The sequence below is a fragment of the Rana temporaria genome, chromosome 1 (genome assembly GCF_905171775.1).
Source record: "Rana temporaria chromosome 1, aRanTem1.1, whole genome shotgun sequence".
Classification (NCBI taxonomy): Eukaryota; Metazoa; Chordata; class Amphibia; order Anura; family Ranidae; genus Rana; species Rana temporaria.
The window spans coordinates 180229328-180517685 of record NC_053489.1 but is presented as its reverse complement, the minus strand read 5'-3'; the positions used below and the strand labels follow the sequence as shown (position 1 = coordinate 180517685).

Sequence of the window (288358 nt, the reverse complement as noted above, 5' to 3'; positions counted from 1 at the left end):
GGGCATCATGAAGCCAGACTGTATGACTTCCTGGATTTCAGCCTCGCACATGCTCAGTGCTGTACAAGCAGTGTAATGGTTTCAGATCAGTTTTCAATAGCAATGGGAGTGTCAGAGGAAGTTACCGCCCCTTATCTATGCAAACCTCTCCTCCCCCCCTCCTTCCAGGAACCAGTAAATATAATAAATAATTTGTTCCTGTGCAGATATATCTACATAACAAGATGATATATATCTCTTGTTATATATGTGGTGTGTATACATATACCAGACATGTGCACTGTCAATAAATCGATTTTGTTAGTGCGGTGATGTTAGTGCGGTGATGTTAGTGCGGTGATGTTAGTGCAGTGATGTTAGTGCTGCGATGTTAGTGCTGCGATGTTAGTGCAGTGATGTTAGTGCAGTGATGTTATTGCTGTGATGTTAGTGCTGTGATGTTAGTGCTGTGATGTTAGTGCTGTGATGTTAGTGCTGTGATGTTAGTGCTGTGATGTTAGTGCGGTGACATTAGTGCGGTGACGTTAGTGCGGTGACGTTAGTACGGTGATGTTAGTGCGGTGACATTAGAGCGGTGATGTTAGTGCGGTGACATTAGTGCGGTGACGTTAGTGCGGTGGTGATGTTAGTGCGGTGATGTTAGTGCGGTGATGTTAGTGCGGTGATGTTAGTGCGGTGATGTTAGTGCGGTGATGTTAGTGCGGTGATGTTAGTGCGGTGACATTAGTGCGGTGACATTAGTGCGGTGATGTTAGTGCGGTGGTGATGTTAGTGCGGTGATGTTAGTGCGGTGATGTTAGTGCGGTGATGTTAGTGCGGTGATGTTAGTGCGGTGACATTAGTGCGGTGACATTAGTGCGGTGATGTTAGTGCGGTGGTGATGTTAGTGCGGTGATGTTAGTGCGGTGATGTTAGTGCGGTGATGTTAGTGCGGTGATGTTAGTGCGGTGATGTTAGTGCGGTGACAGTGCGGTGATGTTAGTGCAGTGACATTAGTGAAGTGACGTTAGTGCGGTGGTGATGTTAGTGCGGTGATGTTAGTGCGGTGATGTTAGTGCTGCGATGTTAGTGCTGCGATGTTAGTGCTGTGATGTTAGTGCTGCGATGTTAGTGCGGTGATGTTAGTGCGGTGATGTTAGTGCTGTGATGTTAATGCTGTGATGTTAATGCTGTGATGTTAGTGCTGTGACGTTAGTGCGGTGATGTTAGTGCGGTGGTGATGTTAGTGCTGCGATGTTAGTGCGGTGATGTTAGTGCTGCGATGTTAGTGCTGCGATGTTAGTGCGGTGATGTTAGTGCGGTGATGTTAGTGCTGTGATGTTAGTGCGGTGATGTTAGTGTGGTGACATTAGTGCGGTGATGTTAGTGCGGTGATGTTAGTGCTGCGATGTTAGTGCGGTGATGTTAGTGTGGTGATGTTAGTGCAGTTATGTTAGTGCGGTGGTGATGTTAGTGCGGTGGTGTTAGTGCGGTGATGTTAGTGCGGTGATGTTAGTGCGGTGATGTTAGTGCGGTGATGTTAGTGCGGTGATGTTAGTGCGGTGATGTTAGTGTGGTGATGTTAGTGCGGTGACAGTGCGGTGATGTTAGTGCGGTGATGTTAGTGCGGTGACAGTGCGGTGATGTTAGTGCGGTGACAGTGCGGTGATGTTAGTGCGGTGACAGTGCGGTGATGTTAGTGCGGTGACAGTGCGGTGACAGTGCGGTGATGTTAGTGCGGTGACAGTGCGGTGACAGTGCGGTGATGTTAGTGCGGTGACAGTGCGGTGACAGTGCGGTGATGTTAGTGCGGTGACAGTGCGGTGATGTTAGTGCGGTGACAGTGCGGTGACAGTGCGGTGATGTTAGTGCGGTGACAGTGCGGTGATGTTAGTGCGGTGACAGTGCGGTGATGTTAGTGCGGTGACAGTGCGGTGATGTTAGTGCGGTGACAGTGCGGTGATGTTAGTGCGGTGACAGTGCGGTGATGTTAGTGCGGTGACAGTGCGGTGACAGTGCGGTGATGTTAGTGCGGTGACAGTGCGGTGACAGTGCGGTGATGTTAGTGCGGTGATGTTAGTGCGGTGACAGTGCGGTGATGTTAGTGCGGTGACAGTGCGGTGATGTTAGTGCGGTGACAGTGTGGTGATGTTAGTGCGGTGACAGTGCGGTGACAGTGCGGTGATGTTAGTGCGGTGACAGTGCGGTGACAGTGCGGTGATGTTAGTGCGGTGATGTTAGTGCGGTGACAGTGCGGTGACAGTGCGGTGACAGTGCGGTGACAGTGCGGTGATGTTAGTGCGGTGACAGTGCGGTGATGTTAGTGCGGTGACAGTGCGGTGACAGTGCGGTGACAGTGCGGTGATGTTAGTGCGGTGACAGTGCGGTGACAGTGCGGTGACAGTGCGGTGATGTTAGTGCGGTGACAGTGCGGTGACAGTGCGGTGATGTTAGTGCGGTGACAGTGCGGTGACAGTGCGGTGACAGTGCGGTGATGTTAGTGCGGTGACAGTGCGGTGACAGTGCGGTGATGTTAGTGCGGTGACAGTGCGGTGACAGTGCGGTGATGTTAGTGCGGTGACAGTGCGGTGACAGTGCGGTGATGTTAGTGCGGTGATGTTAGTGCGGTGACAGTGCGGTGATGTTAGTGCGGTGACAGTGCGGTGATGTTAGTGCGGTGACAGTGCGGTGATGTTAGTGCGGTGACAGTGCGGTGATGTTAGTGCGGTGACAGTGCGGTGATGTTAGTGCGGTGACAGTGCGGTGATGTTAGTGCGGTGACAGTGCGGTGACAGTGCGGTGATGTTAGTGCGGTGACAGTGCGGTGACAGTGCGGTGACAGTGCGGTGACAGTGCGGTGATGTTAGTGCGGTGATGTTAGTGCGGTGACAGTGCGGTGACAGTGCGGTGACAGTGCGGTGACAGTGCGGTGATGTTAGTGCGGTGACAGTGCGGTGATGTTAGTGCGGTGACAGTGCGGTGACAGTGCGGTGACAGTGCGGTGATGTTAGTGCGGTGACAGTGCGGTGATGTTAGTGCGGTGACAGTGCGGTGACAGTGCGGTGACAGTGCGGTGATGTTAGTGCGGTGACAGTGCGGTGACAGTGCGGTGACAGTGCGGTGACAGTGCGGTGATGTTAGTGCGGTGACAGTGCGGTGATGTTAGTGCGGTGACAGTGCGGTGACAGTGCGGTGACAGTGCGGTGATGTTAGTGCGGTGACAGTGCGGTGACAGTGCGGTGATGTTAGTGCGGTGACAGTGCGGTGACAGTGCGGTGATGTTAGTGCGGTGACAGTGCGGTGATGTTAGTGCGGTGACAGTGCGGTGACAGTGCGGTGATGTTAGTGCGGTGATGTTAGTGCGGTGACAGTGCGGTGACAGTGCGGTGACAGTGCGGTGATGTTAGTGCGGTGACAGTGCGGTGATGTTAGTGCGGTGACAGTGCGGTGACAGTGCGGTGACAGTGCGGTGACAGTGCGGTGATGTTAGTGCGGTGACAGTGCGGTGACAGTGCGGTGATGTTAGTGCGGTGACAGTGCGGTGACAGTGCGGTGATGTTAGTGCGGTGACAGTGCGGTGACAGTGCGGTGATGTTAGTGCGGTGACGGTGCGGTGACAGTGCGGTGACATTATGTGCAGAGTGGGGGGAGGTACAGATGATCAGGCATACAGAGCGGATCTCTGTCTGTGTAGATCTGTATGTGAGTACAGTGATCATAGTACAGCCCCGCCTCCCTGCACTAGAATTGTAACACACAGTGCAGAGCTCTGTTGCAATGTACAGGGAGGCGGGGCTGTACAGGGAGGCGGGGCTGTACTTTGCTCGGTGCTCTCACATACAGATCTATCAGACAGAGACTCGCTCTCTCTGCCTGATGATCTGTATCTCCGTGCACCGGAGACAGATGGCAGATGGGCGGGTGGTGGAGGGAGGAGGACGGGGGCGGCGGTGACGGACGGGTGGAGAAGCTAGGACGGGGGCGGAGCTAGGACGGGGGCGGAGCTAGGACGGGTGGAGGAGCTAGGACGGGGGCGGTGCTAGGACGGGGGCGGTGCTAGGACGGGTGGAGGAGCTAGGACGGGGGAGGAGTTGGAGAGGGAGAAGAGGAAGGACACCACCTCTATGGGCGGCACTGCCCTCCCTCCCTCCCGCCCCCCGAGATGTTCATCCACGGCTGCGATGTTCAGCCCAGCCTCCTGGGATTGAAGAGACACATATCCCAGGAGGCATAGCAGCGCTGGATGCGGCGGGGGGGGCCATTCCGCCGCGGCGGGGGAATAAGAGACTCACAGATAAAAACGTGAGTTTTTAAAAGACAAAAATAAAACATCCCAAATGTATTTAAGGGGGCAGTGTAAAAACGAATGCAAAGAAGTTGTAAAATAGGGTGGAACTCCGCTTTAAGTAACTCTGATCCAATCATTATGTTTAAATCTGGTCTCTGTCTCAGCTTGGCTGTGCTGTGAGCTGGCTATTGTTACTGGGGCGTAGTTCCTACCCCGGGACGATGGGTGGCAGCAGTGAAGTCGAGGGTTGGGTCAGGGGTCAAGTCCTGGGGAAAAAAGTGTGGGAACTCCCACCCAAGATCCACTCCCCCACCAAAAAAATAAAAAAATGATACGCTTTAAGCAAGTTCTTTCTAAATCCTGCGATAACTCGCAGCAGACCTCCACAATGTCTCCTGGGAACAATGACAAAAGCTCCCAGGAGACATTGCGGCATCTAGGAAGTGACGGAATACCTGCATACTACCCAATGAATCCATATACAGGAAGCGGCCAGTAACATAAAGGATTACTAAGGTTCGCGCTGGGCATCGCCGCTTAGTGAAGGATTGGCTTGGGCAGCTCGGCTGCTCTCGGATGCTCTAGTCCTGCAAAGGGAACGGAGTTCCTGCTGTGAAAAAAGTGCAGGAACTCCGTTCCTACGCGTTCCCGCAGGACTTGAGCCCTGGTTTGGGTGCTCTTCCCCAGCAGCCAATCAGGAGGGTTGAGCCTCGCTGTGCATGCTGGGGGAAGGTATTTATGGGGCAGACGCCATTCTTCTGGGTTCTTCTTCGGAGTGCAGTACCCACCTTTAGGGTGACTGCGCATCACGGCGCCCCGGGGTAATGGCCTTCCAGGCCACGGTGAGCGTGCCACGCGGTGTTCCTGGTTCCAGGACCATGTTGGTCTGGAACATTTGAGCCATGACAGGGAGCCCAGTAGTCGACCGGGTTCCCAATCCTGAAGATCCCAAGCAAGGTAGCTGTTCGGTGGGAAGTCCATCTGAGGAGAGCCAATGAGAGGCTGGCAATCCAATAGGGTCTCGACAAACCACCGGGGATCAAGGTAGCCGGACACTGAGAGACTGGTCACCTGTCAGTCGGTACCTGAAAACTATCTGAAGGAGATCCAGACGCAATTCTATCAAGGAGGATCATCTCCGTAGGTACAATCACAGAGAGGGCCTGTGGCAGTGGCTTTTCCCTGAGTCCATTTCAGGAGGGTCTGTGGCAGAGACTTTTTCCTTCAAGTCCGAGCGATACCCTGGCTGCCAGGTCAGTGAGAGTGGGCCTGTCCAGGTACGCTATACCCACTCTGGCTAGAGTGGAGAAGAACACAAAGTATTGTTGGGAGCAGAACTGTTTCCCTATTGTTGCGCCTGAGTCTGCTATTTCTCCTTTTGTTTCACCTCTACTCTTCATCACAAGTTTTAATGTTTTTAATAAATTTGTAATAAAGAGCACAGCAAAAGACACCTGTCATGGACATTCCATTACTGCTATATGCACCATACACCCCTAGGATGGCGGAAGAGCCACGAGGTAACATGCCGCCCAAAACAAACCAGCAGCTCTTTCTGGGGGTAGTGCTACACGTACAATTTAGGATATTTATTGTGCTAGTTATTTTTTCTGTCCCTTTGTTCACATATACTGCATTTTCAAGTTTGCGTTATATACGGTTTGCTATTGTTGGATGGATTTTGTTTCTCTGTTAATAAATCCTACTTTAATCATATTCAGTCTGATTCCAGTTTCCTAAGAACAGATACACTGATTGCCAACCCTGCTCCTGCTGGATGCCTGCATTCGGTATCCCTTACACACTCTCTCCATGCTGCTGAATGTGGGCAAAACATTTTCTCTCTCACCACAGTCCACAATCCAGTCCTGTACACCACTATCCTTGCTGCTTATTTATAAAGTGGTCTTGCTGACTCTTGGACATGCATTGTCCATCACAAGGGCCCCTTTGGTCCGCTTTCCATCTTATACATTCCGCTTTCCCCTTCCCATCTCCCAGCATTCTCTTCTCCTATTACATGCTTCTGTTTATATGTATGGGCACTACAACTCACTTTATACTGTATTTTCTTGGTTGTTGATCAATATTACAAACTGCTGTCCTATTCCATTTAAGCACCCTATCCTATACATTTCCAAACATACTCCCCCCTCCAAGCTCATATTAGAATCTCTAAATACATTTAACCTCTCCCCCCACCATCATCTGTTATAACCTAGCTGTTCCACATTTGACCAAGAGGAGGCCCTGATTTGTTCTCATCCCCCTAGTGTCATCATATTCTCCCATTCCTGTCCATAATAGTTCCCATTTATGCCTATAATTAACACATATGAACTCCCTAACCATCAGCCCCTATCCCTCGTTAACTCCAGTTTCTCATTCCACTATCAACTGCCATCTTCCATCACCACCATCACCCCCATCAGTTCTTGCTTCCTCTTACTAAGGACATTGTATAAGCATAAAACATTACATTGTGAAGCCACTGTTAATAAAAGGCAAAACTACATTCATTCTTATGGAGAGGCTATCTATCTTGCGCCCCAACAATAAATAGTCTGGGCTAGATTCAGAAAGAATTTACGCCGGCGTATCTTCTTTCTGTATTCAGAAAGCAAGATACGACAAAATTAGGCTAAGATCCGACTGGCGTAAGTCTCTTACGCCGTCGTATCTTAGGGTGCATATATAAGCTGGCCGCTAGGTGGCGCTGCCGTCGATTTCAGCGTAGAATATGCAAATGAGCTGGATATGCCGATTCAGAAACGTACGTGCGCCCGGCGGATTTTTTTACGTCGTATGCGTAAGGCTTTTTCCGGCGTAACGTTACTCCTGCTTTATGAGGCATAGCCAATTTTAAGTATGGACGTCGTTCCCGCGTCGAATTTAAAAAATGTTACGTCGTTTGCGTAAGTCGTTCGCGAATAGGGCTTTGCGTAAATTACGTTCACGTCGAAAGCATTGACTATTTGCAACGTGATTAGGAGCATGCGCACTGGGATACGTTCACGGCCGGCGCATGCTGCGTTCGTGAGAAACGTCATTTACGTGGGGTCATGTTTAATTTACATAAAACAAGCCCACCTCTTGACAATTTGAATTCGGCGCGCTTACGCCGGCAGATTTACGCTACGCCGCCGCAACTTACGGAGCAAGTGCTTTGTGAATACTGCACTTGCCCGTCTAAGTTGCGGAGGCGTAGCATAAATAGGATACGCTACGCCCGCACAAACTTGCGTCCCCCTACGTGAATCTAGCCCTCTCTTGGTAGAAAAGAGGCAGGTACGTTTTTGGCAATTAGATGAGCATTGTGAAACTATTGAAAATGACTAGACAAGCTAAACACTGTGCCAAAAATGTGTCAACACCCATAAAAATGTGCATGCAAGTGTGAATGCATTTTCCACTTCAGATAAGAAAGTGAAAACATCTTAACTGTTATTATTATTAATGATTAATAGATAACAGGCTTGTCATATGGTGTACAAAGTCCTGAAAGTGTGATATAAACAAGGGTGAATAATACAGACAGAACATATACTTAACATTTGAATTGATGAGTACATAAAATTGCATAACAAAACATATACTGAAGAAGAAATGCATTTAGGAATTCCATACTAAAACTAGGTGGGGCCTCATTTTGCCCTCACAACAGCCTCAGTTATTTGTGATATGTTTTCCATAAACATTCCATTGACATTTTGGTTTATACTGATTTTATTGCATTATTACGCAATTTCTGAAGATTTGTCAGCTTCACAGTCAAGCTGAAAATCTCCCATGCTACCACATCCCAAAAATATTCTGTTGGATTGAGATCCAGTGGCTGCAGAGGCGTCCCTAGGTGGGGGGCAGACGGGGCCCTGACCCCCCCAACATCGTGCTGTGCCCCACCATGTGCCCCCCCCCCCAATTTTTGTATTTTGCTCCCCGAGAGGGAGAGCGTCTCCAGTCAGCTCTGCGGGGGATTCCTCCCCCTCCCTGTGCTCGCCGACACTGCATAATGCGAGCGCTCACACAACCAGATATTCTAGCCTGGGCCGTGTTTAAGTGTGTGCACTGCAGACTGCAGTACACTGTAATCACTGAACTACATTATCTCCATCCCTTCTGTCCCCCCCGATCTGTCTCCCTCCCCCTCTCCTGTTCTTTCAAAACATTCACAATTTACTTTCACTTTCAGTTAGGCAGATAATATACGGTGCAAATTTCTTTCCTGCATCCACAGATTGCAGGAAAGAAACTTGCATGATTCCCCCATCAACAGACAGTGGTGACAGGGGAATATCCCTCCTGCCCAGCAATTATATTCTCCCGACAAACAGTGATTATCACTAGTGACTATACAGCAACCACTAGTGATAATTATAAGAGAATCTGCTCATTAATGGTTCAAATCTCAGCCAGTTTCTGCTGAACCAGCTGAGATTTAAACTGTCTATGGCTGGTCTTAGCTCTTAGGCAGCCCATACATTGATTAGCACTGTGGAGTGTCGGCTTCCTGGCGGGATTGGGCATGTGGGATTTCAAACACACCCGAGCCCATCTCTATTGGTTGTAGACAGTTGAGCTCCCTGCAGGTTGCTTAGCAGCAGTGGAGCCTTCTCTGACATGCTGATCGGGATGCAATCCAGGTGATGCTCTTAGTCAAATCCTAGTCATAAATATCTGTGATTTTATTGATCAAAGCCCACACTTTACAGGCATAGAGCCCACATGGCTGCTGATCATACGGTTGATTATATTTATGTGGTTGTACTCTTGATGCTAATAAATACTGTGTTTATTAGATCTGACTGGGAGCATTACCTGGATCACATGCCGATCAGCATGTCAACAGAGAAGGTTATACAGCATTACTGCTGCTAGGTGACCAGCTGGGGGATTGGCTCTCTATAACCAATAGTGCCAGCCTTCCCCTGCATGCACCCATAATGTCACCAGCACTAGGTCCTAATAGACTGCCGCCGCTGCCAAGGAGACAGACGCCAGACCAGCTCTGTAAATAGCAGGGACAGGACAGCTGGGGATCCCCACTGTGGCAGAACACCAGGGCCCGGTGGCAAGACAACCTTTGCAACCCTGATAGTTCTCCCACTACTTTGGACCCTTATATTTTCTTGGTGTGCTGGTGACATATATCTCTTGTTTTCTGCCACCCTGGGGGGCCCCAGTATAGTAGGAAGGGAGCTCTCTGCAGAACATGTGAAAGGGCCCATAGTGGGATCGTAGTAAAGGGCCCCAGGATATATATATATATATATATATATATATATATATAATTGCATTTTATAGTTGGCCCCCCTACTTTTGTCCCTGTCCCCCCATGTGCCCCCCCTAAATATGAAAGCTGGAGACGCCACTGAGTGGCTGGCCTATGATCTGTGTTTCTCAGCAAAAATCAAAATTTATTTTGGCCAGGTTACAGTTTTCCATGGTTCCAATGTCCAGAATTAAATAGCTTGTGCCCAATGCAACCTAATGCCGCGTACACATGATCGGGCTTATGCACGACCAAAAGCTCATCGGAATTCTGGCGAATTCCATCGGAGTAAAATAGAACATGTTCTAAATTTAAACTCAGATGGAATTCATCGGAATTTCCGATGGAATTTCTCCGATGGGGCATACACACAATTGCAATTTCCGATGGCAAAAGTCCGTCTGACTTTTTCCATCGAAAATTCCGATCGTGTGTACACGGCATTAGATTTATATTCTTGCCCACAGTAGTGGAACCTAACGTGGTCTTCTGTAGGGCTGCAACTAACGATTATTTTCATAATCGATTAGTTGGCCGATTATTGTTTCGATTAATCGGATAATAGCCTTAAAAAAAAAAAAAAAAATTCTCGAGTCGTCTTCCAGGACGGCACCTTGAGAGTAGACTGGCTTCACCTGACAGGAAACACAATCAAAAAGAGGTTTAAAAACCCCGCCCCTCCCCGTGCACCTCAGTTCATGATTGTGTTTCCCCCAGCGAAACGTTTTTTTGTTTTCTAAAAAGACCTAAGGCCTGGGGCTGGTGGTCCCCCTCCTGGAATACGAGCCATGGGTCCTGGGAGGCCTTGAGCTCAGTGAGGCTATTGCCTGTCCAGAGGGTCTCCCCGTATTGAGGGGGGGGGGGAGCTGAAGGAAAACTTTGTTTGGAAACCCCCCCCTGCTAGGTGTATCTGGGATAGTGGCTACCTCAGAACACCTAGGTGGCTGGAATCCCTCTCTCCCGAGCGTCCTCCTACCTGCTGGGCCGGGTAAAGACGCATCTCCGCGCTGTGGACTCGGCTGCTGTTCTCCCAGGCTCGTTTCTCGGTGGAGCCAGCATTTCGACGCTGCGTCGATGGCGGCGCATGGTGATGACGCACTTCCGGTTCCGGTCTTCACCAAAATGGCGGCCGCCATCGGCGTTAGCTCACACGCACGGAGCGCAGCAGGGGAGAGAGTGGCGCCCGATTCGACGGTGCCATGGAGCGTGAAGACCGCCCGGCACTAACCGCTGCTGCAGAGGAATCCACCAGGGGTGAGTCTACCTCTAAAAAACTTCATTGGGGCACTTGGACTGGGTCCTTATTCCCCACACACCCCCCTTCCCTTCCCCTACTCCTTTTGTATTAAAGCCTTGTCTTTTACTTTCAGGGGAAGAGGTTACTGCCCAGGGGGAGGCTTCTAGTGTTTCTGCTAAACATACATCTAAAGCTAAAAGATGTGGGAATTGTAGCATTAAGCTAGCCACAGACTATTCCAAGCTTTTGTGTGCTAAGTGCATTCAAAAGCTCACAGGGAAGGAAACTTCGCTAATAATGAAAGAATTCCTGACGGTTCAGTCAGAGATGCTTTCCACATTAAAAGAGTTTAAGGAAGTCTTAAAAACCAAAGAACCTGATCCCCTAGCAGCTGGACCCTCCTCACAGGAAAGCTTATCCACCTCGGCTCCAAAATTGTTGAGGGCTAGGGACGTTCTTCTGTCAGACTCTGAGGATTCAGAGGCTTAGGAAGAAGGTCTCATTGATAGCCACACAGATGAGGAGGATGAAGATGCTAGATCAGGCAAATTCATTTTTTCAGCGGATGACATGGGTGGTCTACTGGCGGCTATCTATACCTCTGAGGGGATTCAGCAGCCGGCCGAACTAGTGTCAGCACAGGATAAGATGTACCAGGGTTTGGCTAAACCCCAGCCAAAGGTTATCCCAGTTCACCAATCTCTTCAGGACTTAGTTCTAAGAGAGTGGGCTGAACCTGAAAAGAAGTTACTAAGGTACAAAACCTGGAAAAGGCGCTGTCCCTTTAAGGAGGAACTAGAAAACAAATTTTTCAAAGTCCCTAAACTAGACGCTTCCCTAGCTCAACTGTCTAGACAGTCTGACCTTTCCTTTGAGGATGCTGGGAATTTAAAGGATTCACTAGACAGACGGGCAGAGACCTCCCTTCGCAGGGCCTGGGAGGCTAATGCGGCAGCCCTTGGGCCCGCCCTGGCCTCATCCTGCATTGCCAGGAATACGGATACCTGGCTATCCAGGATGTTGGAACATATCCCGCAGACTTCAAAGTTTAAGGATATCCGAGATTCCCTTAGAGTCATAGGTAGCGCTGTCGCCTATCTAGCAGACGCATCAATTGAGTCCGCTCGAGCCTCTGCTAAAACGGGCGCTCTTATTAACGCCTCAAGAAGGGCACTATGGCTCAAAACATGGGAAGGAGATTTGGCCTCCAAATCCCGTCTCTGTGCCCTGCCCTTTGAGGGATCCTCCTCTTTGGGACAGGTTTAGACCAGGCTCTAACTAGGGCCTCATAAAAGGGTAAACGGTTCCCTCCCAAACCTAAACAAAATAGGAGGAGATTTTTTCGAGGCCCCCAGAATAAAAACCGACCTTCAGACCGAAGAGCGGCCTTTAATAGGAGGTGGATCACAGGAAAGGATAAACCAAAAGGGGAATCCTTTTCCCTGATCCTAAACCCGCTGGGAAAGACTCCAAGTGACTCGAGAGTCGGGGGAAGGCTCTCCCGATTTCTTCCAGCTTGGGAAAGCATAACACGGAGTCCTCATATTTTGCTGATAGTGAAGGAAGGCTACAGATTGGAATTCCGCCATCTTCCCCCACCAATTTTCCTTCTCACTCATTTACCCCAAAATCCCCTCAAAGCGGCAAGCCTTCTAGGGAATGTGTCAGACCTAGCACAACAGGGGGTCATAGTCCCAGTTCCGGTAGACCAACAGGGTCAGGGGGTGTACTCTCACATCTTCGTAGTACCAAAACCCTCGGGAAAATTCCGTCTAATCATCAACTTAAAACCCCTGAATACTTATCTCCTCTACAAGAGGTTCCGCATGGAGAACATTTACAGTCTCAAAAGACTTCTTTTAGAAGGGGTATTTATGATAACCATAGACCTGAAGGACGCCTACCTCCATGTCCCCATTTACCAGGACCATCAAAGATTCCTGAGATTCGCCATTGTTTCCCCTCAGGGGATCCAACACTGGCAATTCACCGCTCTTCCCTTTGGGCTTGCCTCCAGCCCAAGAGTTTTCACGAAGGTGCTAGCAGAGGTGGTCGCCTTTCTACATCTGAAGGGCATCTCCCTTGTTCCCTACCTCGACGATCTGCTGCTGTTCAATCCCAGTCGAGCACTTCTTCTCACGGACCTGACCACCGTCCTGACTACACTGGAATCCTTAGGATGGATTATAAACAGAGAAAAATCTTCTCTCCTCCCAGAACAGAGAAAGATCTATCTGGGATTCTTAATAGATTCCTTAGAGAAAAAGCTTCTCCTACCAGTAGACAAGGTCCAGAGACTCATCTCAGTGGTCAGGTCTGTCAGGGGAACAGCAGATATTTCACTCAGGGAGATCATGAGATTGTTGGGACTTATGACCTCATGCATCCCAGCAGTTCCGTGGGCCCAGCTCCACTACAGGCCACTACAGGCCTTCCTCCTCTCCTCCTGGGACGGGAAGGAAACATCCCTAGACTCCAGGGTCTCCATTCCAGAGTCGGTAAAGAACACTCTAGAGTGGTGGCTCATTCCTCGGAACTTGGGAAGAGGCCTTCAGTGGAACCAGTCAAACCCCCTCAGGATAACCACGGATGCCAGCTCCTGGGGATGGGGAGCCCACATGGCGGCCCTACAGGCCCAGGGTTCCTGGGATCGACACCAAAGGGAGTCGTCTTCCAACTTCCGAGAATTATCAGCGGTCGGAAGAGCCTTGGAAGCGTTCGAGGAGAGAATCCTGAACCAGGAAATACAAATTCTCTCCGACAACGCGACCACGGTGGCGTTTCTGAACCATCAGGGAGGCACCAGGTCCCGTTCGCTCCTAAGGTTGTCCCTAGAAATTCTAGGCTGGGCAGAACAGAGGGTCCGCTCCCTGTCAGCAGTTCACATCAGGGGAGTCCTAAACCTAGAAGCGGACTTTCTAAGCCGCCAACCCATTCTCCAGGGAGAGTGGGAACTAAGTCAGGAGGTCTTCGATTTGGTATGTCATCATTTCGGCATCCCAGAAATAGACCTCTTTGCTCACAGGAGGAACAAGAAGATAGAAAGGTTCTTCTCCCTCTCCCGGGATCAGGGATCGGAGGGTGTGGACGCGTTGGCCCAGGCCTGGACATTTTACCTAGCCTATGCCTTCCCTCCCCTGAATCTGATCCCGAGGGTATTGCAAAAACTGAGTCGTTCACAAGGGAAGCTGATCCTGATCGCTCCCTGGTGGCCCAAAAGATCTTGGTTTCCAATGTTAGAACAGTGGTCAGTACTTCCTCCCCTCCCTCTCCCGGTCCGGGTGGACCTCCTGCGGCAAGGGCCGATCTTTCATCCAGAGCCAGGCTTTTTCAGTCTGACGGCCTGGTACTTGAGAGGTGGAACCTGCAGCGGAAGGGTTGCTCAGAGAAGGTAATAGATACCCTCTTAGTCGTAAGGAAGTTACCAGGAAGATCTATGCCAAGACCTGGGGAGTGTTTTCACGCTGGTGCGTGGCAAGACAAGCTCCACTACCCGAAATATCAGTTATCTTGGAGTTCCTTCAGGAAGGGGTAGATCTAGGTCTAGCTACGAGAACCCTAAGAGTACAGGTTGCCGCCTTGTCCTACTTTTTAGACAAGAGGCTGGCTCTGGATCCTCTTATTAAGAGGTTCCTGACGGCCAGGGATAGGTTGTCTCCTATACAGATATCCAGAGTTCCCCCTTGGGACCTCTCCCTGGTGTTAGACCAGCTATCCAAACCTCCGTTTGAACCGATAGACAGCATTCCGGTTAGGCTGTTAGTATTTAAATTCTCCTTTCTTTTGGCCATCACCACGGCCAAAAGAATAGGAGACATGCAAGCGCTCTCAATCAAAGAGCCTTATTTTCGTTTATTCGAGGACAGGGTAATCCTAAGTCAGGATCCCCTGTACCTACCTAAGGTGGCAACGAAGTTTCATAGGTCACAAGAAATTATACTTCCTTCTTTTTGCGCAAACCCACAGAATGAAAGAGAACGAGCCTTTCATTGTTTGGATGTAAGACGCTGTTTGTTAATTTATTTAGAAAGGGTGAGCGAGTTCAGACGCTCATCACACTTGCTAATCAACTTTTCAGGACAGAAAAAGGGTTGCCAAGCATCTAGAGCCTCCATATCTAGATGGATAAGACAGGCAATTTCAGTAGCATACAGTAAGGCTGGCAAAACAGTACCTAAAGTGAGGGCACATTCCACGAGATCTATAGCAACCTCCTGGGCAGAGAGAGCAGGAGTTTCAGTGGAACAAATCTGTAGATCAGCAACGTGGTCAAGCCAGAACACCTTTCTAAAACACTACCGAGTGGAACTCCTGTCACCCCAAGACTTGACGTTTGGCAGAAGAGTCCTGCAGGCAGTGGTCCCGCCCTAAGGTAGGCCTGAGGGTTACTTGCTTATCTCTCAAGGTGCCGTCCTGGAAGACGACTCGAGAAAATACCAGTTACTCACCGGTAGCTGTTTTTCTATGAGTCTTACAGGACGGCAGGCCTATTTCCCACCCTGATGACTTTGTATGGTTTGTATTTTCATATACTGGTTCCCGTGCTCTTATGGTGGTTACTTTATCACGAACTGAGGTGCACGGGGAGGGGCGGGGTTTTTAAACCTCTTTTTGATTGTGTTTCCTGTCAGGTGAAGCCAGTCTACTCTCAAGGTGCCGTCCTGTAAGACTCATAGAAAAACAGCTACCGGTGAGTAACTGGTATTTTTTACATTTTTTTTTTGGCTCAATTTGTTGTTGGGCAGATTACAAAACACAAATTGCCGCAAAAAAACACATTACATGCTTTTCTGCAGCTTTTCCATTGAAGTATATTGAACCAAAAAAGAAAAAATAGCACCGTTTTGCGTTAAAAAGTCCTTGCCCTTTCCAAATACGCAGCAGCCGAAAAAAAATCATGGATGTGAACGTGTCCCATAGGAAAACATATAAATGAACTGTAGTGCGTTTCTGCAAAAAGCACCAAAAAACAGAGGTGTGAACCCAGGCCTGAGATGTTTAGTAACATAATGGGGTTAAAAAAACAAAAATAAGTACAAAAAAAGCAAATAATGGCTATTATAAGGGGTTATTTTTTTTTACTGTGGGGCAGTGAAAGTAATATTTACAGTAGCGATTTGCTTTTTTGTACTATAAAGGGCTAATTTTTGTTTTTTTAACCCCATTATGTTATTAATCGATTATGAAAATTGTAATCAATTAATTTCATAATCGATTAGTTGTTTCGGCCCTAGTGTTCTGCTGTTGTAGCGCATCCACGTCAAGGTTTGATGTGATGTGCATTCTGTGATGTTTTTCTGCTCACAACAGTTAAAAAGAGTGGTTATTTGAGTTACTCAGCTCAGAAAAGTGTAGACATTTTCCTCTGACCTTTCTTATCAACAAGGTGTGGTGTTTACATCCACAGAGTTGACACTCACTGGATTTTGTTTTGTTTTTCGAATCATACTGTGCCTACAGATTAGGGTTGCACTGATACTAGTATCGGTATTGGTGCCGATACCGAGCATTTGCATGAGTGCTTGTACTCATGCAAATGCTCCGATGCCTAATCTCATTCTTCTCAGCAGGAGGTAGGAGGATTATGGGAGCCAAAGGAGGACCCGGGCAGCTGGAGGAGGACACAGGGGACAGCCAGGGGTGAACGGTGCGGTGATGGGGGCAGTTACAATGACCGATCTTCCTGTATAACTTTCAGTGAAGCAGCCGATAGCCACATCTCCTCCTCTCCCTCCCGTGGCTGTCAGCAGCTTCATTGAAAGCTGAACGCCAGTTGGCATCGCATATTTTTACTGCAACTAAATTGACCATAGCTAGGGCTTGGAAATCCCCGGGCCCTCAGTTTCGAGGCTGTTAAAAACTGCGTGAACGACATCATGATAAATGAGAAGCTGACGGCCGTGTTATCAGATAATCATGATACATTTCTCAGAATCTGGCAGCCTTGGGTGGATCATGACCACTCTTCACGATTTGACCCATTACTTCTTTCCCTTCAGTACGTCTCGTCTCCCCCCACCCCATGGACTCCTTTTCCCTCCCCCCCCCCCTTTTTTTTTTTTTTTAGTTTTTGTTCTCTTTTCTTCTTTTTTCCCTTTTTCCTCCTTTCTATTTCTCATCCTAGTTTCTCTTACTCTTTTCTTCTTTGGCCTATCTTCTCTACCTTTACATTTTTTTTCTCTGCCCCACAGGCTTAGTCCGGTTGGGAATGGAAAATTGCTCTGCTGCTCTCTAGGGAAACATTTTTCTTTATTTTTCTTCAGCTATTGTCAGTTGATATTTAATTTTGTATACATATATATATTTTATTTTTATTTATTTTTTTATTTTATTTTTTTACTGTCTGATGTCTCATGTTTTCACTCATGGTCCTGCGAGATCATTGGCATGCTAATCTAACTTATCAGGATTTTCACTTACCTGTCTTGTAATCTGATGTCAATATCCTGCTGACCTCACCTGACTACCCTTGGATTTCCAAGGTTTTTTTTTTTCTAATTGAGCATTGTAATGGTCGTTCTATTTCTACTAGTTTATTTATTTTATCCTTATATATATTTTGCTTTTTTTTATATATATTTATTTTATTTTTTTTGTTTACACCTATGTTTCCTACTGGGCTATGTCTACAATTGTTTTGTATTACAATGTTGGATGTGACTTTTCAATAAAACCCTTTGTACAAGAAAGCTATACAGGGAGATTGGTGCTTGTACCTGCCCCCATCGTCGCACCATTCACCCCCAGCTGTCCTCCAGTTCCTCATTGGCTCCTGGTCTCCTTCTCAGACTCCCTGGGTCCTCCATGTCCTCCTCCGGTCCCCCACCCCCTGCCCCAGATCTGTCAGGATGGAGACTTGAGGAAGAAGCCAGTAAATATGTAATTTACCTGCTCCTTACTTTTCAGAATGAGCAGAGTCAGTGATCACTGACTGTCCATTCATAACTGAGCAGAGTAAACTGTGTTTACGATGCTTCAGTCTATGAATAGAGAGGAACCTTTGCCTCCTGTTCATTCGTCTTCAATACTGAGGCTGCTGAGAAAGAGACTAAATCCCTGTCCTCAGTCCCTTTCTCTGTCTCAAAGGAGATATGTCAGGGGTCTATTTAGACCCCTGATATCTCACCAAAGCCACCCCCCAACAGGGCTGATAAAATAAATAAAAATTAAATAAATGATTGTAAATAAATACATATTTAATAGTTAAATTGTAAAAATAATAAAACATTGAATAAAAAAACAACACTGACACTGAAAGCATTGTAAAAAAATATATCATTTGTAAAAATTAATAAAAATATATAATTGTAAATAATAAAATTGTAAAAAAAAATCAGTGCCACCTATCAGTGCCCACCAGTGCTGCATATTAGTGCCACTTTTACAGTATCGGTAATTGGTATTGACGAGTACTTGAAAAATAGTATCGGTACTTGTACATGGTCTTCAAAAAGTGGTATCGGCAACCCTACGACAGACTGTTGAGTATAAAAATCCCAAGAGATATTACAGAACTATTCAAACCAGCCCCTCTTGCACCAACAATGTTTCCACATTCACATTTTCCCCATTTTGGTGTTTAATTTGAATATTAACTGAAGCTCCCAACCTGTTTTTGCAGAAAAAAAAAGCAGAATTTAAGGCACTGCGCTACTTCCATATTACTGGCTAATTACTGTGTTTCCCCAAAAATAAGCCCGGGTCTTATATTAATTTTGGCAGCGAAAGACACAGTACCGTATTTTCCGGCGTATAAGACGACTTTCTGGATGCAAAAACATGCATCCAAAGTTGGGGGTCGTCTTATACGCCGGGTACGGTCTCAGTACTCACTTTTTTTTTCCAGCGGTGACAGTCCCCCATGCTGCGAGCGCGAGCGTGAATGATTTTAAAGCCGCGCCTTCTCTTCAGAGTGTTCTGTGATAGGAGGAACAAAAATCTTCCCAGCAGCGCCTCTGTTCTGTGTTCCTCCTATCACAGATGCCTTCTCATGCTCGGACGAGATGAGAAGACGTCTGTGATAGGCGGAAAACAGAACAGAGGCGCTGCTGGGAAGATTTGTGTGCCGCCTATCACAGAACACTCTGAAGTGAAGGCGCGGCTTTGAAATCATTCACGCTCGCGCTCGCAGCATGGGGCACTGTCACCGCTGGAAAAAAAAAAAGTGAGTGTTTGCGGTTATTGCATTGGGGGGCAACAAGTTCAGGCACAGTGGGGGCAAGTGATGGCAATGTGGGGACATGTAATGGCACAGTGGCACAGTCTGGGCATGTAATGCAATGGCACAGTCTGGGCATGTAATGCAATGGCACAGTCTGGGTATGTAATGCAATGGCACAGTCTGGGCATTTAATGCAATGGCACAGTCTGGGCATGTAATGTAATGTAATGTCACAGTCTGGGCATATAATGTAATGGCACAGTCTGGGCATATAATGTAATGGCACAGTCTGGGCATGTAATGTAATGGCACAGTGAGATTTGAAAAAGCCTGTTTCTGTCAGCGGTTCTGGCTCCCCCTCAGCTTCCAGAAAGACTAGTAGGAAGGGGGTAGTCTTATACAGTGAGTATATCCCAAAATCAAAATTTTTCCTGGAAAATTAGGGGGTCGTCTTATAAGCCCAGTCGTCTTATACGCCGGAAAATACGGTAGGTCTTATTTTTGGGGTAGGTCTTATGTCATGTACTGTCTTCTCTCCCCCTCTCCCTCCCTGCCTGTCAGGAATCCCCAGTGGAATCAAGTAAAATTGTAAAATGCTAGAATCCTCGCTATTACAGTATTATATAATGTAAAATGTGTATGTTTATGTAATATAATGCCAAAAAGACTTGCAGCTGTAATTGCAGCGAAAGGTGGTTCTATAAAGTACTGACTCAGGGGGCTGAATATAAATGCACTCCACACTTTTCACATATTTATTTGTAGAAAAATGTTGAAAACCATTTATAATTTTTCTTCCACTTCACAATTATGTGCTACTTTGTGTTGGTCTATCACATAAAGTCACAATAAAATAAATTTACGTTTTTGGTTGTAACATGACAAAATGTGGAAAATTTCAAGGGGTATAAATCCGTTTTTAAGGCACTGCATACTTTACAGGCTCACACATGACTGATTCTTTATGGCGGTTTAACCACTTCAATACAGGGCACTTATACACTTTTCTGCCCAGACCAATTTTAAGCTTTCATCGCTGTCGCACTTTGAATGACAATTGCGCGGTCATGCTACAATGTACTCAAACTAAAATGTTATCATTTTGATCTGATGGGTACCGATGAGGTGGCACCAATGAGGTGGCACTGATTGTCACTGATAGTTGGCACTGATATGGGCACACATAGGTGGCACTGATGGGTACTGAAAGGTGGCACTTATGGGTACTGATAGGTGACACTGATGGGCACGGATAGGTGGCTCGGATGGGTACTGATATGTGGCACGAATAGGCACTGATAGGTGGCACTGATGTACACTGATGGATGGTACTGATGGGCATCACTGATTGGCACCCATTGTGGCTACTGATTGGCATCTATTGTGGGCACTGATTGGCATCCCTGGTGGCCAGGGGTGGAATACCTGGTGGTGACTAGTGGTGGGTATCCCTGGTGGTCCCGGTGGCGTCCCTTGTGGTCCAGTGTGGGCAACCTGGGGGGGGGGCTGCACTGATAATTAATCAGCACAGAACCCCCTTGTCAGAGGCGCAGCCGATCGGCTCTCCTCTACTCGAGTCTGACCGATAAATGGCTTTTCCTGTTTACACTGTGATCAGCTGTGATTGGATACGGCAGATCACATGGTAAAGAGTCTCCGTCAGAGACTCTTTACCTAGATCGGAGTTGTGGTGTGTCAGACTGACACGCCGCATCACTGCTCGCTGCACTGCGCGCCCCCACGGGCACGCGACGGCTTGTTATTCTGATCACGTCATATGACATCTGATCAGGATAACAGAACCACTTTGTCGCCATGATTTTGCTATATGGCGGATGGCAAGTGGTTAATATATGGTCATAAATAATTTCACATTCTATGTAAATGTAGAAAAGTGAGGTGAGTGATTATAAAGGTGGTGACCATTTTAAGCTTCAATTTTCTTCAATTGTCATTTAAAAACAACATTTATTTTAGAAAGTACATTCTTACTTAAAGGTGTTGTAAAGCTTTCTGTTTTTTCACCTAATGCATCCTATGCATTAAGGTGAAAAAACATTTAATGCTTACAGGCCCCCCCAAACCCCTGTTTACTTACCTGAGCCCTCGAAAGTCCCGCTTTGTGAACCCGTTGGCTTCTCGACTCTTCATTGGATTGATTGATAGCAGAGCAGTCATTGGCTTGTGCTGCTGTCAATCAACTCCAATGATGAGAGGGCCAAGGGTAGGGCAGAGTCCTGTAGTTGGCGGCTATGGACGCCAAATACAGGACTCGGGAGCGCGCCTGCAAGGTAACCCCCTTGGAAAATTACTTCCCAGGGGCGTTAGCTGATGCGGGGAGGAGCCGAGACAGCCGCCGAGGGACCCCAGAAGACCAGGATCGGGGCCACTCTGTGCAAAACAAACTGCACAGTGGAGGTAAGTATAGTATGTTTGTTATTTAAAAAATAAATATTTAAACCTTCACAACCCCTTTAAAGTGTTAGTAAACCCAGGACCCTGCATTCACTATATCTCGTCTCCCACAGTACACAGAACATAGAAATGCAATTACTTTAGTAAATACCTTTTCTCAGCAGTGTATAGCAATCTTGGGACTTCTATCAGTTCCTGGTAATGCTTGTAGGAGAAGTTTTCATACTGCATTGAGCTGTCCTATCAGGATCTGGGACCCCTGACCATCTGTCTGAACAGTGCTGATTAGCCCTGTGCTGATCACATGCACTCTCCCAGGAAGAAAAAAAAATCTCTAGCAATACACACCAAACTGAACATGTGCAGCCTGACTCCAAAAACTCTGTACTATGCAGACGTGTTCTGGAGTCAGTGGAAGAAGGGGAGGATGCATACAGGATTAAGCAGCCTTTTTACACAATGCAGAAAATTAACCCTTTAGGTTCCACAGTGAGTATAACAAGCATGTTTTACTGCATATACAGACTGATTTTACTGTTGTGGGGTTAGTAACACTCAATTTAATGAATCCGTATTTGTCTGGGCTTACGCAGCTATGTAGCAAAAATCACCAAATCATGAAGTGTCACATAACTAACATAGTTTTCTTTGTATTATCCACTTGGCTAGAAAAACAATAGACCGACTGTATATATTCAGAAATTCCACATTATTTTTTATTTTTTTATTTTTTTACAATAATCATTTTTACTAGGGTTGTCCCGATACCGATACTAGTATCGGTATCAGGACCGATTCCGAGTATTTGCGGGAGTACTCGTACTCCCGCAAATACCCCCGATACCCAAATAGAATACTTCACCCCCCCCGCCGCCGCCGTCACCATCACGCTGCATTCCCGCCGCCCTTTTGCCCCATCCCCGCTACCGCCGACTGTGTAATACGCGCCGGGAACATTACAGCTTTGAATAGCTGTAATGATTCGCGCCGCGCATAGACACTCCCCCTTGCTCGGGTGAACTGTCCAATCCCGAGCGAGGGGGAGTGTCTATACGCAGCGCGGCGCCAATCATTACAGCTATTCTAAGCTGTAATGTTCCCGGCGCGTATTACACAGTCGGCGGTAGCGGGGATGCAGGTAAGCGGGATATGGGGGGGAGACATGGCTGCATAATGGGGGGAGACATGGCTGCATAATGGGGGGAGACATGGCTGGATAATGGGGGGAGACATGGCTGGATAATGGGGGGAGACATGGCTGGATAATGGGGGGAGACATGGCTGGATAATGGGGGGGAGACATGGCTGGATAATGGGGGGAGACATGGCTGGATAATGGGGGGAGACATGGCTGGATAATGGGGGGGGAGACATGGCTGGATAATGGGGGGGAGACATGGCTGGATAATGGGGGGAGACATGGCTGGATAATGGGGGGAGACATGGCTGGATAATGGGGGGGAGACATGGCTGGATAATGGGGGGGAGACATGGCTGGATAATGGGGGGAGACATGGCTGGATAATGGGGGGGGAGACATGGCTGGATAATGGGGGGAGACATGGCTGGATAATGGGGGGAGACATGGCTGGATAATGGGGGGGGGAGACATGGCTGGATAATGGGGGGGGGAGACATGGCTGGATAATGGGGGGGGGAGACATGGCTGGATAATGGGGGGAGACATGGCTGGATAATGGGGGGGGGACATGGCTGCATCTGTGGGGGGACATGGCTGCATCTGTGGGGGGACATGGCTGCATTTGGGGACACATTTAAAAAAAGTATCGGTATTCGGTATCGGCGAGTACTTGAAAAAAAGTATCGGTACTTGTACTCAGTCCTAAAAAAGTGGTATCGGGACAACCCTAATTTTTACAAAAAGGTAACTTATAGATTCTATCTGATGAGCATCAGTAACAAAACTATACTATTGGATGTACATTGTACAACCAAATAAAGGTTAAAATACACAGTTTTATGAAGGTAAATATACGTTTAAATAACAAGCATAACTTCAATATCAAGCATGTAATATGGCTACTATGCAACACATTGCAGTAGGATATGACTATTAATTAGTAAAACAATATCACATAAAAAAGTATTATGCATAGACATACAGTATATCACTAGCAGTCTTCAAAAGGGTATGCAGAGACCAAGTCTTGTTAATAACAGGTTGTCGGCTGTCAGTAGTTGTGTGCAGGTATGCTGCCTTTTCAGATTGTGTGGCAGCTTGTGTCTTCAGGGCTGGGCGAGGGAGCAGCTACACTTGTCATAAGTCTGAAGTGTCAGAGGTGCTGCAAAATAGAAGAGCTTCATTATTAAAATCAGAAGAACTTCACAGGGGGAAGGCTGCTTAAGACCTGCTCAGCGCCTACAGTAACTAGAGTTTTTTAACCTGCTCAGTACATAGCAGTGACAGTGTTACTTTACCCTAGGTTAACCTCAATGCGTTTTTTAGTTTGTTTTGCAGTTTGCAGAATTGCACTACAGTCCATTTAACATGGTTTCCTATGGTACACGTTCACATCTATGTGTTTTGCGGCCGGTGTGTTTTTGAAAAGAGACGGGGACTTTTTTCCATGTTTTGCGTGTAATAGGAATCACATCAGAAACGCAAGTGCTGTGTTTGTAATGTGATTTATTTTTCTGATTAAAACACTGTATAAAGCTGGTTGCTAAGGAAGAGGACGGGAAGCCAGCTGCCACATCCTTGACAACCCCGCTGACAGCTGAATAAAAAAAGAAACCCTTTGGGTCTAGTATGGATTTGGAGGGGAGGCAATTTTTTTTTTAAAAGGGTTGTGGGGTCCTCCTAATATCTATACCAGGCCCTTATCCAAGCATGCCCCCCTGCAGGTCAGGAAAGGGAGGGGACAAGCGAGCACCCCCCCAAACCATACCAGGCCGCATGCCTTCAACATGGGGGGGGGATGGGAACAAGGGCCTCTACCCGACAACCCTGGCCCCCAGATCCCAGGACCCCCTATGTGAATGGGTATCACGTACATTGTACCCCTAGACTGCATTTATACCAGTAGACTGCATCTAAACTCAAACACCATATGCATAAATGCATGTGTAATATGTGGCTTTGGTGAGTTTTTGCCCTATTTTGCTGTCAGCAGTTCCAGTATTCAGAGGGGCTTTTTCAGAAGCCCCGTGTGCATGAGGCCTATGAAACAATCACTCTGCTGATCTCGATCACCTCATTTGCAGCACATTAATTTTAATACGTTGCAACAGAGACAGCTATCAGCAAGGGAGATTAACAAATAGATGTGTAGTTTAGCCCTTAATTGTGTATATTAAGCCAATATTAGTCTGTAAGCCCCAGCTCACATCGAAGCGAATTTGACAGGTCAAATCGGAGCCTATTACCAGCAATAGGAGCATCCCAATTGGTGCGACGCTGACTTTGCGGCACCGCACCATTTTCCAAAAGTAGTTCCTGCACTACTTTTGGCGACTTCGGGGGCGATTTCAATAGACATCTGTGCATGAACCCACACAGATGTCTTTTAAGTCGCCCCCAAAGTCCAACTGACATGCGGCTTTGAAATCTGAACTCGCACGATTTCAAAGCCGTGTTCGTTGTGAACGAGGGCTAAAGGGTCTATGAAAGTGTAAATGCAGCCAAAAATTATAACTTTACATATACTACATTTTTAGACATCATTTCATTTATATACTGTATTGGGAAATCCTCAGATTACCTTACAAAGCAAACAAAAAGCATGAAACTTTCCTTTCCAAATGGTTTTATTTGGTTCATAAAAGACATTACAGATATCCTCAGTAAACATAATATTTGACAAACAGAAATTAAACTTTCAACAGAAACCATTTGTGTAATATCTGAGTCATGGTACCCATTTCCTATGTCTGTCTCACAGCACTGACCACAGTATCATTAGTTATTGATTGGAAGAGTAAAACTGAAAATGTCCTATCAAATACATACCGTAATTTTCCTTTCCTGATAGACTCCAGGGCAGAATACGTATGGGTTAACCCCGTCTCCACTCCTCCCCTATAGGACCCCACTCAGGGGTCAAGTCCTGGGAAAAGAAGTGTGGGAACTCCCACCCAAGATCCACTCCCCCACCAAAAAAAAATAAAAAATTATACGCTCAAATGCATAATTACTAAACCGCATGTTTAGCAAAGCAAGTTCTTCCTAAATCCCGCGTTAACTCGTGACAGACCTCCGCAATGTCTCCTGGGAACAATGACAAAAGCTCCCAGGAGACATTGCGGCATCGAGGAAGTGACGGAATACCCGCACACTACCCGATGAATCCATATACAGGAAGCAGCCAGTAACATAAAGGATTACTAAGGTTTGCCTGCCCCTGCGGATCTGTCCGCTGGGATTTATCCGCGGATCAGTTCCAGCAGACAAATCCGGTCGTGTGTACGGCCTAGCGGACATTTTTCGGTGGACATTTGTCCAGCCGACCGTTTTCAAGCGGATAAAAATTTCTTAGCATGCTAAGAAATCTATCCGCTGGAAACCTGTCCGTCGGACTTATCCGGTCGTCTGTACAGACTCACCAGATAAGTCCGACCGATCCCCATCCCTCGCATGCGTCGAAGTGATTCGACGCATGCGTGGAAGTATTTACCTTACAGGGTCGCGCACGTCGCCACGTGTCACCGTCGCGGCGATGGCGTGGCCACGTCACCGCGTATGTTTTCCGTGGGGATTTTGATCTGATGGTGTGTACAGCCATCAGATCAAAATCCGGAGCAGAAATGTCCGATGGAAACGGTCCGGCGGACCATTTTCATCGGATATCCGCTCGTGTGTACAGGGCCTGACAGTGACTCGAGCTGGGCATCGCCACTTACTGAAGGATTGGCTCGGACGGCTCGGCTGTTCTCGTCCTGCAAAGGGAACTGAGTTCCTGCTGTGAAAAAAGTGCAGGAACTCCGTTCCCACGTGTTCCCGCAGGACTTGAGCCCTGAACCCACTCCCATAAATAATTTACGGTTATTATAAAGTATTTGATATGAAATATTCTGTTTTCCTGACAGACTCCATGGCAGCATACGTATGGGAACTAACTAGCCAAACACCCAAGGGGTAGTCAATGCTAACCAAAAGGCTTTTGTTTGTACCGTCAACAGACAGAACCTGCAAGCCAAAATAAACAGAGGATAAGGTAGAAAGACTCTACACAATAATGTATTGATTGAGGACCACAAGGCTGGCTTAGAATACTTTGGGAACCACATGCCATGAAGCTGCCCCAGATATAGACACATTCCTGGTTGAGTGAGCAGTCACTACCTCCAAATGAGCCAAGCCCTTGGCTCTGTGAGCCTGTTGGGTGGCCTACACAATCCATGCCCCAATCATCCTAGATGAGGCTTTTTTCTCTGTCCTTTCTGGCAGAAGAATGAACAGTCGTTCTGAAGTCTGAAGGAAGCTGTAGCTTGTAGATCTGTCTTCACAATAGCTGAGGGATTCCTAAAACTGAAGGAAGACCCTGCTAGGAGTCAACTCAGGATTCCCTGTTTACTAGACATATGCCTAGTACACACGACCGGGATTTCCAATGGGAAAATGTCAGTCGGAAATCCCGAGGGGAAAACCGAGAACCTGCTCTCTACTTTTCCCCCGTACAGATGATCAGTTTTCACCTTCGGTAAAACTCAGACGAGAGCTTTTCTTCAGGAATCCCGACCGTGTTTATGCTCCATCTGAGTTTTTCCCCACAGAAAAACTGCCAAAAATGTCCAGTTTCTGCTACACACGGCCAGGTTTTCTCACGGGAAAAAGTCAGTCGGGAATCCCGTCGGGAAAAAAGAGAGCTGGTTCTCTTTTTTTTTTGTCTGGGGGGTTTGGCAGTTTTCCTGTAGGAAAAACTGCGAGGGAGCATACACACGGCCAGGATTTCCGGCCAAAAGCTCTCCTCGCAGTTTTCCCATCAGGAAAACCCAGTCGTGTGTATGGGGAATACGCTTTAACCAACTAAGCTACAGCACGCCCTCTCCCACGTCTAAATGACGCAAGTTAGAACTCTAAAGGTTGGCAGAACAATTTCTTGGCTCCCATGAAAGACTGATGTACCCTTGGGAATTGAGTCAAGCATTGATAACAGCACCACTCGACTGGAAAGAATGTAGGAAAAGTTCTCCATGACCAGTGAATCAATCTCTGCGACTTTCTATGCTGACGTGATAGCCAGGAAAAAGGCAAGCTTGACAGAGAGGCCTTTAACGGAGACAGCTCTAGAACATTCTAGAACACTCTGCTCCAATTCCTGAGAGGTAGTTGAGAGCAAGAGGGAGACTCCATTTGGAAAATCTCTGTTTACTCTGAGGTCTGAGCCTAGCTGCTCCCTTGAAGAATTGTTAGACAGGAAAGGATGCCTAGACCCGAAACCTTGCTGGACATCATGGATGTAGAATTGCACCCAGTGACAGAAGGTCTGGTCTGAGGAGTAGGGGCACTGGGTTCCGGAAGCTGAACTGTGCTAGCAAGGGGAACCATTGCCTAATTGGCCAATAAGGCATCACTTCAACTACCTCCACAACCTCTGTTCGGATTCTTCGTAGAAAACCCAAGGTTGACCAGGACTGGAAGAAATGCACAGGTCCTACTGCATTTCCAATGATCCATCAATGCATCTGCACCTGAAAATGTCCACATGTAGAGACCATTCGTTGTTTGTCCAGTTGAACAGTGCTGCATGACCACACAATTGTCTTTCAAAGAGCGACAGCGCTGAAAGCTGGCCTGGGCAGGAAGAGGGTGAAAGTGCCCAGCAGGCAAGTGGTACAATACCAGGGAACAATACCAGGAGATTTACTAAAGCCGGCCATACATGGATTGAAATTCATCTGGTTTAATTTTGATCCATGCATGCACAGGTTGGTTGTACACAAGTTGATCTATGACTTGTGTACAACCAGCCTGTTGGAAAATGTTCTCTTGATCAGTCCTGCTGATGTTCTATAGAATAGAGCAGATCGTCGGATAATGCCTCCGACAATCTGCGCAATGCGCAGGACCTAACACCACTCCAGCTGATATGTTGATCAGCTAGCGTGACGTCAACACTGCGCATGCAGTGTTTGCACTCCCCCGGCCCACCAGCATAGTGTCCTGATGTCATCAAGAATAGAGCACCAGAGTCCATACTCCTGCACTGAATGAGAGGATACCTAGAAACAGTCGGTGCGAAGTGCGGGCAGCGCCTCCGGTGTCTGCTCCTCCAGCAGTTTCCTCCGCCGTGTGTCTCCTTTCTCTCCAATTGGATCGGCTGACACTTTGGCCAATCGTGAAACAGGTCTCACGACCTGCCTCCTGATTGGTGGGGAGGAACTTTAGTGTGAAAATAGCGTATATTCATTCGCTATCGTTACACAACTGGGTGGGCTCAGAGTGCAGTACTCTGCGTCCCGAGCACACCCTTTTTTGAAGCCTATTCCAGCATCTGGCTCTAATCACATGCTTAAAAAAAAAAAAACACCCAACCCGCATTGGAATCTATAGTCCGGTGGCCGGATATGTAGATCAGGGAGATGTAGACGCATGGATGGAGGGGGCGGCGCCCGTTCGCTCTCAATGGACAGGCCGCCACTGTACTTGCCCCACTCTAATAGATTGTAAGCCCCCATGAGCAGGGCCCTTTTCACTCTTTTGTATTTTATTGTACTGTAACTGTACTGTCTTCCTTTTATATTGTAAAGCGCTGCGTAAACTGTTGGCTCTATATAAATCCTGTATTATAACCACTTGAGAGCCACGCTATAGACAAAAGACGTCCACAACGCTGCTCTCACCTGCCGGGAGGACGTCCCTGGACGTCCTGCTGTTTACATTCCCCCCCGCGCGCCACCGAGGGCACGCAGCTGGGAAAAACTGTGCCCGGCGTGTCGAATGATGCCGATGCGCGTGCCTGGCGCCTGCGATGTCCTCTAGGTGCTCGCGATTGGCAGTGACAGAGCAGGGACGTGGAGCTCTGTGTGTCAACACAGAGCTCCACGTCCTGTCAGAGAGAGGAGACCGATGCTGTGTCCCTTGTACATAGGGACACAGCTCTTTCACCTCCCCCAGTCAGTCCCCTCCCCCTACAGTAAGAATCACTCACAGGGAATACATTTGACCCCTTCCTAGTGTTAACCCCTTCCCTGCCAGTCACATTTATACAGTAATCAGTGCATATTTATAGCACTGTTCGCTGTATAAATGTGAATGGTCCTAAAATAGTGTCAAAAGTGTCCGATATGTCCGCCGCAATATCGCAGGCCTGACAAAAATCATAAATCTATCCCATATTTTGTAGGCGCTATAACTTTTGCACAAACCAATCAATATACGCTTATTGCGATTTTTTTTATTTTATTTTTACCAAAAATATGTAGAAGAATACGTATCGGCCTTACCTGAGGAAAAAATATATATATTTTTTTTTTAAATTGGGATATTATTATAACAAAAAGTAAAAAAATATTGTGTTTATTTCCAAATTTTCTGTCTTTTTTTGTTTATAGCGCAAACAATAGAAACCGCAGAGGTGATCAAATACCACCAAAAGAAAGCTCTATTTGTGGGAAAAAAAATATATATAAATATAATTTGGGTACAGTGTTGCATGACCGCGCAATTGTCATTTAAAATGCGTCAGCGCTGAAAGCTGAAAATTGGTCTGGGCAGGAAGGGGGTTTAAGTGCCCAGTAAGGAAGTGGATAATAATAATAATAACAGTCCACCTCTGGATGGAGGAAGAAGCAGCACAAGGATCAGATCAGTACATGAGCTGACAAGAAGCATGCTGATAGGAGGAGAAAAGCAGAGTGACAGAACGAGGAGCTCACTCTTGTGCTGCTTCTCCACAGGCTGGGGTGGGTCCAGGCAGTGCTGGGACAATAGCATCCAGTGCCCAGGGCAAAGACACCAAATCCCCCCCCCCCCCCACTTCATTATGTATGAGGTTATGAGGAAGAGAGAGAGCACAGCCAGCAGCACAGCCAGCTCTCTCCTTGCAGCTTCCAGTGGGCTGACAGAAGTACTGATACCACTGTAACTACTCCTATCAGCCTTATACAGTAGTAGAAGGAACTTGCAATGCCCCCATCCCTACAATACATGCTGAGCCCATGGCAGCCTATCCTTCTGCCCACCCCTTGTCCTTACCATGACCTGGGCTCAGAAGAAGTGGGTTAAATGATAAGGACATGTGGGGGAATCTCCGGAATGGAGGTGAATATTACATGAAAAGCAGGTTTGGTTATCTTGTATCTGTTTTTTCTTAGGAGTTTTGCTTTTCCACACAAAAGGAGGACTGTCTTGGAATAAATAGACCAAATGGCTGAGCACGTAATTGTGGAGCATTAGCATTGCTAATTATCATTGTTCAGCTAGAAGAATAGTGTGACTAGTCTAGGGAGGAAGTGGGTGAGCGCTCCTTATCACCTGTGTGATTCATGAGGTATTCCACACTCATCCCTCTGCTCTCTGATTGGCTGCTCCAATCTGTGCTATGATCGGGACTCCGTCCGACTTCCACCAAAACTTTCGTGTTTCAAAAGGGGAGGGTGTGGGAGGCGCTCCTCACGTGACCCGCCTCGGCCAATCACAGGCAGCAGCAGCCGGGTTTCGCCTGCAGCTCCCTTGCACTTGTCAGAGCCAGCTAACCGGCGGAGCGTGCGCACTGTCTTGTTCGTTGTCACCCTCTCATGGACTGACTGCAACACCATGACCCAACAACCCAACGGGACTGTCAGCAATGGCACCGGGGAGGCGAGGCAGAGAGGAGACAAGGGCAGGAAAGAGGTGAAGATGGTCATAGTTGGAGATGGAGGCTGCGGGAAGACTTCGCTGCTCATGGTCTATGCCAAGGGCTCCTTCCCTGAGGTGGGTATGAAGGGTTAGGTGGGCACACACACTACACATGGCAGCAGGTCACCCAGTCTGCTCTAATTCTCCCAGCTCCTCATTGTCCCATTATTCTCCCAGCCTGGATATTAGAATATATAATAAGATGAGGTCTGTCTCCTCCACTGGGCACAGAAAAGTCCTCTTCTGGTGAACTGTCTGCAATGCCTCCATCAGCCAATCGCATCCTATTCCTCAGGGGAAGCCTGGATGTGCTTGCTGGAAGGTAGGTCAGTCAGTTTGTATAGCAGGCAGCTGATCCAGTTCCTAAAACTATGACTCAGAAAGGTCTCTGCTTTGTACTGAAAATAGTGCTGATTAATTCTCACTCACAATGTGCTGATGTTCCCCACACCTCTCCCTGTACAGAGACATGGCTTGAGTCACACCACTGGAACACACAGTCAATCTTTAGACCAAGGGGCATTTTTCCTACTGGTATTCTTCCCCACGACCACCAGTGTAAGAAGGACATTCCCCCCGGGCCTCCAATGTAAGGAAGACGTCCGTCCCCCCCGGCCTCCAATGTAAGGAGGACGTCCCCCAGCCTCCAATGTAAGGAGGACGTCCCCCCCCAGCCTCCAATGTAAGGAGGACGTCCCCGTCCCCCCGGTCCTCCTATGTAGAGAGGACATCCCCCGCCCTCCCCAGGCGCCAATGTAAAGAGGACACACCCCCCCCCCTGGGCACCAATGTAAAGAGGACACCCCCCCCCCCCCGGGCACCAATGTAAAGCGGACATTCTCCCCCCCCAGGGTGCCAGCGTAAGGAGGACATTTTTCCCCCCCCCCCCTGGCGTGCCAGAGTAAGGAGGACATTCCCCCCCCCAGGGGCGCCAGGGTAAGGAGGACATACTCTCCCCCTGGGCGCAAATGTAAAGAGGATGTTCCCCCCCCCCCCCCCGGCCTCCAATGTAAGGAGGATGTCCCCCCCCCCCCCGTCCTCCAATGTAAGGAGGATGTCCCCCCCCCCCGTCCTCCAATGTAGAGAGGACATCCCCCGCCCTCCCCAGCAGGCGCCAATGTAAAGAGGAACCCCCCCCCCCTGGGCGCCAATGTAAAGAGGACACCCCCCCCCCCCCGGGCGCCAATGTAAAGCGGACATTCTCCCCCCCCCCCCCCCAGGGTGCCAGCGTAAAGTGGACATTCTCTCCCCCCCTGGGCGCCAATGTAAAGAGGATCTCCCCCCTGGGCGCCAATGTAAGGAGGGCATTCTCCCCCCCCCCCCCCTGCCCGGGCACCAATGCAAGGAGGACATTCTTTCCCCCTGGGTGCCAATGTAAGGAGAATATTCCCCCCCCCCCCCCCTCCCGGGCGCCAACGTGAGGACATTCTTCCCCTCTGGGCACCAATGTAAGAAGGACATCCCCCCCTGCCCGGGCACCAATGTAAGGACATCCCCCCCCCTGCCCGGGCACCAATGCAAGGAGGACATTCTTTCCCCCTGGGTGCCAATGTAAGGAGGACATTCCCCCCCCCCCCCCGGGTGCCAACGTGAGGACATTCTTCCCCCCCTGGGCACCAATGTAAGAAGGAGGACATTCTTTCCCCCTGGGTTCCAGTGTAAAGAGGACATTGTCCATTCTCCCCCCCCCCCCCCCCCGGGGGCCAATGTATGGAGGACATTCTTCCCCTCTGGGCACCAATGTAAGGTGGACATTTCCCCCCCGGTGCCAATGTAAGGAGGACATTCTTCCTCTCTGGGCACCAATGTAATGTGAACATTCTCTCTCCCCCCCCCCCCCCGTGCCAATGTATGGAGGACATTCTTCCCCTCTGGGCACCAATGTAAGGTGGACATTTCCCCCCCCGGTGCCAATGTAAGGAGGACATTCTTCCTCTCTGGGCACCAATGTAATGTGAACATTCTCTCTCCCCCCCCCCGTGCCAATGTATGGAGGACATTCTTTCCCTCTGGGCACCAATGTAAGGCGGACATTCCCCCCCCCCCCCCCCCCCCCGGTGCCGATGTAAGGAGGACATTCTTCCTCTCTGGGCACCAATGTAATGTGAACATTCTCTCTCCCCCCCCCCCGTGCCAATGTAAGGAGGACATTCTTTGCATTGACTGGCAATGTAAGTAGCATTTTTCTCTGGTATGAAAAGGCTGAGAAAGGAGACTTGTGATGATTGTGGTTTGGCTGTGCATGTTGGATCAGTCAGCCTGAGAGTGACTACAGTGATCCCATCCAGACTGACTCTAGTGAGGCGACAGTCATTTCACGTCTGTTAGTATATTTACAGCCAATGCACCCCTCTAAGGGCCATGTTACAGTAGGCGAGTGATGCTGTCACTGGCAGATACTTGGCACTGATAGTCTGTAAGAGTTCACTTCCCTAGTCTCACCCTTGCCGTCTAGACCATGGAGATGTTGGTTTCTTCATAGTGAGGGAGGTTCTGCAGTGTTTTGGGCGAGTCTGAGTGCAAAAGATATTTGGGCATGTGGTTGGTTCTTCTTGGTGATTCCACCACTGGAGATGTTTTTACTTGTGTAATTGCATTGAAATTGGGGTTCAAGCCAGACTCCGCTGCACTAAAAACATTCTGGTTCCTGCTATTATCATTGCTGTGGTTGCCTCTGTTACAACCATCCATTTAATATCCCAGAAATCATTGGATCCAACACCTTGTTGGTTCTCCCAGATCTTCCAGAGCTCTCCAATGCTACAGTGAAATAACCTGACAAGTTTACATTTGGTATAATGCCCACTGCGTCATTTTCCATGGATGTATATATTTACTGCATAAGATTAGGTGTTTTTGTTTTTTGTTTTTCTTTAGAGATAACATTTTTATTTCCCTTCGTAGACTATTGTTTTTCTGGGAAAATAAACCATTGAACTTTATTTACTAAAACTTGAGGGTGCAGAATCTGGGGCAGCTCTGCATAGAAACCAATTGGCTTCCAGATTTTTTTTGTTGCAGCTTAACTGAACAAGCTGAAGTTAGAAGCAAATTGGTTTCTATGCACAGCTGCATCAGATGTTGCACTCTCCAGTTTTAGTAAGCCCCTGTGCACACTAGTGCGATTTGCCATGCAATTTGACGGTTCCAAATCGCATGACAAGTTGTGCCCCATTGTTGGCAAGGGGAACCGTTCAAATTGCTGCAACTCTGACAAAGGTTTACCGTTGGTGGCAGTTCGCATGAACGGAGTGCGGTTTTTAGTGCGGTGCAGGAAATGCTTAGGATTCGCTGCGTTTCCGGCACTAATATATATATATATATATATATATAATTATGAACTGGGGCTAAATACAGCTAAAATTACAATGCCTAAACACAAAAAAATGCAAATAGTATCATTAATAAAATTAAAATCATCACATGCATCTATATTGGTTTAGAAATCTCCTAAATTGAATGAACTTTCTGATAATGAAATTCTTCTAGAGCATGGCCAGTTTACAGATCTAAGAGCTTGCTGGCAGTTATTATACTTGCAGTACAGTAAAATCAAAGTGCTGATGAGGAAACAAGTAGTTACATTTCTCGGTAGAAAGAATGTATTCCCTTATATTGCCCTGTGTTCATCACTTGGAGCCCTTTTACACAGCGTTGGGGATAAATTTCGCTATTTTTAGCGGTGCTTTACCGTCGGATTTGCGGCGCGATTTGGTCTTAACCCACCACTAGCGTCCGGAAAAGGGTTTAAACCGCCGCTATAGCAGCGTTTTGCCGGTGGTACGGCGGCACTGCCCATTGATTTTAATGGGCAGGAGCAGGGAGTTTACCGCTCTTAAAGCGGATGTGCCAGTAAAAAAATATATTAAAAGCCAGCAGCTACAAATACTGCAGCTGCTGACTTTTAATATTAGGACACTTACCTGTCCTGGAGTCCAGCGCCGTCCACAGCAGAGGACGAGCGATCGCTTGTCTCTCTGCTGCTCCCCCCGCCATCCTCAGTGAGGGAACCAGGAAGTGAAGCACTCCGGCTTTACTACCCGGTTCCCTACGGCGCATGCGCGAGTCGCGCTGCGCCCGCCGATTGGCTCACACGCTGTGTGCTGGGAGCCGAGTGTTCCCAGCACACAACGGGGGACAGACGGGAAGTCACGAAAAACCCGTCTTTTGCCCGTGACGTGTGGCCGGAAGTGGGTGCAAATACCTGTCTTTAGACAGGTATCTGCACCCCCCTCCCCCTGAAAGGTGTCAAATGCGACACCGGAGGGGGGGGGCGGGTTCCGATCAGCGTGAGTTCCACTTTAGGGTGGAGCTCCGCTTTAATGATCTCCAAAGAAGCTGCTGGCAGGACTTTTTCTGACGCCCTGTTGGCGCACCGCTCCAGTGTGAAAGCCCTCGGGCTTTCACACTGGAGTGTGAGGAGCAGCTGTTTTAGGGCGCTTTGCAGGCTCTATTTTTAATGCTATAGTGTCTGCAAAACGCCCTCAGTGTGAAAGGGGTCTTGGTGCCAGTTCACACAGGGGCAACCCTACTTACAGCATGACTTTGCAAGGCGATTTGGAGGCGACTTTGAAGAACTTACAACGTGACTTAAAGTTGCTTCCAGGACAGGCGACTTTGGCTGTGGCCAATCACAGAATAATCTGCTCTGTGGGAGGGAGGGGTTTGCCTGGGCAAACAATTTTCCTTTTCCTTTAAATTCGCTTCAATATAGATGGAGTTTCGACTTGGAGGCAACTTCCATTGAAATCCATGGGTACAAGTTGCCTTGAAGTAGTACAGGAATCTTTTCTGAAGCGACTTCAGTAGTGTACATTAGGACGGCTCTCATTCACTTCAATGGAATTTCTTATGTCCAGCGACTTGGGGCAGCTTGAGATCTGGATAAGTCGGATCCCAAGTCGCTGTAGTGTGAACCGGCACTAACGGGTCTGGCTTTAGGTAACTAAATTTAGGTTGCTATCAGTTACTGTACTTCTTCCTTTTTTTATACACATGCTTTCCACTTGTTGCTGTGTCGTATGATCTTCACATAGACAACAGTAACTCCAGAATTTATTGTGATGTGCTAATAAAGGTGTTTTTACTTCATGAGAAAGGACTACACCCTCAGTGACAATATAGAAGTGCAGAGTACTGTATAGCAGCAGATGTTGGCTTAGCTATCTGGCTGTGAGTATTTACCATGTAGATTGAGCAGTTTTGTCCACACTGGGCACGTGCAGGGGTTAATGACCCATAGACTCACAGAAATGTTTGCGCTCGTGCTGTACAAAGAAAGTAGACTGGCCTTTCATGGGTTTGTTCTACATACATTTTTCTCTGCACTACATGAAAAGTGCTTAATCACATTAGAAAAACGTCCTTTCATCGAAGAGGGTTCTGTTCACTACAATTTATTTAACACAAGCCAGACATGTGGCTGATCTGAATCACAAGATGCATGTTGTATGTATGAGAACAGTGTAACCTGCACACTATTGCTTTTCTGCAATTCCAGCATAGCACAGTAAAATCTTCTTAGAACAGAAGGTGTTCACATGTCTCATGTCACATGTCTCATCACATATCCCAAAAATAAGAGGATAATTCCTTGGTTCAGGACAGTGGGCGGAGCCATGGGAAGCATTCCTGTGTCCCCCATCAGCCAGATGCACATCCAGAAGTGCTGGTGTATAGTGCAAATATAGCCTATTATTATAGTAATTTTTCTAAACTGAATACAGATCTTTCTGTATTTTTACCAATAGTGCAGCTCATGGAAATCACAGAGAGGGGGACATCTGGTAATGAATTTCAAAAGAGAAGTAAGGTGTTTTTTTTTTTTTTTCTTCCACCTTTTTGTACTTAGGTGGATGCAGCATGGGACCGATGCTGCATCTGTCCCCTGACTTCTCTTACCATGAAAACCGAGCGATTGAACATTGTCTATGGCTCGTTTCCCACAGATCCCCGCGAGGAGAGCTGCTGCCTGTCAATCAGCAGCTCTCCGCTTGGCTCCTCCATGCTTATTGGAGCACTGAGCTGTGGAAACGGGTGTCGGTCCAGACAGCTGGCCCATCCAGACTTTGTCATGATGACACAGTGCCTGGACTGATTCCAGTGACGTCAGCAGATAGTGGACTTCAGACGGCTCTCTGCTGAAAACGGTTTGCAGGAGTGCCAAACGAATGGCACTCCTGTCACCCAGAGGAGAAGCCCAGCCTGCTCCAATCCCCCTCCCACCAGTTTCAAATCTACTTTATCTTTCTTGTTTCACTTTCTTTCTCTCACTACCTTCACCCTCCATTTATTTATATATATATATATATATATATATATATATATATATATATATATATATATATATATATTCTTTTTCTGGGAACAGTGTTCATGCTGTGGTTACTCCGACTCTATCCAAAACATGTTTGTTATTTTACCTGTCTTCAGTGATATGATGTCTATTATGATCATTCTTTCAACTTAACAATGACTTTGAAAAAGTTGCATCTCTGTACCCTTGTGTGTTTTTAATTATTTCTGTGATTTATGTATACGCAGTGTATTCTGCTTTTAACTTTCAATAACATTTTTATTATGGAAGAAAAAAACTTGGACTCGGTTGTAGTCAGTGCCCTCTTGATAGCATCATGGGCCTCTGGGCAAATAATGCTACGGGGCCCCTACAAGCCTGCCCCAATTTACGCACCTACGCTTATGAATGAAAGTACAATGTCACTTGTCACCCGTCGCCTGCCTCCAGATTCAGCCTGTAACTTGCCACCGCTTCCTTGTTACTCGGGCCATGCTGGCAGTTGGAGTCCCCTGTCACTCCTCGGGCCATGCTGGCAGTTGGAGTCCCCTGTCACTCCTCGGGCCATGCTGGCAGTTGGAGTCCCCTGTCACTCCTCGGGCCATGCTGGCAGTTGGAGTCCCCTGTCACTCCTCGGGCCATGCTGGCAGTTGGAGTCCCCTGTCACTCCTCGGGCCATGCTGGCAGTTGGAGTCCCCTGTCACTCCTCGGGCCATGCTGGCAGTTGGAGTCCCCTGTCACTCCTCGGGCCATGCTGGCAGTTGGAGTCCCCTGTCACTCCTCGGGCCATGCTGGCAGTTGGAGTCCCCTGTCACTCCTCGGGCCATGCTGGCAGTTGGAGTCCCCTGTCACTCCTCGGGCCATGCTGGCAGTTGGAGTCCCCTGTCACTCCTCGGGCCATGCTGGCAGTTGGAGTCCCCTGTCACTCCTCGGGCCATGCTGGCAGTTGGAGTCCCCTGTCACTCCTCGGGCCATGCTGGCAGTTGGAGTCCCCTGTCACTCCTCGGGCCATGCTGGCAGTTGGAGTCCCCTGTCACTCCTCGGGCCATGCTGGCAGTTTTAGCCACTCACCTCTGCAGCTCTTTATCTTTCTCCCAAGTCTTGGTGACGATGGGCTCCCTCGCAGTGCCCGCAACCTGGAGTTCATGGCCTGCAGGGTGATGGTACGGTTCGGCACTGCTGGGGGCCACCACACTACTCTTGGCCCTCCTTGGGGCCACGATACCCACCCCTCAGTCCGCCACGAGTCGGGAGGAGGGGCCAGGTGATGCTCTGTGGTGGCTGGAGACGAGTCAGGAAAAGGGTCCAGGTGCTGCTTTGTGGTGGCCGGAGACGAGTCAGGAGGAGGGGTGGGGTGCCGCACTATGGTGGGTGGAGTCAGGAGGAGGGGCCAGGTGCCGCTCTGTGGTGGCCGGAGGTGAGTCGGGAGGAGGGGCCAGGTGCCGCTCTGTGGTGGCCATAGATGAAGGGGTCGGGTGCCGCTCTCGTGGCCAGAGTCAGGAGGAGGGGCAGGGTGCCGGTCTCTCATGGTCAGGGGGAGGGGCCGGGTGCCACTCTGGTGGCTGGAGATGAATCAGGAGGAGGGGCAGGGTGCCAGTCTCTCGTGGCCTGGAGTCGGGGAGGGGCCGGGTGCCACTCTGTGGTGGGCGGAGTCAAGAGGAGTGGCTGGGTGCCACTCTGGTGGCAGGAGACGAGTCAGGAGGAGGGGCAGGGTGCCAGTCTCTGGTGGCTGGAGTAAGGAGGAGCTGGTGTGGTAGGCGGTGTCAGGGAGGCGCTCTGTTTGTGGGGCGGAGTCAGGAGGCTGAAAGCGAATATCGGCCCGCCCATCCCCCGACACCAGAGACTGAATCTGACAGCTGCACTTATCTGAATGACTCTAAAGGGGGCCCCACGGGCCGTGCCCAGGGGTGCCCACTCAGTAAGATGGCCCTGCAGAGCAGGTGGGGCCCCTGCCCGGTGTGCCCGTGCAAAAAGACGGCCCTGGTTGCAGTGCATTCTCTGAAAGCAGAACTCCGCACAATTTAAAAAATGTTTTCCATGTCCTTGTTTTTGATCTCCTACCTTCACCACGTTTTGGCATCCATGTTCTTCTGAGCTCTGTTGTTTTTCTGTAATAGGATGCTGAATTTGCTGAAAAAACGCTATTGCTTGCTGACATCCTGTTTGGAAGACCGCTGGGTTCTATCCTTCTCAGCTCAGCCAGCGGTCTGACACGCCCTGTTGCTGTCCTCTGAAAGATCAGAGAGGAGGCAGACATGTTGTTGTGGGCGGAAGGATCTCGCAGCCACTGGTCTGTGCCGCCCATGGAGGAGGTGTCGTCCTTCTCTCTCCTCCCTCCTCCTGCTATCTCCGTGTAGAGCGAGGATTATTATTAGAAATCAGTTGTATGACACAGCGGGTGTTTGAAGTGTGACATGTTTGGTATCAATTTACTAGGGGTAACATTTATCATTCACAATATAAAAAAAAAAATCGAACTTTATTTTACCGTTTTAATTCAAAAATGTGTATTTAAAAAAATAAGTTGCGCTTGTAAGACCACTGCACAAATACAGTGTGACATAAAGTATTGCAACGACCACCATATTATTCTCTATGGTATCTGATTTTTTAATATATAATCTTTCATTTGGGTGTTCCAAGTAATTTTTGTAGAGGGGGGAATGATTTTAACTTGTAAACACCAAGTCTGAAAAGTAGGCCTGGTCCTTAAAGCAGCGTTCCAGCCAGAAATGGTACTTCTGCTTTTCGAAACCCATACCCCCCCCTCCCCCACCACTGTCTCCTGGGGAAACTGGTCCCAGGAGAGAGCAGGGACCAGTGAGGGCGTGCCGTGCTACTTGCGCATGCGCAGTAGGGAACCGGGTGGTGAAGCCGAAACGCTTCACTTCCTGATTCCCTCACAGAGGATGGCGGCGGGGGCAGCCCAGAGATGAGCGATTGCTCAGCCTCGGCTGCTGACATCGCAGGCGCAGTGGACAGTTATGTGTCCATTTTTTTTTTAAAAGTCAGCAGCTGCAGTATTTGTAGCTGCTGGCTTTAAAAAAAAAAATAAAACATTTCGGGTAGACCTCCGCTTTAAGTGATTTAATGTCGGACGCGATTTTTGCATTGCAGTCAATGGGATGCATTGCACTTTTTTTTTTTTTAATCTGCAAAACGCCAATAACCTTATTGGCAGCTGATATATTGGTGCATCCCTAATGGAAATTACTCTTTTCATTCCATCATCCAGATACATGTTCACAAATTCCAACATTGTAAATGAAATTCTTCCTATTAAACTGGGGGGGGGGGGGGGGGGGGGAATTTAAGCAGTTATAAGGAAAATAGTGGCACTTAGCTGACCTCTCATTTTTGTTTTTACTTATGTCATGACTTTGTTGTTATGTACTCCTAATGCCTTTTTATAATGCATCATTCTGCAGTTACATTGCTTGTTGGAGCTTTTTCATTTATTTCTTTTTGAGTAGTGCTAATTGTCAGATGAAAAGAACTGTATTATACAGTACAAGCCATCAGGTACACGACGGTATTCAAGAGAACACACAGTGCGCAGCTAGGATTCTCTTCATTCCCAAAGAGCACAGCATAGCCGCACCACATTTACAGAGGAGGCTGAATAGCATTAACAATAAAGTGCTTTATGTTTTAGACAGAAGCGTGAAAGGTGATTGCTTTGCTTTCCATTTACTTCAAGCTGCATGCTTTCATATGTGTGTGTGTATAGAGGGGAGGTCTAACACATGACCCTCTAAAAACAGTAGTTATACTGCTGACAATTGTTGATGTAAAACGTGAATTTGCAGTATTTTTCATTGGTTCATTCCGAACTTCATGTTTTTAACCCCTTCATGATGAAGATAAAACACGTCTTAACACCTGAACACAGTTTTGCAACATGGATGTGTTAAAGCAGTAGTAAAGTGCATCAAATAAAAATCAGGGCTCTGGCAGTTTGTCATAATGTGCTAGTATATGTATATGTGTGTTTTGGGGTTCTAGGTAATTTTCTAGCAAAAAATACTGATTTTAACTTGTAAGCAACAAGTGTCAGAAATAGGCTTGGTCCAGAAGGGGTTAAAGTGTTTTGTTAAAGCGGAGTTCCACCCAGAATTATAAAAAAAAAAAAAAAAAATTATATATATAATTTTTTTAATGTAATTAGTTTAAAACATTAAGTCCACGTCATTAAACAAATCGCCGCTCAATTCCCGTTCTTTTTTTTATTCTTACTTGCTGTTTATTTCTGCTCTGCAGAGCGCTTCCATCTCTACTGTGGGCATGTGAAGCCCACTAGCAGTTTCTTCTGGGATATGGTGATGCTGGAGACCCAGCATGCACTTCCTGATCTCGCACATGCGCCCTATAACACAGGGCATAGCAAAATAAGTTTATCCTGTTGCTATAACAAGCGGCAACGGAGAAAGTGCCCATCCTGTTGCTATTATTATTATTATTATTATTATACAGGATTTATATAGCGCCAACAGTTTGCGCAGCGCTTTACATCAGGAAAGACAGTACAGTCACAATGCAATTCAATACAGGAGGGATCAGAGGGCCCTGCTCGTTAGAGCTTACAATCTAGAATGGGCTATGGCTACTAAGATCGCAATCGGGCCCGGATTTACTCCCTGTGCCGCCCCAAGGCCGGGTCCTTCAATAAAGTTTCCCCCCCCCCCCCATTAGAGCCCTTCTATATCCCAGCAGCTGTGTCTCCTCCACCATTACTGAAGGCTGAGGGGGAACAAATTGGAGGCAACCATTTTCCAGAAGACCACAGACGAGTTATAAACAAGAAGGAAGCCTGCCGAGTGGCTACAATAAAAATTGAGCTGCGGCACCGACCACCCGCCACCCCTTTCCACAACAGGTCACAGATGACAGACAGACCAGGGGCGGGGGTGGGCGGTGCCGCAGCTCAATTTCTATTGTAGCCACTCGGCATGCTCCCTTCTAGTTTATTACTAGTCTGTGGTCTTCTAGAAAATGGCTGCCGGTGGAGACATTATCTCTGCCGGCCGCGGACGTCCAGCGGCGGGCGAGAAATAAAGTACAATACGGCTGCGAAGACCAAGAAAGCGCCGCCTCTTCACCCACTGCCGCCACAAGGCCTGGCCTCGGTGGCCTTGTGGGAAATCCGGCCCAGATTGCAATGATATCCTTCTGCCCTCCCCACTGTTGACCCACATCTACCAGGAGCACAGACGCTGCAGGATATGACAAAAATTTCCCATTGCAACAATGCAGACAGAGTAAGTAAAAATATTGTTTGCCCAAATGTTGTTGTTGTTGTTTGTTCTGAAAGCTGATGATTGATGTAAAGTTTAAATTGTGGGTGAAACTCTGCTTTAAGTCAAATTTATAAAATACTGCCATTCCCTCTGTGAAAGCCTGACATACCACACTGTGTAAGTCATTTCTAAAAATCGACATAGTTTTAAATTCGGTATTTACAAACTTCAGGCCGGTCACGTGACTTGCAGCCCCCCCCCCTGTTCTTATCCCACCATTTTTCTACTTCTACCTGTGTTACTCTGCTCAGTTTATGAATGGACAGGAGCCGCTGTCTTCTGTCTATTCATTTTCATGCTAAGAAAGGGACTGGGAAATCTGTGCCCTCAGCCTCTTTATCTGTCTCAAATGGGAGATATCAGGGGTCTTTTTAGATCCCCTGATATCTCACCAAAGCCCCCCCCCCCCCCCAACAAGGTTGATTTAAAAAAATGCAAACATTACAAACAAACAAAAGTGTAATTTAAAAAATTATAAAATAAACTACTCATACCACACCCCTGCCACCAACACTGTCCACTGCCCTAACCCCCTCTCCCCAAAAAGCATTAAAAAAAAATCAATTGTAAAAATAAAAAATGACACCATTACTGCCACATTCTCCCCACCCCTTCCCCAGAAGCACTGTGCAAAAAAAAATATTTAAAACAAATTATTTAAAGAAAATAATAAACAACAAAATACTAAAAACTACTGACGTACTGCTATACTCGCACTGTCCACTACCCCCACCCCTAATCATTGTGAAAAAAATAAATAAATTGGAAAATAAATAAATAATAATAAAAATAATGAACTACTGACACCGTCCTACTGACACCGTCCACTGCCCTACTGACACCATTCTGCACATACTACTCACTGCTGTACACTCCACACATTATAACCACCTACATACACTCCGCACTCCACTCCTGCACAAATGACCCACCGTCATACACTCCACACTGTACATTCCCTATTTAACATTACTACATTCTGCACTATGTAAGTCATCTCAGACTCTATTAAACCACACCCCATTTAAGCCATGCGCAATATGTAGCAGGTTTAAGCCACACCCACCTCCCTGAAATGAGTTTTTGCATTTTGGGATGTCTGATCATGTGGTATGCCAGGCTCTAATAGACGGGTTGGCACTAACCATTGTAGGTTTTTTATTTTTAATAATCGCGGTGGGGGCAGGGCTGGACTGGGACAGAAATTTGGCCCTGGACTTCATCCAGACTGGCCCACTTTGACAGGTCTCTCCAATGGCGGCCGGACAACTCCCGCACCCCCCCCCCCAAACCACCCAAGCCCCCTCTCCCCCTTCACTAGCTACTAGCCGTTCTACTTTTATTAGAGTAGAACGGCTGGTACTGGTCCTCTTATAGGCAGTACCAGTGGGGAAGCTAGACATTATTTCACCCGGGGCAAAGAATCAGTTCTGTGCCCCCCCCCTTATGGGACAAGATTAGGCAGAAGTGAGAAACTCCCAGGCCATAGCTGTTGAGTCAGCTGTCTGTCCCCTCCCCCATGCTCCTCTGTCGTCCCCTCTGGTCCTCCCCCTGCTTCTCTGTTCCCCCTAGGTTAACGCTGCGGGGAGGGAGAGGAGGTGAGCGCTGTGGGAAGGGAGAGACAGAGGAGCGGAGGGGGGCGGCAGTCCGCTGTCACTAAAGCCGGCCCACTGAGCCATCGGCCCACCGGGAAACTCCCTGTAGTCCCAATGGCCAGTCCATCCCTGGGTGGGGGGCGTTTACAGACACACAGGGAGCTGAAAGGCAAGGAGGAGTTGGGGAGAGAGGTCAGCGGCGTATAATGGAGGGATGCACTCTGACCACGGTGGTCAGGGCTCAGCAGCCCTGATTTTCATGATTAGTACAGAGGGCATACAGAAAGTGACAGGCTCAAGTTGTTGTGTTTTTTTTTTGGCTGCCTGGTCATTGGGCAGCCCAATCCTCTGGGGCTGAAGTGGTTAAAAGAGCCTTGGTAAATCTCATGGCGATATACAGGATCAGGCACCGATATATTTTATGTTTATATTTATTTGGTAATGGAGTGGAAGAAAAAACATCCTTGTGTAGTATTTCTTCCCCCTTTTTTTTCTCTGAAAAAGCTTTATGATACAAGGGCTAATTGGAGATTTCAAATGAGTAAAGTAGCATTTGGACTTTGCTTATAGCAATATGAACATTTTATTCAATAACCATGCTGACTGAAGTCAGCACTGCATTTTGCATGGACACCTGCTCGTGGGGTGGGGGAGTTAACTGGCTGAGATTAGAAGAGATCAAAGGTCAGTGTTCTCAATGATAAGATCCCTATCACAGCTACATGCTGGTTGTAGGTTTGGCTTCAGGGTTTTAGATCTTTCAGCATCAGGTATTCAAGAAAGGAATTTTAAGAATGTAAATATTGGCCGTGTCATTGTAACTCTTTTTTTTTTTGGTTTATAATAATGTGTTTTAAATTGCTGTTAAACTGACAAGTTACAGATTCTCTGTAGATGCTCATGGTTAGGAAATCAGTTTAATAATAGTTACTCCAGCACTGTATACTCATGCAGAACATTTTGTAGCAAAGTTGCTTAGCAGGTTTGGTTAACACATCTGCTTTTATGACCTGAGGGTATAAGGTGCTTGTAGATTTTAGGATATGCCAACTCCTTTATGTTCCCAGATGCACTATATTACCAAAAGTATTGGAAAAATTGCCTTTACATGCACATCAACTTTAATGGCATACCAGTCTTGGTCCGTAGGGTTCAAAATTGAGTTGGCCCACCCTTTTGCAGCTAGGACAGCTTCAGCTCTTCTGAAAAGGTAATGTTTGACCATTCTTCCAGAAGCGCATTTGTGAGGTCAGACACTGATGTTGGACGAGAGAGCCTGGCTCTCAGCTCTAATTCATCCCAAAGGTGTTCTATCGGGTTAAGGTCGGAACTCAGTGCAGGCAAGTCAAGGTTCCTCCAACCCAATCTCGTTCATCCATGTCTTTTATGGACCTTGCTTTGTGCATTGGTCCAAATCATTTGGTGGAGGGAGGATTATGATGTGGGATTGTCTTTCAGGGGTTGGGCTTGTCCCCTTAGTTTCAGTGAAGGTGTCAACATGCCAAGACCTTTTGGACAATTTCATGCTCTCAACTTTGTGGTAACAGTTTGGGGTATGGCACCTTCCTGTTCCAACGTGAGTGCGCACCAGTGCACAAAGCAAGGTCCATAAAGACATGGATGAGCACTACACCCACCCCCCAAATCAAGTCTGGGAGGCCATCAAGGAGAGCCAGACGTTCCCATACCACTATGAGGGAGCCAGCAACGTCTGCGACAACAGGCAAAAGTGGTCTGTCCTCAAGCAGGGTGCATTTGTCTCTGTTTAGTGGTGTGGTCTGTGCTATCCAGCCACAGCATGCAGAGGAGGTGGTGGATTGGCTTACTAAACCATCCTCATTCTCTATGACCCAAGCTGACATTAGTGCGCAGTCCACTGCAACATCAGAGTGGCTTATTCTGCCTCCTTGTCTACAGCTATTCCTGCCATAGACCCATCATGCATGGAGGAGTCGGCTGAATTATTTGAACACAGCGTCAGCCACTTGCTTCTTGAGGATACACAGACATTACTTGATTCTGATGTTGGTTCTGAGGTAGAGGAAGGGAGTAACATGAGCCTACAGAGAGGGTAGCGCACTAATAAACAAAAAATTGGCAGTCATATTCCCCCAGCTACAGCATATTGCCAAGTTTGCTCCGATGATAAGGATGGAGAGAATGATGATGGGGTCACTGATGCAAATTGGGGTTGTGCCTACCCCTTACTTTCCTTCTCTGCTCTATCCCGCACCCAACAAGGCAGGATTTCCTCCAGAGGCAGCCATTATAAAGGAGGATTCTGGCAGTTTTGGAGGCATTGAAGCAGAGGAAGACATATGTGGCAGGAAACCTTGAGTAGTACATGGTTGGGAGGAGGCAGTTCCAGATACTGAAATCCTCAGTGACCCTGAGGACATTGCTTCTCATACCTCCGCTAACTTGTGGTGCATGGGCTTCCTTATTCTTTAAGGCCTGCGAAAGGACCAGAGAATTTGTTGCATCAAGGAGAAGGATCATTATTTGTTGGCAACCACCGTTACAAGGGGAAAGTCTCGGAACTCATCCTGCCCTTGCAGAGGGAGCACAGGATGAAATATCTTGAGGACACCTTAACCACTTAAGACCCGGACCTTTATGCAGGTAAAGGACCTGGCCAGTTTTTGCGATTCGGCACTGCGTCGCTTTAACTGGCAATTGCGCGATGTGGCTCCCAAACAAAATTGGCGTCCTTTTTTTTTTCCCCCACAAATAGAGCTTTCTTTTGGTGGTATTTGATCACCTCTGCGGTTTTAATTTTTTGCGCTATAAACAAAAACAGAGCGACAATTTTTTTAAAAAATTCAATATTTTTAACTTTTTGCTATAATAAATATCCCCCAAAAATATATATAAAGTTTTTTCCTCAGTTTAGGCCGATACGTATTCTACCTATTTTTGGTAAAAAAAATCGCAATAAGCGTTTATCGATTGGTTTGCGCAAAATTTATAGCGTTTACAAAATAGGAGATAGTTTTATTGCATTTTTATTTTATTTTTACTACTAATGGCGGCGATCAGCGTTTTTTTTTTTTTTCGTGACTGCGACATTATGGCGGACACATCAGCCAATTTTGACACAGCAAAAAATGCGTAGCTATACGTCGCTCCGCGAAGCGGCCACTAGGGGCGCGTGTGCACCCCCCGCTTGTCCCTGATCGCGACGTGCGTTCCCGATCATCGCCGGGCACCTGCGATCGCTCGTCAGAGCGAGAACTGGGAGTCCACACCCAGGGAACATACTTAACCCCTTCCCCGCCCCCTAGTGTTAACCCCTTCCCTGCCAGTGGCATTTTTATAGTAATCCAATGCATTTTTATAGCACTGATCGCTCTAAAAATGCCAATGGTCCCAAAAATGTGTCAAAAGTGTCCGCCATAATGTGGCTGTACCGAAAAAAATCGCTGACCGCCGCCATTACTAGTAAAAAAAATATATTAATAAAAATGCCATAAAACTACCCCCTATTTTGTAAACGCTATAACTTTTGCGCAAACCAATCAAATGTTTTTTGCATTATTTTTCGTAAAAAAAAAAAATGTAGAAGAATACGTATCTGCCTAAACCGAGGAGAAAAATATTTTTTTTTATATATTTTTGGGGGATATTTATTATAGTAAAAAGTTAAAAATATTTTTTTTTTCTTCAAAATTGTCGCACTATATTTTTGTTTATAGCGCAAAAACTAAAAACCGAAGAGGTGATCAAATACCACCAAAAGAAAGCTCTATTTGTGGGGAAAAAAGGATGCCAATTTTGTTTGGTAGCCACGTCGCACGATCGCGCAATTGTCAGTTAAAGCGACGCAGTGCCGAATCGCAAAAAGTGCTCTGGTCTTTGACCAGCAATATGGTCCGGGGGTTAAGTGGTTAAGGAGGAATTTATGTAATGTCTTTCCAGACTCTGGTAAGTTACAGGCTCATGGGAAAGCTAGTTTTGAGGACTCTGTTGGTCAAAGGAGGAGTGATGGAAAAGGGGGCAGCCTCAGTGATGCATTTCAAATTTTTTTGTTTTTTAGTCCTCGGCGCCCAGGGCTGTCAGCTTCAAGATCCCATCTGCAGAGTCTGCATCATATGGTGGAAGATTATCTAGGGGTGAAAACAGACGTAGAGGGCTTTCCAGTAGACGATCCACTGGGTTTCTGCATCATAAGAATAGATCACTGGCCAGAACTTGCCCAGTATGCAATGCATCCAACGTGCTTTCCGATCAGGCATTCTGTGCTGTCAGAGGTTTTATGACAGATTAAAAGGACGCGTCTGTCCAGACTCCGTTGACCGGCTGACATTTGTCAGAATGAATCCGTCCTGGATTAGCACAAATATCAAGCACCCGATGCCGATTGTTGCGGATTAAGTGTTATTGGGACCTAGATTTGTGGGTGTTGACTCTATCTTGAAGTCATTTTTTGGTATAGGTTTTATGGACACAATTAACACCTAAGGACCATTTTTCATCAAGAGTACCTCTAGAAGGTTAACGGGGTGAAGGCACCACCAACACCCAGAGACCAATTTATCCACAACTGTTTGACCGAGGCATCAAATTTCTATTTTTTACACCCAATTCTTTCTTTCATCAAGAGTACTTCTAGAAGGTTATGGTGTAAAGGCACCACCACCACCCAAAGCTCAATTTTTCCGCACCTGTTGCTTATATCCAAAGTCTGCGAAGGATACATCAGACTTTATCTAAAAAAAACAAACAAAAAAAAAAGCAATTGTTAATCTTGGCCCGAGTATACTATAATTCGGCTTCTTCTCCACATAAGGCTTTCTCACTGAGGTGCAAAACTTTATTTCCATCCAAAGTCTGCCAAAGAGACACCAGTGTTTATCCCAAAAATCTCTAAGTTGTGGCCTTATCATACAGACTGGCTTCCCAAGCCATTGTTTACTAAATATAGAAAGCTTGCAGGAAAAATCTATTTACATTTATTATTACTACATTTTTTATATGCAAATTGCATAAATACCTGAATCTGCTCATCGTTTGCACAGCAGCATTGAGACTTGGAGGAAGGGGACAGCCAGGGGTCAAGTCCTGGGGAAAAAAGTGTGGGAACTCCCACCCAAGATCCATTTCCCCACAAAAAAAAAAAAAATGATACGCTCATATGCATAATTACTAAATCGCATGTTTTTTTTTTTTTTTATCCACTGTACCCTAGTAATCCTTTATGTTACTAGGGTACATAAAGCAAGTTCTTTCTAAATCCCGCGATAACTCGCGGCAGACCTCCGCAATGTCTCCTGGGAACAATGACAAAAGCTCCCAGGAGACATTGCGGCATCGAGGAAGTGACGGAATACCTGCACACTACCTGATGAATCCATATACAGGGAGCGGCCTGTAACATAAAGGATTACTAAGGTTCACCTGCCCCCTGACAGTGACTCGAGCTGGGCATCGCCGCTTAGTGAAGGATTGGCGCAGCTCGGTTGCTCTAGTCCTGCAAAGGGAACTGAGTTCCCGCTGTGAAAAAAGTGCAGGAACTCCGTTCCCACGCGTTCCCGCAGGACTTGAGCCCTGGGGACAGCATTAGTAGTCATTCAGTCTTTGCTGCATGCAAATGTGCCGTGGAGACATGGCAGTAAGTGGGAGCAGAGTGAACAGAGTTGGTGAGTTATCAGTGTTGCGCTTTTGTTGTCTAGTAAGTAGGCTGTGTGGCAACATGACTATATTCCATAACTCTAAGGCCGTGTACACACGGGCAAACATGTACGATGAAACCGGTCCGCCGGACCGTTTTCACCGTACATGTCTGCCCGGGGATTTCTGTACGATGGCTGTACTAACCATCGTACAGAAATCCGCGCGTAAACAATATGCGGGGATGACGTGGCGACGTGGGCGGGCCTGCCAGTTAAATGCTTCCACGTATGCGTCAGTCATTCGACGCATGCGAGGGATGGCGGGCGCTCGGACATGTACGGTAGGTCTGTACAGACGACCGAACATGTCCGAGCGGGCAGGATTCCAGCGGACTGTTTTTTAAAACAAGTCCAGGAATATTTGTCCGCTGGGAAAAGGCCCGGCAGGCAAATGTTTGCTGGAATTCTGTCCGCTCGGTCCTACACACGACCGAACATACCCCGAGACGAAGTGATCTTGTCACGAAACGCGTCGGGTGGAGTGAGTGACGTGTGGACGCCATCCCTTGCATTACTCCAACGAGTGGCTCTTTGGTTCCTGATACGACCGGCCGGCGTTACAGGCCAATTGCTGTCTTTTTTCAACTGAATTGTGAGTTGTATGTACATAGTTTTACTATTATTTTAATAAATCAATCGGATTTTATGCCATGTGGAGCTCTGTCTTATTTTCTATGTCCATCGTTGAGTACGGATTGGTTCTAGTACAAGTGGAGGACTTACTGCTGCCTTAAATCTTTGGTTGAGAAATATGCTGATAGTGGTCCGGCAGGACCCAGAGTTCTGGTAAGCAGCTGCACGATTGGTGGAGGATTCACGTTTGGTGTTTGATTACTACATTTCTGGAATCTTCACGGGTGTCTTCATTTGCTATATGGACCTACAACTTATCTTCTAAAAATTATTTTGGACTATATGGACTTTATATTAATATATTATTATATGTTTTGTTAATTTCTTTAACAATTATTGTGGCTATGGTTCACAATCATTTATGTTATTGACCACTTGGTTCATATATATTATTGCTAGCAGAGAGGCCATCTGGCCCCCTGATTCCACTGAGTTTGTGTGTTAGACACGGACACAGTGGTTTACACACACACTTGGTTATTAGTTTAATCACTAGTGCACGTTTGGGTTTAGCGCAATTATTCTTTTTTCCGTTATTTCTTTGTTTATACACAATCTAATTGCTGCTTATTAATCCCAATTATTTACCTTAGCGCAGTTGTTCCCAAACCTTTTTTCCACACGACCGAACATGTCTGCTGAAACTGTCCCGCGGACCAGTTTCAGCAGACATGTTTGGTCGTGTGTACAGGGCCTTACAGAAAGTAAGTTGCCCTCCTGGCTGTGCTTCCTGGCAGAGTTGTATGAATTACTAAATTGGCTGAACAGAATTGCAAAACGCATTGGCAGGCAAGACAGTTCGTGTGTGTGTGTGTGTGTCTGGTTTGTAATTATCTGTTTGCCTGGAGTCACTTATCACCACTACACAGTCTGAGTGTCTCAAACACTTCAACTGGTCGCCTTAAAAAGAAAAAAATCAGCCTTTTGCTGAACCTTACTTAGTTGTGTGCTATTGGTACAGTGTGCGCCATGCAATGTCCCACTTTCAGGGTAGGCAAGTACCACCAGACATGCAAGGCATTTATGCTCCTGTTGCACCCTGATAAATCAAGATGCCATCTACAAAAAGTTTGCAAGAATTTATTTAGCAGTTGTCTGGTCTAAATTGATCATTTCAAGCATCACAAAACCAGAAGTACTTCCTGTGATTGTAGGCTGTCCTGCCACAACCACACAGCCCAGAGCTTTGCATGCTTAACCAGCACAGGCGTGTACAGAGATACTGTTCAGAACTTCTGCTTCCCACACTTGTAGCAATATTTGTGAAGCAACTTGAAATGTCATAAAGGAAGTTAAATGCACTCACGTCATTCAGTAATGCTGGCACATCTGTCTTATCTCAAGTACATCTAAGATATCAAGAGTTGGGAAGTATGGAATTATGAACAAGTGGAAGATTCATCTTCTCTATTTGTGGTGGTGACTATTGTCACTATGGGGTTTATTTGCTAAAGCTGGAGAGTGCAAAATCTCGCTTCTGCAGAGAAACCAATCAACTTCTAATCTCAGCTTGTTCAAAAAAAGCTTTGCCAATAAAACCTGGAAGTTGACTGCTTTCTATACAGAACTGAGACTTATTTTGCACTCTCCAGCTTTAGGAAATAAACCCCTAGGAGGTAACATTTTACTATTGTTGCTGGCACAGGGATAGCATGGAAATCCTCCAGTGGAGACTGTTGTTGCCTCCTTTGATAGCTGTCACTTTTTTTCCCTTTGCTTTAGAGAGATTCTGTCTCTTCCCCTTGTGTCTGAGAAAGTAAAGGGGAACTCTCAGAAGTGTGTAACACAGCATGAAAACCCCTACCAGGATACAAACCTTTTAAGCCTACTACACACAGCCCTGAATGTCAGGCGACATTGGCCAGTTCAATAGAAGCTGGCTGACATTCGTCACGTGTGTACTGCTGCCCGGTCTGTCAGAAGCCAACCGTTGATGGGGCATGACAGAAAAAGGTCTACCGATCGGCTGACCAGAGTGTTCTAAGTGTGGGGGGGTGCAGTACACAATATAACAGCAGGGGAGATTGCTGCACTAACTTGTTCAGCCCTGCTAGGTTGAATGGAAAAAACTAGTGTGTACTAGACTTTAAAGTGATACTGAAGTCTTCTCCTTTTATTTTTTTTCAATAACAAACCTGTTTATTACTTTCCTGCTCTGTGAAATGGTTTTGCACAGAGCAACCCAGATCCTTCTCTTCGATGTCCCTCTTCGGTGCTCTAAATCAACTGGGAAAAGTTTGGGACTTTAAATTGGACACATGATGACATACATCTCCATCCTTATTGTGTAAACAAGGGAGAGGTTTTGGGACTTTGATACCTGTAAACATGGCCAACGTTCAGACAATATAAAAGAATATTGTTGTACTAGAGACAAAAAGGCATAACAAAAATGACAAAACCTGCACATATTTTATCACGTTATGAGAAAATGGCAAACATCATGGTACTTGGCAAGGTAAGGGGTGAGAAATGTCCTCCCATAGAAATAAATCACTGGAAAACTGGATGATACAATAAAATCATGAGTAAAACACTATAGAAGAGCATGTAGAGCCATCTGTATGGGCATGCTGCATCTGTTCAACCCCAACACGTTTCCTTGGATAAAGGAAACTCTTTAGGGACGGTGGTCTAGTAGTGTCCCAAAATAATGATGGGGTGGATATTATGGATGGAAGGGACAGAAAAACTATCCCTTAAAAACTCACGTCTACTGTGTATGTGTAGCCAGAGAATGAAGACTATCACTGGTGTCTGCCATGGGAGCTGAGGTAACAAGGCACATGAAGAGGGCAGGCGCACATGAGGATTCCCCAATAAAGTTGTTCAGGTGATGGTTACAAGAAGCTACCACTCCTCCTGTGGTATTAAAGTGGAGTTCCACCCTGAAAAAAAAATTATGTTTACAAAAATCTAAAAATGGGGGAAAAAAAAAAATGTTGTACCGGAAGCGGTGCATTTTGTACACGGTGTGGGAAATGCGCAAAGAATGCGAGTTTCCCGTGCTGCGTTCTGGTGTAAAGTGGCCCTGTGAGACCGAGGACAAAATGTTTTTTTTTTTTTTTTTTTTTATGTCTACGCACACTATGAGAACTTTTGCAACAACGCTAAGAATTCTTTTTTTTTTTTTTTGCCTTTCTACCAAATGAGGAAGAACAGAAGTGATGCAGGTGATCATACAGTTATGTATACATACTCTAAGTTCTATCTTTATCTAGGCAGAAGTAAAGTTAAGTGCCGGTTCACACAGGGGCAACCCGACTTACAACGCAACTATGTAAGGCGATCTGCACACGGCTTGCACAATAACTTCTGTATAGAAGTCAATGCAATTCGCCCTGAAGTCGTACCAAAGTAGTAGTAAGTTGGAGCGACTTGAGTCGCTCCTATTAGAACGGTTCCATAGTACAGAGCGGAACGCGACTTGTCAGGTGGCTAAGGGCTCTTTCACATGGGCCGACTGTATGTCTGCTTTTTCATCCATCCGTGTACGGATGAAAAAGGGACATCCATTGGTCCCTATGAGATTGTGGGTGTCAGCGGATGAACATCTTACCTGGTTCCGCAATCCTCTGATTCTTCAGATGGAGGAAAACCCTATTTTTCCATCCTTCATCGGATCGGGTGAACACGGACAGATGGTCCGTGTTCATCCAATTCCCCCCATAGAGGAAAGCGGAGAAAGGACAGGGCGGTCCCTGCACAGTGTGCGAGGACCGCCCTGTCATCCGCCGGCTCAGCGGAGCGCATTGGCGTCCGCTCCATAGGGCAAGGGGGGGCGTTGCCCCCCCCCCCCCCAGAAATCAGTGCCTTGATTCTCGGGGAGGAAAACAGCGGGCAGGAAGCAAGGCGGCGGCACGACAAATTCAATTAGAGCCGTTCTCTCTCTCTCTCCTAGCTTCAGCTGAGGGGGCGATCGGGGGAGATATACAGTACAGACAGCCCGCGGCTCTCCTCTCCCTGTCACAGCACCGCTGCTTCATTTTCCAGAGAACTCTGCAGCGACGCTGTGACAGGGAGAGGAGAGCTGCGGGCTGTCTGTACTGTATATATCCCCCGATCGCCCCCCTCCCCCTCGTCAGCTGGAGCTAGAAGAGAGCGGCTCTTATTGGATTCGCAGTGCCGCCGTCTTGCCTCCTGCTTTCCTTGCCATGATTGGCCACAGCAGAGGGCCAATCAGAAGACTCTGGGAACTGGGGCCATCATGGGAAATGTAGTCCCTTAAGAGTGGTGGCCCAAGCGTGTCCACAGACACCATGCTAAAGCCCCCAGCATGCAAGCACTCTGCTGGGGGGGGGGGGGGTGTTACAAAAGGAAAAAAGAGAATACTGTGCTCATGCTGGGGGAAGCCAGAGAGAGAGTCACGCTGTGCCCGCACCAACCAGAGAGGGAGTCGCGCTGTGCCCGCACCAACCAGAGAGGGAGTCGCGCTGTGCCCGCACCAACCAGAGAGGGAGTCGCGCTGTGCCCGCACCAACCAGAGAGGGAGTCGCGCTGTGCCCGCACCAACCAGAGAGGGAGTCGCGCTGTGCCCGCACCAACCAGAGAGGGAGCCCTGCTGTAACCGCACCACCAGAGAGGGAGCCCCACTGTACCCGCACCACCAGAGAGGGAGAAAGACCAAGCCACTGCCAGGGTACAGGCATGCTACACTACTGACTAGAGTCACCCCAGGCAACCCAGAGTGAGTGAACCTCCAGTCAGAGGTATCACTATTGCGGTTTCACCAGGTCTGGCCATTATCCCTTACTGTTCCTGGGGACTGAGCCATTGGGAAGTGTCTAACCTGATATCCTCCCATCTATGCTGGGGGCAATTATTGCAGAAAATGACACCAAATGCTGGGAGTTTTGAGTGAGGAAACTGACACTAGTGCTGAGGGTCATTATTATGTACATTGGTACAGTTGCTGAAGTTTTTATTCTTGAAATCTGCACCGGTGTGGGGGGTTATTATTGTTGCTACTGACAACAATGCTGGTGATTTTTATTGCGGAAGCTGACAGCAAAGCTGGAGATTGTTATTGCAGAAACTGGCACTGATCCTGGGGGTTGTCATTTCCTTGGGGGGGTGGACTCCATTTTTTATGATACTGTTATTCAAAGTTCCTAGTTGCTTGATAGTTGCATCAGGTTTCTCAAATCTTTGCATGCCTGTGCTTTTTGTGATAATGACCAAGCCCCTCCCCTTCATGACATTGTCGAAAAGGGACCGAGCATGGATGACTTTAAAATTATGCCCCCCCCCCCTGAAAAAAGTTCAGCGGATGCCCATGGCGGCGTCCCATGTGAAAGAGGCCTAAGTTGTCTGACAAGTCGCCCCTGTGTGAACCTGTACTAACCCTTTGTTTATATTTAGTGTTTGTTTTTTTTTGTTTTTAAGTAAACATGAAGGATCTCCTGACCTGGCCAGTGATTATCATGTCTATGGTTATTTACAGGCTCTGCCAGACATCCACAGCTGACAGATCTCTTCCATAAATGTTCACACTCCAGAAACCTGGGCATGCATGTCCCACTCAGAGAGGGAAAGCAGTTCCAGGCAATCAGATTGTGCATGCAGCCCCTGTTTTGTTTTTCTTAAAGTGGAGGTTCACCCAAAAAATAAATTTTTAACATTACATTCAGCCGAGTTGTCCTAATGACAATCAGCTGTTTTTTTTTTTTCCCGTACATACCGTATTTTCACCACCGCTTCCGGGTATGTCTTCTGCGGGACTGGGCATTCCTATCTGATTGACAGGCTTCCGACCATCGCATACTACGTGTCACGAGTTGCCGAACGTCGGTGCGCAGGCGCCGTATAGAGCCGCACCGACGTTCGGCTTCTTTCGGCAACTCGTGATGCGCTGTATGCGACAGTCAATCAGATAGGAACGCCCAGTCCCGCAGAAGACCTACCCAGAAGCGGCACTGAAATACGGTATGTACGAAAAAAAAAAAAAAACAGCCGATTGTCATTAGGACAACTCGGCTGAATGTAATGTTAAAAATGTATTTTTGGGTGAACCCCCCCCCCCCCCCCTCTAATGTTTTAAAAAAAAATTGTTTCAGTGTAATTTTTTTTTTAAATATGAGGCGGCAATATTTGCTCATATGTACACTTATGTAGCCTCTGCTTTGCAGTTCCACTAAACTGCAGTTCTTAACCACTTGGGATCCGCGCTATGGATGAAAGACGTCCACAGCGCGGCTCCCAAGTGCCGAGTGGACGTCTTTGGACGTCCTGTTTGTTTACATTCCCCGTGCGCACCGCTGAGGGCGCGCAGCGGGGAAACGACGTGCGTTGTCCGCTAGGTACCCTCAATCGGCCGTGACAGCAGGGACGTGGAGCTCTATGTGTAAACACAGAGCTCCACATCCTGTCAGGGAGAAAGGAGACCGATCTGTGTCCCTTGTATTTAGGGACACAGCATCGGTCACCTCCCCCAGTCAGTCCCCTCCCCCCACACAGTTAGAACACACCCAGGATACACATTTAACCCCTTCCTCACCCCCTAGTGTTAACCCCTTCACTGCCACTGTCACATTTATACAGTAATTGGTGCATTTTTATAGCACTGATCGCTGTATAAATGTGAATGGTCCCAAAATTGTGTCAAAAGTGTCCGATACGTCTGCCGCAATATCGCAGGCCTGACAAAAAAATCGCAGATCGCCGCCATTGCTAGTATAAAAAAAAAAATCATAAATCTATCCCCTATTTTGTAGGCGCTATAACTTTTGCGCAAACCAATCAATATACGCTTATTGCGTTTTTTTTTTAACAAAAATATGTAGAAGAATACGTATCGGCCTAAACTGAGGGCATTTTTTTTTTTTTTTAATTGGGATATTATTATAACAAAAAGTAAAAAATATATATTTTTTTTTTTCACAATTTTCTGTCTTTTTTTTGTTTGTTTTATAGCGCAACAAATAAAAATCGCAGAGATGATCAAATACCATCAAAAGAAAGCTCCATTTGTGGGAAAAAATATATAAAAATATAATTTGGGTACAGTGTTGTATGACCGCGCAATTGTCATTCAAAATGCGTTAGCGCTGAAAGCTGAAAATTGGTCTGGGCACGAAGGGGGTTTAAGTGCCCAGTAATGAAGTGGTTAAAGAACAAGCTAAAGGGTCTGCTCACTCCCTTCCTTGGAATCTGTCGGTGATCACTGGCTCTGTTCATTCATAACTGAGCATTTATAATGAATATTTAAAAGTTAAATTGTAAAAAACGAAAAAAATGATATGTGTGAGTAAAACAAAATGACAGTCAACACCTCATCTGTGCCGCATATTTGTGCCACTGTCACATGACATTAAAGTATCGGTGATCGGTATTGGCGAGTACTTGGGGGCGGAAAAAAGTTTCAGTACTTGTACTCGGTCTTAAAGTGGTATCGGTACAACCCTAGTGATATAATTTACAGTGCAAGTTTGGTGTACCATTATTCTGCAAAAAAAAGTCCAGCAAAAACACTTTGACAGAAATATATAAAAGATCATCTATTTTTTTTTTTTTATCCTAAAAATTATCTAGCCAATACAGTTGGAGAGAGCAATGCATTGAACCTAGCAAGGTTAAGTGAACAAAACTTTCTTAGTTGGTTTTTAAGGATTAGGGGTTCTGCAGAAGGGCCAGCATAATTCCTGGCATATTTCCTCCACCTGCACCTGGGCAGCCCAGGTACAACGCAAAGCCTGTGATGGACATGAATGACCCTGATGGACACTGTACTTGTATGATAACATGACTGTATACCGAATACAGCGGTGCACAGCCATATATGTCAGTGACAGGCTGTACACTGCACCTGGAAAAACTCCCAGGAATGAACAGGCTGAGCAGACCCGTGTTCAAAAGCCCTTAAAAAAAATGTTGTGGTTCTACTTCCTTTTTCAGAATGCATGTTTATGAAACCCATGCATCCTCTACATGTGGCTGATATTTCAACTGTGTGTCAGGGGAAAATAAAGAAATTCTGTTCATTTTTGAAAAACATGCGCATTTTTCTGTTTTAGCCCTGCCATATAAGAAAATACCCATTGAATCTAGTAGAAATGCACTCCACTCCTAGTTATCTGTTTGGGCTAATACTGTGCCGTTTCTTGACTGAAATGGCAAACAAAATTGCCCTGCCCAGATCTTTTGTGTTTAAACTACATTATCCTTCCTCTTCACAACATAGGTACACAGTGCTTTGTAATTCTAGATACAAACTGGGAGGGCTGATTGACTCATTGAGATAACACAGGCAGAGTGAACAAGACAAAGGACAGCTCTGAGTTTCTGACAGTATCAATCGGTGGAAAAGGGAATAGCCGCTCCAGTTGGGAACCCAGATGAATATCCTCCATTGCAGACAACTCAGGTGCAGGCAATGCACTTGGCAAAGCAGGAACAAAGATTGTCTCTGGACAGTCGCACTCTGAACAAATTGTAGCCTTTTATTAAAAGGACAGCACTACAAGTCGCAGCAACATAAAATCTGACTGCTGACATGTTTCGCACTGAAACTAGTGCTTATTCATAGCAATAGAAGTCTATGGCTCAGTGCAGGTAACCCGCAGGTGCTCTTCTCTGAACCTGTGGATCAGTTTGAAAGCAGCCCAGTAACCACTGCAGAACAGATATACCCATATATACACTGTGATTTTTAGTAATAAACTTACCTTCAATAACAGTATTCTATTTTATTCCATCCCAGAGCAGGAGGTCGCGGGCCCTATCAGAGGGCTCCGCAGGCCACATGTGGCCCCCCCGGCCACTGGTTGGGCACCACTGATTTAAATCGACTAGATTTTAAAACCAAATTTTTAACCACTTCCATACAGGGCACTTACGCACCTTCCTGCCCAGGCCAATTTTCAGCTTTCAGCACTGTCGCACTTTGAATGGCAATTGCGCGGTCATGCTACACTGTACCCAAACAAAATTGGCGTCCTTTTTCCCCCCACAAATAGAGCTTTCTTTTGGTGGTATTTGATCACCTCTGCAATTTTTTATTTTTGCGCAACAACTAAAAAAAGACTGAAAATTTTGAAAAAAATTACGTTTTTATTTTTTTTCTGTAATTATTTTTTTGTAAATAAGTACGTTTTCTCTTTCAATTACGGGCACTGATATGACGGCACTGATGGACATCGATGAGGTAGTACTGACGGGCACAGATGAGGTGGCACTGATTGGCGGTGCTGGTATGCGGCACTGATGGGCACTCATGGGCGGCACTGATGGGCACTCATGGGCGGCACTGATGGGCACTCATGGGCGGCACTGATGGGCACTCATGGGCGGCACTGATGGGCACTCATGGGCGGTACTGGGCACTCATAGGCAGCACAGATGGGCAATCATGGGCGGCACTGTGGGGCGGCACTGATGGGCACTGTGGGGCGGCACTGATGGGCACTGTGGGGCGGCACTGATGGACACTGTGGGGCGGCACTGATGGACACTGTGGGGCGGCACTGATGGACACTGTGGGGCGGCACTGATGGACACTGTGGGGCGGCACTGATGGACACTGTGGGGCGGCACTGATGGACACTGTGGGGCGGCACTGATGGACACTGTGGGGCGGCACTGATGGACACTGTGGGGCGGCACTGATGGACACTGTGGGGCGGCACTGATGGACACTGTGGGGCGGCACTGATGGACACTGTGGGGCGGCACTGATGGACACTGTGGGGCGGCACTGATGGACACTGTGGGGCGGCACTGATGGACACTGTGGGGCGGCACTGATGGACACTGTGGGGCGGCACTGATGGACACTGTGGGGCGGCACTGATGGACACTGTGGGGCGGCACTGATGGACACTGTGGGGCGGCACTGATGGACACTGTGGGGCGGCACTGATGGACACTGTGGGGCGGCACTGATGGACACTGTGGGGCGGCACTGATGGACACTGTGGGGCGGTACTGATTTACTTATGTTGCCAGTCAGTGCCCATTTGTGGGCACTGATTGGCATCTTTTTTTTTTGGCATCATTTTTTTTTCCAGACTTTTTTTTCCAGACTTTTTTTTTCAGACTTTTTTTTGCCCCCTTTTTATTTTGGTTTGCCCTTCCCTGGAGGTCCAGGGTGGGCTTCCCTGGTGGTCCATGTGGCGATCCGAGGGGGGCTGCGCTCATAAACAATCAGCGCGAACCCCCCCCTGTCAGGAGAGCCGCAGATCGGCTCTACTCGCGTCTGTCAGACGCGAGTGAGGAAGAGCCGTCAACGGCCCTGTTTACATCGTGATCAGCCGTGATTGGACACGGCTGATCACGTGGTAAAGAGTCTCCGTGAGAGACTCTTTACCGAGATCGGTGTTGCGGGGTGTCAGACTGACACCCTGCAACAACGATCGCCGCGATGCGCGCCCCCGTCATATGACGTCCAGTCAGGATTCTACAACCACTTTGCCGACGTCAATCTGTCATTGGCGGGCGGCAAGTGGTTAAAGGGCAACTGTCATCTCTGTCCCGCATCGGCTCCTCCTCTGACCCACTTTTGACTCCCTGACCGTCCCATTCACTTTCATGGGACGGCTGGTGATGCGGCAGTGACGCAACAAGGTGAGGGACGTGGCAGCAGCAGGTGAGTGGATGCCCCTAACGGGCGCTGCCATGATGGATCTGAAATGACAGGTGCTCTTTAAATGTAAGGACTCATTCTTGCTGGTAGTTAGAATCTTTTAATATTTGCAAACAAAATTAAGGTTTCCTATTTAGAATAATAAGCTGTCAGGTTAGTAAAGCGGTGATATCAGAACCGATTCAATCATACAATTTATAGTGTGCATAGATTTTTAAAGCAATGGGATAAAGCTCTATTCATGAACTTTGTTTTATCTCATAGTTACTGTGAAATTGTGTGAATGCATGAATGATTTACCAAAAATGTAAATATTGCAGAATATACAGCCTCATGCTTCATAATAAAGCTCCATTTCATGCTGAATAAACAAAATTATTAATGTATCTTAAATAGAAAACTAGCTTTGCTTTTGGAGTAAAAATCTATCCAGTTTATTAAAATTGATAAAAATCAAAAAACACCAGATTTTTATTTATTTGTATCCACCCTAACCGTGAGGCATTTTATTTTTACTTTTTTTAACAGAAGGAATGTTTATTGAGCGATGTGTTTAATTTTAACATGAGTTGGTTAGAGCAGGGCTCAAAATTTCAAGCACTGAGCTACTAGCCAGCCCTCAAGGGTTACTCGTCGCCAGTGCCCCACTCAATCTCTACCCTGCCCCGCCCCTAGACATGCCCTCATAAATTATCTCATGAAATGACACTTAAATGTTTTATGCAAAAATAAGTTACAAAAATAAATATTAACAACAACTTTATCAGTGCAGCCACACTGTGCCCCCACCATTGCAGCCACACTGTGCCCCCACCATTGCAGCCACACTGTGCCCCCACCATTGCAGCCACACTGTGCCCCACCATTGCAGCCTTGCCTGGGCCGAGGCATGCATGGCTGGAGGAAGAGGAGAGCCGTGGGATAGCACACTGTTACTGGCACTTACATTATGATTGTCTCTGCTCTGCTGGAAAATGAGGTCTTGCGAGCTGGGCTGCCTGCCTGGGAGAGCACCGCCGGCGGGGTTGATCAGGAGCATGGAGGAGGAGGAGGAGGAGAGCCGTGGCATAGCATGTTGTTACCGGCGCTTATATTATGATTGTATCCGCTCTGCTCGACACAGACCCGCCTCCTCCTGACCTGCGCCTGTGATAGAACGCCAGTCCACTGCTGCGATGCGTTCTATCACAGGCGCAGGTCAGTAGGAGGCGAGCAGAGCGGAGACAATCATAATGTAAGCGCCGGTAACAGCATGCTATGCCACGGCTCTCCTCTTCCTCCATGCTCCTGATCAACCCCGCTGGCGGTGCTCTCTCCCCCCTCTCCCAGGCAGACAGCCCAGCTCACAAGACCTCATTTTTCACTCGCAAAATGCGAGTAGGCGAGTGGAAAATTTGAGGGCTGGGTTAGAGTGTAGGAACGACACTAGCCAGAGACTTGGCTACTAAGACTCATATGTTATAAAGGCATCTATTATTCAAGTGGGTATCGAAGTTGGTCCCATGAGGCATTTTAAGACTTTTACAGACACAAACATGACTCACAGAGGCTTAATGGGACTTTTAGTTCTGGAAGGCTGAAGTTTGGCTACCCTTGCTCTAAGGGCTAAGGCCGGCCATGGACTGAGCAAATGTGGTTGCAGGAAAGAAATTCGTTCAATTCCACCATCAACACAGATGGTGTTGACAGGAGCCATTGTGTTCTCCTGCAGGGAGCACATCGTGATTTTTGCTAGCACCTATACCAGCCACTTGCAAAAATCACATGTAAAATGAGGCAGGCTGGTTGTACCCTAGTTGATCAATCAATCAACTTTGGTACCTTCAGCCTGCCCATACAGGCAGTCCCTGGGTTAAAAACAAGATGAGAACAAACCTACAGGTCCCAAGTTGAATTTGTATGTAAGTTGGAATAGATATAATATTTTTTTTTTTTATTTTTTTTTTAAGTGCAACAATTTTATTGTTTATTTATTGCCAAAACAATTTTATTTTAGGGAAGGGTAAGACCCGGTTCACACTGGGGCGACCTGTCAGGCGACTTAGCCGCCTGACAAGTCGCGGTCCACAGTAGTCAATGGAACCATTCTAATAGGAGCGACGCAAGTCGCTCCGACTTAGAAAAAGGTTCCTGTACGACTTTGGGGGCGATTTGGGGCGACCTGAATTGACTTCAATACTGAAGTCATTTTGCAAGTTGCCTCTCAAGACTCCTTGAGATCGCCTTGCCGAGTCGCCCCCAAAGTCGTGTCGCCTGTGTGTGAACCGGCTCTAAATGTCCGGAAAACGTTTCCCCCATGATCACTCTTACAGGAGTGATTTTCCCTTGCCCTGTCAGCTCTGATCTGAGCCACTGCACGACCCATGCAAGGATAGTTCAGCGACTTCCACTGCTACCCCCGTCGGTGATCTCTGTCATTGGCTGAGAGCGCTGACCAGGAGTCGTCGGATGATGGTTTTCGAGGATGCTCATCTGACAGAAGCCGACCTTCATAGGTGTTTTTTTTTTTTTTTTTTTCTTAACCCCTAAAAATACCTCTTATTATTTAGTACTTGTAAATTAACTTCTATTGTTTGCATCCAACCGACTCCTGATCAGCGCTTTCAGCCAATGACCGATATTACTGATGGGGGTAGTGGTGGAAGTTGCTGAACTAACCTTGCATGGTTAGTGCAGTGGCTCCGATCAGAGCTGACAAGTTTTTTTTTTTTTTTTTTTCGTTGTATCCTGCATTATTGGTTCATTTGTAGGGGCGGTTATTCCATGGTTTAGGTGCCCAAGAAAGGTTTTCTATACTGCCTGGAATGTACGAAGTCTAATCAGTAAAACCATGTGCTGTATGCCTGAATTTGTTGCCCCAGTGGTTCAAAGTTGCTGTCAGATCCTCCATATGTTGGCGTTCAGTGATGTTCGTCTTGCCAGAGTTAATGTAGGTGGTGCTTCTTGTTTCCATTGCATAAGGATGCAGGCCCTAGTGGCATTGAGAAAGTGGATTAGTAAAGATTTTTTTTATAATTAAGTGGAGAAGATATGCAGCCGCGTTCTTCCCAAGGTTAATGTAAATTGGCTCGTATGTGATATGCTTGCTTCCAGAAGGCTCCAAACTTTGGACAAGACCAGATAATGTATAAAAGTGTACCCCTCGTGTTTGAATGACAAAAAAAAGTGTACCCCGTGTGTTTTTACCTGAAATGTTTGTATGTTGCAGTACCTTGTTGCATTCGGTAGGATTAAAAAAAGAGTGGAAAGCCCTTGTAATGGCCATAGTAGGGGTGCAGACCTCAAAATCACACCAACAAAGTCCCAGAGAGTTTTGAAAGGCTGAACACGATGAACCTCAGTCCTTCTTTTTTTTTTTTTTCATCTTATTGGCTCTTCAGGGTTTTATGTTTTCAATTCATTTAGATATTTCCTTTTCTGATATGGGAAGGATCAGCCCTCAGACAGTCAGACGTTTTCATAATTGCCCCAAGAGAAAACATGGCCTATGTAGTTGTACTAATCAGGGAGAAATGGAAGTAATGCATATAAGGCTGCATTCACACCTAAGCGACAGCCGCGTACGCGTGTAGCGGCAGATTTGCCGCGATTACAAATGTATCTTTTTTTTTTTTTTTTTTTTTTCTAAAGTATTCCCATTGCTGTCTATGGGAAAACGCGCCTGTCGCGTGAAAAAAAGGGTCCGGGACTTTTTTTCAGGCGACAGGCGTTGCGCGTCTATGAGATGTGAACCATCTCCATAGACGGCAATGGGAATTCTCCCCTCTAGCGACAGAAGCGTCCCGCGTCGGGCGTTTTGTCGCTAAGAGCCCATTCACACCTAGGCGTTTTGTCGCCTGTAGCGCGACGCTCACAAATGCCAGAGGAACCAAAATACATGAAAGTCTATGGGGATGGTTCACATCTGAACGCTGATGCGCCTGACGCCCATCGCCTGTAGCCAAAAAAAGTTCCGGACCCTTTTTTGTCGCGCGTATCGGGCGGTTTGGGCGTATTTGAGCGTTTCCATTTCCCATAGAAAGTAATGGAAACGCTCGATTCAAGCGACTTGCGCGACAACGGGCGTTTGCTACGGGCGTTTCGTCGCTTTAATCAATAGAACTTGTCGCCCATGCAGAAGATTAAAAAAAACTACCAACATAGCAACAAGTGATGAAAAGATGATAGTTTTTCCTATTGGCTAAAATAAAAAAGTCAAAGTACAAAAACGTCGGACAACGCTGTATGCAAACGCGCAAATAAGCATGAATACGCGCGACAAAACGCCGGAAAAAAACGCATAAAAAAACGCTGAACGACCGACGCTCAGGTGTGAATGCAGCCTTAGGTGTGAATGCAGCCTAACTGATGTGAAAAAGGACCAAGTTTATAAACTTAAAAATGTATTGGTATCTGTAAAACCATGTATGTAATTGTATATAAATATTTTGCTTTCTTTCAACAGCAATATGCCCCATCTGTTTTTGAGAAATATACAACCAGCGTCACTATTGGGAACAAAGAGATTTGTCTTCATTTGTATGATACAGCAGGTATGTTCAGTGTAATTATATAATTATATATAAAATGTAAATTTTCATGTCATTCACTCTTGTAATACACCCAGGGATACCAACAACTTTGCAGAAATCACCTGTTATCTCTGCCGTTTCCGCTGTCTGATTTCAGGGCTGTCATAACAGGTCCAGCCCAGCATACGTGTTGCTTTGTTTAAATTTACATTCAGCCTGATTGTGTCTGTACTGAACTAACTGCAGAGAACAAGTGATGCATGTACTCTGCAAACCAGCTTTCTTCAGCAGCCCATAGATTTTCTTTCCTTCACTCGATTCCCCCATCAATACTGACCTTGCTGAAGGGGGGAATACCTCCTGCAGTTTTCCTGTATTCTGCTGGTAGGGATGTGGCTGCAGGGAGCATTCCTGGCCAGCAGAAAACGATTACTGCTGGTGGCTATTGCTGCTGACCGTAATCCAATGTAAAAAGTCCAACAGGCTGGTTGTACCCAAGTCATCCGATAGATCGACTAGCCTACCCATACATGGATTAAATCTTGGCTGGGCCCTGCTGAACTGGCTGAATTTCAATCCATGTATGGCCGGCTTTAGGCCCCATTCAACTGGGCGCTGAGGCCCACACACCATGAATGGGCCATTTGCTTATGCGGCTGGAGCCCCCAGGTGCTGCCATCTAAGTCTGAGGTGGCAGCAACTGCACAGATAGAGCTGCTTATCCTAATTTGACAAGTGTGCAGGTTAGCAACCTGAACACACATTGTCTGTGTTCAGGGGCTCTGAACTGCACCCACATGCCTGTCAATTTAGGATGGGTGGCTGTGTCTTTGCAGCCGCTGCATACCTTTTAGACCTGCAGCACCTGGCAACTGTAGCTGCATACAAAAATGTCCCATTCATGGTGAATGAGGCCTTCAATGAAAATTGCTTTGACCATGAAGGGCAAAGCAATAGTTTTGATTTAATGCCTACCTTCCAGCAGCGCATACTCTCCTTCTATCACTTCCCCCCATCTAGGTTTTCAGCTGTGGAATGCAGTAAGCTCCAAGTTGCTATATTCAGAGCTTACACAGAAATAGTGATGGCACTGGACCAGTCACTAAGCCACAGCATTGTCAGGGTGGGAAAGGAAGTGAGTCGTATGCCACCTTCTGCCCATACCAGAAGACGACCAATAACTAGTCATCAGTATTGTCTGTAGGCTCCTTGCAGCAGATCTTCTTCCAGTACTAAATTACCATTCCTTGGTCTGCACTGTCTCCATGTGGAATGACCACATAGGTAGACGCAGGGCTTTTCTTCCTGATGCAGCATAGTAGCTGCATCACTGAATCTCACTCCAAATCTTAAGACTAGCTATCAGAGCCATATACTGCTATGAGGTTGGTTAGGCAGGAGTGGCTAGGCACCCTCACATACTGGGAAATGCATTGCCATTTTTTCAGTAGAAGTTAAAGAAAAAAGATAGATTATCAGGTTACCGTTTAGGAAGAATTAACATTTCTAAGATAGAAAGTCTTTACTTTTGGGTTCAGGTCCATCTTAAAGGAGTTGTAAATAAAACAATTTTTTTAGCTAACATGTCTGTCTGCAAGGAATAGAGACAGAATAGTTTAATCATTCCTTTTAAAACCGATTAAAAAGTCATTAAATTCATTCATGTAATCTACCTCTTGTTTCTAGTTTCGTTTCTCCTTTTCATTTCCTCTACCTCGGCACTCATTCGTGTGAGTGACGTCACCGTAGTGCATTGAACTACATTTCCCAGTATCCTTTGCGCATGCGCAGTTAAAAAAAACGGGCTAGAGCGCTCTGTAACATTATTTGAATAACCCGCCCACTATACCGCCCAACAATGATTTTTCAAGCTTTTGTAAACCCACCCACACAGCCAGACACAGCGATACACTCCAGAAGCACCAACACGTCCAGGTGGTGTAGAGGGCCCCTCAGTCTCCTCCACCCACCCACCATCAGTGTCCCCCTATGCACTAAGGGGGGGTTTGCACTGGGGGGGTGTTTGCAAAACAACCCCCCCTTAGTGAAAAACACCCCCTCAGTGGAAACAACCCCCTTATTGCAAACCTGGTGCAATCACCCCCCCCCCCCCAGTGCAAACACCCACCTCAGTGCAAAACCCCCCCCCCTTAGTTAAAACCACCCCCCTGTGCAAACCCCCCTTAGTTAAACCCCCCCCCCCAAGTGCAAACCCCCCCCCCTTGCCCTTCCCCGTCAGGAGCCATAAAGCCCATGCACTTGGCTACACATGTCTCTAGAGCAGGAATGAGGACAAGGAAGATATCTGAGATATCTATTGATGTGGCTTTTTTATAGCTGGCTGTCTAGAATCATGAAATAGGGAGAAGGAAAGGGCTTAGCTTTTCCTAAGCGGGGCTGATCTCTTGACATAGTTTGTATATGACTGCTCATGTAACTTCTGGATAAAGACATTGAATGAGAAGGTGTGTGGACCAGATTACTTTGTGTTTTCTCAGTTACAGTGCAGACTGACTGTAAACAATTTGTACACTGGCCTCAGTATGTGTTGCCGGCTCCATAAGCACAGAGCGAGCAAGGCAGTAGTAATGGGTTATACTTGCCATACCCTATATAATATTAAATCTGATATCGAATAGAAGTTCAGCTTTTGAGAAGAAAGGGGTTCTGTCACTGCTTTTGGTTTAACACATTTACTGCCTTCATGGCCAAGTATTGTTCCGCCTAAAGGGAACGTTCTATCATGCAGGGTAACACAGATGCATTTAAATGCCTGAGCCTACAGCTGCTTATACTCCCTTTTTCCCTTTTTCTTTTTTTTTTTTTTTTACTTATTGGTCTTTTCACCTGCCTCTTTAAAGTTGGGTGTATGTCCAGCCAAAACTTTTTTTTTTTTTTTTTTTTTTACGTTTTGGATATAATGAGGAAGGATTAGAACCTATGTTAGGTTTTTACTGCTATCTGGGTGAAATTTGTTTCCAGTTATTCATGCTCCAAATTGACAGCTGTAGGACTGCCAGCATGGGAACACCTGTGTAGGTATACACAGCCTTGCAGCATGGATGCATACGGACTTGGCTGCACGAGGACCTACTGTCACAGGCACAGTGATTTTTACCAAACGGCAAGAGAGGAGCAATCGGTAAAAAGGACACAGATGGCAGTGAAAAGCTGTGTTCTGTCCCCAGCACATTAAGTAGGAGGAAATCTCTGGATAGCAGTAGAAATCCAACTGGCATACTATCCTTTGCAAACCCTAGCCAAAACTTTAAGTAAAGTCCTTTCCTCCTCTTTTGGACAAAAAGACAGGCTGGAATTGGGGGATATCTCTGTATCTATCTATAATTTCTTCACTTTTCTATTATATATATATATATATATATATATATATATATATATATATATTTATAATTTTCTTTGTATGATGTGGTGTTAAAACATTGAATTAAAAGGCTAGCAGTGGGGTACCTATCTCTCTAAGGTGTACATTATAATATTACTGTTCTGTATACAAATTGAGACAAAGCTGGGGTTGGGGAAATGGTGATCTTGAGGCAGGGTCCTGGGTATATATTTTAGTTCCTACAAGCTGAACTAAGAACTTTCAGTAGATGCTAACCAAGGCGTAATGGAAAAGGGAAGCAATGATCTGGCAGTTGTAGAAATAAAAGCTAAACTGCGATTGATGTTCTTCTATATTGCTGTGGCTGTAATTATGTTTTCAGGGTGGCTACAACTATTCAAATAAAGGAAATGTTTGTTAAAGCGGAACTTCAGCTTCCACCCCCTGCCCACAACGTAACCAGTCCCAGAAGGCTGCAGGACCATTCACCAAGCACAATACGGCTCATGCATGTGCAGTGGGCAAGCTGGTTGTGAAGTTGCAAGGGGTCCCATCTGGCTGTCCACAGTTAACATGCCAGCACAGAGAATCCAAAGACCAGTTAAGAACCGGCCTGGGGGAGGACGGCACTGGATCCTTGGACAGGTGACTGTCGATTTACTAAAAGTCTGTAGCTAAAGTGCGTTCAGAAAGTATTCACAGCGCTTCACTTTCTCTTGTCGTCCATGGACGGACACAGCCTCTTCATTCATGACAAAGTGGGTTATGTTCCCTGTTTACAGGAGAGGACTAGGCAGAACATGTTGGATAGAAATACATGTAATTTTAAAAACAGAGCTGAACAGCCCCGCCCAGGGGGCGGTCCTCCAGACATAACCCTCCTCCCAGCAGCATGCAGCCTCAGTTTCGTTCTGCCTAGCAAAAGAGAAGGACGTATGGCTCCCTTTTGGGCCCAGCGCCCGAAGAAAGGATTTGATTTTATTTTCTATTTATTTTTATTTTTCTACAACTGTCGGCTGAGAGACAGGCTGGATATTATAGATCCTTGTAGTCTTCTCAGTTCGGCCAGCGAGCGTGGGCACACCTTTGCAAAGAGGCTGGGTCTGCCACGACATGCCCCATGACTCCTGGGGTGGCCAGTGAGCTTTGCTCCGAGGTCTGCACATGACTGAGCTGTAGTGTTGTCTCACTCACAGTGGACCGGGCTGACGGCTACCTCCATTGCGGTTGTATGCATGTCTGGAATGCACCAGTGAGTCGTCGCAGGACGGGTAAGTACAGTCCCTCCCTCTGAGGTGGGGTGGTATGGCTGGGCATTCCTGGGGTTTGGGTATCCTCCCTTCCCTGCTCCCCTTTTTCCCTCTGCTTGCTGTCGGGATGGGGCGGGGGCACCTGGTGGAGTGTACTGTATTCGGCTGGGCTCTGAGGAAGAGGTCTCTGTCACCTTGAAACGCGTCAGCCAGCAGCAACGCACCTCGCCACCCCCCCTACATTCTGGAGTGTGGTTTGAGGGGTATTTCAATTATCGTTTGACAAGCCTTTTATCATTCTTTGTTTGTGAGTAGTTTTCATTATTTTATTATTCCATTAAAATTTGCCAAACGGTAGTACACGAGGCTGGTGCGCCTTTCTTTCTCCCTTTTTGGAGTGTACTGTGCGCCTGGCCTATGTGTTTTTTTACTGTGGAGTGTCACTTTTTTTCAGGTTTGGGGGCTGAGCAGTCATTCCATGCTTTCACCCGTTTTTAAATGCTGTGTTTTGCCGCGTTCTGGCGGCGCTGGAGCCATTCTTTAGTGGGTTTTCAGTTAGCATTGAAAATCCCATTGGCGGCCATTTTGCTGTAGCCGCACCAGGCTCCACGTGGATGCTCGGCGGCCATCTTGCTTGAGTCTATCGGCCTCTAGTGTTGGTTTTCACGGCGCGCAACGCCGTTCTCCTCACAGCATTCCACTACCTCACGACTTCTCCACACACAGCACACACGCAGTGTGCGGGACACGGGCAGCAGCGCGGAGCAGTTCTTCTCCGGTGGTGAGTCCCCTGTACAACCCCCCCCCCCCCCGGTCAGCGCAGCAGGAGTGGTGGGTGTCTTTTGTGTTCATTCTGAACTGGGCCCTGGGAGTTTTTTTCCTCAGGTTTGGAGTCAGTATCTAGTCCTACTTCCCCCAGCATGGCAGAGGCAGCTGGTACCTCTGCTTCTGCACTCACTATAGACTCCTTGTCGGCGGTCCTGGAGACATTTGTGGCCAGGGTGGAAGCGGCGTGTGGCAGTAAAGGGAGTAAAAAGCGCCCCCTCCCTCCGCTATCCCCAGGGGAATGTTCAGATTCAGACCAGGACCTGGCTGCGCAGGTGCCTGGTTCTGTTGTATCTGAAGACGTGGACCAGGACCTTCCTGAGGAAGACACTGTAACTGGGTCTGGGCATGATAAGGCACTTGTCAGGGAGCTTATCAATGCTGTAAAGGACTCCCTTAAGCTAGATAGTACAGCTGAGGTATCCGCTGAGGGCTCGGTCTCTTTTGGTTCACACAAATCAGACCGCTCTGTTAAGGTTTTTCCTTATGTGCCCTTCTTTGATAAACTCATTGATGCGGAATGGGAAAAGCCGCAGAAGGCTTTTGTAGTCCCTCACCACCTGGCGGTTCGATACCCCTTTGAGGAGAACATCTTAAAGAAGTGGGCTTCTCCTCCGGTGGTTTACCCTTCCGGTCGCCCGGCTAAACAAGGTGACCACTCTCCCTGTAGAGGGAGTTCCTGCTTTTAAGGCTCAGACTGATAGAAGATCCGAAGCACTGACCTGCTCCATGTTTTCCATGCTGGGGTCTGCCTTGCGGCCTATTGTGGCCACTGCCCTGGTGTCTCAGACATTTACTGAGTGGGCAAAGATTTTGCGCCAGGCTGCGGAGGAGCACCAGCTCCCATCCGAGGTAATTAGACTGGCTGACCAACTGGTCCATGGCCTTGTCTATGTTTGTGACGCTTCGCTAGATGCAGCACCCTTGGTATCCAGGGCTTCTGTCTCGGCGGTGGTTTTACGCCGCCTCCTTTGGCTAAAATGCTGGTCTGCGGACCAGGCCTCTAAGAAGGCCCTGGCGGATTTACCCTTCAAAGGTGAGAGGCTTTTTGGGTCTTCTCTGGACAACATTATCAAAGATGTCACAGGAGGGAAAAGCACTTTCCTCCCTCAGTCCTCCAAGGGGAAGGGATCCCGCCGCAAGCCGGGTCCTTCTTTTCCCGCACAGAATCGTTTTTTTCATCAGTCAGGGCCCGCGGGTAAACCCTCCCAGCCCGACAGGGGCTCAGCTGGGGGACAGAAACGTCCCTGGGTGCGTAAGCCAAACACGCCGGCACCCAAGCCCGCAACTGCATGAAGGCCTGCCCCGCCCGACTCATGGGTGGGGGGACGGCTTCGCAGGTTCACAGCTCGGTGGACCTCTCTGCTCTCCGACCGATGGGTCTGCGAGGTGTTTTTTTCGGGGTACAAAATAGTTTCTTTCCTATCCCCCGAACAGATTCTTTCCCTCAAGTCTCCCTCTCCTACCAGCTCGTCGGGCTGCCCTGTTGGGGGCAGTAAGGGACCTGCTAGGTTGCGGAGTAATTTTACCTGTTCCGCAGGACGAGAGGTTTCAGGGTTTTTACTCGAATCTGTTTGTGGTCCCGAAGTCCTGGACCTCAAGGCTTTGAACGTCTTTGTGAAAGTAAGAAAGTTCCGCATGGAATCGATTCGCTCGGTGGTAGCTGCGCTCCACTCGGGGGACTTTCTGGCGTCCTTGGACATCAAGGACGCATACTTGCATGTCCCAATCTGCGCAAGTCACCAAAGGTTTCTGCGTTTTGCGATCGGGGAGGATCACTATCAGTTTGTGGCCCTCCCTTTTGGCCTGGCGTCAGCACCAAGAGTTTTCACCAAGGTGCTCGCGCCGATCCTAGCTTTGCTGAGACAGCGAGGGCTACTTAGACGATCTCCTGAGAGCAGCTTCTGCCTCAGAATTAAGGGAGGACGTGTCTATAACCAGCCAGACCCTCCAAGAGTTCGGGTGGGTCTTGAACATTCAGAAGTCGGTCCTGGTTCCGACTCAGCGCTTGGAATACCTGGGGTTGATTCTGGACTCCTCCAAAAGCGAGGGTTTTTCTACCCCTGGAAAAATTGCAGACGCCAAGTCTGCTGTGAGAGTTTTGACATCCCGCAAGTGGTCGTCTCTTCGGTTTTGTATGCGGGTTCTGGGCCTCATGGTAGCTTCGTTCGCGGCGGTACCGTACGCCCAGTTCCATACCCGAGTACTACAGAGGGAGATCCTGTCCAAGTGGAACAGATCCCCATTGTCTCTGGATCGTCAGATTCGGGTCAGCAATCTGGTCAGGACTTCTCTGAATTGGTGGTTGAGATCCCCGGCTCTTCGAGCAGGGAAGTCTTTTCTCCCCCTCCAGTGGACGGTGGTTACGATGGATGCCAGCCTCTCGGGCTGGGGGGACATCTGGGGGGTCCAGTCGGCCCAGGGTCGTTGGACCCTAGCAGAGTCCTGTCTACCGATCAATGTCTTGGAACTTCGGGCAATCGGGCTATGCCTCTCCTCGTGGTCAAGGAGGTTGCAGGGCCGCCCGATCAGGATTCAGTCGGACAACGCCACGGCGGTGGCTTATATCAACCATCGGGGGGAACCCGAAGCTCGGCTGCAGCGTCCGAGGTCGCTCACATCCTGAGGTGGGCAGAAAGAAGCGTGCCGGCTCTGTCGGCCGTCTACATCCCAGGCGTGGAGAACTGGCAGGCAGACTACCTGAGTCGCCAGATGCTGGACCAGGGAGAATGGTCGTTGCATCAGGAGGTGTTTCAACTCATTTGCAGGAGATGGGGATATCCGGATGTGGATCTCCTGGCCTCTCGTCTCAACCGCAAGGTGTCGAGGTTCGTGGCCAGGTTCAGGGATCCCTGGGCAGACGCGTCAGACGCATTGGTAGCCCCATGGGGTCAGTATCGATTGATCTATGCATTTCTTCCACTGAAGTTGCTGCCTCGACTGCTCCGCAGAGTGGAGGCTGAGGGGATCCCGATGATCCTAATCGCCCCGGTGTCCGTGGTACACCGATCTCGTGCGCCTAGTGGCGGATACACCCTGGCGGCTGCCAGTGCGGGAGGACCTTCTGTCCCAAGGTCCTATACTCCATCCTGCTTTACAGTCGCTGGCTTTAACGGCATGGCTATTGAAAGCCAGGTTCTAAGGGACCGAGGTCTTTCCGACTCGGTCATTCCAACTATGCTGTGGGCTAGGAAGTCTTCCTCTAGGAAGATTTACCATCGCACTTGGAAGGCCTACATCTCTATGTGCGAGGAGATGGGTTGGCGTCCACGGACGTATTTGGTAGCCAGAGTCCTGCTGTTTTTACAGCGTGGCGTGGATCAAAAGCTTGCCTTAAGCACCATTAAGGGTCAGATTTCAGCCTTGGCTGTTTTCTTTCAGCGGCCTTTGGCGGCCCATTCGCTGGTGGGTACTTTTGTGCAGGGGGTTCGTCATATTCTTCCCCCTTTGAGACCACCTCTTCCCCCATGGGATCTGAATCTGGTGCTCTCGGTTTTTCAGAAATCTCCCTTCGAGGACATCAGAGAGATCCCTCTCTTGACGCTTTCTCAGAAGGTGGCCTTCTTGGTGGCTATTACGTCTGTCAGAAGGGTTTCTGAGCTGGCGGCCTTGTCCTGCAAACCACCATACTTGGTTCTCCATAGGGACAAGGCGGTGTTACGTCCGCGACCTTCCTTTCTTCCGAAGGTGATTTCATCTTTTCACCTTAACGAGGGCATTGTACTTCCGTCCTTGTGTCCTAAGCCAGTGCATGCTAGGGAGGTTGCACTTCCTTCCTTGGATGTGGTACGCGCTCTGCGGGTGTACCTGTCAGCTACGGCTCCGTTTCAGAGGTCTGACTCACTTTTTGTGTCGGTATCTGGTCCACAAAGGGGCCTGGCGGTCTCATCTGCCACCATTTCTCGGTGGATTAGACAGATTGTCATACAGGCTTATGCTCTTAGGGGGCGGGCGCCCACGTTTCCGGTCACGGCACATTCCACCAGGGCAATTGGTGCTTCCTGGGCTTTCCGACATCAAGCGTCTGTCTCTCAGGTGTGTAAGGCGGCGACTTGGTCGTCCGTTCACACTTTCTCAATTTTACAAGGTTGATGTGAGTGCATCTTCAGATGCTTCCTTCGGCCGCAAGGTTTTGCAGGCGGCTGTTTAAAGTTGCATCTCCTCCGTTGAGGAGCTCTGCCTGTTTGGGGTGAAGTTGTGTGTGTGTGTGTGTGTGTGTGTGTGTTTTTTTGACTGATACTGTTCCCACCACTCATTTTTTTGACACTGCTTTGGGACGTCCTACTTTGACATGAATGAAGAGGCTGTGTCCGTCCATGGACGACAAGAGAAAATAGGATTTTTTGTACTCACCGTAAAATCCTTTTCTTTGTCGTCCATGGACGGACACAGCACCCACCCCTCCTTTTTGGGTTTGTACTGCTTGTTACGAACTGAGGCTGCATGCTGCTGGGAGGAGGGTTATGTGTTTTTAAAATGACATGTATTTGTATCTAACATGTTCTGCCTAGTCCTCTCCTGTAAACAGGGAACATAACCCACTTTGCCATGAATGAAGAGGCTGTGTCTGTCCATGGACGACAAAGAAAAGGATTTTACGGTGAGTACAAAAAATCCTATTTTTTTCACATTTTGTTACGTTACAGCCTTATACCAAAATGGATTACATTTTTATTATTTTCCTCAAAACTCTACAAACAATACCCCATAATGACAACGTGAAAGCAGTTAGTTTGTTTGAAATCTTTGCAAATGTATTAAAAATAAAAAACAAAAAATATCACATGTTCGTAAGTATTCACAGCCTTTGAGTACTTTGACACTTGGCACCAATTGCAACCTCAAGTCTTTTGGAGATGCTACAAGCTTGGCACACCTATTTATGGGCAGTTTCTCCCATTCTTTGCAGGACCTCTCAAGCTCCATCAGTTTTGATGGGGAGCGTCGGTGCACAGCCGTTTTCAGATCTCTCCAGAAATGTTGAATTGGGTTCAAGTCTGTGCTCTGGCTGGGACACAAGGGCATTCAGAGTTCTCCCGTAGCCACTCCTTTGTAGTAGTTGTCCTGTTGGAAGATGAACTTTCGCCCCAGTCTGAGGTCCAGAGCACTCTGGAGCAGGTTTTCATCAAGAATGTTTCTATACATTGCTGCATTCATCTTTCCCTCAATCCTGACTTGTCTCCCAATTACTGCCATTAAAAAAATCTCCACAGCATGATGCTGCCACCTACGCTGTAGGTTTGGCTATGCCCAGTTGATAAGCGGTGCCTGGTTTCCTCCAGACATGACACTTGCCCTTCAGGCCAAAGAGGTCCATCTTTGTTTTAATTAGACCAGAGAATTCCTTCAGGTGCCTTTTTGGTAAACTCCAGGTGAGCTATCATGTGCCTTTTTACTGAACGACTTCCGTCTGGCCACTCTACTATACAGGCCTGATTGGTGGAGTGCTGCAGAGATGATTGTTCTTCTAGAAGGTTCTCCTCTCTCCACAGAGAAAAGCTGGAGCTCGGTCAGAGTGACCATCGGGTTCTTGGTTACCTCCCTGACTAAGGCCCTTCTCCCAGATCGCTCAATTTGGCTGGACGGTCAGCTCTAGAAGGAGTCCTGGTGGTTCCAAACTTCTTTGATTTACGAATGATGGAGGCCACTGTGTGCTCATTGGGACCTTCAATGCTGCAGATTTTTATCCGTACCTTTCACCAGATCTGTGCCTCGATACAATCCTGTCTCGGAGGTCTACAGACAATTCCTTGGACTTCATGGCTTTGTTCGCTCTAAAATGCACTGTTAGCTGTGGGACTTTTATATAGACCGATGTGTGCCTTTCCAAATCATGTCCAATCAACGAAATTTACCACAGGTGGACTCCAATCAAGTTATAGAAACATCTCAAGGATGATCAGTAGGAACAGGGTGCACCTGAGCTTAGTGTTGAGTGTCCTGGTATACTTACAGTATTTAAAAAAACTACACAAGTACACCCTCACATTTTTTGTAAATATTTTATTATATCTTCATGTGACAACACTAAAGAAATGACACTTTTCTACAATGTAAAGTAGTGAGTGTACAGCTTGTATATCAGTGTAAATTTGCTGTCCCCCTCAAAATAACTCAACACACAGCCATTAATGTCTAAACCGCTGGCAACAAAAGTGAGTACACCCCTAAGTGAAAATGTGTGCCCAATTAGCCTGGTCGACCAAAGAAGTTTAGTGCACGTGCTCAACGTCCTATCCAGAGGTTGTCTTTGGGAAATGGACATATGAGTGCTGCCAGCATTGCTGCAGAGGTTGAAGGGGTGGGGGGTCAGCCTGTCAGTGCTCAGACCATACGCCTCACACTGCATCAAATTAGTCTGCATGGCTGTCGTCCCAGAAGGAAGACTCTTCTAAAGATGATGTACAAGACATTACAAAATGTGGAAAATGTGAAGCGCTGTGAATACTTTACGGACGCACTGTGCAGATCTTGTAGCTGGTGACGTTTTTAATTTTTGAAGTACTGACCCAATAACTGCTTTAACCACTTAAGCCCCAGACCATTATGCAGCTTAAAGACCAGGCCACTTTTTGCGATTCGGCACTGCATCGCTTTAACTGACAATTGCGCGGTCGTGCGACATGTCTCCCAAACAAAATTGGCGTCCTTTTTTTTCACAAATAGAGCTTTCTTTTGGTGGTATTTGATCACCTGTGCGGTTTTTATTTTTTGCGCTATAAACAAAAATAGAGCGACAATGTAGAAAAAAATAATATTTTGTACTTTGTGCTATAATAAATATCCCCAAAAAATATATAAAAATAGTTTTTTCTACAGTTTAGGCCGATACGTATTCTTCTACATATTTTTGGTAAAACAAATCGCAATAGCGTTTGGTTTGCGCAAAATGTATAGCCTACCAAATAGGGGATAGTTTTATTGCATTTTTATTAATATTTTTTTTTTCTAGTAATGGCGGCGATCAGCGTTTTTTGTTGTCATTTTTACAGCGAACAGTGCTATAAAAATGCACTGGTTACTGTAAAAATGACACTGGCAGTGAAGGGGTTAACCAGGAGGGGGCGCTGTAAGGGTTAAGTGTGCCCTAAGGGAGTGATTCTTACTGTGGGGGGGCGTGGCTGGACGTGTGACGTCACCGTTCATCCTTCCCTATGACAGGGAACAGACGATCAGTGACAGGCTCACTAGGAAGCACGGGTAGAGGTTTGTTTACGCTTACCTCTCCCTGTTCTTCCTCTCTGTGACCCGATCGTGGGACACCGGCGGCAATTGGGTCCGCTGTTCCCACGGGAACGGTGACGGAGAAGAGGACCGGGTCGTGAGTGCCCCGCTGGCGACGTGCTCGCGACGCACGGCTTGAATCTTAAAGGGGAGGTACATGTATGCCCTTGTGCCATATTGTCGACGCATATCGTCGTGCGGTGGTCCTCAAGCGGTTAAGCTGCAGTGCTCCTTCATTACCCCCAACAAGTCAGGTTCTCTTGTATGAATTTGAATGTAAGTGGCCAAGTATAAAATGGATTCAAGTGTATCTATAGCCAGAATATTTTCTAGTTTTGGATGGAGCTCTGAGAAGACGTGATTAATGCTAGTGGCTATATTAGCGGCTAATCGCAAGCAAATCTGATATATTCCAGCCACCTTGCTGTCATTTGTCATACAGACCTTTGTTTGAATACTTTGGATTACTAACCCAGCACAAGTATGCAGATAAAGAATTCTTGTATTTTGAGTGTTAAGGCAAGGGAGTCAGCCAAGTGGCATGCATGGAGAGTCTTCAAAAAACAATTCTACTGTAGCACTAGTTTGTGCACTGATAGGGTATTAAGAAGTGATTAAAGCTTGGCATAGTTTTTTAAAACCTAACCCTGCTTTTATCTTCTCCACAACTTTATCCCCGACCTATCTGGTGTGTTCCTTGGCCTTAAAGTGGTTGTAAACCCACTTTTGCAAGTTACACCTACAGGTAAGCCTAGATTAAGGTTACTTGTAGGTGCTAGCAATATCTGCGCGGTTTAGGAGATATTCACTGATCGACAGGACCGATGTATACGGCGCATAACTTGCTTAAAAATTGACTGTTGAGGGTGTCCCAGGAACAGTATGCAGATATTGCCTTGTCCAAAAAATGATGCCGAGGAATGCCCCAGCACACCCTACGGGGAAATTTAGGGCATAAACAAGATGCACATTGTATTTTGGGATATGCTGTGGTCATTCCTCGCCATCTTTACTAACCCTAGATATGACATACTGCAAGCAGCTCTGGGTTCCGGGGCTCCAGGCTTGCTTAGCGTTTCAAGCAAGTTTTACTACCCACAATTCCCTGGTTGTAAAACTATAGGCGTATTGCAGCCTGTCTCTTCTAATGGCAATTTCTATGACCACTTCATGACCTTAAATAATTAACATTTCATTTTTTTTTATTATTAAACACCCCACTTCAAAATGAGAGAATTCGGAAGAATCCATGTACCAAAAGTGGCAGTAGATGTTGGGTTTCTCACATGAAAGTGGCAGCCAACCATGTAGGTAGTTTGAAGTAAATTTTGTATACATAGGTGGGTGAAAAGTTTGAACGTATAGCAGGGTGTGAGGATTTGCGATAGAGGAGAGAATGGATGCTGATCCATGTATACGTTGTTGGAACCAAGAATTGTCTGCACAGAAAATGTTTTTGTTGATTGTTGGCATCAAAGAATGTTGAGTATTTTACAAACATCTGAAATCTATCAAAGCCTGTTCCTGCTTACAGGTTTGTCTGTTCCACATTGTACATATACAGTGCATAGTCCTCACACTGCCAGCTAATGCTTTGAGGTTGGATGAAGACAGACCCATATTGCAGAGCAATGAGTGTTTTGCTGCTGTTACAGGAAATCTATGGTTAGAGTGACAAGTGTTTGCAAATAGCAGTTTGCAGTTCCAACAAAGCTATAAAGAAACACACTTGCATGTTTATAGCATTAGAGTTCTGTGGTATGTTCTAAACACCTAATGTTCTCTGAGAATGTCAGGCGTGTTATTTAATAATGATTAATGCTGTGTGCCACATAATTCACATACTGGGTGGAAATAACTTTCACGATGTTTGGTATTGTTTGGAAATACTTCACCTCTCATTTTTTGAATGATAAGTACTGACTTGCTTTTGGCAATTATGTTATAGATCCGTGCTTTGTGGGTCTCTGGGTATGTTGCTTGTATGACATGTATAAAGCAGAGGACTTTGTATTTTGTAACCATTTATATATTTGCAACTCTATTATATGTGTTCAATGCTAATAACTGTAATATATATACCAGTGTTGGCACTGAATGACTATATATATATATATATATATATATATATATATATATATATATATATATATATATATATATATCACACACACACCTTGTTGATCAGGAACTGACCTTTGTTTTACCCTTTTGCTGCCACTCATCTAAGTTAGTAGCACAGGCTTTTAGGGCCCTTTCACCTTGAATGCGGTTTGCTGCACTCCAACTGCATAGATGGCCCAAAATCAAGGTAATCATATGGGCATAGTAGAGCTGCACAATTCTGGCTAAAATGGGAATCGCTATTTTATTTTTTTGCTTACAATAAAGATCACGATTCTCACGGCATAACATTCTTTTGCATTATACAAAAAAATTGGGCTAATTTTACTGTTTTTTGTTTTTTTAATTCATTTTTCCCCACAAAATTGCACTTGAAAGACTGCTGCACAACACGGCGTAACATTCTCTTTTACATAATACAAAAATTCCTCCCAGTGATATCCACAATGGGGTACTATTCCTCCCACTGACGCCAAGGATGGGGTGCTATTCCTGCCACTGATATCAACAATTGGGCACTATTCCTCCCACAGACACCAAGGATGGGGTGCTATTCCTCCCACTGATATCAACAAAATTGGGCACTATTCCTCCCACAGACACCAAGGATGGGGTGCTATTACTCCCACTGATATCAACAATTGGGCACTATTCCTCCCACAGACACCAAGGATGGGGTGCTATTCCTCCCACTGATATCAACAATTGGGCACTATTCCTCCCACAGACACCAAGGATGGGGTGCTATTCCTCCCACTGATATCAACAATTGGGCACTATTCCTTCCACTAAAACCAATGATGGGGCATTGTTTACGTCCACTGATGCTGGGGGATTTTCTACTCCCACTGGCTACAATCTGGCCCCACTAAAGTCTGAAGGACAGTAAACTAGCCCTTTGTTTAGAAAGTTTGGAGACCCCTGCTCTATGGTCGCTGCTAAATATATATATATATAATGTTTTGGAGGTTATAAGTAATTTTTCTGGAAAAAAAATACTGAATTGAACTTGTAAGCAACATGTCTCAGAAAAAGGTTTAGTCTTGGTGGTTAAACTGACCTAATTTTACAGCCAAAAATTAATTTCTTTGCTCAAAAACGAGGGTATCAAACGCTTTCATCTTGGGCCGCATCATCATTATGATTGCCCTCAAAAGGGCTGGTTGTATCTGTAAGATTAGATCTCCAGCGTATCCCCACCCCTTACATTAGATGTCAAGAGCCACCCCACCATCAGAAATTTAGCCCCCCACTCTCCCTTACATCACAGTGCACCTTTACCTTATGCTGCTGCTGGGAAGAAGCTGGATGCATTGCTTGAAAGCAGAAAGTAAGGGTCTAAACAAGGGCTGGAGCTCTCCTGCAGCTGCAGGAAAGGTGCGAGGGCCACATGAAATGGCCTGGAGGGCCGGATTCGGCCTGCGGGCCTTGTGTTTGACACCTGTGATCTAAAAGGACTAAAAGATACTTTGTTTATAGCCCTCTCCCAGCACTGCCATGTTGATTAACCATTTGCCAGCTTTTTTTTTTCTTTTGACAGCTGAGTGAGCAAAGAACAGCTTGTTACATGAATGAATTGTGGAAATAGTGGATTAAAGCGGAGCTCCGCTGTAAAAAAAAATATTAAAAGCCAGCAGCTACAAATACTGCAGCTGCTGACTTTTAATAAATGGACACTTACCTGTCCTGGAGTCCAGCAACGTCGGCAGCAGAAGACGAGCCAAGCGCCTATTGCGATTTGTTTTACCAAAAATAGGTAGAATAATACGTATCGGCCTAAACTGAGGAAAACCATTTTTTTTTTTTTTTTTTTTTTAATATATTTTTGGGGGATATTTATTATAGCAAAAAGTAAAAAATAATGCTTTTTTTTCAAAATTGTCGCTCCTATTTTTGTTTATAGCGCAAAAAATAAAAACCGCAGAGGTGATCAAATGCACCAAAAGAAAGCTCTATTTGTGGGGAAAAAAAGACGCCAATATTGTTTGGGAGCCACGTCGCACGACCGCGCAATTGTCAGTTAAAGCGACGCAGTGCCGAATCGCAAAAACTGGCCAGGTCTTTTACCTGCCTAAAGGTCCGGGTCTTAAGTGGTTAAGGACCAGCGCACGACTATATACATCCTCTTTTTGAAGATGGATTTCTCGGTAACGGCAGCAGCTGCCGAGATATCCATCTCTTCAGGCCCAGGTCCTGTAATTCCAGTCCTGGATTCGCTGCAAGATCACCGTTATCGGCGGCGGGATCGGGTCCTCTTCCTAGCTGGGTATGGAGACGAGTGAGGGGAAGATGGCCCCCACCCGTCTCCATACCATAGCAGGGCGGAAGTGACGTCTTATGAGGCACAATTTTTTTTTTTTTTATTATTGCATTTTAGTCTAAATATGAGGTCTGAGGTCTTTTTGACCCCAGATCTCATATTTAAGAGGACCTGTCATGCTTTTTTTTCTATTACAAGGGATGTTTACATTCCTTGTAATAGGAATAAAAGTGACCCATTTAATTTTTTTTTTTTTTTTTAAACTGTGTAAAAAATTTAAAGCGCCCTGTCCCACGCAGAAGCGAAAGCATACGTGAGTAGCGCCCACATATGAAAACGGTGTTCACACCACACAAGTGAGGTATCACCGCAATCGTTGGAGTGAGAGCAATAATTCTAGCTCTAGACCTCCTCTGTAACTCAAAAGATGCAACCTATAGAATTTTTTTAAACGTCGCCTATGGAGATTTGTAAGGGTAAAATTTTGACGCCATTTTACGAGCGGGCGCAATTTTGAAGCGTGACATATTGGGTATCAATTTACTCGGCGTAACATTATCTTTCACATTATAAAAAAAGTGTGCTAACTTTACCGTTGTCTTATATTTTTTTCTTGTAAGACCGCTGCGCAAAGAACACAATAGAATGGCAGGGGAGATTGTTGTACTAACATCGCATAGTTAGTACAGCGGTTTTAAACGTGAGCTGTTTTTTTTTCCGTAGTATACTACCAGGCTTTAGAGCATACAGAAGGTGATGGACACTCCCCTCCCCCATAATAGCACTGAGTGCCTCAGAAGCCAATTGCCCAGCACCAGCTCTGTCACATAGGGGGGAGGTAAGTCGCATGCTTTCCACACCTGGATGTACCCTGTATTTTCCCTGCTGGAGGAAAAATGTAGTGTCAAGCTAGGGGAGGGAGGATGAGTACAAGTTGCTGCTGTGATTGTCATTAAAATGAATCGGTTGCTTTCCCCTGCACAGGCAAAGCACCACCGTCTGGGCCCAGGCCAGAAGACGTGACTAGAAAGACGGTTCTCCGCAATTTACTTGACTTTTTCTGATTTCACTGATCTATAAAAACTATGTTCTTTGTAATCTAAAAAGGAATTACTAATGATTTTAAAAAAAATTTAACCTACAAAAAAATGTCTGTTATGTGGCGTATATGATTTGTATGCAATCTTGTACAGCAAACGTATCTGGAACTATTTTATACTGGAGACAAGTTTCTATGTAATTCAAATACCTGCCCTGAATGACAGGGGTACGTCTCTTACAGCTAAATGTACTCCTCTATGGGAGGAGTCATCCTACATATTTACACCCTGACGCCATATGTCATGTGGATTCCTCACCGCCTGCTGGAAAATCTTGTTTTTCCTTCATTAGGCATGACAGACCAAATTGTATTCTGATAGTGTTTGTGTGACTTTGATTATTGAATTAAATATGTACTTTTCTCTAGCAAATCTTGTATATTATCTAACTTTCCTTTTAAAAAAAATAAAAATAAAAATTAACCCAAAACATGAGAAAGGCATTTATTTTTGAAGAAAAAAAATTGACAAGTTGCAAGCAAGATACAGCGGGTAAAATGAGCATTGAACACGTCACAATTTTTCTAGGTAAATATTAGAGCTGCAGGATTCTGTCTAAAATGAGAATTGCAATTTTCTTTTTTTTTTTGCTTGGAATAAAGATCACGATTCTCATGGCGTAACAGCTTTCACATTATACAAAAAAATTTGACTAACTTTACATTTCTTTTTTTTTTTAACTAAAGTTTGATAGACTGCTGCTCAAATACAGTGTGACCTAAAATATTGCAACAACTGACATTTTATTCTCTATAGTCTCTGCTAAAAATAAATATATTATATATAAGTAAGAAGAGAACCAGCAACGAGTACATTCAGAGACCAAAGGCGTGGAGTTTTTTTTGTGGAGGAGGGTGGTGGTCAAAGGCAGCAGAAAGGTCCAGGAGTGGGCATACAGAATAGTGTCCAATTGTCATTCCATTTTATTACACATAACGTCTTAACCTCCTTAGTACCGTACGCCGTCAAATGACGGCGGGCGGTATCCCCTGTTGTTCTGACAGGACGTCACGTTACTGGGAACACTGTGCGCGTGCCCGGCGGCCGCGATGGCCCCCGGGCACCCGCGATTGCCCGGTAACTGAGCGGGGACGTGACACACTGTGTGTAAACACAGAGCTCCACATCCTGTCAGGGAGAGAGGAGACCGATCTGTGTCCCTTGTACATAGGGACACAGATCGGTCACCTCCCCCAGTCACCCCCCTTCCCCCACAGTTAGAACACTGATCAGGCTACACATTTAACCCCTTTCCCGCCCCCTAGTGGTTAACCCCTTCCCTGCCAGTCACATTTATACAGTAATCAATGCATATTTATAGCACTGTTCATTGTATAAATGTGAATGGTCCCAAAAATGTGTCAAAAAATGTTCGATGTGTCCGCTATAATGTCGCAATCCAGAAAAAAAAATCGCAGATCGCCGCCATTCCTAGTACAAAATAAATTAAAAAAAAAATCATAATTATGTCCCCCTATTTTGTAGGCAATATAACAAACCAGTCATTATACGGTTAATGCGATTTTTTTTTTTTTATTATTTTTTTTTTAACAAAAATATGTAGAAGAATACGTATTGGGCTAAACGGAGATACATTTTTTTTTTTTTTTTTTTAATGGGATATTTATTATAGCAAAAAGTAAAAAATATTGTGTTTTTTTTTCAAAATTGTCGCTCTTTTTCAAATATCACCAAAAGAAAGCTTTATTTGTGGGGAAAAAAGGACGTCAATTTTGTTTGGAAGCCACGTCGCATGACCGCGCAATTGTTAGTTAAAGTGACGCAGTGGCGGAAGCTAAAATTTAGTCTGGGCAGGAAGGGGGTGTATGTGCACAGTAGGCAAGTGGTTAAATTCCTTTTAAATAACAAACATGTTATACTTACCTCCACCGTGCAGTTAGTTTTGCACAGAGTGGCCCCAATCAACGTCTTCTGGGGTCCCTCGGCGGCTGTCTCTGGTCCTCCCCGCAAGAACTGACCACAGTCATGCGAGAGGGCTCACATGGTGGTGAGTATTTGCGTTCGCGCTCCCGTGATAGCGTGATAGTCCATAGCCGCTCACTGTATCACTCGGCCCCGCCCCTCGTCGCGCCGCGTCACTGGATGTGATTGGCTGCACTGCTCTCAATCCATCCGCTCTAGCCAATCAGCGGCCAGGCTGAGCGGCGAAGAGGATCTCGGGACCGAGCGCGGGACTCGAGGGGTCAGGTAAGTAAAACGGGAGCTCGAGGGGGGGGGCCGGCAACATCGGATGTTTTTTTACCTTAATGTATAGATTGCATTAAGGTGAAAAAATTCTGAACGTATTTGTTTTGGTTTCTTTGTATGTATGGATTGCATGGGTTTTTACCGACCAAGTGGTGAAAATGTCATGTCAATAGCACCTTTAGAAATATATTTACCTAGAAAAATGGTGACGTGATCAATACTTATATTCCGGATTGACATTGGTAGCAGGATGCAATTTTAAACTTTCTGCCGATTTTAATCGTTTAGAATCAAAATCGTGATCTTTTTTACTTCTTGATCTTCAAAACGGCATGTCATGATTCTTTCTAACAAGTGCAGAGAGTTCACACAGCTGGGAAAATAAATAAATACAGGCAGCCTGCCAATTTTTATGACAACACAGCGAATAAGTAGTAACAAAGTATCTTTTCATTCTTTTATCAAAGGAAAGAACTCCGGCGTGTAAATGAGGCAAGTTTAAAGTGGTTGTATAGTAAAAATGTTGACTTTTACCTACAGGTAAGCCTATAAAAAGGCTTGCCTGTAGGTAAAAAGAATATCTTCTAAACCTGTACAGTTTAGGAGATATTCCCCTTGCCATGCGCCACTGACTTCAGCGACGCATTCGTATCGGGGATTCTCGGCTGAAAGCACGACAGACGCCTGATTTTGCCGGAAAGAAGTCTCCCACGCGCATGTGCGGGAGTGACGACATCGTGGCTCCAGCCACTCACAGCGCTGGAGCCGCGATACCCGGAAGACATGCCGAGGCAAGATGACATCTCCCTCGGCGTGGACCAGGTAAGTTACCGATGCCTCGTTCTAAGGTATTTCATAATGAGCAAGTATGCGGTGCATTTTAGCTCATTATGCCTTTTGCCTTTAAAGGTAGGAAAAAAAAAAAACTGTCAGCGGATATACAAACTGCTTTATCCATTTAAAGACCAAACTTTTTCTGACATTTGTTGCTTATAAGTAAAAATTATTATTTCTGCTACAAATTTTACTTGAAACATCCAAACATGAGATTTTATATATATATTTATTTATATATATATATTTATTTATATATATATATATATATAAAGTTTGCCCAATTATTATTTTTTTGTATAATGTGAAAGATGTTACACTGCGAGAATTGTGATCTTTATTCTAAGCAAAAAAATTGTGATTCTGATTTTAGCCAGAATCCTGCAGCTCTACTCTGTTGTATAACAAAATAACATTTACTTGCTTTCTATACCCTAGCTCAGGGGTCTCCAAACTTTCTAAACAAAGGGCCAGTTTACTGTCCTTCAGACTTTAGGGGGGCCGGACTGTGTGGCCACTGGAAATAGAAAAATGTTCCGGTATCAGCAGGAGTAAACAATGCCCCATTTGTTGGTGTCAGTGAGAGGAGTAATGACCCATCATTGGTGTAGTTGGGAGGAATTGTGCCTCTTTGTTGGTGTCATTGGGAGAAATTGTGCCCCTTTGTTGGTGTCATTGGGAGGAATTGTGCCTCATTGTTGGTGTCATTGGGAGGAATTGTGCCTCATTGTTGGTGTCATTGGGAGGAATTGTGCCCCATTGTTGGTGTCATTGGGAGGAATTGTGCCCCATTGTTGGTGTCATTGGGAAGAATTGTGCCCCATTTTTTATGTCAGAAGATGAATTATTGCCCCAAGGGCCAGATAAAAGCAAGTAAAGGGCCACATCTGGCCCCTGGGCCGCAGTTTGGAGACCCCTGCCCTAGCTGAACCCAACCGCCTGGAAAAGTTTGTACCAGTGCCCACTGTGATGATCGATATCACAGCTAGGGAATGCCTTATTTTATTGTAGTATTTCAGGCTTTTTCCTGGTCTAAATGTTCTTTATTCAATTTCAATGTCAATTTCTTTTATTAAATGTAGTATTTTGTTTATTTTTTTGTTTAGTGTGCCAGCTATTGGTAGCACTTTGACATGTGCCCTTTTTCGTCTTACAGAAAGTGCTATTCATTATCTAAAATTGCTTTAGGTTCTCATTAGATATTGTAAAAAATCATTCTTCGCATACCACCCTGGAATTTCAATAGGTTGTGAGGAAACCTAGATGTAAAAAAAAAACATCTAAAATGAAAAAAAATAATAATAAAAATAATAGTTTCAGATATATATATATATATATATATATATATATATATATATATATATATATATATATATATATATATATATATATATATATATATATATATATATATATATATATAATCTATCCACATGGCTGGCTGACTGCTATTTAGATGAATGTATTTAGGAAGAAGTAGTGCTTAAAATTCCTCTCCATCTGTGAAGCAAGAACATTGAAGGACATCATGAACCACAGTGGTAATTATGTGAGGCCAGTCAGGGTGGGGAGATCTGCAGCCTGCCATTAGCCATAAACTAAGCTGTAGACCTTTGTGGGTGACAGAAGGTTAAACAAAAGCCATCTGGAAACATTTTTGTTTGCATTCTGTAAATTCAAGTACGGGTTAGTGTTCTGTAATGTATGCGACCTACATACATACATATCTAATGCTTAATTAATGCCACCCATTGACTTTCTAAAATAGGTTTGTATGTGATAAATTGCACTTGGTGTTCTGTATAAAGACTTTTCTCACAGCTTTGTTTGCCATTAATAACTTTTTCCTTGATTCTGTCATCTTCATATATCGGCACATTCCAACCTTTTTGTGAATCGGCAACAAGAATAATGCCGCGTACACACGACCGTTTTTCAGGTTCTAAAAAATGTTTTTTTTTTTTTATGTCATTAAAAACGATCGTGTGTGGGCTCCAGAGCATTTTTCACAATCTAAAAAAAATGGCCATTTAAAAATTTCAAACATGCTCTATTTTTTTACGACGTTTTTAACGTTGTCGTTAAGGTTGTAAAAAAATGGTCAGAATCAAGTTATGAGACGGGAGCGCTCGTTCTGGTAAAACTAGCGTTTGTAATGGAGTAAGCACATTCATCACGCTGTAACAGACTGAAAAGCGCGAATCGTCTTTTACTCACAAAATCGGCTATAGCAGCCCCAAGGGTGGCGCCATCTGAATGGAACTTCCCCTTTATCGTGCCTTTGTACGTCTTGTACGTCACCGCGCTTTCTAGAGCATTTTTTTTTCACGACCATGTGTAGGCAAGGAAGGCCGTTTTAATGATTGAGTTGAAAAAAACTTTGTTTTTTCTAGACCCTTAAAAATTACGTTTTTTAGAACCCGAAAAACGGTCGTGTGTACGCGGCATAATCGGACCCGTCCCCCCCAATCTGAGCCACTGTCTGCTGCTTTCGAATACACCTAGGAACTTTGTGCAGGCAGCATCTTCGAGGTGGATTCACATGCATTAAACAGAGACTTGGATTGGGGAATGGATCTTATTGCCCTTCTGAATGAGCCCTTGAGTACAATTTAATTTTCAGAACTGTGTGCACAATCGAATGTTATATTATCTTTATTATTATTATTTGTATTTTTTATTATTATGATTTATGATTATTATTTATTAATTATGTTTATTATTATCTTTCATTTTAGGACAGGAAGATTATGACCGGCTGCGTCCCCTCTCTTATCAAGAGGTTAATTTGGTTTTAATTTGTTATGATGTTACAAACCCTACCAGCTTTGACAATGTTTTAATTAAGGTAAGACTGGTCTAGTAAACCTAAAAGTTTATCTTGCTTCTTGGCACAGTTCAGGGTCTTTGCCTCCTCTTCCTCTCTGCACGTCAGACTAGCAGGGTAAAACTAGTTGGTTATTAGTTGTGGGATAAGCTTCAGTTACCAGGAATGATCCCCTCACCATCTAAGGCAGTGATGGTCATCTTTCTTGCTATGAGGGGCCTGAAGTGCAGCCCTCGAGTGCAGCCCGAGGGGCCTGAAGTGCAGCCCTCGAGTGCAGCCCGAGGGGCCTGAAGTGCAGCCCGAGGGGCCTGAAGTGCAGCCCTCGAGTGCAGCCCGAGGGGCCTGAAGTGCAGCCCGAGGGGCCTGAAGTGCAGCCCTCGAGTGCAGCCCGAGGGGCCTGAAGTGCAGCCCTCGAGTGCAGCCCGAGGGGCCTGAAGTGCAGCCCTCGACAGAGGGCCGCACATAAAATACTCTGAAAATTCAGTGTCAGACAGCAGGCACACAAGGACAGGGCTCGACAAATCCCGGTCGCCATGGCGACTAGAAATAGCGTCCTGGCGACTTGGCTTGGAAGGTGGGCAAAAAGTGTCAAGTCCCCAGCTCGTCCTTGTGTGAGCTGGCGCCATCTGGTGGTGGCCGTTGGTATTACAAGTTAAAGGATCACTAAAGGAATTTTTTTTTTTCTAGCTAAATAGCTTCCTTTACCTTACTGCAGTACTGGTTTCATGTCCTTATTGTTCGTTTTTGCTTTGAAGTGGCTGTAATTCTGCTCTGATCTCCACACTTCCTGGTTGTCTTTTTTCCTTATAACCATCGTACTGGGAGCTTTTCACTGTAGGTCTAAGCTGTCATTACTGTGTGTCTAAAACTTAACAGAACCAATCAGATTCATTTTAAAAACAAAACACTGCCCTGGATGTTTGTTTTTGTTCTGTGTGTCTCTCTAGTTCACAGGAACATGAAAACAGTTTAAAAGTGAAACTAACCTACAGGCACATTATATGATTGATTTTTTATCTATTTGTAATCATTTTTAAAAGGAATCGGTTAAGTTTTATGTCTCTATACCCTGTAAACTGTCATTTCAGCAAAAAAAAAAATTTCCTTTAGTGACCCTTTAAGCATTACAAGTTAAACAGCAATTCTAATGTCTAATGCAATTCTAATGTAATTTTTCACTATTTTCACTGCCATCTTCTTCCCTCTAATTAGAACCCCCAAACATTATATATATTTTTTATCCTAACACCCTAGAGAATAAAATGGCAATCGTTGCAATACTTTCTGTCACGCCGTATTTGCGCAACGGTCTTACAAGCGCACTTTTTTGGGAAAAAATTACACTTTTTTAATTAAAAAATAAGACAACAGTAAAGTTATCCCCATTTTTTTATTTTTTTTAATATTATGAAAGATAATGTTACGCCGAGTAAATTCATACCCAACATGTCACGCTTCAAAATTGCGTCCGCTCGTGGAATGCCGACAAACTTTTACCCTTTAAAATCTTCATAGGCGACGTTTAAAAAAATCTACAGGTTGCATTTTTTGAGTTACAGAGGAGGTCTAGGGCTAGAATTATTGCTCTCGCTCTACCAATCGCGGTGATACCTCACATGTGTAGTTTGAACACCGTTTACATATGCGGGCGTTGCTCACGTATGTGTTCGCTTCTGCGCGCAAGCTCGTCAGGACGGGTGCGTTTTCTGGCTCCTAACTTTTTTAGCCTGCTCCTAGATTCCAAGCAAATTTGTCAAACCCTGCAAAAGGATATAGTCAAAGACTATGGGAATGATACAAGAGATGGTCAGGGATTACGTTTATGCTGCTGGCATTATGGGATTCTGAGGACATGCTTCATGAGAATTTCATTGACTGAAGATTACATGAGACTGCTAGAAATCATTACCACAATAGGGAAACACAGATTAGTGCCTGCAAGGGATCTGACGGCCACACAATCTGCCAAAGGGCCGCAGGTTGGGTACCAGGAATCTAAGGGAATAATAAAGTGTATGAGAGAAAGGGTTGGTTACGCAAATAGAAAAATCTGGGAAAGAGAAAAGGAGTTCAGAAAGGACGTAAAGATCATCATCAGAAATTCAGTGGACCTTTAACAAAAGGAAAGTGTTGCCATTTGCCTGCGTCATTGTCAGTTGCTGGTCAGGCAATGCGAAGATCTGTACATTTATGTATTCTAACACATTTATGATGTTTGGGTTGCATTGCAATATTCATATTCTGTAACCTAGCAAACGTTTTGTGCTGAGGCGTCAAATAGTGTATTGTTCAGTAAATGGCTTTGGGGAGGAGTAGTGTGGCTGTCTATATTCCACTTGATCTAGCGTCTGTTCATTGCAGAATGAATGGAGCACAGGTAACCCTTTTTGTGTGGGATTCCCTGAACCTTGTGCAGAATATGTAGAAGTGGTCTGATTGAACAAGGTATAGGTGTGGTATTTCTCCAGAAGAGCAGACTTAAAGCTAAATTCCAGGGAAGCTGCAAAACATGCATTACAAATATGCAAGCAGACCGGTTTACCTGACAAATGGGTTATAAATTCTGTTCAACCAGTCTTTGCTTTTCACACTTAAGCAAGACATACATTATACAATTTTTCTTTCCTTCAACCCTGGTTCACACTGGGTACGATTTGGAACGATTTGAGATGCGATTTGACATGTCAAATCGCATCTCAAATCGGCGGCAATTGTCGGCGATGGCACTGTCCTAATCAGTGCGACGCCGCATCTGCGATTTCAAAAGTAGTTCCTGTACTACTTTTTGCGATTTCGGGCCGCGATTTACATTAAATTGCGGCCGAAATCGCGGCAAAATCGCAGCCGCGAAATCTCGGTAAAATCGCGCATTTTACCGCGATTTTGAATTCGCAGCAGTGTGAACCTAGGCTCAACCTTTTTGTTGAAGGAAAGAAAATTGCTTGATTCCCCCATTAACACTGACCATTTTATTCAGACAGCTGGAGGTTTCCCAGGCCTCAGAATACAATTATCACTGCAGGCAGCTATAGCCACCGGCAGTGATCACACAAGAAACAAAACGGCTGGTTGTACTGAAGTCGATTGATGAATCAACTTCAGTACAACCAGCTTGCCCTTAGACGGATCGAAATTCATCTGGTTCCTGTTAAACTGGCTGAATTTCGATCCATCTATGGCCGGTCATAATAGCCAGGAAGATGACTATTCTATTTCCTGGTTCAGCTTTACAGCTTCCTGTGTCACCTTAATGCTCATTGGACAAGGGATTTGCAGCATGATGATGCTGATTAATTATCTGGAGGCAGAGGGGAGACGAGGAAAACTAAAAAGCTGGACCAGGGCATAGTAGTGTCACCTGCCTGGCTATGCTGGAAGAACTCCATTGGAAACAGGTAATGTATTTATTTCTACTATATATTTGTTTTCCTGTAGTTCTGCTGTAAAGAGAATATGTTTAGGATAGAATTAGGGGAATGACTGTTTGTAATGTACATTTGAAGGTGTGTTCTCCGGGGCTATTGTCATTCCTTTACTTCTTGATGAATCACTGACATGGAACAAGCTTATCACATCAGGTTTAAGGACAGCTGATATGCACATACTACTTTCAGGTCATTGACGTGCTCACTTAGTGGTGTGGGAGGGATAAGAATGACAACCACCAAGCATTAGCAGGGTTCCTTCCACCATTTCTTTCCAATCTGCTTCATTCTGAATAGAGAATATAGTAAAGATGGTAGTTACCAGCGTCCTATCTATACAGGGTCTTTATGAATGGAGGAGATGGTAAAGATTGTCCTATCTGTAGAGGGTTCTTCTGAATAGGGGAGATATTGGAGATGGTAGTTACCATTGTCCTATCTGTATTGGGTTCTACTGAATAGGGAAGAAGAAGGTAGTTACCATAGTTCTATCTGTACAGGTGCTTCTGAATAGGGGAGATGATGGTGATGGCAGTTACTACTCCTAGCTGTCCAGGGTTCATCTGAATAGGGAAGATTTTAGAGATGGCAGCTCCCATGTTTCTAGCCTGACAGGTTCCTTATGAATAGGGAAGATTGTAGATCGAGCGGTGAGACACAACCTGAGTGTTTACTTATAACATGCTTGGATAATAGAGGATGTGTATGCTATTTTTAGCTACCGTATATTTTAGAGTTTACAAAAATATATTGTGCTATATTCTGTTTATTACAATCGGCAAGCAAGGAATCTTACTATATGAAATCTCCTTGTTAAACTACGGCAGAAACTGATTGCACAGGTTGGACTGTCACCGCTGTACAGACTTCTGTTACAATTATCAATTTTTTTTTTTTTATCTTTTGCATCTAGCAGTCTGGAAAGACTTCTTAGCAGTTATCAGTCTAAATCCGATAATGTCAGGAAGAAAACTGGGTGTGACTGCTGATACAGTTGTCGGGTATGCAATGTACCATATGTCACAATGAAAGTAAAACTTTACCAGGATCTGCCCAGACATACCACAGCACAATGCGTTCATGAAGGTTAATACCTATGGATTGAGGTTGCAACATGAATCCAGCACACCTTTCGGATCCCATTCAGCTGGATACTAATGATTCTTTAATACTATATTCTCCTTTTCCACTTAAAGGAGTTGTAAAGGAAAACATTTTTTTCCCTACAATTAATGTCTGCAAGGTAGACAGACAGAATAGTGTAATGATTCTGTTAAAAAACGAGTAAATACCTATTAAATTCCTTCATCTATCACCTCCGGCGTTCTAGTTTCTGTTCTCTCATTCACTTCCTGGTTTGTGGCGCTCGTTCATGTAAGAACTACATTTCCCAGTATGAATTGCGGCACGCCCAGTAATTCACACCTCCTTGAAGTCTCTAACACGTAGAGAGCGTCCTGCCGCACAGATGTAGTTCCCAGGAGGGGGCGAGCACGTCACTGACCACCGCAGTAAACCCTCCCATCACGGTGGTCAGTAAAATCGGACAAGCAGAAAGTGAACAGAACAGAGAAAAAATAGAGCAACTTCTGAGCAAAAACGAACAATGAGGAAGTGAAAAGAGGAATGTCTGCAGGTAAAGGATGCTTATTATGAAAAAAACAATTTTCCTTTACAATCCCTTTTAATACAGATAACACATCTGGGTTAGAAGCTGTCTATTTCTTCTCCTCTGCCCGTTGCCCACTATTTGTGTCTGCATCCCTCCACAGTGAACCTCCATTTGACGTAACTTATTATTACTTATGATTATTAGGGAACTTTTGGGTCCAGCAAATGTGTCTGTTTTACAGAATGAGAAATTACTAAACTGGTTCCGCTGCTTAGAATTATCTGAGGTGGAGATTTTTGCCCAGTGTGCCATCATTTTCCATTTGTGTGTGAGTCCACGAGAAGCCGGTGCCAGGGCTTACTAAATAATTGCTTTTATATTTGTGCTCTTTTTCAGTGGTATCCTGAAGTGCATCACTTTTGCAGAGGAGTGCCTATAGTGTTGATTGGTTGTAAAACAGATCTGCGTATGGATAAAGAACGACTGCGCAAATTAAAATCCTCTCAGCAAGAACCAATCACATACTACCAGGTAACATGGCATTCCTTATTCTTTGCACATATGCTTGTTCTCCAGTTCTGAACTCCCATCTTGATAATGGAAAAGCTTGTACTGATTGGAGGATACTAAGCTAAATTCTTTTACTTTGCAGTTGGTTGCATAAAGGGGTTAAGCAATGTTTTTAATTGGCCTTTCAAAAAAATCTCCTACCCTTCTTGAGGTGTTCTTCTCTCTTTGTCCTTTTAAAGGGATCCTGTATTAAAGTGATACTAAACCCACAACAGTAAAATCAGTCTGTATACGCAGTAGAACATGCTGCTTATACTCACTGTGGAACCTAAGGGGTTAATCCTCTGCATTGTGTAAAAAGGCTGTTTGATCCTGGCTTCTCTGATCCTCCCCTTCTTCAATTGACTTCTTATAATTTCCTGATAACAGAGTCTATGGAGTCAGGCTGCACATGCTCCGTTTGGTGTGTGTTGCTAGAGAGGTTTATTTTTCTTGGGAGGATGCATGTGATCAGCACAGGGCCAATCGGCACTGTCCAGACAGTAGGTCAGGGATCTTGCAGTCTCATAGCGCAGTCAGAAAACTCCTTCTCCTACAAGCTTTAACCAGTGCTTGGCTGGACACTGATAGAAGTCACAAGACTGCTCTAACTTCTGATGAGAAAAGGTATTTAGCAGTTTATATTTACTAAAATTGAATTCCCATGTGTACTGTGGGAGACCAGATATAGCGAATGCAGGGTCTTGAGTTTAGCAACACTTTGACCACTTAAGCCCCGGACCTTTAGGCAGCTAAATGCCCAGGCCAGGTTTTGCGATTCGGGACTGCGTCGCTTTAACAGACAATTGCGCGGTCGTGCGACGTGGATCCCAAACAAAATTGGCGTCCTTTTTTCCCCACAAATAGAGCTTTCTTTTGGTGGTATTTGATCACCTCTGCGGTTTTTATTTTTTGCGCTATAAACAAAAATAGAGCGACAATTTTGAAAAAAAAACAATATTTTTTACTTTTTGCTATAATAAATATCCCCCAAAAACATATACAGGTCATTCTCAAAAAATTAGCATATTGTGATAAAGTTCATTATTTTCTGTAATGTACTGATAAACATTAGACTTTCATATATTTTAGATTCATTACACACAACTGAAGTAGTTCAAGCCTTGTATTGTTTTAATTAGGGTTGTCCAGATACCGATACCGAGTATTTGCGGGAGTACTTGTACTCGCGCAAATGCTCCCGATGCCTGATAGAATACTTTTTTTGTATTTATCAACATGTTCTATGAAAATTCTTTGAGTTTTTTACTACTGCGTGACAAGCAAATAAAACATTTTTATTCATTTTTACTCATTTTTATTCTTTTATAATGTCTTGAGTTAGAGTTCTTCATAATTCTAAAGAAAATATCCTTAGTCTGTATTGTGGTTTGAAAACTGTCACATGACATTTAAAAAAGTATCGGTATTTGGTATCGGCGAGTACATGAAAAAAAGTATCGGTACTTGTACTCAGTCCTAAAAAAGTGGTATCGGGACAACCCTAGTTTTAATATTGATGATTTTGGCATACAGCTCATGAAAACCCAAAATTCCTATCTCAAAAAATTAGCATATTTCATCCGACCAATAAAAGAAAAATGTTTTTAATAAAAAAAAAAGTCAACCTTCAAATAATTCTGTTCAGTTATGCACTCAATACTTGGTCGGGAATCCTTTTGCAGAAATGACTGCTTCAATGCGGCGTGGCATGGAGGCAATCAGCCTGTGGCACTGCTGAGGTGTTATGGAGGCCCAGGATGCTTCGGTAGCGGCCTTAAGCTCATCTAGAGTGTTGGGTCTTGCGTCTCTCAACTTTCTCTTCCCAATATCCCACAGATTCTCTATGGCGGGGATAAGCAATTAGCGGACCTCCAGCTGTTGCCAAACTACAAGTCCCATCATGCCTCTGCCTCTGGGTGTCATGCTTGATGCTGTCAGAGTCTCGCTATGCCTCATGGGACTTGTAGTTTGGCAACATCTGGAGGTCCGCTAATTGCTTATCCCTGCTCTATGGGGTTCAGGTCAGGAGAGTTGGCAGGCCAATTGAGCACAGTAATACCATGGTCAGTAAACCATTTACCAGTGGTTTTGGCACTGTGAGCAGGTGCCAGGTCGTGCTGAAAAATGAAATCTTGAACCATAAAGCTTTTCAGCAGATGGAAGCATGAAGTGCTCCAAAATCTCCTGATAGCTAGCTGCATTCACCCTGCCCTTGATAAAACACAGTGGACCAACACCAGCAGCTGACATGGCACCCCAGACCATCACTGACTGTGGGAACTTGACACTGGACTTCAGGCATTTTGGCATTTCCCTCTCCCCAGTCTTCCTCCAGACTCTGGCACCTTGATTACCGAATGACATGCAAAATTTGCTTTCATCCGAAAGAAGTACTTTGGACCACTGAGCAACAGTCCAGTATTGCTTCTCTGTAGCCCAGGTCAGGCGCTTCTGCCGCTGTTTCTGGTTCAAAAGTGGCTCGACCTGGGGAATGCGGCACCTGTAGCCCATTTCCTGCACACACCTGTACACGGTGGCTCTGGATGTTTCTACTCCAGACTCAGTCCACTGCTTCCGCAGGTCCCCCAAGGTCTGGAACCGGTCCTTCTCCACAATCTTCCTCAGGGTCCGGTCACCTCTTCTCGTTGTGCGTTTTCTGCCACACTTTTTCCTTCCCACAGACTTCCCACTGAGGTGCCTTGATATAGCACTCTGGGAACAGCCTATTCGTTCAGAAATTTCTTTCTGTGTCTTACCCTCTTGCTTGAGGGTGTCGATGATGGCCTTCTGGACAGCAGTCAGGTCGGCAGTCTTACCCATGATTGCGGTTTGGAGTAATGAACCAGGCTGGGAGTTTTTAAAAGCCTCAGGAATCTTTTGCAGGTGTTTAGAGTTAATTAGTTGATTCAGATGATTAGGTTAAGAGCTTGTTTAGAGAACCTTTTCATGATATGCTAATTTTTTGAGATAGGAATTTTGTGTTTTCATGAGCTGTATGCCAAAATCATCAATATTAAAACAATAAAAGGCTTGAACTACTTCAGTTGTGTGTAATGAATCTAAAATATATGAAAGTCTAATGTTTATCAGTACATTACAGAAAATTTCAACATGGCTCTCACAAGATACCATGAGTATTTGTATTAGGATTATATATATATATATATATATATATATATATGTGTGTGTGTGTGTGTGTGTGTGTGTGTGTGTGTGTGTTTGTGAAATGTTATACTTTTCCTTAACCACTTCCCGACCGCCGCATGTATATGTACGTCCACAGAATGGCACGTACAGGCAGATGAGCGTACAGGTACGTCCCCGCCTTTCGTCGGGGGTCCGATCGGGCCCCCCCCCCCCCGCTACATGCGGCGGTCTGATACCCGCGGGGAGCGATCCGGAACGACGGCGCGGCTATTCGTTTATAGCCGCTCCGTCGTGATCGCTCCCCGGAGCTGAAGAACGGGGAGAGCCGTATGTAAACACGGCTTCCCCGTGCTTCACTGTGGCAGCTGCATCGATCGAGTGATCCCTTATATAGGGAGACACAATCGATGATGTCAGTCCTACAGCCACACCCCCCTACAGTTGTAAACACACACTAGGTGAACACTAACTCCTACAGCGCTACCTGTGGTTAACTCCCAAACTGCAACTGTCATTTTCACAATAAACCATGCAATTTAAATGTACTCGGCAGCCACCGTCTAGTGCTGTTCAGTTTAACCCAGGCTGTGACGGCCGGGAAAAAAGTTAAACAGACAGCGCTGCGGCCGTTTTAATCATAATGTTGGCGGCCTGGGGGGAAAGCTCCACCCTGCCCCAGCCCGCCCCTGGTGTCTACGAACTATGGGATAGATTTATGGCATTTAAAAAAAAAAAAATGTTCAACTAGTAATGGCGGTAATCTGCGATTTACATTTTTTAGCTGTAATGCGACATTGTAGCGGACAGATCGGGCACTTGGCACATTTTTGGGACCACTGACATCTATACAGCGATCCGTGCTATAAAAATTCACTGATTACTGTATAAATGTCACTGGCAGGGAAGGGGTTAACGCTAGAGGGCGATCAAGGGGTTAAATGTGTTCCCTCGTATGTGTTTCAAACTTGGGGGGGGGGGTGGAACTGACTAGAGGAGACATATCGTTGTTCTAGCTATTAGGAACAGATGATCTGTCTCCTCACAGAACAGGGATTTGTGTGTTTACACACACGTCCCTGTTTTGGCTCTCGTGCCCGCCAGTCATCGTGGCCACGCGCATCGGCTCCCCCAATGTGCAGCGGGTGCGCCTGCTATAGGCATTTAATAATACATGAAAATGCACTAAAAAACCCAAAACATGCTTTAGCAGAGTGCAGAGGTTATATTATGGGTCATCATTAAAGAGATCCGGTCACCTGAATTATACTATTACGTTTCCAAAATGGCTATGGTGGCGGCAGCAGAGGGGTTAAAGCAAACCTGTGCATTGACAATACAGGGAAAAGCAACAGATTTTCTCTATGGTCTCTCTCCCTCCTGTATGCAGTACATGTTTACCTCTCCTTTTGTTTTCTTGCTGCTCCATTCAGTTCCTGAGACAAAGAAAATGCCCTGGTACTTTGGGTATGGAGCAGCATGTGACTTATACTTTTTGCCCAGAGCTGTCACATGGGGGTGGGCAGGTGGTCCTCAGCCCCTGTGAAAAGACTCCTAGCTTGCGCAGGATTTCCAATTGTTGCACAAAGGTAAATGTATGCTGCTGGGAAGAGGGGCATTAACGTGTTCCTGTTTTTCCCTACATGTGCAATTTTTCTGCTGCTGAGACTTGTAGTTTCCACTACAGTATGTTGGTCACAGTGGGTCGCTTGTACAGCAAGTCCTCCATTGAGAAAAGCCTTGCACCCTTTTTCAGAGAATAGAAGGCATTCTGTGACGTTTATCGGCACTACCTCCATTCACAGAAGGTCTTACAGTTTGCGAAAATGATCCCCTTTCCCCATAGTTCAGCTTAAATACTTGTCTTTTAAAATTCAAGAGATCAATTCTGAATTCCTGTGAAGTATAAAAATGACAATCAATATGATTATATGTACAAAATGTTTTTTGTATTTTTAGAATCTATACCCGAGTCTGACTTTAATGTCTGCCCCCTGCACAGCAGCACCCATAGGGCAGGAAGTGTCCACTGTCTGCAGAAGCTTTTTTTTTGGGTGGGGGGTTTGCCCTGCACAGTATGAATGCTCTCATAGCTTAACAGAATTCCTTTGGGGGGGGATATAGCAAATAACTGTGCATCTTGCTTTTACTCTCAAGTTGAAATTTAGGGTCTCTGTATGATAATAATTGTAGTAACTGGACTTGGATGCTGACCTTTCCCAGAAAACCAAGACTTCCAGCGATATTTCATGTGTATTATATATTTCATAACATTTGGCCACACATTACATTGCACAGACTCTGCACATTTCCCACTGTATTTTATTTTAGCCAACATGTAGTCCAAGGGTCTACCTAAATAACGCATTCCATTCATATCAGATTGTTTGAACGTACCCCATAGACATTAGTTAGTGGGGACTGTCATAGTTATTCTGGTTGAAAAAAGACACAAGTCCTAGTTTAACCAATAACCTAGTTATTTTAGTATCTGTAGGCAGGGCTGCTGATAAGGCAGTAAAGCTAGTCGTTCTGTACTGTGCCTAGGCCCATCGGTTCGAATGGGGGGGGGGGGCACCTGTGGAGCAGGAGGTCTGGCTGTACTGTCTTATTGCAAACATCGATCCTCTTCTGCCTTTGCAGCGCTGCCAACTGCTTCTCTTCTTTCCCACCTCTGACTGCACTGCAGGGGGATTGGTTCTAGCACATGCATCTGCTGTCTGGTCCCCCCTTTGTGCCCATTTCTCCCCACATCGCTGCCAGCATCCCTTCTCTCCCACCGGCAGCTGCTGCCGGCACAAGGAGATGTTTCAAGATGGAGAGCGAGGAAAGGGATATGCCATTTACTGTTCTTTTCTGAATGAACACAGAGAGCGACCATTACCAATAACTCCTGTGTCCATTCATCGGTAAAGTATAGTAAATTGTGTTTACTATGCTTCATTTGTGAGTGAGCAGGAAGCCTCGAAGCGCTTCCTATGCATTCATCTGTGCAGCTGATGAATTCTGCTACAGCAAAAGGGACTGATAAATCTATGTCCTCAGTCACTTTCGGGCAAAGGAAGTGGGTCCTGTCAGGTAGGCTGTATGGGGCCCCTTGATTGTAACAGAAGCCCTGTCTGTAGGCAGTGCATAACAAGCTTATAGTAAATCCAAGGACAATCATGTATTAAATTGTAGTTCACCATTTCATATGTTTGGTGGCTAAATTTTTTATTTTATTTACAGCCTTTTTCATTTACTTTCATCTGGTGATCCTGCCAGTAACACTTCTTGTCCTAGGATAACATTGCTTACTCGCTGTGCTGTATCAATGGAGAAGCAAATACGTCACCCACCCCTCTCCATCTTCATAATTTAGGGGAGAGCTGTCCTGTAGTCCAAGGAACGGAGCTGCATTGACATTAAGGCCTCGTACACACGGCCGAGGAACTCGACGTGCCAAACACATCGAGTTCCTCGGCCAGTTCAGCCCTGAAGCCGCCGAGGAGCTTGGCGGGCCGAGAGCTCCCATAGAACAACGAGAAAATAGAGAACATGTTCTCTATTTTCTCGACGAGTTCCTCGGCGGCTCCATCGGGCCGAAAGTGTACACACGACAGAGTTTCTCGGAAGAATCCGGCTCTGACCGAGTTTCTTGCCGAATTCTGCCGAGAAACTCTGTCGTGTGTACGAGGCCTCAGTGATGTATTGCCATTTTACTACAGGAAGTTAGGAGATAACTGGATTTCTGGGAGAATCCCAGGCATGGTTTTCAGTATCTGTAACAGAAGTTTAGTGTTGGGGTTTACATGTCTTCCAAACGTCTTGTTGTAGGCATTGTGTGGGTCCTTTTTGGTACTTTGCACTTGCATCTATTTTAATACTTTTAATCCCGACTCTTATAAAGCACTCATAGATTATGGGAGTTGTAAGCAAATAAAAGCATTCTTCTAAACAAAGGGAGATGTTTTATTGTGTGTTTTGCCTTACGGGATTGCTAGATAGATGATTCACTGCCGGGTCTCTTGTAGATGTTTTGAGTGCTTGTCTCACAGGTAACACTTATAGATGGATCCTTCAAGAGAACTTTTAGGCCCCATGCACACGAGACGCTGGTAAAGGCGTGTTCAGAGGCAGTTGGACAGCTTTTTCAACTGCCCCTGAACACATTCAATGTTATCCTATGTGTCCATGCACACAGTCATGTTTTTCAGCATTTTTCGGCAGTTGCGTTTATCCTCATTTTTTCAGAAGCAAAAAAATGGGTTCAGACGCAAAACGCGGTACTGGCGTTTTGCGTCTGAAACGTGGAAACTTTTGTGATTTTGTCTATAGGCGTTTTTAAAGGTGACCTATTATTTTTTTTTATTTATTTTTTTTACATTAGAAATCTCAAAACTGATGGCAAATGATGAAAAAACATAAAAAAAAACATAAAAAAACTAATTGGTTGCATTGCATTGTAGACAACCCACAACTTGTGGCAGGTGATGTGGCAAGTGGACAATTCACAACTTGTGGCAAGTGGACAATCCACAACTTGTGGCAGGTGACGTGGCAAGGTGATGTGACCAGGTGACGTGGCAAGAGGATATTCCACAACTCGTGGACATTCCACAATTTGTGGCCAGGTGACGTGGTCAGGTGACATGGCCAGTGGACATTCCACAACTTGTGGCCAGGTGACGTGGCAAGTGGACAATCCACAACTTGTGGCAGGTGATGTGGCCAGTGGACAATCCACAACTTGTGGCAGGTGACGTGGCAAGTGGACAATCCACAACTTGTTGCAAGTGACGTGGCCAGTGGACAATCCACAACTTGTGGCAGATGGCGTGGCAAGGTGATGCGGACAATTCACAACTTGTGGCAAGTGGACAATTCACAACTTGTGGCAGGTGACGTGGCAAGTGGACAATCCGCAGCTTGTGGCAGGTGATGTGGCAAGTGACACGCTAAATACAAGTACACTGCTGCTCTCTCAGCTGCTACTCACTCTGGTCTCACAAAATGGCTGAAATGGTTAAATAATACTGTTTTTTGAGCTTAGGGAGGGTCTTATGATGTTAACTAAACGCAAACACGGTAAAACGCAGCGAAATTCGCGGCAAAACGGGCGTTTTTAAACGCCGGTTTTAGCCTTTAAAAATGTGTTTAGCAGAGTTTGCACCGGCGTCCCGTGTGCATGGGGCCTTAATTGCAAAGTTGCTTCTACTTATATAATTGTCTTGTAAAAAGTACAGAATATAATTACATGGAAAGGAAGCGGGGGCTGGGAGGCAGGGTGGAGGTTTCCCCCCCAGGCCATTCCAACTTATAAGCAAAACGACCGGCGGGAGTCAGCCAGGGGCATGGTCGCGGAGTCCAGCTGCACACTGTGGCTTCTGAGAATTGTAGTCTACACAAGCACCTTGTGATTGGCCTACCAGGGTCATGTTGTCACGCTGTGGCATTCTGGGACTCGAGTTCACGCGAGCGCCGTGCGATTGGCTCGGCGGAGCTGGCCATATGTGGATGCGGCCAGGCGGGGCTGGCTGGTCTGACTGGGTGATCGTATTATCATCTTAACCACTTGCTGCCGGAGTCACGCTTCTCTTGCTAGTGCGTTGTGGGGTTTCTCTCAGCCCACCCCTCTCTGTTTTGCTTAGCTGTCTCATTGATTCCAGCGACAGTGCAATTTCTTCAGCCAGTTTTTCTTCATATTTTTTTAAAGTTGTTTCCTCTATAGCTGTCAAGGAAACAACGGTGGTTTATTCGTTTTTTGGGGGTTCTGCGCATACAAAACACTTAGCTGAGACATTTTTTAAAATATGTATTTGTTTTGTATCTGTCAGAACACCCCCCCCTCTCTGTCCGCCTGTCTCTGTCAGCCCACCCCCCTCTATCAGGCACAGCAGGGGGCACCGTGCCAGCCACCCACCCAACCACTGACCCACAGCAGGGAGCCAGGCACCAGCCACCTTCAGCAGGGAGCCAGGCACCTGCCACCTTCAGCAGGGAGCCAGGCACCAGCCACCTTCAGCAGGGAGCATTGTGCCAGCCACCCATCCACTGACCCACAGCAGGAAGCCAGGCCAGCCACCCACAATGACCCACAGCAGGAAGCCAGGCCAGCCACCCACAATGACCCACAGCAGGAAGCCAGGCCAGCCACCCACAATGACCCACACCAGGAAACCAGCCAGCCACGGTGACCCACCCACAGCAGGGATTCAGCCAGCCAGTTACAGGAGGCAACCAGCCACGGTGACCATCCACAGGTCCATCGGCCAGCAGGACCCACAGGTCCATCGGCCAGCTCCCAGCAGGACCCATAGCATGTGGGTCCTGCTGGGAGCTGGCCACGGACCTCTGGATCCTGCTGGCCACTGACATGTGGGTCCTGCTGGCCACTAGCCTAGGGTGACCAGATGTCACTGAAAAAATGGGGGGAGACACATATTTTGGGAGATGAAAAGGCTGATTGCCCCAGAATTGCATGAAAGAGAGATTTCCCCATTGGGGCTTTTAGGCAGCAAGAAAATATTTTGGAAATAACGTTGTATAAATTTAATATTTAATGCCGAGGATTTCGGATATCACAGAGGTACAAAGGTACAAAGGGGGTCACAGGATGATAACATTATATAGGTTTAAAAACATATGACATTGCTGGATGCAGTAAGTATGACATGATTACAAAATATATTTTTTTCTTTTGACAGTAGGAGGCTATATGTAATAATATATAGTAGTGAAACCACATGAGCAGTGCTGTAGCACTGACGCGTTTCGACCAGTTGGGTCTCTTCAGGGGGCTGGGATTTCTAAAAAATATATGTAGAGAGAGTATAAAAATTACATAGAATCAAAATTGAATGGGAGGACATAGGTCAACACACATCATAAAGAATTAGCCATAATAATTTCATAATTACCACTGAGGCAAAAAAATGGGCAATGTATAAGGCCATGGGGTGGACCACTGGGGCCCAGGCTGCCCCCACCTCCCAACAACGAGCGGCCTGACCAGAACAGCTTACAGGGAGCCGCATGATGAACGCCCCCCAAGGGCAGCGGAGGAGTAATCCTACAAGAAAAACACCCATAATGAACCGTGGTTGGATTAGATATCCGAAATCCTCGGCATTGAATATTAATTTATACAACAACGTTATTTCCAAAATATTTTCTTGCTGCCTAAAAGCCCCAATGGGGAAATCTCTCTTTCGACCAGATGTCACTGGTTTCCGGGAACAGTCCCCGGACTGAGAACACTGTCCATGGACCAAGTCTGTCCCTGGTTTTGTCCCATGGGTCCGCTGTGCCCATTCGGCTGCCTCGGAGGGGAAGTACCGCCAGATTACACAGAGCGGGGATCTCTTGCTTACCTGGCAGACGCTGTCATACAAAGTCCGGCCTCCTTGACTGGCTCCTATGATAGACCGCACAACGATTACGTCCATCATAGGAGCTGGTCCAGGAGGCGGGACTTCGTATCACATCGGCCACACTGGGTAAGCGGAAGATCTCCGCTCTGTGTAATCCGGCTGCTCTCCTCTCCTCTCTAATCCTCATGCACTGGTGAGGCTGCGCTGATGGGCACTGGTGAGGTTGCATGTATTTGGTGGTTCAATGGGCCACTTGACTGGACTTGCCCCCCAGGTCTTAGGCTGCCAGCCCTCCCCTGAAAAGAAGTATACATTAAAAGAGAAGCAGAAGTGCTAGAAAAGTGTGAGGCAATTTGAAGTCTCGGAAGATAGATGATAGTTGAGTAAGCAATGACATAGCAAATGGTCATAGCATGGCTTTGTTTTGCCTTTGACAGTAACCTACTTAATACTTAATAATCTTAATCGTTTTGGCAAGAGCCTCTAAGAGCTGTTCTTTGGGAACAATTTTTTTTAATTTACAGCCAACAAAAACCCAGAGGCTACAGCAACTTCCTCTCAACTAGAGAACACAGAATCCCCCGCTACAGCAAGGTCAAACACCTATAACTATACACTGCTCAAAACAATTACAGTAATACTTTTTAATCAGAGTATAGCATCAAGTCAGTTAAACTCCTGGGATATCGATCAGGTCAGTTAAGTAGCAGAGGGGATTGTCAATCAGTTTCAGCTGCTTTGGTGTTTGAAATTAACAGGTGCACTAGATGGACAACAATGAGAGGACCTCTAAAACAGGAATGGTTTACAGGTGGAGGCCACTGACATTTTTTTTTTTTCCTACTCCTTTTTTTTTTCTAACTGTTTTTTTTACTAGTTTTGCATTTGACTAGGGTCAGTGTCACTACTGGTAGCTTGAGGCGATACTTGGACCCTATAGAGGTTGCACAGGCACTCCAACATTTCAATATGTGCCATTGACAGGTTTGCTCAGACTTTAGGTCATGACACAGTAGGGGTGCAACGGATCAAAAAACTCACGGATTGGATCGATCCTCGGATCAGGAGTCACGGATCGGATCATTTTCGGATCAGCAACATTGCCCCTACATTAGTAATACTAGCCACTAGCCAGTAGTTTAACATTGCCCCCACATGACATTAGTAATAATAGACAGTAGTATAACATTGCCCCCACATTAGTAATAATAAATTCAAGGTACATCTATAGCCACTCTGTAGTATAACATTGCCCCCACATATTAGTAATAATAGCCAGTAGTTTTTGCATTGCCCAACAATCATGATTCAACTCACTGTACTTGCAGTCTTGCAGATGCATTCAAAATAGATCGCGGCGCGCGCTCTGGTAGGAATAGCAGAGGGGTGATGACGTCGGCGCGCACCGCCGCCGGGTGTACCAAGATGGCCGACCGCTCCGGAGCTAGGCCGAAGCCGCGGTCTTTCCTAAGGCCACGGCGGGGGTGCGCTCTGCGGATCGCAGTCTGTGCCAATCCGAACAGGTCGACCCGTTCGGCTAGCGGATCGGGCACAATCCGTTGCACCCCTATGACACAGGAAAGAAGTTGACCAGCTGAGGGTAGCTGATGCAGTGTGTGTGTGCGCTAATGAGATTAGCTGGTCAACTCCTTCCTGTGTCATGACCTAAAGTCTGCTCAGGAAGTAAGGCAGAAGTAATTGAGCTGTGTGTTTAAACAGCCATAAAGTCAGTGAGGTAAGCGTGTAGTGGAATAAATGGAAAGCTGTTTTATTTTTGCAAAAGAAGTACATTAATGCTATATTGGTATGTAGGTAAGCTGGAACTTATAAAATAAAATAAAGGTGAACTTGACCTTTTACAGTATAGGTAAAGCCTGTTTTGTTCCCATCAGGCAGATTTTCCCTTCACTTCATGTCCCAGAGATGCAGCAGGTAGGAGGATATCTCTCCAAAGCAAGGCGATATCCACGCTCGGATCGCTGTCACCAGAACAGGTTTACTCATTGGAATATTTCCCCTCCTGTTCCTGTGACAACTCAAAAATCTTTTTTTTAACAAAGATGGTGGTTAACAGAAACAATAGTGACGGTAAACATCACCAGCAGGGCCACAGACAGTAATAAAAACATGACAGAGGTTCACATACAATCCAAAACTAAAAGAAAATGTTTTTTAGCTTTACATACACTTTAACCAGTTAAGGACCAGCCACCGCAGTTCTACCACGGCAGGTTGGCTCCCCTGGGTGAATCGCCGTAGCTGGACTTCAGCCGCTTTTAAGAGCTCTAGGGGGCGCACAGCGTGACAACGGAGACAGATTGCGTGCCTGGCGGCTGCAATGGCCGCTGCGTTCCCACAATCGCTCCTGAGAGAGACCGAACGAAGATCTCCGTTCTGTCATGAGAGAGAGGAGACAGACCCGCTGTTCATACTGCTTATGAACAGCAATCAGTCTCCTCCTCCAGGCAGTCCCACCCCCCACAGTTAGCTTCAGGTCTTTTTCACATTTGCATATCTGGAGACAAATCTTTCCCTGCTACTCTGCAGAAGTGCAGCAGCTCTTTCAGTTTGCATGGGGATGGCAAGTGAACTGCTGTTCAAGTACAGAAGGAAACCCTTTATTGAATGGAGATCTAGACTTTGTGCCTTTCCAGGACCTGAACGCTGTTGTTTTTATGCTTTCCTGTGTCATTTTGGTTTTATGCTTCGGGCCATTGCCTTGCTAAAAGACTTCTCTCTAGTCTCCGGTTTCTTGCAAATTGCATCAAGTTTTTAACCAGGTTTTCCTGTTTTTCGATCTTAACAAACCATCTAAGGCTTACTGCAAATAAGCATCTCCACAAAGTAACGCAAATACCACCATGCTTCACATTAGGCTTGGTGTATTTATGATTGTGTATTGTTTTGTAGTCTGGTAAGACCAAAACTGAGCTTTGTGGTCGTCAGACCAAACTCCATGTTTTTTTTCCCAGTTGATTCCTGAGCCCTCCGTATTCAGATCATAGAACATTATTATTTTAGTTGACTATAGAGCCTCCTGTACTCTGACTTCAGCGTCTCCTGTACCTATTTTTTTTTTTTTTTTTCGTTCAGTCAGTGGACAAAAAAAAAAAAAGATAGATAGATATAGATATAGATAGATATAGATAGATATAGATATAGATAGATATAGATAGATATAGATAGATATAGATCGATTTAGATATAGATCGATATAGATATAGATATAGATCGATATAGATATAGATCGATATAGATATAGATCGATATAGATATAGATCGATAGATATAGATAGATATTACAAAGTGATTCCTACATCCACACAAGTGAGGTTGATGGAGGAATTACCCCTGCTGGTCTCCGCTGTCAGAATACGATGATCAGCAGCTGTAGCCAATTGGATAAGCCACCAAGCAAAAGTTTCCAAGCTTGTCCGTTCCACAGAAGTTGATCTAAGTATCAGATGAGGCTTCCACCCATGGATTGGAATCTGGCCTGTCCCCGCAGAGTCACAGCTGTGCCATACTCTCTGTGCTCCAAGGACTATTGAGTGACCTGGAAATTTCTTGTATGTTTCACAAAGCTGCTTGAAGTGTTTATTTCTCTTTTTTGGTGGGCAATGCCACAACACGGATTCACCAGAACCTGGATTTTCCAGATACAGCACGTGTGTATTTATGCTGTACTATAATCACTTGAGCACACACAAGTCGTCTCCATTTAACTAGTTATGTGACTTTGGAAAAGAACTGGCTGCACCACGGATTGATGTTTTTCATATTAAAGTGATATTAATCCCTCCGTGTGTTTTTTTTTTTTTAAGCACTTTCGGGAGGTGATTTGATCACTTAAAGTGGTATTAAACCCAAAAACAAACATTTGTTATATTGCAACTTACCAATTCTCAGGCCCCATACACACCATAGAATCCATCCGCAGATAAATCCCAGCAAATGGGTTTCAGCGGATAGATCCTATGGTGTGTACACGCCAGCCGATCTTTATCCGCGGATAAATCTCCCCTGGGATGGATTCCAGCAGATCGGATATTCGCTGACATGCACAACAAATCCATCTGCTGGAATCCATCCCAACGGATGGATCCGCTGGTCTGTACAGACTCACCGAATCCATCCGTCCGAAGGGATCCCCCGCATGCGTCGTAATGATTTGACGCATGCGTGGAATTCCTTATATGACAGCGTCGCGCACGTCGCCGCGTCATAATCGCGGCGACGGCGCGACACGTCATCGCCAGAGGATTTCGGCGCGGATTTCAATGCGATGGTGTGTACACACCATCGCATGAAAATCCGCCGAAATCCACGAGAGGATTTATCCGCGGAAACGGTCCGCTGGACCGTATTCGCGGATAAATTCTATCGTGTGTATGGGCCCTCAGATGTGGTGGCTGTATCAGTTTTCATTTTTAAGGCTTGCTTGCTTCTATTTTCATCTGGTAGTAAGTCTGTTTTTCAAAAGAACAAGCTCTCCAGCAAAATGCAGAGGTTAGAGATGAGACGCACCATTTTACCACTAGCAGAGATGCTTACAGTGATAATTTTTTTTTTTTTTACTGTAAAACCTTTATCCTAAAAGGAAAAAAAAAAAACAGTTTGCTGTAACTGCGTATAAAGTATTAGCTGGAGTTTTGCTTCAATTTGTTAGTGTATTTAAATCTAATACATCAACCACTCCCCTCCTCCCAGACTGGCAATACTGCTGCCCAAAGACGCCCCTGTGCTCTTTTATCCATAGTGGGTGCACTCTAATACAGAAGGTGTGTTACTGGCCAGATCACCAGGTGAAAACAGAAGGGGAAAAGCCTAAAAGAAAACTATTGCAGACATCACATCTGATTAGGGTTGCAGCAATACCACCTTTTTAAGACCGAGTACAAGTACCGATTACTTTTTTTCCAAGTACTCGCCAATACCCATTACCGATCCTTTTTTTAATGTTGTTTGACAGTGGAACTGATTTGGTGTGGACTGTGTCAGTATTTTTTTTTTTCAATTTATATATTTTTTTTACTACAATGCTTTTATTTGTGAGGGGTGGATGGTGTCAGTGTTTTTTATTTTTTTATTTTATCACTCCTGTTGGGGGGGCTCTTTGGTGAGATATTGGTGGTCTAAACAGACCCCTGAAATCTCCCCTTTGAAACAGGGAAAGGGACGAAGGACAAGCAGTCCATAGTGCCTTTCGCTACAGCCTCAACTGCACTGATTACGATGCTCAGTTATTGACTCTGTTAATTCAGAAAAGGAAGGAGCCGGTAAATTACAATTTACGGCTCCTTCCTCTACTCTCCATTCTAAAGGATCCAGGACAGGGGGGGGGGGGACCAGAGGAGGACCCATGGAGCAAAGAGGGAGGAGGCTACTGCTAAGAGGGAGAAGAAAATGGGGAGCTAGGGAGCAGAGAGGGAGAAGGACCCGGTGAGCCAGAGAGAGGGGCGAAGACCCAGAGGACGACACAGGGACAGTTGGGGGGTTATCGGTGCGGTGGTGGGGAAGTTATCTCCCTGTATAACTTTTAATAAAGAAGCTGACAGCCGCCAGAGGGAGAGGAGGAGAAGCGGCTGTTGGAAAAGCTATACAGGGAGATCATTGCTTTTAACTGCCCCCAGCGCTTCACCAATCTGTGAGGCTGCCCGACCCCCCTGCTTTGCTTGAGGACGCCTGGTTCCATACAATAGGTATCGGATTAGGCATCGGAGCATTTGCACGAGTACCGGTGCATCCCTACATCTAATGATTGATGAGCTGCAATATATTACAGCCCTCCAGCTGTTGTGGAACTAGATTTTCCATGAAGCATTGCAAGGCTGGCAAATACAATTACTCCTAGAGGCATGATGGGACTTGTAGTTCTACAACAGTTGGAGGGCCCCAGTTTGCCTACCCCTGCCCTACACTATATAAATCAATTCAAACACACAGCCCCATAGTATAAAATGGCAAGGTGCTCCCACTGCTTTACACCTTTTCTATGCGGATTCCCTGCATCCAATTTGCATAGCAGGAGAATGTGACTGGTTCTCTATGGAGCCGGTACACATATCTTCGAAGCGGGTCTGGTGCATTTTGCAGGAAAAATGTGTGCCTTTTGTGGTCCAAGTTTGGGCTGAAATCAGACCTGAAACTGTGTACCAGCACCCACCAGAAACCTGCTGTGCAACGGATGTGGCTCATATGTGAACTGAGCCTGAAGAGCTGGAAGTTCAGGAGATATATATAATATATATTTTTTACTTAAAGCAAGAATGCAGGAACAACCGAGGGGTCCACAACATTTGGCCAATACAATGATACAGATATCACATAACAGTGTGATATCAATGTAAGTCTACTGATTTGGGATCATTTCGGTAGGGAACAGTGTTGCTTTTGATCCAATTTATTGTTCAGTCCTCAGTGTATGTCTATAATAACATGTTTCTTCTTTAAAGGGTGAAGCTACTTGCAAAAACATTCAAGCTGAGGAATACCTGGAATGTTCGGCCAAATTTCAGGAGAATGTAGATAATGTGTTCAGAGAAGCTACGCTCATTGCACTAAATGGCATGAAAAAAGAACAGAAGATGAAAAAGAAGAAAAGGAGTTGCCTGCTTGTCTGAGACTAGCACCGTCCTTCTCCCTGCCATCTCCTGACTTCCCCGGGACTGTCATTCTAAACGTACCTGGACTCCTTTTATTGTAAATACATTTTGTTTTAATTATTATACGAGTATTTTATAATACAAGCCCAGTCTGCTGGTGACTCATCTGAAACATTTTAACTTGAGGACTATAAGTAAAGTTTTTCTGAGTCTTCTCAGGCAGTGGTTTCCTATGAAGGGAGGTGGATGTTGTCTCCGCATCTGTTCTTCTTGCATACTGAGTCGTCTAGAAACCACATTGCTACCAAGGCTGAGGATCTCTGGCTGGCTGGAGTTACCCTAATGCCTTTCATGCCCATGACTGCAGAACGGGCAGAGTAAAGTGCTAGCAGCTATGGCATTTTTTTTGTTGTAAATATAAGATAACAAATATACCATACCAGAAATAAAGATCATGCCTGAACCTCACATTATTTTTGGTAGCTATTGATCAATACGAACTGAGTTGGAACACTCAAGACCCTCGGGTTGTCTTGTTATATGTGCACATATTTTTTCTAGAAACAAAATTGGCTTATATTTATATTTGTATTTTTAAACATAACAGGTGAGTATTGGGATCTTTCTTCAGATACTAGAAGGTTTTACAAAACATAACACACTGAAGGGCTGGGTACTTTCACACTGAAGCGCTGGCGGTAAAACGCCAATATTTTTAGCGGCGTTTTACCATTTTGTTTGCCGCGATTTTCACCCGCTAGCGTTGTGGTTTTAACCCCCGCTAGCGGATGAAAAAGGTTAAAACCGCCCACAAAAACGCCTTTTTACAGCGTTTGCGGGAGGGTTGGAGGCGTTACCAAATAGTTTTTAATGGGCAGGGGCGCTATAGGAGCGGTATTTTTACCGCGCCTCAAAGATGCGGCTGGCAGGACTTTTTTTTTTTAGCGGCCCGCCAGTGCAACGCTCCAGTGTGAAAGGCATTCACACTGGATAGAAAGGAGCGACTCTTTCCGAGCGCATTGCAGGCGCTATTTTTAGTGCAATAGCGCCTGCAAAGCGCCTCAGTGTGAAAGCAGCCTAATTGTCAATATTTCGGTGCTGATTAATCCCCAGGGACTTCAAGGTCTCCAGCATCTGTGGTGGCGAGTTCTCTGCTGCCAAGGGGCAGCACTCTAACCTTGACATATTTTTTTGTGTTGAATGGTACATGGAACTGGAGGAGTTGGAACCTCTCATGAGAATATGCAAAACTCCCAGGAGGTGGAACAATGATAAGGAAATCTCACTTAACGGAGCTCACAAGAGATCTAAGAAGCCTAGGGAAAACGGCCCACCCGACACTTATGCTGACCATACATGGATTAGCAGGAACCAGATTAATTTTGATCCATGTATGGCTTTTCCCATTTAAGAGGAGTTGATCTAGTGATCAACTCCTTGCAAACGGGACTGTTAGTATATATTTGCTTGATCAGCGCTTGTAAGTTAATTGGGTGTAGTGTTATCTACTGTATTCTGGCAGCAGAGGAGTTCCACTGCCATAATACAGTAACGCAGCAGCCAGCAGGATTCCCCCATCAACCTAGAATGTGTGGATTGGGTAATCGGTTTGTTTTGGCTTTATAAATGATGTAGTAGTCTTTTATTGGTAAGTGTAGGGGGGAACAGCATAGGCTGGCTTTTAGCATTAAGGCTGGTGCACACTGGCAGGATATCAGCCAGTTCAACAGAAACTGACATTTTGGCCAGTGTGTACAGCAGCCTGTCTGAAAGAGCTGGCCTAACGTCTGGCTTCAGTCTAACTGGCATGCTGGAAAACCAGCATCATATCAGTTCTGACTGTTGTGTTCTAGTGGGGAGGGGGGGGGTACTTCCTCCTGTCAGAACACAATAGCTCAGCTGGAAGATTGGTGAACTAAAATCACACAGTGTGAGTACAGTGATCTACTTGTGAGCGCATCAGTATTTTTTTTTTTTCATCCAGCCTGCTGGGTTGAGCGATTTTAAAAACTGCTTGTGTGTATCAGGCGTAACCGACTTATTCAGCAAAGATTAGTAGCAAGCAGTTTTTAAATCATTGACTTGTTCTAACAAACTGAGGTTGCTGTTTAATTTTATCTTCAGTGCTAATTGTGCATATCTACAACAGCTCACTGTCTTCCTCCCTAGACAAGCTTGCCCCCTTCACCACACACAGAATCAGGCTCTGACCGCTATAACCTTGACAAAGAGATGAAACCAGAAGTCTCTGAAAACGTAGCCGCGCTCTTGAGTGTCTGTGGCATAAGACTTTAACCAATATAAATGTGCCCTCCCAAAATACTATTCCTGCCTCCACACTGCCAAACGGACCTATTTCTCTTCCGTTCATGGACAGACACAGCAGCATTGACCTTGGGGTTATATATCCTTCCTTTCAGGCAGAAAAAAACAGCACTTCAAGTGTTAAAAACACTTCTCCCAGTACAGCACCTCCCAGGGGGCGGGTCCCCCGGGTACATCCCACTCTCTGCATCATGCAGCCCCAGTTTTTTTCTGCCTAGCGTTAGGAGAGGACATGGCTCCTCTGGGCCCATGTGCTCTGGAGGTTTTTAGGCAATTTTTTTTTCGCTTTTATTTCATTTTTTTCCTGCATTTTTGGATCCTGGGATCTACAATCAACTGCCGACTGGGTGACAGGCTGGAGCTTCGATCCATGTAATCCCCCCCATCGAGCGTGTGCCAGCCTTTAGCTACGCAATGGGCTTTCCACGACATGCCCCGTTGCTCCAGGGGTGGCCGGTGAGCTATATGCTACAGGGCACACATATGACCGGTCTCTATGGCTGTGTCACAGTGTGCCGGGCCGACAGCCATGCCGTATCTGCTGCGGACGTTGGGTCTGTCTGGAATTCCTCCAGCCGGTGGTCGCAGGATGGGAAAGTAGTATCCCCTTGCCTTGGCATGGTGGTTCAGGTGGTGCATTCCCGGGGAGGTCGATCGAGGGTCCGCTCTGCTTTCCTCTCTCCCTCTCCCTCTCTCCCTGTTTTCTGGGTGGCGGCTGTGAGGTGGGGGTCCGCCTGGGGGGCTCCGTTAATACCGGGGGGGCTGTGCTGCTGTGGGGTGCCATTTTTTTATGTCCTTTATGGTGCCGTGTGTGCTGGGGGGGGGGGCCTGCAGGGTCTGGTGATTTTACTGTGTTTGCTACTGTATGTTTTAAAACACGTGTATGGCCGCCATTTTGCCGGTGACATGGCTCTATTGAATCGGTGGCCATTTTCTTGTAGCCTGCATGCTGTTTTTCTGCATGTTGGCGGCCATCTTGGAAAAGTTTTTGGCCTCTAGTGACTAGAATAACAGCACCAAAAGCTCTCAGCACACTTCCTGAGGGACGGCACAGCACGGGCAGCGTTCTCAGCAGCACTACAGCCTGGTAGGGTGGTGAGTCCCCTGCTCTCTGTTGTGTCCGGGAGGGTGGCCTGTGGGTCCTGCCTTGCAGTTCTAGGGCGGCATATACGGTGGGTCAGCATGGCGTCCGAACCGGAGGCTTCTACCCCAAGCATGCCAGAGTTAACCCTTAGTGCCCCTGCGTCCTCAGTGGATGCTATGACGGCAGTCCTTGAGGCGTTTGTTGCCAGGATTGAAGCGGCGTGTGGCCAGAAGGGGGGTAAAAAGCGCCCCCTCACTACGCCTTCTTCTGGGGATGTCTCTGACACGGAGTCAGGCCCTGCTACTGCAGCTGGCCCTGGTTCCGTCATGTCAGATGATGCAGGCTTAGCCCACACGGACAGTGAGGATGACTCTGCTTCAGGGTCAGCATATGATAAGGCGTTTGTTGGAGCTCTTATCACTGCGGTGCGGGATACTCAGAAACTTGAGGATTCGGTGGAGGCATCAGACATGGTCCCTTTTGGGTTCTGCAAGCCACCCCGCACCGCGAAAGTGTTTCCTTGTGTTCCATATCTGGACAAACTGTTGTACAAGGAATGGGATCGGCCGCAGAAGGTTTTTGCAGTTCCAAAATACTTTGCGGTCCGTTACCCCTTTGAGGAGGACTTTTTAAAAAAGTGTGTTTCTCCTCCGTCAGTGGACCTTTCTGTGTCCAGACTGAACAAGGCCACCACGTTGCCTGTGGAAGGGGCTCCCGCTTTTAAGGACCCCGCAGATAGGAGAACTGAGGCTGTGGCCTGCTCCATGGTGGTGGGGTCGGCGGTGAGACCGGTTTTGGCCGGGGCTCTGGTGTCGCAGACACTTAACGAACGGGCAAAGTCCTTGCTGCATGAGCTGGAGGCGCAGAATGCTCCTGAGCTCTGTGTGGAACTGGCCGACCAGTTAGTGCAAGGCCTAAAGTTTGTCTGAGTCGGCCCTGGATACACTTCCCTTGCTCTCCAGGGCCTCCGCGGTGGTACTACACCACCTTGTGTGGCTGAAGTGTTGGTCTGCGGACCAGTCTTCTTAAAAGGCCTTGGTGGATTTACCCTTTAAGGGTAAACGGCTTTTTGGGGCGTCCCTCGATGACTTCATAAAAGATGCCACAGGCGGTAAGAGCACGCTGCTCCCGCAATCTGGAAAGGGTAAGGAGCCTCGCCGTAAGCAAGGGCCGTCCTTTACTACCCCCAAGCGTTTTTTTCGCCCGCTAAGTGCGGCAGGAAAACTTTTTAAGGGTGCTAAGGCGCCTGCTGAAAGGCAAAAGCGCACCTGGTACCGCAAGTCCAACAAGCCTGCCTCTGCATGAAGGTGTGCCCCGCCCGCATCTCGGGTGGGGGCGGTTTTGCGAATTCGCGGCTCGCTGGAGGTCTCTTTCCGACCGTTGGGTTTGCGAAGTAGTTTCCTCGGGGTACAAGATATAGTTTCTCTCTTGTCCACCAAACAGATTTTTTCCTTCCAACCTCCAGCTTCCTCCGGATCGCCGGAAGGATCTGTCAGGGGCTGTCCAGGATCTGCTGGTCAGGGGAGTGATTGTACCGGTTCCCTCAACGGAAAGGTTTCAGGGGTTTTACTCCAATCTGTTTGTAGTCCCCAAGAAGGAAGGGGTTCGTCCAATCCTGGACCTCAAGGCCCTCAATTGTTTTGTCAAAGTGCAAAAATCCAGAATGGATTCGATTCGCTCAGTTGTGGCAGCGCTCCATCAGGGGGATTTCCTAGCATCCTTGGATTTCAGTGACGCGTACCTGCATATCCCCATATGCGCAAAACACCAGAGATTTCTGCGTTTTGCGGTCGGAGAGAACCACTTTCAATTTGTGGCCCTCCCGTTCGGCCTGGCCTCGGCACCACGGGTTTTCACCAAGGTGCTCGCTCCGATTCTGGCCCTGCTGAGGCAGCGCGGGATCGCTATCGTAGGATACCTGGACGACCTTCTGAGAGCTTCTTCAAGCTCAGAATTAGAAGAGGATGTGTATCACCTGTCAGACCCTCCGAGACTTTGGTTGGCTATTGAATACCCAGAAGTCAGTACTGGTACCATCTCTGCGGATGGAATACCTGGGGTTAGTCCTGGACTCCTCGGAGGTGAGGGTTTTCCTCCCAGCGGAAAAACTACAGAAATAAGTGTCACTTCGCTTTTGCATGAGAGTGCTGGGTCTTATGGTTACCTCTTTCGAGGCAGTTCCGTATGCCCAGTTTCACACCCGAGTGTTGCATAAAGATTTTGTCACGTTGGGACAAGCTTCCTTCATCTCTGGATTACCATATTCGGGTGAGTCCGACTGGTCAAGTCCTCCCTAGTGTGGTGGCTGACGTCTCCGGTACTTCGGACCGGGAAATCGTTTCTGCCGTGCCATTGGACAATGGTCACGACGGATGCCAGCCTTCCAATCAAGGTACTGGAGCTCCGAGCGATCAAGTTTTCTCCAAGTGGTCTCTGGGTCTGCAGGACCGACCGGTCAGGATTCAGTCCGACAATGCCACGGCCGTGGCGTACATCAATCATCAGGGGGGCACTGGGAGCTCGGCTGCAGCGATGGAAGTCACACACATCCTCCGGTGGGCTGAAAGGTACAGTAGGTGTTTGTGATATTGTGCTTTTAGCACGACAGCGTCGCGCTGATACTCGGCGACAGGGTGCCGAGATCTCCCCGACACCTCGCACTCACTGGAATAGTGACAGCACATCCCAGCAAGCGCGTCATAGAAGCGACGGGAGATCCGACTTGGATTCCCGCCAATTCTACACGTGTGCGGCGTTTGTTATGAATCCTGAGGGGGAAGTCCCCGCCGGATTTTAAATAAAAATCCGGCATGGGTCCCCCCCTCAGGAGCATACCGGGCCCTTAGGTCTGTTATGGGTTGTAAGGAGAGCCCCCCTACGCCGAAAAAAACCGCGTAGGGGGTCCCCCTACAATCCATACCAGACCCGTATCCAAAGCACGCTACCCGGCCAGCCAGGAAGGGAGTGGGGACGAGCGAGCGCCCCCCCCCTCCTGAGCCGTACCAGGCTGCATGCCCTCAACATGGGGGGGGTTGGGTGCTCTGGGGCAGGGGGGCGCACTGCGGCCCCCCCACCTCAGAGCACCCTGTCCCCATGTTGATGAGGACAGGGCCCCTTCCCGACAACCCTGGCCGTTGGTTGTCGGGGTATGCGGGCGGGAGGCTTATCGGAATCTGGGAGCCCCCTTTAATAAGGGGGCCCCCAGATACCGGCCCCCCACCCTAAGTGAATGAGTATGGGGTACATCGTACCCCTACCCATTCACCTGCAAGAAAAGTGGTAAAAACACAAATAAACCACACAGGGTATTAAAATATTTTATTTTTCTGCTCCGGAGGCCTCCCCTGTCTTCTTTATTAGCTCTTTTACCAGGGGAGGCTTCTTCTTTGACGTCTTCGGGTGGGTGGGGGCCGCCGTCTGGTTCTCTTCCACCGCCGGGGGGGGTCGCTTTTAAAAAAGCCCCCACCCCCCGGCGGGTTTCCTCCGGCGTCTTCGGCGGGGCTCTTCTTCTTCCGCTATCCCGACGGGTCTTCTCAACTCTCCGGGGTTCTCCTTCTGTCTTCGCCGCTCTCCGCTCTTGACTCGTCGCACCCCGGTTCTTCGTCTCGCTGTCCGGTGTCTTCTTCCGTGCTGTACGTCTTCTCCTTCCGTGCTGTGATGAGTTCTTCTTCCGTGCTGTGACGTCATGTTCTTCACTTCTCTCCTTCTCCCGATGTTGCCACGCCGGTCCTCCTCGCTGAAATGACGGATGCGCGCCTTGCATCGGACCTATATAGGCCTCACAGTCCCATCATGCTCTGTACCTACCCATGTGATACCTACCCACGTGGTAGGTATCACATGGGTAGGTACAGAGCATGATGGGACTGTGAGGCCTATATAGGTCCGATGCACCCGCGCACCCGTCATTGCAGAGAGGAGCCGGCGACGTGTCAACACCGGGAGAAGGAGAGAAGTGAAGAACATGACGTCACAGCGCGGAAGAAGAACTCATCACAGCACGGAAGGAGAAGACGTAAAGCACGGAAGAAGACACCGGACAGCGAGACGAAGAACCGGGGTGCGACGAGTCAAGAGCGGAGAGCGGCGAAGACAGAAGGAGACCCCCGGAGAGTTGAGAAGACCCGTCGGGATAGCGGAAGAAGAAGAGCCCCGCCGAAGACGCCGGAGGAAACCCGCCGGGGGGTGGGGGCTTTTTTAAAAGCGACCCCCCCCGGCGGTGGAAGAGAACCAGACGGCGGCCCCCACCCACCCGAAGACGTCAAAGAAGAAGCCTCCCCTGGTAAAAGAGCTAATAAAGAAGACAGGGGAGGCCTCCGGAGCAGAAAAATAAAATATTTTAATACACTGTGTGGTTTATTTGTGTTTTTATCACTTTTCTTGCAGGTGAATGGGTAGGGGTACGATGTACCCCATACTCATTCACTTAGGGTGGGGGGCCGGTATCTGGGGGCCCCCTTATTAAAGGGGGCTCCCAGATTCCGATAAGCCTCCCGCCCGCATACCCCGACAACCAACGGCCAGGGTTGTCGGGAAGGGGCCCTGTCCTCATCAACATGGGGACAGGGTGCTCTGAGGTGGGGGGGCCGCAGTGCGCCCCCCTGCCCCAGAGCACCCAACCCCCCCATGTTGAGGGCATGCAGCCTGGTACGGCTCAGGAGAGGGGGGGGGGGCGCTCGCTCGTCCCCACTCCCTTCCTGGCTGGCCGGGTAGCGTGCTTTGGATACGGGTCTGGTATGGATTGTAGGGGGACCCCCTACGCCGTTTTTTTCGGCGTAGGGGGGCTCTCCTTACAACCCATAACAGACCTAAGGGCCCGGTATGCTCCTGAGGGGGGGACCCATGCCGGATTTTTATTTAAAATCCGGCGGGGACTTCCCCCTCAGGATTCATAACAAACGCCGCACACGTGTAGAATTGGCGGGAATCCAAGTCGGATCTCCCGTCGCTTCTATGACGGCTCTGTCTCCATCGCGGCAAGCCAGCTCGGCGCTGGCTCCCGCGATGGGGCTCGTAGGTGCTCAATCTCGCTGAGAAAGAGCGAGATTGACACAAAATCGGGTTCACCTACTGTATGTTCCGGCTCTGTCGGCCGTGTACATTCCGGGGGTGCTGAACTGGCAAGCCGACTACCTAAGTCGCCAAACGCTAGACCAAGGAGAATGGTCGCTATACCCGGAGGTGTTTCAGAGTCTGTGCCAAAAATGGGGCACTCCAGACTTTGACCTTCTGGCGTCCCGTTTAAATCTGAAGGTGTCACGGTTCGTGGCCAGGTCAAGGGATTCGTGGGCAGACGCGTCAGACCCCCTATGGGGTCATTATCGCCTAATCTACGCCTTCACTCCTCTGAAGCTTCTTCCTCGCCTGCTGCGCAGAGTGGAAGCCAAGGGGATACCAACAATTCTGATCGCTCCAGATTGGCTGCGCCGTTCCTGGTACGCGGACCTGGTGCGTCTGGTGGCAGACGTCCTCTGGCATCTACCCCTGAGAGAAGATCTTCTGTCGCAGGGTCCTATCTTTCACCCTGCTTTACAGTTGCTGGCTTTAACGGCGTGGCTGTTGAGAGCCAGGTGCTGAAGGACCAAGGCCTGTCAGGCTCGGTGATCTCTACCATGCTATGAGCACGGAAGTCTACTTCACGAAAAATTTACCATCGTACGTGGAAGGCCCACATCTCTATGTGTGAAGAGATGAAATGGCACCCCCGTGCATACGTGATGTCCCGGATTCTGCTGTTCTTACAGCGTGGAGTGGATCAGGCGCTCGCCTTCAGTACGGTTAAGAGTCCGATTTCGGCTCTAGCTGTCTACTTTCAGCAACCCTTGGCGGCGCACTCCCTGGTGCGTACGTTTGTGCAGGGGGTTCGGCATGTGGCCCCTCCTGTGCGCCCTCCACGGGACTTGAATTTGGTCCTTTCGGTGCTTCAAAAGGCTCCGTTTTGAGGACATTCGGAAAATTCCTTTGTTGACTCTGTCCCAGAAGGTGGTTTTTCTGGTGGCAATTACCTCGCTCAGACGGGTATCTGAACTGGCGGCCTTGTCTTGCAAGGCTCCTTACTTAGTCATCCATAAGGATAAGGTGGTGCTGCGGCCGCAGCCATCATTCCTTCCAAAGGTTGTTTCGGCTTTTCACATTAATGAGGACATTGTTTTACCATCCTTATGTCCTCGGCCGAAAAACCTGAAGGAGGCCACTTTGCATTCCTTGGACGTGGTTCGGGCCCTACGGGTGTACTTGTCTGCTACGGCTCCGTTTCGGAAGTCGGACTCACTGTTCGTGTCGGTGACTCGTCCTAAAAAAGGTCTGGCGGTCTCGTCGGCCACCATTTCTAGGTGGATCAGACAGGTCGTGCTCCAGGCCTATGCCCTAAAGGGGCGGGCGCCTCCCTTTCAGGTGACGGTGCATTTGACCAGGGCGATTGGTGCCTCTTGGGCTTTCAGCCATCAAGCGTCTGGTTTACAGGTGTGTAAGGCAGCGACCTGGTCGTCAATCCACACCTTCTCAAAGTTTTACAAGGTGGATGTGAGTGCATCTTCGGATGCCTCCTTTGGCCGCAAGGTTTTACATGTGGTTGTTTAAGGTTGAAGTTCCTCCGTTGAGGAACTCTGGTTTGTTTGGGGGTGAAGCTTGGTTTGCTGTGTTTTTTTTTCCCACCCCTTGAAATTCTTTTGACTCTGCTTGGGGACGTCCCTAAGGTCAATGCTGCTGTGTCCGTCCATGAACGGAAGAGAAAATAGTATTTTTGTACTCACCGTAAAATCCATTTCTCGGAGTTCATGGACGGACACAGCACCCACCCCTCCTTTTGTTTGTACTGCTTGTTTACGAACTGGGGCTGCATGAATCAGAGAGTGGGAGGTACTCAGGGGATCCGCCCCCTGGGAGATGCTGTACCGAGAGAAAAGTGTTTTTAACACTTGAAGTGCTGTTTTTTTTCTGCCTAGTCTCTCCTGAAAGGAAGGATATATAACCCTAAGATCAATACTGCTGTGTCCGTCCATGAACTCAGAGAAATGGATTTTACGGTGAGTACAAAAATCCTATTTTTTTTATCACACTCATTAACACCACCTCATCCAGGCCCCGTCACCTCTTCACAACCTTTAACACGCTACTCTGTCCTCCACCCTCTAATTCATTGCCCAGGAAATCGCCAATCACTTCAAAAATAGGATTGATACAATTTGTGAGAAGATTGCAAATGCGCAGTCGCCTCCCCCACTCAATACCCCATGTCCACAGATCCAATCATTGCTTCCCTAATTTAACCGTGCTAGTATTAACAAGGTTGCTAAACTTTAATCTAACACCCATCTAACCTCCTGCCCCCTGGATCCTACTCCCTCCAAAATGCTACGCTCACCCTCTGACTCGATTCTATACTCTCTAACTCACATTTTTCATCCTCACCCGTGACATCTTCCCAAACTCTCTAAAACATGCACTAGTCACTCCCATACTTAAAAAGCCCTCCAATCTTTAAAAAAGCCTAATACATTTTTTTGGGGAAAAAAAAAAAAGCCCTCCAATCTTAACAACCTTCTTCCCATCTCCTTACTCACCTTCTTCTCCTCCAAACTTCTTGAAAGACTTATTTACAACCGACTGAGCGACCACCTAACCATGAACAAACTTCTTGATCCCCTTCAGTCCAGATTTCGCCCTCAACACTCCACGGAAACTGCTCTCCTTAAACTCACAAATGACCTATTAATGGCTAAAACCAACAAACACTATTCTGTAGTAATTTTTCTCCTGGACCTCTCTGCTGCATTTGACACAGTGGACCACCCCCCTCCCCCCCCTCCTCCTCCTCAAAAAAAAAAAAAAAAAAAAAACCTCCACTCCTTTGGTCTCGTGACTGTACTCTACGCTAGTTCTCATCCTACCTATTCCACCGCTCCTTCAGTGTCACAACTCTACTTCCTCGTCTCCTCTTCATTTCTCAGTCGGGGTCCCCCAGGGTTCTGTTTTTGGACCTCTCCTTTTCTCAATCTACACCACCTCCCTGGGTCAGTTGATTGCCTTCCATGGCTTTCAATATTCTCTCTACGCTGATGACACCCAAATCTATCTCTCCGCCCCCCTGAGCTCTCTCCATCTGTCTCCTCACGCATCACCAACTCACTAACAGACAAATCAGCCTGGATGTCACATCACTTCCTCAAACTCAACCAAAACTGAGCTTGTGATATTTCCTGTCCCACGTACCACTTCCCCTGATTTCTCTGGTAATATTAACGGCTTAACTATCAACTTGTCCCCCCACTCCAAGGTCCTAGGTGTAATTCCGGCAACTCTGAACTAACCTTTGGGTCCCATATCCAATCGCTAGCCAAAATTTGCCACCTCAACCACTGCAACATCTCCAAGATACGCCCCTTCCTAAGCAATGTCACCATAAAGTTTCTGATCCACTCCCTGGTTATCTCTCGCCTCAACTACTGCAACTTCATCCTCATTGGCTTACTTCTGAATAGGCTATCCCCACTTCAGTTCATTATAAACGCTGCTGCCAGGCTCATCCACCTTACAAACAGCTCAGCGTCAGCTATACCACTCTGCCAATCCCTCCATTGGCTGCCACTCAACCAACAAATTAGATTCAAAATACTAACAATAATTTACAAAGCCATTCACAACCTGGCCCCCAGCTACATAACTAACCTAGTCTCAAAATACCAATCTAATTGTTTTATTCACTCCCAAGACCTTCTGCTCTCTTACTTCCTTGTCACCTCATCAAATGCTCTCTGCAGAGCCTCTCCCATCCGCTGGAATACTCTACCCCAATCTGTCCAACTTTCTCCTACTTTGTCCACTTTCAGATGATCCATCAAAACTCATCTCTTCAGAGAAGCTTATCTGGCCCCCACCTAACAACTGTACATTTCTTTTCTCCATCAGCCTGTATCTCTTGCCTTTCCTCTTTAGAATGTAAGCTCTGAGGAGCAGGGCCCTCTGATTCCTACTGTATTAAAGTGTATTGTATTTGTACTGTCTACCCTCAAGTTGTAAAGCGCTATATAAATCCTGTATAATATCTGGAGCTTTCCTAATTCGATTCACGTATTTGATACCCAACGAGCAATGTTATTGTCCAGGTGTGGCTGGTATACATATGTCTTGTGGCAAACAATGGTGATCCAGCCCAAAAAAATGACTATTCTCCAAAAAACATTTGCCCAGGGGATAGCTTCAGGCACCCAAAGAAGTAATGATTATAACCCAATGATTGACCAAATTAGTCTTATATATTCTGATATTTTTAGGTATTGTTGGTTTCATTACTAAAGGAATGTCTTGCCGTCCATCCTAAAATGTGCACGTCTGGCATAGTTAGTTATTTTTTTTTTAACCTCAGCTCCCACTTAAACAACAAAGTATTTTTCCTGATGAGAATCCGTGCCGTGTGTACAGGGCTTAACACCGGTTCTGTAGCAGATAACAAATTTACCACATTATCCACGATTCATTAGCCACTAAACATGTCTGTGTGCAATCCACTTTAAACAAATCTTTACAGAAATAACTGGACTGCATTGATTACTGTATAAATGTGACTGGCAGGGAAGGGGTTAACACTAGGGGGCGAGGAAGGGGTTAAATGTGTATCCTGGAAGTGATTCTTAGCCCGCATTCACATCTAGGCGTTTTTACGCCTGTAGCGCTACGCCGCTGCCGCCAGAGGGCTGGAAACACATTTCCCTCTATGGAGATGGTTCACATCTCCACGCCAGGCGTCTTTTGGCGTTCGGCTAGGAGATGGGAAGCATCTCCATAGAGGGGGGTCAATCCGGGGCACATCTAGGCGGACAATACCGGCGTTTTGTCGCCGCAAATCGCGGTACAAAACGCCGCTATTTGTACCGCGATTTGCGGCGACAAAACCCGGCGATTTCGTCCGCCTAGATGTGAATGGAGCCTTACTGTGGGAGGGAGGGGACTGACTGGGGGAGGTGACCGATGCTGTGTCCCTATGTACAAGGGGCACAGTACACCTGCCACACATTGCGGATTGTCACTTGCCACGTCACCTGCCACACATTGCGGATTGTCACTTGCCACGTCACCGCCACACATTGCGGATTGTCACTTGCCACAATATCACACATTGCGAATTGTCACTTTGCCACGATGTCACACATTGCGGATTGTCACTTGCCACGACGCCACCTGCCACACATTGCGGATTGTCACTTGCCACGACGCCACCTGCCACACATTGTGGATTGTCACTTGCCACGACGCCACCTGCCACACATTGTGGATTGTCACTTGCCACGACACCAGCTGCCACACATTGCGGATTGTCACTTGCCACCTGCCACACATTGCGGATTGTCACTTGCACAACGCCACCTGCGGATTGTCACTTGCCACCTGCCACACATTGCGGATTGTCACTTGCCACCTGCCACACATTGCTGATTGTCACTTGCCACGTCACCTGCCACACAGTGTGGATTGTCACCTGCCACACATTGCGGATTGTCACTTGCCACGTCGCCTGCCACACATTGTGGATTGTCACTTGCCACGTCGCCTGCCACACATTGTGGATTGTCACTTGCCACGTCACCTGCCACACATTGTGGATTGTCACTTGTCACGTCACCTGCCACACGTTGCAGATTGTCATTTGCCACATGTAGGGCAGTCCTCTCTTTTTCCCTGTGTCCTGTAGCAAGCACTCCCTCAGTTTCTTCCTGGTTCCAGACTCTCTCCCAGCAGAGTGCATGCTGGGGGCTGAAGTCTGCTGGCTGTGCACAACAATGGGGCGGTCAATCTTCTGGGACTGCATGTCCCCTGATGCTCCACTAGACCCTACTCTCTTTTGATTGGCCACAGCGCAGCCAATCGGGAGGGAAACAGATGGGCAAAGCACTTAGCGGCGAATCAGGGGAGAGCCGCTCTCTCTCTCCACTGCTGACAGGAGAAAGGAGGGGGCGAGCGGGGAGATATACTGATGTCCCGCAGCTCGCCTCTCTCCCTTGACACAGATACCGTCTTTATAGTGGGCGCCGCAGACGCTTGACAGATTAATTTATTATGTTGCTGGGGCCTCATACAGGAGCACTGTCTGTCTGATGGCGGCCTGATGGCGGCTGGTGGGCGGCAATTTGCCGCCCCGTGAAAGTGCCACCTGGGACAGAGGGACCATCGGGTCCCTTGGTAGGGCCAGCCCTGATTATATCAGAGCACTACAAACCAAAAGTACTGGAGTGGGAGCTCTTGGTATCATATCATCAACAACTCATTATATAACCACGTTTGGGCTCAACTGACTCCGATAACGTAAAAGGGATAAGGAGAAGAGAGAGTACAAAAAGTTAAAATGTATTAAATCTAAAAGAATTACAATTTTTTTTATTAGATCAACACATAAATGAAATAGCCAATAATAAAAACTGAACCATTCACAATGTGTCAATCATACTGTGATAAAAACTCAATGTCTACCGTTCTTGTCCCTATCCAGTGACAGTATTGTGTGTGTGTGTATGTATATATATATATATATATATATATATATATATATATATATATATAGCAAAGAATGTGAAAGTACAATGACTTCAATCCTGAGCAGCAATAATAACTGGAAACATAGAAATTGATGTGGATAGGATGTGGAGCCAAGTCTTCCTGGAAGGATCAGACATGGATCCTGGGAAAAAGGCACGCTAGCATATTGTGGTAGGTGTTGTTAATTCCTTGATGTATCCAAAAGGGGAATTGCTGAAATATGAAAGGGAAAGGGATGGCACCCTGGGTCAACAGTGGTCTAGAGGAGGTACAGTGGAACCTTGGCTTACGAGCTTAATCCGTTCCAGGAGAATGCTTGTAATCCAAAGCACTCGCATATCAAAGCGAGTTTCCCCATAGAAGTCAATGGAAACTAAAATAATTTGTTCCACATCGACTTCTATGGCCAGAGGTGGGGGGCACCAGAGAGACTCGGAAATACTTGGAGATCGTTCAGCTGCCCTCGGAAACCCTCGGGAATAGTGTATTTCCGAGTGTTTCGAAACGGCTCCGGCGCCCCCGCACCTCTGGCCAAAAGCGGTAGTGCACGCCGCAGAGGCTTGAATACTGCTCATTTTGTGAGACAACACTTGCAAACCGAGTCAGGATTAAACAAAAAAAATATTGCTGAAAAATGGCCAAGAAATCATAAATTCTGCCAGGGTATGTAAAATTTTGAGCACAACTGTACATGCATACACACACGCTAACATACTATGAGCCAGCAAGGCCTGTAAATCTTTGCTAGGACGGTCAGTTTTTCTCATCAAATTTAAGTGATAAAGAAATCTGCCCGCACAGTACAGATTGGGTTGTTCATGGCCAACACAAGTCCCAGCCCTCTCATGAACAGGGAAGCACCACGTAGGATTTTATGGATGCCATTGTAATGAGATACTCAATGTTATTCACTTTACCCGTCAATGGTCATAATGTTATGGCTGATCAGTATATACACACATTATTGTATCTTTGTATGTACTTAAAGTGGAGGTTCACCCGAAAAGTTAATTTTTAACATTAGATTGAGGCTCATTTTGTCAAGGGGAATCGGGTAGTTTTTTTAAAATTGAAGCAGTACTTACTTTTTAACATTAGATTGATGCTCATTTTGTGAAGGGGAATCGGGTATTTTTTTTTAAATCTAAGCAGTACTTACCGTTTTAGAGAGCGATCTTCTCCGCCGCTTCCGGGTATGGACTGCGGGACTGGGCGTTCCTTTTTGATTGACAGGCTTCCGACGGTCGCATACATCGCGTCACGATTTTCCGAAAGTAGCCGAACGTCGGTGCACCGACGTTCAGCTTCTTTCGGCTACTCGTGACGCGATGTATGCGACCGTCGGAAGCCTGTCAATCAAATAGGAACGCCCAGTCCAGAAGACCATACCCGGAAGCGGCGGAGAAGATCGCTCTCTAAAACGGTAAGTACTGCTTCGATTTAAAAAAAAATACCTGATTCCCCTTCACAAAATGAGCATGAATCTAATGTTAAAAAAAAAAATTCGGGTGAACTCCCGCTTTAGGAGTACATGAAATGTCCCCAAATAGGACAATTTTTTTTTTTTAGGTTTATTGTACACAGTCTATATTTTTGGTGAAAGCATTCATTCAAGTGCCAACACACAAGCTGAATCTGCAAGACATCTTAATCAAAGCTCAATGACATGGTGCCTACCTGGCTGTAACCTAGGAGGCTCCAACAAGTGTCATGTGTGAGTGTTTGTATTGGCTAGGTGTGACTCGGTACTCTGACATACTGCAGCCTCTCCTCTCGCTCCACCCTTGATAAACTCTACAGCTGCCTGATCTGTACAAGGTATGAGTGACTTATAAACCTGGGTGACAATTACTTTCTAGAATTCTGGATGCCACAGCTGATAAACTTAATTTTATGAACTGTGACAAATCCTGGTCTTCACACCTTCACTAAATGCCATTTAGAAGTATTTAATTTATTAAACACTATGACACAGAATGAATCATTACACCTGACAAAATATTAACACTGCTTTAAAGGAAATCCATAGAGATAGAAATAGATGACTTCATTCTTTTTAATAGAAGTTGGGAGTCCCAAAGCCGTCATCCTCATCCTGTGGCTTCACAACTTATTAAAGCGGGGTTCCAACCACAATTAGCATTTTTTAAATGTATGTCCTTTCATCCTGTGTTTTTATAATATAAATCCGGTCACTTACTATTTTACAATCCGCCGCCGCTCCGCATAGTTATTCAAAAAAGATAGTTTAGAAAACTATGTCCACACCGTTGTCATTTTGCTTTTGGGCATTGTGAAGCCCACAAGCACTTACTTCCTGGAAGTCTTGGATGGGGAGTTATAATTGGGAAGCGCACTGCATCCTGGGAAATGATGACGCACATTTCCCAGAAGCATTAGCGTGCTGAGGAGCCGAGGGAGATGTCAGAATCCTAGGTGATTCCGAAGGCAGATTTTGTGGGACCGCATAGCAACAGGCATTTCCAGATGAGTAAAACTTTTTTTTTTCTTTATTTTTATTTTTTTAGGTCTAATGAGCACAATAATGAAAAAAAAATGTGGGGATGGAAACTCCACTTTAAGTAGGTGACCCTAAACAACATGCAGCCAGAAAGGTAAAATGTCCTACTCGTCACACATTTGAAGTCTGACCTTTATTCTTTCCATTTGATGGTTTGTTTAGTAAGGTGGGTATGTGACTAAGGATCTTTTTGGTACTATGGGTGGTGTAGGGTTTATTTTTTCTGTCAATTTGCAATATATTTTTATTATAGACCTATTTTTTCTTCTATTGGTGTTGCTCTCCCCGGTTTTCTTTCGGTGGTGTTCTTCACCTTTATGGGTGGCACTTGTTGCCCATCAATGGTGAACAACCATATATAGTGGACTGATGTGCATTAGGTGAGTTTGATACTGTTTTTTTTGACTGCGTCTCTGACCTCGGCCTTAGTATACCGTCTCCCCCCCCCCCCCCCCCCCCCATTGATTGTTCTTTCTTGGATATCCTGCTGTCTGTACACCTCATTCCCCCCCTTTTCCCTACCAGGTCATTCCACTAGGTTTATGTGTATATTTGCTTTAGGTTTCTGTCAGGGATGGACTGGCCATTGGGACTACAGGGAGTTTCCCAGTGGCCGGCTTCAGTGACAGCGGACCGCCGCCCCCCTCCGCTCCTCTGTCTCTCCCTTCCCGCAGCGCTCACCTGGGGGTAACAAAGAAGCAGGGGGAGGACCAGAGGAGCAGGGGGGGCGACAGAGGAGCATGGGGGAGGGGACAGACAGCTGACTCAACAGCTATGGCCTGGGAGTTTCTCACTTCTGCCTAATCTGGTCCCATAAGGGGGGCACCGAACTGATTCTTTGCCCCGGGTGAAAGAATGTCGAGCTTCCCCACTGGTACTGCCTATAAGAGTACCAGCCGTTCTACTCTAATAAAGTAGAATGGCTAGTGAAGGGGGAGAGGGGGCTTGGGTGGCCGGGGGGTGCGGGAGTTGTCCGGCCGCCATGACAGAGACTTGTCAAAGTGGGCTAGTCTAAATGAAGTCCAGGTCCAAATTTTTGTCCCAGTCCAGCCCTGGCTACAGGCATCATTCAGATATCACCGTCTTCTGCCAGCGATTCTGCGCACGATAAGAGCGATCATAGCGGCAGTTCCGCCGCTTGATCGTTCTTATAGGCAGTGGGAAGGGACGTCATCCCCTCCCGCCGCCATCCGGTGCTTCTCCAGGCTCTCCCGTGCCACCGGGGGCCCGGAGAACGAATTGACCGGCGCTGGCTCACGACGATAGAGATTTCCGTCACCAGTCATCTCTATGACCGTCGGAGGCCCCGGACGCGACGTTGCAATCGTGGCTGTCGGCATGAGATCGGTGAATTTTTTTTTCACAATCTCATGCTTTTAAGCCTGGAGGAGAGATGTGGGGGGAGGGGGAGATCTTATTGACTCTGCATCTCTCCATAAAGAGGATCTGTCACACACTATTCCTATTACAAGGGATGTTTACATTCCTTGTAATAGGAATTAAAGTGATCAAAAAAATAAAAATGTAAAAAAAAATAAAAAAGTGTAAAAATAAAAAAATTAAGTAAAATATTTTTTTTTAAACGCCCCTGTCCCCGGTAGCTCGCGTTTAGAAGTGAACACATATGTTAACGCCGTTCAAACCGCACATGTGAGGTATCGCCGCATGCGTTAGAGCAAGAGCAATAATTCTAGCACTAGACCTCCTCTGTACCTTGAAAATAGTAACCTGTAAAAAAAATTAAAGCATCGCCTATGGAGATTTTAAAGTACCAAAGTTTGGCGCCATTCCACGAGTGTGCGCAATTTTAAAGCGTGACATGTTAGGTATCCATTTACTCAGCGTAACATCATTTTTCATACAAAAAAACGTGGCTAACTTTACTGTTTTGTTATTTTTTTTAATTCATGAAATCGTTTTTTTTTTCCCCAAAAAATGAATTTTATAAAATTATTGCGCAAATACAGTGCGAGAAAAAAAAAAAAGTTGCAATGGCCGCCATTTCCCTAGGGTGTCTGCTAAAAAAAATATATAATGTTTGGGGGTTCTGATTAATTTTCTAGCAAAAAAAATTATGATTTTTACATGGAGGGAAGTGCCAGAATAGGCCCAGTGGAGAAGTGGTTAAATAGAGAAAGCACTCATGTTGCCTCATCTGTAATTAATTAGGGAAATACAAAAAAAGGGGACCCAAAGGCTAACCCCCAGGTCGGACTTAGACGGCATAGTAAACAATGGTAATATCCAAAAATAATCTTATTTTTTTTTTTTTATTATATATAAATGAAGAAGAACATGCGAAAATACAGAGACCACATCAGTGTACAGCATCAAAAATAATCTTTAATATAGTATAAACACATACATGGGGGACGACGACAAACAATTACTTAAAAACTATATACAAAAACCAGAGTGGCTTTGGGTAAATGATTCAATTTTCTTGTCTGTCAGACTTTGCAATATTATTTAATGAGGTTTGGCAGCTCCGATGTTAGATGAACTTGGCAGGCGAGATGTTCTTGTCGTGTTTGCCTTCTATTGCCGGAGAGATCTGAGGAGTAAGAAAAGGAAAAATAAATCACAGAGATTAATGCCGACGATAAAGTCAACACCAACTGAAAATCCAAAACTGCACACTGAGCTTCTCACCACATGCATTAGAAGCTCCTTAAGAAGTCAGATAAGCCCTGCCTCATTTCCTGGCTGGAATATGTCCAGCATCATTTAGCCCTGTGTATTTGGGGCCCACCCACCCGGCCCTGTGTACTTTGGGGCCAACCCACCCGGCCCTGTGTACTTGGGGGCCCACCCACCCGAAACCAGGTCTGCCCCCCTTTCTACGGGAGACCTGCCAAAGCAAGGTCTACCCAAGTACTAGGTGGGGTTCCCCCAAAGGGAGACCCCCCTTGGGGGGGGGGGGAGAAGCCAGGCATGTACTGGCCATCGAGAGTTTCCCGGTGGGCCGATGGCTCAGTGGGCCGGCCAGGTGCAGTCCTGGAGCCGCTCCTCATTGACAGTGAGTGATCGTGATTTCAGGAGCAGCTTCCTTCACTTGCTGGAGAGTGAATTATGCCATCTGCTCCCTTCAGCCTGCAGGGGGAGATAGACAGCTGGCAGACTTTCCTTCCTCTCTCCTGTTGTCACTTGTCGCTTATCATATGACTGGAGAGAGGAAGGTGATGGGGACACTCTGATGTAAGGAGGCTGGTGATGGGGACACTCTGATGTAAGGAGGCTGGTGATGGGGACACTCTGATGTGAGGAGGCTGCTAATGGGGACACTCAAAATTTAAGTGGGCCAGTCTGCATGAATTTTTTTTTTTGCATAAACGCTTTGAGTGAACAAGAACGAACAAAGGAGAGATTCCAAGTACATAACAAAGATTACAAATTAGGTACTTATAGTACGTCATCACTCCCATAACAAGCAGAAAAGAATATACTGACAAGACAAAGAAAAGAAAGGAGATCTAGAAATTAGAAAAGATGAAGAGAGAGAGGTAGAGGGAAAAAAAAAATGGGGAATAGGATAGTGGAGGGGGGGATGGGGGAAACACCATCTGGCATTCCCTCCACCACCGTGGAATCAAATCCAGGGACACTACACCCATGGTGTAACAGGTAGACCTCAAAGAGAAATAGAAGCTTCTGTATATTATTTTGTACATCTTGTTTCAGCCATCCTCCTTCAAGCGTGGAATCTGAGAAAAAGCCAATTTTGCGAAAATCTGTGATTTCTAACTATTGGAATGTCGCAATCGGATATTTTTGTACAATATTTTAAAAAGATGGCTTTTTTTTTTTAACTGGGATTAAATAATAAATGTATTAATTTTTAATAAGATTTTGTTTATTCCTATGGTTTCCATCATTGGGCACATCTAAAGTCCCTTTATGAATGGGATATCTATTCCATGTATAGGTGTGATGGCCCACTTTTTCTCCCTTCTTGCATATCCTCCTTGTCATCATCCTTGTCCCGTCCCCCCCCCCATTCCTCTCAAGACGGTATAACAGTGTAAATTTGCTGTCCGCTCAAAATAACTCCCACAGCCACTAATGTCTAAACCGCTGGCAACAATAGTGAGTATACCCCTAAGTGAAAATGTCCAAATTGGGCCCAATTAGCCATTTTCCCTCCCCGATTGTCACGTGACTTGTTAGTGTTACAAGGTCTCAGGTCTAAATGGGGAGCAGGTGTGTTACATTTGGTGTCATCACTCTTTCATACTGGTGGATCTGCCAGAGGGCCCCCGGATTATCCACCCGCTCTATAGGGGTGTCATACAAAGCTAAGTCAGGTAAGCCCCCCGCCGCCAGTCCAGGAGTCCCCCGCCTCCCCTACAGGCAGAGGCGTAGCGTCGGGGGGGGCCTTGCACCAGGCGCAATCCCGCACAGTTTGTGTCACTTATCTCAAGGTCCATTAATTTCCATAACGGTGTCACGCCCGGCCGCCATGTTGCGCCCTGTGATTGGGCAAATGTGGTCATGTGCTCCGGCGGGGCTGGCCAGTCCTTAAACACGGGCAGCGCATGCGCGAAGGCTCACTCGCGCTTCTGTAGGCCGCCGCCATCTCTCCACCCTTCCTCCCTGACCAACCGTATCTGGAAGACAGTGCAGTGCCTTGCTTTCATCTGGGACCGGGAAGTCCCGATTGATGGACAACAAAAAAAAAGAGGTTAGTGAGTCATGAGTGAGCCAGGCTGTGAGGGAGGCAGAGGCTGAGCAGCCGCCGGTCAGCAGCAGTTAGTCAGGGAGAGGAGAGTCAAGCCACCGCCATGCCACGCTATGCGTTAATGCATTGCAACATGCCTGTGGGCGGCGGGCCCCTAGTACAGTACAACAGAGACTGTTACATGCCAAAAGCCCCCTCCAAGCCCCCCCCCCTCAGGAATTGGATTAATGATTTACTGAGCTTTATGATGTATCCCTCAGGGGCCAGGCTTTCAGCATGTAAGGAGTTAAATGGTGATTCCTGATCGGTATTTGACATGTCGAATTCCCTGAGGGATGCATTACATGGCAGGATTAATCATTTAACCCCTTAAATGCCGAAAGCCCTAATGGATACATCATGGAGCTCAGTAAATTATTAATCTGATTCCTGGGGGGGCTTGGAGGGGGCTTTTGGCATGTAACTCTGTCTGTACTTAGGCCCGCAGGCATGTGGCAATGCATTAACATAAGATGTCGGCGGCTGCAGATGGAGTGTACCAGTGGCTCCATTCTTGCATACTGTCACTGTAGTATCCAAGGATGGAGCCGCTGTGTACATTCAATATGCAGCTGTCAGCATCCCAGATGGGCATACCGTATTTATCGGCGTATACTATTTTTCAGGGCAAAATCGTGGGTGCGCGTTATACGCCGATACCCGCGTCGAGTTTGAATACTGCGCCGACATATACCGAGCGCAGTACACTCGGGTATAGTCGGGCAGTCTCGGCTCCTTCCGCGCTCACGTCCTGGACGTCAGCGCGAGAGTTGCCGACAATACACGAGTGTACTGCGCTCTGTATATGTCGGCGCAGTATTCAAACTCGGCGCGGGAAACGAGCGGGGAGGACGCGAGGACGCCGCAGAAGGACCCCGGACCCGACGAAGAGGACACCCGAAGCCGCAGACGGACCCGACGAAGAGGACACCCGAAGCCGCAGAAGGACGCCGGACCCGACGAAGAGGACACCCGAAGCTGCAGACGGACGCCGGACCCGACGAGGCCGCCGCGCAAGACAACAAAAAAAACGTTTTTTCCACAGGATTCGGGGCAACTTTAGGGGTGCGTGGTATACGCGGGAGCGCGCTATACTGCGATAAATACGGTATTTAATGTTAAAGGGCACACTGATGGGCACATTTTATGTTAAAGCGGTGCTCCAGCCGCAATTTTTTTTTAAAGTCAGCAGCTACAAACACTGTAGCTGCTGACTTTTAATAAGGACACTTACCTGTCCTAGGCGCCCACGAAGTCGCCCACCATCCTCACTAAGGGAAACAGGCAGTGAAGCCTTGCGCAAGAGTTTTGCGGCGCTTTGTGAATGGGCCGGCTGCTCTCTTGGATACACACAGTTCCCAGAAGGCAGCATGCTCCATTCACCAGAAGACACCGCGACTAGGACGGAGGAAGAAGACCAGCCGCGGACGATAAAGAGGTAAATTAGGGACTTCCGCATAGCAACCGCTATTTCAGGTAAGTAAGAAAATTACATTTTTTCTACGTTTTTGGCGGGATTTTTAGAATTTCAGGGTGGAACTCCACTTTAAAGGACACGCTGATTGGCATATTTTTATGTGCCCCTCAACATAAAATGTGCCCATCAGCATGCCCCTTATTTTGTTAAGGGGGCACGCTGATAGAGACAACTGATGTAAGGTGGCACTGTGATGAGGCACCTAATGTAAAGCATCACTCTGACGAGCACACCCAATATAAAGGGGCACACTGATAGGAGACGCCAGATGTAAGGGGGATTCTAATGAAGAAACCTGATGTAAAGTAGCACTGTGATGGGGACACCTAATATAAGGGGGTACTGTGGTGCTGATGGAGGGCACAAATTTATTTCCAAGGGGCACCTGATGTAAGGGGGAACACTATTTGGGGACATTTACAGAGTATTAGTAGAGTGTTGTGTGGAGGAAACGGTAAGAAAAGTTCCAGAGAGCGTGACTTGCACCCCAAAAAAAGGAAAGTAGACATTTACAATCTTTCATGTGACACAGACTTGTGATTCGGACCTTTTAGTCACCGGACCTTCTTGAATTTTAATTCGCTACCCCTGTACTGGGGAATCAATGGTGAAGGATTTGGGTGTTCTGGTAGATCATAAGCTTAACAGCATGGAATGCGAAGCTGTGGGCCCCCCTGATGACGTGCTTTGCATGAAACATATGTGGGTGGTTTTTGTGTTGGTCACCACGCACGCCAGCTGATCCCGGCACCCGACTAATCTGATCCACCCCAGGATACCGAGCGGATAGCTTTCACACAGCCGAGCGAGGTTCCCCAGAGAGGATGTTTTTGTCACGCACGCAGTCCCAGTGCCGGGCAGGCACTTACCAAGTAAGAGGCCAATCAGCTGATGTATTTTAAGTGTATTTTAATAAAACAGTATTATACTATGAGATCCCCTTTTGTTTTTCCTGCGGTTTGAACACATCGTTTTGTACCAGTGGACTCCCTGTTGCAGCTTCTGCCATACAGTGTGCAGGCACTCATCCTGCTCAGCGTGCATGACCCACTTTTCTAAGGGGTCCATACGTAAGGGTAAGCGCATAAGGTGAATCTCATTCACTAGGTTAACACATTGTGTGCAATTGGCTCACATGTTGAACCACAGCGCCCTCATCCACATATATAATCAAATCAAAAACACTAAAATTTGCTCAGTTGCAGAATTGTCGCTGTCATTACCTTTATTTTTTATGATGAATTTCCCCACAAATCGCTATCGCTCAATTCTGCAAGTGATTATAATTTATTATCGATGTTTTCTAGCTGCTCTAAAATCACTTTTGACATAAAGGGACACTTTTGGTTGCTATGGACAATCTACAGTTTGCAGGCAGAAAGAACAGTTTTTAATTATACAAAAGTACATGTAGGACACTGGGCAGACCACTAGGGACAAAGGGGGTGTGTATTTTTTACATACAGTACTGTAATCTGTAAGATTACAGTATACTGTATGTAATGTGTTTATTTACTTTTTTGAATTTGGCGCCGTTCTCCGCCCCCGTGCGTCGTAACGTCGCAGGGAACGGAGATCGGCGGCACACAGGCACTGTGTGAATCGAGCGAGGACGCCGCTCGCTCACACAGCGGGGATGCATCGCAGGATCCAGGGACAAGGTAAGTAAGTTGCCAGGAGAAGGTAAGCCGCGCTGCTGCAGGCTCTGCACAGCTTTTTCGGATTGGAGGTAGGTGGGTGTAAACGGACATCTGTCGCTCTATAGGAGGTGAAATGAGGGTCCCATTTGGTCGGGCTGATTGTGTGAAAAGGGCCCAAGACTGCTTTCACACCGATGTTCTGTGGTTTATCCATACCCCGGGTGCAGCGTAGTGCACCTGTGTCTATCCTGCGGGTTAGCTGAACTTTGCCATAGACCCTGCCTGTCTAAAAGCCGTCGCTGTAGAAGAAGCATCAGCTTATGGGGCCCTGCTCCACAGCCGCTTTCTTCCTCTACCTCCAGATTCATTTACAACACTGATGTTGTGGTATGGCGGGTCGGCAACCTGCGACTTGGGCTTGCCAACCCACCTTTCAAGAGCAGGAGGTCGCGGGCCACATGTGGACCCCAGGCCACCGGTTGGCCACCCCTGCTGTTAAAGGAAAGATGCTTATACTTACATATGCTCTAGTCACTCTGGTCCAGTCACATGATCTCTCCAGGGCCCGGCTTCAGTTTAGAGGAAAGATTGCCGACAATTGCTGCAGAGCCTGGGCAATGTCATCCATAGGTTTACTATGGGGCATCCATTGTCTGCTGTCTCTCTCTACCCTGAAACTGGCACATGTTCATGACTGGAGAACCCTCAGAATAGGCAAGTATAAACATCTTTCCTTTTACAGGGTAGATAGAATAGGGTTAGACTTAGTGTGGGAGCAGGTTTGGGCTTAGTTAGGTTTTGCCATTATTTACACTTTAACCAGTTCAGGACCAGCCGTCACAGTTGTACTGTGGCACGTTCGGCTCCCCTGGGCGAATCGCCATCATTGTACATTGGCCACTTTAAAACCAGTTTGATCGCCACAGTCAGAGAAAGTGACTTGCAAATAGATATTGCAAGAGCTAAAAACTGCAGAATGTATGGAGTCTCTTCCTGTAAAAGTAATCACTCTTGTAGACAACGGTGCATTCTTTTTGGCAAATATCTCCTAATTCGTGTAGTTTTAGGAGATATTGCAAACACCTACAGGTAAGCCTTAATCTAGGCTTACCTGTAGGTGAAAGTTGTAATGGAGGGTTTACTTCCATTTTAGAAAAAGATGGCCTTCAATATGATCAACATTATTTCAAAAGTTTATCCTTTCATTTTTTCAAAATATCAAACTACAATGCGATTTCCTGTGAAAGACAATTTTGTTTTATTTTGCATTCTTTCCAGCCATAACCCACACATCAGCAATATGAACATTTCCTTATAAAGTCATTAGAAAAAGTCATTTTTCACATTATTTCATTCATCATCAAGTTTTAATATGTGAAATGACAGAAAATTAAAATGAATGCTGGTCTGACCTCTCTTTCCAAAAACAGTACTTGTAAAACGTATAGGTCATTAACAATTATTCACACTGCATGCACCTAAATCTTTGCATATGAGAATTGGGGCAGGCACTGGATTTGTACTTCAATACTCCGTCAGTAAAACACGGGTGATTTCACAACATTTTAAGACCTTGAAGTGGTAGAAAGCGGAGCAATACACTCTGATACCCCAAGTGGCATGTAAGGTCTTATCACTGCAGGTGAAGCTTGGAGGTTTGGTATTATAAAGTCAGTGGTCTCTCCCGGAGAGAAATAGGGAGCAGCATGTGAGGCCTGTAGGCAGTCTCCAGTAGTGATACAGATACTGGGATACGTGTAGCTTCCCACAATCCCTTTTTTCTGGTAAACATTTTATTTTGGGTAATTTATTAGCTACATAACAGTCAACAAGTCCATGGTCTAGTTATATCATCAAGGTTTCTTTTCTTTATTCTTCTGAAACTTTGCATGGACCACTTTCAGTGTCGTCAAAAAGTTCCCCAGGAACAGGATGAGAAAAGCGAGAGCCAAAACGAAAACCTGTAGAATTCAAAATCAAAAAAGTGTAAATGAATCACGCAGCAGAGACATAGGTGTTAGTTTAGCAGCTTTATATAATGCTTTTCTTTGTAGAGCCGGCTGTGTACAGCTTATCTACAAGGATGAGACAGGTTAAAGCACCCCTAAAAGTTTACTGCCCCACTAAGAATGGACACGTGTAGGTCTTTGCAGTGCTCATTACTGACCAGAGATTGTCTAGATGCTTTTCATTTCAGCAGGGCTGCAGAAAAAGAGGGAACTCCACACTGAAGTCGGTGGAATCTCCGCTAGTTCTAGGATTTAGTTACACAACGTAGCGCTTCGAAAGTCATAGCTTGGAACTTGCATACAAAAGACATATTAATCTCTTGTGGATGAATAGCGCTGTCATTCCTACAACAAAGGTAAAGCATGTTAAAGTGGATCTACATTATATCTGAGCACCACAAACCAAAAGTGCCATTTAATTCATTGTTTTTTCATATTCAAAGCAAACCCCCCCCATCCACCCATGTCTTCATGGTTTATTTTGTTGAGAAAGCACTTAGAAAAACAACCCCCTAGCATTTCTGGTTGTGGCCATCTTGAGTAAGGGCAGATGATTCAAGTACCATTGACTTCCTGGAATCCATCTGCCCTTAGTTCAGGAATACATCTATAAATTATATAAATAAACCCCTATACAGTTGAAACTGCAAAAAAGGGAAGGGGGGGGGGGTTGGAGTGGGAGCTCTCGGTATATCAAAAACTCATGATAAAAACCCTGTTTGGGCTCAACAGACTCCAACAACATAAAAGGCATAAGGAAAAGAGAGAATTAAATACACAGCCCACTGTGCGAGTACAAAAAGTCAGAATGTATTGAATCAAAACACACATAAATGGAATAGCCAATGATAAAAACTGAACCATTCACAATGTGTCAATCATACAATCGTAAATTATTGGTCTCTGGTTTGAGATCTCCCCAGAGTGGCTCAATGATTGAGTTCAGGAGACTGAGATGGCCACTCCAGAACCTTCATTTTATTCTGCTGTGGTCAATGACAGGTCGACTCTGTGCTGTTTGGCGTACTGTAAGCGGAATACTTTGTGGCATTTGTGTAGTAAGGGCTTTCTTCTGGTGACTTGACCATGCAGCACATCTTTCTTCAAGTGCCTCCTTATTGTGCATCTTGAAACAGCCACACCACATGTTTTCAGAGAATCCTGTGTTTCACCTGAAGTTATTTGTGGGTTTTTCTTTGCATCCTGAACAATTTTCACGGCAGTTGTGCCTGAAATTTTAGTTGGTCTACCTGACCGTGGTTTGGTTTCAACAGAATCCCTAATTTTTCACTTTTTGATTAGAATTTGAACACTGCCGATTGACATTCTCAATTCCATGGATATCTTTTTATATCCCTTTCCTGTTTTATACAGTTCAACTACCTTTTCCCGCAGATCCTTTGACAATTATTTTGCTTTCCCCCCCATTAACTCAGAATCCAGAAACGTCAGTGCAGCACTGGATGAAAGATTCAAGAGTCTGTCAGGAGTCCAGAAACTCATTGACCACACACACTAATTACAAGAAAACAGATCACAGGTGAGGATGGTTACCTTTAATAGCCATTCAAACTCCTTTGTGTCAACTTGTGTGCATGTTATCAGGGCAAAATGATGGTTATGATTTGAACAAAAAAAAAAAAAAACAACACAGTTGATTGATAATAAATGGCTTCAGCCAAACACTAACCATGAGTGAAAGAAAAGTGTGTTTTATCATTCATATTCTTTGAAAAATGGCCAAGAAATCAAAAAGTTCTGCCAGGGTATGTAAACTTTTGAGCACAACTGTACATGCATACATATACACACACACACACACACACACACACACACACACACACACACACACAGTCTCTCTCTCTCTAACATACTATGAGCCAGCCAGGCCTGTAAATCTTTGCTAGGGCAGCCAGTTTTGCTCATCAAATTTAAGTGATAAAGAAATCTGCCCGCACAGTACAGATTGGGTTGTTCATGGCTAACACAAGTCCCCAGCCCTCTCATGAACAGGGAAGCACCACGTAGGATTTTTCAGAAAAAAGCATCTAGAAAAGGTAAGCTGCAATTTTGAAATACATTTTTTTTTTATTTATTTTTTTTATTTTTTTAAGTATGCTATGTGAACAGGAACAAGTAACAAATACAAAGTAGGTGTTATCACAATTTGGCTGCAAAAGTGTTAATACTCTTTAAAATATGTTAACAGATTAACAGGTTTGTGTTCTCTATAAAAAATATATGATACTAGATGAAAACATGCTATACGAATATACAAGCCTCGGAAGAAGTCGTAATGATGAAACGCATCAGTACATGGCTATACGTGAACCTGAAGTAGGGTTGCCACCTCATCCCTTTAAGGCTGGGTTCACACTACTACACTACTTTCATCCTACTTTGCTCTGTGTTCAATGTTTCCCTATGAGAGCGTCTTGTAGCGTCCTACACAAGTCGGTCCGACTTTGAAAATGCTCCCTGTACTACTTTGTCTACTACACTGATCCTACTTCAGGCCCATTGAATATCATTGAAGTCGGACCAAAGTAGTATCCTGTTCATGAAAGTAGGATGGATGTAGGACCAATGTAGCAGAGCAAAGTAGGATGAAAGTAGTGTAGTAGTGTGAACCCAGCCTAAAACAGAACACATATGAATTACACAGGTTCTGTGGCTAATTAAGGTGGTAATTAGACTCATTTGGTGCCTTACCTGCATTAAATCAGCCACAGAACCTGTGTAATTCATATGTGTTCTGTTTTAAAGGGATGAGGTAGCAACCCTAACCTGAAGTGAGGTCAGTACGCCGGCGGGAGGCAACGCAGACTGCTGGAATCGCTGCAGGCGGATGTGGCGATATGCTGGGATCGCCAGCCACACTGTCTGAGCGCGATACTGATGATTACATTGGGATTGATGAGCATTTTAAAAGTCTTTCTTTGTGACTGTTTTTAATCGAGACTGTTTAACATAAAGTGTCTGAATGGGATTACACCATGTGGACTATTTTGTTTGAGCTTTAATGGAAAAGTATTTGTCCAACTGGAAGAGAGCATCCAAAATTAAAAGAATTACCTTTAGGCCCCTTTCACACGGGCAGACCGTTCAGGTCCGCCTGTCGGTTTTTTAGGCGGACCTGAGCGGACGCTCCGTGCACCTCTATGGAGCCACAGATGTCAGTGGTGACATGTCCGCTGACACTAGGGTTGCCACCTCATCCCTTTAAAAAGGAACACATCTGAATTACACAGATTCTGAGGCTAATTTAATGCAGATAAGGCACCAAGTGAGTTTAATTACCACCTTAATCAGCCACAGAACCTGTGTAATTCAGATGTGTTCCTTTTTAAAGGGATGAGGTGGCAACCCTAGCTGACACCCGACCCGCCAAAGTGTGACAGATGGAAACCCCATTTTCCATCTGCCTGGCGGATCAGATGAAGGTGGACTCTGCGGTCCGTCTTTATCCGATCCCCCATAGGGGAGAGCGGCGCTCTGACAGGTCGGTCCCTGCACCAAGACCGACCTGTCATCTGCCTGCTCAGCGGGGATGGACGGTGCGATCCCCGCTGAGCAAAGCGGAGCCCGTACACGGACACGTCCGTGTGAAAGAGCCCTTAGCGGAAAAGGCTGTGCAGATCATGCAAGCTATGCCTATCAGTAAAATGAGAGGCAACAATTTTTGGTGAGTGTGGTGTCTTGTGGGGAGCAGGAGCATTAGGAGTGGTGTGCAAAGGACACTTTTCCTTCCACCAATTCACACAAAGGTGGACTTATATCTACTTATTAATTCCCCATTCAGTGGAGCGCTGCCTAAAAAGTGACAGACTATTGCTCTAGATCAGTGGTCTCCAAACTGCGGCCCTTTGTTTGCTTTTATCTGGCCCTTGAGGCAATATTTCATCCACCAATACCATAATTGGCCCCACTGACAACAATGAAGGGACACAAATCCCCCACTGACACCAATGAACAGGCACAATTCCACCCAATGGCACCAACGATGGGGAACAATTTCTCCCATTGACCCTTTCTACTGTCAATGGCCAAAGTCCGGCCCTCCTGAAGTCTGAAGGACAGTAAACCGGCCCTTTGTTTAGTACGTTTGGAGACCCCTGCTCTAGATTATACTTATATTGTACAAGCATTGCTTTTATTTATGACACACTGATCAGCCATAACATTATGACCACCCACCATAACCCATCAAGGCATGAACTCCATCAAAAGGTATGCAGCGGTATCTGGTACTAAGCCATCAGTAGCAGATCCTGTATGTTGCAAAGTGGAACCTCCATAAATCAGACTTTGTTTTTCCAGCACATCCCACAGATACTCAATAGGATTGAAATCTGGAGAATTCGGTGGGGAAGTCAACAACTCAAACTCATTGTTGAATTCATTAGATCAAGCCCCCTTCTTTCACTGCTTTGTGGTCCAGTTGTGATCCATGCCCATTGTAGGTGCTTTTGGCTGTGGACAAGGGTCAGCATGGGCAACCTGACTGGACTGTGGCTACACAACCCAATATGCAACAAACTGCGACGCACCTGTTCCGATACCTTTCTATTGGAATCAACATTAACTTTTTCAGCAATTATAGCTATAGTAGCTCTTCTATTGGATCAGACTACATGAGCAAGCCTTCGTGCCCCATGTGCATTAATGAGCCTTGACCGGACAGAACTCTGTTGCTGGTTTCCCTTCCTTGGACCACTTTTGGTAGGTCCTGACCAATGCAGACCGTGGGACATCCCACAAGAACTGCAGTTTTGGACCTTTCTGACCCAGCTATTACAATTTGGCCATTGTCAGAGTTGTGCAAACCCTTAAACTTGACAATTTTGTCTGCTTTCACACACCAACTTCAGGGACATCATGTTCACTTGCTGCCTAATATATCTCACTCACTTTCAGATGCCATTGTAATGAGACTCAATATTATTCACTTTACCTGTCAATGGTCACAATGTTATGGCGGATCAGTGTATATATCTATTAGGGGTGCGCATCTTCACCGGTCTCACGATTCGATTCGATTACGATTATCTGGTCAACGATTCGATTCGATTCGATTCCGCGATGCATCACGATGCATCAAGATTACCAACGAGCTCTCACTTCCGCTTGGGCCGCCTAGGTGGCCCTTCATCCCCGTAATCTTCTGAGACACATCACAGGTCCCAGAAGATTGTCCAGCTATGCAGGACAGCGCAGTGAGACATGTGCACCTGGCTGTGAAGCTGCAAGCTGTCACAGCCGGATGCCCACAGTAGTATTGCCAGCGCCATGGACAGAATGGAGGGTTCGGGTGGCCACGTCGCTGGATTGTGGGACAGCTGAGTGTCTTTTTATTAAAAGTCAGAAGATACACTGTTTTTTGAAGCTGCTGACTTTTAATAACTTATTTTTTTACTGAACTCTGCTTTTAAATAAAAATAAACTCATTCCCTTAAAGTGGAGTTCCACCCAAAAGTGGAACTTCTGCTTTAAGCACTCCTCGCCCCCTGCCATTTTTAATGGGACTTTTTGTCACAGCTGCCTAGGTGACTCCTCCTGTCGCCCTAGGTGGCTCCTCCTTGCCAGCAATCTTCTGGGACACAGGTCCCAGAAGATTGTCTGGCCAATGGCAGATAACAGTGCGCGCCTGGCCATGAAGCCGTAAGCTATCATGGCCGGGTGCCCACAGTAGATATGGCGGGGTTGAGGAGAGGAGCGGGGAAAGGTATGGGACTCTGTGCGGCCGCATCGCTGGACTGAGGGACAGGTAAGTGTCAGTTTAATTGAAGTCACCAGCTACACTTTTTGTAGCTGGTGACTTTTACTAAACTAAAAAACGGTGGAACTCCGCTATAAGTAGTGCACTAATCCGGTGCACTACAGGGTACAGACATATACACATGTGGTGCTGGGAGGTCAGGAGAGATTATAATCCACAGCAAACAGCCCTGTGAAGTTCCCTGTACTGTGTCTGTGTTGAAATTACCCTGGATTCCCAAGTTCACACATTCCAGCACACTAGGAGTTAACACAATGGAATGTGCAAATTTAGGAGATCAGGGTAATGTCAACACAGAGCACATGTAGGAAAAAGAATACAGCTGTAACTAAGAGTACCCGTTTTGAAATACATGCCGTTCTAAACCATTAAATGTCCACTGCTGCATGTGCTTTTTAAAATATATAAAGCTTCTCATACCTGCATTTCTGTCTGTGTATGCTCTATATTCCGCACGTGACTCTGTCCTGTACAGCCCGCCTCTTGCCTCTCGTTCTCCTCTTTCCCGACATCAGTGGGAGTTCTCAGCCCCGCCCACCGTCTGTACTGTAGCCATCAGATGAGAAGAGAGGCTGGCGGGGCTGACTTCAGGAGACACGTGGGAGGTGAGAGGCGGGCCAGAGCGTGCAGTCACATAAGGGGAATATACAGACAGAAATATAGGAATGAAACACAGTATATTTTAAAAAGCACACGCAGCAGTGTCCCCTGAATGGATTATAGCAGCATGTATTGCAAAACAAGCATTTTAAAACACACGCTCGGAGCGCTCTCCCGGGAGGGGCGGGGCAAGTCGGGATGACGTCACCGACATCGATTATTGGGGTCACATGCATCGATGCAGAATCGGGGGCCCCCGAATCTCGATGCATCGATGCAACGATTATATTCAACACCCCTAATATCTATCATACATACACACATATTATTGTATCTTTATACGTACTTAAAAGTACATGAAATGTCCCCAAATTGCTTTCAATTGGAAGGAGCGGTAAACACAGTGCTCCTTCACCACTCCAAAGATGCTGCTAGCAGGACTTTTGGTGCGGTCCTGCCAGCGCGCTGCTCCAGTGTGAAAGCCCTCGGGCGGTATTTAGGCGCTATTTTTAGCGCTAAAACGCCTGAAAAACTCCTCAGTGTGAAAGGGGCCTTAGGATATTTTTGGTACTCTGGGTGGTGTAGGGTTTATTTTTTCTGTTAATTTGCAATATATTTTTATAGACCTATGTTTTCTTCTGTTGGTGTGCAGTGTTGCTCTCCCTGGTTTTCATTTGGTGGTGTCCTTCACCTTTATGTGTGCCGCCGTATATAGTGGACTTATGTACATTAGGCGAGTTTTCAATACTGTCTTTTGACCGTCTCTGACCTCGGCCTTAGTATACCGTCCCCCCCCCCCCCCCCCCCCCCCAATTGATTGTTCCTCCTTGGATATCCTGCTGTCTGTACACCTCATTCCCCCCTTTTCCCTACCAGGTCATTCCACTAGGTTTATGTGTATATTTGCTTTAGGTTTCTGTATATCATTTTTTTTTTGCATAAACGTTTTGCGTGAACAAGAACGAACAAAGGAGAGATTCCAAGTACATAACAAAGATTACAAATTAGGTACTTATAGTACGTCATCACTCCCATAACAGGAAAGAATATACTGACAACAAGACAAAAAAGAAAGGATATCTAGAAATCAGAAAAGATGAAGGGAGAGAGGTAGAGGAAAAAAATGGGGAATAGGATAGTGGAGAGGGGGGGGGGGGGGGGGGGAGATGGGGAAAAATACCATCTGGCATTCCCTCCACCACCATGGAATCAAATCCAGGGACACTACACCCATGGTGTAACAGGTAGACCTCAAAGAGAAATAGAAGCTTCTGTATATTATTTTGTACATCTTGTTGTTTCAGCCATCCTCCTTCAAGCGTGGATTCTGAGAAAGACAATTTTGCGAAAAGCTGTGATTTCTAACAATTAGAATGTCGCAAACGGATATTTTTGTATAATATTTTTTATTAAAAAAATGGCTCTCTTTTTTTAAATTAAATAATAAACGTTTTAATTTTTAATAAGATATTGTTTATTTCTATGGTTTCCATAATTAGGCGTGCTAAAGTCCCTTTATGAATGGGATATCTATTCCATGTATAGGTGTGATGGCCCACTTTTTCTCCCTTCTTGCATATCCTCCTCATCATCCTTGTCCCGTCCCCCCCCCCATTCCTCTCAAGACGCAGTGCTCAGGTGTGAGCTCTCAACTACCATGCCCAACAAAGTAATGTGGGAGAGTGGAGAAGGTAATTAACCCCACGTAAACTCCAATACTGACCAACACAGAGCTTCAAAAAGAAGTAAGGTTACAACAGTTGAACAGGGTGATGCAAAAGAATGGAGAGAGAAAAGATGAAATCCAGTTATTCCTCTCAGGACGACTGTACTCTTATGCCGCATACACACCATCACTTTATGTGATGAAAAAAAACGACACTTTCTGTGAAGTAAAAAATTACGTTTTTGAAACTTCAATTTTCAAAGACGAAGGTGCCTACACACCATCGTTTTCTCACAATGATCTTGCAAAGTGAGGTTACGTTCCACCACGTTTTACCATTGAAGCTTGCTTCATAAGTAGCTTCTGGGCATGCGTGGATGAAAAAACGTCTTAGAAAACAACGTTTTTTGCTACACACGGTCAATTTCTGTGAAGTAAAAAGTGCACTTTTGAAAAACGACACATAAAATTGAAGCATGCTTCAATTTTTTTTGGTCGTTTTTTACAAGACATAAAACGACGTTTTCCCCCACACACAGTCAATTAAAGTGACGTTTTTGAAAACGTCATTTTTTTTCATCACATAAAGTGATGGTGTGTACGCGGCATTATAGTTGCAGCCATCCTTCCTCAATTTGTGGCAACAGTACTGACCCATCTGGCAGGCTGCTCAAGTTTACTTTCTTCTCTCTTCTACTGGCACAGTCAATAAAAGAGGAGCAGAATACAGGTGAGGTGATACCTCTGCTTCTGAAAACTTGGCTATTGTTATGCCAACAGGCACGGTACAAAGCCTCCCTCACTCCGTGCAAGAGCTGCTGTGCAGGAGATTACTGGTGATCGATATAAAGGGAGAGTCAAAAACTTCCTTCTATGTAAAATTTAATGTAGTGATTTTGTGTGTATATATATATATATATATATATATATATATATATATATATATATATATATATATATATATATATATATATATTAGTTTCTAATAAATATTTTCCTATAGTGTTGCTTTACATTGCAGCAATCGGAAGTAGCTAGACATTGCCTATGCACTGAATGACAGCCTAGAGCAGCCTTTCTCAGTCTTTTCAAATCAGAGGAACCCTTGAAATAACTTTGCAATCTCAGGGAACCCCTTATAATTACTACATCTACAACTCATGATACATCAGTGTGATGGGCAGTGAGAAGAATATTCCTTAAGCTGGCCATACATGGATCGAATGTCAGCCAGTTCAGCAGAGATCAGCTTAGATTTGATCCATGTTTGGGCAGGCTAGTTGCACTGAAGTCAATCGACTTCAGTACAACCAGCCTGTTGGATTTTTGTCATGCGATTACTGCCTGCGGCTTTAACCGCAAACAGTAATCATTGTGTTCTCCTAGCGATGTGGGAGGCATGCCACCATCAACGCAGTCCGTGTAGATGCAAGAAAGAAAATCTAATTATCTATGGCTTGTTTGACTCTTAGTCATTGGGAAGAATATCCCCCTTGCAGATCGCTAAAAGGATCAATATAGAGTCAGTGGGAACTTATCGGAGAGGCAGAAATTTCCCAATGCCCAAGGAACCCCTAGCATCCTCTGGAGGAACCCTGGTGTAGAGATTTAGCCAGTTCCATAAAGGGAACAAAGAATGAAAACAGCCTGTGAAAAATGATTTGTGATCATGCCTTTTCTCACTGGAAATAGAACAAGTGTTTCAATATAAATGTATCAAATAGGCTTCAAATAAACAATGCAGCTCTTTCTGATGCTGTACCTTGTCATTACACATGTGTGGACTTGTCATTGGAAACCTTGTTATGTATTTGTACTAAACATGACACTGACATATAAAAAAAATTATATATATACACATACACACACACACACACACACACACACACACACACACACACACACAGTATCTCACAAGAGTGAGTACACCCCTCACATTTTTGTAAATATTTTATTATATCTTTTCATGTGACAACACTGAAGAAATGACACTTTGCTACAATGTAAAGTAGTGAGTGTACAGCTTGTATAACAGTGTAAATTTGCTGTCCGCTCAAAATAACTCAACACACAGCCACGAATGTCTAAACCGCAGGCAACAAAAGTGAGTATACCCCTAAGTGAAAATGTCCAAATTGGGCCCAATTAGCCATTTTCCCTCCCCGATGTCATGTGACTTGTTAGTGTTACAAGGTCTCAGGTGTGAATGGGGAGCAGGTGTGTTAAATTTCTCTCTCATACTGGTGGATCTGCCAGAGGGCCCTCGGATCGTCCACCCGCTCTCTATAGGGGGAAGATAGGGGTGTCATACAAAGCCAAGTCAGGCAAGCCCCCCGCCGCCAATCCAGGAGTCCCCTGCCCCCCCTACAAGACCACTCACTGCCTCAGCCTCCCTGACTATCTGGCCATGGCCTCTTGCAGTGTCTCCCGCTGAAGGAAACACTAAAACTGAAGGGCTGGCAGGGGAAGCTGGAATTTGAAGGATGGCTGAAGCAGTGTTTCCTGTGGAGGGGAGGAGTCAAGGTCTCTCATGGTGGCTGTCCTTAAAGATGCTGGGAGAAAGAATTGTTCTACATAAAGATGGCCCAGGCTATAAGAAGATTGCCAAGACCCTGAAACTGCTGCAGCACGGTGGCCATGACTATACAGCGGTTTAACAGGACAGGTTCCACTAAGAACAGGCCTCGCTATGGTCGACCAAAAAAGCTAAGTGCACGTGCTCAGCGTCATATTCAGTGTTTTTTGGGGGGAAATAGACGTATAAGTGCTTCCAGCATGGCTGAAGGGGTGGGGGTTCAGCTTGTCAGTGCTCAGACCATACGACCCACGCTGCATCAAATTGGTCTACTGTTGTCCCAGAAGGAAGCCTCTTCTAAATATGATGCACAAGAAAGCCTGCAGTTTGCTGAAGTCAAGGAGACTGCATGAGTGCTGTCACCACTGGGAATGCCAACATGTACTGTGACCTACTGAAGTAAAGCATGATCCCCTCCCTTGGGAGACTGGACTGCAGGGCAGTATTCCAACATGATAACAACCCCAAACACACCTCCAAGATGACCATTGCCTTGCTAAAGAAGCTGAGGGTAAAGGTGTTTGACTGGCCAAGCATGTTTCCAGACCTAAACCCTATTGGGCATCTCTGGGGCATCCTCAACCAGAAGGAGCGCAAGATCTCTAACATCCACCAACTCCGTGATGTCATCATGGAGGAGTGGAAGAAGACTCCAGTGGCAACCTGTGAAGCTCTGGTGATCTCCATGCCCAAGGCAGTGCTGGAAAATAATGGTGGCCACACAAAATATTGACACTTTGGGTCCAATTTGAACATTTTCACTTAGGGGGTGTACTCACTTTTGTGCCAGCGGTTTAGACATTAATGGCTGTGTGAGTTATTTTGAGGGGACAGCAAATTTACACTGTTATACTACAAGCTGTACACTCACTACTTAAAAATTGTAGCAAAGTGTCATTTTTTTCAGCGTTGTCAAAGGAAAAGGTATAATAAAATATTTACAAAAATGTGGGTGTGTACTCCCTTTTGTGAGATACTGATTTTATATATATATATACACATACACACACACACACACACACACACACACACACACACACACACACACACACACACACACACACACACACACACACACACACACACCTCCTTTTAGGAATTTACCAGGTCAGCTGCATTCACCCAACATTGTTCCCAGCTGCATGTTTAGTCCGGGGGAGTATGGCAACCAATTGATCCTAATCTATCCGTCACTATTACCTGAAGGGTAGATCATGTCTCTACCTTGCAGAATCCTGGAACCTGGACAGGAGCAGGGGCAGCATTTACTAGAACTGATCCCCTGTAGCAGCTGAAAGCTAGCTTCTCTGTCCTCCTCTCCCTTCCAGCCAGCATTCAGTTGCTTGAGGAGAAAATTACAGGGAATCAGTTCCAGTAAATGCTGCCCCTCCTGTCCAGGTTCCCTTTCCTTATTCTGCCCAGAACCCTGTGTGCTCCCCCTGGCCCCCACCCCCTCCTCGCAGCACTGCCAGCTTACTCTCCTCTCCCTCCCGCTGGCTGCTGTGGGGGATCGTTCCAGGATGGAGAGTGGGGGGGGGGAAGGGGCCAGTAAATATGTTATTTACTGGCCCCTTCCCTTTCTGAATGAACACAGTGAGCAATTGTTACCGATCACCAATTGTATTCATTCATATCATAGTAAACTATTTACTATGCTTCAGTTTCTGAATGAACAGAAAGACTGTGTAGAGCTCTTCCTGTTAATTCATTCTGTGAAGTTGAGGTTACAGAATAAAAGATAGAGAAAGTGATTGAGGACACAATCCTCAATCTCAAAAGTGAGACCGCAAGGGTTTGTTCAGACTCCTGATATTTCACCAAAGCCTCTCAACAAAAAAATATATAAAATAAAATAAAATAAAAATAATAAACTACTGACACCATCTGCTGCCCTACTGATCAACACCGCCCACTTTTAAAGTAGGCCAAGTTTAGACAGTTTCAGACGGGGACATTTGTTTTGATATATTTTTTCTGTACTGTTTAGTTAGGCCTTGCTAGTTAATTTCTTACAATAAAAAGGAGAACAGAACCCTGGTGATCTTTGATCTATCAAGTTGTTCAGGTAGACCTCTGCCTCTCAAAGGTTGCCTATGCCTGGTTTAGCAATTTCTAGGGTGCCTTATAATCACCATTCACACTTTTGTTTCGGGAAAAACAAGCTTTCTGATTTAATCTGGTTATGCATATTAAAAATTAAATTAAATAAAAAACTGATGAAAACATCAGGGCCGGCCTTTGGGGTGTGCGAGCTGTGCCGCCGCACAGGGCGCCATGGGCATCCAGAGGCGTACCGCCCCCGGGTACCACACACTATGGGGGGGTGTCAGACCAACACCCCCCTCCACGATTGTATTACACCCGCGGTGGCAGCGCCGCAGGTTTAGGCAGCGGCACACTGGCACAGGCAGGGAGAGGCGAGCTAGCTACAGTGGCGAGGGGGTGCAGGTTGACACCGCTGCACCTACCATCCCCTCCTCTTACGGCCACGGGCTGCCTGTCTGTGCGATATGACACAGGCACAGCCGAGTGAAGCCGCCTCCCCCTCCTCTCTGTTTATGTGTAAACAGGGGGAGGGGACCTGCTGTGCATGTGCCGCCGCGCTGATCTGAGGTACTGAAGGGGGGCTGCACTGAACGGGGGGCTACACTGAATGAGGGGGCTGCACTGAACAAGGGGGGCTACACTGAAGGGGGGGCTGCACTGAAGGAGGGGGGCTACACTGAACGGGTGGATACACTGAAGGGGGGTCTGTGTAACATGCAGAGGGTCCAGAGGTGCAGGGTGCTGTGGGTGCTGTGTAATGTAAAGGGGCCCAGAGGTGCAGGGTGCTGTGTAATGTAAAGGGGCCCAGAGGTGCAGGGTGCTGTGTAATGTAAAGGGGCCCAGAGATGCAGGGTGCTGTGTATGTTTAGATGACCAGGGGGCGAGGGGTGAAGATGGGGGGGGGGGGGGGGCGCGCCACAGGATTAGCTCGCACAGGGCGCCTGAACACCTAAGGCCGGCCCTGGAAACCATTATGCCTCAAAGCACATTTAAAATCCATTTAAATAGTTAAAACACGTTTTCAGACACAGAAGTGTGAATAGCGCAGTAAGTGGAATCTAGCTTTGTGTAAAGTCATGAAGATGCATACATTACCTGCCACTCTTTGCAGGCTTCGTGTCTAGACAGCTCAAAAAGTGTGATTGAATTGTACAGCTGCCAAAACTGAGGAAAAAGAGAAGGATGGTTACCAATGACTATACTACAAGCTTTATCTTCATCGAGTCTACTTGCTACAGCCTACACGGTGCAAGGCGACTGCTTTCTGTGACTCAGCACTGTACTCTGCTGTTCAAAAAAAAAAAAGCAGTTTTGTAATGGAAAACCCACATGGACATTGCTAATGACTCCATCATTCAAAAAAACCCTGTGCACTGGATCATTGCACCCGTTAGGAAACTCGCTAACATAAGAAGTCATTAACTACAACTGGGAACAGTATAAATATGAGCAATAATTGTCATGTATAGAAACTAAAACAACAAGTGCAAGTTTTACCTACTAACCTCAATTTATAACCTGCTCTAGAAAAATTACAGCTCATGTAAACACAACCTTTCCTAATTTTTGTACAGGACATCCTCTACCTTAGAACATTCGAATTTAAAAAAACTCTAGTTTGTAAGAGCATAGCTGTGCTTATCAAAAATATAACTTTGCTACTTTGTCTCCATTTCCAAAGCCAACGACTCATTAACACTTACTGCAATTTAGCCGATCTTCACTCAGTTATGGCAATACTAAGGAGTGGACAAATGGCTTTTTTTGTGCAAGAACATTTTAGAGTTCCCCGACATTTGCATGGGCCTATACTACCAGCAAAGGCACAATTTTAGCTTTTATCATAAAGTAATTACCAAAACATATTCAAGCTAGTTATATAGTGGATATGGGCTGAAAGTGCTCACTCTCAGGTTTAATTTGAGGGTATGTACATCCAAATCAGGAAGGGTTTAAGAAGTAAAGCTCTTAAAAAATAGCCATCCCCACTTTTTCAAGGGACCTAGGTAACGGGTCAATTGAATCAAACGTTGTTTGAGTGCCAGGTGTGGGCTATTTCTTCGTTACCGATCACCAATTGTATTCATTCATATCATAGTAAACTATTTACTATGCTTTCTCTGAAAGACATAATACACTAACACAACGTCAGTTCATACCTCAGATACCTAGGTAAATAACACCGGGTGGGAAACCCCGGCTGTCCTGGAAGACTCCTAGAAACAGAGTTACCGGTAAGCCTAACTCCGGTTTTCTCAAGTCGTCTTCCAGGACAGCCTCTGAGATGATAAGCAAGAAACACTTACTTGTTAGGGGGGGGCAACTGCCTGGAGGACCTTGCGTCCAAACGCCTGATCCTTGTCCGATAGCAGGTCTAACCTGTAGTGCCTGGCGAACGTGGAGGAAGAGGACCATGCTGCTGCTTTGCAAATGTCTTCCATTGACGCTCCGGCCCTCTCCGCCCATGATGCCGACACTGCCCGGGTCGAGTGTGCCTTAACCAAAGGAGGTTGTCTGCCCTCTGACTGGTAAGCTTCTGTGATCGCTAACCTGAGCCACCTTGCCTTGGACGATTTAGAAGCCCTGTATCCTTTACGAGCTCCCGCAAAGTTAATGAAAAGGGATTCAGAGTGCCTGAGGTTTTTAGTGGCCTCTAAATAACATAGGAGACATCTTTTGACATCTAATAAACTTATAGATTCCTCCTCACTACCTTCTGAAGTGGAACGAAAAGTGGGTAAAACAATATCCTGTGTCCTATGAAAAGTGGATGACACTTTGGGTAGAAAGGAAGGGTCTGTTTTAAGAATTATCTTATCCTCCAGAACTAACAGAAAAGGCTCCTGAATTGACAGGGCCTGCAGATCACTGACCCTCCTGGCCGAAGTGATCGCAATCAAAAAAATAGTTTTCAAACTTAAATACTTTAGAGAGATATTTTCTAAGGGTTCAAAGGGAACTCTGGTCAGTGCCCTAAGTACTAGGGACAGATCCCAAGAAGGACAAGCTCTTACTTTAACTGGCTTGGACCTTACTAAAGCCTTGAAAAAATTCTTGATGAATTGATTTTTCTGGAGGGGAAACTCCAGAAACACACTTAGGGCCGCTGTCTGTACTTTTAAAGTGCTGGTCGATAGACCTAAATCAACCTAAATCAACCCCTGCTTGCAGGAAGTCCAATACTATCGGAACGGTAGGCTTAGTAATCCCCCGCTCCGCCTGCCAGGAACAAAATTTCTTCCAGACCTTGCCATAAATGGCCCTGGTAACTGGTTTGCGACATTCTAAGAGTGTTTTCACCACTCTATCTGAGAACCCATGAGATATCAACAGCTGTTCCTCAGATACCATGCTGTGAGATTCAATTTCCCTATTTCTGGGTGAAGAACCGGCCCCAGGGAAATTAGGTCTTCTCTTAATGGAAGGGACCAAGGAGGGGCCACAGCTAATCTCCTCAGGTTGGCGAACCATGGTCGATTGGGCCAGAATGGCGTTACTATGATCAAGTCCGTGGATTCTACCAGAAATTTCTGAAGGACTCTGGCTATCAACCTTATCGGTGGAAAGGCGTAAGCTAGTCTGAAGCTCCACGGGTTGGCAAAGGCGTCTATCCCTAAGGCTAGGTCCTGTGGGTGAATGGAAAAGAATCTCCTCACCTTTTTGTTTTTCTGAGATGCGAAAAGGTCCACCTCTGGCTCCCCCCAGTGGGACACTATCTGGTTGAATACCTCCGCATTTAGGGGCCACTCGTCCTGGCTGACTGGCTGACGACTTAGAAAATCCGCCAGCGTATTGTGAGAACCCTTCAGATGAACCGCCGACAGGAAAGACAAGTTTATTTCCGCCCAGTTCATTATCCTGTCTGCGATAGCCTGCAGGGGAGGGCTCCTTGTGCCCCCCTGCTTGTTTAAGTATGCGACGGTAGCCGCGTTGTCCGTCCTGACCTGCAGATGCCTCGCTGATATCAAGGGTTGGAAGGCCTCTATTGCCCTTAGGACTGCGAGAAGTTCTTTCTGGTTTGACGACCGTTGAGCCTCTCTTGGAGACCAGGAGCCTTGAGCCAAGCTGCCTCCTAGGTGGGCTCCCCACCCCAGCGCGCTGGCATCAGTAGTCACTACTATGGCCGTGGGCGGATTCCAAGACAACCCTATGCCCAAATTGTGATGGTTCCGCCACCACCATAAGGTTCTTTTTAGCTTGGTCCGAAGGTGCATTGGGAGGTCTAGACCTTCTCTTCTGCCATCCCACTGTCTTAGCATCGTATTTTGTAACAGGCGTTGGTGATGCCTGGTCCACGGCACTGCCGGAAAGCAGGCCGACATAAGCCCCAAAACCCTCATAACCTCCCTGACTGGGGTGACCTGATTGGTTTGTATCTGAGCCACTGCCAGGCCTACCTTCTGAATCTTCTCTACCGGAAGAAACACTTTATTTTCCACCGAGGAAATCCTGTACCCCAGGTACAGGACTTCCTGGGACGGAACCAGCTGGGACTTGTCCCTGTTGACCAGCCAGCCCAGGGAAAGAAGTAGCCTCTGAGACTCCTCTAGGTCCTTTTCCAACTGGGGACCGGAGTAGGAAACGAAAAGCAGATCGTCCAAGTAAGGTATTACAGTGATCGCCTTGTTTCGTAAGGGTGCTAGGGCCTCGGCTAGTACCTTTGTGAAGATCCTCAGAGAGGAGGCTAGCCCGAAGGGAAGTGCCCTGAATTGGTAATGGACCACTTCCGAGCCTCTCTGCACTGCCAATCTCAAAAATTTTTGATACTCCTGATGTATGGGGATATGGAGATACGCATCCCTGAGGTCTATCGTTGCTAGGAAGCAACCTGGAAACAAGAAATTTGTTACCGAAAATATCGATTCCATACGGAATTTCTTGTACCTCAGAAAGCGGTTCAGGGGACAGAGATTCAGGATCAACCTGAACTTCCCGGAAGGTTTTTTCACTACGAACACGTGTGAGTAATTCCCCTGCCCTTCCTCCTCCCGAGGAACTCTCACCAAGACCTTCTGGTCTAGAAGATCTCCCAACAACAGGCTTAGGGCTTCCGCCTTCTCTCGGTCTTTTGATAACCTGGTCAGCAAAAACATAGGGGGGGGGGGGGGACTGAATCGAATTCCAGCCTGTAAACGTTCCTGATGATATCTAGAACGAACGGACTTGGCGTACACTGAATCCACTGCGGAAGGAACTCCCCCAATCTTCCTCCCACAGGGATTAAGGCGTCACTGGGGTTTTGGGGTGGATTGAGGAGGATTAAATAAGATGCTTCCTCTCCCCCGCCCCTTATTCCCTGTCCAGTGCTTCTTGGGGTGACTGCGCTTCGGCCCTGACCTCTGTTGCCTGAAGCCACGAAAAAACAGTTTGTCGCCTTTTTTCTTTTTCTCAGGAAAGGATTTCTTCTTATCCTGGGTTCTTTCTAGGGCCTCCTGAAGACCAGGCCCAAACAAGTGATCGCCTGAAAAAGGCAGTCCACAAAGCTTTAGTTTAGAACCAGAGTCCCCCGGCCAAGTCTTAAGCCATACTGCCCGCCTAGCGGCGTTGACTAAAGACGCCGATCTGGCTGCCAATCTGAAAGACTCAGCTGAGGCATCTGCTAAAAAACCTACTGCCTTAAACAATAAGGGAAATTATCCTAGCAGTTGTTGCCTAGAGGTACCTGCTGAAATATGCGACTGTAACTGTGTGAGCCAGCATTCAAGATTCCTGGCTACCCAGGTAGCCGCTAGGGCTGGTTTTAGACCGATGGACGAAGAGTCCCAGGCCCTTTTGAGCAGCACATCCCCCCTCTTATCCATGGGATCCTTCAGTGCGCCTAGATCATCAAAGGCCAAATCTGTATTTTTAGATACTTTGGCCAATGGTGCATCCAATTTTGGAATTTTATTCCATGGCTGAGAGACGTCAGATTCAAACGGGAATCTCCTTTTAAGACTTCCCGAAAAGAATGGTCTTCTTTCTGGATGTTCCCATTCCAGCAAAATCAATTCAATGAGAGATTTATGTACCGGGAAAACCCTGGCTTTCTGTGCATTAGACCCTAAATACATCTGGTCATGCTTAGAAAGTATGACTTGCTCCTCACGTATCTCTAACGTGTCGTCGCTTTTAGCAGATCTCCCACGTCCTCTAGTGTCAGTCTATACCTAGAACCCCTAGAGGCATCCCCCCCATCCTCAGACCCTGAAGCAGAATCTGCCTGGGAAGAGGCTGGGCCCGAATAAGACCAACCACTTGATCTCTCTTCTCTCTCTAGTTCCTCTTCCTGTACCGGAACCGACAAGGAAGGGGTGCTGGTTGCCCTAGGCAGAGGGGCTGGCACTTGTACTCTATCCATCATTCCTCTAAATGATGAAAAAGTGGCCGCCAATTCATCCTTAACGGAAGAGAGGATTTTGCGGCACTCTGTTGCTGAATCGTCCTTAACTAGGTCACTGACACATTCTGGGCATACAGGCTTCTTCCAATTAACGCTCATTTTTGCCCCACACACGGCACACTTCTTCCTGGGAGTCTGAACAAGAGGCACTTTAACCTGAAACAACAGACCAGGAAGCCATTAGAACATCCCCTTACCTAACACCTCTGTGCAGGAAGGAATGAATGCGTGCCTAACCCTCCACCATAGGTTCCCCACCTTAGGAGAGTGAAAAGATAGTGCCAGCCTCCCAGTGTAAGTGTAGTCTTCCCTCACCACCTTACCTGGGAGGCACCGGAGCCTGCTGCGCATGGATCTGTAGCCTGGATCGCTTCCTCCATGTTGCTGGGTATACTCACGGCCTGGCCGAGGATCACCCTGCTCCGGGCCTGTCTCTCTCTGCTGTGCCGTTTAAGGAGATCGGAGCGCATCTCCGCGGCGCCCCCCGATGACGTCGTTCCGGCGGAAGTGCTCGTCACTTCCTCTCCTTGGAACGCATACCCCGCCCCCCGGCTTCCGGAAGTCCGGAGTCTTTCGTTCACCGCATGGAGGAACGATACTGGCCGGTCAGCGTCCCCCGCCTCCGCCAGCACGCCGAACCTTTAAGGTAAGGGGTTAGGGTAACATCACCGACGGTCCCACTCTCTACGAGCAAAGGGCCAGCAATAGATCCGGCAACCTTACTCTACCCTAGTAGGTCAGAGGGGTGCCCAGGCTGAGGAGGTCATAGCCAAGTGCTTCTCTCAGGACAGTCCTGAGACCTAAAAGCTCCCATGCTCCCTGCGTGTGTGCTCCTTCCCGTCCGGTAGGAAACACAAATAACTGAAGATGGAGGCCTGGAGGACCGCCTTTTAAGAAGTGGGGGGGGGGGGGTGTTTCCTGTCCTGGAGGGAGGAGCCCAAGGTCTCAGAGGCTGTCCTGGAAGACGACTTGAGAAATGCTTCTTACAAAGCCACTCCTTTGTTGCCCGGGCGGTGTGTTTGGGATCATTGTCATGCTGAAAGACCCAGCCACGTTTCATCTTCAATGCCCTTGCTGATGGGAGGAGGTTTGCACTCAAAATCTCACAATACATGGCCCCATTCATTCTTTCATGTGCACGGATCAGTCGTCCTGTTCCCTTTGCAGAGAAACAGCCCCAAAGCATGATGTTGCCTCCCCCATGCTTCACAGTAGGTATGGTGTTCTTTGGTTGCAACTCGGCATTCTCTCTCCAAACATAACAAGTTGTGTTTCTACCAAACAGGTCTACTTTGGTTTCATCTGACCATATGACATTCTCCCAATCCTCTTCTGGATCATCCAAAAGCTCTCTAGCAAACGTCAGACAGGCCTGGACATGTACTGGCTTAAGCAGGGGGACACATCTGGCACTGCAGGATCTGAGTCCATGGTGGCGTAGTACGTTACTGATGGTAGCCTTTGTTACGTTGGTCCCAGCTCTCCGCAGGTCATTCACTAGGTCCCCCTGTGTGGTTCTGGGATTTTTGCTCACCGTTCTTGTGATCATTTTGACCCCACGGGGTGAGATCTTACGTGGAGCCCCAGATCAAGGGAGATTATCAGTGGTCTTGTATGTCTTCCATTTTCTAATTATTGCCCCCACAGTTGATTTCTTCACACCAAGCTGCTTGCCTATTGCAGATTCAGTCTTCCCAGCCTGGTGCAGGTCTACAATTTTGTTTCTGGTGTCCTTCGACAGCTCTTTGGTCTTCACCATAATGGAGTTTTGAGTGTGACAGTTTGAGGTTGTGGACAGATGTCTTGTATACCGATAACAAGTTCAAACAGGTGCCATTAATACAGGTAATGAGTGGAGGACAGAGGAGCCTCTTGAAGATTCAGGTCTGTGAGAGACCGAAATCTTGCTTGTTTGTAGGTGACCAAATACTTATTTTCCACCATAATTTGCAAATAAATTCTTTCCAAATCAGACAATGTGATTGTCTGGATTTGTTTCCACATATTGGGCCAGATTCACGATGGACTTACAATGGCGTATCTCCACGTACGCCGTCGTAAGTCCGAATCCGAGCCGTTGTATCTATGCACCTGATTCTTACAATCAGTTACGCATAGATTTGGCCAAGATACGAGCGGCGTAACACCGGCCCATTTACGCTACGCCGCCGCAACATACGGAGCAAGTGCTTTGTGAATACTGCACTTGCCCATCCAAGTTGCGGAGGCGTAGCGTAAATAGGATATGCTACGCCCGCAGAAAGTTACGTGCTCGTACGTGAATCTGGCCCTTTGTCTCTTATTGTTAAGGTATACCTATGATGACAATTACAGGCCTCTCTCATCTTTTTTAAGTGGGAGAACTTGCACAATTGGTGGCTGACTAAATACTTTTTTGCCCCACTGCATGTTCAACCCCTTAAAATAAAGCTGAAAGTTTGCACTTCAAATAAATTTGGATTGTTTCGTTTTAATTATATTTTGGTGGCATAGACACAAAAAGTATAAAAATTGTGCCTGTGTCCAAATATATATGGACCCAACTGTATATTTAGTTCTATATAATGCATCTTCTGACAGACAGGAGTGTACACATGGTACAATAATACTTACATGGCCAAAGAACAGAAAGGGGAGAAGAAAGGTTAGTCCTCGCCACATCCACGACTGAAAGCCCTCTAGAAAACGAGAACTACAATCATTTTTTTTTTTAAAAAGAACCCTTGTCCCACACAAAACACAGCTTTGTACTGTATAATATATAGGGATGTCTCTACTTTACTAATACTTACTAGTTATTTACCAATTTCTATTACATGGCAGGTGAAACAAGCTGCGTCTTATACAGTTTTAACCTCTTCCTGTGTAGCGATGTACCGTACTTCACTGGAATTTCAGTGGCTATACCGTTATTGTTTTTTTTTTTAGCGTCTGCTCTACTGGAATAGCAATCAGAGTGGCCAACTAGCTGCTTGATTGCCAATACAAGCAGTTTAAGGTGACGTGTCTTCACCCCCCCCCCCCCCTGCCTACCGCGGCTCTCTGGCTCTCCCATCCCACTGGACTGATGTACTGATCGTTGCATGTGAACAAGAAGTGGACCAGAAGTCATTAAGGAAGAAGTATTACTTTTAATGTATTTCCACCTATCACTTCCCCACGGGACAAAGTGCGGTCTGTACTTGTTTCCCTATCTTTCTATGTGCAATGAAATGCTGGCTATAATGTCGTACAGGGCCACTGTCCACCCAGCAGTGAGCGAGGAGACAAGTTAACAGCCAAATTCTTCTCCAGCAAGCATCAGAAAGAGGAATGCAGAAGGGGAGGCTCAATTCTCTCTGCGTTCCTATCTGTGTTAGCCTTGGGCAAGTGCTGGGAGCCTGAGAAAAGTGTGAATGTCAAAGCTGCCTGTCTCCTTGCCAACTGTGATCGGTCAGCAAGCTGGGGAGGGAAGGGTTATGACTCGGTCCATCATCACAGCTACAAGGCACAACATATATGAAGCCCTTTGCCCCATAGGGATGTAATAGGTGTAAAGAAATTAAAATTTATACTACTTCAAGATACAGCTACACAGAAGCACTACACCTGTAGCTCAACATGCTGAACACATACTAACACTTCCAAAAATGCCTGTCTAAAAGAAGTATGTATTTGCCCATTGGAATCAAACCCTCCCTGTTACTCACCTATACCATATACCTACATGAATCTGCTCATCACAGATAATTCAACCTAAAGCCAAGCATGCTTGGTTCAAAATGTGGCTGGTTCAGCAGAGACCGGTCGCATTTGTGTGGGCAGGCCGATTATACCCAAGTCAATCCATAAATCGCCCTGGGTACATCCAGTTGTCGGATTTTTCTTCATACAGCTATAGCTGCTTTCAATAACCAACTAATGTATTCTACCAGCTGGGAATGCTCTTTGTGCCCCCCCCCCCCCCCGGGTATTTCAATAGTGCAGCAGGAGGCCTTTCCCCATTAACACAGACTGTGTTTATGGTGGAATCAAGCCAATTTATTTCCTTCCACCCATGGTGGAAGAAAAGAATCTCATATCATCTATGGCCTGCTTTAGACACCCATTGTCTAGCTGTTTTCACATATGCAGGCTTTGATAGGGTACAAATTAGGCTCATCTTTATGCCATGTATAAGTGTGTGTTCCTGCAACAAATGTCTAAAGAACGCAATTTTCCTAATAAGCCTTCCAATCAGAAATATACCTCCCCACAATTCATCTTTCAGATTTCTCACTATCTAACGGCATGTGTGCTCATCCCAAGAGTAAACTACAAATAGCAAATCCATGTACTCACCAACTGTAAGGTCTAAGTGGTTTCTTTCTCCTAATGCACGCAATCTGTATAGACAGCCACTTTGATAGTAATATTGTAGAAACTGTACACAGCCTGCAAATTAGAATATTTAGACAATAAAAAATGCTCATTCAAATCCCAACATACAATATCCACCAAAATGTGATATTCACTTCCTATAAAGCAAAAGCAGTGTAATCCACTACAACCCCAGTGCTCCTACAAACATACTAATTACTTATTCAGTGAGGCAGAATCTGTAACAAAGGGTAAAGTCCATTATTATTATATACGGTATACACCTGTATATTACTATTTTTCACTTTATGGTTCATCATAGCCTATTATATACAGAATACACCTGTATATTACTATTTTTCACTTTATGGTTCATCATAGCCTTTTTCCCTACACTCACACCCCAGCAGAGGTGGTATTCCTGGTGAATTTCAAGCTTTTTTTTGGTGCGTTTTTCAGGTGTACTACTTAACGTTTTTTTAAATATTTATGTTTATACACACCAACACATCCAAAAATGATATTCGTGAATGTTTCCCCATCACTTTTGTACAATACAAAAAAAGAAGGGTGAATGTACATTTTAAAATGCATGAAAAATGAATACTCACAGGTGTGAAAGGACCCTGAATGTAATGCAGTGGTCAGAAAATCTACTTACTTTGATATATTGAAAATGCAAGAAACTGATTGCGGAACATCCGATACATTAACCCATCTGGCCTAGACAGATAACAGATAAATGCATTAACTTATATAACATATGTTAAAACTTTTACGTTAAAAAAAAAAAAAAAAAGTGCTGCCCACAACAAAAGAATTGCCATCATTACTATGCCAGATTAGAGGAAAACATCTGCTTGCCAAGGTAACAGCTTCAGTTCCCTTCATTCACGCTTTCATATACTGACAATAACACATAATCAAAGCCTGGATTCACATTTATGCATTGCAGGAATAAATGTCAAGTTCAGTTTACCATAACACACAGTAATGTGCAAATTGTAGGGGGGGGGGGGGGGGGTTCTAGTCTGATTTTACATGCCTTAAAGTAGAACTATTTTTTTTTTTTCATTTCAGATAGTGAAATGTATTTGCCATCTATGTACTATTGGGAAGATTTATCTTCACTTCCTTTTCAGAGGAAATTAAAGGGGTTGTAAAGGAAAAAAATGTTCCCCCTAAATAGCTTCCTTTACCTTAGTGCACTCCTCCTTCACTTACCTCATCCTTCCATTTTGCTTTTAAATGTCCTTATTTCTTCTGAGAAATCCTCACTTCCTGTTCTTCTGTCTAACTACACACAGTAATGCGAGGCTTTCTTCCTGGTGTGGAGAAAGCCTCTTGTGGGGGAAAGGGGGGGGGAGAAAGCCTTGCATTACGGTGTTGAGTTACAGACAGAAGAACAGGAAGTGAGGATTTCTCAGAAGAAATAAGGACATTTAAAAGCAAAATTGAAGGATGAGGTAAGTGAAGGAGGACTGCACTAAGATAAAATAAGCTATTTAGGGAATACCTTGAGGCCCTTCAGGTCACCAGAACTCCCCATTGGAAGATTTTCCCTACTACAGCTAGGTTCTGTGCAGAGCTGCTTTACTTCTGCATAGTAACCATTGGAGCATTTGCTAGGCACTGCCATAATTTACAGATGCCTTAAAATGTTTGCAGTGAATACAAGGCGTTCTCCTATTGGATGAGGTAGAGCGACCTGTAGCCTATTTACTCCCTGTAATGACAGACATACCAGAAATCAAGTTGAGAGAGGGAGTGTCAACATTGTTAGCCAACTCAGCTCTACTGTACTGCACACACTAATAATTGTCAAGCACTGGCAGCTAGAGGGAGGGCATATTTAGGCATGATAAAGTTGGCCATACAATGATTAAATTTGTATCCATCTACAGCCGTTCTCGTTCATGAGAAGTCAATCTATTGATCAACTTCTCGTGAATCGACTTGTGAATTTTGGTTCAATCAGTGTCGCAGGCCAAATGGCACAACTATCAGCTCATCCCCACATTCCAAGGTCCTAGGAGTAGTCCTGGAATCTGAACTCTCCTTTAAGCCTCACGTCCAATCACTGTCCAAATCTTGCCGCCTCATCCTCCGCAACATCTCCAAAATACGCCCCTTTCTAACCAACAAAACTCTTAATTCCCTCCCTGGTCATCTCTCTCGACTACTGCAACTCCCTCCTCATTGGCTTACCTCTGCATCCCCCCTTCAGTCCTTCATAAATGCTGCCAGACTCATCCACCTTACCAACCGCTCTGTCTCTGCTACTCCTCTCTGTCAATCCCTCCAATCCTTCTGCTCATCCAACAAACTAAATTCAAAATACTAACTACCACCTACAAAGCCATCCACAACACTGCCCCAGCTACATCACTGACCTAGTCTCTAAATACCAACCTAATCGTTCTCTTCGTTCTTCTCAAGACCTCCTGCTCTCTAGCTCTATCACCTGCTCCCATGCTGGTCTCCAGGACTTTTCCAGAGCCTCTCCAAGCCTATGGAACTCCTTACCCCAATCTGTCCATCCATCTCCTCCTCTAATAGCTTTTAGATGATCCTTGAAAACCCTCCTCTTCAGAGAAGCCTATCCTACCCACACCTAACAACTGTATTTTCATTTTGTCCATCTGATCATCCCCCACAGCTACTACCCTTTGTTCCACTTGACCCTCCCTTCTAGACTGTAAGCTCAAACGAGCAGGGCCCTCTGATCCCTCCTGTATTGAATTGTATTGTGACTGTACCATCTTTCCTGATGTTGTAAAGCGATGCGCAAACTGTTGGCACTATATAAATCCTATATAGTAATAATAATAATGCCTCTGTTGCTAGAACAGTTCTACCTACTTCACCAACATCAATACTTACAAAATGTACACGCAAAATGCTCAAACTTACCATGTGAGCATCACGCCAGAAAGAAAAGTAGATACATAGTGATGTGAAACCCACCATCCCTTTATTCTGAAAAAAAAAGGAAATTATTAAATATTAAACTTACAAAACTAAAAACACTAACCAGCGGTAACATCAAACTACAAGGAAGCACAGAAGAAAATAACATGTAAACATCAGGAATAAGGGTCTCCATCTATAGAAAAAAAAAACGCTCAGTAAACAAATGAACAAACTTTCATGATGAGAGCGAGCAATAGATCACCATCATAGGGCAGAGGCTAGCGCAATCACCCTAACTTATTCCAACCCTTCCTCCAATTCAGAAAAAGTGTCCAAATAAAAAATATATATATAAAAAAAAAAGAAGACATTAAAGCGTATGTATGTAGTGGTGTATTTTGGTTTTGTGCTGCCCTAAGCAAGACTAAAATCTGCCCCCCCCCCCCCAAATTTGCCCCAGCCCTTCATCTGTAAAATATGCTATGCAGGGGTCTCTGGTGGTTATGCAGTCCAAGCGTGAACGAACCCCTGAGAATTCAGGAGTTCATGCTTGTACTTGCAGTCCTTTACTAGTTTGGGGGGGGGGGGGGGTGTCACGTTCTCAGCTCTGAGGGGTATATGCCGGGACTTGCAGTTCTTCACTCTTAGGAGGGTCCCAGAATGAACCCCTGCGATCTAAGGAGGTGACCTCCCCCAAAATTGATGGGCTACACATTCCAGCATGAACCCCAGAGACCTAAGGGCAGGGATGCAACCTCACTAGTTGCAAGATGCCAGGCGCTGCAGCCCAAGCAACCAGTAGGCAATAGAGCCAGCAATGGAGGTGGAGCAAGCTTTGGGTCTCGGCCAGTCAGGATTAATATAGTCAGTTAGTAAAGCAGCACCAGTGGCCAGTTTTAGGGCATCAGGTTGACAGCCCAGTCTGCTCCTGTTCTCTGCAGTCCTCGCTAGTGTCCCTTCTGCCTGGGGGGGCAGTGCCGTCCCTCTGTAATAGGCAACCCAAGGCAAAACACCTTATTTGCCTCACGGTAGATACGCTCCTGTATGTATGGTCAAAATGTAAAACTATATTTATACATTGTATTTAAATTATTTCTAGCCTACCCCTATGAATAATTACAATACGTTTGTAAACTTGCTTTGTGAAGATTCCCGCACATTTACTTCCTTTCTGTGGCACGTATTTATTTGTGATCAGGCACTGCGAGATGGCCTGCAGACAGGCGGCTCACAACGTAAAAGGAGACTTTTCAAGTAATGTTATATTGGATTATGAAATGTAACTATTATTTGTATTAATATTACAATACTGATGTTTAAAATTTAAGTATATGTTGTGATCATAGAATGGTTTTAAATAATATATAAAGATCACTAAAAATGGCTATATAAAGTAAACAAGAGATGATCTGGATGATATTTATGTCAAACACGCGGAATGCCATTCAGAACTTTGGCAAATTACACACCTTTGAAAATGGTGACACTTTGCCTATTCCTGAACATACACACCCATGTTTAATCATATAGTAGGTCAATGTTACACTAAGGATTTATGCAAACAAGTATTTTTTCAGCAAACATTCTGAAGTAACAAAAAATAAATAAAAAAAAAGTTCTCCTAAATTAAATAAACTTCCACAGTACTGCATGTTACATAAAAACCCACTTATGCAAAATTTTTAGTCAGAAGACATTGATAATGGTATTTTGGACGTGGCGACTTAACGACAACTTACTAGATGACGTGACTGTGGTGAAAGAGGTTGCTGATGCACTGACCCACTACTTTAGAGAGAACCCTGTCGGTGAGCTGACTGAGGGGGTGGTCTAGGAGGCCCATAAGGCCGTAGTCAGGGGGATGTTGATCTCTCAGGGGTCTAGACTTAAAGGAGTACTAAAGGCAGATTTTTTTTTTTTAAATAATAAACATGTTATACTTACCTCCACTGTGCAGCTCGTTTTGCACAGTGTCCCCGAATCCGCCGAGGGACCCCAGAAGACCGGCTGTCTCGGCTCCTCCTCGCAAAAGCTTTCCACCTTCATGCGAGCGAGCCGCCGACTGCATCACTCGCCCCCCCCCCCCCCAGCGCTCCATTGGATGCGATTGACAGCAGCGCCAGCCAATGGCTGCACTGCTATCAATCCGTTCAGCCTAGCCTATTAACGGCCAGGCTGGGAACCGAAGAAGATCACAAGGACGCGCGTGGGACCGTCAGATGTTTTTTCACCTTAATGCATAGGATGCATGAAGGTAAAAAAACATTTACCTTTACAACCCCTTTAAGAGGGAACGCAGGGCGGACTTTGTAAGGGTCCACACTGCACTTCAAAAGACTGAACTTCAGCATAAAGCGAATGGGAGCCCGGAGGTGCTGAAAGACCTGATAGAGCTACGGGAGTTGTTCCTGTGTCTGCTCGACCGTCAAATTCGTACACAGTTTCGCTTTATGGCCCATAAATATTACGAACATGGGAACAAATGCGGGCAGATGCTGGCTCGTGCTCTCCGGAAGCGGCAGGCACAAACCTTTGTACACAAGTTGCATTCCGCTTCTGGGGCCACGATCGTACAATCCTCCAAAATCACGGCGGGGTTCTGCGATTACTACGCCGTGCTTTATAATTTGGACTCTGAACTCCCTCCTGCCTCACGAGATGCCAGACACCGCGCGATTCATGACTACTCGACGGCGGCCGGTCTCCCGACGCTCACGGATGAGCGTCGGGAGACCCTGGAGCCTGGAGCTTCCAATCACCACAGCCGAGCTTGAGGCTACGGTAGAGTCCTTGCCCAATGGGAAGAGTCCAGGGCCTGATGGGTTCACTAAAGCGTATTACAAAACCTTCCTTCCCCACTTGGCCACCCCCATGTGCAACTACATTAACTCCTTGGCTGGGGGTGGAATCATTCCCCTCCCCCCCAGGCCTTTTTGGCCCATTTTACTGTGCTCCCGAAGGAAGGCAAGGACCCTACCTCCCCCAGAGCCATCGCCCATCTCTCTCCTTAATTTGGATGTAAAAGTCTTAGCGAAAATATTGGCGAATAGGCTTAAACACCTTATCCCTGACATTGTCCACCCAGATCAGACGGGCTTCATTGCTGGTAGGGAAGCTAGGGACAATTCGCTCAGAGCGGTACACCTTATACACTGGGCCCGCAGCCGCCCGGATCCGCGCCCTTACAATATTTTATCAACTGACGCGGAAAAAGCTTTTGACCGTGTGGACGGGTTGTATTTGACAGCAGTGCTCCGGTCATTACAGCTAGGCCCGCGGATGATGGCGTCCATTTTGGCTTTGTACTCCATGCCCTGCGCCCAGGTCAAAGTGAATGGGACCCTATCGACTTGGTTCCCCATCAGAAACAGCACGAGGCAGGGGTGTCCTCTTTCACTTCTCTTGTTCGCCCTGGTGCTGGAGCCTTTTCTCCGCACAGTGTGAGCCAGCCCTGATATTACAGGCCTTCTGGTTGGTAACACAGAACATAAGCTCTTGGCTTATGCCGATGATGTCCTGTTTCACCTTTCAGACCCCTTGCTCTCCTTGCCCAACCTGATGAAGGAGCTGAAGCTTTTTGGATCCCTTTCGAATTTCAAGATAAACTTTTCGAAGTCTGAAATTCTCCCCATTTGTCTGGCTCCCCACATGGCCACGCCCATTCGAGGGGCTTTCCCCTTTGTCTGGGCAACGTCGTCCCTGCGATACTTGGGAGTGCGACTCACGGATCGCTTCGATACCCTATACTCGGCTAGCTACCCCCCGTAACTTGCGGCGGTTAAAGATGACCTCTCACAATGGACACGGACGGCCTTTACGTGGTTGGGTCGTGTGAGCATTATAAAGATGAACATCCTACCCCATATACTCTTTTACTTAGATGTTACCGATCCCCTTGCCCAGACTCTTTTTTTGATCGACTGTCTAGCATGCTGTCTGACTTTATTTGGAGCGCTCGTAAACCCAGGATAGCTATGCGACTGTTGCAACGTCCGAAGCGGGGTGGCGGCCAGGGAATTCCTGACATCAGACAGTACTATAGAGCCATAGCCCTTCAGAGGATACTTAACTGGCGATTCCATACTCACTCGAAGCTTTGGGTTTCACTGGAGAAGTGCCTGGCGGGTAGGAATTTAGCTTACGCGCCCTGGCTGCCCCGGGAGCATAGGGGGTTATCTGAGACGACTTCCCCTCTGACAGTTCAGGTATGGAATCGGATCAATTCGCTGCTGAAGCTGGCCCCCCCTATGTTTCCCTTGGCCCCATTAGGTGGCTTCCTGTGGTTCCCCCCAGGTAAACATATGGTCTTTTTCGGGCCCTGGGATGGATGGAATGGAATGATGGAAATGCCAGCTGTGGCAAACTTATGAGGGATGGCAGACCCTTGAGTTATGAAGCTTTACCCACAGGACAACAGATCCCGCGAATGAACTTTTGGAAGTACAGACAATTGCACCACTTCTTTCAGGTTCATGGCCGTTCGATTAGGGACCCCTCCTCCCTCACCCCATTTGAGCGTCTTTTCGTTGCAGACGAAGCGACACCTCACCTGATCTCAGAACTGTATCGACTCTTGGGCTCAGCTGCTCCCCAGGCCACGCCTGCATACATCCGGCGTTGGGAGATCGATTTAGGGTTAACTTTTACAGACCAGCAGTTATTCGACCTATATCATCTCACCCATTCGTCCTCTATAGACTCCAGAACTCGAGACAAAACTTTAAAAAGGTACTGGCCAGATGGTACCAGGTACCGGCAGATCTGGCATGTATTTACCCCTCCAGTTGTGCTGGAGAGGGTGTGGACACCAGGGTACGTTAGTTCACATCTGGTGGGAATGTCCCCTGATTAGACCCTACTGGGAAGATTTACGGGACCAAATAAAAATAGTGACAGAGATAGAAGTCCCTCTCTCCACGAAACACTTTCTCCTCCATGTCCCCCCGACCCCGCTCGGTCACTATAAAAAAAGAGTGTGCTACCCCATTTGCTGAATGTAGGGAGGCGCTTGATTCCAATTTATTGGAAGACGGCCAGGATTCCCACTCGGGAAGAGTGGATTAACGGAGTGAGCACGGTTCAGGAGGCTGAGGATTGGGTGGCTGCCTGTTAGGGAGCTGGGGACCGTTTGTGACATTTGGGCGCCCTGGTCTGAATATGTTTCTGACCCCGCTCATGTGCCCTCGAGTCTGGACGTTGCTCTATTAGAGTTAGCAGATCCCACACTTAAAGCCCTCAGGTTGGCTGGAGCGTGGGGGGCTTCGACACAATCTGCTGGTGAGCTGTAGGTGTCTACAGATGCTGAAGTCTTGGCGTGGTGTGCTCGGTGCGGACTTAGGAGATGCTCTTTTCCAACATGCAGGTAACCAGGAACTTGTGTCCCTTTCCCCTCTGTCTTTCTTTCCCCCTTCATCTCCCCCCCCCTTTTTTTTTCTGTTCACATATGGTTGCTAATTGTGTAACGCCTGCCGGCCTGTTGAGGGCTGTCAACCCACATGAATAAATAAATAAATGATTTTGCGCTAGAGTAAATAAATACAAATGATCCTGTCACTGTGCAATAAGGTGATAAAGTGCTATATAATAAATAACAAGCGGCTATTATAATACACACGTGAAAAAGATCAAATATATACGAGTCTGGCCTTGTTCTGGTGTCATTGAATATAGTGGTGTAGTGAAGTAACATCTTCCAAGAACTTCCTGCTCCCTGAAGTTGCTGTCCCCTACACCTGCACCAACAGAAGGAGGAGTCCTATCTGGAGCACCACTACCTGTGGATAAAAGCCTAGTTGACCCACAACTGCAAGGTGGTTTGGGTCCTCGTCTGCTGCTTCCTCATTCCAGTGATCAGTCATAGGAGGAACGATCGTGGATCGCAGTGTATTATCTATCTGGGCATCCTAACACCTATATGGTGGAAGATATAACATTGATGTGCCTACATTACTTATTTGTAAGGTGAGAGTTCTGGGAGACTGGTGGAGGAGAGTCACCATGGTTCAATATTACAAATATGGAATATTTACATCGGGAATTTGGAAACATTGGAGGACCTACCCTCTCATCAAATATATGGGACATTTTATTCATCTTCTGCATATATCATTGCATTATTGAACCATCCACTATTGTGTATATTGGTGCAATTTTGTGGCACTATCAGCACTTTTTATACAGTTTTTTGCACTGAGTTGCAGTTCATTTGCACAGCAGCACTTTATTTATTGATTTTTTAGATCACTTGTATATATTTGATCTTTTTCACGTGTGTATAATAATAGCCGATTGTTATTTATTATATAGCACTTTATCACCTTATTACACGGTGAGAGGATCGTTTGTATTTATTTACTCTAGCGCAAAATCATTTATTTATTCATGTTTTATGTGTTTAGTGAACACTATTAGATTTAGCAGCTTTTGTTTTTTAGTTCCCTCACGTTTTATATATACACTCACTAGTAGCGCGAGAGATCTTCTATATTTATGTCAACCCACATGACCTTAGGACCCGCGGGACAGGCCCCAAACTTCCGTGGGGTGCTGGTAGTCCCGTTCGGGTGTGTGTCATTACACTTTGGTGACCCTGGTGGGTGCGGGTTGGTTAGATGGAGGCCCATGGGGGCATACCCCCTATACATTTTTCTGGTGGCAGCTCACCTTAGGCCTCCACCCTCCCTTTTTTTTCCTTTCTTTTTGTGTTTTTTCTGCCACCGGTTTTCTGTGGTGATGTTTCTCTCAAAATGTGTCTTTGCTCAACATGATCACTATACTGTAATCACTCTACGACCCTGCACGGTCGATGGTCTTGTGCCTTATACTCTGTTGGGTATATCTTGTTATTTGTTGTAAACTGGTGATAATCTTTTTAGTATCCGTCACAATCAAAGTGGCAGATTCTAAATGTGGTGGTAATAAATACCTGAATTTGGCACAAGAGTTGGGAAGCAAACGGTCACAAGACTTTTCTCCATTAGGGGGGAAAAAAAAAACACCACCAAAAAACGGTCAGTGTTCAATGATTTTTCCTCATACCCCCCTAGTAGAAAACTAAAACTTAAAGTGGAGGTTCACCCTAAAAACGATTTTTTAACATTAGAGCCAGCATGGTAAGGGCATATACTTTTGGCAGGTTTTTTTTTTCTCCGTACTTACCTTTATATTCCGATTTGGTCCAGGGCTTCCGCGTTCTGATGACTCCGGGACTGAGCGTTCCTATCCCTGCCTCAGGGTTCCGATGACTGTGGGACTGGGCGTTTTCCTATCCTTCGGTTCGATGATTGGCGGCTTGTGAAACAGGTCACCTGTCGCACAACGCGCGTCACCAGATTTCCGGAAATAGCCGAGCTGCGAGTCGGCACTATACGGCGCCTGCGCCCGCCGTGTAGAGCTGACTGCACAGGCGCCGTATAGTGCCGACTTGCAGCTTGGCTATTTCCCGACATCTGGTGACGCACATTGTGCGACAGGTCACCTGTTTCACAAGCCGTCAATCATCCAACGGAAGGATAGAAACGCCCAGTCCCGCAGTCATCGGAACCTGGAAGCCCTGGACAAAAAAAGAATATAAAAAGGCATGCACAGAGAAAAAAAAAAAAAATGCTGAATGTAAATGCCCTTACTATGCTGGCTCGAATGTGTGCAATATTTTTTTTTGGGGGTGAACCCCCGCTTTAACAGAATCTGTCAACTTGCTTTACTTTTTACCACCACTAACTTTCATTAATGAGCACCCATGTGGTTTTGCTTTGGTTCAGGTACTCACCGTGATCCATTGCTAATGAGGATACTTTCTCGGATGGTTAGAGTGCAGAAGTACCAGACTAGCAAAAAATTGAACACTTCATCTGTCACTCTAGAAGATAAAATATTATTTTTTTTTCAAATTGTTTATTTGTATAAAAGAACAAAAGCATCCATCAAAGCAGTGAACAACAGAATAGGTACAATATCTCATATAATACAGAGTACAGGTAGTTTCACAGTAGCATGGTATTATAGAGCGAGATAAAGAATTGCTAGATATTCTGACATCACTATAGCCCACGTTATTTTCACGTTTCCAAAATCGAGTAGGTGACTAAAGATAACGCTCCAGAATTTGCTTGATCTACAATTTAGGTAGTAGAAAGCTTTCAATATTTCACTAAAGCCAGCCATTGACGAAACCATCTATGGGCGGGCTGATTGTACCAAAGTCGATCCATTGATAGACGAGTACAAACCAGCATATCTGATTTTTCATGCGATTATGGCTAGTGGCTATAGCCGCTGGCAAAAATTACTATGTTCTCCCAGCAGGGATGCCCCCCCCCCACTAGGAGAACACAATAGCTCAGTGGGAAGGATTCTGCTTTAGTAGAATAGTACGTGATTTGACAACAAACACCATTCACCTTCTCTTGCTCTGCCACTAATGACAGCATTAATTGCTGTCTGGTAGTCTCATACTTTGGTATTTAGAGTAAGTAGAAAGCAGAGTAGGGTCAGCACTCAAATTGTGCTGTACCAATTGATTAGCACAACATCCAGGCAACCAAGCAGTATCTCTCCAATAACAGGTTTTCTTTAAAAGGTTCTGGAATAAATTCATGCAAAATCTCTGCATTTTTCATGCTGCCCCATGTTGCGTTGCCATGACTATTCTAGTGACTTTTTTTTTGCATTAATATATATAGGCTAACACATTATCTACCAATTGGAACTCATAAGCTAGGCTACCTCCAGATTCAACACCTAGTGCATTCACTAAGAATCACAATTAGACTTCACTCCTCACAGCATTTGAGCCTAGATGCTCAAACATGATGACCCAGGGTCTAGTCTCCCTATTGTACAGCCGTGGCCAAAAGTTTTGAGAATGACACACACAAATCCTCGTTCTGGCTCTTGTGCCCTTGATCTCGTCCCCCGCCGTGCAGCGTCTGCTATGGCTCTTAAAGGAGCTACCATACATATATGGCGATTCGCACAGGAGAGACATCCTGCTGACATATGTACAGGAGCCGGTCGGGAAGTGGCTAAAAAAATTACCTCATATGCATCCCTACATGCAATCGCCCATTCATATCAGAAAAAAAAAAAGTGGTAGAGAGGGTGGTTTAGTGGCCCTTCTCTTCATGGGGAATGAGACTGTGTACTGCTGTTCACTGTACTAACATTAAGCCATGGTTCCCATTCAGCTTGGAACTCTTCCAGTCTATTACTATTGGTAGAAACCCATTTCTCATCTTCCATAATTTTGTTGACCTGTTTCACCCAGTGTTCTATCGTAGATGCATGTGGCTTTTTTCAATAGAACGGAATTAGCCCTTTAGCTGCATCCAACAAATGTGGAACTATACTCCTTATATGCCCGTAATGGAGCTTTGAGTACCATGAAATAGTCATTGCACCGGGTCATCCCTGATCGAGGCCAATATTATTTGAGAGGTCAAATTTCTGAGCTTAGCCCAGAATGGCCTAATCTTAGGGCATTCCCACCAAATGTGAAGATGGGAGCCTTGTTGCCCGAAGCCCTGCCAACACAAACAAAGGCCTCTTGAAACTTTCACTTTTGCAAGTTGGCAAGTTTTTCATAATATACTATATTCTTCTCTATTAATTTATGGATCCCGTATACTGATGGTACCCTTTTGTTATGCGTCATGCTGTACAGTAAGCCAGCAGTGTGCCATTTCTGTTCAAATGCTAATTAACTTGTTAACTGGTTCATAAATGCTAGTCAAAAAGGAAGGGATGTTGGCAGGAGATAACACAGCCATGTGCTGGAAGAAATCTGGGTACATGCAAGAGGCTCCATAACAAGAATATCTAAGCAGCAGGAAGGTCTGTAACTTCACAAGACGACAGAAGGAACTTCACTAAATCTATACTACAAAAGCACCCAGTTTCCTCCAATTGCTTCAGTCCTGCTTGTTACAGAAAATTGCAAACTGTAACCCAAGCTAAAATAGTTTTTAGTTTTGTCCCCATCACATGCAGACCATTGTCAATGCTCATTTGCTAGGAAGGATAGATAGAGTATTTCAAATATGAATACAACACACATGAATACACATGAATACAACACACATGCTATGTGTTATATTTTTTTCCTAGGATGTAGTTTGTATGTACAGCATTCTTGTTTAGTAATTATTTACTACACAGGTTATTGCTTCCTTGCTTTACCACAAAGTAACCTAAAAAAAGGAAGTATGGCCAAAGCACTTTTACCCATACTACTCCTGTGTCTCACAGGTTCTGTACTACTGTGACCCAGATTCAGTTGACTGCAAGCTAAGGGCTGACCACCAAGAGCCTGAGCCAGCCGATCCTGTCCCCCACAGCCATAGTGAGCGTTGGAGGGACAAAGAAGAGTGCTGATCGCTCAGTTTTTAAATGTATGGCTGGTAGGGGACAGCTGCAGGATCGGATTGATAATGCAGGGATCCAGGTATGTATGTATGTATGTATGTATGTATGCGAGCATGCATGCATATTTTTGGGATTCCTTCACTTCTCTTTAAAAAGCAAAACACATGTGTGTAAATATCCTCCTTTAAACAAACCTTAGCTGTAACATTAGTTCTGCTTTAATCAATTAGCCAAGCATTACCACATACTGAGGAAATGTGTAAACCATCACTGCTGACTTTCTTCCAAAAATGCTTACTGTCAAGTTGTCATTCTAATCCAATGGCTTCATCACTTTCGGAGGCACTGGCCCCGGAACAAGAATGATGCTAAATACAGTTTATACATCACTGACAGCAGATGTAAACATTTCGGGCCAGCTTGGCCCAAATGAACTGTATAAAGTAATAACAAAGCTGTAATTGGGCTTTAACACCTTCCTGTCCAGCAGAATGATGGCCGGGCGGTGGCTCTCCCACCCTGACTGGACATCATATGATGTCCTCTAAAACAGCACTGCACAGCTGTGTGATCCGTCATCGCCTGTGTCCACGGGACACATCCGATGACTGATCAGGGTACCATGTGACTGCCTTGACCAATCACAGCAGGTCACATGACAGTTGTACACAATGGATGGCTTCCTTTCATGCCATCCATTGTGAACAATTGTGTTACTATCTGTGATTGGTCAATTTGATCACATGATACAGACAGGGCCAATCACAGCCCACCTTGATCAATCACAGCCAATCTCAACAAAAACTGAATGGATCCGTTTCATTCAGTAAAATGCTTGCTTATAGCAATGTTATTCACTATAAGGAAACAATGTGTAAAAAAAAAAAAATCCTGATCACTTCCCCATAGTACAATGTTGCTATGGTAACATTATATTGTTCTGGTCACGGTGTGTTAAAAAATAAAAAGCGAAAAAGGAATTAGCATTTTTTTTTTTACCAGTCAGTGTCCCTGATCACCGCCGTTATATGCTGTACTGCACTGGCGACTGCATAAAAACCCGCCATGCTTCTTACCTTGGACTGTCTACTTGCCAGAAAAGGAGACATTTTGGGAGGGGGTGGGGGTATTTGTACTGTTCTGGCATTTTAGGGTCTCAAGAAATGAGATAGCGTGTCATTACATCGGAATTAATCAATTTTCAGATAAATACTATAGTTTGTGGACTCTAACTTTCCTACAAACTAAATATTATAAACTGATTTTTGTTACTTTCAAAGAGATGTAGCAGTATACATTTTTGGGATAAATTTGTAAAAACATTTATTTGCAAAATGTTATAACAGCAAAAAAACAAAATGAAAAGATTGTTTTTTTCCCCCCCAAAATTTTCAGTCTTTCATTTAGTAAAAAAAAAATAAAAAAATAAAAAAGGTATAGCAAAGTAAAGCTCTCGTTATGTGAGAATTTATTTATTTTTTAGTTTGGGTACAGTGTTGCATGACCGTGCAATTGTCATTCAAAGTGCGACAGTGCTGAAAGCTGAAAATTACCGTATTTTTCGGCGTATAAGATGACTTTTTGCATGTAAAATCAAGCCCCAAAAGTCGGGGGTCGTCTTATACGCCGGGTACTTGTGGTCAGACGGCGGCCATCCATTATTAAAAAAACGCGCCTCCTCCTCGGACTGTTCCGTGATAGGCGGAACACTAATTTTCCCAGCAGAGCCTCTGTTTAGTGTTCAGCCTATCACGGATGCCTTCTCATCCTCAGCCTTGGACGGGAAGACATCCGTGATAGGCGGAACACTGAACAGAGACTCTGCTGGAAAAATTACTGTTCCGCCTATCACGGAACAGCCTGAGGAGGCGTGGCTTTTGAATAATGGATGGCCGCCGTCTGACATCTCTGCAAACAGGAGAAGGTAGGGAGATCGTCGAGGCATGTTACAGATGGCACAGTGAGGCATGTTGCAGATGGCACAGTGAGGCATGTTGCAGATGGCACAGTGAGGCATGTTACAGATGGCACAGTGAGGCATGTTACAGATGGCACAGTGAGGCATGTTACAGATGGCACAGTGAGGCATGTTACAGATGGCACAGTGAGGCATGTTACAGATGGCACAGTGAGGCATGTTACAGATGGCACAGTGAGGCATGTTACAGATGGCACAGTGAGGCATGTTACAGATGGCACAGTGAGGCGTCTTATACAGCGAGTATATCCCAAAACCAACATTTTAGCTGGAAAATTAGGGGGTCGTCTTATACGCCGGCAAATATGGTATCCTGGGCAGGAAGGTGGTAAAGTGCCGGTATTGAAGTGGTTAGATAGGATTGGCTTTAATGCACAGAACTGGTCAGACACACCCCTTCTCTACCTCTTCATTGTAGGTCTGTACGAAGACCCTATATAAATGAACACTGTAGTGATGCAGGATGAACCACTCTGCTCAACGTGGTATACGCAGCACAACACACCCAGAAGTGTTTGAAAGCAGCGGGGGCCTAAGCTCTGCACCCGTGAACCTGCTGAAGAATATTAATTTTCTTCTTTTGCAGGCTGCTTCCTTTTTATTTAATAGAGTTAGAAATGCTTTAAAATCCTTTCTAGGTAACAAGCAGGGGAACCTTGAGGTTTCTTCAGGGGTGCCTTGGCAAAATGCCTAAAAAGTGCCCAACAATTGTAAACAAGCCTGCATGTGGTTGAAGGCTGCCTTTTTAGTTATACAAAATCACAGGTTTTCATTGTGCACCACAACAACCTTCTAGCTGCCAGCATCCCAACGACCAATGGCATCCTCAGTTGATAAGGAGAATGTCAGTCGCAAGCATAGCATCCTTGCTTGACCCTCCCCTGCTCCCCTCCATCAATGTTGGGGTCACATTAGCGCAGTGATGGAGAAAAACTGAGGGAGAACAGAAACATTGGAATACTAGTCAGAACCAGTTTACAAAAGCGTATTTGTTATAGAAGAATAAAATCACCTCCAACGTTGGGTGTCCTAATTAGACATGTGAATGTTGCCGCTTTATGCTAAATTATTATAATCGTTTTTCACATTTTAGAAGAGGGTGCCTCAAGACTGCCTATAATTTTTAAGGTTGCCTGGAGATTGTCCATCATTTTTAAAGGGTGTCTTGACAGAAAAAGGTTGAGAAACACTGCTCTAGACTTTAACAACTCATCTTTTGAGGCTTGTGAAATCAAAATCAGAAGACAAGTGAAACAAAGGGACATCTTTTGATATATGTATGCGGTTTTGGGAGAAAAAACAAAACACTGCATACAACTACCATAAAATCATACAGAGGGTGGATGGAATATAAACATGCAGCTTTTTTGCTTCAGGGCTTGAAGGGTCTGTAGTAATGGGGGAACCAATGCATAAAACTGTATAGGAGAGTGTTGGTGAAACTGGGTCATGCAACACCGCACTGATTCAAAATGCAGAAGTACTTGCTAGGACTTCATCTAAAACGGGGGTCTCCAAACTTCCTAAAGGGCTGGTTTACTGCCTTCAGGCTTTAGGGGGCTGGACTGTGCCCATCTGAAGTACAAAACGACTCAGCGCCAATGGTTAACAATTTCCATCATTGGTGCCATTGAGAGGAATTGGACCCGTTTGTTGGTGTCATTGTGAGAAACTGTGCCACATCGGTGTCATTGGGAGGAATTGTGCCCTTCATTGGGGTCAGCAAATAAAATAGCACCCAAAAGGTCATTTAAAAGCAAGCAAAGTGTTTGCATCTGGCCACGGAGCCTGCAGTTTGGAGACCTCTGATCTAGAGCATGAACAATTATAAATAGATCGAAACAGAATCATATGCAGGGCTTGGTCAAAATATGTTTTAATAATTGCTACTCAGAACTCATGAAGCGTTTAGTTAGCGTTACAAACCTGCAAGGAGGTCTTCGTTAATGACTAAACTTATTCTATCAATGACCTCAGTTGTTTAAACCATTAGTTCTTTTAGTCTTGGTTTACACTTGGAATTGTGGGGCAGTAAAAATAGGACGTTGAACCCCTTCAGATGCAGCGGCAGCAGCTGGATGAGGCTGTAGACATGCCACGGCTTTGATGCTTTGTGGCTCAGCAAAATTATCCCACCGCAACCCTTAGTGGCAGAAAAATAAATAAAAACAGACATTCCAGAGACTAGGGTATTGCCTCCTGAACTCCTGTCAGTTGTGCCCACATTGTTCTCTGAAAAGCAATCCACTGTGAATAGCTGTCAAAACAGTAATACAGGCGCCAAGGAACCATAAAAGATGCAATGCTGCATTTACGACTTGTTAACCACTTCAGCTCCATAAGATTTTACCCCCTTCACGACCAGGCCATTTTTTTTCCATCTATCACTAGTGCCAATTTAACCTCCCTGGCGGTATGATTATGTCAGATATTTGATGCAGATATCGGTACAAATAGTTTGCTTGGAAACTTGGCGTTTTATATTGTAGGCCTGTATTTCTTAGGAATAACTCACTTAAATCTGTCCAAACTCTAGTAAAGTGGTTCTCAGCCTGGGGGTCAAATGATGATTTGCCAGGGGTCACCAAATCCTGGGCTGTTTCTAAAGACCGCACTGCTCTCCCAGCCTTTTTGCAGCTGCCCAGCAGAACTGTCCCTGGAGCCTGTGGCTGCCCAGCTGGGGTGTTCCTGGAGCCCGCCCACTCAGCCTCTTTGCAGCCACCCATTCAGTTCACCCCATTACTGGAGGACAGAGACTAGAGGTCAGCTGACGGGTGAGAATTGTGAAGTGGAAGGGGCTGGAGGAAACCCTAAGGCCTCGTACACACGACCGAGAAACTCGTCGTAAATGAAACATCGTTTTCCTCGACGAGTTCCTTGTTAGGCTTGTCGAGAATCTTGACAAGCTTTCTTTGCGTCCACACTGACAAGACAAAATCTCGTGGTTCTCAAACGCGGTGACGTACAAAAAAATAGAGAATACATTGGTAGGGAGAGGTAAAGAGTGGGAGGAACAAAGAAAGAAAGAATAAGAGAAAGAACACGAAAGAAGGATGGAGGGAATTTTTTTTTTAAAATTAGGATAGAGAAAGAAAAGAGGACAAAGAGTGGCACATCCTAAAATGTGCCATAATGGGTTTCAATACTGCACAAGTGGAAGGAACTCAGGAGCGCTAAATGTCCTGCCTTGGGTGCTTGTCTTGCCTTCGGTGCCGACACCCCACGCTACGAAAATATTTTTACTGTTAGGGGTCCCCACAACTTAGGTAATTTTATCAAGGGGTCACGTCACCAGCAAGGTTAAGAACCACTGCTCTAGTAGACATCTCAGGTATGATAAAGTTTGAAACACAAAAATCATAAATTATAATATAATATATAAACTATAAATAACAAATACTTTTTATTCAATACATTTTAGTCAATCAAATCAAACACTGAATTTTTTTTTGCCCAAACAAGGGTGCAATATTACTAGTCATATTGCTTCAGTAAACATCCCGGGTATGGTAAATTTTGAAACGTGGGACTGCACAAAGTCTGATGTCACAATCAGGATAATGGAACCGGGTTTCTTTTCCGATTTTCCTTCCAGTGTCGTCACGCTTAGAGCAACAAACCACACACATTCTTGTGTATGCCGACTTCTTTTGCGTTGGTGGGATGTGGTCCAAGTGACGACCAGTCAGGCGTTCCGGGTTGACAACGCCAGCAGCACGACGTCCAGCCCTATTTACAGCCGTTGGCGTTTGGTGCTTCAGTAATATACGTTCGGCAACTTTCCAAACAAAGTCCACATGAACCACAGGCTTGTCACTTTTTTTTTGCAGAATGAAGACATTCCACAAGCACTGTTCAACATGATGCCTGAAGATTTTCTTGTCATTTTTTTTTTGTTGTTTTTTTATCGCTGGATAAAATGTCATGGCCTGGTCAGCTCTGTCAACACCTCCCATGGTGGTGTTGTAGTTCATCACGACTCGTGGTTTCATTCTGTCTTTTCCACCCGGTGTGTACCATGACAGTAGAGGTGTTATGAATAGTACTTGTAACGGCTACCCATGTAGTGTGAGGGTCTCAGCCGTTGGCGACGTCCTTTTCCCTGGCAAGCTGCGATATGCAGGTACCGCCGGTATATCCCATCGAACGCCCTTCCAAGAAACGAGACGGGCTACGTTTGAAGGGTCAAGCAGACTGACTTTATTTGGCATATTTGACCTGCTTATATCTGCTTACAACTGTTACAAGAACAATGACAGTTTCCGCCCCCCCCCCCTCTTCACCCAGTAGGGGGCTTCAACACAGACCCCCTGAAACAATGACATCTCCTTGAATTAATCACTTGACCAGTCTCTAGCCGCTTTTTCTGGCCAGGCACATTCCTTTCTCAATAGAATTCAATTAACCTTTAAAACAATTATCACTCACACATAATCCCCATCAGCATACACCTCACAGGGGGGCTGTTACCTACACAAGAGAGTTCATTAGCTATGCGAAGGGAACATTAGCATTCAGCAATGAGACTTGTCCAATTAACCCTTTGAGCTCAGAATACAATGTGGTACATCCAATTGTGACAAGCCATGCAGTTCCTTGTAGTCCTCCCTGCATGAGATTATAACTGTCCCGGCAGCATGCATATGTCCGTTACAGTACTCATTAGGCACACATCTTTTTTGTCACGCCATCTCAGTGCCATCATTTTGCCTGCAAGGCAACCATTTCTCCTGCCTTGAGCTTTTTATTGCCAAATGTTGGCGGCATGTCACGCCGGTTAGCCCTAACGGTCCCACAGGCATTCGTCTTGTTCTGTAGAAGGAACTCATATGCCGCGTACACACGACCGTTTTTATTGTCATGGAAAAAACTATGTTTTTCTCTACGTGATTCTTGTCAAGCGTGCCTTGCCTTGAAAAAAAAATGCTCGAGCAAAGTGTGGTGACGTACAACGGCACTATAAAGGGGAAGTTCCAGTCGGATGGCGCCACCCTTTGGGCCGCTTTTGCTAATTTCGTGTTAGTAAAAGTTTGGTGAGAGACGGTTCGCGTATTTCAGTCTTCGTGCTTTTCAGTCTGTTACAGCGTGACGAATATGCCATCTCCATTACAAACACTAGTTTTACCAGAACGAGTGCTCCCGTCTCAGAACTTGCTTCTGAGCATGCTCGTTTTTTCTTGTCGTTAAAGCCTACACACGACCGTTTTTCACAACGTGAAAAACAAGAAAAATTAGAGCATATTTAAAATTTTTATTGGCCATTTTTCATGTCGCGAAAAATGCTCCGAAGCCTACACCCGATCCTTTTTAAATGACCAATTCAAAAAAATGCATTTTTCTCGTCATGAAAAATGGTTGTGTGTATGCGGCATTACAGTTCAGGAGAAGTTAAAAATTGTCTGTGGTTACACAATAGCCCTAATTTAGCAATGGCTCCATCAAAGTAAAAACTGAAGAGGTTGTCATTCCACAATTACCGAATCTTTCGTTGAATTTGGTTCCTTTACCGGTGTATAGGACTGAACCCATATGTAACCAGTGCTTGATTCACAAAGCATGCATTATTTTATGCCAAATCGTGCTCTCGGACGCCATATACTGTATCCAGCCGAGTCTTCCTTTGTAGGCCATTAGACTTTCGTCGATACTGATGTCTACATCTGGTACATAGCTCTGCTGGAAATTTCTGAATAATTTGATATACCTCCCAAATCTTTTTGAGTTTTGGTGCAAATACTTCATTATCAGAGAAAATTTGTACTCCGACATGACTGTGCCAAAGGATGGAGTGGCTAGTAATTTATTGGTTGTCCCATACCACTTCTGCAGGGATTTCCCCACCACTCCCTGAAGAATAATTAGACCCAGAAACTTCCAAATGTCCCTTTGGTCACTGGTTCCCACTTTCTGCTCCTTGGAAAGCTCTGATGCGTAGCAGCTTGTTGCTCCTGGTACCGATTTGTCTCCGTAACAATTTTTTCAATAACCTCATCAGTCAAAAAGAGTTGGAGGTATGCCAAGGGGTTGTCATCTTCAACCTCCACTTTGAGACCAGGTGCCCCAGTAAATGGGAATATAGGGGGCGTTACGTGTTCCGTACCACAGTCAATCGAGCACCAAGTCCACACATCACTGAGCACCGTCGCAGGATCATCGCTAAAATCGCTTTCCTACCCAAATTATGTGGTGGCCTAGCCATGCCAAACGTCCGAACGTATTATCATGCAGCGCAGTTAAACCGACTCATAGACTGGAATCGACACAGTTCGCTCAAACTTTGGCCACAATTAGAGCAGGTGTAGTGTCACCGTTTGCTCCCTATCACAGAATGCAGCCTAAGTCACGTGGCAGCGAACTACGCATGCGCAATGCGTTCCAATGCCAAATGTGATGCGTTCCAGGGGATTCACGACACTACCCCTCAGTGAACCCATCACAATTTGTCACGGAAGTGACGAGGAACCATAACGAGGAGGCATACACAGAGCGGGGGGGCGGGACAGAGCAGATACAGATCCAATGAGAAACCTACAAAGAGCGGGGGGGGGGAGACGGAGGAGAAAGAGACATGCAGATACATTAGGCTGCATTCTGTGATAGGGAGCAAACGGTGACACAGCCCCGCCTCCAGCCCCGCCCCCAAAGCAGAGGCTTATTGAGGTCCGTAAAAAGCATAGACTCGGGTGGGCGGGCGGAGGCTTACATCCCCCATGTATAGTAAAATGTCACATTGTTTTGGTGTATGCAATAAAGACTGTGAAGAAAATGTGTATGTAGGAGGAGAGCTTCTGAATACCAACAATCACATTTCCATTTTATTCCTCATTTCAATGGGAAAGTTTAAGGTGGAACTTTAGGTTTGATTTATCTTTGAAGTGAAATGTTTCCCAGAAAGTAAAGTTCCCCTCTTCTGTATTTTCTTAGGCTCCATGTACACGGGACCATCCTCCCAGCTGCAGGGATCACCCCCCCCCCCCACCGCCATCCTCCCAGCTGTACGAATCACCCCCCCCCCCCCACCACCATCCTCCCAGCTGTACGAATCCCCCCCCCACCGCCATCCTCCCAGCTGTACGAATCACCCCCACCACCATCCTCCCAGCTGTACGAATCACCCCCCCCCCCCCCACCGCCATCCTCCCAGCTGCAGGGATCACCCCCCCCCCCACCGCCATCCTCCCAGCTGTACGAATCACCCCCCCCCCCCACCACCATCCTCCCAGCTGTACGAATCACCCCCCCCCCCCACCGCCATCCTCCCATCTGCAGGGATCACCCCCCCCCCACCGCCATCCTCCCAGCTGTACGAATCACCCCCCCCCCCACCGCCATCCTCCCAGCTGCAGGGATCACCCCCCCCCCCACCGCCATCCTCCCAGCTGTACGGATCACCCCCCCCCCCACCACCATCCTCCCAGCTGTACGAATCCCCCCCCCCCACCGCCATCCTCCCAGCTGTACGAATCACCCCCCCCACCGCCATCCTCCCAGCTGCAGGGATCACCCCCCCCCCCCACCGCCATCCTCCCAGCTGTACGAATCACCCCCCCCACCGCCATCCTCCCAGCTGTACGAATCACCCCCCCCCCCACCGCCATCCTCCCAGCTGTACGAATCACCCCCCCCCACCGCCATCCTCCCAGCTGTACGAACCACCCCCCCCCACCGCCATCCTCCCAGCTGTACGAATCACCCCCCCCCCCAACACCACCATCCTCCCAGCTGTACGAATCACCCCCCCCCCGCCACCATCCTCCCAGCTGTACGAATCACCCCCCCCCACCACCACCATCCTCCCAGCTGTACGAATCACCCCCCCCACCGCCATCCTCCCAGCTGTACGAATCACCCCCCCCCCACCGCCATCCTCCCAGCTGTACGAATCACCCCCCCCCCACCGCCATCCTCCCAGCTGTACGAATCACCCCCCCACCGCCATCCTCCCAGCTGTACGAATCACCCCCCCCCCCACCGCCATCCTCCCAGCTGTACGAATCACCCCCCCCCACCGCCATCCTCCCAGCTGTACTAATCACCCCCCCCCCCCCACCACCATCCTCCCAGCTGTACGAATCACCCCCCCCCCCACCGCCATCCTCCCAGCTGTACGAATCACCCCCCCCCCCACCGCCATCCTCCCAGCTGTACGAATCACACCCCCCCCCCCCCAACGCCATCCTCCCAGCTGTACGAATCACCCCCCCCCAACACCACCATCCTCCCAGCTGTACGAATCACCCCCCCACCCACCGCCATCCTCCCAGCTGCAGGGATCACCCCCCCACCGCCATCCTCCCAGCTGTACGAATCACCCCCCCCCCCACCGCCATCCTCCCAGCTGCAGGGATCACCCCCCCACCGCCATCCTCCCAGCTGTACGAATCACCCCCCCCCCACCATCCTCCCAGCTGTACGAATCACCCCCCCCCCCCACCGCCATCCTCCCAGCTGCAGGGATCACCCCCCCACCGCCATCCTCCCAGCTGTACGAATCACCCCCCCCCCCACCATCCTCCCAGCTGTACGAATCACCCCCCCCCCACCGCCATCCTCCCAGCTGTACGAATCCCCCCCCCCCCCACCGCCATCCTCCCAGCTGTACGAACCACCCCCCCCCCCACCGCCATCCTCCCAGCTGTACGAATCACCCCCCCCCCACCGCCATCCTCCCAGCTGTACGAATCACCCCCCCACCGCCATCCTCCCAGCTGTACGAATCACCCCCCCCCCACCGCCATCCTCCCAGCTGTACGAATCACCCCCCCCCCCACCGCCACCCTCCCAGCTGTACGAATCACCCCCCCCCCACCGCCATCCTCCCAGCTGTACGAATCACCCCCCCCCACCGCCATCCTCCCAGCTGTACGAATCACCCCCCCCCCACCACCATCCTCCCAGCTGTACGAATCACCCCCCCCCCCCCACCGCCATCCTCCCAGCTGTACGAATCACCCCCCCCCCCACCGCCATCCTCCCAGCTGTACGAATCACCCCCCCCCCCCCCCCAACGCCATCCTCCCAGCTGTACGAATCCCCCCCCCCCCCCACACCACCATCCTCCCAGCTGTACGAATCACCCCCCCACCCACCGCCATCCTCCCAGCTGCAGGGATCACCCCCCCACCGCCATCCTCCCAGCTGTACGAATCACCCCCCCCCACCGCCATCCTCCCAGCTGCAGGGATCACCCCCCCACCGCCATCCTCCCAGCTGTACAAATCACCCCCCCCCACCATCCTCCCAGCTGTACGAATCCCCCCCCCCCCCACCGCCATCCTCCCAGCTGCAGGGATCACCCCCCCACCGCCATCCTCCCAGCTGTACGAATCACCCCCCCCCCCCCGCCATCCTCCCAGCTGTACGAATCACCCCCCCCCCCACCGCCATCCTCCCAGCTGTACGAATCACCCCCCCCCCACCGCCATCCTCCCAGCTGTACGAATCACCCCCCCCCACCGCCATCCTCCCAGCTGTACGAATCACCCCCCCCCACCGCCATCCTCCCAGCTGTACGAATCACCCCCCCCCAACACCGCCATCCTCCCAGCTGTACGAATCACCCCCCCCCACCGCCATCCTCCCAGCTGTACGAATCACCCCCCCCCCCAACACCACCATCCTCCCAGCTGTACGAATCACCCCCCCACCCCCACCACCACCATCCTCCCAGCTGTACGAATCACCCCCCCCCACCGCCATCCTCCCAGCTGTACGAATCACCCCCCCCCCCCACCGCCATCCTCCCAGCTGTACGAATCACCCCCCCCCCACCACCATCCTCCCAGCTGTACGAATCACCCCCCCCCCCCCCCGCCATCCTCCCAGCTGTACGAATCCCCCCCCCCCCACCGCCATCCTCCCAGCTGTACGAATCACCCCCCCCCCCCACCGCCATCCTCCCAGCTGTACGAATCACCCCCCCCCCCCACCGCCATCCTCCCAGCTGTACGAATCACCCCCCCCCCACCGCCATCCTCCCAGCTGTACGAATCACCCCCCCCCCACCGCCATCCTCCCAGCTGTACGAATCACCCCCCCCCCCCCCACCGCCATCCTCCCAGCTGTACGAATCACCCCCCCCCCCCCACCACCATCCTCCCAGCTGTACGAATCACCCCCCCCCCCCACCGCCATCCTCCCAGCTGTACGAATCACCCCCCCCCCACCGCCATCCTCCCAGCTGTACGAATCACCCCCCCCCCACCACCATCCTCCCAGCTGTACGAATCACCCCCCCCACCACCACCATCCTCCCAGCTGTACGAATCACCCCCCCCCACCGCCATCCTCCCAGCTGTACGAATCACCCCCCCCCCCCCCACCACCATCCTCCCAGCTGTACGAATCACCCCCCCCCACCACCACCATCCTCCCAGCTGTACGAATCACCCCCCCCCCCACCCACCATCCTCCCAGCTGTACGAATCACCCCCCCCCCCACCACCATCCTCCCAGCTGTACGAATCACCCCCCCCCACCACCACCATCCTCCCAGCTGTACGAATCACCCCCCCCCCACCGCCATCCTCCCAGCTGTACGAACCCCCCCCCCCCCCCCACCACCATCCTCCCAGCTGTACGAATCACCCCCCCCCCCCCACCACCATCCTCCCAGCTGTACGAATCACCCCCCCCCACCACCACCATCCTCCCAGCTGTACGAATCACCCCCCCCCCCCCCACCATCCTCCCAGCTGTACGAATCCCCCCCCCCCCGCCGCCATCCTCCCAGCTGTACGAATCACCCCCCCCCCACCGCCATCCTCCCAGCTGTACGAATCACCCCCACCGCCATCCTCCCAGCTGTACGAATCACCCCCCCCCACCACCACCATCCTCCCAGCTGTACGAATCACCCCCCCCCCCCACCACCACCCTCCCAGCTGTACGAATCACCCCCCCCCCACCGCCATCCTCCCAGCTGTACGAATCACCCCCCCCCCCACCGCCATCCTCCCAGCTGCAGGGATCACCCCCCCCCCCCCCCGCCCCCCTCCCAGCTGCAGGGATCACCCCCCCCCCCCACCGCCATCCTCCCAGCTGTAGGGATCACCCCCCCCCCCCACCGCCATCCTCCCAGCTGTAGGGATCACCCACCCCCCACCGCCATCCGCCCAGCTGTACGAATCACCCCCCCCCACCGCCATCCTCCCAGCTGTACGAATCACCCCCCCCCACCGCCATCCTCCCAGCTGTAGGGATCACCCACCCCCCACCGCCATCCGCCCAGCTGTACGAATCACCCCCCCCCACCGCCATCCTCCCAGCTGTACGAATCACCCCCCCCCCCCGCCATCCTCCCAGCTGTAGGGATTATTCCCCCCCCCCCACCACCATCCTTCCAGCTGTAGGGATCTTCCCCCCCCCCACCGCCATCCTCCCAGCTGTACGAATCACCCCCCCCCCACCACCATCCTCCCAGCTGTAGGGATCAGACCTGTAGTAAAAAATCCTCGGACCTGTGAAAAAATCGTACCGCGTCACTTCCGGTGCTCGTATGCCAGGAGCACAGCTGATCGTGGGTCCACGGCGCATACGCAGCTGCTTTTTCTTTGGTCCGTGAATATCCTAGACTGGGGTAGGTCACTTGTGCCCGTCATACGCAGCCAGTGTGCCCACTATATGCAGCCACTTGTGCCCGTCATACGCAGCCATTGTGCCCACTATATGCAGTCACTTGTACCCGTCAAACGCAGCCATTGTGCCCACTATATGCAGTCACTTGTACCCGTCATACGCGGCACTTCCTTCTTCTTCTGTAGCGGCGGCTGTGGCTCCTGTGTCCGCCGGGGACGGGGACACCCTTCTCTCCCCCGGAGGACGGGGACACCCTTCTCTCCCCCGGAGGACGGGGACACCCTTCTCTCCCCCGGAGGACGGGGACACCCTTCTCTCCCCCGGAGGACGGGGACACCCTTCTCTCCCCCGGAGGACGGGGACACCCTCCTCCCCCCCGGAGGACGGGGACACCCTTCTCTCCCCCGGAGGACGGGGACACCCTTCTCTCCCCCGGAGGACGGGGACACCCTTCTCTCCCCCGGAGGACGGGGACACCGTTCTCTCCCCCGGAGGACTGGGACACCGTTCTCTCCCCCGGAGGACTGGGACACCGTTCTCTCCCCCGGAGGACTGGGACACCGTTCTCTCCCCCGGAGGACGGGGACACCGTTCTCTCCCCCGGAGGACGGGGACACCCTTCTCTCCCCCGGAGGACGGGGACACCATTCTCTCCCCCGGAGGACGGGGACACCCTTCTCTCCCCCGGAGGACGGGGACACCCTTCTCTCCCCCGGAGGACGGGGACACCCTTCTCTCCCCCGGAGGACGGGGACACCCTTCTCTCCCCCGGAGGACGGGGACACCATTCTCTCCCCCGGAGGACGGGGACACCCTTCTCTCCCCCGGAGGACGGGGACACCCTTCTCTCCCCCGGAGGACGGGGACACCATTCTCTCCCCCGGAGGACGGGGACACCATTCTCTCCCCCGGAGGACGGGGACACCATTCTCTCCCCGGAGGAGGAGGACACCGTTCTCTCCCCCGGAGGACGGGGACACCATTCTCTCCCCCGGAGGACGGGGACACCATTCTCTCCCCCGGAGGACGAGGACACCATTCTCTCCCCTGGAGGACGAGGACACCATTCTCTCCCACGGAGGACGAGGACACCAGGGCTGGACAAGGAGAAGAGGTGAGCGCTGCGGGGAAACAGAGCATCATGAGGGACGGGGGATAGAGGAGCAGGAGAGGAACAGAGAAGCATGTGTGGGAACAGAGAAGCAGGGGGGGGGGTATCAGTGGAGCACAGGGGGGACCAGAGAAGCATGAGGGTAAGAGGAGCATGGGGGGGGGATAGAGAAGCATGTGGGGGAACAGAGAAGCAGGGGGAGAACCAGAGGAGCAGAGAGGGGGACAGAGGCGCATGGGGGCCGGTCGCCATGGGAGAGACTTGTCAAAGTGTATGAAGTCCAGGGCAATATTTTTGTCCCAGTCCAGCCCTGGTGTCCCTGTCCTCCAGGAGAGAGAATGGTGTCCTCGTCCTCGGGGGAGAGAATGGTGTCCTCGTCCTCGGGGGAGAGAATGGTGTCCTCGTCCTCGGGGGAGAGAATGGTGTCCTCGTCCTCGGGGGAGAGAATGGTGTCCTCGTCCTCGGGGGAGAGAATGGTGTCCTCGTCCTCGGGGGAGAGAATGGTGTCCTCGTCCTCGGGGGAGAGAAGGGTGTCCTCGTCCTCGGGGGAGAGAAGGGTGTCCTCGTCCTCGGGGGAGAGAAGGGTGTCCTCGTCCTCGGGGGAGAGAAGGGTGTCCTCGTCCTCGGGGGAGAGAAGGGTGTCCTCCGGGGGAGAGAAGGGTGTCCTCCGGGGGAGAGAAGGGTGTCCTCCGGGGGAGAGAAGGGTGTCCTCCGGGGGAGAGAAGGGTGTCCTCGTCCTCCGGGGGGAGAGAATGGTGTCCCCTACCTCGGGGGAGAGAATGGTGTCCTCGGGGGAGAGAATGGTGTCCTCGGGGGAGAGAATGGTGTCCTCGGGGGAGAGAATGGTGTCCTCGGGGGAGAGAATGGTGTCCTCGGGGGAGAGAATGGTGTCCTCGTCCTCGGGGGAGAGAATGGTGTCCCCGTCCTCTGGGGGAGAGAATGGTGTCCCCGTCCTTTGGGGGAGAGAAGGGTGTCCCCGTCCTCTGGGGGAGAGAAGGGTGTCCCCGTCCTCTGGGGGAGAGAAGGGTGTCCCCGTCCTCTGGGGGAGAGAAGGGTGTCCCCGTCCTCTGGGGGAGAGAAGGGTGTCCCCGTCCTCTGGGGAGAGAATGGTGTCCTCGGGGGGAGAGAAGGGTGTCCCCGTCCTCGGGGGGAGAGAAGGGTGTCCCCGTCCTCCGAGGGAGAGAAGGGTGTCCCCGTCCTCCAAGGGAGAGAATGGTGTCCTCATCCTCCGGGGGTGAGAAGGGTGTCTGTCCCCGTCCTCCAGGGGGAGAGAATGGTGTCCCCTACCCAGGGCCGATCCGCCCCATAGGCTCGCTTTGCAAGCCGCTTAGGGCCCCGCAAAGCTGCGGAGGGCCCCCCAAATTACTAGAGCCCCCGCTTCTCACTTTAATGTAAGATGTCATTTCCGACAGCAGAACACCCCCTCCCCCGCTTCTCAACTTTAATCTTTGTGACACCATGTGACATGTCATTTTGCTTAGGGCCCCAGGGAGGTCAGGATAGGCACTAATGTATGTGATGTGGGCCCCAGGCAGAGCATTCTGTACTCGTACTGTGGTACTAGTCCTGACTCCTGGTGGGGTGATACTAAAATCTGGGGGCCACAGGTCACCCTATCACCACTCTAGGTCTGTCCCTCTTATGTGGTCGGGCGCTCTCCAAGGGGATTGGTGAAGAGTTATGGGTGAAGGCATCACGGGTCAGGTAGAGGGCCCCGTAGCAAATTTTGCTTAGGGCCCACGGTTAGGTCAGGATCGGCACTGCCCCTACCTCTGGGGAGAGACTGGTGTCCCCGTCCTCCGGGGGAGAGAATGGTGTCCCCGTCCTCTGGGGGAGAGAAGGGTGTCCCCATCCTCCGGGGGAGAGAAGGGTGTCTGTCCCCGTCCTAAGGGGAGAAGGGTGGCACCCTCTCCTCCTCCAACCACCCAAGGATCAGCTCTTCCAATTTTGGCCAACACTGGGGCCCATCTGCTTCTCCTTCAAACAGCCAGGGGCCCACTCCTTCTCTGCCAACCACCCAGGTTCTCTCTCCTTCTCCCCCGGCCACCCAGGGGCCCTCTTCTTCACTAAATGGCCACCCAGGTGCCCTCTCCTTCTCCCACGGACACCCAGGGGCCCTCTCCTTCTCCCACGGACACCCAGGGGCCCTCTCCTTCTCCCACGGACACCCAGGGGCCCTCTCCTCCTCCAAACACCCAGGTGCCCTCTCCTTCTGCCACGGACACCCAGGGGCCCTCTCCTTCTCCCTAAGCCACCAGTGACCCCAAAGCGGGACACACATGCGCTCTGCCCTCCCATGACCTGATGCACACCATCATCATGGCATCCCAGGACGGTGGGTAAGTCTCCAGTGTGAGGGCTATAGGTAAACTCGCACTCAGCTTCTTTGGCCCGATTGGAGGAAAAGCAGCGGAGGCGATCCAGACCCCAGCACTTGACAGAGATCAAAGACCAGTGGTGGCCCCTGCATGGTTGCATGGTGGGCCCACAATGCATGGGCACCGCCCCCGTCACCTCTGCCGCCCTCCCTATTCATGTGCCTGGCCCCTTTTAGGATGCCGGACACATGAAATACTATGGCGGGAATAGGCGGGGTGTGTATTTCGAAGCACGTGATAAGAGCCAGAAGCTATTTTCACACCAAAGTTCCTCCTTGCCAATCAGCAGGCAGGTCAGTAAAACCTGTCTCCCGATTGGCCAAAGCTTTAGGCGATCCTATTGGATGCCTAACGCATTGGCGGAAAAGGAGACATGACGGAGGAAGCCTGAGGAGCCGAGCGGACACAGGAGCCACAGCCGCCGCTACAGAAGAAGAAGGAAGTGACGCGTATGACGGGTACAAGTGACTGCATATAGTGGGCACAATGGCTGCGTATGATGGGCACACGTGGCTGCAAATAGTGGGCACACTGGCTGCGTATGATGGGCACAAGTGGCTGCATATAGTGGGCACAATGGCTGCGTATGATGGGCACAAGTGGCTGCATATAGTGGGCACAATGGCTGCGTATGATGGGCACAAGTAGCTGCAAATAGTGGGCACACTGGCTGCGTATGATGGGCACAAGTGGCTGCAAATAGTGGGCACAATGGCTGCGTATGATGGGCACAAGTAGCTGCAAATAGTGGGCACACTGGCTGCGTATGATGGGCACAAGTGGCTGCATATAGTGGGCACAATGGCTGCGTATGATGGGCACAAGTGGCTGCATATGGTGGGCACACTGGCTGCGTATGATGGGCACAAGTAGCTGCAAATAGTGGGCACACTGGCTGCGTATGATGGGCACAAGTGGCTGCATATAGTGGGCACAATGGCTGCGTATGATGGGCACAAGTGGCTGCAAATAGTGGGCACAATGGCTGCGTATGATGGGCACAAGTAGCTGCAAATAGTGGGCACACTGGCTGCGTATGATGGGCACAAGTGGCTGCATATGGTGGGCACAATGGCTGCGTATGATGGGCACAAGTAGCTGCATATGGTGGGCACACTGGCTGCGTATGATGTGCACAAGTGGCTGCAAATAGTGGGCACACTGGCTGCGTATGACGGGCACAAGTGACCTACCCCAGTCTAGGATATTCACGGACCAAAGAAAAAGCAGCTGCGCATGCGCCGTGGACCCGCGATCAGCTGTGCTCTTGGCATACGAGCACCGGAAGTGACGCGGTACGATTTTTTCACAGGTCTGATCCCTACAGCTGGGAGGATGGTGGTGGGGGGGGGATGATCCCTACAGCTGGGAGGGTGGGGGGGGGGGGTGATTCGTACAGCTGGGAGGGTGGGGGGGGGGGTGATTCGTACAGCTGGGAGGATGGTGGGGGGGGGGTGATTCGTACAGCTGGGAGGATGGTGGTGGGGGGGGTGATTCGTACAGCTGGGAGGATGGTGGTGGGGGGGGGGGGGTGATTCGTACAGCTGGGAGGATGGCGGTGGGGGGGGGTGATTCGTACAGCTGGGAGGATGGCGGTGGGGGGGGGGTAATTCGCACAGCTGGGAGGATGGTGGTGGGGGGGGGGGTGATTCGTACAGCTGGGAGGATGGCGGTGGGGGGGGGGGTGATTCGTACAGCTGGGAGGATGGTGGTGGGGGGGGGTGATTCGTACAGCTGGGAGGATGGCGGTGGGGGGGGTGATTCGTACAGCTGGGAGGATGGCGGTGGGGGGGGGTGGTTCGTACAGCTGGGAGGATGGTGGTGGGGGGGGGGGGTGATTCGTACAGCTGGGATGATGGTGGTGGGGGGGGGGTGATTCGTACAGCTGGGAGGATGGCGGTGGGGGGGGTGATTCGTACAGCTGGGAGGATGGCGGTGGGGGGGGGGGTGATTCGTACAGCTGGGAGGATGGCGGTGGGGGGGGGGGGGTGATTCGTACAGCTGGGAGGATGGCGGTGGGGGGGGGTGATTCGTACAGCTGGGAGGATGGCGGTGGGGGGGGGGTGATCCCTGCAGCTGGGGGGGTGGCGGTGGGGGGGGGGGTGATTCGTACAGCTGGGAGGATGGCGGTGGGGGGGGGGTGATCCCTGCAGCTGGGAGGATGGCGGTGGGGGGGGGTGATTCGTACAGCTGAGAGGATGGCGGTGGGGGGGGGTGATCCCTGCAGCTGGGAGGATGGCGGTGGGGGGGGGGGTGATTCGTACAGCTGGGAGGATGGCGGTGGGGGGGGGTTATTCGTACAGCTGGGAGGATGGCGGTGGGGGGGGGGGGTGATTCGTACAGCTGGGAGGATGGCGGTGGGGGGGGGGGTGATTCGTACAGCTGGGAGGAGGGTGGTGGGGGGGGGGGGTGATTCGTACAGCTGGGAGGATGGCGGTGGGGGGGGGTGATTCGTACAGCTGGGAGGATGGTGGTGGGGGGGGGTGATTCGTACAGCTGGGAGGATGGCGGTGGGGGGGGGGGTGATTCGTACAGCTGGGAGGATGGCGGTGGGGGGGGGGGGTGATTCGTACAGCTGGGAGGATGGTGGTGGGGGGGGGGGGGGTGATTCGTACAGCTGGGAGGATGGCGGTGGGGGGTGATTCGTACAGCTGGGAGGATGGCGGTGGGGGGTGATTCGCACAGCTGGGAGGATGGTGGGGGGGGGGTGATTTGTACAGCTGGGAGGATGGTGGTGGGGGGGGGGGTGATTCGTACAGCTGGGAGGATGGCGGTGGGGGGGGGGGTGATTCGTACAGCTGGGAGGATGGTGGTGGGGGGGGGGGGTGATTCGTACAGCTGGGAGGATGGCGGGGGGGGGGGGTGATTCGTACAGCTGGGAGGATGGCGGTGGGGGGGGGGGGTGATTCGTACAGCTGGGAGGATGGCGGTGGGGGGGTGATTCGTACAGCTGGGAGGATGGCGGTGGGGGGGGTGATTCGTACAGCTGGGAGGATGGCGGTGGGGGGGGGGTGATTCGTACAGCTGGGAGGATGGCGGTGGGGGGGGGGGGATCCCTGCAGCTGGGAGGGTGGCGGGGGGGGGGGGGGTGATTCGTACAGCTGGGAGGATGGTGGTGGGGGGGGGGGTTGATTCGTACAGCCGGGAGGATGGTGGTGGGGGGGGGGTGATTCGTACAGCTGGGAGGATGGCGGTGGGGGGGGGGGGGTGATTCGTACAGCTGGGGGGGGGGTGGTGGGGGGGGGGTGATTCGTACAGCTGGGAGGATGGCGGTGGGGGGGGGGTGATTCGTACAGCTGGGAGGATGGTGGGGGGGGGTGATTCGTACAGCTGGGAGGATGGTGGTGGGGGGGGGGTGATTCGTACAGCTGGGAGGATGGTGGTGGGGGGGGGGTGATTCGTACAGCTGGAAGGATGGTGGTGGGGGGGGGGGTGATTCGTACAGCTGGGAGGATGGCGGTGGGGGGGGGGGGTGATTCGTACAGCTGGGAGGATGGCGGTGGGGGCGGGGTGATTCGTACAGCTGGGAGGATGGTGGGGGGGGTGATTCGTACAGCTGGGAGGATGGTGGTGGGGGGGGGGGGGGTGATTCGTACAGCTGGGAGGATGGCGGTGGGGGGGGGTGATTCGTACAGCTGGGAGGATGGTGGTGGGGGGGGGGGTGATTCGTACAGCTGGGAGGGTGGCGGTGGGGGGGGGGGTGATTCGTACAGCTGGGAGGATGGCGGTGGGGGGGGGGTGATTCGTACAGCTGGGAGGATGGCGGGGGGGGGGTGATTCGTACAGCTGGGAGGATGGCGGTGGGGGGGGTGATTCGTACAGCTGGGAGGATGGTGGTGGGGGGGGGGTGATTCGTACAGCTGGGAGGATGGTGGTGGGGGGGGGGTGATTCGTACAGCTGGGAGGATGGCGGTGGGGGGGGGTGATTCGTACAGCTGGGAGGATGGTGGTGGGGGGGGGGTGATCCGTACAGCTGGGAGGATGGCGGTGGGGGTGATCCCTGCAGCTGGGAGGATGGCGGTGGGGGGGGGGGGTGATTCGTACAGCTGGGAGGATGGCGGTGGGGGGGGGGGTGATCCCTGCAGCTGGGAGGATGGCGGTGGGGGGGGGGGTGATTCGTACAGCTGGGAGGATGGTGGTGGGGGGGGGGGTGATTCGTACAGCTGGGAGGATGGCGGTGGGGGGGGGGGGGTGATCCCTGCAGCTGGGAGGATGGCGGTGGGGGGGGGGGGGGTGATTCGTACAGCTGGGAGGATGGCGGTGGGGGGGGGGGGGGTGATCCCTGCAGCTGGGAGGATGGCGGTGGGGGGGGGGGTGATTTGTACAGCTGGGAGGATGGTGGTGGGGGGGGGGGTGATTCGTACAGCTGGGAGGATGGCGGTGGGGGGGGGGGTGATCCCTGCAGCTGGGAGGATGGCGGTGGGGGGGGGGGTGATCCCTGCAGCTGGGAGGATGGCGGTGGGGGGGGGGGGTGATTCGTACAGCTGGGAGGATGGTGGTGGGGGGGGGTGATTCGTACAGCTGGGAGGATGGCGGTGGGGGGGTGATTCGTACAGCTGGGAGGATGGCGGTGGGGGGGGGGTGATTCGTACAGCTGGGAGGATGGCGGTGGGGGGGGGGGTGATCCCTGCAGATGGGAGGATGGCGGTGGGGGGGGGGGTGATTCGTACAGCTGGGAGGATGGTGGTGGGGGGGGGGGTGATTCGTACAGCTGGGAGGATGGCGGTGGGGGGGGGGGGGTGGTCCCTGCAGCTGGGAGGATGGCGGTGGGGGGGGGGGGTGATTCGTACAGCTGGGAGGATGGTGGTGGGGGTGATTCGTACAGCTGGGAGGATGGCGGTGGGGGGGTGATTCGTACAGCTGGGAGGATGGTGGTGGGGGGGGGGGGGTGATTCGTACAGCTGGGAGGGTGGCGGTGGGGGGGGGGGTGATCCCTGCAGCTGGGAGGATGGCGGTGGGGGGGGGGGGTGATTCGTACAGCTGGGAGGATGGTGGGGGGGGGGGGGGGTGATTCGTACAGCTGGGAGGATGGCGGTGGGGGTGATCCCTGCAGCTGGGAGGATGGCGGTGGGGGGGGGGGGTGATTCGTACAGCTGGGAGGATGGCGGTGGGGGGGGGGGGGGGTGATCCCTGCAGCTGGGAGGATGGCGGTGGGGGGGGGGTGATTCGTACAGCTGGGAGGATGGTGGTGGGGGGGGGGGTGATTCGTACAGCTGGGAGGATGGCGGTGGGGGGGGGGGTGATCCCTGCAGCTGGGAGGATGGCGGGGGGGGGGGGGGGTGATCCCTGCAGCTGGGAGGATGGCGGTGGGGGGGGGGGTGATTCGTACAGCTGGGAGGATGGTGGTGGGGGGGGTGATTCGTACAGCTGGGAGGATGGCGGTGGGGGGGTGATTCGTACAGCTGGGAGGATGGCGGTGGGGGGGGGGTGATTCGTACAGCTGGGAGGATGGCGGGGGGGGGGGGGGTGATCCCTGCAGATGGGAGGATGGCGGTGGGGGGGGGGGTGATTCGTACAGCTGGGAGGATGGTGGTGGGGGTGATTCGTACAGCTGGGAGGATGGCGGTGGGGGGGGGGGGGTGATCCCTGCAGCTGGGAGGATGGCGGTGGGGGGGGGGGGTGATTCGTACAGCTGGGAGGATGGTGGTGGGGGTGATTCGTACAGCTGGGAGGATGGCGGTGGGGGGGTGATTCGTACAGCTGGGAGGATGGCGGTGGGGGGGGGGGGGGATTCGTACAGCTGGGAGGATGGCGGTGGGGGGGGGGGTGATCCCTGCAGCTGGGAGGAGGGCGGGGGGGGGGGGGGGGGTGATTCGTACAGCTGGGAGGAGGGTGGTGGGGGTGATTCGTACAGCTGGGAGGATGGCGGTGGGGGGGTGATTCGTACAGCTGGGAGGATGGTGGTGGGGGGGGGGGGTGATTCGTACAGCTGGGAGGATGGCGGTGGGGGGGGGGGGTGATCCCTGCAGCTGGGAGGATGGTCCCGTGTACATGGAGCCTAAAAAAATACAGAAGAGGGGAACTTTACTTTCTGGGAAACATTTCACTTCAAAGATAAATCAAACCTAAAGTTCCACCTTAAACTTTCCCATTGAAATGAGGAATAAAATGGAAATGTGATTGTTGGTATTCAGAAGCTCTCCTCCTACATACACATTTTCTTCACAGTCTTTATTGCATACACCAAAACAATGTGACATTTTACTATACATGGGGGATGTAAGCCTCCGCCCGCCCACCCGAGTCTATGCTTTTTACGGACCTCAATAAGCCTCTGCTTTGGGGGCGGGGCTGGAGGCGGGGCTGTGTCACCGTTTGCTCCCTATCACAGAATGCAGCCTAATGTATCTGCATGTCTCTTTCTCCTCCGTCTCCCCCCCCCGCTCTTTGTAGGTTTCTCATTGGATCTGTATCTGCTCTGTCCCGCCCCCCCCGCTCTGTGTATGCCTCCTCGTTATGGTTCCTCGTCACTTCCGTGACAAATTGTGATGGGTTCACTGAGGGGTAGTGTCGTGAATCCCCTGGAACGCATCACATTTGGCATTGGAACGCATTGCGCATGCGTAGTTCGCTGCCACGTGACTTAGGCTGCATTCTGTGATAGGGAGCAGAATATGACACTGCACAGGCACAATGTGACATTATGCTACGACGTGCTCCGTGGTGCCGTGCCCTACAACAAACAGACGTACAACACCACCCGCTGATAGGGAATACTACAAAGGTATGCGCTAGGCTGTTAGAACAGTACCGCCTGACGTCAGAGACCTCACCGCTACGCCCAATTCTGGGCAGCCCAAACTTTACACCAGGACTTAGAGACGCCAAATTTGCTACGCTCTGCGAGTCGGGGACCTTTCAAGCCTCACACTTCAGTGAGATGGGTCGATGGAAGACGACGGCCCAGCTGATGGACCAGTCCGGTCAATATCAGCTAGATTTTATGAGAGCCAGCCAGCTGGGCCACTTCCTCAGAACCATCCCCCCACCACCCGCCGGGCATACTCTTACGACTTTGGAGATGTGCGGGGAGTCGGGGGCGCTACCTCACGCCCTGTCCTTACTACATACGCTACTGGTGACACCCGTAGAAGGGTTTCAGATACCTAGCCTTGATAGGTGGGAACTGGACTTGGGCTATCAGCTAACGCCCGCTAAGAGACAACGGATACTCACATTTACACATAAATCATCAATTTGCACCAAGGTCAAGGAGACCAACTACAAACTGCTCACAAGGTGGTACAGAACTCCAGACCTATTGCATAAATTGTTTCCGGACACATCGGACCTCTGTTGGAGGTGCCGATCAGACAGAGGGACACTATTACATATCTTTTGGTCCTGCCCACTCCTCAGACCATTCTGGGAGGGGGTAAGGCGAGTTACACAAAAATTCACGGAGCGCGAAGTCCCAGATGACCCAGCGTATTTCCTGCTCCACGCAACCTCTACCCCAACGCGTGTATACAAAAAGTCGGTGGTGCGCCATTTGCTGGACGCGGCCAAGGCCTGTGTTCCACTGTGCTGGAAATCCCCCAACCCACCGACAGTGGCCATGTGGCTGCGGAAGGTGGATGAGATCGGGTGGATGGAGGATCTAGTCCTGTCAAAGCAAGATAGGGGTGAACTCTACTCCCAGACCTGGCAATTATGGACAATATTTAAGTACTCCGAGGAGGGCCAGGCCCTTAGAGGAGAACAACTGCCACCCCCTGGTCAAAGCCTGCCCCCCCCCCCCCCCGGACATGCAGCCCTGACGGCGGAGGCTGCCACGGTGAGAGGAATCGCCAGGCAGTGTTGTTGGTCCATGCTCGCGAACCCCCCCCCCCCTAACCCCCCTCTCTCAATCCCTCACCCTCCACTTATCTTCCTAATCCCTCTACTACTTTTCTCCCTCTTCTCTTTTATTTTTCTATCTCTTTCCTCTTTATCTCTGGACTGCTCACTGAGCAGCACCCAGATTCCTACTTCTGTTTTCTTATATTCTACTACACTTAGAAAAAGGAAATTGTGGAGGACTGGCACACGGTTCCATAGTACCCGGCCGCAGAAAGATACCACAAGAGCACTGATTGGGATGAGATGCCGGTTTTTGAGCTGGGGGCGGCGATGCGAGACGGATGGCAAATAGCCTTCCGCTCCGTGCGCCGCTATCCCCGACCGGGAGAGGTATCTCCACAGGTAGCTTAAAAGTTTTCGCGGAGCATTATTATGTAACTGCCATGTTTTGTATGTGTGCCTCCATATAACAACTGTTGTACTGTTTACTCGCTGTGGTCCTTGTGGGCCGGTCTTCTATTTTGTATAAATAAAAAGTTAAAAAAAAAAAAAAAAATCGCTTTCCGTGTCTAATGACGAATTTCCCCACAAATCGCAATTCTGCAAGCGATTCTGTATTGCTGTTTTCCAGCAGGTCATAAACCGCTTTTGGAGGTAGAGGCACGCTTTTTTGATGCAATGGTCGTTTGCAGTTTCCAGGCAGAAAGTACAGTAAAACTGCAGGCAAGGGCACTGGATAAAGCAGTGATGGGGGAACCAAGGTCAATTAATTTGATTTAGTAATGTCATCCAATAGGATGACAATGTTATGTGTGTGTTGTGTTTTATACATTTTGAATTTTCCGCTGGTTCCACCCCCCTGCGTCGCGACGCTCGCAGGGAACAGAAGCCAGGGCACAGTGCATCGGGCGGAAAATCCGGCCACCGTACATAGCGGGAGTACATGGCGGGAATCCTGGGGACAAGGTAAGTAACCTCTTCCAGGATCCAGTGATGCAATCCTGAGTGTGGCTCGGGGTTACCACTAATGGTACTGAAATTTCACCCCGAGCCATACTCGGGAATACCGACAAGGAGGTTAACTGGTAATTGGGCAGTCATGCAACACTGAACCAAAAACAAAATCTATATATTTTTTCCCCACAAATAGAGCTCTATCTGTGGTATTTTATCGCCACTGGCCTTTTTATTTTTGTGATATAAACTAAAAAAGACTTAAAATTTTGAAGAAAAAAAAAAAAAGCCCACAATATTTTTTATTTTCTGCTACAAAATATATTCCATAATAAAAAAAATAAAAAACAATTTCTTCATAAATTTGGTATAAAATGTATTCTGCTGTGTCTTTGGTAAAATAAATCCCAATAAGTGCAAAGGAATTGGTTTGCATGAACGTTATCCAGTCTACAGACTATGGTATATATACACTTTTTTTTTTACTACTACCAATGGTGGGCATCAGATAATCATAATTGGACCGTGATAGTGCAGCGGGCATACCGACACTGACGCTGGGGGGGAACAGACATCACCAGTGACATTAATGCAGTGATCTTATACACCGTCACTGTACTAACACTGACTGGGAAGGGGTTAACATCTAGGGCAATCAAGGGGTTAAATGTGTGCCCAACTATGTGTAATGTGTGTAAAGTGTAATGGATCTCTAAGTTTCTCTAAGATCTCTAAAAGAAACAGATTGTTCTCCCTGTACAGAGCTCTGTGTTGATTGCCAAAACAGAGCTCTGGGCTGTGATCATAGACAGCTGATCAGCAGGTCCCAGCCATGAATCACTAACTGGGACTTGCTGATTGTACACATCAGGCACTGGCTGGGGGAGCACACCTCCCAAACCCAGAAATAGGCAGTGACATAACGGGTACATCGCTTTGTCTACACCAGCCGAAGTACATTGCAGACGGGCGGGTCAGGAAGTGGATAAATCAAACTTTTGCATATATTACATTCTAAATGTCTGATGGTATACAAATCTGCAAACTTTTTTTCACAAATGAAGAGAAGCAGCAATGCATTGCAAAGTTTCTCAGCACTACAAAGAGGTAACCAATGTTAAAATCCATTGTGTAAATGTCTAATTGACAAGAGCCGGTGAGAAAAACTAGTTTCATCCAACTATGCAAGCTGGTAACAGTACTTGGTGGCTGCATTTATGGACTATGGCTCACTTTTGTGTCATGTAAAGCATGTCAACTGCGCATTAAAAACATTTGCAATGCTGTGGCCAGAAGAAAAATATATCTCACCTGTAATGAAGCACAAACCTACATGCTATGGCTCCGAGTAATAAGATTATTGTTAAATAAAGCTTGAATTTTTCGTATTCATCCTTGTAAGCAAACCTAAAAAAGGAAGGAAAAAACAGACCAAAACAATTAAGACAAGGCAAGAGAGCCTCAGAATTAAATACACATACAGTATACGGTCTTATAAATTCACACAAAATTTTCAGTTACTTAGGATGAAAACGATAAAAGCAGGAGAACCAGTAACCCCTACTGTGTGATATTTATTACTGGTTTCCCTTTTTGCTGACTCTCTGGTGCTTCTATAATTGTCTAATGCCAGTCATAGTACACTGCTAAGTAAACAGAAAGGCTATGATGCAATAATGTAGAACGTTTACAGCTCTCCGTTAGCTAGATTCAAAAAGCTTCACGCTGGCGTATCAGTAGATACGCCGACGTAACTCTAAATCTACGCCATCCTAAATTTAAGCGTATTCTGGAAACCAGATACGCTTAAATTAGGCCAAGATACGAGCAGCGCAAGTCTCCTACGCCGTCGTATCTTAGGGTGCAATATTTACGCTGGCCGCTAGGTGGCGCATCCGTTGAGTTTGGCGTAGAATATGCAAATGCCCAAGTACGCCGATTCAGAAACGTACCTGCGCCTGGTGCATTTTTTTTACGTCGTTTACGTAAAGTTAGTCGAACAAATAGCTGGCCTAGTCAATGTTAAGTATGGCCGTCGTTCCCGCGTTGAAATTTTTACGTCGTTTGCGTAAGTCGTCCGTGAATGGGGCTGGACGTAATTTACGTTCACGTCGAAACCAATTTGAATTAGGCGCGCTTACGCCAGCCCCATTTACGCTACGCCGCCGTAACTTAGGAGGCAAGTGCTTTGTGAATACAGCACTTGCCTCTCTGATTTACGGCGGCGTAGCGTAAATACGATACGCTACGCTGCCGTAAAAAAGCGCGCATCTACCTGAATCCAGCTAAGTGTGTCCTTATGTGGACGACTATGTGCTGACTTGGGGCAGAAGGAAGAAGACCCATTTGCTCTTAGTAATGTTGCACAAAGCATGCCATGTCACTGACATTGACTCATCATATATCAAAACTCAAACGTTCCTAATTTCTATGATAAAGCAATTGTGCAAATACTTGAAGAGTACCGTATATAATAAAACAAATATGAAAGACCCACTAAACATATAAGTGAGCATGGATCCACTGTAACAATTTGAAGAAGATCTATTCATTTAGGCCCCTTCCACATCGGATGGACCCCGCCAGCTTAGTGGCAGGTTAGGGTGCCAGCGCTATCGGCTTACGCACCCAGGGACGTTTTAATCCCCCAGCTGAGCCTCCGCTGGGAGGGTTCGCCCGCGGACCCTGACCGACGAAAAATACCACTATAGCGTGGGAAAAGGAAGGACCCGGCCTGCAAGGCAGACCCCAGCATGGTAGACATGGAACGGGTCAGTACTTCGCCCCCATGCGCGCGACCCAGGCACAATAGCGACTGCCTGGGAGCCTAACCTGCTTTCCCATGCCTTCTGGGGGCTTCTTACCGGCGTCTGTGAGGAAAGCAGCGGTGGCCATGTTCAGCAGAGCTCTGCAGCAGAGGAAGTGTGCTTGTCCAACGGATCTGACTTTTCTGAATGAGGTGAGACAAAACTCAGCTCTTTACTCCCTCTAGTGGCCAATTTTGAGAATACACCCCTCACATTTTTTTTAAAAGGTCCTTCAGATAAATCCTTAGGCTCCTTTTCCTCTAACCTTAATCCCCGCCGCAGGTTTTTCTGCTGAAATATTTTTCAGACAGTACCAATCTTCACCACTCTTGGCAGGCTTTGTGTGCCAACCTTCAGGGATACGAGTTTCCTATTTATAGGAGACTTCCCCCTGGGCCTTGTAAAAGACTCTGACCAGGACTTTAAGTCTTAATACAAAAAGTGCCGGACACCAGAGCCCAGTCCTCCGAAGAGAGACATTACAGGCGACGCCTCTTTGCAGGAGGCCCGGAACCATTCCAGTTTTGGCATAGCTTCATAGCCTCTTGGATGGATCCAAAAAAAAGCATAGCTCCTTAGCCCCGAAGGGTCCATCTAGCATAGCTTACTTAGCACTTCTCCATGTGTCCTACACCTTAGACACTGGTGAAAAAAACTGAGGTACTTCCCGGATCGGGGGGGCTATATGGAGGGGAGCTGACTCTGATGGGTTATATGCTCACCAGAGGTGATTGGACACTGGCACAACCAATTATGTAAAGACTTAGCCTCTGTGTCCCATTGTGTATGATAAAGAAAGTTTGTTTGCGCTAATCTGGCCTGAAGTAACCATTTCCATTACAGAACAATGTGGTCGCTGTGTGCACTGTAATAGACAGAATACTTTATTAACCTAAGGGAAATGCTGTAGCAGTATGAACTACAAACAGCAAGCCGCCATTCAGGAGAAGCCTTGTATTTTTATCAGTCAATACAAGGCTTCCTCCGAGTTGCTGAGCTGGAAAGGTGGGCAGAGGACATGAAAATTCTAGCCTCAGCCAATCAGAAAAAGCCTTGTATTTATTGATAAAAATGCAGGGTGTCTAAATGGTGGAGAAGCACTGAACTCTCCAATGCTGGCATTTCTGGCAGCAGATGGGAAGTCGTCCGTACTGCTGCCAGAACACAGCACCACTTATTGTATATAATTAATGCATATATATGCAGTACATTATAGAACACACAGCAGTCGCATTGTTATGTAATGAAAAAGGTTTATTTGGGCCATCTTGACCCAAACAAATTATTTAAAGCGGTGGTTCACCCTGCAGAACAACATTTCAGCATAAAATCCGGCATAGTAGCGCGAGCTACACTATGCCGGTCTTAATTTTTTTATCCCCGTACTCACTGTTATATCGTACATAGACGATTCCGTCTGCCGCGGGGAATGGGCGTTCCTAGCAAGAGGGAGGGTGATTGACGGCCGGCTCTGGCACGTCACGCTCCCCGAAGACAGCCGGAGTAGGTCTCGGCTCTTCACGGCGCCTGCGCACAGGCTATGCGCAGGCGCCGCGAAGAGCCAAGCCTATTTCGGCTATTTCCGGAGAAGCGTGACGTGCCAGGGCCGGCCGTCAATCACATTCCCTCTCCATCGGAACGCCCATTCCCCGGAATCTTCTATGTACGATATAACAGTGAGTACGGGGATAAAAAAAATACAGACAGGCATACTGTAGCTCGCGCTACTATGCCGAATTTTTTTTTTTTATATAGGGTGAACCCCCCGCTTTAAAAGCGATATTAAATCCGGAATTCTACTTTAAAGCTAAACCTCTAGGAAAAAGACAGGGCCTGCAATGGAAACTTATTGACCTGTAAAATACATTAGGCAATCTGGATCTGCATGAAGTCAGAACTCAAGATTAGTAACCCATAAAATGTCCATATTTAACACAGATTTAGCTTTTTCGCAACACTTCTGAACATAATCAACTGTAAATTATAGCTGGACTCTCAATTTACCAAGACAATAAAATGTAGCTAGGAAATCAAAAGTTTTTTAGAATTCCTAGATGTCCTTGTTTGCTTTTCTCTTTTCAGGCAAGAGAAACATCACATCTGTGCAACTGTTGGAAGAACATGCGGCATAGCTAGATACACAGAACAAGAAGACAATTGAATGCGGCTTTTCGTCATTTATTAAAATTCACACTTACTTTGCTTGATTACTAAGAAGAGTGACATTCACATTCCCAAGAACTAGGTTTAAATATAAACTAAAAGGAGAGAGAAAGAGAAAGAGAAAGAGAGAGAGAGAACATGTTAACAGTTATATAAACATGGCATAGCTTCTTATCAAGAGAGATAATAAAATGAAATAACTAAAATAATTTAGTTCACTTAACGATTACAGGAGCAGGACATATTATATATGACTGCAGCACTTTCAAATGAAACAGTGCCCTGAACTGCTTGTGTATCTGGTAAATAGTTCCATGTACCAGGACGCAGTGTGCAGAGATAGCATTTACTGCAAAGGTCACCATTTCGGTATGTCAGAGCTGCAATTACCAGCCTGAACAAAGGGCAGACAACACTGCACTCACTGTTCTGCCTCATAACAACACATTGCCATTAGCATGCTGAATGTTACAGATTAAACAAACATTAAAATAATAAACTCTGGTGATAAAAAGTAAGATTGCAATCAAGTATGCATGCTTTACTCAAAAAAAGTACAGTACCTCCTATTGCCCTCAGCCTTTTTATTTTTGCTGTAATCTGACTTCATGTTAGAGGGTGGCTACGTTTGTTGTCCATGGGGCCACTGTGTGTCGGAACATAGCTACCCCCCTTTTGCTAGCTACTGAGATGGGCCATGCACTATGGGATTTGTATTGTATAAAGATACATGTCCACAGCCAATGTGCACTGTTCCTTTCAAAGGGAAGCGAGACAGAAAAAGGAGGAGAGGTTTGAGAACCGACACACAGGACCGATTTAAGCACTTCAGCTCCAGAAGGTTTTACTCACTTCTAGAGCTGCACGATTAATCATTATCAAAATTGCAATCTCGACTCAACCCCCCCTCTCGATCTTAACTGTCATTTGCCAGATTCTATGTAAACAGTGCAGAGCCAGAGCTGTAAAAAAAAAAAAAAAAAAAAAAAAATCATCAAATGTTTAGGTCTGTAAATAAGGTCAGTTTAACCACTTAAAAACTAATAGGTAGAGAGAGTCTCTCTCTCTCCCCCTCTCTCGCAGCAGACACATCTCTAGAACTGTTAAGAGGAGACTGTGTGAATCAGGCCTTCATGGTAGAATATCTGCTAGGAAACCATTGCTAAAGAAAGGCAACAAGCAGAAGAAACTTGTTTGGGCTAAAGAACACAAGGAATGGACATTAGACCAGTGGAAATCTGTGCTTTGGTCTGATGAGTCCAAACTTCAGATCTTTGGTTCCAACCCCCGTGTCTTTGTGCGACGCAGAAAAGGTGAACGGATGGACTCTACATGCCTGGTTCCCACCGTGAAGCAGGGAGGAGGAGGTGTGATGGTGTGGGGGTGCTTTGCTGGTGACACTGTTGGGGATTTATTCAAAATTGAAGGCATACTGAACCAGCATGGCTACCACAGCATCTTGCAGCGGCATGCTATTCCATCCATCAGGACAATGACCCCAAACACACCTCCAGGCTGTGTAAGGGCTATTTGACCAAGAAGGAGAGTGATGGGGTGCTGTGCCAGGTGACTACCTCTTGAAGCTCATCAAGAGAATGCCAATAGTGTGCCAAGCAGTAATCAAAGCAAAAGGTGGCTACTTTGAAGAACCTAGAATATGAAATATATTTTCAGTTGTTTCACACTTTTTTGTTCTGTATAATTCCACATGTGTTCATTCATAGTTTTGATGCCTTCAGTGTGAATCTACAATTTTCATAGTCATGAAAATAAAGAAAACTCTTTGAATGAGAAGGTGTGTCCAAACTTTTGGTCTGTACTGTATATATATATATATATATATATATATATAACATTGCAGTAGACAAATCCACACATATACACACACACACACACACACACACACACACACACACATTATATATAAGAAAAGTGTACAAAAGGTGAACTTACGCTTTACCCTTTAACAAGGTTGCTTTAACCACTTCAGCTCCAGGAGGGTTTACCCCCTTCCTGGCCAGGCCATTTTTTGAGACACAGCAACGTTTTTTTTTTTTTTTTTTCAAATCTTTTATTTAACCAAAAGACAAGATCCATAGAATCAAAGCAGTAAAGATGAAAGAACATAGTACACCATCATACAAGAAATAAAAGCCAAAATAACAACATGTACTAGTATCCAGCCTGTACCATGTGTTCCTGGCCCATTTATGCTCAAGACATAACTATGCATCTTCTCAAAAGGTGAAAAAAGGCTGCCATTGAGAGGCAAAATAAAACAAATTTTTCTTTTTTTTTGGTCCCTGAGTTGAAGGAATTCTAGAGTGGAGCCGTAAAAATACGGAGAAAAAAAAAATAAAAAAGAAGAAGAAAAGATCAAAAAGGAAGACAAAATAAGTGAGAAGAAGTGGGGGAGGATGTGGACTCACAGAATGCAAAACTGTTATGCAGGTTATTTAGTTATTGCCATCGGAGTTCGTATATCTCACTTAAATAATCTAAGGTGAATTCAATCGGCAGTATCGCTTTTAAGGAGAGCTTGTCCCTTCACCAGAGAAGACGAACATATTCCATAACGTCCAAGTTTTGGAATAGCAGACATGTTGCTGCCGTGCCGAAAGGATAAGTTCTTCCACCTTGTTTATTTCTTCCATCCTCCTAAGCCACAGGCCAATGGTCGGTGGCTGCGGAGATTTCCAGTTAAGGGGGATACACATGTAGCGGGCAGCCGTTTTCTTTGCTGCCTTGCTTTAAATTTAGAGGTTAGTCAGAGGATTAGTTACCTCTGACCTATTTGTTTCCAAATTTGGACCTCTGTTCCAGCCGTGCATGTACTGCAGGTGACCACTATTGTTGTCTGGGGTGTCGGTACCAACCCAAGCCAAGGGTGGCAGCAGTCAGATCCAGGTGTGTTGGGTATTCATTCTCAGCGGGCCAATCAGTGGGGGTTGATCGCCTCACTGTGCATGCTGGGGAGGAGTATTTAAGAGACAGACATCTCGGGTTCTGGGTCGTCGTCCTCCTGGGCAGTTGTCCCACCACCCCTGTGTGTGGCCCTCCTGGCCGGGGGTGCGTGTTCAGAGTTTCCTGGCTCCGGGACCACATTAGTCTGGAGTCGTGTCTTACCGAGCAGGCCCAGTATTCAGGCTGGGTTTGCATTTACAAAGTGGTCCTGCACTTTCCATCCTAGAGGGAGGAAGCCGCCGAATGAAGTACCTGTCTGGAGAGCACCCAGCACAAGGCTGGTACACTCAGAGGAGGCCTGAACTTCATTGAAGGACACATTACTACTGAAAGGCTGAGCAGTGATTGCCCGTCAGTGTCCTGATTTCACAAGCAACTACTTTGAGAAGAGATCCGGGTGCTTAAAGTGGAGGTTCACCCGGAAATGAATATTTCTAAGATTAGATTCATGCTCATTTTGTCTAGGGGAATCGGGTATTTTTTTTTAAATCAAAGCCGTACTTACCGTTTTAGAGATACATCTTCTCCGCCGCTTCCGGGTATGGGCTGCGGGACTGGGCGTTCCTTCTTGATTGACAGTCTTACGACAGGCTTCCGACGGTCGCATCCATCGTGTCACGATTTTCCGAAAGTAGCCGAACGTCGGTGCGCAGGCGCCGTATAGCGCCGCACCGACGTTCGGCTTCTTTCGGCTACTCGTGACGCGATAGATGCGACCAATCGGAAGCCTGTCGGAAGACTGTCAATCAAGAAGGAACGCCCAGTCCCGAAGACCATACCCGGAAGCGGCGGAGAAGATTGCTCTCCAAAAACGATAAGTACTGCTTTGTTTTTAAAAAAAACTAGCCGATTCCCCTAGACAAAATGAGCATCAATCTAATCTTAACATTTTTTTTTAAGGGTGAACTCCCGCTTTAATCCTAAAGTGAGAGGATTCTGGACCGAACGTATCTCCACCTTTGGGAAGGTCAGTGGCAGAGACTGTACCAAGGTTCCGTGTGGTGCCCTGACTGCTAGGACTAGCGAGAGACGCCTTTCCTGGGGCACACTACCCACTCTGGTGACGAGAGTTTATGTCTGGAATCACGAGTGCTTCGTATCAAGTTCTACACCTGAACCCACTATCTATACTAGGGATGTCCCGATACCGATACTAGTATCGGTATCGGTACCGAGCATTTCCCCGAGTACTTGTCCGCCTGTCCGTCCGTGCAGTTCTCTCTCCTCCCCTTCCCCCGTCCGTCTGTCCGTGCCGTTCTCTCTCCTCCCCTTTCCCTGTCCGTCTGTGTCGTTCTCTCTCCCCCTTCCCCCGTCCGTCCCTCCGTGCCGCTCTCCCCTCTCAATCTGTCAGGGGGGAGAGCGGAGGTAGGAGCCGCTAAGCCCGGCTCCTACCTTTTCCGAATGAACAGAGTCAGTGATTTTATTAATGTTAGTGTAAATATGAGATCTGAGGTCTTTTTGACCCCAGATCTCATATTTAAGAGGTCCTGTCATGCTTTTTTCTATTACAAGGGACGTTTACATTCCTTGTAATAGCAATTAAAAAAAAAAAAAAAAAAAGTATAATTTTTAACAGTGTAAAAATAAAAAAGATAAAATATTTTTTTATTTCTATTTCTTATTCTCTAGGGCAGGGGTCTCAAACTCAAATTACCTGAGGGACACAAGACAAGTTTCCATATCCCATGGGGGGCCGCATGCAAACTTTCAAACTTCAAAAACAGTACTGGTGTCAGCGAACGCATTATTAACCCTGACCATCAGGGCACATGAGAGCACATCAGGGCACATGAGAGCACACCAGGGCACATGAGAGCACACCAGGGCACATGAGAGCACACCAGGGCACATGAGAGCACACCAGGGCACATGAGAGCACACCAGGGCACATGACGGCACAATCAGGGCACATCAGGGCACATCAGGGCACAATCAGGGCACATCAGGGCACATGGGAGCACATCAGGGCACATGGGAGCACATCAGGGCACATGGGAGCACATCAGGGCACATGGGAGCACATGAGGGCACATGAGAGCACACCAGGGCACATGAGAGCACACCAGGGCACATGAGAGCACACCAGGGCACAGGTCAGCATTTACTTGTTGTTTTCTTCAAAGGCTGAGTAGCGCAGGAAGCGTCTGTCATAAGTTCACTTGTCTCTCATGTCACGCTGCTACTCCCCGGCATCCCCCCCCCTCTCTTCTCGTCCATCTCAGATGATGTCACAAGCAAATGGGGATGGACGAGAAGAGAGGAGGGGCCGCCGGGGAGTAACAGTGTGACATGAGAGACAAGTGAACTTATGACAGACGCTTCCTGCGCTACTCTTCATGCACCTCGATCTACACTTCCGCGGCACCCGCCCTGCCTGCGGGCCATTTAAAACCGGTCCGCAGGCCGCAAATGGCCCGCGGGCCGGTACTTTGAGACCCCTGCTCTAGGGTGTTAGAAAAAAAAAAAGTATAATGTTTGGGGGTTCTATGTAATTTTCTAGCAAAATAAAAACTGTTTTAAACTTGTAAACAAATCTAAAAAAAAGGCTTGGTCCTGACTTAAAGGAGTTCTCTGACCTAAAAGTTTTAACCCCCGCTGTGCCCGGGCTGTAAAAAAATAGAAAATAAACTGTCACTTACCTGCCTACGATCCCCCGTTGTTCCGATATCGCCGTCCCGTTCTCCGGTCCCGGGCCCCTTCCGCTTCCTGTGTGTCGGTGACTCATAGTGCGCTCAGCCTATCAGCGGCCGCAGCAATGTCCCTTCGCGGCCACTGATAGGCTGAGCGCACTATGAGTCACCGACCCCCAGGAAGTGGAAGAGACCGGGACCGGAGAACGGGACGGCGATATCGGAACAACGGGGGATCGTAGGCAGGTAAGTGACAGTTTATTTTCTATTTTTTTACAGCCCGGGCACAGCGGGGGTTAAAACTTTTAGGTCAGAGAACTCCTTTAAATTTACAGACTTAAATTCATCCCAAGCAGCCAGCAATGTTTATCAACAACATTGTTCCGTGCTGAAAGAGAGAAAAAAGGAACAAATCTCTGTTTCAGCACTGAGCAATGTTGTTGATGAACAAAAAAAAAAAAAGAAGCTGGCAATGTTTGACAGCTTTGAGCAGGGAACTGCTCTGCACTTGTTACATGAATTGTGGAAATGCTGGATTAATATCGTGTGGGGGGGTTTGAATCAAGATCACAATCTTTTAACGATTAATCATGCAGCTCTAAAGCACAGCAAAATACACTTTTAGCTTTGCCTTTTAAACAGAAGATATTCATGTCCTAACTTCCAACACAAATCAAACTTTCCAAAACCGTTTAAAAAAATTCATTTTTTTTTTGCATTTATTACAGGTACCTATAGAGCGCTGTAATTTATTCAGCATGTTACATATATATTATACATTCATATCAGTCTCTGCCCTCAAGGAGCTTACAAACTAAAGTCCCTAACTCGTCTTCATACACACATACTAGGAACAATTTAGACAGGGGACAAATTAACCTACCAGCATGTCCTTGGAGTGTGGAAGGAACCCAGAGTACCAGTGGAAACCCACACAGGCACAGGGAGAACATGCACACCCCAGGTAGGTAGTGCTGTGGTTGGAATTTGAATTGACGACCCTAAATGGAGTAACTTTTTATTTTAAGATAGTGGACATGCTGTATCAGTGCTACATACCTGTTATTTAGATAGTTATGGCCATAAAAATGGCTGATTTGCATGGCTCCACCCAAACTGGGACATACATGTCCTGCATTTTGGAATGGTGTTGGATGCAATGATATGTAAACATTTTCTAAGAATGCATATGGTATTTCACAGGGTTTTAGCATTAGAATGTTTCAGCCTCTATCAGCATACCTCACCTTAAACTGACTAAATGAGAACAAAAACAAGAAAGCGCAAATGAACCATAGAAAAAAAAAAACAATGCACTATTCAAACAGCATTATGTTGCATTTTAATAGCTGTATGAAACATCTAAAAGCGGTTTTGTTTGTCTGCCCACTGTCATAAAGCTTCTAGACACAAAACTCAATTAGGCGGACCACTCATCCCAGAACTGCTAAATCTCCATATAAAAGATGTTGTCATTTTTTGGGCTCATCTTTAAAGTATCCTTTTTACTTCTACATAATGCTCAAGCTATGAGAAACAGGCTCTATACTTACCTTTCAGTCAGGCCTATGCATTGACATACAAGCCAGGAGGAGAATCCCTTCTACAGATACAGAAAAAAAAACTGACAGGTTCTAATCTTCTAATTTTATTACAATCTGTGTTCAAATTGAAAAAAAGTGGTTTACTTCCTTTGTGAGAAAACTAGGAAAATGAGGGCAAACCAACACTTCCACTGTAAGAAATCTCAGAAAGAAACAAAGAAAAACAAATGCCAGTAATTTCATTTCTAATTTTTCTCCTTTTCTTCCATGACAGCACTGGGTCAATTATTTGGGTGTTGCCACTGAGGAGGAATCGTGAGTGTATGGGACTAAAGATTTATTAGCCAATCTGCGAGTATCCAAACAGGAAGGATAACATCACTATACGTCTTGTATCTCGAGGTGAAATACCACATACTCATTCTTGGAAAACTTTGAACTTTCAATCGAAAAAAAAAAAGCTTGTACAACTTACCCATTTTTCTTAGGCAAATAAGCTTCCATGTCAAAGAAGACATTGTGTCTCTCTTTAATGGTACCGTCCATCTGCTGGATGAGGTCAGTCTCACCAAGGCTGGCAGTGTGTTTATGCCTTGAGGGGAAGAATAAAACAAGGTTACATATTGCTACAGAATTCCCTGGGGTCCATAAAGAGTACATCAAGATAAATAGTGAATCTACATGAACACCAGATTTATTCCTTTCTAAAATGTCTGGAATATTTAAGGTGTTACAAAACCCACAACAGTAAAATCATATATGCCGTATATCATGCTCGTTATAGGCACTGTGGAAACTGAGGGTTTAATTCTCTGCATTGTGTTAATAGGCAGTTTGATCCTGTCCTCTCTGATCCCCCCCTTCTTCCACAGTCTCCAAACCATCTTCTGATAAAACAGAGCATTGGGGGCAAGCTGCACATGCTCAGTGTGGTGTGTATTGCTAAAGAGTTTTTTTTTCTTGGAATGGTGCATGTGATCAGCACAGGGCCAATTAGCACTATCCAGACAGAAAGTTGGGGGGTCCTGCAGCCTCATAGGACAATCAGGGGAGAATGAAAGCTCCTCCTCCAAGCTTTAACCAGACACTGATAGAAGTCATAAAACTGCTATATACAGCCAATGAGAAAAACCTACGTTAAGACGTAACAGTATTTCTACGAACCTTCCAGGATGGCACCTGAGAGATGGCTCCTCCCCACAGGAAACACAATCACTTGACATTTTTCTATAAGTTCCCACCCTTTCCCTTGATCCTCAGTATGAATAAAAGTAATCCTGAACTGGTTCACAAGGGACATTATTCCGTATAGGTACTCACCACCTAGCGTTTAGCTGATCTTTTCCCTCCACATAGGGCGGGAAGTAGGCCTGCCGTCCTGGAAGGTTCGTAGAAATACCGTTACCGGTAAGTCTAACGTAGTTTTTCTCCTATCACCTTCCAGGACGGCACCTGAGAGGATAATCGAGTAACCAACAGGCCTACTTTAGGGTGGGATCCTTGCCTGCAAGGTCTTTCTGCTAAATGTCAGAATCTGACTTTATTTCACCACCTCCACTCACTAGTGTGTGATGAAGGTAACCTAGCTGGATCCTGTAATTGACCTGCAGGTCTGCTCCACCTATGCCCTTGTCTCCTCTTTGGGTGCAAGGTCTAGGTGGCACGCGCTCTTAAAGAAAATAATTCTGAGAGCCTGAGTATTTTTTAAGATAGAAAAGGTTGGCTGTGCCAAAATTCTAGCCATCGTGGTCGATAATGTCTGCAACTGCTGCATAGGACCATCAAAAGTTTAATCAGAGATTTGTTCTGTGAAACAAGGAACTACTTTGATCAACCAAGGAAAAAAAACATCTGGTTTTAAGCCACTAGCCTATTCAGGAGAGTGGTTTAGAAAGAAAAAAGGTCTCCTGACGGACAATCCTTGTGGGTCCCCTTTTTGTTTGCCATAGTCATGGTGAAACAAAGAAATAAACCCACTCAAGGATACTAGATTAAGGGAAGCCTATTCCCTTGACTCAAATGACTGGACAGGTGTGTGACCAAGCAAGGCGTTACCTGCCCACCTCCATTCATCGGAATGCATGTGACTCTATAGCGAGGACACTTATTGGACAGTGTCAGGACCACAGGATGCCTTGGCGTGGCTCATTCATGCGCCCGCCAATACGCATGGACAACTCCTGTCTCCGACGCACACTGCTAGACAGGTCAAAACGGCTGCTCTGCAAGCCGGTTGGCAAGTAGGTCTCATCCTGGTCATTCCCAACTTCTGGGTATCTTCCCATCTGAATGTTGACATGTCAGATGTGCAATTGTTCTATATACCCCAGGCTCCTTATAGCCCTGCGAGTCGATATATTAAACTACGCAGAAAGGAGCCTGTCACAAAATTGCGAGTAACCACTGCATTTATCGGTATATAACAGAAAAGGACAAAGGTGTCGGGGAAAGAAAAGCTTTTCACCGCCCCCCGCGTATAACACGCAGACACATTTTACCCTATATTCTCAGGGTAAACACATGAGTGCCACACTCCAACAGAATACAGTATTCTGTAAATATCCAGTGTTTGAGGTCATGATCCACTCCAAGCACCAAGGAGTGTTAAGTTAAGCAGACCCCTACCATAAGGGACCAATGCTATAGTAGGAGTAAAAGACGAACATTGGTTATTTCCATCCAGTTCGTCCAAGGGGGTGACATGAAGGACATATACCGAGCTATAAACCTATCGGATCGGGAGAACCAGTTAGAAAAAATTCTGATGCTGAATTTTTAAGCAAATAGCTCCAACCAGCGTAACCCCTTTCCTACTAAAAAATAATGATAGGTGATTCTATGACCTCCTTCCAGTGTCCTATAACCCTACTGGGTTCAGGTCTAGGGAATGTCTCTGGCATGCCTAGAAGTAAAGGCCTGTAATCAGAAATCCTGTTCCTTCCATGTAAATGGAAAATAAGGTCTGAAATAAAGTGACCAAAATATCTCAGATATACAGGTCATAAATCTTGTATTTCCGAAGGGCAGCAAGCTCAGGCTTAATATGGAACACAAAACAGGAAGACCCCCCAGCCTTCACTGCTGTGTTTTCTGATATACAGACACCTGTAGGATAGAGAAGACACAACCAACCTTAGGTGTGTATTTCTTATATGTAGTAAGATAACGTATAACCTAAGCCCAGAGAAAGGACAGAAGCTCCAAGTGTGAGGCCCCATACACACGAGAGGATTTATCTATGGTGTGTATGGGGCCTGAGCTTCTGATGCTTAATAGGTTATAGGTCCTACATCCAACAGAGAGGCCACTGGCCAATCTGGTGTTTTTCTGAGTAATTAAACGCAGAGGACACAGACACCTTCTACTGCTGTGTTTCACTTATCTGCTGCGATCCAAGGTAATAGATTCAAGACAGGAGGACAAGAACAACTTTGGTGTTGTCTATTCCTGACTCTGACCGCAGTACGGTCTTCTAATCAACAGAAAATAATACTAGCACCTATAGTATATCTCTGATAATAAAAATGCAGTCGCATGGCCAGTATGACAACAAAAAAAGGACATATGCGGCCTCAACCGTCTATTTCTGGTGTTATACTACCTGCAGTCATAACTAGCAGAGAGTGGCATTAGCACATTTCAGATAAACCATAGGGTATAGGACAAGGGACAGAAATGTTTCAGACAGTAACATTGTATATTACCAGCACCACACAGTCATATACCCGATAGAAACGCCACTAGCAAAAAAAAAAAAACTCAATGCTGTGCGTTTCTGGGTAGTAATAGTATACCGTCATTGAACCCACAATACAAAGTTGTGCATTATTTTTATTAGAAAACTTGGACAGTTATATGACCAACAGAATGTTGCCGACAACTCAAAGTATTACTTAATGCAACCTTGTCGGGTCATCTAATCAACAGAAATGTCACTAGCAAAAAGGACCCTTAAAGCAGTGCATATCTGAATTCATAAATATCATTACCAATAATACAATGTTATGCGTTTTTGATTAGCAAAATTGTATAGACATATAACCAGCAAAAAGTCGCTATCAGTAACTCAACGTTGTGCGTTTCTGATAAGCAATCGGGTACGGACATGTAACCTCCAGAAATTTTTACCAAAAGTAATTCAATGTGATATGTTTCTGAATAACAATAGTGTGCGGTTATATAATAGAGGTGTCACCGACAAATCCATGTCATGCTTTTCTGATGAGCAATAGTATAGTCATGTATCCGACAGAAATTTTTACCAACAGTAATTCAATGTGGTATGTTTCTGAACAATAGTGTGCGACCGACAATTCAATATTCTGTGTTTGATAAGGAACAGTGCACCGTTACCTAATCAATTTTAGGCATTTCTGGTGAGTCATAGGATATTTATATATCAGAAATGACACAAGATAAAAAAAACTCCCCATGTTGTGCATCTCTGATGTGTGGACAGACCAACAATCTGTCCTAGGCATAACCCGACTTCCAGATAATGATCCTTCCTCCCGGTGAAGGAGCATGGTAGTTCCAATAATGGAAATCCGAGGTGTGTGACTACACCACAGTAGTGGTAGCTGCTATCCTACTATTGCATAGGTCTGAGTAGGTAGCTGGTCCACACACAGGTGGGAGCGAGTCCAAGCCTTTAAAGCCTTAACGAGCACAGACTCAGAAATCAATTAGGTCTCTCATGAAGAGGTGACCATAATCTTAGGCTGGAGGCAATCAGACACCTGTATGGCTGATTTTCATAGCTTTAGCACAGAGGTTTGCACAGAGAAAACTCCCAATTAAGGCTGGGTTCACACCACTACACTACTTTCATCCTACTTTGCTCTGCTACATTGGTCCTACATTTATCCTACATGGGTCCTACATCTATCCTACTTTCATGAACAGGATACTACTTTGGTCCGACTTCAATGATATTCAATGGGCCTGAAGTAGGATCAATGTAGGACCAAAAGTAGTACAGGGAGCATTTTCAAAGTCGGACCGACTTGTGTAGGACGCTACAAGACGCTCTCATAGGGAAACATTGAACACAGAACAAAGTAGGATGAAAGTAGTGTAGTAGTGTGAACCCAGCCTCAGGGTTGCAGGCTAGCATTTTATGCTTCTCACACCGCCCTAAATGGTTTGTTGCCTTAGGCTGGGTTCACACTACTACACTACTTTCATCCTACTTTGCTCTGCTACATTGGTCCTACATTTATCCTACATTGGTCCTACATCCATCCTACTTTCATGAACAGGATACTACTTTGGTCCGACTTCAATGATATTCAATGGGCCTGAAGTAGGATCAATGTAGGACCAAAAGTAGTACAGGGAGCATTTTCAAAGTCGGACCGACTTGTGTAGGACGCTACAAGACGCTCTCATAGGGAAACATTGAACACAGAGCAAAGTAGGATGAAAGTAGTGTAGTAGTGTGAACCCAGCCTTAGCCACAAGAGGTTTGATCAACTCTTACACCCTGACAGATCTAGCAGCAGTGTAAGGAAGAAGTGATAGGTTGGAACCTGGGGAGATGTTTGCAACCAATAAGCAACCCCCGCAAAGGTAATATACACACTAAGATGCCCCCTTGCTGGGCCTATCCTAAAAGTTTAGGAGGTAACTTTTTTGGGGCTAAACATCTAACAGCACCATTGTGAGCTGTCTGTCAGACTCATGGCAGGCTGGCTCTAATCCTTTAGGAATTAATGAAGTGAAACAAAAACACCCTGGATTGAGCCTTGCTCAGCCCCCTCTAAGAGATCATTCTAGGGATTTCTATAATCTCTTCAGAGGCCTGTCTTGCCTGCAGGAGTCCAACCAGACCCTCTAGGGTGAGTCCTGTTCAGCTTGGCTTTCCATATCCTCCCTGTCCTCCTTAGCTTCCTCTACCTGGACTAGAGGGAATGACTGAGAGCGGGGGGAGATTCCATTCGAACGAGGCCTTCCTAGGAGGAAATGTCTTCTCTAGGGATAAGCTCCTCTATGTCAGACCTTATGTTACTGACTGCCTGGCGGCTTCATGGAAAGTTTTGACATTTGCCGGCCTTTCCGTCTGCATAGATGAGAGATACTCCATTATTGCAGGAGTCCCTTTCTCTGCTAAGTTATTAGCCTTAGCTTCCTCTATGCGTTCTTTAGCAAACAGGGCTTTGAGTGGGAGTTCACCTTACAGTACCCCACATATTTATTTTTAGAGGAGCTATGCCCTGTAGCGGCAGGAGACTGTTTATTTGGGGTCTCCTGGAAACGGCTGGGGGGTTTCTGCAAGACAAGAGATATACACATATGCATAATTTACTTTGTCCTCCCCCAGGACTGCAGGTTTGTACTGGGGAGGGGAAAGGGTAAAGTGAGAAGTAAAATCCAGTCCTGTTCTGGCTGGCTTCAGAATCTCAGACCCTGAAGTCCAGGACTCTCACTCCCTTCCCTCCTCCTTTTCCAAGGGGGATATGTACTCACTGTACCCTGACCTGGATCTGCCTGCAGTCACATTTGCCTTCATCTCCTCCTGTTCCATGAGGAGGTTTGGCTGGGTCCATGGCTGTCGGTACCTCTTGTAAGGGTTATCCGCAAGCCGACCCTTCTGCCGCCCACGCTGCTCTCCAAGCGTTCCTCCGGGTTGCGCTGTGAGGCAAAAGCCTACTTCGTTTGATGCGGTTCCTGTTTCTCTCAGCGAGGCTTGGAGCGCAAAGTTTCCAAAATAGGAAGCAACCCCCGGGAAGAGAGCGATTCAAATGGCGGCGTTTCTTCTGCACCATAGCGATGGCTAGCCTCCCCGCAGCTCAGAGCGATGGTGCACGCCTGGGGCGACCTGTGAGTTGGACAAGCCTACAGGTTAGTTCAGCCCTCCCCGGCCTCCCTAGAACCTGTCTCAACAGGGGTACCTTCGACCCTCCCCGGTCTCTAGGTTTTTAAAACAAAACAAACGTGACGATGTGTTCGGGAGAAACACAATCAATACTGAGGATCAAGGGGAAGGGTGGGGACTTATAGAAAAATGTCAAGTGATTGTGTTTCCTGTGGGGAGGAGCCATCATCTCTCAGGTGCCGTCCTGGAAGGTGATAGGAGAAAGGTATTTAGCAGTTAATATTTACTTAAACTTTTGCATTTCCATGTTCTGTGTACAGTGGGAGAGCTGATATAGTGAATGTAGGCCAATACCTCGATCCTGGTAGCTCCCGGTGCCACCATCCTTACTGAGGGAAACAGGCAGTGGAGCCTTGCGGCTTCACTGCCCGTTTCCTACTGCGCATGCGCAAATCTCGCAGCGCTTTTGTGAATGGGCGGCTGCTTTCTGGGATACACACAGTTCTCAGAAGGCAGCGCGCCCCATCCCCCAGAAGACACCACGAGGACGAAGAAGACCTGCCGCGGACTAGGAAGAGGTAGATTAGGAACATCCGCATAGCAACCAGCATTTCTGGTAAGTAAAACATTTTTTGCAGGTTTTCGGTGTAAATTTTTTTTTTTTTTTTTTTTAAGGTGGAACTCCACTTTAAGGCCCTTTTCATACGTGCAGACCATTCAGATTCACCTGTCAGTGTTTTCAAGCTGACCTGAACCTCCATGTACCTCTATGGAGCGTCAGATGTCAGCGGTGACATGTCCACTGACATCTGATCAGCCCGATTCGATTCTCTCTGCTAAAGTGTGACGGATGCAAACCCTATTTTGCATTTGTCTGGTGGATCGGATGAAAACGGACAGACAATTTGTTTTCATCAGATCCCCCAATAGAGGAGAGCAGAGATCTGACTGGTCCATTTCTGCATAGTGTGCAGAAGTCATTCGCCAGCACAGCGGGGATCAACTGAGCGATCCCTGCTGAGCAAGCGGATGTCTGAAAACGGATCCGCACATGTGAAAGGGGACTTAAAGGTTTGCAAAAAGGTTCCGATAGAAGCTGCAATCTCCCAGCTAGCTCTAATCAAGTCTTCTGCTACATCCCTATCTCCATATGGGGCTGAAGATGCAAGGCTTGAACTGAGCCATTTATAAGTATCCAAGGAAATTGACAATGAGCATTTGCGATGGCGGAACCACTTCTCACCAAATGAGAATTTCTAGCTTGTTGGATAAATCTCCATGCAATGGACCTGACAAGTTCCATAATAAGAAAAAATATGTTGGCCATTTATGTTCTGTATATCTGAAAGTGTAGATCAAGGCAAAAACTATATCCATTATGGATAGAAATGGGGAAAAAGCAGAACCCTTGTTTTTTTTTCTGCTAACCAGCCTCCATTAGAGCAACTTCCCCCCCCCATTTCCAGTCCTGCTGAAAATGGTTTAACATGTCCATGCTTCTCATGCGTTGTTATTTTTAAAGCAGAGTTCCACCCTAAAAATGAACTATTAACAGCTTGCCTTTAATGTAAAATATATATATATATATATATATATATATATATATATATATATATATATATATATATATATATATATATATATATATATATATATATATATATATTTATATATATTATTTTTTACTCACTTCTATCTGGCTGTTACTAGGGAGTATTCGTAATCTGCCTAGTTCCTGGTTCTAGGTGGTTCAACTTCCTGTCCTAAGACCCCAATGCCTCCTGGGAAATGACGACACTCATTTCCCAGGAGTGTCTGGCCATTACTGTGCCAAAAAAAAAAAAAAAAATCGCCCAGCATGCACCTCTCCCTGAAAACCAGGAGGAAAAATGAACTGGGCTTCACATGCCCACACATATGATGGATACGGCCACAACATGAGCCGGTAGATAGAAGGCAAGTGTTTGCAATGGTTTTTGGAACGATTGGGAGCTATTAATATGTTTTAGGGACTATTTAAAGCGGGGGTTCACCCTATTAAAAAAATTTTTTTTTTTTTTTATTCTACCACTACATTCGGCATCGTAGCGCGAGCTACAGTATGCCGGTCTTATATTTTTTATCCCCGTACTCACTGTGCTATGGATCATTGAAGATTCCGGGGAATGGGCGTTCCTATGGTGAGAGAAGGTGATTGACGGCTGGCACGTCACGCTTCTCCGGAAATAGCCGAAATAGGCTTGGCTCTTCACGGCGCCTGCGCATAGCCTGTGCGCAGGCGCCGTGAAGAGCCGAGACCTACTCCGGCTGTCTTCGGGGAGCGTGACGCGCCAGAGCCGGCCGTCAATCATCCTCCCTCTCCATAGGCACGCCCATTCCCCGCGGGAGTCGGAATCTTTAATGATCCATAGCACAGTGAGTACGGGGATTAAAAATTTAAGACCGGCATACTGTAGCTCGCGCTACGATGCCGAATTTAATGATATAATGATGTTAAGGAGGGTGAACCACCGCTTTAATGTGATGAATTTTAGCGTGCAAAAAAAAATAAAAAAATTATGCCTGGAAACACCACTTTAAGTCAAATATTGTGTGTAGGCAACATTACATGAGAGAAACAGTACCAGACAAGCAATCCCCCAGCCAAGACACATGGCTGAAAATCAGCATTGCATTATCTCTACAGAACTTTGCAGAACAATGTCATGTCCAGAAGTGAAGAAAATTTGTGTGGGGGTAGTGTGGTTAAATGAAGTAGCAATTGGCAAAAATAATAATTATTAAGGCCTCAATCATATCATATGTACGTAAAAACTGATAGAAAAATATGCAGATTTGCCCTGCATAGGCTTGTTCACACCATGTGCAGAGACGTGCGTATTTATTACATAGGTCTCTGAAAGGACACAATGAAATCCATTGTTTTCTATGTGCTATGTTCACACCGTAATGTCACGTACACGCGATCGGAATTACCGACAACAAATGTTCGATTTGAGCTTTTGGTCAGATATTCCAACCGTGTGTAGGCTCCATCGGACATTTGCTGTTGGAATTTCCGACAACAAATGTTTGAGAGCTGGTTCTCAATTTTTTCCAACATCAAAGTTCTTGTCGGAAATTCCACTCGTGTGTATGCAATACCGACGCATGCTCGGAATTAATTCAACAAATGCTCGGAACTTCATTTTTCTCAGCTTGTTGTGTTGTACGTCACCACGTTCTTGACAGTCGGAATGTTCGACAACATTTGTGTGACCGTGTGTTTGCAACACAAAGTTTGAGCCAACATTCTTTGAAAAATAATCCACGGTTTTGTTGTTGGAATGTCCAATCGTGTGTACGCGGCATAACTCTGCTGTTACCTGACTTTGCGTGGAAATGTGCATCAAATTCCCTGCAAGGCCATAAAGAAAACAATTGTTCGCTATGTGCCCTGTTCACAGCACAATGTTGATGTCACATCAGAAAACTGCATGCATGTTGCAGACTTTAGCACAGAAAAAAATCTGAATTGCATAACAGTGTTGTGATGTGAACAGAGCATATAGAGAACAATTGTGTCTTTGCAGAGACAGGTGCAGCAAAACTCATGTCTCTACACATGGTAATAGAAGGTAAACATATCGCAATAAGTCATTGGCTGGTAAGAGCCCCAGATCTGTTGTCAGCACCAATTTCTTTATGTAACTAAATGTCACATTGCAGAGTAAAAAGAATAAATTTACTTCTTCAGATTGCATTTTAAGTCCGCTAGACGCCTCTTGTGCTTGTTTATGTAACCGCTGCACACGCTTTGAAGAGTGTTCAGTTCCTCCAACTTCTGTTTATAAACTTTGTGTGTTTCCTAAAATATACCAAAAATAAATAAAAATTAGACATGTTTCATGAATATTTTTAGGTAATATAGTTTCTGCCACATTAAAATGAAAAAAAAAATAAAAAAGGGCATCATGTGACCAGTTATAATAATTGAAATACAAAACTCATTAGGACGACTAATTCCAATCATAGCGTTTCAAATACATCATACCAGTTACAGACCTGCAAGCACACATCTACTCTCTGATGTCATTGGTCGCAGGCTGCAGGTGTCACTGCCAATGCTTTCTATTAAAATAGATCTGCACAGATCAAAGCAGCTCATCTGAAGTGGTTTAAATGAGCCCTATGGCCTCATGAACACTGCCCAGTGCATGGGATCCCGGTGTTTTGGAGTGGGCAGAAGGTACAGGCGCATCAACTAGCATTGCTGATGGCAGCCTTTAAACCTCTATGAGAGGCATAAAAATGCACCCAGTGGCACAAATGTTTAGGGCAGTATGCCCCCAAAAACAAATGCCCAGAACAAGGGGCACTGTGCCTGTACGCTCTACACACAACAAAAAGCCAGGATACCATACACCAAAACTAAAAACCCAGTGTGCACAAGTCACAAATTATACTTTGGAAGAACAGCTAAAGCAATCTTTAAAAGCCATGCTCACTTACAGTATCTCACACAAGTGAGTACACCCCTCACATTTGTAAATATTTTATTATATCTTTTCATGTGACAACACTGAAGAAATGACACTTTGCTACAATGTAAAGTAGTGAGTGTACAGCTTGTATAACAGTGTCAATTTGCTGTCCCCTCAAAATAACTCAACACACAGCCATTCATGTCTAAACCGCCGACATTGCGTGCAGCCGACCTGCTGCAGTAAATATGTGGTAGGCAGTCGGCAAGTGGTTAAACTTTGTAACATGTTCGTTCATTTTATTGTCATACCAGTAAGCCATCTGGGTCCCCTGGAAGACTGACTGAAAATCTCCCTGTAAGCCATTTTCACATCCTACATTATTGCTAGGCTGTGCATAGTCATAGTGCACATGTCTATCAGTCAATCGCCAAGCCCAAGCACGGTCACATGATGGAGGAGTGATGTCACTTGTACCCCTAGTCTCCGACACAGGCAACATACTGGGTTCCAATGATGGCTACAGTGGTGGCAGGAGCGGTGCAGGGTGGCTTGTAATGTCATACCTTGAAAACAACAGTCACTTTTCCCTGAAGGGGACTTTGGGCTTGATTTCCTAAAACTGGAGTGTGGAGTGCGCAAAATCGGGTACAGCTCTGCATAGAAACCACTCAGCTTCCAGATTTTTATTTTTGTCAATGTTTAACCACTTCAATACAGGGCATTTTTACCCCCTTCCTAGCCAGAGCAATTTTCAGCTTTCAGCGCTGTTACACTTTGAATGACAGTTGCGCGGTCATGCAACACTGTACCCATATGAAATTTTGATAATTTTTCCCCCCCAAAAATAGAGCTTTCTTTTGGTGGAATTTGATCACCTCTGTGGTTTTTATTTTTTGTGATATAAACAAAAAAAAGCATGACAATTTTGAAAAACACAATATTTTTTACTTTTTGATATAATAAATATCCCATAAAAAAAAAAAAAAAAATCCTCAGTTTAGGACGATATACATATTTTTGTTAAATAAATAAAAAATATCGCAATAAGCGTATATTGATTGGTTTGCGCAAAAGTTAAAGCATCTACAAAATAGGGGATACATTTATGGCATTTTTATTTTACTAGTAATTGCGTTGATCTGCGACTTTTATCATGACTGCGATATTGCGGCGGACACATCGGACACTTTTGACACCATTTTGGGACCACACACACATTTATACAGTGATCCGTGCTATAAAAATTCCTTGATTACTGTGTAAATGTGACTGGCAGGGAAGGGGTTAACACTAGGGGGCGAGGAAGGATTTAAGTGTGTCCTAGGGAGAGGGGACTCACAAGACGAGGAGACCGATCAGTGTTCCTCTGTACTGGGAACACACATCGTTCTCCACTCCTCTGACAGGACGTGGATCTGTGTCTTTACACACACAGATCCATGTCCTCGGCTGTGTCACCGGCAATTGCGGGTGCCCGGCAAATATTGCGGCCGCCGAGCACAGGCATCAGGTGCCGAGTGACGCAGCGGGCGCCCCCTAGAGGCTCGGAAGTAAAAGACATCATATGACGGCGGCCCGTAGGGACAAAGGGTTCCTGCCGCCATCATATGTCTATCTGCGGTAAGGAAGTCGTTAAAGAGGAGCTCCTGCAGGAAAAAAAAAAAAAAAAAAGAAGTCAGCAGCTGCAAATACTGTAGCTCCTGACTTTTAATATTAGGTCACTTACCTGTCCATAAATTCAGCAGTGTCTTCACCCAAGCCGATTTTGCAATTGGCTATCGGGTGCTGCTGCCTCCACATCTCCACTAAGAGAAACCGGCAGTAAAGCATTTCGGCTTCACAGCTGGTACCCTACTGCACATGTGTGAATCACGCTGCGCTCTGCAAATGGGCCGGCTGCAAAGTGAAGGAGGAGGGGGCCGAACTCAGCCGGGAGTGGATACCTGTCAAATCCAGGTATCCACTCCCCTTCAAAAAGTACCAAATGTGGCAGCATTGGGGTCTCTTTAAAGGGGTTGTAAAGACAGAAGGTTTTTTTTTTTTTATCTTAATGCATTCTATTCATTAAAGCGGGGGTTCACCTTAAAAAAAAATGTTTACCTTATTTTCACCGCCGCTTCTGGGTATGTAATGTGCGGGACTGGGCGTTCCTAAGTGATTGACATCCTTCCGACCGGCGCATACAGCGCGTCACTAGTTGCCGAAAGAAGCCGGACTGCGAGTCGGCTCTATACGGTGCCTGCGCACCGACGTTCGGCGACGTTCGGCTTCTTTCGGCAACTAATGACGCGCTGTATGCACCAGTCAGGAAGGATGTCAATCACTTAGGAACGCCCAGTCCCGCACATTACATACCCAGAAGCGGCGGTGAAAATAAGGTATGTGTTGCACTGAAAAAAAAAAAAAAAAACACCTGATTGTCATTCTGACAACTCGGCTGAATGTCATGTTAACATATTTTTTTTTGGGTGAACCTCCGCTTTAAGATAAAAAGCCTTCTGTGCACAGCACTGCCCCTCATACTTACCCAAGCCCCATCTCTATCAAGGCATGTCCACGAGTCTTGGCCATCTGGGACTCTCCCTCCTGATAGTCATTGGCTGACTTTGACAGCAGTGGGAGCCAATCAGGAGAGAGGGGGTGGGGCCGAAAAATCAGTTCCGTGTCCGAATAGACACACAGAGCTGCAGTTCGGCTCAGGTGCCCCCATGTGGTGGCACTCAAACAGGAGGGAGGGGCCAGGAACAGCGAAGAGGGACCCAAGAAGAGGAGGACCCGGGCTGCCCTGTGCAATCCACTGTACAGTGCAGGCAAGTATAACATGTTTTTTTTTTTTTAAAACAAGACTTTACAATAACTTTACTGTATATGTCTAACAAAACTTTTTTTGTATAGCTTTGGGAAAGGTTATAAGCTGTCAGGTTTTTACTGGTGTGTGTGTGTGTGTGTGTGTCAGTACTGATGAGATTTTTCCATCCCTTCATGCCTCAGTGAAAATTTCACCAGAACAGGGAGTGATAGGAAAAAGTTTTCTAACAGCACAACAGCAATAAAAATAGGTTTTATCATATTGTGGAATGGCTAAAATCTTGTGTCCCCTCTTGAGTATTCTCGCACTTTCTGCCATGGAAGTAACAGGAATTGAGGTTCTTGTCCTTACCCAGGAAAACGTTGACTGAGGTTCCACTTTAACATGGCTTCCATCAGAAAAAAAAGGCAGGACAAGTTGCACTGGTGTCTCCGCCCCTCTAGGCTATACAACCAAACAGGATTTGTGAAAGCTTACAGTTCAAACAAGAATAGGTGTTTGTATGCAATTATCATTCTTTCCACACACTGCCGACCATTGCCTACACACATGGTGCCCAATCTGCATGGTGCCCAATCTGCAGCCTTTTGGCACGTGAACCCCTTTCACACTGAGGTGAATTTTCATACTGGGGCGGTGCTCTTGCAGGACGTTAGAAAAAGTTCTACAAGCGGCATATTTAGGGCGGTTTGGAAACGCTGTATACAGCGCTCCCAAAATGCCCCTGCCCATTGAAATTAATGCGCATTCCAAATCGCTTCTTCGGCCACTAGCAGGGGTTAAAAGTGTCAGAAAAGCACCACAAAAATGAGGCTGGGTGCTGCAGTGTGAAAGTAGCCTTATTGCACACACCCTTGCACACACCCTTCAGACACCAGTGAAAGAAAAATTATTCTTTAGAAGGGCTTCTAATGGTTCAATAGTTTTTTTTTTTAATACACTATCTTACTTTTTTTATGGTTTTTAGAATCCATACTGCTCAGAAAATGATTACTAAACCCCAGGCATGACTTGCAGTAATGGAGGAGGCGGCAAAGGGCACAAGCTTCCGCCGAAAATCTGCACAATACTCCTGATAAACCGCTCGTGACCGCTCCAACGGCTCCCTTTTAGCTGTGTGAGCTCCGTGTACCCTGCTCTACACTCTGGTGCCTGTATCTCCAGCGTAGCTATGTCCCGGCGGGGAAAAGACACTCCAACAACGGTGGACCATGCAGGGAAAGATGGTGCCCGATCCCTGCAAAAGAGGCGGCTAAAGCTCTTTGCCAAGCCCGGTGTCCTGCCGAAAAAGGTCCCCTGTCGGATATGGACCCCCCTGTACTGCGCAGGCGCGGTGCTTGCGCAGTACGAACCTCAACGGAGCCACCGAAAATAGCTGAACATGTAGAGCCGAGAGTCAGCTCTACACGGCACCTGCTCAATGACTATGACACATGCCGCACGCTCCCGATGCTACTGCTACTCTGCAAGGGGCAGGGGTAATTTTAGCAATAAAATACACGTCTTAGCGGGGCGTGTTAAAACAAATGAAGGGCGGGTTTTGCAATGTTGATGGGCGGATTTGCACAAACTATTTAACTCACAAAAGAGGTGCAATTTTAAAATGATGGACAGAGATAAGGGCGGGTAGTTCAATGTTGATGGTCAATTTCAATACTTGTCACAGTTTATTGTTATTATGCTTATGACTTAACATTGCAAAACCCGCCCATCAACATTGCAAAACCCGCCCTTCATTTGTTTTAACACGCCCCGCTAACACGTGTACTTTATTGCTAAAATCACCCCTGCCCCTTGCAGAGTAACGCTAGCATCGGGAGCGTGCGGCATTTGTCATAGTCATTGTGCAGGCACCATGTAGAGCCGACTCTCAGCTCGACATCTTCGGCAGCTCCGTTGAGGTTCGTACTGTGCAAGCGCCGCGCCTGCACAGTACAGGGGTGTCCTTATCCGCTGGGGGGGGGGGGGGGCCTTCATCGGAAGAACACTGGGAACAAAGATAACCCTCCCAAGGCTGCTTCCCTATTCCTGGATTAGGCAAAGCAGGAGGAGATGGATATCCCAGGGGCTGCTTGGCAGGAGGATTTAACAGAAACGTCCGTCTCTCCCTTCAGCTATGAGCACAGTTAGCCCAGCAAGGACTACACCTGAACCTACACTGCAGGACATTCTGGCTACAGTCACCTGCTGAAATACTGCCATTACTCCTCTGACGTCTGAAATTAAAAGGGGTTAAATTTGAGATTAACCTAGTCCGACATGACATGCAGAAACTGCGTGATCGTACCACAGCACTAGAGGTGAGAATGAGTAATGTGGAAGATGAAGTGGCGCCATTACAGAGGGAATTAAACCATGTGCAGTCTCACTCCTTTGACAATCCTGCCTGCATAGAGGACATAGAAAACAGACTCAGACAAAATAATGTGAGCGCAGTGGGGATTTTGGAGAAAGCAAAAAGGAAAAAACCCAGTAGCTTTCAAAGAAAACTGGCTAATACCTTTGGCAACAACTCATTCTTAAAAATGTTTGCAGTTGAGAGGGCTCACAGAGTCCTTGCTAAGCCGCCCAGACCAGGAGAGTCACCACATCCATTCCTCTTAAAACTTCTCAACTTCAAAGACAGAGATGCAGTATTACATCAAGCACCAAGGGTGACCTCATGAAAATTGATAATGTGAGAATTTCTTTTAATCTGGATTTTTCTGCTAAAGTGCAGCCCCGGAGGGCTAAATTCACTGAGGTGAAAAGGCGCCTTAGAAAGTATGCTGTTACCTATGAAATGCTTTACCCAGCAAAACTTTGTATCACAACTAATTATGAGACTCACTTCTTTGAAAATCTTGTCACGGCTTTTGCCTGGCTGGACAGAGTGGAACATACTTTAACAAGAGCAACTACCTCTGCAGTTTGAATGCTGAAGTTACCTTTACTATGGGACAGAAAATTCAGAATAGAGTTTTGGTCCAATAAACCTTTGGTCTACAATTCAATTGTTATTCCTGTAAGGCGGTATAGTCAGACACAAGAAAAAACGCTATGTAGCACAGGGGTCGACAATATCCAGGCGCCAGGTCGCAATTGCGACAAGAAATTGTGACCTGTCGCCCGTGCCCGCCGGTAATTGAGGCTGCGGCTTTGCGGCCTACAAGGCCGCGAAGCCGCGGCCTCAATTACCGGCCACGGCGGGGAAGGTGGGGGCGCACGGAGGCACAGGATCCTGTGTCTCTGTGCGCCCCCACCTCCCCCGCTGCGATTGCGGCGGGCCCGCAACGACCGGTAATTGAGGCCACGGCTTTGCGGCCTTGTGAAGTCCCAAGCTCTTCCTTCTGTGAGCTGGCGCCATCTGGTGGTGGCCGTTGGCATTACAAGTTAAACAGCAATTCTAATGTGTGCCATTTTTTACTATTTTCACTGCCATCTCCTTCCCTCTAATTAGAACCCCCAAACATTATATTTATTTTTTATTCCAACACCCAAGAGAATTAAATGGCGAATGCTGCAATACTTTCCGTCACGCCGTATTTGCGCAGCGGTCTTACAAGCACACTTTTTTGGGAAAAAAAATACACTTTTTTAATTAAAAATAAGACAACAGTAAAGTTATCCCAATTTTTTTTTATATTGTGAAAGATAATGTTACGCCGAGTAAATTGATACCCAACATGTCACGCTTCAAAATTGCATTTGCTCGTGGAATGCCGACAAACTTTTACCTTTTAAAATCTCCATAGGCGACGTTTAAAAAAAATCTACAGGTTGCATGTTTTGAGTTACAGAGGAGGTCTAGAGCTAGAGTTATTGCTCTCACTCCAACGATCGCGGCGATACCTCACGTGTGGTTTGAAAAACGTTTACATATGCAGGCGCTACTCACGTATGTGTTCGCTTCTGCGCGCAAGCTCGTCGGGACGGGGCGCATTTTCTGGCGCCTAACTTTTTTAGCTGGCTCCTAGATTCCAAGCAAATTTGTCAAACCCTGATGTAGCGTCCTAAATAGGATTACAAAAGTTGCAAGTTCCTTAGAATTGTAGACCGAACTGAGACATTGGGGCCCCTCCTTGTCCCTCCCTTGTCGTGTGAGGACTTGTTTTTGTTGGACCTTGCATCTGATATAGTTCAGAGATGCACAGATTTTGTAATTTAAAGTTTTTTCAAACCCTTGTCTGTTGCAGGGTGCGAAGTGTTATGTCCTATAACCGTTTCTCTGAAATGTACCTTCTCTGGGGATTCTTGCCTATTACATGTACATCCACGGTATGGAATCTGCTATTGCCTATCACAGATAGTCTCTCCTATGACCCCAATCATAAAGAACATCTGCTTTTAAGGTCTCTCGGATTGGTCTTTACTGATTGGATCAATAATACCATAGATATACTGCATATACAATACCATACTGTAATTAGAATAATATGACTACTTCCTATAAAACTTTCTATCATGGAATGTAAGAGGACTGGGTGATGGAATGAAACAAGTGGCTTAATTTTCTACCTTAAAAAAGAGTATACTTCTGCAGTGGTATGTTTACAAGAAACGCATTTACAACCCAACAATACACACACACACACACATTATATATATATATATATATATATAATCTCCACCATTCTCCCCAGATAGCTTAACCACTTCAGCCCCGGAAGAATTGGCCGGGCCATTTTTTGCTATACGGCACTGCGTCGCTTTAACTGACAATTGTGCGGTTGTGCAATGTTGTACCCAAACAAAATTGGTTTCCCCACAAATAGAGCTTTCTTTTGGTGGTATTTAATCACCTCTGTGGATAATTTTGTAAAAAACACAATGGGGGTTATTTACGAAAGGCAAATCCACTTTGCACAAGTGCAAACTACAAGTGCAAAGTGCACTTGAATTTGCACTGAAATGTGCAGTCGCTGCAAACCTGGGGGGTAGATCTTAAATGAGGGGAGGCTCTGCAGATTTTATTATTTAATCATGTGCAAGCTAAAAATAGGATTTTTAATAACAGCTTACCTGTAAAATCCTTTTCTTGGAGTACACCATGGGACACAGAGTCCTTACATAGTGGGTTGAATAGTTCACCAAAGGTGATAGGCTCCCCTCTATATAACCCCTCCCCTAAGGGAAGTACCCGGGTTTTGTAGCAAAGCAATACATAACCCAGAAGAGGGACAGGACCTCTGTGTCCCGTGGTGTACTCCAAGAAAAGGATTTTACAGGTAAGCTGTTATTAAAAATCATATTTTCTTTATCGTACACCACAGGACACAGAGTATACGTCCTTACATAATGGGATGTCCCAGAGCAATGCTCAATATGAGGGGAGGGAGACACAGATCAAGCAAACCACCATGGATAAGAGATTTGGTAGAATTTGGTAAATGTATGGATGGAGATCAAGTTGCAGCTTTACAGATCTGAGTCATCGAAGCCCGATGATGCACTGCATATGAAGCACTAATCGCCCTGGTAGAGTGCGCCTTAACAGGAAAAGGAGGAATACTATTCCTTAAACCATAAAAAAGTTTGAACAATCACTTTTTGAATCCATTTAGAAATGGTTGATTTTGATGCTGCCTGACCCTTCTTGGGACCCTCTGGCAGGATAAATAAAACATCTGTTTTTTTCCCCTTGCTGACAGTGGTTCAGGTAAAAAAAAAGAAAAAAAACAATATCTTGATTTAAATGGAACGGCGAGACTACTTTGGGAAGAAAAGTAGGTTGGGCCGTAATACGATTTTGACCTTGTGACAAACTAAATACGGCTCTTTACAAGAAAGAGCTGCTAGTTCAGATACTCTCCTAGCAGAAGAGATAGCAACCAAAAAAGCCAACTTCCGACTCAAGAGGATCAACGAGATATGACGGATAGGTTCAAAGGGCTGTTTCTGTAGGCCCGATAAAACCAGATTTAAATTCCAGGGGCACAAGGGAGGCTTGACTGGCGGATTTACCCGCAACACCCCCTGAATAAATGCCCTGACTAGGGAATGAGATGCCAAAGGTCTCTGAAAGAAGATGGAAAGAGACGATATTCGACCCTTAATAGTACCGAGGGCTAATTTCATATCTACCCCCAATTGACAGAAGGCCAGAGTCCTACTGATGACATATTTTTCAGGGTTCCACCCTCTTGACTCACATCAGGAAACGTATGCCTTCCAGATTTGATAATAAATGAGCCTGGAGGCCGGCTTCCCAGCATTAACGAGAGTGGAAAGAACCAAACCTGAAAGGCCCCGTTTCTTCAGTATGTAGGATTCAACAGCCAGACCGTCAAATTTAGCTTCTGTAAGGAAGGATGGAACACCCAAGGTTTCCCCACAGCCATCTTTACAATCTTGGTGTACCAGAACCTTCTGGGCCAATTTGGGGCCACCAAGAGAACTGGTTTTCCTTCCTCTTTGATCTTGCACAGAAGTCTCTGTAAAAGTGGTACTGGAGGGAATGCATAGACCAGGGAAAACTGACCCCAGGGAATCATAAGTGCATCTGTTCCGTAGGATAGAGGATCTATTGTCCTCGATACAAAATTGTCTAATTTCCTGTTGAACCTGGAAGCGAACAGGTCTATGTCCGGAGTCCCCCATTTCCGGCATATATCCTGAAATATGTCAGGGTGGAGAGACCACTCCCCTGGTGACAACAGCTGACGGCTCAGGTAATCCGCTTCCCAATTTTCCACTCCTGGGATGAAGATCACAGAAATGCAGGGAACATGAGTTTCTGCCCATGTTAAAATCTTGCTCACTTCTTTCTGAGCATTCCGACTTCGGGTTCCCATCTTGGTGATTGATGTACGCCACAGAAGTAGCGTTGTCTGATTGAATCCGAACGGGGTGACCCTCCAACTGAGGCTTTGACGCACCTCTGAGGACAGGTGCATCGGCCAATCCAAGGCCTGGATCTTTTTGTTCCAGGCAGTTAATATACTGTTCTGGAGGAGTCTCGTATGAAACTGTGCATACGGGATGGCCTCGAAGGAGGCCACTATTTTCCCCAACAATTTCATGCAAAGATGAATTGATGGTTTTCTCTTTGCTCTGACCACGTGGACCAGATCCTTTAAGGATTTGATCTTTGGTTCCAGGAGGAATACCCTGGATTCCACCCTCCTCTGGGGGTGAAAAGAGGATTTCTGGAAATTTAGGGTCCAACCCAGATACTCTAGGTATTTTACCGTGCTGAGTACGCTGTGGTTTAACCGTTTCACTGATTGTTTTACCAGAAGGAGGTCGTCTAGATAAGCTGTCACTGTTATGCCCTGCATTCTTAGATTTGCTAGAAGCGGGGCCAGAATTTTTGTGAACACACAAGGTGCCGTGGCCAAGTCGAAAGGCAGAGCCACAAACTAATAGTGTTGGTGTTCTACAGTGATCCTTAGAAACTTTTGGTGAGCGGAATGAATAGGCACGTGTAAATATGCATCCTTGATGTCTATTGATGCCAAGAATTCCCCGCCCTGTAGGATAGAAACCACTGATCGAATTGTTTCCGTTCGGAAATGACGAACGTTTAAAAACAGATTTAGGTCCAGAAGGAGTCTGACGTCCCCATTTGGTTTTGGAACCACAAAGAGGCTCGAATAGAATCCCGTGCCTTGGTCCTTTAGAGGAACTTTCTTGATTACTCCCTGAGACAGCAAGTGTTCTACTGCTTGGAAGGATATTCTTTTAACGGATCTCTGGAGATATTTAAGTTTAGGAACCGATAAGGTGGGATCTCCCGGAATTCTATTTTGTATCCTAGGGATACTGTGGAAATTACGCATCTGTCCATTATCTCCGTTTGCCAAGCTGTTAGAAACTGCCAAAGCCTTCCACCCACTCGGCCGAGCGGAAGCGCCCCTTCATAAGGGAGTCTTTAGTGTTCTGTTTACCAGTCTTTTGAACCCATGTTTTTTTTTCGACCCTGGTTTTGATTTTGGGACTTAGGCTTTGTGGTCGACTGAAAAGACCATCACCACTGCTTGGAAGTAGAGTTTCCCGGGACCAGAGAGAGGGACCTTTTAAAACACAGATGTTTTTTTATTTTTCTCTAGTAAAAGCGTAGTCTTACCACTTAATATCTTTTGGATGTATTTACCTAGAACATCACCAAAAAGTCGTTCCCCCATGGAAGGGGAAACCAGCCAACAGCTTCTTACATGGAGCTTCTGCTGACAAATGCTTCAACCAAAGAATTCTGCGCATATGCACCAATTGGAGCGCAAGGCGGGAATCTCTCATGGCATCGACCGTAAAACATAAGGCCTTAGGTAGGTTTTCCCAAAGCTTAAGCTGGTCTGGAGGAAGGTCCCTGAGCCCCTGTTTTACCTGCTCCTTTAGGAGCTGACACATACCAACGGCCACCACGGCAGGTTGGGTCACTGTGCTTGCCAACACAAAGGAAGATTTGAGTAAAGATTCTATCTTCTTTTCAGAAAAATCTTTAAACACCTGAGCATTGTTCACAGGACAGGTCAGGTTTTGTTTTACACAAGAAATGGCTGCATCTACCGCCGGTAGTTTTCATTTTTTAATACATTTTTCCTCCATAGGATAAAGGACCTCAAATTTTCTTGGAGGGGAAACATTTTTATCTGGATGTTGCCAGTCGGTGTAAATAAGATTTTCTAGTAAAGGATGAATCGCAAAGGAGCATGCAGCCTGTTTAAAGAACCCAAGGAGGAAACAGGAGATTCAGTTAACTCCACAGATGGCAATTTGAATGTGGAATGTACAGCTTCAGCATAACATTGCACCTGCATTTTTGAACCTGAGAAGCAGAAAAAGGCCCTTCTAAACCACCTGATCCATCCGACTGCTCCTCATCCTTATCCTCCAAAGGCTCCACATCATCCTCATCAGACCTCTCTGAAAAGGGATCTAGAACATTGGAAGGGGATGTGCTTCGCTTTTTATACACTTTGATGGATTTAGCGATTAATGTAGCTATTCTCCCTTTCAAACTGTCTAGAGCTGCTAAGGTGTCCTCAGTGACATATGCAGGAGCCAGCACAACAGGGGATGCTGCTATGCCTGACAATGGCAATGGGTCATCCTGTATAGGTGCTACCGATTCCTCAGGAGAGGATGGTACCTGGCCATCTAGGCGGAGTGTTTTAGGCGGAGTGTCTTTCTTCGTCCCTGAGCTTTTCAGTCTAGCCTATGGAATTACATAGGTTTTTATAGTTCTTTGATCTGCTACTATTTTAAATTTGATCTGTTCCGCTGCCTGTGTGTGTTTTTTTGGTTGTTGCTGTATTGTTGTTCTCGGCGCATCAAGGCCTACGGGTAACTGACTGCGTTTTGTACTTTTTTTGTACTTTTAAGAATTTTAATAAATAAATAACATATTCCTAAGCTACAAGCAGAGGTAAAAGACAGTGCATACACTACTGTTAGTTCAGCTATAATAGTAAGCCACTATCACACAGTCTAAATGCAGAGTAGGTGCCTTTAAGTGCCTGTAACCAACCACCTTTGAGAACTCGTGCCCCCAGGCTGATGTGTCTCTTCCTATGGCGTCCATCAGGCATCTGTGGGCGATTTTGAATCCTCCTGCCTCGCGCATGCGCAGTAGAGCAGCGTGCACGCCGCCGTGCACGCGTGACCACACCCCCTTCCGTGTTATTGGGTAAAAGCATGCACCTATGGGGAATGCCACAAGGGAAACAGGAGACGTAATGTGCTCCCCGTCGTCACGCCTGCCAATGTGGGTGGGAAGTGTTGTGATCGGGGTCGGGCGCCATCCGCCTCCGTGCTGAGGGGCTCGAGGGGCGAGCGGGCTTCCAAACCACAGTCACACTGCCTGCCTCTATTTCCATTAAGAGACTTCAGGCTGTTTGCAGAGCCTGCAGCGGAGGAAGCTCTGTGCACTGAGCTTCGTTCCTGACCTGTGAGTGGAATTCTGAACTCCTACTCCCTCTAGTGGCAGTTTTCAGGTAAGACAGCCAAACTCAAATACAATGGGAAAAGTTCTTAAGTGTTTAGGACCTTTTTCCCCCCCACTTACCTTAGCCACGCGGCAGGACTGCTAATATTTAGACAGAGCCAATCTTCACCCCTCACGGCGGGTAGTGTTATGCCAACCTTCAAGGATATGGGTTCCTACTCAAAGGAGACCTCTTCCCTGGGCCTTGTAAAAAACTCTGCTAGTCTTTTATGCATTTAAATCTTGCGAAAGTGATGGATACCAGAGCCCAGTCTTCCGAAGAGGGACATTACAGGCACCGCCTCAGTCTTCTGCGAGGCTCGGTTACCAACCATTTGGCGTAATTTAATAAGCACTTTGGATGGACCCGGCGGCGTAGATCTTCCACCCGGAGGTATTCAACAGAGCTCCTTCCTAGCACATCCTCCTCGTGCCCTTCACCTTAGACACTGGCGAAAAAACTGAGGTACTTCCCTTAGGGGTGGGGTTATGTAGAGGGGAGCCTGTCTTCATTGGTCGTGCCAGTGTCCTATCACCTTTGGTGAACTATACAACCCACTATGTAAGGACTTAGACTCTGTGTACGATAAATAAATGCTTTTTTTTTTATTTCCTTGCATGTCCCCCTCGGATCTACAGTGACTAAATTTCCAAGTACAATTTCAAGTGCATTTTTAGTGCAAAGTGAATTTAGTAAATAACCCCCAAATATATTTTAACTTTTTGCTATAGTTAACTACTTTAGACCCGGGCCATAGTAAAAAGACGGCCTCCAGGTGGCTCTATAAATCCGGAAGGCGTCTTTTTACGGCCTTGTGTCCTCCAGCCACTGGGGGGCGCGTGTGCGTGTCCGGCGCGTCTCCGAGATGCCGATGCGCGTGCCTGGCGGCCATGATGCCCGCCAGGTACCCGCGATCGGCTGTGACAGAGCACGGACGTGGAGCTCTGTGTGTAAACACAGAGCTCCACGTCCTGTCAGGGAGAGGAGACTGATGCTGTGTCCCTTGTACATAGAGACACAGCATCGGTCACCTCCCCCAGTCAGTCCCCTCCCTCCACAAGAAGAATCACTCGAGGGATACACATTTAACCCCTTCATCGCCCCCTAGTGTTAACCCCTTCCCTGCCAGTCACATTTATACAGTAATCAATGCATTTTTATATCATTGTTCGCTGTATTAATGTGAATGGTCCCAGAAATGTGTCAAAAGTGTCCGATGTGTCCGCCGCAATATCGCAGTCCTGACAAAATTTGCAGATCGCTGTATTACTAGTAAAAAAAATAAAAATAATAAAAAAAAATGGCAGAATTCTATCCCCTATTTTGTAGCCACTATAACTTTTGCGCAAACCAATCACTATACGCTTATTGCGATTTTTTTTTTACCAAAAATATGTAGATTAAATATCGGCCTAAACTGAGAAAAAATCGTTGTTTGTTTTTTTTTTAAATGTGATATAATAGCAAAAACTAAAAAATATATTTTATTTTTTTTCAAAATTTACGCGATTTTTTGGTTTATAGCACAAAAAAAAAAAAAAAAAAAAAAACGCAGAGGTGATCAAATACCACCAAAAGAAAGCTCTATTTGTGGGAAAAAAAAGGACATCAATTTTGTTTGGGAGGCACGTCGCACGACCGCGCAATTTTAATTTAAAGCGACGCAGTGCTGAAAGCTGAAATTTCGCCTGGGCAGGAAGGTGGTATATGTGCCCAGTAAGCAAGTGGTTAATATACCAATTTAAAAAAAAAAAATGTTCCTCAGTTCAGGCCGATATGTATTCTTCTACATATTTTTGGGGAAAAAATTGCAATAGGCGTATATTGATTGGTTTGCGCAAAAGTTATAGTGTCTACAGACTATGGGAAAAATTTATGGTATTTATATGGCTTTTTTTTTTACTAGTAATGGCTGTGATCTGCGTTTTTTTGCAGTATTGCGACAGACCGGTCGGACACTTTTGAGAGCGATCAGTGCTATAAAATATGCACTGATTACTATATAAATGTCACTGACAGGAAAGGGGTTAACACTAGGGGGCGTTCAAGGGGTTGTCTTCCCTATGGTTTGTTCTAACTGTGGGGGGGGGAGGGGACTCACTATAGGAGATGACAGATCGCATCTTTGTAGAAAGTAGAAAACACGATCTGTCCTTTTCTCCTCAGACAGCATGGGGATTTGTGTGTTTACACACAAACTCCCGCGCTCCAGCTCGCATTGTGTTCCCCCGCCTTGCACAGGGTGCGTGCTCTCTGGTGGCTCTCCTGGGCGAAGATGTATATATTACGGGATTTCGCCCAGGAGAGCCATTCTGCCACAGTATATCTGCATAAGCCGGTTGGGAACCAGTTAAATAAATTAGTTTCTGGCCCAGCACTCTAATGTTCCTCTCTGGGTACTGGGAGACTTTAATGCAGTGATGTATAAAGCATTGGATAGATTTTCGTCACAATCTAGAGGTGGCACAATCTCGGGTGGTCCAACCACTTTTGCTAAATTGATATGTGAACTGGCTTAATAACGTTGTTTGTCACACATAGGATGTGTCTGGGAACTGCTGAGGCACAGGGTAGGATGGTCTCTGCAGCATATGCTCCTAGGAATATTATTGATCACTCCCCTCTCATAATTGGAGTTAATCTCTCTCAAAATACAAAGACTAGACTTTGGAAAGTTAATCCTTTTTGGTTTACATTATTCCCGGCAATGGATCCCTTCCCCAAAGCGATTACAGCAGGGTTTGACAAAATTAGTTTGAATCTAGGAGCCAGCTAAATCAGTTAGGAGACTGTTTTTTTTTTTTAGTATTGGGGTACTTTCACACTGGGGCGTCGCAGGCGGTAAAGTTTACTGTCGTTTTTGCCATGATTTTCAGACGCTAGCAGGACGCTTTTAACCCCTGCTAGCGGCCGAAAAAGGGTTAAAACAGCCCACAAATCACCACGGCCGCGCTGCCTCACCGCTCCTACAACGCATCAAAGATGCGGCTGGCAGGACTTTTTTTTACCGTCCTGCCAGCGCCTTCGGGGCTTTCACACTGGAAAGACAGCAGCGGCAGTTTCAGGGCACTTTGCAGGCACTATTTTTAGCACAATAGCGCCCCAGGGGGATCAGTCAGATTCAACGTCTACGTCATATATTGTCCTTGTTAAGAAGGCTGCACATAGGGCGGGCGGTGATGCATTTCAGGTATTTCTCAATTATTGGACAATTTATGCAGAGGGCTGCGCGCCATGCTCTCATATGCACGGCAAGGTTTATATTACAGTATCCACTTCAATGCTGCACTAGGAAAATTTTATATTTAATATGCATAAAAAAGTTTTAAGGACTACTAGGCTCAGCAAGCCTACTATGGGAAAATATAGAATATGATAAAGCAATTATAAAAAAAAAAAAAAAGAAGAAAGCAGATTTATAAATTCTGCATCCAATAAAAAAAAAAAAATCCACACAGGTAGCATTGATGGTACAATAGAAGCAAATGTACATACTTCAAATATGCGAAATGAAGGAAAAACGTTCTGGACTGGAAAGAGCGGTGATTTCTCTTTTACATACTTCAAATACTTGTACGTTCCCGTGCAACAATATGTGTTTTGACAGTACCTGTATACACTGTAGGCACATTGCCAAAATATTGGAATGTCCTATGCTGACTGAATGCACTGCTCCACCTAAACTAAGCTGAATACAGGGCTATCCAGGTACAGCAAATAAAACAGACGAAAGGTGTACAATAACTGCAGGGAAATACCATATACTGCAACTTATCAAAATGTCCAAATTAAGTCCAACCTGTGTTAATCCATGTCAATATTATTTAGAGCCCATTCACTGACGCATGCTTTGTGGTGTGTGAACGTGCATTGAGCTGCATTGGACTATAGTTTCCATATAAAGAAAAAAAAAAAAACAGACTCTCTTAATTTTTATTAGCAACAAAGTGCAATAAAATGCAAAGATATTGTCTATCTATATGAAGTTTATATCCCATTTCAGTGTCATATTTCCATATAGGGAACAACCCAAAGATGCAGTATGCCTGCAGTGCTGTTACCTGGGTATTATTATCATAATAACCTGCAACATGTATGAAAGTTTCTTGTAAACAAGCTGCCTTTTCTTGTACTTAGCAATTACACAAACCATCAATTTTATCCGCTCAGGCTTGTACAACTTGTTTTGTAAATAAATGATGAAATGGTACTTTTAAAGAGTATATCGAAGGCTGGATATTGACAGCTATGACTATATGAGGCCTCATGCACACTGGACATTAAAATAATGTTATAAAAACGGAAGTAGTTTTGCAGCGAATTTTTCAACTTTTTTTCCTCTTTTTCCATGTTAGCTTCTTTTGAAGAAAAAAACATTTTTTTTTCCTTTTTCAGTGGATCAAAACGTAAAAAAAAAAAAAAAAAAAAAAACACACTGTGGTGAGTGACGTTTTTGGGCGTTTATCAGCGTTGGAGCACTTTTACAGCTGAAAAACGTCTTTCAGATACCACTATTTTTTTTTTTTTTACTGCTCAAAAAACCCACTGCCCAAAACTGCCGATTACAGCCTGTGTGTGCATGGACACATAGGATAACATGGAGAGTTTAATGACTGTAGGAAAAAAAAAAAAAAAAAGTCTACTGCCAGAAACAGCTGCTGTAAAAACGTTCAGTGTGCAGGAGGCCTAAAATCAACAATAAAACATCTAGCATTGTGCAGAAGAGTCCGTGGTACAATATCTTCCCATGAACTCCTCTGTTCTCCATTAGAAATCTTACCATGGACAATTATTATAGTACAATGTTACTCATTCATATACATCATTGAAGACATATACATATGTAAAGTGCATTCGCGTATAAAAGGAAAAGGATAAATGTGTTTGTATCTATATCAGGGCTTGACAAAATTTCCTTTGAATCTAGGAGCCAGCTAAAAAAGTTAGGCGCCAGTTTATTTTTAATGTTATGACTCTGTGATGAGCCCACTCAACTCAGGGGGAACTGTCTGATTCAACCTCCTGTGATCATATATTGTCCTTGTGGAGAAGGCTGCACATAGGAGCAGATGGCAAGCCTGGCCAGAATCCGTATTGGACAATTTATGTACAGGGCTGTACGCCACGCTGATATACATGCGGACAGGGCCGCTGTTAGAAATCATGGGGCCCGTACAGCCTAACTGACTGGGCCCCACCACCCACCATCCTGCTGCTGCAGTGCCCTGCCAATCATAAGTGGTCAAGAAATTCCCTGCTCCACTGCCACATGTATACAGGATCCATGTATATGTGTGGCTGTGGGTAATGCCTCAACTTATGATTGGCAGTGTACCATGAGATCCTAACTGTAAGGTCTTGTTCCTGTGTGCGTGTGCGTGTATGCGCGTGCGTGCGTGTGGGGGGGGCAGTAAAAATGTGCAGCTAAGACACCGTTTTACCATCCCCCAACCAATCCCCATTAGGCTGCAAAAGCATTGCTTCTGTAGTATGGCTGCAGGGTGTTTTACACAACATCCCATCACTACTGCCGCACTATGGCAGTAGTGCCTTGGAAGCATAACGGGGAGTTATTGGAAGAAGGTAAAACTGTGGCTGAGCTGCCCATTTTTACTGCCCCCCCACCCAAATACAAAAGTAAACAAGACCTAACAGCATCTCACTCTGCTTATGTAATCATTGTTATCATGATGATCACACAGTACAAAAGGTGGTTGTATTTCTCTCTGTATGTATGGATGTGTGTCTCTGTACCTTCCAGAAAGCAGAAATTGTGAGCCTGCCCGTGCATCAGGAAACCTTGTGCTGCCTGCGCTCTCGGCCCCTTCTCTCTTCAATCATCTCCCGCTGCCCAGCTACAGCCCCAGCCTCTTCCCTCCTCAGTTACTGTGGAAGGAAAGGAGAATCACTCCGCCAGAGATCGGCTGTCATCAGCCGCGGACAGCAGGAACTTTAAAAAAGTGCGGCACTGGCAGATGCTGGTGCCCGAAATGAAAAAAAAAAAAAAAATAGTCCCTCTCTGCTAATCAAAACCTGGGAACAGCAGCTATGCTGTTTAACTATCCAACATTTCTGTGAACTGCTCCTGGCTCAGATCCTTTTCTCCCGTGCTCAGGCTCTCCTCCAGCCAGAGGAGCAGGACGCTCTGGTGCCGGGAAACCACTGACTCATGAGCCGTGCCACCGCCGCCTCCTGCAATACCCTGGGGTAGGGCGGCAGCAGCAGCACTGGGGATCCCCAGCTGGACTTTACTCTGCTGACCACTCTTCCTGCTCCATCCCCATTGCCACCGCTAATCGGTTCCTGGCTAGGACACCGACAAAAGCCCAGGCACCAGGGTGCAATTTCTAGCCGCAATAGCGACCTGGCACCTGGAATTTGTCGAGCCCTGATCTATATAATAAGTACAAATGAGACACTAAATACCTAGAATGCCACACACACACACACACACACACACACACACACATATATATATATAGAGGTGTAAATATGAGAAATAAAAATTATTTGTATATGAAAAAAATACATATGCCAGGGGTTGACAAATTTGCTTGGAATCTAGGAGCCAGGTAAAAAAGTTAGGAGCCAGAAAACACGCCCCGTCCCGACGAGCTTGCGCGCAGAAGCGAACACATACGTGAGCAGCGCCCGCATATGTAAACGGTGTTCAAACCACACGTGAGGTATCGCCGCGATTGGTAGAGCGAGAGCAATAATTCTAGCCCTAAACCTTCTCTGTAACTCAAAACATGCAACCTGTAGATTTTTTTTAAACGTCGCCTATGAAGATTTTAAAGGGTAAAAGTTTGTTCCACGAGCGGACGCAATTTTGAAGCGTGACATGTTGGGTATGAATTTACTTGGCGTAACATTATCTTTCATAATATTAAAAAAAATGGGGATAACTTTACTGTTGTCTTATTTTTTAATTTAAAAAAAGTGTAATTTTTTCACAAAAAAAGTGCGCTTGTAAGACCGCTGCGCAAATACTGCGTGACAGAAAGTATTGCAACGATCGCCATTTTATTCTCTAGGGTGTTAGGATAAAAAATATATATAATGTTTGGGGGTTCTAATTAGAGGGAAGAAGATGGCAGTGAAAAACAACATTAGAATTGCTGTTTAACTTGTAATGCTTAACTTGTAATACCAACGGCCACCACCAGATGGCGCCAGCTCACATCTGGTGGTAATAACTTGTAATACCAACGGCTCACCACCAGATGGCCCCAGCTCACAAAAAAAAAAAAAAAAATTTTTTTTTTTTTTTTTTTTTTTACCCCCCTTCCAATTCAAGTCGCCAGGACCCTATTTCTAGTCGCCATGGCGACCTGGCGCCCGGGATTTGTCGAGCCCTGACATATGCTATATAAAAACAAATTAAAATGTATATTATTTTTACATGCACAAAATACATTATGTGCATCCGTACCCATTCATTTAGTAGCCACAAGGAGTTATAAAATCCGATAAAAAATAAATCCAATAGTTTAAATGTTTCGATAATGATATAATCATTCATATGTGATGGGCAAAAAGAAATGAATGGGTATGGAAAAATATAGTAGAAATCTCAAGATTGGGAGGAAGGAAGAACCACGCGAAGACTGGATGGACACTGTATATCAGAAAAAGCCGCTCTATAAAATGAGAATAATCTCTGTATTAAATGTTAAATTTAGATCGATGTAAATACAGAACAAATTGAGTGGGACACAAGAAGGGAAAATAGAAAAAATAGGAGGAATATACTGTATTTATTGCCATATAACACTCACTTTTTTACCCTGAATATAGAGGGTAAGCTGTGCCTGAGTGTTATACGCAGGGGGCTGTGGAAAGTTTTTTTCCTGAAACTTCCATCTTAAAGTTAGGGTGCGTGTTATACGCCGATAAATATAGTACATCACAGCAAAAGCTGTATGGAAATATAAAAATGAAAGTGAATCTATATATATTGTCTATGTATAGGACCTCATGTTATTAGTGACTATTTGGCCACTATTGTATTGCCATTACCCCAAACTGGCATGTACTATGGCAAGTAACCAAAATATGTATCCCATGAAAAAACCTAAATAAATCTGTCAATGTCGATATGTTTAGAAAGAATGTAGTAAATCAGTTAATGAGCTTGGCATCGTCCTAGCATGTATTACAACGAACGACCAAAGTATGTATCCTATGAACGACATTAAATTAAATCGGTCAATGTGTTTAGGAGCAATGTTACGATTCAAATATTAGGATCAATGTGTGTGTAAATGATAAACCATGCTGGCATGTACTCATGTCTATCCTCAAAGGGGAAAAAAAAGGGGGGGGGGGTGTAGTAAAAAGTAAAAACCTGAATAAATGAACATAAAAAGGTACATACCGTTTGAAAAAATGTGTGTATATCTCAGACTACATGTTGTTGACCAATGATATATGACAGTCATGCCGGGTCAGCTTGTGTCAATACAAAATGACTATGACCCATAAAAGTAAAGTAATTGAATCAGTCGATCAAAAAGAACGGTAAACATCTTCTTTAAAGGCGGTCCTCCAGGCCTCCATCTTCAGTTCATACAAGAAACTACCGGAAGGCTCTGAAAGACATAATACACTAACACAACGTCAGTTCATACCTCAGATACCTAGGTAAATACCCCGGGTGGGAAACCCCGGCTGTCCTGGAAGACTCCTAGAAACAGAGTTACCGGTAAGCCTAACTCCGGTTTTCTCAAGTTGTCTTCCAGGACAGCCTCTGAGATGATAAGCAAAAAAACACTTACTTGTTAGGGGGGGGGGGCAACTGCCTGGAGGACCTTGCGTCCAAACGCCTGATCCATGTCCGATAGCAGGTCTAACCTGTAGTGCCTGGCGAACGTGGAGGAAGATGACCATCCCGCTGCTTTGCAAATGTCTTCCAGTGACGCTCCAGCCTTCTCCGCCCATGATGCCGAGACTGCCCGGGTCGAGTGTGCCTTAACCAAAGGGCGTTGCCTACCCTCTGACTGGTAAGCTTCTGTGATCGCCACCTTGCCATGGACGATTTAGAAGCCCTATATCCTTTGCGGGCTCCCGCAAAATTAATGAAAAGGGATTCAGAGTGCCTGAAATTTTTAGTGGCCTCTAAATAACTTAGGAGACATCTTTTGACATCTAATAAGCTAATAGCTTCCTCCTCATTACCTTCTGAGGCGGAACGAAAGGTGGGCAAAATAATATCCTGTGTCCTATGAAAAGTGGACGCCACTTTGGGTAGAAAAGAAGGATCTGTCTTAAGAATTATCTTATCCTCCAGAACTAACAGAAAAGTTCCTGAATTGACAGGGCCTGCAGATCACTGACCCTCCTGGCCGAGGTGATCGCTATCAAAAAAATAGTTTTTAAACTTAAATATTTTAGAGATATTTTCTCCAGGGGTTCAAAAGGGACTCTGGTAAGTGCCCTAAGGACTAGGGACAGATCCCAGGAAGGACAAGCTCTTACTTTAACTGGCTTGGACCTTGCTAAAGCCTTGAAAAAGTTCTTTATGAATTGATTTTTCTGGAGAGGAAACTCAAGAAATACACTCAGGGCCGCCGTCTGCACCTTTAAGGTGCTGGCAGATAGACCTAAATCAACCCCTGCTTGCAGGAATTCCAATACTATCGGAACACTAGGCTGAAGAATCCCTCGTTCCGCCTGCCAGGAACTAAATTTTTTCCAGACCTTGCCATAAATGGCCCTGGTAACAGGTTTGCGGCATTCCAAGAGTGTTTTAACCACTCTTTCTGAGAACCCATGAGATATCAACAGCTGTTCTTCAGATACCAAGCTGTGAGATTTAATTTCCCTATTTCTGGGTGAAGAACCGGCCCCAGGGAAATTAGGTCTTCCCTTACTGGAAGGGTCCAAGGAGGATCCACAGCTAATCTCCTCAGGTTGGCGAACCATGGTCGCTTGGGCCAGAATGGCATTACTATGATCAAGTCCGTGGATTCTACCAGAAACTTCTGAAGGACTCTGGCTATCAGCCTTATCGGTGGAAAGGCGTAAGCTAGTCTGAAGCTCCAGGGATTGGCAAAGGCGTCTACCCCTATGGCTAGGTCCTGAGGGTGGATGGAAAATAATTTCATCACTTTCCTGTTTTTTTGAGATGCGAAAAGGTCCACCTCTGGCTCCCCCCAGTGGGACACTATCTGGTTGAATACCTCCGCATTTAGGGACCACTCGACCTGGCTGACTGGCTGCCGACTCAGAAAATCCGCCAGAGTATTGTGAGAACCCTTTAGATGAACTGCCGACAGGAAAGACAAGTTTATTTCCGCCCAGTTCATTATCCTGTCTGCAATGGCCTGCAGGGGAGGGCTCCTTGTGCCCCCCTGCTTGTTTAAATATGCGACGGTAGCCACGTTGTCCGTCCTGACCTGCAGATGCCTCCCTGATATCAAGGTCTGGAAGGACTCTATTGCCCTTAGGACTGCGAGAAGTTCTTTCTGGTTTGAAGACCGTTGAGCATCTCTCGGAGACCAGGAGCCTTGAGCCAAGCTGCCACCCAGGTGGGCTCCCCACTCAAGCGCGCTGGCATCCGTAGTCACTACTATGGCCGTGAGCGGATTCCAAGACAACCCTATCTCTAAATTGCAGAGGCTCCGCCACCACCATAAAGTTCTTTTTACTTTGGTTGAGATGCGCATAGGGAGATCTAGACTTTCTCTCCTGCCATCCCACTGTCTTAGCATCGTATTCTGTAACCGGCGCTGGTGATGCCTGACCCACGGCACTGCTGGAAAGCAGACCGACATAAGTCCCAAAACCCTCATAACATCCCTGATTAGGGTGACCTGATTGGTTTGTATCTGAGCCACTGCCTGCACTACCTTCCGAATCTTTTCCACCGGAAGAAACACTTTCCTTTTCACAGAGGAAATCCTGTACCCCAGGTACAGGACTTCCTGGGACGAAATCAGCTGGGACTTGTCCCGTTTGACCAGCCAGCCCAGGGAGCGTAGTAGCCTCTGGGACTCCTCTAGGTCCTTTTCCAACTGGGGACCGGAGGAGGAAACAAAAAGCAGATCGTCCAGGTAAGGTATTACCGTGATCGCCCTGATCCTTAAGGGTGCTAGGGCTTCGGCTAGCACTTTTGTGAAGATCCTCGGAGAGGAGGCTAGGCCGAAGGGAAGTGCCCTGAATTGGTAATGGATCACCTCCGAGCCTATCTGTACTGCCAATCTCAAAAATTTCTGATACTCCCGATGTATGGGGATATGGAGATACGCATCCCTGAGGTCTATTGTTGCTAGGAAGCAACCTGGAAACAAAAAGTTTGTTACCGAAAATATCGATTCCATCTGGAATTTTTTGTACCTCAGAAATCTGTTCAAGGGTCGGAGATTCAGGATCAACCTGAACTTCCCAGAAGGTTTTTTGACCACGAACACGTGTGAGTAATTCCCCTGGCCTTCCTCCTCCGAGGAACCCTCACCAAGACCTTCTGGTCTAGAAGATCTCCCAACAAAAGGCTTAGGGCTTCCGCCTTTACACGGTCTCTTGACAACCTGGTCAGCAAAAACATAGGGGGGGGGGGGAATTGAAACAAATTCCAGCCTGTAACCGTTCCTGATGACATCTAGAACGAACGGACTTGGTGTACACTGAATCCACTGTGGAAGGAACTCCCCCAATCTTCCTCCCACAGGGATTAAGGTGTCACTGGGGTTTTGGGGTGGATTGAGGAGGATTAAATAAGATTCCTCCTCTCCCTTTATTCCCTGCCCAGTGCTTTTTGGGGTGACCACGCTCCGGCCCTGACCTCTGCTGCCTGAAGCCACGAAAAAACTGTTTGTCGCTTTTTTTCTTTTTCTCAGGAAAAGATTTCTTTTTATCCTGGGTTCTTTCTAGGGCTTCCTGTAGACCAGGCCCAAACAAGTGATCGCCTGAAAAAGGCAGTCCACAAAGTTTTAGTTTGGAACCAGAGTCCCCCGGCCAAGTCTTAAGCCATACTGCCCGCCTAGCGGCGTTGACTAAAGCCGCCGATCTGGCTGCAAGTCTGACAGACTCAGCTGAGGCATCCGCTAAAAACCCCACTGCTTAAACAATAAGGGAAATGAGCCTAGCAGTTGCTGTCTAGAGGTACCTGCTGAAATATGTGACTAACTGTGTAAGCCAGCATTCAAGATTCCTGGCTACGCAGGTAGCCGCTAGGGCTGGTTTTAAACCGATGGATGAGGCGTCCCAGGCCCTTTTGAGCAGCACATCCCCCTCTTATCCATGGGATCCTTCAGTGCGCCCAGATCATCAAAGGCCAAATCTGTATTTTTTGATACTTTGGCCAATGGTGCATACAATTTTGGAATTTTATTCCATGGTTGAGAGACGTCAGATTCAAACGGGGATCTCCTCTTAAGACTTCCCGAAAAGAATGGTCTTCTTTCTGGATGTTCCCAATCCAAGCAAAATCAATTCAATGAGAGATTTATGTACAGGGAAAACCCTGGCTTTCTGTGCATTAGACCCTAAATACATCTGGTCATGCTTAGAAAGTATGACTTGCTCCTCCTGAATCTCCAACATGTCATAGATCGCTTTTAGCAGATCTCCCACGTCTTCTAATGTCAGTCTATACCTAGATCCCCTGGAGGCATCTTCCCCATCCTCGGACCCTGAAGCAGAATCTGCCTGGGAAGAGGCTGGACCCGAATAAGACCATCCACTTGCTCTCTCTTATCTTTCTAGTTCCTCTTCCTGTACTGGAAGTCCCGGAACCGACAAGGAAGGGGTACTGGCTGCCCTGGGCAGAGGGGCTGGCACTTGTACTCTATCCATCATTCCTCTAAATGATGAAAAGGTGGCCGCCAATTCACCCTTAACGGAAGACAGGATTTTTCGGCACTCTGCTGCTGAATCGTCCTTAACTAGGTCACTGACACAGTCCGGGCATACTGGCTTCTTCCAATTAATGCTCATTTTTGCCCCACATACGGCACACTTCTTCCTGGGAGTCTGTGCAGGGGGCACTTTAACCTGAAACAACAGACCAGGAAGCTATTAGAACATCCCCTTAACCTAACACCTCTGTGCAGGAAGGAATGAGTGTGTGCCTAACCCTCCACCATAGGTTCCCCACCTTAGGAGAGTGAAATAGTAAAAAAGAGTGCCAACCTCCCAGTGTAAGTGTAGTCTTCCCTTACCACCTTACCTGGGAGGTACCGGAGCCTGCTGCGCATGGATCTGTAGCCTGGATCGCCTCTTCCATGTCGCTGGGTATACTCACGGCCTGGCCGAGGATCACCCTGCTCCGGGCATGTCTCTTCTGCTGTGCCGCTTAAGGAGATCGGAACGCATCTCCGCGGCGCCCTCCGATGACGTCGTTCCGGCGGAAGTGCTCGTCACTTCCCTCCCTTGGAACGCATACCCCGCCCCTCGGCTTCCGGAAGTCCGGAGTCTTTCGTTCCAACGTGGAGGAACGATACTGGCCGGTCAGCGTCCCCCGCCGCCGCTAGTATGCCGAACCTAAAGGTAATGGGGTTAGGGCAAACACCACCGATGGTCCCACTCTCTCCGAGCACAGGGGCAGCATTAGATCCGGCGACCGTACTCTACCCTAATAGGTCAGAGGGGTGCCCAGGCTGAGGAGGTCATAGCCAAGTGCTCTTTACAGGACAGTCCTGAGACCTAGAGCTCCCATGTTCCTTGCGTGCGTGCTCCTTCCCGTCCGGTAGGAAACACAAATAACTGAAGATGGAGGCCTGGAGATCCGCCTTTAAAGAAGTGGGGGTGTGTGTGTTTACTGTCCCGGAGGGAGGAGCCCAAGGTCTCAGAGGCTGTCCTGGAAGACGACTTGAGAAAAAACATTTAGGTTTTGTTGGCTGAAAATGTTGTGCCGTCTGTATGCATAACAAGTTCACGGCCAGCACCCTTCGAAGCAAAATCCACGGATTTGTCTGATGGAAGTCCGATCGTGTGTATGAGGCTTTAGGCTTAATGTACATGGGATGTTATTACAACCTCTCCTGAACGATTTAACTTGACAGATGGTAACCCACGTTTAAAAAGTCCACTTTGCCGTGTTTACATGCTGCGTTTAGCAGCGTTTCTAAAAAAATAATAATTTAAATAGCAAAAATGCCTGGTAAAACTAAACGTGGATTACCGCATTTAGCACTTGGAATTAGGGTTGTCCCGATACCACTTTTTTAGGACCGAGTACAAGTACCGATACTTTTTTTCATGTAGTCGCCGATACCGAATACCGATACTTTTTTTAAATGTCATGTGACAGTTTTCAAACCACAATACAGACTAAGGATATTTTCTTTAGAATTATGAAGAACTCTAACTCAAGACATTATAAAAGAATAAAAATGAGTAAAAATGAATAAACATGTTTTATTTGCTTGTCACGCAGTAGTAAAAAACTCAAAGAATTTTCATAGAACATGTTGATAAATACAAAAAAAGTATTCTATTTAGGTATCGGGAGCATTTGTGCGAGTACGAGTACTCCCGCAAATACTCGGTATCGGTCCCGATACCGATACTAGTATCGGTATCTGGACAACCCTACTTGGAATTCCTCTAAGCTCTGCGTCAGAACTCTTTTTGCTTTCCAAAAAAATCCTCTAACCCAACTGCCTAGAAACGACCCTGTGTACATGTACTGATAAGGTAACAGAGGAGAGTTCAGGGGCAGTTGAAAAGAATGCCCAACTGCTCCTAAACGTCCGTTTACCAGCATCAGTGTACATGAGGCCTAAAACGGTTTACGAGCGTTTTGAAAGATGAGCAAATTTTTTTTTTTTTTTTAATCCTGACTCGGTTTGTGAGTGTTGTTTCGCAAAACGAGCAGGATTCAAGCCTCTGCGCTGTGCAGTACCGCATTTGGCCAGAGGTGACACTCGGAACAGTTCTGAGCCATTTGGAAATAGTCCGTTCGAGGGTTTCCGAGTATTTCCAAATCTCTCCGGCGCCCACACCTCTGAACACATGACTTCTATTGCATGGAATAACACAATGCGAAACAAATGTTCTTAGTTTCCATTGACTTCTATGGGGAAACTCACTTTGATATGTGAGTGCTTTGGATTACGAGCATTCTCCTGGAATGGATTATGCTCGTAAGCCAAGGTTCCACTGTACAAAGGAGTCCATGGTAAGATTTCAAAGGCTCCACGCACACTGGCTTAAAAATCGCTGTTTCTACAGGAGTTTTTTGCGGTTTGCCTGTAGAAGCAGCTCAATGTTATCTTATGTGTACATGCACATTAAGACGATTACAGGTATATTTTAAGCTCAACGTTTAGAGGCAGGAAAAAAAAAAAAAAAAACTCTGGTTTGCGTTTCCGATTGGTGTTTTCTGGCAGAAAAAAAAACCGCAAAACTCTCCTAAACTGTACAAAAAAAAAATCTATAATTAGGAATCTGTAGAACTACAAATCCCATGAGGTATAGCTAGACTCTGACAGCCACAAGCATGACACCCAGAGGCATGATGGGACTTGTAGTTTTGCAACAGTTGGAGGTCTTCTAATTGCATATCCCTGCTCTACATGGACTTTTTTTTCTGCCAGGGAAACTGGTGTTCTTTTAAGCCTAATGTGTATGGAGCATGGTAGAGTACAAGAGAGCCCATGGTAAGGTTTCTAATAAAATCTACCATAATACAAAAGGTTACATAGTAATAAGATCCAACTCTGTAAATCATGGGTCTTCAAACTACGGCCTTCCAGTTGTTTAGGAACTAAAATTCCCATCATGCCTAGGTCATGTCTGGGAATGTCAGTGTTACAATACCTTGTGGGATGTGTAGTTCTATAACAGCTGGATGGCCATAGTTTGAGGATCCCGGCTGTAAATGATCAGTATTCAACCACTGTACAGGACAGCCCATACTAGTAATTATTCTACCAGAGTACAAAAGATTCCATAGTATTAAATCAAACATTGTACAACAATGATCATTGTCCAGGAGAGTCTAAACAGATTGCACAGGGAAGTCCATGGTTAAATTTCCACCACTACAAAGGGGAAGTCCATGATAAGATACAGGAGAGTCCATGGTCAGAACTATATCATTGTATTGTAGTGTTTGTGATATGACTGCAGAGGAGAATTCTAGTATAGGTAAATTGGAGTCTGCAATAGGGCCCCATTCACACCGGCGCCATCAAACATACAATTACATTCAGAGGACATTTCTAAATGTATATAAAATGCATGTAAATTACTTTTTCCAGTGGTTCCATTCAAACTGTGCATTTACCTGTACAGGCGGTCCCCTACATACAAACATCCAACTTACAAATGGAAGGAGACAACAGGAAGCGAGAGGAAATCTACCCCTAGGAAGGGAAATTCTCTCCTGTAATGCCGCGTACACACAACCGTTTTTCATGATGTGAAAAATGCCTTTTTTTAAATGGTCATTAAAAACAATCGTGTGTAGGCTCCAGAGCATTTTACTCGACGTGAAAAATGGGCATTAAAAATTTAGAACATGCTCTAATTTTTCACGTCGTGAAAAACGGTCGTGTGTAGGCTTTAACGACGTGAAAAAAACATGCATGCTCAGAAGCAAGTTATGAGATGGGAATGCTCGTTCTGGTAAAACTAGCGTTTGTAATGGAGATAGTACATTCGTCACGCTGTAATAGACTGAAAAGCGCAAATCGTCTCTCACCAAACTTTTACTAACACGAAATCAACAAAAGCAGCCCAAAGGGTGGCGCCAACTGAATGGAACTTCCCCTTTATAGTGCCGTCGTACGTGTTGTACGTCACCACGCTTAGCTCCAGCATTTTTTTTCCACGATCGTGTGTATGCAAGGCAGGCTTGACAAGAATCATGTAGAGAAAATCTTTGTTTTTTCTAGGACATTAAAAACAGTCGTGTGTACGCGGCATTAGAGTTATTTGGGGGGAAAAGTTGTCTCCTCTCCACTCATGCTTTATCACCAATCCTTGTTTCCCTAATAACCCCAAATGTTCAAAATCCAATTGTCATTGGGACAGAAAGTGAGGTGAAATCTTCTGAACAGGGGCACAGGCAGCAAAACAAATGTTACACTGGTGATAACCCTTCCCTATGCTATCCAAAAAGCTTAAAAATCTATTTTTTGGCTGAAGCTACACTTAAATTTTTTTTACCAGTTCCAACTTAGAAACCGATTCAACGTAAGAACAAACCAACAGACCCCATCTTGTTTGTAACTCGGGGACCACCTGTATTTATTGTCAGCATAGCTGCGTTTAGACCTGGTTCACACTAGTGAGATGATGCACTATTCGTTTTTGGATGCAATTTTTTGACTTGGCACTAACTGGAAACTACTACCACTAAAACTGAAGGGAGTACAATAGTTAAGGGAAGTGGCAAAAAAATAAATAAAAAATTGCATCTAAAAAAACACATGTATGTGTCTCCTTTAAGCCAGGCCAATTTTCAGCTTTTAGTGCTGTAACATTTTGAATGACAATTGCACGGTCATGCAACACCGTACCCAAAATTAAATCATTATTTTCCCCCACAAATAGAGATTTATTTTGGTGGTATTTGATCACCTCTGCGGTTTATATTTTTTGCACTATAAAACAAAAAAACAATATTTTTTACTATAATAAATATCCCAAATATATTTTTTTAATATGGTTATTGATTGATGGCATTTGTATTATTATTATTTTAATTTGTTTTACTAGTAATGGCAGCGATTATCATGACTGACATTGCGGTGGACAGATCGGAGACTTTTGACACTATTTTGAGACCATTGACATTAATACAGCGATCAGTGCTATAAATATGCACTGATTACTGTATAATTGTCACTGGCGGGGAAGGAGTTAACACTAGGGGGCGATCAAGGGGTTAAATGACCTAGGGAGTGATTCTAACTGTGGGGGGGGTAGGACTGACTAGGGGTGGAGACCGATCGGTGTTCTTATATACTAGGAACACAAGATCTGTCTCCTCTCCCCTGATAGGATGTGGATCTATGTGATTACACACACAGAACCACGTTCCTGCTCTGCCACGAGGGATCTTGGGTGCCCGGCGGGAAATCGCAGCCGCCACGCACACGCATTGGCTCCTCGGCGGGAGCGCGCTCCCCCTATACCGCCGGGAACACCATATGACGCCCACCCAGGATGGGAGATCCCATCTGCGGATGTCATATGTCTATGGGTGGGAATTGAAGTGGTTAGAGTCTATGGGACACAAAATCGCACTAAAATCAGTCGGTATGTGAACAGGCAGTGGCACCATTGAATACAATGCTATTTCTGTTATGCGATTCTTTGCAACTGAAGTCATGTCAGAAATTGCACTAGTGTGAACTTCGAGAAAATAGAATCCAACAGGATTAAATTAGAAGCTCTAAACACAAGCATGCAAAGATAAAACCTGCTTTAAAGCAGGAACATCTCTACGCTTGTTACATGAATGAAATCAGGAACTTCTGCATAGAGATCGTGAGGGGGGTTGAATCGAGATCACAATTTTTTTGAGTGATTAATCGTGCAACTCTACAGGACATACAGTGAGTCAGTGATAAGATTGATCAAGAAAGTCAATGGAAAAAAAAAAAAAAAAAAAAACACACCAATGCACAGTGAAAGACTGTGAAACAGTGCCTTGAAAAAGTATTCATACCCCTTAAAATTTTCCACATTTTGTCAAGTTACAACCAAAAATATACCGTATTTTCCGGCGTTTAAGACGACCCCCTAATTTTCCAGGATAAATTTTGATTTTGGGATAAACTCACTGTATAAGACTACCCCCTTCCTACTAGTCTTTCTGGAAGCTGAGGGGTAGCCAGAACCGCTGACATTACATGCCCCCACTGTGCCATCACTTGCCCCCCATGCCATCACTTGCCCCCCACTGTGCCATCACTTGCCCCCCACTGTGCCATCACTTGCCCCCCCACTGTGCCTGAACTTGTTGCCCCCCAGTGTAATCACTGCAAACACTCACTTTTTTGCAGGCGGTGACAGTCTCCGTGCTGCGAGCGCTAGCGTCAATGATTTGAAAGCCGCGCCTTCTCTTCAGAGTGTTCTGTGATAGGCGGAACACAAATTTTCCCAGCAGCGCCTCTGTTCTCTTTTCCGCCTATCACGGACGTCTTCTCATCTCGTCCGAGGATGAGAAGGCATCTGTGATAGGAGGAACACAGAAACAGAGGCGCTGCTGGGAAGATTTGTGTTCCTCCTATCACAGAACACTGTGGAGAAGGAGCGTCTTTTAAATCATTCACGCTCGCGCTCGCAGCACGGAGACTGTCAACGCTGGAAAAAAAAAGTGAGCACGGAGACCGTACCCGGCGTATAAGACGACCCCCGACTTTGGATGCATGTTTTTGCATCCAGAAAGTCGTCTTATACGCCGGTAAATGTATTTTTATTGGGATTTTATGTGATAGACCAACACAAAGTGACACAATTGTAAAGTGGAAGGAAAACGATAAATGATTGTTACAATTTTTTTACATATAAATATCTGAAAAGTGTGTGGTGCATTTGTATTCAGCCCCCAATATTTTGTACATCCACCTTTCTTTGCAATTGCAAGTCTATTTGTGTATATCTCTACCATCTAGAGCGTGACATTTTTGCCCATTATTCTTAGAAAAATAGCTCAAGCTCTGTCAGATTGGATGGAGAGCGTCTGAACAGCAATTTGCAAGTCTTGCCACATATTCTCAATTGGTTTTAGGTCTGGGCTTTGACTGGGCCATTCGAACACATGAATATGTTTTGATCTGAACCATTCCATTGTAGCTCTGGCTGTATGTTTAGGGTCGTTGTCCTGCTGGAAGGTGAACCTCCACCCCAGTCTCGAGTCTTTTGCAGACAGGTTTTCTTCTAAGATTGCCCTGTTTTTGTCTCCATCCATCTTCCCATCAACTCAGCATCCCCACAGCATGATTCTGCCACCACCATGTCTCACGGTGGGGATGGTGTGTTCAGGGTGATGTGCAGAGTTAGTTTTCCACCACACATAGCGTTTTGGTTTTGGTCTCATGTGACCAGAGCACCTTCTTCCACATGGCTTTTGGTAAACGGAACTTTTATGGCTTTCTTCTTGCCACTCTTCCATAAAGGCCAGATTTGTGGAGTGCACAATAGTTGTCCTGTGGGCAGATTCTCCTATCTGAGCTGTGGATCTCTGCAGCTCCTCCAGAGTTACCTCTTGGCTGCTTCTCTGATTAATTATTTCTTTGCCCGGCCTGTCAGTTTAAGTGGATGGCCACATCTTGGCAGGTTTGCAGTTGTGTCATACACTTTTCATTTTCTGATGATGGATTGAATAATGCTGCGTAAGATGTCCAACGCTTGGGATTTTTTTTTTTTTTTTTTTTTTTATAACCTAACCCTGCTTTAATCTTCTCCACAATTTTATCCCTGGCCTTTCTGGTGTGTTCCTTGGCCTTCATGATGCCGTTTGTTCACCAAGGTTCTCGATCAAACCTCTGGAGGGCTTCACAGAACAGCTGTATTTATACAGAAATTAAATTACAAAGTGGACTCTATTTACTAATTCTGTGACTTCTGAAGGCAATTGGTTCCACTAGATTTTAGTTAGGGGTATCAGAGTAAAGGGTCTGAATACAAATGCACGCCACACTTCATATAGATATTTATTTGGAAAAATATTTATCATTTTTCTTCCACTTCACAAATTATGTGCCACTTTGTGTTGGTCTATCACATAAAATACAATTTATGTTTTTGGCTGTAACGTGGGAAAATGTCAAGGGGGTATGAATACTTTTTCAAGGCACAGTATATTATATCATTGTACAGAACAGTCAGCTGTAGGACTGTGGAGTATCTATCTCATTGTAAAAGTTTAGTCAGTGAAAACACAATTAAGCGAGTCATAGATGGATCAAAATTTGAATTTAAATCCATCAGTGATAAGACTGTCTACTGCTGCGCCTCCCCCCCCCCCCCTTAGTGGTCTGGCATATATGGTGAATGGGCAGGACATCCCGTCCCCCCCTCTGGTGGTATGTCGTTGCACAGGCCACTCCCCCCAGGTGGTCTGGCAGACGAGGCCATTGGGCAGGACGCCCCCCAGGTGGTCTGGCAGACGAGGCCATTGGGCAGGACGCCCCCCAGGTGGTCTGGCAGACGAGGCCATTGGTCAGGACGCCCCCCAGGTGGTCTGGCAGACGAGGCCAGTGGGCAGGACCCCCCGCCCAGGTGGTCTGGCAGACGAGGCCAGTGGGCAGGACACCCCCCCCAGGTGGTCTGGCAGACGAGGCCATTGGGCAGGACGCCCCCCAGGTGGTCTGGCAGACGAGGACATTGGGCAGGACCCCCCGCCCAGGTGGTCAGGCAGACGAGGCCATTGGGCAGGACGCCCCCCAGGTGGTCAGGCAGACGAGGCCATTGGGCAGGACGCCCCCCAGGTGGTCAAGCAGATGAGGCCAGTGGGCAGGACCCCCCGCCCAGGTGGTCAGGCAGACGAGGCCATTGGGCAGGACGCCCCCCAGGTGGTCAAGCAGATGAGGCCAGTGGGCAGGACCCCCGCCCAGGTGGTCAGGCAGATGAGGCCAGTGGGCAGGACCCCCCGCCCAGGTGGTCAGGCAGATGAGGCCAGTGGGCAGGACACCCCCCAGGTGGTCAGGCAGACAAGGCCAGTGGGCAGGATGGCCCACATTGGTGGTGTGACGCTCCATAGGACTGCCCCCCCCAGTCTGTCAGTGTAAAGGGCAGTCTATGGCTCAGCAGACATACAGTACAGGATCTCCTGTTCTATAGAATGTAGGACCAGGATCCACCAACAAGCAGCACCCAGCTGAAGGACTGACAATGTATACAGTACATGACACAAGTGATAAATGATAGCAGTGAGAATAGAATGAGATTTCCCAGCGTTCTCCTCATACACACAACATAGAAGACAATAGCGCTCTATCCCCGGCTCCCCTTCCATTATTCAGCACGGACCCCCACGGAGGAGCTCCCATAGCAGGCGTGCATTTCTAGGGGAACTAAGCCAACTCGTAGCACGTCCCCGGCTCTTCCTTACCTGAAGCTGTTTGAATTCCTTCTCCAATTCCTCCCATTCTTCCTGACACTTGTGTAAGGACATGTTAGGAGACCAAAGCTTCCCCGGCCTCTGCAGCCACGCTCACACCTGACGTCACCTCCCAACTCCAGGAGCCAAGCCACCGTCCAGACAGCGAGGAGGAGTCAGCGCATGCGCACTGGTCTCATCTGTCAGTTCTTTGTAATCCTCCTCAGACTGAGGAAAGTGCCCTGTGCAAGGGAATGGAAGTAATCCTGGACTGCTTACTCCATTGTATGCTCTATGGCTGCAAAACTCTCTGCAACTATGCAGTTTAGGAAGCTAGAGATCATGATTTGCAGGTTAGGTCAGTTCCTAAAATAATAAAAAATATATATATATAACCGTATTTCCAAAAAAGTTTGGAAGCTGTGTAAAATCTACTTTAAACGGAATGCAATGATTTACAAATACTATAAGCCCATATTTTATTCACTATAAAAAAACAAAAAGCATTAAATATTTAACCACTTCAATACTGGGCACTTCTATCCCTTTCCTGCCCAGGCCAATTTTCAGCTTTTTAAGCAGTGTCACATTTTAAATGACAATTGCGCGGTCATGCAGCCCTGTACTTATATGAAATAGAGCTTTCTTTTGGTGGTATTTAAAGCGGGAGTTCACCCATTAATCTATTTTTTTAAACAATCCCCCTAGATTAATGCTCGTTTTGTCTAGGGGAATCGGCTAGTTGTTTTAAAATATGAGCCGTACTTACCGTTTTCGAGATGCATCTTCTCCGTCGCTTCCGGGTATGGGTCTTCGGGAGCGGGCGTTCCTTCTTGATTGACAGTCTTCCGAGAGGCTTCCGACGGTCGCATCCATCGCGTCACTAGTAGCCGAAAGAAGCCGAACATCGGTGCGGCTCTATACTGCGCCTGCGCACCGACGTTCGGCTTCTTTCGGAAAATCGTGACGCGATGGATGCGACCGTAGGAAGCCTCTCGGAAGACTGTCAATCAAAATAGGAACGCCCAGTCCCGCAGCCCATACCCGGAAGCGACGGAGAGGATGCATCTCGTAAACCGTAAGTACAGCTCATATTTTAAAACAACTAGCCGATTCTCCTAGACAAAACGAGCATGAATCTAAGGGGAAAAGGTATATTGTACGGGTGAACCTCCGATTTAATCACCTCTGTTTTTTTTATTCTTTGCTAAATAAACAAAACAACAATTTTTTTAAATCGTTTTTATTAATTTCTGTTATAAAATGTTGCAAATAATTATTCTTTCTTCACAAGTTTAGGCCAAACTGTATTCTGCTACATTTCTTTGGTGAAAATACAATGTATATTATTTAGTTTGTAGGGAAGTTATAGAGTCTAAAAAATATTGGGCCAGATTCTGGTACATTCTGCGGCGGCATAGCGTAAGCCATTTACACTACGCCGCCGCAACTTACTGGAGCAAGTGCCGTATTCCTCAAGCACTTGCTCCGTAGTTTGCGGCGGCGTAGTGTAAATGGCCCGGCGTATCCCCGCGTAATTCAAAGGGGGCGGCTTGTATTTAAATTAAGCGCGCCCCCGCGTCGATTGAGCTGCGCATGCGCCGGGCTGAAAAATAGCCCAGTGCGCATGCTCCAGCTCACGACGGAAAACGTCAATGACGCCGACGTGTGCGTCATTGACGTAAAGTCGTATTCAAGAACGACTTAGGAAAACGACGTACCCGACGGGAAAAGACGATGCGGACCCGACGCCATACTTAACATGGCATACGGCGGACTGGCGTAAGGTTACCCCTCATATAGCAGGGGTAACCTTACGCCTACGGAAACGACGTAAGCGACGACTACGCGACGAAAATTTGTTTGAGAATCGGCGTATCAGGCTCATTTGCATAGTCAAATGAGACCTGAACGTAAACGCCACCTAGCGGCCAGCGGCGAATTACATTTAAGATCCGACAGTGTAAGTCACTTACACCTGTCGGATCTTGGCCGTATCTATGCAAAAATTATTCTAGGAATCACTCGCATAGATACCCGGGTCAAAAAACAGAGATATGACGGTGTTTCCTGAGATACACCGTCGTAACTCTGCTGAGAATCTGGCCCTTTGTATATATATATATATAGAGAGAGAGAGAGAGAGATATAAGAAAGTTGATCAATCCTGATGTATTAATGGCATATCTATTTTTTTTAAGGCCCTGAAAATGGCAGGACAGTACAAATATCCCCCAAATTACCTATTTTTGTAAAGTAGACAGTCCAAAGTATTTGGTAAGAGGCATGGCAAATTGTTTGAAGTTGTAGTTGGAAAATAAAGAAATAAAAAAAAATGTTTTTGTTTACATACTGTCATCAGTGCAGTACAGTGTCATCATGTAACTGGTGGGTGGTAATCAGGAGTATTTTACAATTTTGGATTTTTCAATATAAAAGGGAGACAATACAGTTATATTAAAATAAAATACAAGAGGATTAAAAGGGCCCTGCTCAGAAGAGCTTACAATCTAATATGGTGGGGCAGGTGGTACAAAAGTTTGTAACTGTGGGGATTGAGCTGATGGAAGTGGTAGAAGATTAGTTGCAGGTGTGATAGGTTTCCCTGAAGAGATCAGTTTTCAGGGATTGGGTAGGAGATAGCTGGACAGGTTGAGGTAGCGAGTTCCAGAGGATGGGAGAGGCTCTGGAGAAGTCCTGGAGACAAACATGGGTGGAGGAGATGAGGGAGCTTGAGAGTAGGAGGTCTTGAGAACAGCGGAGATGACTGTTTGGGTGATATTTGGAGACAAGATTGATGGCTTTGAATTTTGTGGTTAGTATTTTGAAGAGGAGAGGACAGAGCCAGGTGGACAGAGAAGAGGGGGGATGCCGCCAGTTGAAGGAGAGGACAGAGTCAGGTGGACAGAGGAGAGGTGGGATGCAGCCAGGTGGAGGGGAGGATGAAGCCAAGTGGATAGAGGAGAGGAGAAGAGGACTGAGCTAGGTGGACAGAGAAGAGGGAGGAGGCAGCCAGTAGGACAGAGCAGAGGGAGGATGCAGCCAGGTGGAGGGGAGGAAAGAGTCAGGAGGACAGAGGAGACGGCAAATGCAGCCAGGTGGAGGGGAGGATAGAGCCAGGTGAACAGAGGAGAGTGTGGATGCAGCCAGGTGGAGGGGTGGACAGGGTGGATGCAGCCAGGTGGAGGGGCCGGAGGGGTGAATGCAGCCAGATGGAGGGGGATGCAGCCAGGTGGAGGGGTGGATGCAGCCAGGTGGAGGGGTGGATGCAGCCAGGTGGAGGGGTGGAGGCAGCCAGGTGGAGGGGTGGACAGGGTGGGTTCAGTCAGGTGGAGGGGGATGTAGCCAGGTGGAGGGGTGGATGCAGCCAGATGGAGGGGTGGAGGCAGTCAGGTGGAGGGGCTGGAGGCAGTCAGGTGGAGGGGCTGGAGGCAGCCAGGTGGAGGGGCTGGAGGCAGATAGGTGGAGAGGCTGGAGGCAGATAGGTGGAGAGGCTGGAGGCAGCCAGGTAGAGGGGCCGGAGGGTTGAATGCAGCCAGAGGGAGGGGTGGGAGAAGCCAGGCGGAGGGGTGGAGGCAGCTTGGTGGAGGGGTGGAGGCAGCCAGGTGGAAGGGTGGAGGCAAGCAGGTGGAGGCAGCCAAGTGGAGGGGTGGAGGCAGCCGGGTGGAGGCAAGCAGGTGGAGGGGTGGAAGCAGCCAGGTGGAGGGGTGGAAGCAGCCAGGTGGAGGCAAGCAGGTGGAGGGGTGGAAGCAGCCAGGTGGAGGGGTGGAGGAAGCCAGGTGGAAGCAGCCAGGTGGAGGGGAAGAAGCACAGGCGTAAGCCGGAACATCCCACATCCCTGCACAGGTGGAAGTTACACTTACAAGCAGTGTTCCGACTTACGAACAAATTCCTCTTACCAGACGTAAGTCGGGTACTGCATGTGCTGAGTTTACAAGTGACAGCTCTTGTCTTATCAGCTACTACAGCTGAACCCCTAAACTTTGCACTCTGTGTGTAGCAGACCTCCCCTTCCTCCTTCAGGCCAACAGACTGGCTGGAGACTGCTGCACTGTCCACTGTTAACTCTTTCCTATAAAGACCAGAAGTTCAGAGAAGCAGCACTGAGAGGCGATTCGGTTTGCATTGTTAGCGCTATACAAGTTACTCACTCACTCACTCAGGGGACAGCAGCACTAAAAGTTATAAACTACTTTGAACACAGAGTTTGCTGGTGAATGTTTGTTTATTTTCTTGTGCTCAATGTGTTAAGTTAAAATGCAGGGAGGGTTTAATGCTGCTCCATTTTGGTCCCCCAAAGCCTACCACTTTGCAAAGAACCAATTACTCAAAGTCCATTGAGAAGCCTACACATCCAGGAGTGTTGATCTCCGGGGACCTGCACTGGTTCCCCCTACTGACCTCAACGTCATTACAGGTAAAACTCAAAAAATTTGAATATCGTGCAAAAGTTCATTTATTTAATTAATGCAACTTAAAAGGTGAAACCAATATATGAGATAGACTTGTTACAAAAGCAAGATAGTTCAAGCCGTGATTTGTCATAATTGTGATGATTATGGCTTACAGCAGTGGTTCTCAACCTGGGGGTCGGGACCCCCTCGGGGGTCAAATGATGATTTGCCATGGGTCACCAAATCCTGGGCTGTGCCTGAAGCCCGCACCGCTCTCCCAGCCTCTTTGCGGCTGCCCAGCAGGGCTGTCTCTGGAGCCCGTGGCCACCCAGTTGGGCTGTTCCTGGAGTCCACGGCTGCCCACTCAGTCTCTTCGCAGCCGCCCATTCAGTTCTTGGGGGCAGAGACTAGAGGTCAGCTGACTGGTGAGGAATGTGAAGTGGGAGGGCTGGAGGAGACCTCTCCTGATTTCGGCATAGGTGTCACTTCTACGAGACATCACAAAGTCGGAGACACAGTGAGTAACGCTACCTGTGATTATAGTTGCCATTAAAAGTCCCCACTACAGTTCTCAGATCAGCAGATGACCTTGATCAAGAGCACCTAAGTTGGCTGATCCCAACTCCCCACCAGCACTGCCACTCATCTCAACTCCCCACCAGCACTGCCACTCATCCCACTCCCCCTACCAGCACTGCTACTCATCCCAACTCCCCGCCAACACTGCCAGTCATCCCATTCCCCCCCACCAAGGAGTAACAGAAGGAATAAAAAAATACATGGAAGGGAGAGTAAAAGAGGGGGAGGAAGAAAGAAAAAGGGAGATACTGAATAAGAGAAAAAAACAAGAGAGAAGGCTAGAGAGAGAGATGGGGGGGGGGATTAGGATAGCGAGAGATAAAAGGGAAAGAAAGGAGAACAAAGAGAAAGAATGGTACATCCTAAAATGTACCATAAGGGGTTATAATATTGTATGAGTGGAAGGGACTCAGGGAGCGCAAATTGCTTGTCTTGCCTTGGGTGCCGATAACCCACGCTATGAAAATAATTTTACTGTTAGGGGTCCCCACAACTTGGCATATTTTATCAAGGGGTCACAACACTAAAAGGTTGAGAACAACTGGCTTACAGCTCATGAAAACCCCAAATCCACAATCTCAGAAAATTTGAATATTGTGAAAAGGTATTATGCAATATTCTAGGCTCAAAGTGTCCCACTCTAGGCAGCTAATTAAGCCATAACATATGCAAAGTGTTCCTGAGCCTTTAAATGGTCTCTTATTCTGGTTCAGTAGGAATCACAATCATGGGAAAGACTGCTGACCTGACAGTTGTGCAGAAAACCATCATTGATGGTTAAGGCGATTAAGTTCGCATGTGCTGCGCTATATAAGTTTTCATTCATTCATTGACATCCTCCATAAGGAGGGAAAGCCTCAAAAGGTAATTGCAAAAGAAGTTGGATGTTCCCAAAGTGTTGTATCAAAGCACAGAAAGTTATGTGAAAGGGAAAAGTGTGGAAGAAAAAGGTGCACAAGCAGCAGGGATGACCGCAGCCTGGAGAGGATTGTCAGGAAAGGCCATTCAAAAGTGTTGGGAACTTTCACAAGGAGTGGACTGAGGCTGGAGTCAGTGCATCAAGAGCCTCCTCACACAGACGGATCCTGGACATGGGCTTCAAATGTCATATTCCTCTTGTCAAGCCACTCCTGAACAACAAACAACGTCAGACGTGTGTTACCTGGGCTAAAGAAAAACAGACCTGGTCTGTTGCTCAGTGGTCCAAAGTCTCCTCTTTTCTGATGAGAGAAAATTTTGCATCTTATTTGGAAACCAAGGAGCCAGAGTATGGAGGAAGAATGGAGAGGCACACACTGCAATATGCTTGAAGTCCGGTGTGAAGTTTCCACAGTCTGTGATGATTTGGGGAGCCATGTCATCTGCTGGTGTTGGTCCACTGTGCTTCATTAAGTCCAGGGTCAACGCAGCCGTCTACCAGGAGATTTTGGAGCACTTCATGTTTCCTTCCACAGGCGAGCTCTATGGGGATGCTGACTTCATTTTCCAGCAGGACTTGGCACTTGCCCACACTGCCAAAAGCACCAAAACCTGGTTCAATGACTGTGGGATCACTGTGCTTGATTGGCCAGCAAACTCACCTGACCTGAACCCCATAGAGAATCTATGGGGCATTGCCAAGATAAAGATGAGAGACATGAGACTGAACAATGCAGAAGAGCTGAAGGCCGCTGTCATGGATCTTGAGATATTAAAGTGTTTCTACTTGACATCTGTTACACAGGAGAGGGACATTCAATGCAAGGACACCGGCTTTTGAAATGCTAAGTGGAACCAGCTTGTGAAATACCTTTTATTGTGTTCTGCAGGTTAAGAGCGGGTGTCGGAGACAGTCCGTCTGGCTAGAATTGGGGATTGAAGGTTAATTGAATCTATTATGTATGTTTGAAGATGTATGTGTTTACGCTAAGGGACTTTGTATTGTTCTAAAGGTCAGATCAGAAGCCTGTCAGCTGTATTGAATTAGCATTCTATTGTCTAAAAGGAATGTAACCTCTCAGAGGTAGTAATTAAGTAGACCGGGTTATTGTGTACATTAATTACCCCCTGGGGCTTCTGTCTCAATACACAAGTCTTTCTATCCAAGCTATTGGACCAATCCCTGTTGACTATTTCAAGTCCTCATTTGCATGGTCAACGAGGACCTTAGTGAAGACTGCATACTTTACAATTGACCAATAGGAAAGCGGTTGTTGGGGGTGGGATGTTCCAAATTCTGTATAAAAGTGTGCTGTGTACTTGAAAATAAAGAGTCCTGTTTGAACTTACATACAGCCTGCCTGGTGTTTGTTCTTAATGGGTCTGAACGGCACATAGCTGTAGTTCGGACCCCGGAACCTTGGATGACTGGACCATCAGATGCTGCAATCTGCAAGCTGACTCACTGGTAGCAGAGGAGTGTCGGGAGAGCAGGACCTGGGCCAGCAAGGGGTCTCGTCACAGCCGCTATTGAAGCATCCTGGTCTTCCATAACACCTCAGCAGTGCCACAGGCTGATGGCTTCCATGCCACGCATGGCAGTAATTGCTGCAAAAGGGGCCCAAACCAAGTACTGAGTACTTTTTCAGAGGTCTGATATTGTTCTATGTACAATCCTTGTTTTATTGATTGCATGCAATATTCTAATTTTCTGAGATTGTGGATTTGGGGTTTCCATGAGCTGTAAGCCATAATCCTCACAATTATGACAAATCACGGCTTGAACTATCTTGCTTTGCATGTAATGAGTCTGTCTCATATATTAGTTTCAGATTTTAAGTTGTATTAGTGAAATAAATGAACTTTTGCACAATATTCAAATTTTTCGAGTTCCACCTGTACTCTCCTCCACAGGTACATGCAAGTCAATGGAAGGAACCAGTGAAAGCTGTAGGGTAGCATGGAAATCGACACCCCAAATATGTTTGTTTTCTAGTGGACTTCAAGTGACCGGTTCTCTGCAATGCAGTAGCATTGATCATAGAAGACAATAGGAAAATTAAATATGTTAACCCTTCATTTCATGTTCTTAAAATTATTGTGACAGGGTGTTTATAAATCAGACCTTCACTCATTAAATTAAGTTACTTCTTTTCTACCCCTCTCCCATCACCTTTTATACAATCACACCCAGATTTATTTTATAGGAAAAGTTAATACCTATAAAATGTGTTATAGAGTGGAGTAATCCTCCACTTCTTGATTTCTTGCCTAGGCAAGGATGACGCAGGATCGCCCCTGCTGCCTCTAGGGATGTCCATGTGCCACACATCCCAGGAGGCAGTGCTTCAGTGGAGGGCATTTGCCCGCTACAAGATTCCATGCTTACGCAGACATTAAAGCGGAATTCCACCCAAAAGTGGAACTTCCGCTTTAAGCACTCCTCGCCCCCTGACATGCCACATTTGGCATGGCATTTTTTTGGGGGGGAAGTGTTTACCTTACTTTTAGTGGGACTTCCTGTCCCACTTCCTGCTTCCTTTTTTGGGCCACCTAGGCAACTCCTCCTCTCGCCCTAGGCGCAACTCAGAGAGCGCAGCGTGACTCGTGCATTTGCAGTGCGCGCCCGGCCGTAAAGCCGCAAGCTGCACACAGTTACGATGATGGTGCAGAGGAGAGGAAGGGGAGAGGAGTGAGCCTCCGGAAGGCCGCATTGCTGGACCGAGGGACAGGCGAGTGTCAGTTTATTAAAAGTCAGCAGCTATGCTTGTTGTATGCTGCTGACTTTGAATAAACTAAAACACCGGTGGAACTCCACTTTAGGGTGGAACTTTACCCATAACAACTACTAACACAAAACTTCATGATATTCATACCATGAATTAAAGTAAATATGATAATTGATAAATGTTATTCTTAGTAAGTCAAAAGACTATAACTAAAATTTAAATCGAAATTTGGCATAAAAATTAGAACTGCTGAATGAGAGCTAACAAGCACTTTCCAAGATGTCTATTTACAAAAGCTACATTTATTGTCACCCCCACTAGCCATTATTGTGGCATTCCCGTGCGATTCACATGCAATGTGTTTTGTTCGTTAAAGCGGGGTTCCATCCGCGATTATTATTATTTTTTTAAGTCAGCCGCTGCAAACACTGTAGCTGCTGACTTTTAATAAGGACACTTACCTGTCCTAGGTGCCCGCGATGTCGCCCCCCCCCCCCCCCCCGAGGCCGATTGCTCGATCCTGGCAGCTCCCAGCACCACCATCCTTACTGAGGGAAACAGGCAGTGGAGCTTTTTGGGATACACACAGTTCCCAGAAGGCAGCGCGCCCCATTCCCCAGAAGACAACGCGGGGAGGACGAGGAAGAAGACCTAGAAAAAAAACAAAGCCGCGCCACAAAACAAATGTGAAATCAGGATCTGATATTAGTCAAATCCTATGCATAATCCATAAACCACAGTCCATAGAGAAAAATTAAGTTGCTTTTTTCATAAGATGTAGTTCATACAGCTAAGGAATCCTGAAGGTTGACACCACCCAAGTGACATGTATCAATACAATAAGTGATCCCTTCACCGAAGATATGAGACCGCTTACCAGAGGGCAAGCTTCTATGTGCAGTCGGCTATAGCCCAGCCGCGGCCTTTAAACTCACAAGATCGTTCGGGGAGACAGGTCCCTGGAGAGGAACGCCAGGCACACTCTCAAGCTCATCCGATAGCAGAAATAGAAGAAAAGTTGCACCATAGAATAATTCCGTTTGAACAGGGGCATTTATTAAAAACGTAAATATACTTACAAACAAACGATAAAAAACAGCATGTAAAAACAGTGTGCCAGCCGGCAGATACGAGGAACCCTTCCTCCCTTGCGTGGTGACGTCACAGGAAGAAGACCTGCCGCGGTATGGGAAGAGGCAGATTAGGAAATAATAGCAACCGCCATTTCTGGAAAGTAAACATATTTGTTTTTCTATTTTTTTTTTTTTTTTTATCTTTTACAGGATTTTGGTGTATTTTTTTCTATTTTTTGAGTGGACCTCCACTTTAAATTAATTTGAATGGCCTGCAAAATGTGGCGGAGCGCAGGAAAAGTAGTGCTTGCAATACTTTTAGGAAATCACTGCAACATATCACATGATACTGTGGTTCCATGCGATTGGTACGCACATATGCACTGTTTTTGCAATCAGCATTTGGGGCACTGTTAACAATACATTGGCATGGTGCATTTAAACGTGGTACGGGAGATCAGTTTGAAATGCTTCTGAAAGCATTCAAAATTAGTTGACAGGTATTTTTGACCTGCAGTTGACTTCCTTTTGACCTGTTTTTGGTTTTGCATTACTAGGAAAGCAAAACCCGCTTGAAGCAAAAAGGCCACAGGCCCTACGGTTTGCACTGGAAATTGTTGAAGTTGATGCTTTATAGTGGCATGTTGATGTGCAAATCTCATAATATTTCTTATCTTATTAATATGATAAAATGTCGGGAAAATTGTGATGTTAGGACATTTTTTGGAAGGGATGGATAGGGTAGGTATGCTGCTAACATTCAAGTTAGGGAGAGCCATGTGCTCCCCGTATCCAAAAGCACTTATTTTGGCTCCAAGCTGTGTGGTAGGGGAGTAAGTGGAAGGTACATATTAACCTATTCTCCTCTCTACTCCAAAGCAAATACTGTATTTATTGGCATATAACACTCACTATTTTACCCTGGAAATAGAGGGTAAACTGTGCCTGCGTGTTATACGCAGAGGGCTGTGGAAAGTTTTTTTTCTGAAACTTCCCTCTTAACCACTTGCTTACTGGGCACATAAACCCCCTTCGTTCCCAGGCGAAATTTCAGCTTCCGGCCCTGCGTCGCTTTAACTGACATTTGCGCGGTCGTGCGACGTGGCTCCCAAACAAAATTGACGTCCTTTTTTTCCCACAAATAGAGCTTTATTTTGGTGGTATTTGATCACCTCTGCGGTTTTTATTTTTTGCGCTATAAACAAAAAAAGAGCGACAATTTAAAAAAAAAAAATATTTTTTTTACTTGTTGCTATAATAAATCTCCCATTTAAAAAAAAAAAAAAAAAAAAATTTCGCAGTTAAGGCCGATACGTATTTTTCAACGTATTTTTGTAAAAAAAAAAAAAAAAATCGCAATAAGCGACTGGTTTGCGCAAAAGTTATAGCGCCTACAAAATGGGGAACAGAATTATGTTTTTTTTTCATTATTTTTTTTTTACTAGTAATGGCGGCGATCTGCGATTTTTATTGGGACTGCAATATTGCGACGGACGTATCGGACACTTTCGACACAAATTTGGGACCATTCACATTTATACAGCGATCAGTGCTATAAAAATGCACTAATTACTGTATAAATGTGACTGACAGGGAAGGGGTTAACACTAGGGGGTGAGGAAGGGGTTAACTGTGTAGCCTGGGTGTGTTCTAACTGTGTGGGGGGAGGGGGGTGACTGGGGGAGGTGACCGATGCTGTGTCTCTATGTACAAGAAACACAGATCGGTCTCCTCTCCTCTAACAGCACGTGGAGCTCTGTGTTTACACACAGAGCTCCACGTCCCTGCTGTTACCAGCTGTGTTCCCGACGATCGTGTGTACCCGGCGGACATCGCGGCCGCCAGGTACACGCATCGGGTCCCCAGCGATGCAGCGGCACAGTGGTTACCCGCCGCGCGCCCCCCAGTGGCGCGCGCGGGTAATGCATTTCAAATGACGTCCAAAGACGTCCACTTGGCACCTGAGAACCGCGCTGTTGACGTCTTTTGTCAATAGCGCGGGGCTCAAGTGGATAAAGTTAGGGGGCCAGATTCACAAAGAGATACGACGGCGGATTCATAAGAATCAGGTTCCGCATAGATCTCCCTTAGATCCGACTGGTGTAAGTGACTCCAATCTCCTGCCGGCCGCTAGGTCTCGCCTCGGTCTTTTACGTGTCGGATATGCAAATGAGGAGAACCGCCGATTCAGAAACGAACGCCCGCCGCTTTTTTTTTACGTCGTTTGCGTTCAGCTTTTTCCGGCGGATAGTTACCCCTGCTATATGAGGGGTAGCTAATGTTAAGTATGGCCGTCGTTCCCGCGCCGAGTTTCAAATTTTTACGTCGTTTGCGTAAGTCGGTCTGGAATACGGATGGCCGCAATTGACGTTGCCGCCGAAAACAATGACGTCCTAGCGATGTCATTTGGAGCATGCGCACTGGGTAATTTCGCCGGTGGCGCATGCGCAGTTAAATCGGCGTGGGAACGCGCCTGATTTAAATTGTACACTCCCCCTAGCCGCGGAATTTGAATTCCGCCGGGGGAGTTACGATCCGACGGTGCAATTTTCGAGGTAAGTGCTTTGTGAATACTGCACTGGCCTCGCTAAATTGCACCGGTGGATCGTAAATCACATAGATTACGCGGATCTAAAGATCCGCTAATCTATGTGAATCTAGCCCCGGGTGTGTGTTATTCGCCTGTGCGTGTTATACGCCGATAAATACGGTAAGTTATTTTTCTCTGAACGGGTAAAGTACAGGCTAGATAACTTTAAAGTTAACTGTCAAAGGGGGTAGAAAGTGTAAAGGTTACATTTTAGGATTATGGGCAAAAGATCTCTTTCTACAAACACTGCATATTCAAGTTTTTTTTTTGAGGCAGTTGGATTGCCTTTGGCGTTCGCTGTCTCAAAAAAAAAAAAAAATAGTGATTGGTCACAAATCCTCACCAACCAACAAATTATTTCCATGCCAGAACAGTCTGAAAGTTGGAAATTTACATCATCTTCCTACCCCTCCACCTCGGCCAATAAGAGGAAACCTTGTATATAATGATCGAAATTGTAGCTCCAGCACACAGACGGTGATTGACAGCTTCAGCTCTGTTCCTGTGTGCTGCATGAAGGGGGTGTGTCCCTTCCCTCCAATCAGCTCTCAGCTCTCCTCATTGAGCGCTGCAGAATTTATTTCAATTCTCCACCCACTTCATTATAAATCCTGGACTTTGAGGCTGGGTTCACACTTCCAACGAATGCGGCTCGCAGCAGGGGTCCAGGGCATCCCTGTTCTCCGTTTCAGGGACAAATCAGGGCCAAATTTTTGCCTGGAAATGGAGCCAAAGATGCACAGCGTTCTTGTGCAAGCTGCTCCGCAGCCGCAACAGAGACATGTGAACCAGAGCCATAGAGATCCGGTCGCAATCTCCTGTCATGCAAATTGGACGCAGAGAAAACCCGCATCCAACCCAGCCTGAACGGATGTGGAGAAGAGAAGAGGGCAGATAAACAGGAGGATTCTGTGTACCACCTGAAGCTAGTCACTTTACTGGATATATGGAAAGGTTTATAACCACTTTAGCTATATCTGAGCATCACAAACTGAAAACTGAATTCATTTTTAATTTTGAAAACAAATTCACCTATCCCTCCCTGTCCCCATTCTTTATTTTGTCGAGAAATCACTTTGAGAAACCCCCCCCCTAGCATTTATAGGGGCATCTTGAGTAGGGCCTATGATTCATGTAGCATTTAAGTCCTGGAATCCCTCTGCCCTTAGCAAGCACAGGCATATAGCCAGGAGGGTGTGCTTAGCCCTCTCTACCTCCTTCAGATGAATGAAAAAAAAATGCAAAATGCCAATGAAGACTCTTGGGTTGTATGACAGCATTTTGGCCCAGCCCAGAAACCAGGAAGCAACTAAAGAGATGTAAAAAAATGAGTTTAAAATAACTAAATAAAACATTCCTCTCTATTTACTAAGACTAGCAGCACAAAGATTAAAATTTGTTAAAGTGGTTGTGAAGGCAGAAGGTTTTTTAACGTAATGCATTTTATGCATTAAGATAAAAAGCCATCTGTGTGCAGCAGCCCTCCGCATACTTACCTGAGCCCCATCTAGATCCAGCGTTGCATGTTGCATGAGAGACTCTCCTGTCCGGGACTCCCCTACTCATTGGCTGAGACAGCAGCATGATGCCATTGGCTACCGCTGCTGTTAATCAAAGTCAGTGAGCCAATGAGGAGAGAAAGTGGTTGGAGCCAGGCCGCGGCTCCATGTCTGGATGGATACACGGAGCTGTAGCTCGGCTGAGGTGCCCCCATAGCAAGTAGCTTGCTGTGGGGGCACTTAACAGGAGGGAGCTGCCAGGAGCGCTGAAGAGGAACCTGAGAAGAGGAGGAGCTGGTGCAAAACCATTACACAGAACAGGTAAGTATAGACATGTTTTTTATTTTTAACAAAAAAAAACAAGTCTTTAGTATCACTTTAATATTGAGAGAATATAGTTCTGCTTTAAGAAATTTTATAGATTGTTAATGAGCACGGCCCTCTGGTTCCTCTTGTAGCAAATTGTAATGTGACTGTACTGTCTGCCTTTTTTTTGTAAAGCGCTGTGCAAACTGTTGGCGCTATTTAGCCCTTTATTATAATAATAATAATAATAAAAAGAAAAGGATGAGTGGCGCATCAAAGATGTTGCCACAGAGATTGCCCAAAGCAATTCTATGGGCCAGATTCACAAAGAGATACGACGGGGTATCTCGAGATATGCGGCGTAAGTGTAGATGTGCGCCGTCGTATCTATGCGCCGTACCCACAGAAGCACATACACGCGAAATTAGGCTTCACCCGTCCAACGCAACTGTCCTCCGCCGGCGAAACTTAGGCGCATATTTAGGCTAGGCGTATTCTTCGTTCCCATTGATTTGCTATTCAATTATGCAAATGAGGGAGAAATGCCGATTCACATGCGTACGATTGTCCGTCGTAGGCTACGCGCGGTGCGCGTAAGCTGCTCGCCCGATCTAAAGTTACCCTTCATAAAAGCAGGGGTAACTTTGCAACGGACTTGCACAGGTCAGCTGGAGAGCAGCAACAGCAGCAGCAGCGTGACAGAGGAGCTGAGCAACAACACTTGCAGGACAACACATCTGTGTGCCAACATGTCAGGGGCAGCTGTGGTCATAGTACTACGGCGTCTACAAGCACGCAGGAGGTGGAGGAGGGCACAGGAGAGGGTACCCCGAGATCGCATGGACCTCTTTGGCATGGTTGAATCGGAGGTGTTTCGCTTGTTGAGATTTGACACTGAAGCCATCATGGAAATAGTCAGATCCCTGCAGGATGACCTCACCAGCCCAACACATCGATCACAAGCAGTGCCGCCACTGCTCAAGGTCATGGCAACCCTGCATTTTTTAGCCAGTGGATCATTTCAAAGAACCAGTGGAAATTTGGCTGGGATGTCCCAATCCACAATGAGTAGGTGCGTGCACCAAGTTGTACCCGCTATCCTGAGACACATGTCCCACCACATTGTGAGACCCACCCAGGAGGTCCAGCAGGCGAAGGCAAGTACCGATTTCTATAAAATAGCCAGATTTCCACGCACTGTGGGGGCCATTGATTGTTCTCATGTGGCACTCCAGCCCCCCCGTGACGTTGAGCATATGTACCGTAACAGGAAGAATTGGCATTCCATTAATGTACAAGTAATAACCGATGCTCAAGGCCTCATATGGCACGTCTGTGCTAAACACCCCGGGGCCACCCATGACAGCTTTATCTACCGGCAAGCGACATCCCAGGACAATTTGAAGAGAACGTGTATGGGGACAGCTGGCTGGTTGGTGAGTGACATGGGTGTCAGGCATGACTGTCCCCCCCATGATGCAGACATCACGAGGGGCACATGCATGACTAACATCCTCCTGTCTTTTCCCTTCCAGGTGACTCTGGATATGCCCTGGGACCCCACCTGATGACCCCATTCTGGAACCCACAAACACCAGGAGAAAGAAGCTACAACGAGGCACATATACGTACCCGGGGAGTGGTGGAGCGCACGTTTGGCCTCCTGAAGTCACGGTTCCGATGCCTAGATAGGTCTGGGGGTACACTGTTGTATGCCCCAGACTTTGTGTGCCAGATTATCGGTGCATGTTGCATTCTGCAAAATTTCGCCATGAGAAGGGGCCTGCAGGTTGAACTCCGTCATGACCTGACCCCCGAACCAGACATCCCCCCCCCAAACCGAGGGTCCCCCGTCTGCTGAGGGAAGAGCAGTCAGGAGATGCCTCGTGGAAGGCTTATTTTCACGTGCAACACGCACATGAAACATGTCACAATGAGAATGCACGCATGCACACCACTGTGGTCCCTGTGGTACCGTGCGGTACTTGGGAGCAGCAACGCCACGTCAAGGCTCCAATTATGTTGCTGTATCTTTCTCAGAAAATAATTTCCAAAAAATATATCCCGAATAATAATAAAATACTGTAAATACAACTCCAATCGAGTATCATAATAACATAATATCACTCATATCATGAGTATCATAACAAATTAATCAGACTCATTTCATGAGTATCAGTTAAGAAAAAAAAATCATATTGAGTATAAAAAGAAAATAATCTAACTGGCACTCATCTGGCCCGACGTGGACTACGCCTAGTGCCAAGGCTCCGTGCCCTCTGTTGCCTGGGGGCAGCCGCGGGTGGGGGGGGTGGTTCATTGGGAGGAGGAACATCCCCCGGTCTCTCCCTGGCTGCCTGGATACCCTCTAAAGCCAGGGCTATGTGGGTGAGGACCGCAGTGGTCTGATTCCCCACCGCCTCAATGGCTGCTGTATTGGCCTGTATGGCCACTCCCAGGCTCCTGACCTCTGCCACAAGGCCTGAATTTGTGTCATCCAGGTCCCTAACGCAGGTCACCAACGCAGTGCTGTTGGCACTGACCTCCTGCACATTTTCGGTCATGGCGGCAGTGAAAGCAGCCTGGGTCTGCTGCATGGAGGCCAGGCTGGCTGCCACCCGGCGCATATCACATGCCACAGAACCCACATGGTGGGTCTGCCTGGCCAGGTCCATAGCCAAAGTGGCTTCTAATGAGTCAGGATCACCCCTCGTCTTCCTAGTTGCCTTCCTGGGTGCAGGTGAGGCTTGTGGACGACAGTATGGGGAGGCCCCTGAGGGCACTTCCCTTAGGGAGGATGGGCTTCCCAAAAGTTCGGAGGCCCTTAGGGGGCTTCCAAAAAGGGTGGAGGCCCTTGGGGGGGATCCCACATTTGAGGGCCTTGGGGGGGTTCCCATGAAGTTGGAGTCCCTTGGGGGGGTATCCCCTATGGAGGTGGAGGTATGGGAGGGTCCAGCGACGGTGGTCTCATCCCCCAGATAAATGCCATCATCCAGGTGCCCGTGCTCCTCCTCCACTTCCTCTAATGGAGAGGTGTGGACACTGGTATCCTGGGATGGGGTTGGTTACCCAGCAGCCGGGGATGGGCCCGCTTCATCCTGCACATCTGTGGATGACACAAAACATTCACATGTTGGTGGACCCACACACTTGTCACATATTCACTCCCCCCCCCCCCCCCACATGCTAGACACCAGATAAAAGATAAAACACACTCACCTGTCCTCAAGGGCTGATCAAAAGACTGAAAGCCCTCCAGGCCCTCCACCTGCTCCTTCTCCAGGCACCTGGCAATGACCTGCTCATCAGGTGTCAGTCTTATCTTCAGGGCTGGTCCACCTCCGGTGCCCCTTCTGTGTTTCTTGATCTTGGCCACCTTCTCCTTCACAAGACGCCGAAGGTCGTTGATCTTCTTGGCTATCTTGTCTGGGGTCCGGTTGGCATAGCCAATGGCACTCACCTCCGCTGCAATCTGTGCCAATATTTGATCCTTACGGACCTTGCTGGTCGAGCCACTTTCCTTGCCGTGGAGGTACTTATTATATTTTGTCATGGCATCAATAATGACCGCCTTCTCCTCATTACTAAAGTTTTTATCCCTCCTATCTTTAGACGCAGCTTCAGACATGTTTTTGGATAAGAACAAGGCAAAAGTAGCCACACCAAACGACCAAAACCAGCAGGTGTACTTTTGCACTTGACTGGCGCATGTCTGGGCGGATTTATGCCCTGGGCGGAAACGGTGGGCTGGGTTATCGTGGGGGAATACGATAAGCGAATTGGGGCGCATGCGCAGTGGGACGCGGGGCATGCGATCACGTGACGGCGCATGCGCCGTTCGTTCGGACCTTAATTTGCATGGGGTCACGCTTCATTTAAATGGATCACGCCCACCTCCTTCCCACTTTGAATTACGTCGGGTTACGCCGTCTAAATTAAGTTACGATGGCGCATCGCAGCGCGCATTTGCTTGCTGAATAGGCTGCTTGCCTCTCTAAGTTTCGACGGTGTAGTGCAGACCTGGGCAAACTACGGCCCGCGGGCCGTATACGGCCCGGCGGACCTTTTAATCCGGCCCACCGCCGCCGCTGCCACGTTAATCACCGCGGCGGGGAACATTAGACAGCGTTCGTTTGAACAGCTGTTTTCCCCGCCGCGCATAGACACTCCCCCTTGGACGGATCTGTCCAATCGCGAGCAAGGGGGAGTCACATAGACACTCCCCCTTGCTCGCGATTGGACAGATCCGTCCAAGGGGGAGTGTCTATGGCATAGACACTCCCCCTTGGACAGATCTGTCCAATCGCGAGCAAGGGGGAGTCACATAGACACTCCCCCTTGCTCGCGATTGGACAGATCCGTCCAAGGGGGAGTGTCTATGCGCAGCGGGGAAAACAGCTGTTCAAACGAACGCTGTCTAATGTTCCCCGCCGCGGTGATAACAGTAGGCAGGGCCGGGAGGGGTCACACGCAGCCACTTGTGCCAACACACGCAGCCACTTGTGCCAACACATGCAGCCACTTGTGCCAACACATGCAGCCACTTGTGCCAACACACGCAGCCACTGTGCCACCATAAATTGTCGCCACTGTGCCAATCACACGCAGCCACTGTTCCCAAACACAGCCACTGTGCCAATCACACGCAGCCACTGTGCCAATCACACGCAGCCACTGTTCCCAAACACAGCCACTGTGCCAATCACACGCAGACACTGTGCCAATCACACGCAGCCACTGTGCCCATCAAACGCAGCCACTGTGCAATCAATTGTTGCCACTGTTCCCAAACACAGCCACTGTGCCAATCACACGCAGCCACTGTGCCAATCACACGCAGCCACTGTGCCAATCACGCAGCCACTGTGCCAATCACACGCAGCCACTGTGCCAATCACACGCAGCCACTGTTCCCATCAAACACAGCCACTGTGCCAATCACACGCAGCCACTGTGCAATCAATTGTTGCCACTGTTCCCAAACACAGCCACTGTGCCAATCACATGCAGCCACTGTGCCAATCACACGCAGCCACTGTGCCAATCACACGCAGCCACTGTGCCAATCACACGCAGCCACTGTGCCCATCACACGCAGCCACTGTGCCCATCACACGCAGCCACTGTGCCAATAACACGCAGCCACTCTGCCCATCAAACGCAGCCACTGTTCCAATCACACGCAGCCACTGTGCCCATCAAACACAGCCACTGTGCCATCACATGCAGCCACTGTGCCATCACTCGCAGCCACTGTGCCAACACACGCAGTCACTGTGCCATCAATTGTTGCCACTGTGCCCATCACACGCAGCCACTGTGCCATCAATTGTCGCCACTGTGCCCATCAAACGCAACCACTGTGCCATCACACGCAGCCACTGTGCCATCACATGTAGCCACTGTTTAATCAATTGTTATTGATTAAACAGTGGCTGCCTGTCCCCAGCCTCTGTCCCCCTCCTGTGTCATGTCCCCAGCCTCTGTCCCCCTCCTGTGTCATGTCCCCAGCGTCTGTCCCCCTCCTGTGTCATGTCCCCAGCGTCTGTCCCCCTCCTGTGTCATGTCCCCAGCTTCTGTCCCCCTCCTGTGTCATGTCCCCAGCGTCTGTCCCCCTCCTGTGTCATGTCCCCAGCGTCTGTCCCCCTCCTGTGTCATGTCCCCAGCGTCTGTCCCCCTCCTGTGTCATGTCCCCAGCGTCTGTCCCCCTCCTGTGTCATGTCCCCAGCGTCTGTCCCCCTCCTGTGTCATGTCCCCAGCGTCTGTCCCCCTCCTGTGTCATGTCCCCAGCGTCTGTCCCCCTCCTGTGTCATGTCCCCAGCGTCTGTCCCCCTCCTGTGTCATGTCCCCAGCCTCTGTCCCCCTCCTGTGTCATGTCCCCAGCCTCTGTCCCCCTCCTGTGTCATGTCCCCAGCCTCTGTCCCCCTCCTGTGTCATGTCCCCAGCGTCTGTCCCCCTCCTGTGTCATGTCCCCAGCCTCTGTCCCCCTCCTGTGTCATGTCCCCAGCCTCTGTCCCCCTCCTGTGCCATGTCCCCAGCCTCTGTCCCCCTCCTGTGTCATGTCCCCAGCGTATGTCCCCCTCCTGTGCCATGTCCCCAGCGTATGTCCCCAGCGTCTGTCCCCCTCCTGTGTCATGTCCCCAGCGTATGTCCCCAGCGTCTGTCCCCCTCCTGTGCCATGTCCCCAGCGTATGTCCCCAGCGTCTGTCCCCCTCCTGTGCCATGTCCCCAGCGTATGTCCCCAGCCTCTGTCCCCCTCCTGTGTCATGTCCCCAGCCTCTGTCCCCCTCTTGTGTCATGTCCCCAGCCTCTGTCCCCCTCTTGTGTCATGTCCCCAGCCTCTGTCCCCCTCCTGTGCCATGTCCCCAGCCTCTGTCCCCCTCTTGTGCCATGTCCCCAGCCTCTGTCCCCCTCCTGTGTCATGTCCCCAGCCTCTGTCCCCCTCCTGTGTCATGTCCCCAGCCTCTGTCCCCCTCCTGTGTCATGTCCCCAGCCTCTGTCCCCCTCCTGTGTCATGTCCCCAGCCTCTGTCCCCCTCCTGTGTCATGTCCCCAGCCTCTGTCCCCCTCCTGTGCCATGTCCCCAGCCTCTGTCCCCCTCCTGTGCCATGTCCCCAGCCTCTGTCCCCCTCCTGTGCCATGTCCCCAGCCTCTGTCCCCCTCCTGTGTCATGTCCCCAGCCTCTGTCCCCCTCCTGTGTCATGTCCCCAGCCTCTGTCCCCCTCCTGTGTCATGTCCCCAGCCTCTGTCCCCCTCCTGTGTCATGTCCCCAGCCTCTGTCCCCCTCCTGTGTCATGTCCCCAGCGTCTGTCCCCCTCCTGTGTCATGTCCCCAGCCTCTGTCCCCCTCCTGTGTCATGTCCCCAGCCTCTGTCCCCCTCCTGTGCCATGTCCCCAGCCTCTGTCCCCCTCCTGTGTCATGTCCCCAGCGTATGTCCCCAGCGTCTGTCCCCCTCCTGTGCCATGTCCCCAGCGTATGTCCCCAGCGTCTGTCCCCCTCCTGTGTCATGTCCCCAGCGTATGTCCCCAGCGTCTGTCCCCCTCCTGTGCCATGTCCCCAGCGTATGTCCCCAGCGTCTGTCCCCCTCCTGTGCCATGTCCCCAGCGTATGTCCCCAGCCTCTGTCCCCCTCCTGTGTCATGTCCCCAGCCTCTGTCCCCCTCTTGTGTCATGTCCCCAGCCTCTGTCCCCCTCTTGTGTCATGTCCCCAGCCTCTGTCCCCCTCCTGTGCCATGTCCCCAGCCTCTGTCCCCCTCTTGTGCCATGTCCCCAGCCTCTGTCCCCCTCCTGTGCCATGTCCCCAGCCTCTGTCCCCCTCCTGTGTCATGTCCCCAGCCTCTGTCCCCCTCCTGTGTCATGTCCCCAGCCTCTGTCCCCCTCCTGTGTCATGTCCCCAGCCTCTGTCCCCCTCCTGTGTCATGTCCCCAGCCTCTGTCCCCCTCCTGTGCCCTGTCCCCAGCCTCTGTCCCCCTCCTGTGCCATGTCCCCAGCCTCTGTCCCCCTCCTGTGCCATGTCCCCAGCCTCTGTCCCCCTCCTGTGTCATGTCCCCAGCCTCTGTCCCCCTCCTGTGTCATGTCCCCAGCCTCTGTCCCCCTCCTGTGTCATGTCCCCAGCCTCTGTCCCCCTCCTGTGTCATGTCCCCAGCGTCTGTCCCCCTCCTGTGTCATGTCCCCAGCCTCTGTCCCCCTCCTGTGTCATGTCCCCAGCCTCTGTCCCCCTCCTGTGCCATGTCCCCAGCCTCTGTCCCCCTCCTGTGTCATGTCCCCAGCCTCTGTCCCCCTCCTGTGTCGTCCCCAGCCTCTGTTCCCCTCCTGTGTCATGTCCCCAGCCTCTGTCCCCCTCCTGTGCCATGTCCCCAGCCTCTGTCCCCCTCCTGTGCCATGTCTATAACAAGTACTCGTACCAGTTTTCCAACAATGATATTTACTGCTTTTTATAAAGAAATACAATTGATTTTATGCAGTATTGAGTTTAGCCTTTTGGCCCGGCCCTCCAAAATATTTTTAGTTTCTCATGTGGCCCCATCGAAAAAATAATTGCCCACCCCTGGTGTAGTGTATCTGCGTTGCGCTACGCCCGCCTAATGATGCGCCGAGGTACGTGAATCTGGCCCTATGAATCAGTCGCATAGATACTCTGAGAGATACTCCTTTGTGAATCTGGTCCTTGAACTTTTGGGCAAACCAATCATAAAACGCTTATAGTTTTTTTTTTTTACCAAAAATATGTAGCAGAATACATATTAGTCTAACTTAATGAAGGAATTCGATTTTTTCTTTTTTAATTATTGGATATGTTTTATAGTAGAAAATTAAAAATATTGTTTTTTTTTCAAAATTGACGGTCTTTTTTTGTTTATAGCGCAAAAAAATAAAAACCACAGAGGTGATCAAATACCACCAAAAGAAATCTCTATTTGTGTGGAAAAAAGGACTTTTTTATTTGGGTACAGGGTCACATGGCCGCGTAATTGTCAGTTAACCACCTGAATACAGGGCACTTACACCCCCATCCTGCCCAGGCCATTTTTCAGCTTTCAGCGCTGTCACGCTGTGAATGTGCGGTCATGCTACACTGTAACCATGTGAAATGTTTATCATTTTCACACACGATCGGTTTGGTCTGATGAAAACAGTCCATCAGACCGTTCTCATCGGTTTGAACGATCGTATGTACGCGGCATTAGTTTACAGCCAAAGAAGATACTTCTGTTTGATCTGCAACTGCCATGGTGCTGCACATGTGATCAGTTATGACACCAGCTGTTGACAGTTTGGTTGAAGACACAAGCAAATGTGACAGTTAGCAATCCTGGCATTTCAGAACTGTAACTGTTTTTAAAACCGTTAAATTAATGTGTTTATTTCCACTTTATGATTTCCTGCTGTTCAGGGGCTCTGGGCTTCAGCAAAATGGCAGCCTACAGCAAGAAGATACGGGTAATGCTGGAGGCCAATTACAGCACAAACTAATTTTGGTATCATAATTATTAATGTGGAATATAAGTTCCTTGCTAAAGAACATTATTTCTTTCAAGTTGTTATGGGTAAAGTTCCACTTTAAAGTCCAAAATACCTACTTCGCTACAGTTAGGGTTGCCACCTGTCTGGGATTCACCCGGAAAGTTCAGGTTTGGAATCATGTGTCTGGGTTTCAAACTGCTTGGAACCCGGGCACAATATTCAGACTGGACTATGGCCTCCCAGCAGGGAGTCCTCACTGTGCATCAGAGTACTCAGGCCCCGTACACACGATAGAATCCATCCGCTGAAAAATCTCAGCGGATCGGTTTCAGCGGATAGATTCTATGGTGTGTACATTGCTGCGGATATTTATCCGCGGATATTTCCGAATTCCAGCAGATAAAAATTTGTAGACATGTCTACAAATCTATCCGCTGGAATCGGAACCAGCGGATCGATCCGGTGGTCTGTACAGACTCACCGGATCGATCCGTCCGAACCCGTCCCTCGCATGCGTCGTAATGATTCGACGCATGCGTGGAATTCCTTTTATGACAGCGGCGCGCACGTCGCCGCGTCATCATCGCGGCGACGGCGCGACACGTCATCGCGAGGGGATTTCGGCGCGGATTTCGATCCGATGGTGAGTACACTCCATCGGATCCAAATCCGTGGAAATCCTCGAGAGGATTTATCCGCGGATACGGTCCGGTGGACCGTATCCGCGGATAAATCCTCTCGTGTGTACTAGGCCTCAGTGTTCCTCCTTAAATCAGGGTTGAGTGATTGAGTGAGTGAGTAACTTGTATAGCACTACAAATGCAAACTGAATCGCCTCAAGGCGCTTTTTGTCCAATTTCGTCCAGGTCGTTCAGAAGAGGTGAGTCTTAAATTATTTCCTGAAGGCCCGATGGTTTTCTTATATGCGGATGTTCGTGGGTAGAGCGTTCCATAGCCGTGGTCCTTGGACTGCGAATCTTCGTTCTTCTTTAGATTTGTAGCGGGACTTGGGGATGTGGAGGAGATTTTGGGGGTTCCATGAGCATCACTTATTGATTGATTGATTGATTGATTTATTGGATTTGTAATGCGCCAAATACTGACCCGTCAGGGAAGCGTCTAAGCGCAGAAGACATACCTGTAAATAGATAAATCAAGTCAGGGAAAGAAAATAGAAGGAAACGAAAAAAGGAGAGCACAAAAAAAGCAAACTACCAAGGAACAACAGGGAAAACTAACGTGACTCAGCCTGCTTTTCCCTCAAAAAAACAAGTTTTTATCCTTTTACGAAAGGCCATAATGGAGGGGAGAGACCGGATAGAAACAGGGAGACTATTCCATAGGGCCGTTGCTCTCACAGAAAAGCGTCTACCCCCGAAGGTAAGCAGGCGAGCAGATGGACAAGTGACGAGACCAGCTGTAAGTGATCTAAGTCCTCGTGCAGGGGTGTATCGCGTTATCAAGGAATTCAGGTATTGTGGGCCCGTCCCATGATAAGCGCGATAGGCAAAACAGAGAGCCTTAAACTTAGGTTAGAGTGCTCAGTGTTCTCCCTTAAATCAGAGTCTGCAGAGTCCACCCTTACAATGTAAGGGAACTCTGCGGATTCAGATATAAAAGGGGAACTATGCGGATTCAGATATAAAAGGGGAACTATGCGGATTCAAATATAAAAGGGGAACTCTGCGGATTCAGATATAAAAGGGGAACTCTGCGGATTCAGATATAAAAGGGGAACTCTGCGGATTCATGTGTAAAAGGGGAACTCTGCGGATTCATGTGTAAAAGGGGAACTCTGCGGATTCAGATGTAAAAGGGGAACACTGCGGATTCAGATGTAAAAGGGGAACTCTGCGGATTCAGATGTAAAAGGGGAACTCTGCGGCTTTCAATTATAAAGGGGGAACACTGAGGATTCAGATGTAAAAGTGAACTCTGCGGATTCAAATATAAAAGGGGAACTCTGCAGATTCAGATGTAAAAGGGGAACTCTGCAGATTCAGATGTAAAAGGGGAACTCTGCAGATTCAGATGTAAAAGGGGAACTCTGCAGATTCAGATGTAAAAGGGGAACTCTGCGGATTCAGATATAAAAGGGAAACTCTGTGGATTCAGATATTAAAGGGGAACTCTGCGGATTCAGATATAAAAGGGGAACTCTGCAGATTTAGATATTAAAGGGGATCTCTGCGGATTCAGATATAAAAGGGGAACTCTGCGGATTCATATGTAAAAGAGTAACTCTGTGGATTCAGATGTAAAAGGGAAACTCTGTGGACTCTGATGTAAGCGGGGACTCTAGTGATTAACTTTATATGATTAGAAATGTTATTTAATTGCAAAATATATGTATAGTTTATACTATAAAAAAAAAAAAAGTTGTGCGCCGCTAAAGTGTTCGGGTTTGACTTGAAGAAAATTGGCAACCCTAGCTACAGTGGTCCGATGCCTGCATCTTCTCCCCAGCTTTTTCTAGGTCCTGGCCTTCCACCATCTTGATTGGCCGATGCCGTCATTCCTCGTCATTCCATCATCATGCACGCGCAGGAGTGCAGTTAAACGTGGAGCTGTGCATGTGCACTTGCGTGTTTATTCTATAGGAGACTGTGAGCAGACAGGTAGGTTTATTTTATTGTAGACACTGCATGTCTGTTCTGTAATAAAGAACCCGCCTGCTTTTTAATTTTTTTATTTCTCCTTTAAAAAAAAAAGAGGTTTGAATAGAGTTACACAAAGTTTTGTCTATACATATCGTTTTACACTAGACATGACATTTCCTCTAAGTACAAAACGTATAAAGCTTTATTTCCACAACCACAGGACATCAGCGTGCTCTAGTCTATTGTTTTGTTATAGCGCCACCTAGTGGCACACTGTGGAATGTGTAATCAGAAAACCATGTCACCAGGCCGAAGCAGCTCTTTTCCAGGCAGAGAATACCGGTGTAAAGAAGACGGCGGTGGGCGGAGATTTCCTGCCTAGCTGAGCGTCCCGTTGCCATGGTTACCGGAGTCGTGTTGTTGCTGTGGCTGCTCTAGGGCGTTCTCCTGGTAGAAGACTCCATACACTGGAGAAGGTAGGAGGGTCTGCATGGTTCCATGTGCGATGGGGGATTACTGTGTGTATGACTAAACATTGTCCATGATGGGATCTGATCAAAGCCCAGACTGGAGGTACCCACTCCACGGAGGCTTCTCTTCTTATCCCTTCCACTGATAACTGGAACATTGATCACATGTTATTTTTGGGGTAAAACAATATAGGGGGGAGGGGAGGGTGCTACCTTTGCTGATAGAAGCTGCCTGATTATCTGTGGGCTGTAAAGCAGCTGACCAGGGACAAGCATGCAGAAAGTGAAGTCAGAAGGGTTGATCTCAGGGGTGTAGATAAGGGGGGGGGGGGGGTCAATGATGATGCTGAGATTACCCCACCAGATCCCAACCATACAATCGAACATATGCGCCAGCACACCATGGATCGTCTGATCAGTGGCGTCACTAGGGTTGGTGTCACCCGGTGCGGTAAAACATGGTGTCACCCCCCCCTCTGTCTAGGCTGCCCAGCACCAAGCAGGCAGCGCACGGGCACGGGGCGCACCCCAAACCAGCCCCTGTAAATGATAGTATAGGGCAGTATAGTGGCAGGTTAGGGTAGTATAGAGTGGTATAGTGGCAGGTTGGTGTAGTGGGGTGGTATACGACAGGTTAAGGTGGTATAGGGCATGTTGGGGTGATATAGGGTAGTTTGGGGTGGTGTAGGGAAAGTTAGGGTTGCATAGGGCAGGTTGGGGTGGTACAGGGCAGGTTGGGGTGGTATAGTTCAAGTTAGGGTGGCATAGGGCAAGTTGGGATGGCATGGGAAAGGTTGGGGTGGTACAGGGCAAGTTAGGGTGGCATTGGGCAGGTTGGGGTGGTATAGGGCAAGTTATGGTGGCATAGGGCAGATTGGGGTGGTACAGGGCAAGTTAGGATGGCACAGGGCAAGTTGGGGTGGCATGGGAAAGTTTGGGGTGGTACAGGGCAGGCTGGGGTGGCACAGGGCAGGCTGGGTGGTACAGGGCAGGCTGGGGTGGTACAGGGCAGGCTGGGGTGGTACAGGGCTGTTTGGGGGGGGGGGGGGGTACAGGGCAGGCTGGGGTGGTATAGGGCTGTTTGGAGTGGTACAGGGCAGGCTGGGGTGGTACAGGGCAGGCTGGGTGATACAGGGCAGGCTGGGGTGGTACAGGACAGGCTGGGGTGGTACAGGGCAGGCAGGGATTGCACAGGGCAGGCTGGGCATGTCAGCTAAAAAAAAACAAAAAAACGGGATGGTGTCACCCCTCTAGCCGGTGTCACCCGGTGCGGACCGCACCCCCCTAGCAACGCCTCTGCGTCCGATCACGTCCAAAAAAGTTTGATTGTAGAAAAATCACATCACAAACATGCAACATGCCTGACGAAGGGGTCCTGCGTGACTCCGAAACGTTGCACCTTTGTGATGGGATTTTTCTACAATAAAACTTTTTTGGATGTGATTGGACGATCCATGGTGTGCTGGCGAATATGTTCGATTGTTTGATGTCTCCAGGACCCAATCGCTGCAGCACCCACCATATTTGAATTTTTTTGCCATTTTACCAGGAATATTGATCAGATCCCAATAATAAACTGTGACCAGGAGGTGTCAGTGACAGTGATTACACCCCAGCACAGAACAGCAATGGCAGCTGTATGCATATACTGTACACAGTGTAAAAGCCCATCAACACTTACCCTCACCGGCCACTTTATTAGGTACACCTTGCTGGTACCGGGTTGGACACCCTTTTTTGCCTTTAGAACTGCCTTCATTTTTCGTGACATAGATTCAACAAGGTGTTGGAAACATTCCATGGTTTTAGTCCATATTGACATGATAGGATCACGCAGTTACTGCAGATTTGTCAGCTGCACATCCATGATGTGAATCTCCCGTTCCACCAAATCCCAAAGGTGCGCTATTGGATTGAGATCTGGTGACTGTGGAGGCCATTGGAGTACAGCGATCTCATTGGCATG

At 47.0% G+C, this 288358-nt stretch overlaps 3 protein-coding genes and 1 long non-coding RNA gene across 5 annotated transcripts in view; 2 read left to right on the top strand and 2 right to left on the bottom strand.

Annotated features, from left to right (window-relative positions):
• Nucleotides 1-30955: 30955 nt before the first annotated feature.
• Nucleotides 30956-112889, top strand: RHOF (ras homolog family member F, filopodia associated). Of its 2 annotated transcripts, none has more exons than XM_040346972.1 (5): nucleotides 30956-31229; nucleotides 65670-65757; nucleotides 89643-89686; nucleotides 95165-95299; nucleotides 112272-112889. In XM_040346972.1, exons 1-5 carry the CDS (start codon nucleotides 31071-31073, stop codon nucleotides 112437-112439), a joined length of 594 nt encoding a protein of 197 aa, XP_040202906.1. In that variant the 5' UTR covers nucleotides 30956-31070; the 3' UTR covers nucleotides 112440-112889. The 2 variants fall into 2 exon arrangements, with proteins under 2 accessions (XP_040202906.1, XP_040202899.1); XM_040346965.1 differs by having other exon boundaries at nucleotides 30960-31229; nucleotides 89643-89752.
• Nucleotides 112890-138948: 26059 nt separating this feature from the next.
• TMEM120B (transmembrane protein 120B) lies at nucleotides 138949-260450 on the bottom strand. Its single transcript, XM_040346946.1, has 12 exons — nucleotides 260285-260450; nucleotides 224818-224936; nucleotides 214748-214864; nucleotides 207170-207229; nucleotides 203476-203571; nucleotides 173791-173880; nucleotides 166023-166088; nucleotides 163771-163832; nucleotides 163092-163184; nucleotides 161385-161449; nucleotides 153485-153553; nucleotides 138949-139675 (listed from the first exon to the last, which is right to left on the bottom strand). The coding sequence occupies exons 1-12, from the start codon at nucleotides 260345-260347 to the stop codon at nucleotides 139568-139570; spliced, it is 1008 nt and encodes a 335-aa protein (XP_040202880.1). The 5' UTR covers nucleotides 260348-260450; the 3' UTR covers nucleotides 138949-139567.
• On the bottom strand, nucleotides 141838-142860 carry LOC120933641. The gene is made up of 2 exons (XR_005748117.1): nucleotides 142511-142860; nucleotides 141838-142055 (listed from the first exon to the last, which is right to left on the bottom strand). It is a non-coding gene; the product is annotated as an uncharacterized LOC120933641 (long non-coding RNA).
• A 25915-nt stretch (nucleotides 260451-286365) lies between the features above and the next one.
• Nucleotides 286366-288358, top strand: part of MORN3 (MORN repeat containing 3) — a 54424-nt gene continuing 52431 nt past the window's right edge. Inside the window, exon 1 of the mRNA XM_040346936.1 lies at nucleotides 286366-286398. The gene's annotated coding sequence lies outside the window, so the exon portion shown is untranslated. The remainder of the gene's footprint in view (nucleotides 286399-288358) is intronic.

Bases quoted from the DNA above. Each gene is read 5' to 3' on its own strand.
- RHOF (XM_040346965.1), top strand. From the start codon at position 31,071: ATGACCCAACAACCCAACGGGACTGTCAGCAATGGCACCGGGGAGGCG. The intron at 31,230-65,669 runs GTGGGTATGAAG...TTCTTTCAACAG, and splicing joins CCAAGGGCTCCTTCCCTGAG to CAATATGCCCCATCTGTTTT. The intron at 65,758-89,642 runs GTATGTTCAGTG...CTTTCATTTTAG, and splicing joins TCATTTGTATGATACAGCAG to GACAGGAAGATTATGACCGG.
- TMEM120B (XM_040346946.1), bottom strand. From the start codon at position 260,347: ATGTCCTTACACAAGTGTCAGGAAGAATGGGAGGAATTGGAGAAGGAA. The intron at 207,230-214,747 runs GTAAGTTGTACA...CTCTCCTTTTAG, and splicing joins TATTTGCCTAAGAAAAATGG to TTTATATTTAAACCTAGTTC. The intron at 163,833-166,022 runs GTAAGTTTGAGC...TTATCTGTCTAG, and splicing joins TCTGGCGTGATGCTCACATG to GCCAGATGGGTTAATGTATC.